Here is a 220565-nt window from a genome sequence, read left to right on the forward strand (position 1 = left end):
AAGCTCAGCAAAAACAAAAATATAATGAGATTCTTTTAGAATATATACGCGTCATGGATACAATCGTGAATATTTTTTTTATCTATAATTGAAAATCACAACCCTATTTTACACTTCTTTCTGTTCACTTAAAATAATACAAGAAAAAAAAAAGAATAATAGAGCAAAACAACAACAAAATAAAAAGATCGAGCGATCAACATTAAACAACAAAATGTGGAACATTGCCTTGCGATTAAAAGGCCATGAAGACGATATCCCATAAATCATCGTCATACATAGAAAGAGACAAAAATAACTTGGTTTTGTTCACAATTCAGCTCACGGCAGCCAATCCGTCATACGGCTTGCGATCAAACTGCGTATACGTGCAAGTATTTACTCCAACTACCCCCTGTTCCCCTTATTTTCCTGTGATTTTACATGCGGTGAAGGACCACTGGAAAAGGGGGAGTAGGGGCTTTCGTGCAGCAAAATGAGTTAAATCTTTTCTCTCTGATATGACAGCGCGAGGAATTTATTTGAGTTATTGAAAACAGCAGAATTATGTAAAAATGCGAAAGTCTCTTTTGCCTTCTCTCAGCTTAATTCTTCTTTTTCTTTCCCTTCTGTTTGAAAGTTTTCGTTTCACTTTGAAATTTATTGCTTTATGATTTATTAGAGTTTAGGTTTTCTTTGCCACTTTCATTTCTTATCATTAGCTATTCATCTCTTTCACTCTGAACGGCAGGGCTGCTAAGTTGTGCTCTATCTGTGTTTTCGGCTTCAAGGACAGCTCTACCAAAACTGCTGGCAGCTGCCATTAGCATTACTACGAACTTGTGTCAGCAAAATCAACAAGCCAGGATTTTTTAACTTGTTTGAATCATGATTCCATAATTCAATCTGAGCCAATGTAGCCAAAATCAAAGAACTGATGTTCTACTTCTAACGAGAAAATTTCCAAGAATCAGCTCAGCTACTTTGTTTCATGATTTTCCTCGAACATAATATTTTTTTATGGACAAAATAATCTCAATACATGATTCAATGAGAAGTTTAAATTTTAATGATATGTTTAGTTTAGAATTTGAAATACAAGATAACTTAAATTTAATTCGCGAAACAGCAACAAGGGACAACAAACAATCATAACATCAATGCATAATAGCAATATAATCAGCAAACAAAGACCTCTCATCAGGTCTCTGCGCCTCGTCCATCCAATTGTATTCAGTTTGCCATTCATTCATTCTTCAGCAGCACTCAACTCTTCGGGAAACGACTGATTCATTCGTGATGTTTGCCATCCATCCAGCCAGTCAGAGTCTGTTCTATGCTGTTAGGTAGTTCCGTCCGTCAAGCAAAGTAAAGGAAGAAATTAAATGAAAACTCTTCTCGATTGCAATTTTCTCTCGCTCCCTTCTAAGCACTTGATATGATAGTGTACTTCTTATGAATTCTACTTCCTTTTCGCTAACATCATTATCTCCTGAATAACTGATTTTTCTCTTTTTACTTTAAGATACTACAATTCACTTTCAATTCATATTATTCGCTTTGCAGCATTGCATTGGCGTTCTCGATTGCGAGATTCCTACTCGAAACTAGGTGTCCGAAGGTTTGATTGTTGAGGCAATTGCAAACCTCTTTTTACACCTAAGCCTCCATCCACCTCGGGATTCGAACTGACGACCTTTGGATTGTTAGTCCAACTGCCTACCAGCGACTCCACCGAGACAGGACTCCTACACCTGGACTGAGCTAACGACCTAACCTCAAGTTTAGACAGGGCCAACATTTACTTCCCCGTCCGACGAAAGGTGATCAGACAAATCTCGTCTCGAAAATATGTCACCGGATCGAACCCAGGGTGAGAGGCAATCACGCTTATCCCTACACCACGGTTCCCGGCCACAATTCACTTTAAAATGTTATTAAAATCCCTTTTCAATATTATTCCAAATATAATAATCGGGTTTTGATAAAAACACAATATTAAAAAAACTGATCATTCTATTAAATTTTATTCCAATCTAAGGAATCTATAAAATACAGAAGGCTACATGGCATTGGTACATTTACATTTATGAGATTTAAAGTTACGTTGCAAGTCAAACACCTAACATGATTTTGTTTTTCGCTCAACTTCATCTCTTTGATATCATTGCAAAAATATGAATAATTAAGCCCAGAGGTCCAAGGCCTACAGGAGACCTACCAAAGAGTCCTGACGGAGCTCCAAAAAATGATGCAAAACTGCTCAACGACGAGACAGAGAAAGAAAATTAAATTAGAATACATGAACAGATAGCAAAAGACACATCACACAGAGCCGAGCAGAAATAGTAGCCGAAACGAGACGACGAGACACCATCAGATATGACGACAAGATCTACCTTCCAGAGTCACCAGCCCAGGACCGGGTCTTGCTTTCCGGAATCTGCAAAACCAAAGTACGCTACTGCCCCATGTATGGGTTCTCAAATTTGGCAAAGCCTACTTGGAAGAGGGGAAAAGCAGCAGTGAAAGGGCACACGAAAGTCCCACAAGTGGCACAAAACAGAAATTTTAATGAAGTGAAATTTAAATTCAAATTTAGTTGTTTAATTCGATTTCTTACAGTTCAGTCATTTGGAAAATTGGATGCACTTGGGGAGAAAAGTTTTGAAATTGGAATTCTGTGTTTTTATCAAATTGAGATGTTTTTTTGAGAAAGTATTTCAACTGAATAGTTATTGCTTTACCAAATCTTTTGGCGACAAATTTTGAATGAATGGTCAAATTATGTACGATTACGTTGCATCGGTGCTTTACGCCAAGAATGAACGCCAGTACACGAGGAAGTGGCGGCAAGCTGCGTAGCACACATATGACATGAGAGATTGCCAACGGCGTAAGCAAAATTAAAACGAAAATCACAAAATAAATGAGAAAAGTTTTAAAATTTTAATTCTATTCCTGCCTTAATAGGCTCTCCTCAACAACACAGCACGAATCTTCCCATCATTCGCCCAGGCTCACTTGCATCTCGATTGCGACGCTGTGACGACGACCATCTTAATTTATAAAATTTGAAACTTTTAGCACCACAATTCTTCACTTCTTACAACTGTGTGGTTGATATTACGTCGCCAACTCTCGCGACAAGCGTAAAACCATCAAACTTTTTTGTGTGTCGTCCTTTTTATTCTTTTTTGTTTGTGGATTTCGCCGTTCCACTCATTTTGTCGTTAAACTGTTTAACATAATTTTACATAAATCTGATAATGCATAATTTTTAATTACATTTTCCCAATTAATAACTCTCACGCGGGCGCGTAGCAAAGTTTATTCAATTTCGCGCCACTTGCACGCGAGCGTGACGTCAAAGATATTGTGAACAATGAATATCAACTTGTTGGTGTGAGTGGTGCAAAGAATGGACAATCAGCCCAATCTGAGAAAAAAGTTGTGTAAAATATTTGGTATCCTCAGACCCGTTTCACAATTCATTAATTTAAAAAAAATGTTCTATTCTTCATCATATCGAATGAACGTAATTTCTTATGTTAGCAACTTTTAATTCATTTATTTGATAAAACATATTGTTCTGTATTTCTGATAAAAGTTTACGTTTGAGACGAATCATAAAATACCCTCTCTCTTCTTTCCAGCGCAACGAGTCCAATCTGGACGTGTCGCTATCGGTTCCCCACTACAACGGACAGCACGGCCACCATTACAACATGAATGACCACGTAAGTAAACTCATCAATCCTCACCTCGTTTGTCCATCTCACCTTCTTTCCATGAATACATCATTATTCCATTATTCCCCCGCCCCCTTCACTCACCAATCCACAGCCTTCAAACCTAGACGAGACATTCTTTGACTTGGATTCACCATCGTCATCAAACTCGTCCCGAGTGTCCAGTTTTAAGTTTGAAGATTCGAGCCCTAGCTGCAGTAGTCGGAGCAGCAGCGTTGAGAGGGCAAGCTCTGAGGGTTCATTTTTTGAATTTTCATCTAAGAGTGACACGACTAGCGATGTGGCGAGCATTTTTGATGTCGAAAGTGATCGTGAATCTGTGGAGAGCATTTTCCCCGATGTCCATGAAGATCTTGCTCAAACGTTGAACCGATCTTTTGAAGATTCTGGATTTGATCACACCTTCGTGCCGACAAGGGATATGATGGAAGATACGTTTGATGACGTATCAATGCGAAGTATTACACCTTTAGAAGGTGGAGTTGAGTCGAGTTTTGGTAGTATGTTCGACACTAGTATCGAGTACTGGGATACATTACTGCAGAAAGTAAATCCACATGAAAAGTTCTACACGTCCATTACAGACACTGAGGAAACCCGTATGGAAGTCACAATCGAGAACAAAACTCTTTGTTTGAATTCGGAAACCGATCCCATAGGCGTTGAAACGATGAAATCTCTTCGAGATGTCCCTGCCCATGACAATGATTCGAATGCAACTGAAAAAGAAATCGTTGTGGAACAATTCGTCAACATCAATCTCAGTCCATGTCGCAAGGAGCATGACGATGCTCCTTACCTTCAAGATTTTGGTAATCTCTTACCAACGCAATCTCAAGATCGTCTGAGACCCAACTCAAGCCCCGTTGAAGATCCCCAAGCTTCCGTAACACCTCCACCAGCTCTACGACTCGACCAATCCCTTCAACCCTCGATTATCCCTCGCTTGAACTCTGGACCCATCGCTGACCTTCCCGTTCGGCAGAAAGAATTGGTTGCAAAAATTTTGCAAATTTTCAAACGGTTGACCCAAATGGAACTCCAGGAGAATAACTTGGAAGTGAAGGTTAAGCCAAAACCAACCTGGGACATGTGCCGCATGGAAAACGACATGTAATGTTAGATTTTTTCGTGTTTCCTGCTCTAATTTCCCCTTATTTTTCAGTCTTACTCAAAAAGCCTCCACCAAAAGCCGGCGAGTTGTGTACCATCACAAAAATGGTAGACATCAGTTCCTTTTGATAATATTCCTCATGTCGGAAATTTTCAAACTACTAACGCTGCGAACATCCTGCTCGAAGCGGGAACTCTACTATCGTGATCCACAGCTGACCCATAGCCAAAGAACCGTTGACAAAGGTCTCCAAGACGTCTGCTTCCTGCTCGAAGCAAACCTGTGGGAGTTGAACGTGTTCTCGTCATCCAAAGGGCTCGTCGCTGGACCGCTAAAGTTCCGGTCTAAGCATCAGGAAATGGTCGATTGCCATAACAGTCTCGGCACGCTAATCCCCGCCGATGTGCTCGGGTTGATGGAAATCTCTGTCGACGCCGAGATGGTTCTGATTGTCGAGAAGGATACCGTATTTCGAAGACTGCTGGAAGATCGGATACTAGACCGAATGTCGCGAAAGCTACTCCTGGTCACGGTATATTTTTTTGGAAAACTCCCTTACTTGTTCTCATCTTAACCTCCCCCTTCCCCAGAGCAAAGGCTATCCGGACGTTGGGACGCGCCTTCTCCTCCAGAAAATCTGGACCACCTACCGGATCCCCATGTTCGCCCTCGTTGACGCCGATCCGTTCGGCATCGAAATCTACTGCGTTTACAAGTTCGGTTCGCTTGCCCTGTCGCACCAATCCCAGTACCTGGCAGTTCCAGCCATCCGCTGGATCGGAGTCCGCCCGTCCCACATTCCCCTGCTAGGACTCAAGCCCCTTCCACTCAACGGCAGGGATCGAGCCCGGATCGACGAGCTTCTAAAGCGACCCTACATTGGCAAAGCAGGCTGTGAGCTGGCGCGCGAACTGCGGCTCATGAGCGAACTGGACGTCAAGGCCGAGATCGAAAGTCTGGTGGACATTTCCACGGACTACTTGATCAACGACTATCTGCCGGCTCAGCTGAAGCTTGCGTTCATTGATGGGTTTCAGGTGACAAATGGTTCGAATTACTAGTTCATTTGGCTACGCTCGATTCAAGCAAATTTATACCTTAGCAACATATGATCGGTTTCAGAATGGCTTTTTTTGTATACCTCATGAAAACAATTTTTAACAATCATTATTAAATCATAATTTGGGTCTCGTGGCGCAGGGGTAGCGGCTTCGGCTGCCGATCCCGATGATGCTATGAGACGCGGGTTCGATTCCCGCCTTATCCACTGAGCTTCTATCGGATGGTGAAGTAAAACGTCGGTCCCGGTTTCTCCTGTCTCGTCAGAGGCGCTGGAGCAGAAATCCCACGTTAGAGGAAGGCCATGCCCCGGGGGGCGTAGTGCCAATAGTTTCGTTTCGTTTCATTAAACCATAATTTAAGATGTACATATATATGTATACAGCAATTCCATTTGAAAAAAGCCTAAACCGAAAAACAAAGTTCTCCGATCGGGCTCAAAATTTTTCTGGGGGTTCCTTGGCCAAAATAATTAGACCCGTATTTTTTTGTTTGGCCATTAGGGTGGTTCGAAAAATGACAATTTTCGTCACTTTTCGCAAAAAACACTTTTTTTCAAAAAATCAAATCTCCGCGCCATTTCATCCGATTTTAGCTGTCTTAGACGCTAAAGAAAAAAGTAATAAGAAGTTTCAAAAATCTAGCTAAACTTTGAAAAAGTCGTACGAAAACTTAAAATGGCGTTTTGACCGTGTCTGGACCAAAGAGCCTATGTCTGAAAATATTTTTATCAAATTCCTCGGAAAATTTCACATAATTTATCAAAAATTGGCGATGTCGAACCGTACGTTTCCGAGTTATGATTTTTCGAAAATAAAAACTTAGTTTTTCGACGCGCCACGCGCAAAAACAGGAAAATTACGAATTCAGCAAAAAAAATAACTTTTTTCACTAAAACTACGATAACTTAAAAAATCAGCGATGACCTATACATGTTAGGGTTCCAAAAGTTGCGTATTTTAATTAAGAAAATTTTAGTACCCTAACATGTATAATAGGGTGTTTCAGCCAAACAAAAAAGTTCTCATTTTACGGCAAACCGAGGTTCCTCTTGTAGAGGATACCCATAGAGACTCTCATGCCAAATATCAGCCCATTTGGGTGAAAATCGGCCTGTCCCCTGCAATGGAAATTACTATGGGATTTTTGTGCTTTTCGTTCAATCGTTCCTACAGGTCTGGGGACAACATGGATTCACTCGGAATACAGACAGGTGTGTAGGGGATGGTCCAATAAACACATTCCAGAAGGAATTAGGGTTGTCCATTCTGTCCCCAAGGTGCGCATTGGATCGACGTCCGGTGTCTCCAGAATAATCGATTCACCCTTCAAATGTTCGCATTATCCTTAGTATGCTATGACGGCTAGGTGAAAACCACGACGCCCCATATCAGACGGTGAACACGTGGAGAGGCATCGATTGCATTATTGTTACAAAATCATCATGCTACGTTATTTAGTAAAGTTGAAATCATTACAGGAACATCAATAGTTATAATTTAATTACTTTAAAGAATGTTTCTGAGCCAAAACTTTAATGTATGCTCTGCCACGTGTTCACCGTCTGATATGGGGCGTCGTGGTTTTCACCTAGCCGTCATAGCATACTAAGGATAATGCGAACATTTGAAGGGTGAATCGATTATTCTGCACCCAAAGTTAAAGAACGAGGGGATAGTCCTCAAGAAAAGAAACGTGAGGAAAGTGCTATATTTCGAGAGTATAGTCCTCTCGCGTGTTCATTCGTTCATTGGAACAGTTCATCCTATTGAGTGGCTTATATGGACAAACGACCGCCACTTAGTCACCGAACCATGGTGGCCCATACGGTAAAGGCACGGTTCAATATGCCGAAGGTCTTGGGTTCGAGTCTCGGTACCGGTACTTTTTTTTTTTTTGATAGATGAACTTTTTTGGAAAATGAACCATGAGTAAAGTACTCTCGGTAATTTCGGGATTTATCCTCTCCGTCCGCACACAGTACCATTCTACTACCGAATCGTGCTCTTTATTCTCTCGTATGCCGATGCCCAGTTCTGGGTGTGGAGACACCGGACGTCGATCCAATGCGCACCTTGGGGACAGAATGGACAACCCTAATTCCTTCTGGAATGTGTTCATTGGACCATCCCCTACACACCTGTCTTTATTCCGAGTGAATCCATGTTGTCCCCAGACCTGTAGGAACGATTGAACGAAAAGCACAAAAATCCCATAGTAATTTCCATGTAAACTTTAAACCGCTGGGGACAGGCCAATTCTCGACCAAATGGGCTGATATTTGGCATGAGAATCCCTATGGGTATCCTCTACAAGGGGGACCTCGGTTTGCCTGATTCTGAGAACTTTTTTGTTTGGCTGAAACACCCTAATGTATAAGTCATCAATTTAATTTGTAAGTCATCAGAGTTTAAGTGAAAAACGTTGATTTTTTTGCCTATTTCGTCATTTCTATGTATTTTGCGCGTGGCGCGTCGAAAATCTTAAATAAACAAAAATATTTTCAGACAGATGCTCTTTGGTCCAGACACGGTCAAAACGCCATTTTAAGTTTTCATACGACTTTTTCAAAGTTAAGCTAGATTTTTGAACTTTCTTACTATTTTTTTTTTTCAAATAGCCAAACTAATCACCTTTCTTTTGCGTCTAAGACAGCTAAAATCGGATGAAATGACGCGGAGATATGATTTTTTAGAAAAAAGTGTTTTTTTTTGCGAAAAATGACGAAAATTGCCATTTTTGAACCACCTTAGCAAGATGTAGGTCACCCTAATGGCCAAACAAAAAAATACAGGTCTAATTATTTTGGCCAAGAAACCCCCAGAAAAATGTTGTGCTCGATCGGAGAACTTTTTTTCGGTTAGACTCTTTTCAAATGGAATTGCTGTATATGAAAGCATTAAAAATATATTATTTTTCCTTCAAACCTAAAATACACAACATTATTGTTTTTAAGATGATTATTTACTCTTCAACTCTGAAACCATTAGTGGGACTTTATTCTCCGGTGCTGCTGCTCTAAACGGATTGTGTTACAAACTATATTTAAGCAGATTTCAGTTTTCCTAACGGCATTGTTTTGAAAATCTTAAATTTAGAGAAGTAATCATTATCTTTATACCATTAATGTTTTAATTCAATATAAACTTTCTTTAAACAAGAATTATAATTGCAAATACCACACTAAACTCTAAAAATGCGTATTTTTATTTTAAAAAGGTTGAAAAATAGTTTTTAACCACTCTTAATTTCGTTACTCACAAAAAAACAATGGATAGACATGTCATTTATTGAAAAATATAATATCCTTTTCAATCTGAAATATTCCAGCGAGGTAATTTTTCATTAAGGACCAAATGTGTCAGATGAAAATTTTGTGTTTCTATTTCTTTGAAATATGTATTTTTTTACAGTGACACCGTGACACGTCCTATCTTTTTACAGCAGACGTGTCACAAGATAGCACACAAGCGGCGATATGTAGTTAAATGATTGATCAACTTTACTCAACATTCATAATTTAAATTCAGGCCTTCGTCCTAAATTCAACCTCATTGCGTTATTCCGACATCAGCAAAGTATTGTATGTTATTCGTTATGTTCATGTATTATGGCTTGAGTGAGCTGACCTAAATTGGATTGGATTTTTGTGATTAAGAAACAGTTGGAAAGAAAATGCTGATTGACAGTGGGATTATTTCGCAAAAGGAAATACTCAGCTTAGCCACTCTGTGTCTCTCTCTCTCTCCCCCCCCCCCCACCAAGTCCCTTCTCACTCTCTCTTTCACTACCACCCCATTGCATTTTCTCTTTCCATCTGACGACGACAACCACTTTGGAGTTTGCTCTTCTCTTTCACAGTTTTCTCTGCTGCTCCACTCTCTCTCTCTCTCTTGCACTGTCATCCCCAGCTCAACTGGGGCACTTTTCCACCCCGTCCCCGTCATCTTCTCAGCTCAGCTGCTGATGTCCTCAGTCACCAACAGAACAAACGCGTATTGAAATTGAATTCACGAAACGAACAGTGTTTGAACTCGGCGTGCCTCAAAACCTCGTCGCCTCTCTTTGGCCCTTTTGAGTATCGAGTACAAGCATACATACAACCTACGTACACACTAATGCGCTCTTTGGCTTTAGTGTGAACGATGTACACGTGAATTAAAGTGTGTGTGTGTGTGAGAGAGAGAGAGAGTGCGAGTATCGAGAAATTAAAAGTGAGAATGTGTGCGTGCAACATGGAGTTAAACTTTTCTAAGTGCTCTGGTAATCTTCCCAGCAACTTCACAGAAAGTTTAACTCCATGTTGCACACACTCTCACTTTTAATTTCTCGATGGATAGATTGATGGATTGGATAGACACACATAAGAAGAGCTAAAGTGATGACTTATTGTGCTTGCTAATGAACTCATTCAATTAGCAATGTCGCTATCGGTGATGTAGATTTTAAATGATACATTTGATTCGATTGAATAAGCTATTCACTCTTTTCCCCTTCCTGTTCACGAAGCTTTTGAGCTGCTTTCAGGCAGGAATGTTAGGGTATTTCACCATTTTTTAAATAATTTATTAGAACATATCGTCTGACATTTGTCATTGAAAATATTTTGAAAAAAACGACCACAAACTCGCTCAATTATTAGCTCATAAAAGCCTGTATATAAACAATAACAACTATATGCGTACATCGAGTGTTGAGCCGGGGCTCTTTAGATATAAGACTAACTCTTATCCACTGCACTAAGAGAACTTGTTCGCAGCAGAGAGCCAGAACGCAACCATGCTCTTCTCTGTTGCACTTTTCCTTATGTATCTCTTTGGCAGTAATACAGTTGAACTAACGTGTGTCATTTATATGGCTCAGCAGCAACTTTAAACCTTAAATTTATTTATTTTTAAATCGTTGAAATATTAACATAACAAATCACTTTGTGCTTTTTTTAGAAAGAAAAACCTACTAAAACTTTTTATCCATTACTGATAAAATTCAACAAGTCATCAAATTATTCTGAGGGTTAAATATCTTAACGTCATCTTAACATTAACGCGTTAACGCTTTAGTGGCCAAACATATAACATATATTCAATGCAATAAGGGTCATTCCATCTCAACTGTGCACGAAAAAATGCAAATTTGAAAATTACCCTCTCCGATCCTGCTCAAATTTGGCAGAGCTGTTGATACTATCAAAACATGCAAGAATCCCGAATTTCATCCAAATCGGACCACCCCCTCCATATTTGTACCCTCCCAAAAAATCGACTTTTTGCCGATTTTTGACCAAACCTCCTAGTTTCAAACGGCGATAGCTCAGGAACCACAAATCTTAGAAGGTCAGTCTTAGACTCAATTTTGAAGGAAATTGGACGTAGAATCCGTGATCGAAATGTTGATTAATTTATTTTTCTACTTGTATTGCGCAATTGAAAACTTTAAACGGCCGTATCTCAAAACACCCCAACTTATTTTTTTTATTTGACCTCGCCATCGTGATCCCCGGCCAATTTTACATAAGTATCACTTATCGACAGAAATGAATATGTTTCGTTCCAGAGATATCGAATTTTAAAGTTTAGTGTTTCGAGTATTCGCCGCATCACAGGCGGGCTGATCTATAACTGCTACCTGGTGTTCTGGGAGATGATTAATTTAATTTATATTTTTATAATTTTACGCAAATATTTTTTCAAATGGCTAATAGGGGAAATTCTCGTATGTTTGGCAGATTAAGTCCTCGCTCCTAGTTTCGTCCAATTTGCACATTTTCACTATTCAAACAACAAATTTTGCAAAACTTTTGATAGAAACTTGCTTGTTCACTTCTTATTGAGCTATTTATCTCTCGATTTCAGTTGAAAACGCTTTTAATCAGCTGTAATTGAATGCCAAAGCGCTGATATGGCAACATTAGAGGAACGCTGGAATTAGATTCTGTTCCCCTACCTTGATCAATCTATTTTTGTGAAAGGAATATTTATTGGGTTATTTTGAATGCACCGTTTTTTACATGCTGCTAACCGTTTAAGAGTACCTCCGAGGCCATGGCCTTTATCATAAGCGGTAGCAAAATAGTGCCATTCAGCAAAAACCCCAAAACCTGCTGTATTGTTATTATTATTATTATTAAAGTTTATTATTGACACTTTACCATAATTTGGCAAATCTGATTTAAGGTTTAAAAGATTGATCATATTGAATCAATTTTTATATTGTGAGCCAGCTTCATTTGATTAAAAGATGATTTTGGTCAAGGTACATTTAATTTTAAAAAAATCCTTATACGTGAGGACAGCAGCCGTTTTGTGTTCCAAGAATCCAAGAATGAAAGAAGAAAAAAAAACTGTTGTTCGGACGGTGTCGAAATCATCTTAACTAAATTAAGGGAACCAGCCGCTTTGCAGCAGATCAAATTTTGTGATTTTCTTACATTTTTCAGTTTTATAATTTCCAGAAATCCTTTTCCTACTCCTTGTGATCGTCCTTCACTAGAGTACAACGTATCAGTAAATTTTATTCATTTTAATTCATATGTTTTACTCAATAATGTATCGTGCACTTATTGTTCAGTGTTACTAACAAGATTAATTGCATTTTCCTGCTCGCTTCGTCGGAATCCAATTCTGCCCTTTACTGTGTGTCGTTATTGCTCTGTCCTGTGGGTTAGCACAGAAATTCACTTAATTATTTTTTTTTGAGCAAATAAACATTCGCAATTAACATTCCAACGCCCAAGGCTCCAAAAAAGTTGGAACGGTAACTTCAACTCGCTGGTTCTCGGGCCTAACTCTACCAATCAAGATGATTCTTCTTTTCAGTGATTTATTAGGATGTCTTAATGATTCTAGAGCTTTGCAGAACTTAATTTGATCAAATCTGTAATTTTTGCGATCGAAAACATCGTTCCAACTTTTTTTTTTTCGCGTGTAAAAAAAAAAATCGCCGAAAATTCCGCGGAGGCAGTCTTTTTAAAAAAGGTGGAACGATGTTTTCGGTCGCAGAAATTACATATTTGTTCAAATTAAGTTCTGCAAAGCTCTAGAATCATCAAGACATCCTAACAAATCACTGGAAAGAAGAATCATTTTGATTGGTTGAGTTAGGCCCGAGAACCAGCGAGTTGAAGTTACCGTTCCACCTTTTTTGGGAGGCTTGGGCGTCCGTGTAAGTTCGACATGCGTTGGGCGTTCCAGTGTTAAACTCCAGTTTCCTATAGTGTTATACAGTTATTTTTTGCCCAATTTGATAAAGATTATTTATGATGAAATATTATTTCAATAAATGACCAGGTAGCAGTTATTGATCAGCCCGCTTGTGTGCTTCTAGCAGATGCGGCGAATGAAGCTGATGTAGATAATCTCGAAAACACTAAACTTTAAAATTCGATATCTCTGGAACAAAACATATTCATTTCTGTCGATAAGTGATTCTTATGTAAAATTGGCCGGGGAACACGATGGTGAGGTCAAATCAAAAAACTAAGTTGGGGTGTTTTGAGATACGACCGTTTAAAGTTTTCAATTGCGCAATACAGGTAGAAAAAATAAATTAATCAACATTTCGATCACGGATTCTACGTCCAATTTCCTTCAAAATTGAGTCTAAGACTGACCTTCTAAGATTTATGGTTCCTGAGCTATCGCCGTTTGAAACTAGGAGGTTTGGTCAAAAATCGCCAAAAAGTCGATTTTTTGGGGAGGTACAAAAATGGAGGGGGTGGTCCGATTTGGATAAAATTCGGGATTCTTGCATGTTTTGATAGTATCAACAGCCCTGCCAAATTTGAGCAGGATCGGAGAGGGTAATTTTCAAATGCTGTTCCGCTTCAGATGGAATGACCCATAAGTCAGATCCTGTTACGTCCAATCAAGCTCATATTTAAGATTTGAGCTCAGCCCACCGGAAAAAGCCTCTGAATGTAATTTTTGTTACATTCTAATACAATATACTACAATGAGTTATGGAAACTACTAAGGCCCGAAATCTGGCAGACCTACTTTTCATTAGAGATATGTGGTAAATCTATTCATTTTTATCGATAATTTATTTAAGTTTAAAATTTACTTCAGTCATATTTATATACTTCGTGTTACTCGGATCTAATAAAATATGAAAATTATGCCTGCGTTCATTATGTGCCCACAGCGCTAGTACTATTACTTCACTTGAGTTTTAACAAGGAACCACCCTAAACCACACCAGGTCTTAAGCATGTTTGAATAGGCGCGGCCGTGCGCTGGCGTCGACTCTCTCAATCAACATGAAATTTGGATTAATTTTATTGTGCTGATCGATTTGATTTGGCGTATTCCGGAGATTACCATTCGATAAGGCTTGTACCATGGTAAAGCCATCACGTGCAGAAGGTAGGTGAGGGGCTTCACCTGCACACACACGCACACACACTTAAACTTGCTCACATACAGGGCATTCAAACGCACCTAAACTGAAGCTTTTCAATATTCGCCACTCAATTTGTTGACGTAATTCATCCTTTGTGAAGTCGATAAGTGGTTTAAATCAATTTATGAATATTGTAACAGTATCGATTGGTGTGGCAGCTTTTTTGGAAAACATGTTTATTGCTTCCAATGGAGTGAAAATTGGTTGGAAATTGATTAAACTAAATTTTAGATTATTTTGACGGGATCAACATGAAAAAATAATAGTATAATAATAATAAGACCATTGCAAATTTGTTATGTTCCCCCCTGTTTATGACTCTGGTCAAGGTCGAGGGGGGCAAAAAAATAAAAAAATTCTAAAAATTGAAATAACAAGTCATGTTCTCAACATTCGAGCATGAGAATGAGCATGAGAGACCATGGTTGTCCTTCTCCGTTGGTGAACAGGACCGTATTATCCTATCAATACAACCGATCATACGCTGAAACGATCTAATGCGCTGAAAAGATAAAACATCAAGATCATTAAAACTAGATCTGGAGCAAATAAGTAACAGTTATGGCCACCAACAGCGCCCGCCATGTCAGTTTGTAGATCTCGGGGGGATCCACACCCCCACGTGTGCCGGAAAAAACTACTTCTACTAGGGATTTTGTTAGTGGGTAAGGGTAATGGCCAGGATTCATCATAGAGGATGATGATGCGACCCAATAATCTATAAATGTTGTTTAATGCTGTGATGTATTATGAATTCTCAAGGCAAATATTCGGATGATGCAGATAAGACTATTCCCGGTTATTTGGTGTTGATTTAAAATAAATGATTCAATCTTAGACAGCCGGCTGTAGAAAGATCAGGGGGCGACATCTATATCTCACTACAGGCAGCTCGCCCGTAGCCAACACAAGCTGTCAACTTTGGCACCAGAACAAAAGGGAGCTGTCAATTACGGCGCCAGCACAAAAGAACAGCTGTTCGTTACGGAACCAAAACAAAGCAACTGCGCACTGTAAAAAAGTACAAAAACTGCATGCATAAAATGGAAATAAGGTAATTATTCTTTTTATGTAAAATTTTACCGCAATGTACGTTTAAAAGTTAGTGTATGTTTTTGAAGTTATTTTTATCAATTTATTTGCAAAATAAACTACTAAAGTTGGGATTATTAAGCACGATGACCTCATTTTAAGTTGTACTTTTATCACATGAAACGTTTAACTTAACTACTTTGTAATTTGACGTTTACTACAGTAGTTCTTATAACAAAAATTGAATTACTAGTAAAAAACATATATTTGTTTTCACTGTGCGCAGTTTGCGCGCGTTATCAACGTCAATCACCCAAGATGGCGGCCTTTAGCATCCCCCTGGGAAAGATAAAACCGAATAATATGCGGGAAAGCAAAACCGCCCGGACCGAAAACACACATAATCGAGGGGACAACAAGACGGAAACGGCAACAAAAATCCTGCGTGATGACCGTGACGCGCACCGTTCAAAATCTCCAACTCAACTCACAAGTAATTTGAATGATAAAAGTGTTTTAAAGTGCATTGCTACACCTGCCCAGTTGTTTTGCAATCATTAGTTTTCAAAATAACCAAGTATTAAAGAGACTATTTTTCGCCGAAAAAAATCTTTTTGCGGTACTGTACATTGGAATTCCACAAAAATTTAAAATATTTTTGATCGATCCCAGACATACTAAATACTTTCTTTGTTTAGATTGATATTTTTCGGCGAATAATAACACAATTTTTAAACGTTTTTTCTTACGTTTCGGCCTACTTTTCTCCTTTCGGCCATCATCAGAATCTTAAAACCCTTCTTCCAGCTGCTACTCCTCCTGCTGGGTTGCCTGGATTGCTAGCAGTAGCAGCTGGAAGAAGGGTTTTAAGATTCTGATGATGGCCGAAAGGAGAAAAGTAGGCCGAAACGTAAGAAAAAACATTTAAAAATTGTGTTATTATTCGCCGAAAAATATCAATCTAAACAAAGAAAGTAAAAATACTCGGCGATCAAAAATAGAAAAAAAATAGACATACTAAATATGACTTTTAAGACAGGAAAATGCATTTCTAATTGTTTTTAGTTGGTTAGACTTCTACTGCCCCTGATCGCATAAATGCCCATACGCATTCTCATCGATTTCGAGTTTTTGATGCAGTTTGGTTCAAAATCGTGTGCTCTTTCAAAAGAGCCTATAACATCCAGTACTTTGTTCTAGAAATCAGGAGGAAATCCAGTTTTTTCGCGAAAACTTAACACGTAGCCTTATGTATGAGACAAACTTCAAATGCGTTTTTCTCAGCTTGCTGTTTTGCATATGAGACGTTTATGCAAACATGGGCAGTCTAATCCCTTTAAAAATTTGAAGTTTTTTGAAAAAAAATTTTTTTTTTGCTTCTCGATATTTCGAACCAATTTTAAAGGGGGGAGGGGACATAAACTTTGCAAAATATTTGCAGCGGCCTCATATAAAATAATAGCAAACAAATCTTTAACGTAATTGTTATCCCTCAAGTGTTCAATCAGACAAGTGTAGACCAGCTTATCAATTTCACGTCACGTTTTATTTATTTAAGAGGCAGTATTTGTAGATTCTGCTCGGTTTGTTCTAGAGGTCGTATCGAGGTGCTCCGATTTGGATGAAACTTTCAGGGTTTGTTTGTCTATGCATGAGATGAACTCATGTCAAATATGAGTCCTCTACGACAAAGGGAAGCGGGGTAAAACGAGCATTGAAGTTTGAGGTCCAAAACACATGAAAAATCTTAAAATTGCTCGCATTTCCGTAAAACTTCATCAATTCCAACTCTCTTAGATGCATTCGAAAGGTCTTTTGAAGCCCTTCAAAATGTGCTATAGACATCCAGGATTGGTTTGACTTTTTCTCATAGCTTTTGCAAATTAAAAATGGATTTTTTTAAAACCTTAATATCTTTTTGCAACAGCCTCCAACACCCATACTCCCATAGGTCAAAAGATAGGTATTTTAATGCACTATGAGCCTACGGTATTAACTTTTTGGCCAATCGCAGTTTTTCTCATAGTTTTTCGATTTTTCTAGAACAAACATTTTACAATGTTAGTTTTTGCCCTTTAGGCTTCCATAGCGGCACTTTTTGGTCTCAATTTTGTCATATTCAGAATCCTCGGACAATTTCACGTAAGTTAGAAGTATTGGAGTTGTTATTTTGATTTAAAATATTATTAAATAAAACATTTTTGAAAAAAGAAATAGATCTTATTTACCATATGATCAATACGTCAAATGCTGTATCAAGTAGGCGAAAACTTGTTTAACCCCTAATCCGACAAAATTCTAAATAATATTTTAATTAATTCGAAATGGCATTTTTTCCAATCAAATTCAAAATACCAACACCTCAATCTAATGTAAAATTTTCTGAGGATTCCGAATATGACAAAATTGAGACCAAAAAGTGCCGCTATGGAAGCCTACAGGGCAAAAGCTAACGTTGTAAAATGTTTGTTCTAGAAAAATCGTTAAACTATGAGAAAAACTGCAATTGGCCAAAAAGTTAATACCGTAGGCTTATAGTCCATGAAATTCCCTAACTTTTGAACTATGGGAGTATGGGTGTTGGAGGCTGTTGCCAAAAGTCATTAAGGTTTTAAAAAAATCCATTTTTAACAGTAATTGGCAAAAGCTATGAGAAAAAGTCAAACCAATCCTGGATGTCTATAGCACATTTTGAAGGGCTTCAAAAGACCTTTCGAATGCATCTAAGAGAGTTGGAATTGATGAAGTTTTACGGAAATGCGAGCAATTTTAAGATTTTTCATGTTTTTTAGACCTCAAACTTCAATGCCCGTTTTACCCCACTTCCCTTTGTCGTAGAGGGCTCATATTTGGCATGAGTTCATCTCATGTATAGACAAACAAACCCTGAAAGTTTCATCCAAATCGGAGCACCTCGATACGACCTGTTTCACATCGGTGAAAAACTCGCTCTTAATTAGATATTATCTGTGAGCGTTTGGCGAATTTGATAAAAGAATTTATTCGCCAAAAGACATTAAGGCGCAGCACGAACGGGGGGTCCCACCAGCACGAGTGAAATTGCCTAACAAGCAAGCCAATCAATGTGGTACCATTAGAGGACCCCTCTCGACTAAAAACAGCTTTTGCTTTTCCCACTCAAAGCTCGAAGCTCAATGGTGATGTGAGAAAGCGAAAGACACTACGAAGAAAAATGTTTTATTTTCTGATATTTGCACACTGACATTTAATTTAATGAACTGTTTATATTAATGACAATAATGAAAGAAAACAAAATTAATAGCAAGAGGAACGAAGAAAAATGGGGGGAAAATGGAAAATAAATCCGAATTGCGAGCCGATAGCAGCGTTTCTTGTTTTCTGTGCCTCGTTTTTATAAGGAGGTAAGTGGGTCATTCGGCCGCTGTAAAACCATATAATCGTACCGTTAAACATATATAAACATCGAGCGCTCTACTCTACGAAAGGAGTGCGTTTGTTTTCTTCCAGTTTGGCTGTAGCTTTGGAAAAACAAACTTGTAGTACTCTGCAGCACGAATTTATAGGGAAGTGGTTCCTCAGTTGTGAGCATTTGTAGCAACAATAACAAGGGTGACTAAAATATCGTTTTTTGGTACATTCTATTTGCAGCACGTAAAATTTCTTTAACAGATTTAATTTATCTTTACAAAACTTTTTAATGGCAAATGTTTTGGAATTTGGCGGACCAATCAATGCAATTAAAGAACAAAAGACTTTCGCAAAAAAGTAATGTTTAGTACTTTCATCTGCGGTGGATCGGGACTGAAGTTTGAATAGCGACAGCAGTTTTTAGAGCTCTTTAAAGCATGAGCTTTTAATCAAAAACATATCAAAATTGTGCAGAAACAAAGCTAAAACTGCTGTCCTAATTCACCCCATGTGTCCCGATTCACTCCAGAAGACGGTACATAAAATCGGTGTGATCGTGTTCGCTTGTCGCACAATCTTTTTGACGTTTCGGGACCCTTGACCGCGATTATTTTGACACAATAGTGTCCTAATGCCCTATGTCTAACTTAGGGGAGAGGGGGGGGGGGGTCAGCGATTGTCCATACGAAAAATATTTTGTTTGTACGGAAATTGTCCACGATGGGGGAGGAGGGTGGAAATTTCCAAAAAAAGTGTCCACGTGGTTTATGGATGGTCCCAACGGTAAAAAAAAACATGATTATAAACCATTTCTGACCCCATTTTTTTATTTTAATGCAAAAAAAAAATAAATTCACAAGAAAACATTTTATGATAGATCAACTATGGTCCCATTGGAATAAGCTATCAAGTAGGATGCTTTCTAACAAGAAGTTCCACGAAGTTATTTTTTTTCAAATTGAATTAAAAATTAATTATAAAATTCCAGGCCGACTTCCAAAAAAGTTAGGTGAAAGTATGACGAAATTCTATCATTCTTTTGACATTGTGTTGTCACTACATATAATTTAAGAAACTCATGTATGTCTTTTACATAGATTACTGACTAATTAGCACATTTTTGCTGTGGTTAAACAATCCCAGATATATTACCTCTAACTCGGATGAAGCAGTTACAAATTCTTCGATGCAAATTCCTAAAGGCTTATAACTCAATTTGTTACGATGACCACAATCCTTGCCTAGCCCATAAATCATTCCACAATGCATCCCCAATGCACCCGAAAACTGCAATTGCACGCGCAGAATAACGACGCATTCAATCCAATAAAAATAAATTATTCTCTTTCACACGTTTGCAGACCTTCCACACACCTTCGTTTGGTGACGAGGAATTTGACATTCCAACAATGAATTCACATCTCCATCAACAACAGCAGCAGCAGCAGCAACAACAACAACACTCACATCAAACCCATCAGATGGAGCAGCAACATCAGTATCAAATGCACAATAATGGTCAACCACCACCCCATATGGGAATGTTAAATGACCAACAACAGTCACAGCAACAACAACAACAACAACAACAGCAGCAGCAACAACAATACAATCAATGGCATCAGGATACACATTTAAATCACCACGGGTACGTGTGCGACGGGTGCTTTTATTACATTTCTGTGCGTGTGAGCCACATCACAGTAGGCGATGACAGCCAGTACCGGCGCGTGGCACAACAAGAGGGTGGATTGTCTACCGCCCAACGTGTTGCCTACTGTGAAGTTCTACCACAGTTTTCGAAGATAATATTAATTTCTATCCATTTTATTTTGAGATGTTGTAATCACATGTTGTTGCTTCTTATTTCCACCAGCAATAACTCATACCCGATGCCGTCACCCAATCAGCCCACATATCACCAGCTGAGCAGTCCTAGTCCAAGCAACCCGAACGCAACCCTGCACGTGATGCAGCCACCGCAGCAATCGCCCCAAATGCAGCCACAAATGTCGCCACAGCTGAGCTCTGGCGGTCCCCCCGGCGGATATCTGGGCCGGTCCCCACCGCAGGTCGGTACCCATCACCACATGAACAACAACAACAACCACCACCTTCACAATAATAACAACAACAACAACGTCGAACCGGGCACGACCAGTGAGGACAGTGACGATGCGATTCCGGTAATTAATTTGGGAGATTTAGCGACAAAATATCATTAATAGAAGAAAATATCATAGGTTCAATTTGTTACTAAACACATGAATGCTTTTTTACCTTTTATCCAACAGGCCAACACCCTGAAACGGCCCTCACCGGAACCGGTGTACGAAAGTGAGGCGGCCATCGCCAAAGTGGCGGCGGCATCGCTGGCGAAAAAGCCCAAAGTGGCCAAGAAGAAAAAGAAACGGGACCCCAACGAGCCGCAAAAGTAAGTAAAATATTGATATGCTGGTTGATTTCGATCTGATTATGGAAGTTATTTGTTATTCCATTAGTAATCGTATATTTTGATGGTTTAAACATTCTGTTTAAGTAAAAATCTCCGAAAGTAGAGAAACAAGTTGTTTTGGCAAGATTTTTAACGATATCGGAATGAATCACCTTTCTTTCAAACGAAATTCAGTAATCTAACATGCATGGTTGCAGATAGATTCTCATTAAATAGGGGATTATTAGGAATATTTGAAATACGTTAGTTGTGTCATTTTGCTTTGCGAAAGCATATTAAATTACAAACAAAATATTTCCTCATCGTTTCTAAAGCAGCTGAAACGAAAAAAAAACATGGTATGGGACAATATGAACAAAATCGAGTAAAAATGTTGTTTACATATCGGTTGAAAAGAGTGAAATCAACATTTGCATAAAAACATCATGATTTCGCCTGCTAAAAAAAACATTAGGGATAATTGGATTTCTAGTCGTTCGCTCTCGTCTACAACGCACATCAAGGTCAAGAAAAATGATTGGGAAGGATTGGTGGACCTCCAAGAATTGCTCCGCGGACCACAGATGAAGAGTAGGAACCAATCATCACTACTTCGCAACAATCACAGCGCCGGCCACGACCAGTGGTAAGACACGGGGAAGTGGATAGGAAGTTTAGTCCGATACTTGAGTGATGAAGACCGCTAAATCCGCTGCGTCTTCGACAAAGTATCACGTGAGGTTTGAGGGTGTTAGTAAGACGGGTGTGAAGCCAGGATTCACCGAGGTAAGTGATGCGGCAGGTCAAATCTATTTATAGTCCCTAATTCTTCGTATGTTCTTGGATTCATTTTGGAAGCTTTCTAATTCGGTTCACCAAGCTTTTTGTGGTGAATTCTGGTTGTGTTGAAAGTTCAATATTCATCTAACGAGTATGCAGCCGAGTAAGTTCTTGAATTCAACTTTGCATTCAATATTGCATTGTCTGTTATATGGTTCTCAGATTCGCATCAATTTTCTTGGATTCTTATAACATTCTTAATCCTTCAAGTCAACTAAACCTCGATGTTCTGGTGGTTAGCATTTTTGTCAGCTGACCCAAAGGACGGAGGATCGAACCCCGCCGCGAGCTAATGAATTTTTCGTTAATATTCAAGTGTTCAGAATTCCTTCTTTCCATAATTTCTCGATAGGAACAGATGGGAATCGAACCCAGAACCTTTCGCTTACAAAGCGAACAGCGTAACCATTCAGCCACGCCCCTACCCCTCTCAAAATTTGGTCAAACAAAAATGTAAAAACAAAATCCAATATCAAACTTTGTTTTTTTTTTTGGAACGGATCCTTTAAAACCAAAAGAGGTTTCAAAAAGTACATAAATATTATTCAAGTGGTTATAACATGAGTTAGGGTTGCCAAATCTTCTATGTTTTGTTCTCGTTTGAAGGGTTTTTCAATTACCTATACAATGATAGTTCGGATGATTAGTCCGGACATAGATTTCATACAGAGAAGTGATTTCCGGCTTTAAAAAAGTACATAAATAACACCAAAGTGAGTATAACATGGGGCAGGGTTGTCAAATCTTCAAAAAATTTAACTTGTTTGGAAGGTCTTGCAATAACCTAACAAACGATGTATAACATAATGATATTTTATTCGATTTCCGGTAATTTATCTAACCTCCGCATATATGTGAAAACACATTTTTATACATAACATTCAAACTACTTATCGAAACTTTAAACAATTCAACAGCGATGTACGGGACCCTAAACCAAGTCGAATGCGACCGGTTTGGTTAAAATCGGTCCAGCGAGTGAAAATTGACATTGGTTCATTTTTCGAGTCGATAAGTATTCATGAAGGTGGGTCTACGAGCTTTCTGTGAAAAGTTCAATATAGAGCAGGATTATAACCTTACCTTAGTGGGAAAAAATCAAATCAATCCAGGAGCTTAATGTCACATTTAAAAGTATTTCAAAATATCATTCAATAAACAGAATTTGATTTCATCAAGTTCAACAAAAATGCAAACTCAAATTTCTGTGTCCGTTTTACCCCAGTTCCCTTCGTCGCACTGGGCTTATTTTTGGCATAAGTTCATCTCATGTATAGGCCAACAACCTCGAAATGACCTGTGACACACACTCTTGATAAACACGCTCTTATCATTGTAATCATGATCAAAAAATATAATTAAGATAACAAAAAGAAAATAATTTGTCTAATTTAAAGTATGGCTTCAAGTTAAAAGTGATTAAAACTTAATCTGTAAATTATAATTCTGGATTAAACATTTAAATAAAAGTTTTTCCTTACCGTAAACTGGGGTCAATCGGGACACATGGGGCGAATTGGGACAGCAGTTTTAACCATGTTGGAGCACAATATTTTGATTTTTCTGGTTTGTTTCGGTTAGAACAAACTCAGACCAACAAAATGTGTACATCCATTTCCAAATTTAAAAGCTTTAAGTGCTTTGAAAACTGCTGTCCCTATTCAGACTGAAGTCCCGATTCACCCCAGATTACGGTACTGTATAAAACTTTTTGTTTTTCAAAATTCGCATCCTTAACGCATCTTTACTAATCACATGTTTAAGTTATTTGCCATAAATATTCGAATTTTCTCCCCAATTAAAAAAGTCAATGTCAATATATAGCATTCCATTCAAGGTGAAAGGAGGGGCGACGGCAGTCAGAACTTGTTTACATTCTTTCGTATCACCACAAAGTTATTTCAAAGACAGATCAAAGGGAATAAATTCGTACATAATATGTACTGGTAAAGCAAACGCAAGCTTTTTGATGGCTATTCATGTTATCTTAGCCGTTTCTCTTTAAAGATATCACCCCGATAATAATCAGATTGTCATTATCTTCGAAAATTTATAGATTTCACTCACATAACTCTCCTCCGAGAGCATTTGGAGCTCCGGGCGACAATCTGTACTTTTCTCATTCTCCTGAGATGGACAATTTATCACTATTATCTCACACAAGTTGCCAGCAGCGCTGAATGGCAGGGGGCAGTTAGTGGCGAACAACACTGCATAACTCGATTGTTGCAAGCATTCTTTCATTATTATTATCTTCATGGTTGTTGTTGTTGTTGTTGAAGGCAGCGAAACAGTTCACCCTGTGATATGTAGAGAGATACTCTACTCTACTTCCCTGCCCAACAGCGAGTCTTGTGTTTTGTGTAAAAAGATATTTTAATTTGACCATTTATGTCATTAAGTATATTTATTGCCCCAGCAACGGTAGTAAATCAAATTTTATTATATATCTCTTTGCGCAAGAGTGCGCGCGCTATGGAATTGGGTTTCGTGAATGCCCAGAGATAGACACGAGCACGAAAAAAAGTATCATTCGCTGTAAGCCAACTTTAGAGTGAGAGTATATGTAAAGGCAAGGAGGAAAGTGTTACAAAAGTCTTTAACTCTTGCGTTCGAAATCGTTCGTTATTACCGTTGGCGTGATGTAAATTTTTGCCTTTGCACTCAATTTGAAAGTCGAAAATAATTGCGCGCTTAAAATTTCCACTAATTCACACCGACTTTGTTTTCATCTTTTCATTTCACCACAGACCCGTTTCCGCGTACGCACTGTTCTTCCGGGACACTCAAGCTGCCATCAAGGGTCAGAATCCGAACGCGTCCTTTGGCGAGGTGTCCAAAATTGTCGCCTCGATGTGGGACGTGTTGGCGACGGAGCACAAAAACGTAAGTAATCTCGATTGATTTTTTAAAATTATTTTTTGTAAAAATCATGACATTAGTTTGTCCATTTACGGAACACAAAAATCGTTATGCATTTATCTAACAAAAACATAATTCATCAAAAAAGATTTGTAAATATGATTTTCTATTTTTTCTTATATTGAGGTATTGTAAACTTACTACAGCCACCCTAATAATAACACATTTTCTACAGCTTCGTTATCCGTTCTCTTTTCCCCGTGTCCCAGAGAAGTTTTCTATTTCTAACGACTTTAATTCAATGAATTATTCATGGTGAGCAATTCTCTACGAAATCGGTCTTTTTTCTTCAATTTTAATTTTTGTATTTTTTAATCCGGCTGAAACTTTTTTGGTGCCTTCGGTATGCCCAAAGAAGCCATTTTGCATCATTAGTTTGTCCATATAATTTTCCATACAAATTCGGCAGCTGTCCATACAAAAATGATGTATGAAAATTCAAAAATCTGTATCTTTTGAAGGAATTTTTTGATCGATTTGGTGTCTTCGGCAAAGTTGTAGGTATGGATACGGACTACACTGGAAAAAATAATACACGGTAAAAAAAAAATTGGTGATTTTTTTATTTAACTTTTTATCACTAAAACTTGATTTACAAAAAAACACTATTTTTAATTTTTTTTATTTTTTGATATGTTTTAGAAGACATAAAATGCCAACTTTTCAGAAATTTCCAGGTTGTGCAAAAAATCACTGACCGAGTTATGAATTTTTTAATCAATACTGATTTTTTCAAAAAATCGAAATTTTGGTCGTAAAAATTTTTCAACTTCATTTTTCGATGTAAAATCAAATTTGCAATCAAAAAGTACTCAACTAAAATTTTGATAAAGTGCACCGTTTTCAAGTTATAGCCATATTTAAGTGACTTTTTTGAAAATAGTCGCAGTTTTTCATTTTTTTAAATTAGTGCACATGTTTGCCCAGTTTTGAAAAAAATATTTTTGAAAAGCTGAGAAAATTCTCTATATTTTGCTTATTCGGACTATGTTGATACGACCTTTAGTTGCTGAGATATTGCAATGCAAAGGTTTAAAAACAGGAAAATTGATGTTTTCTAAGTTTCACCCAAACAACCCACCATTTTCTATCGTCAATATCTCAGCAACTAATGGTCCGATTTTCAATGTTAATATATGAAACAATTGTGAAATTTTCCGATCTTTTCGAAAAAAATATTTTTGGAATTTTCAAATCAAGACAAACATTTTAAAAGGGCGTAATATTGAATGTTTGGCCTTTGTGAAATGTTAGTCTTGATTTGAAAATTCCAAAAATATTTTTTTCGAAGAGATCGGAAAATTTCACAAATGTTTCATATATTAACATTGAAAATCGGACCATTAGTTGCTGAGATATTGACGATAGAAAATGGTGGGTTGTTTGGGTGAAACTTAGAAAACATCAATTTTCCTGTTTTTAAACCTTTGCATTGCAATATCTCAGCAACTAAAGGTCGTATCAACAAAGTCCAAATAAGCAAAATATAGAGAATATTCTCAGCTTTTCAAAAATATTTTTTTCAAAACTGGGCAAACATGTGCACTAATTTAAAAAAATGAAAAACTGCGACTATTTTCAAAAAAGTCACTTAAATATGGCTATAACTTGAAAACGGTGCACTTTATCAAAATTTCAGTAAAGTACTTTTTGATTGCAAATTTGATTTTACATCGAAAAATGAAGTTGAAAAATTTTTACGACCAAAATTTCGATTTTTTGAAAAAATCAGTATTGATTAAAAAATTCATAACTCGGTCATTGATTTTTTGCACAACCTGGAAATTTCTGAAAAGTTGGCATTTTATGCCTTCTAAAACATATCAAAAAATAAAAAAAATTAAAAATAGTGTTTTTTTGTAAATCAAGTTTTAGTGATAAAAAGTTAAATAAAAAAATCACCAAATTTTTTTTACCGTGTATTATTTTTTTCCAGTGTAGTCCGTATCCATACCTACAACTTTGCCGAAGACACCAAATCGATCAAAAAATTCCTTCAAAAGATACAGATTTTTGAATTTTCATACATCATTTTTGTATGGACAGCTGCCGAATTTGTATGGAAAATTATATGGACAAACTAATGATGCAAAATGGCTTCTTTGGGCATACCGAAGGCACCAAAAAAGTTTCAGTCGGATTAAAAAATACAAAAAAAATCGAATGACCGAAATCCTAGAGAACTGCTCTGGTGGATTCTCTTGCCCTCACTTATTTGTCAATTTCTTTCTTTGCATACAGTTGGAATCCGTAAAGTTAGTTTTTTTTTAAGTTAATTGTTTTGCTTTTTAGTGAAAACTTTAATTGATTACATTTTAAGATAATTTTTCTATTAAATTTGATCTCAAATCATAACTACTAACGTCTGTTTGAACCCTGAGAACGCTAAGGCCTCCCGGCTAAGCTGTCATTATTGTAATTCTGGTTCTAATCGGATCTTTATCTTCAATTTTTCAGTGTTCTGTTTTAAATTTATTTATCGTGCATTTACTTTGCGCCTCAATTCTCGAACCAGGTTGTTTATTTTGGTTCATTTTTTTTCCTGCTTTTTCTGTTTATAATGATTGAAGGCTATTTGTATATTTGTCAATACAGATAAACCAAAGTAACAGGAACAAATATGGCGACTTTCTCTCGCTCCTAGTTTGAACGTGTCACAATGTTTGTTTATTTTGTCCGCTTTGCTGATGTGCCCAGTAAAACGCGGAAATGAATAATTCAAAGAAGATTTCCGAGGAATGTAAATTGAAGCAGCAAGAAGCAAAATAAATATAAAGGATGCTTCAAATTGGTTTGCCATGCCATGGCTGCTTATTTCATCTTCAAAGAGTCAGCGAATTTGTGCTATGTGAAGCATAATCGTAAATGTTTCATTATGTTGAATCGAATCCTCAATAAGGAATCGATTGATGTACAGCGAGCACAGACGATAATGCTGTCAGGGGCAGGATTTAATTTATTACCGATGAATTAAACAATAGATTCATAGTGTTACTGAATTGTTGAGATGGTTGAATGATTGAAGTATTTTTTGAAAAAAAAGTGCTATAGTTTTGCACATTTTTTTTTCTAAACTACCCAAACAAAAATAGTTAAGTTTTGTAATCCGATATGTTTCCAGTTTTAAGCGTGGTTTGCTGTTCATGACTCCTTTTAAATTTATTCAATTTGTGATTCAATATTTGCATACTCTGCAGGAACTGGTTGGAATTCCCCAAAATATGCCATTAAAAAGATTGAATATTAATTGAAAATGAATTGATTTTTTCTTCTTCTCATTTTCATACATCGCATTATGATATATGTTTACGTTAAACCTCCCCCTCCCTCCCACTCTTCATCTTTTTGCTCCTCTTTTCAAACAAACGCGCGCGCACAGGAAATGCACATGGATGATGAATCTATCCTTCAGAAAGCTATGTATAGTAGTAGTACAGTACGTTTATCTCTCCCTCTCCATCGAATAGACGAGGAAATTTTGTGTTTCTCTCTTTTGAAAGCCAGTTTAATGGAATACGCAGACACACACACACACACACACACACACACACACACACACACACATTTTCTTATCAAATCAAGCTCGGGTGAAGGGTTTCACCACAATCTCGCTGATGGACCTTTTATCTCTTTTTTCTTCTTTTGGTTGTTGTTTGCAATTGAATTTGGGATTGAAGTATTAAATTTAATTGGAGTTTGCATCAGGTTTTTGTGATTTTTGTATTATGTCATAAAAGTTTAACTAATTGCTTCTTAAGATAATTTTAGTAGACATAACCTCTGAGAATTCGCATAGACATTTTTTTTCTATTTTGCTAAAATTTAATAACTTTTACTTTAAATAACAAAATATCACATCACAAATTCTAGAATGAAAAATGTTTCGATCCTACCTCAAATTAAAAGCTGGCTTAATAAATTGGTCTGGCAACCCTGTCTCAAGTTATGAACACTTAATGATATTTATGTACTTTTTTGAAGTCGGATCATACTTATGTATTTCATTTCATTTCCTTTAATGGATTGTCTTGGCAAAATATCAGTGCAGTAAGGCGTCATCCATAAAGTACGTACGCTCTTAGGGGGGGAGGGGGTGGGGGTTACCGTAGGTGTGACAAGATGTGACCAAGGGGGGAGGGGGGGTTTGCGAGACTGTGACGTCACGCTAGGTTGTTTTTTATGATTGCATAATATTAATTCGAATTGTACACAATTAAATTAAATCCTCGTTTCTAAAATTGTTTGCTTATTATTATTTAGAAGAACCGTCTTCAGGGGTGACATTGGGTCTGGGGGGTGAGATTGGGTCATACAAATTTCTGCATTTTTGTATGACCCAAAACTCACCCCCAGACCCAATGTCACCCCTGATAACGGTATCACATTATAATTTATTATACAGTCAGATTTTTTTTTGCAGCTGGAACTTCAATATTTTGCAAATCCTTGCTTGATAAAAATAAATGCTTTGAGGTTTGAACTTATTAGATACAAAGCTGTGAAAAACAGTTTTCAAGATTTTTTAATACTTGAATGTTATGCCAGGTCTTATAGTTTTTAAAAGATACAAAACTGTTTTTTGTTTCTTAATGTTTATTCTAAAAAATGAATAATTAGTAGCCTGGGTCAAAAAAATTAAAATTGCTCAAATCAAAAAGTATATGAGATTGCCCGAAAGAGTACTCAAAATGGGGCCTACAGCCCAAATTTCAGCCCATTTGGTTGAAAATTGGCTTGCCTTGAGCAGGAACAAGTTTAAATGGGAATTAACCCGTAAAACTTGAGCAATTGGGTACATTGCTCTGTACAAGTCTGTCGTTGAAATTTAACGACTTTTGCATACCATGGGGTCCAAGGGGATGGTCTGGGAAACAATTCCTTTGAAGGGTGCAAGATGATCCGAGGCCTCTAATCTTGCCTAGAAGCAGATTCATTCCGGCGTCACCGAAATTCTCATGGTCCCAGCAAAATGTACAGGGATAGATCAAAGCACGCTAAGAAGGCTGCCTCGATCAGAGGACGCCACATGTCAATCAGCCACCACGTGGCAGGAGGGGAGGCTAGGGAGACTAAAAAAACGGTTCAACGGCAAAAATCTTCTTAATACACCTCTAACTACAATGGAGATGAAATCTTATTAATAGTCAGGACCCGGTGCTTGCAATCCCCGATACAGTTTATATGGAATTCCAATAAGAATGTAACAGAAAAATCAAGCTTCGGGTCTAGACTGTTAATCGTGATTTTAAAACTTTTTCATGTTAGGGAAAAAGAGATTCGAACTCACTACCTCTGATTACTAAATCTATTTGTTACCACTAAGCGAGCAGTACTGCCATGTAAACAGACGATTAAAAGTCAACGAAGTTTGGCTAGTCTACTGAGGTCTTATCTAAGGAAAATGTTGATGTTCTGAACTGGGTTCTCCGTTCGTTAAAAAAAGCCTACTGAACGAACGTTTGTTATGGTACGTTCGTTTGAACAGCCAGTGCGGCACTGAGTGCCACACTCGTCGGTGCCAGTTTTGGTTCAAACGAACATTCTTTTTCAGTGTGCATGGAACTCGCATGAAACTGAAAAAAATATCGAGTGCGGCACTAGAGTTTCAGTTCCAAGATGGCGGCGAAACTCGTGCGGAACTAGCGCGAGTTTCTTCAAACAAACACTTTGACAGCTCTGAGTGCGGCACTCAGTGCGGAACTAGCCCTCAAACGAACGTACCATTAGAGACGAGCGTTCGTTCTCAGAGCTGACATTTTTCGTATTGCTGTGTGAACTTGAACGAACGGAGAACCCGTTCAAAAGCATGACTGCTTAAACGATCGTCAGTTGTGTGCTATCTTGTGAAAACGACCATTTAGTACTTTTCGTGAAAATCGATTTTTAAAGTTTATTGGTAAATAATTTCAAAACTATGAATAATAGAGCCAAACTTTTTGAAGCAATCGGTTCGTATACTATCGCTTAACAAACACTCCAAGTTTCAACTAATTTGGTTACACCAGTTAAAAGATACAGTAAATAATGTAAACAAAAATCTGAAAAGCACGTGGCACAAGTGTGCTCCGAAAGTAAAATTGTACTACGTGTCACAGGTGTGCACAGAGTTCTCAAATCAATGGTTTTATCGACTTAATCAGTATATTTTCATTAACAAAAGGTTGCATTGCCTTTAGAAAGTATGTGTGGACATAAATTTGTGAAAAACAAGAAAAATTTTCCACATTTTCCAAAAACATGTATGACGTGTCACAAGTGTGCACAATCATTTTGATGATAAATTGGTCTATGCCACAAGTGTGTATTGCGATATCCGGGAAACGGAAGCAAGTTTCCAAAATCGGGTTAAAGCATCTTGTAGTGTTTGTTAAGTACAGCAAAACGTCATCATTAACTTATATTCGACCAAAATGGTCTATGTCACAAGATAGCACACAGCTGACGAGATATTTATTTTTCTTTTTGGTCCGGATGTTAACTTTTGAAAACCGTCAGTGGGTCAAAAAACGATTCATACATATTCATATCATTCCCATTATTTTGGCACTGTTATGTAAAAAAAACTTAAGAGCGAGTTTTTCACCAATGTGTAACAGGTCGTATCGAGGTGCTCCGATTTGGATGAAACTTTCAGCGTTTGTTTGTCTATACATGAGATGAACTCATGCCAAATATGAGCCCTCTACGACAAAGGGAAGTGAGGTAAAACGGGCTTTGAAGTTTGAGGTCCAAAAAACCTAAAAAATCTTAAAATTGCTCGCATTTCCGTAAAACTTCATCAATTCCAACTCTCTTAGATGCATTCGAAAGGTCTTTTGAAGCACTTCAAAATGTGCCATAGACATCCAGGATTGGTTCGACTTTTTCTCTTAGCTTTTGCAAATTACTGTCAAAAATTGATTTTTTTAAAACCTTAATATCTTTTCGCAACAGCCTCCAACACCCATACTCCTATAGGTCAAAAGATAGGTAATTACATGGACTATAAGCCTACGGTGTTAACTTTTTGGCCAATTGCAGTTTTTCTCATAGTTTTTCGATTTTTCTATAACAAACATTTTACAACGTTAGTTTTTGCCCTGTAGGCCGCCATAGCGGCACTTTTTGGTCTCAATTTTGTCATATTCGGAATCCTCGGACAATTTCACGTAAGTTAGAAGTATTGGAGTTGTAAATTTGATTGGAAAAATTGGCATTCAGAATGAATTAAAATATTTTTTTACAATTTGTTTAATTAGGGGTAAAACAGGTTTTCGCCTACTTGATACAGCATTTGACGTATTGATCATAGGGCAAATAAGATCTATTTCTTTTTTCAAAAATGTTTTATTTAATTATTTATTAAATCAAATTTACAACTCCACTACTTCTAACTTACGTGAAATTGTCCGAGGATTCCGAATATGACAAAATTGAGACCAAAAAGTGCCGCTATGGCGGCCTACAGGGCAAGAACTAACGTTGTAAAATGTTTGTTCTAGAAAAATCAAAAAACTATGAGAAAAACTGCGATTGGCCAAAAAGTTAACACTGTAGGCTTATAGTCCATGTAATTACCTATCTTTTGACCTATGGGAGTATGGGTGTTGGAGGCTGTTGCGAAAAGATATTAAGGTTTTAAAAAAATCAATTTTTGACAGTAATTTGCAAAAGCTAAGAGAAAAAGTCGAACCAATCCTGGATGTCTATGGCACATTTGGAAGTGCTTCAAAAGACCTTTCGAATGCATCTAAGAGAGTTGGAATTGATAAAGTTTTACGGAAATGCGAGCAATTTTAATATTTTTTAGGTTTTTTGGACCTCAAACTTCAAAGCCCGTTTTACCCCACTTCCCTTTGTCGTAGAGGGCTCATATTTGGCATGAGTTCATCTCATGTATAGACAAACAAGCGCTGAAAGTTTCAACCAAATCGGAGCATCTCGATACGACCTCTAGAACAAACCGAGCAATATTTACAAATACTGCCTCTTAAAACACTTTCTTGAAAGTTTATTGATATCGTCCGTATTATATTCGATATTTATAGTTTTTGATGCCCAAAATCACCCCCCATGATGGTATGACAAGAAGTTCTTCACAACGTGAAACGTTACTAATCTATTGAGCAATGCCAAAACAATCAACTTCATTGTTTTTGAAACAAAACCCTTAGCTCAGCTCATAAATCTTGCATTGTAACAACGCGTTGCTGGCTAGGCCCATGAACTGTGCTGAGCTTAGCCAAACCAAGAACCAAGGCTAGCACTATAGTCAAGCACTTTTCTACCATGGGTCGGATTGCGCGCTCGAGTCAGAGTCGCAACCCATTATCAAGAGAAATCATTTTCTGAAAAATAGTACCCTTGTCAGACATAAAATCTAACGATCACAAATTGGCAGATAAAATGAAATGATAGCATCGCTGCTGTGTGTATATACACAACTTTGGACTTCTCTCCTTGAGCAGCAGAATACACAAACGAAACGAACGGAGAAGAGTGCTTCAAACAGACAAATTTGTGAGTGGAGCAGCGGGGGAGCTATAGCATGTAGAACACACACACACACACCCACATACAGACAGACAGACACACGTACAGAAACAAATATACATACATTTGTTTTTCAGATTGCTATTCTGAAGTTTCGCCGAAAAATCGGAATTCAATCCACCTAGTAGCTCTTCTCACATTTTTTTTTTCAACTCTTGTTTTGCCCTTCATTTTCCCACTCGGGTTTGCAAAGCCTTTCCACGCGGAAAGAAAGGTAAAAAGTAATTCTGGAAAAGTGTACACTAATTTTTCATATTAGTGATGTATACGAAAATTGTGTAATGAGCAATTTCGGTGAATTCGGTGGATGGCACCTGTGTGAACATATATTAGCTTGATGAGCGAATATGTTCAATTTCGGTTAGAAGTGGTGCGTATCCTCAAAAGAGCCAAGTACAAATTTCAATTACAAAAACATCCCATCCCAGGGCTAAAAAAACGGAAACGGAGAAGAAGGGGTGAGAGCTTTTTTGAGTTATTGCTTTCGGAATAGATTTCTGTCGCCGGTTTTATCCTTTTCCACCTCCTCCTCTTTCTCGCCGGTGACCCCGAATCCTTTACCAATCCAGAATCCAGGAACCAGCAACCAAACCAATACATGCTGTTAAAGTGTTCGCTTCAATTTGGTTAAACAACGTACAGCAGACGACGGTCGTCGGAAACCAACAACGAAGGCTCTCTCCTCGCGCTCTCTCCGTCGAAAGAACTCGGTTTGGATAAGATCGCGAAAATAAGCATGCGCTTACATAATCAGAAACGAGATTTCTCAAAAACCGAGGACCCTGTTTTGCTCTCTCGCAAGCCTTCGTCGATGATGAGCTCTCCCGAAGCGAAATCATAGTATGCTGTGACGACGACTGCTGTGTGGGTTTGTACGTAGCTACATGACAATTGTATACAGGCCCCAAAAACGGAGCATACTACGATCTCCAGATCTTCCGCACCACCATAAACCACCCCCGCACAATCCACCCAAGTTATGGCCAGCTGTGTACTTGTAGTAGGGTTGGCCTTCGCGTGTGTGTAGAGTACAGAGTACATGTGTACTTGGGTAGAGTGGGAGCGCGCGCGCGAGTGAGATGGAGAAAGAGAAACACACAACCAGCGTATGCAATTGCGGAAGAAAAGAAACATTAGAAAAGTTTTTCAATTTAATTTTCGAGATTCAAAATCATTCCAATTCTGTACTCTCTCACCCACCTACCACCCCCAATGTCCCCCTTCACGATGCTGTCTGTTCTCCTCCCTCGCTACCACCCCCATTTTCCCCATTATCCTTGTTGGCTTGTTTGTTTTCGTGAAATTTCATACGCTCTTGCTCGCTGCTTTAAAGCAGGGTGGTATTCCAATAAAGCAAAGTTTGAGTGAATAACTTCGGAAAACATTACGGAATTGTTGGAATTGGTTCTGGCCAAATTGATATCAGATAAATTTTAATTTCTTGTACGTTAGTACGCATGCCAGAAGAAACTCATTATGCATGTTATGAAACGCTAACTTTTGAAATTGAACCCTCTGAAAAAGACCCTCTTAGAAAAATAACATTTAAATCAAAAATAGAAGCAGTTCTTTCAGATTTCGGTCATTCGATTTATTTTTGTATTTTGTAATCCGACTGAAACTTTTTTGGTGCCTTCGGTATGCCCAAAGAAGCCATTTTGCATCATTAGTTTGTCCATACAAAAATGATGTATGAAAATTCAAAAATCTATCTGTTGAAGGATTTTTTTGATCTTTTTGGTGTCTTCGGCAAAGTTGTAGGTATGGCTATGGACTACACTGAAAAAAATGATACACGGTAAAAAAATTGGTGATTTTTTACTTAACTTTTTGTCACTAAAACTTGATTTGCAAAAAAACTCTATTTTTATTTTTTTTTTATTTTATAATTTGTTTTAGAGGACATAAAATGCCAACTTTTCAGAAAATTCCAGAATGTGCAAAACATCTTTGACCGAGTTATGAATTTTTGAATCAATACTTATTTTTTTCAAAAAAATCGACATATTGATCGCACAAATTTTTCAACTTCATTTTTCGATGCAAAATCAAATTTGAAATCAAAAAGTACAGTCATCCCACATATTCGGAACGGTTTCCAGATCGACCAATGTTCAAAAAATCATAGCAAATCGATAACTGAACTTAATGATTCGCTTTTACCTTCATTTGAAAGCTTTTCTTGCGATCTTTCGAATGCTGTATCGAACATCTGCAAATTTTAACTTTTATATGAAGTTTTTGAAGAATTACTTTGACCCTTGAAATCCACAAATTTGGAACACTTGTTTTCTTACGAATGTAAACAAACTTTGGATCTCTCCAGGAGTACATATTTATTACCAAATAATGACTTCACACACTGAAACCAATAAAACTCAAGCTTAGTGATGTTTTATACATGGTTTGATAACTTTTTGTTGTGAAAATATCAGTTAAATTCAGGTGTTCCACAATTGTGGGAGGCACAATAACATCCCACAATTATGAAACAGGCCATTTGGAGGCAGTGTTTTGCTGCTCTAGACAAAATAGTCTTGGAATGAAGTTTTAGTTCAAAAAGTACTACTTTTACTAGGGAAATAGCAAGATCATGTCCAAATGAAGGTTCTAAAAATAGTAAGGTCGACAGAAAAGCTACTTTTGGCATGCTATTGACAAATTATCATAAAAGTGTTCCGAATTTGTGGGTGTTCCGAATATGTGGGATGACTGTACTTCAGTGAAATTTTGATAAAGTGCACCGTTTTTAAGTTGAATTCATTTTGAGGTGACTTTTTTGAAAACAGCCGCAGTTTTTCATTTTTTTCAATTAGTGCACATGTTTTCCCACTTTTGAAAAAAATATTTTTGAAAAGCTGCGAAAATTCTATGCATCTTTTCTGGCGACCCTTCTATTTTTAAGGACCTTTATTTGGACATTCTCTTGTTATTTCACTAGTAAAAGTAGTTCTTTTTGAACAAAAAACTACATTTCGAGACTATTTTATTCAGAGCAGCTAAACACTGCCTCCAAATTGCCTGTTCCATAATTGTGGGATGTTATTGTGCCTCCCACAATTGTAGAAAACCTTAATTGAACATCACTAAGCTTGAGTTTCATTGAATTCAGTGGGTGAAGTCATTATTTGGTAATAAATATGTACTCCTGGAGAGATCCAAAGTTCGTTTACATTCGTAAGAAAAAAGTGTTCCGAATTTGTGGATTTCAAGGGTCAAAGTAATTCTTCAAAAACTTCATATTAAAGTTAAAATTTGCATAGCAGTTCTCTAGGATTTCGGTCATTCGATTTTTTTTGTATTTTTTAATCCGACTGAAACTTTTTTGGTGCCTTCGGTATGCCCAAAGAAGCCATTTTGCATCATTAGTTTGTCCATATAATTTTCCATACAAATTCGGCAGCTGTCCATACAAAAATGATGTATGAAAATTCAAAAATCTGTATCTTTTGAAGGAATTTTTTGATCGATTTGGTGTCTTCGGCAAAGTTGTAGGTATGGATACGGACTACACTGGAAAAAAATAATACACGGTAAAAAAAAATTGGTGATTTTTTTATTTAACTTTTTATCACTAAAACTTGATTTACAAAAAAACACTATTTTTAATTTTTTTTATTTTTTGATATGTTTTAGAAGGCATAAAATGCCAACTTTTCAGAAATTTCCAGGTTGTGCAAAAAATCACTGACCGAGTTATGAATTTTTTAATCAATACTGATTTTTTCAAAAAATCGAAATTTTGGTCGTAAAAATTTTTCAACTTCATTTTTCGATGTAAAATCAAATTTGCAATCAAAAAGTACTTTACTGAAATTTTGATAAAGTGCACCGTTTTCAAGTTATAGCCATATTTAAGTGACTTTTTTGAAAATAGTCGCAGTTTTTCATTTTTTTAAATTAGTGCACATGTTTGCCCAGTTTTGAAAAAAATATTTTTGAAAAGCTGAGAATATTCTCTATATTTTGCTTATTTGGACTTTGTTGATACGACCTTTAGTTGCTGAGATATTGCAATGCAAAGGTTTAAAAACAGGAAAATTGATGTTTTCTAAGTTTCACCCAAACAACCCACCATTTTCTATCGTCAATATCTCAGCAACTAATGGTCCGATTTTCAATGTTAATATATGAAACATTTGTGAAATTTTCCGATCTCTTCGAAAAAAATATTTTTGGAATTTTCAAATCAAGACTAACATTTCACAAAGGCCAAACATTCAATATTACGCCCTTTTAAAATGTTTGTCTTGATTTGAAAATTCTAAAAATATTTTTTTCGAAAAGATCGGAAAATTTCACAATTGTTTCATATATTAACATTGAAAATCGGACCATTAGTTGCTGAGATATTGACGATAGAAAATGGTGGGTTGTTTGGGTGAAACTTAGAAAACATCAATTTTCCTGTTTTTAAACCTTTGCATTGCAATATCTCAGCAACTAAAGGTCGTATCAACATAGTCCGAATAAGCAAAATATAGAGAATTTTCTCAGCTTTTCAAAAATATTTTTTTCAAAACTGGGCAAACATGTGCACTAATTTAAAAAAATGAAAAACTGCGACTATTTTCAAAAAAGTCACTTAAATATGGCTATAACTTGAAAACGGTGCACTTTATCAAAATTTTAGTAAAGTACTTTTTGATTGCAAATTTGATTTTACATCGAAAAATGAAGTTGAAAAATTTTTACGACCAAAATTTCGATTTTTTGAAAAAATCAGTATTGATTAAAAAATTCATAACTCGGTCAGTGATTTTTTGCACAACCTGGAAATTTCTGAAAAGTTGGCATTTTATGTCTTCTAAAACATATCAAAAAATAAAAAAAATTAAAAATAGTGTTTTTTTGTAAATCAAGTTTTAGTGATAAAAAGTTAAATAAAAAAATCACCAAATTTTTTTTTACCGTGTATTATTTTTTCCAGTGTAGTCCGTATCCATACCTACAACTTTGCCCAAGACACCAAATCGATCAAAAAATTCCTTCAAAAGATACAGATTTTTGAATTTTCATACATCATTTTTGTATGGACAGCTGCCGAATTTGTATGGAAAATTATATGGACAAACTAATGATGCAAAATGGCTTCTTTGGGCATACCGAAGGCACCAAAAAAGTTTCAGCCGGATTAAAAAATACAAAAATTAAAATTGAAGAAAAAAGACCGATTTCGTAGAGAATTGCTCGCATATGTTCGATACAGCATTCGAAAGATCGCAAGACAAGCTTTCAAATGAAGGTAAAAGCGAATCATTAAGTTCAATTATCGATTTGCTATGATTTTTTGAACATTGCCCGATCTGGAAACCGTTCCGAATATGTGGGATGACTGTACGACCCTTAGTTGCTGAGATATTGCCATGCAAGTGTTTTAAAACAGGAAAATTGATGTTTTCTAAGTCTCACCCAAACAACCCACCATTTTCTAATGTTGATATCTCAGCAACTAGTAGTCCGATTTACAATGTTAAAATATGAAACATTCGTGAAATTTTCCGATCTTTTCGGATAAAATATTTTCGAAATTTTTAAAAAGGACTAACATTTAAAAAGGGCGTAATATTGAATGTTTGGTCCTTTTAAAATGTTAGTCCTGATTTAAAATTTTTGAAAATATTGTTTTCGAAAAGATCGGAAAATTTCACGACATGCTACATAATTGCTTTTGGTGGCAGCAAAATGGAAAAATTAAATATGTCTTTATTGAACTTTCTTATAATAATTACATTTCATTTACATTCTAAGTGGTATGGCTAAATGCTCTTCATCTTTGTTTTATTTTTCGTTTTCTTATTAACTGTTCACATTCATTTATTTACTTCAAATTGTTTTACATTTTTGCATTGAATCGAATACATTTGGGTAAAAAAGAAAAAAAAATCACTTCAACAACTAATCCTAACTTAAAACTAAAAAAGCAAATTCATTGAAATATTCAAAATCATCAGAACGAGTAAACTACGAACTGTATTTTAAGATAAATCCTCCAAGCGTTCTTACTTGTTCCGCACGAGTTTTGCAACCACGCAGTGTTGTTGTCATCTCGATGAAAATGTTCATAAGTTCTTGTGGTGAAAACAGGTCACTGCTGCCTTCATCCGTTGATGCTGGTTGGTTTTCCCTCGGTTGCTGACTGAAGCCAGGAGGTGTTGTATTCTCTGCAACTTTTTGCCGCTGATTCAACCGCAATGGCTGCAGATTTGGAACCACTCGAACAGATCCCGCTCCAGGTGACGCCAAAGCAGGAAAATCCACGTCCGTGAAAGTTGGTGATGTTTTGCGTCGATTTGGTTGGTGCCTCGTCGTCGCTTGCTGCCGAATTTTCACAAACTCAGCACGTTTTGGGCAGCTTCTTGGTCGAATGGTCGCCGCCGCAATTGAAGCATTTCGCTTCGATGTTCTCGTTGATTTTGTTGCACACTTGAGTTTTGTGCTCACCTCCGCAGATTGCACAACGACTCTTGATGAAACAGTTCCTTCCACCATGTCCAAACTGCAAGCAGTTCGAACATTGTGTCACGTCTCGGTGCACTGGACGATAACGTTCCCAAGTCACGATGATGTTGAAAATTGCCCAAACTGCTTTCAGCTCAAACGGCCTCGTCGATCCTTTTTCGAGATGAACCAGGTACAGTTGATCACGATACTTGATGTCCTTGTTGTGTCTCGTCATCTTGAAGACTTCGATCACGTTCAACTTAAGAGTTTTGAGCTCACATCCATGTCGTACAGGCCTCGGAGGACCTGTTTCATGGGGCGTTTACCTGTATCGTCATGGCTGTGGTATTCAATCTTTGTGTGTTCAAGAAATCCCGAACGTAGTTGTAATCCTTTCTGGTAGGTAGCAGAATTTTGAGTCCATCAGCACACAAGCGAATGGAAGCTCGTAAAGCGCCAGATTTGATAAATTCGGTCAGCCACTTTCGCACCGAGTCCGATGACGATGTTTTCACAAAAATGGGTGGCAACTTTTCCCGTCGTTCAAATTCTTCCTTCTCGCTCACGTCCACAGGGAGGGTAGCGAACTGGTTTCCAGACAATTTTTAAGCGTCCTTGCTCAAACTGCCTGGCTTTGCAGGTAGCGCTTCGGCATTCTTTAGCTTCTTCAAATCTGCCGATCCTGCTGGTGAGGACCGCCTCTTTTTCTTGCCGTGAGGCATTTTTTGCACTTTTTAGCACTTTTTTGGTTTGTGAGGGACGCACGTCTGACTCGCTTCTCTGCTGATCGCAGACTGGGCAGCAAAATGGTATTTTCATGTTAGAATCAATTTCTAATGAATACACAACTTGACATTTTTGAAGATGATGTCAATAAACGCTTCAGTTTCATCAAGGTTTGATAGATTTGGGCTCCCTGAGCATGTTCAGGGAATCGACAGAATTGAATTTTAGATTTAGATACAAATAAAGTACATTTATATACAAATGCTATGGAACATGTTAGGCCGCCATGCGTATCCTCTTATGATCAATCAGCTCCCCCTTAGAGACCCTAAATAGGGAGACTAGTCTAAGCTGGCTAAATCGATCTGGCAACGTATGTTTTGAGCTTGGCAACACTGATAAGTTTTGCTGGGCGTAAAGGCAAATGCTCGTATGGATGGATACGTCAAACTCGTGTCTGTTTGGGTACGTCAAATTCACTTCGACCAGTCTCCCTATTAAGGATCTCTACACCCCCTTATTTTTGCCACCCCCTAGATAACCGTGGATAACCGACATTTAAAATATCATTTATTGGCAAATTTTCAAATGATTAATTTGACGTAATAAATTCAATTTTCTCACTTTTGGGCAGATATTTTTAAGAAACACAGTGGCTATCAAAGGGGTGACTTTGGTTCTAAAATAATCATATTTAATGAAACTATTTTTCAAATCTCTTTTAATTTTGTTAAGCATAAAGCTTAAAAAATGAACGACCCAGTACATGTTTAAAAAATATAAATCATGAGTAAAGTCTTGTCAGTTGAATAAAATAAATTAAAATCCTATCAACCATCGTTTTTTTTTTTTTTTTTGGGAATTGCAAATTTTATTTTAAGTTTTAGCCTGGGTGCTGAATAGTGGTTCGCAAAACGGCCTCAATTTTGAACTGTCAAAGTGGAATTTACTATTCGCCAAAAGTAAAAGGTATTGTTATCGATCATTAAAAATTGTTGATAAGTTGAAGTCAATAAATCTTAAGAAAGTTAAAGGCGAGATCGTCATTTTTTTATAATTATGAATGGAAGTTGTTAGTGCAGTCTATGCGGTTGTATCCATCCAGAAGTTGATTTTATTGTTTGATCCGTTTGATACCTAGTTTAGTGAAAATCTTCTCTGTTTGTTGGATCAGCTTCGCTAGAATCAGCAATGTTTTTTTCGCAGGACCAAAAAGTGCTGCAGGATTCCAAAATCAGCTAGGGACACTCTCGTAACCCTAAAAAAATAAAAATCTTCTAACCAATCAGAACGTGACAATTTTCCAGCAAAAATGTCAAAAACTAGATAAAATGAAACACATTCTACTGATTATAAAACAGCTACCAGTAAGAAAAAAAGTCATGGTTGTGCTTGAACAGCTTCCTACTTTGTAGATGTAAACAAAGTGTGATCATTCGAAAATCACAAAACGCATTCTCTCTATTCATCACCCAGGTTTTAGCTGTTATAATATAAATTGTGCGATGCTTTTTGTTTAAATATTTTGAGAAATGGGCCTCAATTTAGTCTTTTAATTTGTTTCAAAAATTAAAAATATATCGTTCTGTGAATTTATCATGAAAACGGTAAACCTATTTAAATTAGGTCAAAACTAGGGGAAATTCTCGTATGTTTGACAGGCTAAGCACTCGCTCCTAACTCCATCCAATTTGCTGATTTTCACTATTTAAACAACTAATTTTGCAAAACTTTTGATAGAAACTTCCTTGCTCATTTCTTATTGAGCTATTTATCACTCGATTTCAGTTGAAAACGCTTTTAATTAGCTTTAATTGAATGTCAAAGTTCTGACCTGCCAACATTAGAGGCACGCTGGAATTAGATGCTGTTCCCCTAGTTTGAACAAAATCTAGAGTTTTGTTTGTAAAAGATCTTATAAACATAGAGAATTTCATAGCTTATAGGAACTTTGAAAAAAGTCTAGAAATTATCGTTTTTTTTTCTTTAAATATCTGTCATATAAGAGGCACATACATGACGTGGGAAGCGCGAGAGAGCGAGCACCATTGTTGCTAGCTAAAATGTGTTCTTTCTGCATGTTTTCAAGAAAAAGCTGAAGCAGCAAAATCAATTTTTACATAAAAACTTGAAATGCCATCGCCAATTTTAGGGGAAGCATAAACTAGAAGGTCTCTAAAATCACATGCAATTCGAAATATTAAGGTATGGTCTTTTCTAAAATGTGTATGGATGGTATGGTCTTTTCTAAAATTTGTATGAAAAATTAGGGCGGTTCGTAGCTGTTCCTACAATCAATAAATGACATGCAATATGTGGGCAATTCTCTACCAACTCACACGAAATCCGGAAAAGTTGCCCCAGACCCTTCTTCGATTTGCGTGAAACTTTGTCCTAAGGGGTAACTTTTGTCCCTGATCACGAATCCGAGGTCCGTTTTTTTATATCTTGTGACGAAGGGCGCTACGACTCCTTCCATTTTTGAACATGCGAAAAAAGAGGTGTTTTTCAATAATTTGCAGCCTGAAACGGTGATGAGATAAAAATTTAGTGTCAAAGGGACTTTGATGGCGAATTAAGAATTCGGAAACAAACGTATTTTTCATCAAAAAAAACACTAATTTTTTTTTGAAAGCTTTGCCATTTTCCATTACTCGACTGTAAAATTTTTTGGAACATGTCATTTTTTTTTCATTTAGAACAACATTTTTCATTTGAAAATTTCGTGTTTTTCTAACTTTCCACTCAAATTGAAAATGAGCAGAAATTTTGTGGTTCCAGTTATAAAAAAAATGGTTCCAAATTATTTATTTCAGGCTTGCTTGGATTGCTTATCTGAATAATGCTCGAAGGTCTTCGCCATGAAACCAGTTTCCAAAAGCATGTCAGAAAATAACCCAGAATGACTATCGTAAACTGCATTCCCAATCTAGATTGTGTACTATCTAATCAAATATATGTACAAATTTAGCACCGAGGCAATTACGAGGGCAGAGAAGGGGCAAGGGAGAGGGGCTGAAAACGATTGAAGTGCCTAATGGGGGTAAAAGGGAGCGGGAATAGGTATGAGAGATCTATTAAATTTTCAAAACAAAATCAATATTTTATAATTTCCGCTACAAAACTTGTAGCTGTGTTGTTGCGGTTCCGGTTTTGCCATTGTCGTCGTCGTCGTCGTCAATGGTTATATGCCAAATCAGGGCAGGGTGGTATGCAGTGCTGTTTTTGTTAAAATAGTTGAAAGTATGTTAACTTCACATTTTTTTTAATTCTTCAAACTTTGAACGTTAAAAAAGGAGAATATTAGAGAAATGGTTCAATATTTTTGATCGTAACTAAATCAAATAAAAACTGAAATTAATTGGTACATGTTTTACGAAAATGAAAAAAAAAATGCATACCATCCTTGCAACACGACATCTTACACAATCGCGGATTCAATGTAAACGAAACATACCACATAAGATAAGGGTTTCGTTCGCGATTCATTCAAAGGAGAGAGGAGGCACGTTGGATGGGGTGGCACACAAGGAAGGAAATTGTACACAGCGTCAAAATTGGGTGGAGGTGGTGGAAGTTGTTGTGTTGTAACTGTATATATTCACTCATCGCGAATCTATCATACAAAACGATCGTTGTCGTCGTTGCACTGCACACTAGTAGGACTAGTAGGTACTACTAGCTAACAACAGAGCATGTCTTTCTGTTTGTATCTGTTTAAAAGCTATTTCGGTCATTTCGCGTTTCCAATATCGAATGTAGGTATGGAATTGGAATCGAATGATAGTGCATCTGCTGTGGGAAATTTATTCCCCACGTAATCTGCACACAAGGCCAAACGACGAAGTGAATGTCTGATAAATTGTCGTTTATGAATTGCAAGGATGTGGCATGCAAATTGAGAGACTATTATTGGCAAATTTATTCACTCTTGAATCATCATAATTTTTTAAATTTAATTTCATTCTTCAAATCAGGTTAACGAATTTCAAAGCTTTTTTATTGCATTTTAACAAAAATACAAAGTAGCTGCTCAAATACTGCTGAAAATTGTAACAACTTTGAAAACAATTATGTTTAGGTTTGACCTCAACCAAAATGTTGTAAGTGTTTGGAAAAACTATTGGAAAAAATAAGAAAATTTAAATCAATTATTGATTTATGAAAAGTTTATAATTTGACTAATTGCTCCAACCTACTTTCCATGCTTGCTTGCTCGCATACATCACACCGAGGAAGCGGATGCCCCATGAAAGAAGCAACTATTTTTCTCGTTTTCCTGCTGTTGTTGTTGTTGTTCATTGACTAATCGTTCGGGGTTTTTTCTGCCTCTCTGCTTTCACTTTCACAATTGTTTTTTTTTTCTTCGACCAATTGTGAAACCCACCTTTTGGGGTTAACTTTTCCGCGTTCAAATTGGTGTGAGAAAATATGAGTCATTTCTTTTTGGGCAGAAAAAAACTACTTTTCAAAAATCAGAGACTCAAAATTGAGATTTTCAGTATTATGCAACATATCAATGAATCTAGATTTTCTCTCCACTAAACTGAAACCAACTGCGTTTGAATTTCGTGCACTAGACCAACACTTTTGGCGTGTGTTTACTTTCTTCGTTGAAAATCTACATACAATGTGAACTGCTGTGCACTTTTCGTTCTTCTGCCCTTCCTTCCCGTGAATTCGTGCATCAATTGACGTTTGACTCATGTCAAGAAGGAGCAATTTGTATGCTTTCTAAATGAAAAATTCCATAATTGATGAGGACCGAAGGATGGATTTTGAGAACGAACCAACCGACAACGACGAACCCGACCTCCATTGCGCGACGACCGTGGCTTGGCATTTTTGGAATAGAAGGATTTGATCCTTTAGTGCCCGGTTTGATTGGTCCAACAACGCATATGATGGAAACCGTTTAGTTGGTGAGATTGAGCAAGAATTTATAGTTTTATTAGATTACACAGCTTTATAAAACTTTATAAAAATGCAGATATCAAATAGTGAAAGGCAATAAGGCAAAAAATTCACAATCAAAATCAAATTATTCGCTCTACAGCATTGCCTAGGCGTTCTCGATTGCGAGATTCCTACTCGAAACTAGGTGTCCGAAGGCTTGATTGTTGAGGCAATTGCAAACCTCTTTTTACACGTTAGCTTCCATCCACTCCGGGATTCGAACTGACGACTTTTGGATTGTGAGTCCAACTTCCTACCAGCGACTCCACCGGGACAGGACCCAGGGAGACGACTCCTACACCTGGTTTGAGCTAACGACCTAACCTCTAGGTTAGACCGTTTACTTCCCCGTCCGACGGAAAGCGTGATCAGACAAATCTCGTCTCGAAAAATGCCAACGGGACCTTCTGGGATCGAACCCAGGCCGACTGGGTGAGAGGCAACCACGCTTACCCCTACACCACGGATCCCGGTTAATAAATGGTAAAAAGATACAACAATTTGTAATATGGCTGACAATGACATTTCGATCGTATTGAAATCTTGCAGATACAGAAAGTATATTTTGATAAAAATGTACTCAGACTTGTTTATATTTTAGAAGCATCTTTAAAATCTATCTCACTTGTGATACTGTCAAATCACTTTTTCAAAGTAGGTAATGCAATTCCAAGTACATCAAGCATAAATGTAGCATCTGCGGTGCAATTTAAGTTGTAATACGTATTTAATAACAGTAATAAATCATGCCCCAAGTAAGTGAGTAAGTAAGTGTACAATTCCGCCTTCTCTCATCGCTGCCACCACAACAATCACCATGATCTCATTTTTATTACTACTTTATTCAAATGGCATCGGTTGAAATTTGTGTCTTCGCTTTTGTGTTTCGTCGAAGTAAAACATGTTGGTTGCATACTCTGTCGTTTTACACAAGTAATAATATAAACATGTTTTTTTTTTCTTTTCAATTCCAGGTGTACAAAAAGAAGACGGAAGCTGCCAAAAAAGAGTACTTGAAGGCCCTGGCGGCGTATCGAGCGAGCTTAGTGTCAAAGGTAAGAGTAATAATTAGTTGAAAAAAGAAATATAAAAGAATTTCTATTTTCAAACTGAAATCTAAGCCTTCTTAAAACGTAAAACAAATTCATGTTTTTGATGGTTTGATGTTTTTACGCTCAAATCAAAACAAATTTGCAAACTAATCCGCTTGAGTGTTTTATTTATTGATTTGTTTATTCCACTTTTTATTGTTATGACGATGTTTGCCAATCTTCGTCGTCGTCGTCCTCACAGTTAGTGCGCACTCTCCAACCATCCCCCGGAACGATTGATGTTGTTGTTCGCCCAAAAGTTCTGTATTACATCGACACTAAATGTACTAAATTACTGGTCCAGTCAGCAAACTGAAACATATTTTAGATTCGATTTTTTTTATGCGAATCTTCATCCTAAAACTTTAATCTGCCCCTCCCTCGTATTACCACTTCCTGTGCTGCCCAGTAAAGAGGCATCTCTAATTCAATCTCCGAAACAATCGGTTTTTCAGATGCAGCATCCGCAGCATCAACTTCCAATTTCCAGCTTTGAGCACAATATGAAAGCTGAACCAAACGAGGCGAACCGGTTTTCTGCTAAATTAAATCAAATTAGGATTAATGTCTTGCAGTGCAGCTGAATGGGTTACTTTTTGCTTTATTTTATAGGCCAACGATAATTATCAAAGCAGTAAACGGTTTGGTGATACCATAACCTGGCGTGGGGTGTGTTAAAACACACAACGACTCCGCATTAAACTTTGTGCAACATTTTAATGATTCCGGAACTGCATTTACTACACAGCGCAGCAGAAAAATATCGATGGTCGATGTAAAGGAAGATTTGGTAAGAAGATTTATTCAGAATCTCTGGAAGCCGAAGAATTACAGTTTGAAGAATATATTGTTTGATGTTAATGATGAAAGTTGCAACTTTTCCGTATGGCATTAAATTTCAGCAAATAACAAGCGAAAATTTCTCCACTGTTTTCATAAATTAAATTGAAAATTCCTTTTCTGCGTGTTGTAGCTTGACAATTTCAGCTCAAAAACAGTCCAAATCAACGAGTCGTCTCATTTAAAAAAATCACGCAGTAGGCTAGGCCACATTTGAGATTTGTGATGTACCACTGCCACTCTGAAAGGAAGAATGTCAGGCGCCATCCTAAAGATTTGTTGCGAAACCCGGATGAATGATCTGATTCCAGAAAAAAATAATTGACCTCGGATGTGACCCTTTCAATGCTCAAAATGTGGGCTGGAAATTTATAATCTATATATAAGATGGCGTCCAACATGACGCTGGTAGAACATTAAGATTACCGTCAGTGGGGGTGAGATTGAGTCAAAGTGATTTTTCGTGGATTTGGCCACTTCTCAAGTTCTTCTCAATGGAACTTAATTCTGTTTTTCAAGTGTTGCGTAGGAGACATCGTCATCTGGGGCGAATTGGGACCGCTGTTTTAACAATGTTGCAGCCTAATATTTTGATATTTTTGAGTGGTTTCGGATGAACCAGATTCAGAGCAACAAATTGTGTACATCCATTTCCAAATTTGCAAAAAATAAAATATGCCCGATTCAGCCGGGAACCGTGGTGTAGGGGTAAGCGTGATTGCCTCTCACCCAGTCGGCCTGGGTTCGATCCCAGATGGTCCCGGTGGCATTTTTCGAGACGAGATTTGTCTAATCACGCCTTCCATCGGACGGGAAGTAAATGATAGGTCTTTAGCTCAGTCCAGGTGTAGAAGTCGTCTTCCTGAGTCCTGCCTCGGTGGAGTCGCTGGTAGGCAGTTGAACTAACAATCCAAAGGTCGTCAGTTCGAATCCCGGGGTGGATGGAAGCTAAGGTGCAATTGCCTCAATATTCAAGCCTTCGAACACCTAGTTTCGAATAGGAATCTCGCAATCGAGAATGCCAAGGCAAATAGTTTTCTTGCTCTTTCTAAAAAAAATACTTGCCTTATTTTTTATTGTGTGACCCGTGAACTATTCTAACCGATTCAGAATTTTGAAATTCAAGATGGTGAACAAAATGGCGGTGAAATTATATTGAAAAAGGCATTTTGTAATCTAAACCTATTCAAATATTACCAAAAATGACGTCGCAGAACTCGAGTTCAACGTTAAAAGTTTTCATGATTCGTTTATTTGAGAGCCCATATAAACATTCAGATGATCGAACTTTGGATAATCGAGTCTGGACTGTTAGTGTGAGGAAAGCACCGACCACCTAAAGGTGGATTAAGTAACATTGTTATGCTTAAATTTCGCTCGTGAAGCTTTCAATAAAGTGGCATGTTTTACAAATTATCGGGTTTCTTAAAACTGCACAGTAAATTATACAGAAAATTAAAAGTGGTGCCCAAAATGATACTATCAAAATTGGTCCTTCCGCCACCGTTATTTACTCAGTGCAGACAAACAGGTAAACTCCATCGACCAGCCAGTGCCAGTTGTGGTGGGTGACATTAAACTGAGATCATTTTCGAACGACGAAACGAAACGATTGATGGTGCCAGTGAAAAAAAAATCTCGCGACAGACCGGCCTGATAAATACCTGACGCGCTGCCAAATAATTTTACGTGGCTCTGTTTGTTTTTAATTTGATATTTTAATTTGTTTCCATTTCACTTCCACACGACGACGCCGGCCAACGTTGAAACGCGCGAGGCACAGATGAAAAATAATGATGATAGAGCGCGTATCATAAATCATTTTGGATACAAAGTGAAACTTTACAAAAGCTCTCTCTCCCCTCCCCTCTGACTTGTCCTCGCATTATCCAGCATCCAGGAAGGAAAGAATGAGAATGTTTATTAATGGAAAAACGTTTTAATTGATGGTTTTTTTTTCTGAGCTATTTGCACACGTCATTATGTAACGAGTTTTTCACAAAACCAAAAAAAAGGTTTTCATTGCTGAATTTTCTTGTTTGGCCCTCCTCCTCCTTCACCTCCACAGGGTACGGAAGGTGACCAACAATCGTCCCAGCAGCAGCAGCAGCACCAGCAACAGCCAATGTACTCACCACCCCCACCGCCCCACCATCAACAGCAGAACAGCCATCTGGTGAACCACTCGCTGCCCTCGCCCCAGCACGGCCAACCGGTTCCCCAAGTTAGTCCCCACATGCCGATGCCCGGCCAGCAGGGTCCGAACCCGGGAGGTTACCACCCACCGCCGTACGCAGCATCACCGTACAAGTCTCAGGTGGGTTCAGTCAGATAGATTTAACCACTTTGTCTCTGTTCTACTGACTCATTAGTGGCAGATTTAATATTATGTTTTAAAACTTTTGATGGTTTGCTTTCAATCGGTAATTAACAAACATTATATAAAATATCAAAACTAACCCATTTTTTTATTTTTTTTAAATGCTCAGTTGTATGAAACCCATGGTAAATTTTTTCTTATCAAATATGCAAAAATAAAAGTTTCAAAACAAAATTAAATTGTTTTCCAAATTTGGAGCATTTTGAAATTTTGAACTCAAAGGATTTTTTATCTACTGTTTCAATTTTGTTTTAATCGGCAAAACGTCACTTTTAGGTCACCCTAACAAGGCTTTCTCAAACCAAATCAACTCGGTATTTAGAGAAAAACGAGAAAAACGCTCACAAAGTTTGACAGTTTGCTTTGCGCATGGCAAAACCTTAAACTTAAATCGTCTTCTACTCACTTTAACCATGACATTTCTTAATGAAACTTTCAAGAGTGATTGAAAATTATATTTTTAGTGGGTTTAATTCATTTTCTGTAACAAGGCATGTATGTAACCCTTTAATCCAACCATATTGCCGACATTTTAGGGGATGAATCAAAATATTTGTACAGTTCAACTTTACTTCAAAATTTTCGATAGATATCATAAACCAAAAAAATTTCTGCGCATCCTTATTTCGAGAGGATGCTGAACTTCGAGATCCACGTTCATTTCGACTGGGCCGAATGTTTTTTTCTCCATACTTTATAATATTATTATGGAGAAATAGTGCAATTCACCTTTTGTACACTTTCCATGCAATTTCTGCATTGTAACTATGCAAGAATGTTTCCACATTGTCCAAACAAACTATGGTTTTACTATTCGGTTCCTTCGAGAAAATCTACAAACCACGTGGACACTTTTTTGGAAATCTTTTTTGGACAATCGCAACATGAAAAAATTGATGAGTATCGTGCAAGCAGTGGTGATGGGAAGATAGATTTTTGTGGTGTTCTCTTTGTGCTATGTTCGTGTTCATGTTCGAGTCATGCATGCAGTGGGGGGTCATTGTGGTACCGTAAAACGGGGTGACTTTGATAGCCGGGGTGACTTTGATAGGTTTGAGATTTTTCCGAAAAATGAAGAGTACAAATTAAATACGTACGGAATGGTAGTAAATCATACTGAAAGTGGTAGATAAGTATTCAAAGTACCTCAAGAAGAACTTTTCATAAAATTTTGAAATGTTTGAAAAGTTAGTTAACTATAATTAAGAAAGTGTTGATGAATAGCAATATTTAAATCTTCTCAAATTGTCATGTTTTTGTCAACGAACATGAATTTGAATCGGAAAACGGATTGCATTTTTGGATTCTTTGGTCAATTTTCCGCTAGGAGAAGGTAAAATAAGTTTGTAAATAATAAATATTATGTGTTTTTGAAACAGTAATCGAAAAAATCCCTTGTTTTATAAGCATTTTCAGTTGAACAAATTTCATATAAAATGTGAAAACTTTTGATGTCTGCTTCTAATTCAGTTTGAAATGCAATATTAATCGATAATTTCATAACCAAAACTAGTTTCAACGAATTTCAGGCAAATTTCTAACTTTTGAACCATATTTCCTAAAATTTATATGTATTTTAATAAAAAGCTTATAAACTTAGTTAACTAAATATAAACATTGATTTTTTTCCTTGAAAACTATCTTAGCAACCTTAGTAATGGTACATTTGATGTAAAAATAAAGTTTGAACACCTAAAATCTGATTTGAACAAGAAAAACTATGACTATCAAAGTCACCCCGGAATTCAAACTGAGAATTTTTAACGTAACTATTATTTTAAACACTATTGAAATAACTTTTTTTCAAAAATGGTGTATGGACCTCATGTGGGCTACCCCAGTACATGTTTTAAAAATAATAGTCTTAAGAAAAACCTTACCAGTTGGAAAATATTCCAAAAATAAATTGAAATCCTATCAAAGTCACCCCGGTTTACGGTAATTGATATTATTGCGCGTCAGTATCGTGCAAGCAGTGGTGATGGGAAGGTGGATTTTTGTGGTGTTCTCTTTGTGCTATGTTCGTGTTCATGTTCAAGTCATGCATGCAGTGGGGGGTCATTGTGGTTATTAATATTATTGCGCGTTAGTATCGTGTGGGCAGCAGGGCCAGGAAGATGGTTTTATTGTTGTGTTCGTTTTGTAATGTATTTGTATTTAAATCTAGCATGACTTTTTGTGGTGATGGTATGGTTTTGGTGGTGGTGGTGGTGGCGGTGTTAAAAAAAAACAAACGTTCAATTTACTAACATTGAGTCCAAAACCTCCCTACAAACATCTATACCACTAGGTGACGTAGAGATCTCTGCGCATTCTAGATAGATGTTTACTAACATACTTTCCAATCCCCGAGGTTAGCAAGGTACCGGCCAGGAGCCCCTTATCTTACTGGAAAGTATTACACGCTCATCTAAAGAGGAAAACATGGTATCTCCCGTGTTGGAATATTGTAACCGGATAAGAGTCTAGTGCTATCATACGTTTAATTACAGTTAAACAGCAAGATAAGCGTTGTGCAGCCATCCGGAATTGTGCGACCTTTATTGCTAATGCTAATGCTAATGCTAATCGCAACATGAAAAAATTGATCGAAATTGGAGTATGTTCCCTAACTGCAGCATAATTAACTCTGAATATAAAGAAGAGATATGTAGGGGAAAGTGGGGTAAAATTTATTTTAAATTTTTTGATTTTCTGTATGTTCTACTCTGGGTGCTGAATAGTGGTTCGCAAAACGGCCTCAATTTTGAACTGTCAAAGTGGAACCAATTTACTGTTCGCCAAAAGTAGAGAGTATTGTTATCGATCATTAAAAATAGTTTTTTTTTGCAAGAATAAAAAATGTGTGGCTTTTGGGACCAGAAATTGAAGTAAAGAAATCTTAAGAAAGTTGACGACGAGATCGTCATTTTTTATAATTATGAATGGAAGTTTTATTATGGAGTCAGTGCAGTTGTATTTATACAGAAGCTGTCTTTATTGTTTGATTCCGATTGAAAACCTAGGGGAGTTTGGGGTAATATGGACAGTGGGGGTAATTTGGACACCCCTTTAAAAATCACCTTTTCTTCGGATATAAAGCGAAAACGGCAATTTAAGTGATAAGGCTAGTACTAGTAATGGCCTAGGAGTATGGACAAACTAAAAAAGTTGGAATAGGTTATGTAGTTTTGGTATAATATATAAAAGTTTCCAAAGGCCGGTTGGCACTGCCTTAAGTTCTAATTTTTGAGGGTTGGGAAATAAGGTTTTGCAGGAATTATATTGCAAAAAAGTGGACAATTTTTGTTCAAGAGGGTTGTTTGAACGATGCCTGAGGTATGTACGTATAAATATTGTGCATTTTATCCATTTTTATCATCAAAAATTGCCATTTTTGATAAAACATGCTATGGGGGTAATTTGGACATAGCTTGTGGGGTAATTTGGACATTCCTGAAAGTCTACCTGTCAGGCAAACAAAAAAGTATCTCTCATGATTGGTTGAGTTTTTAAATGGATTTAGATAAATTTAGAGGGATTTAAAATGTCAGATCGGAATGTGAGCAATAAGATCATTCAAAAAACCCCTATTTTTTAATTTAGATAAAAAATTTTCAATATTTGAATGGATGAAAATCTGATTAATGCACATTGGGCGTTCAACTAGACTCTAATGTTTTTAATTAATTTCTTTGAAATTTCTAATTTCTATGCTGGTTTTCAATAATATTTAAATTTGAAGGGCTACGGAATGTAAAACTAAAAAAAATAATGGTTTCAGGTTAATAAGTTCTATATAAAGATTGATTTAGATAAATCTAAACGATACCTTAATCACTAAAAGCTAAACTTAGGCCTAATCCAGAATCAATGTTCTAATCAAAATTGATAAATGATTTAATTATGTTACTACACTGAACTATTTGTTTTCTTCCTTTTGAATTATAGTTCTATCACAAAATCATGATTCAAAACTCTGACAAAATATTGTGAGCAAAAAAAAAACTTAAAAACATAGAGCAATCACAAAACCAGGTTGAAGGTTAAAAATCATGCTCAAAACATCAAATGTTAAACTTATTCATCCACATGTGTCCAAATTACCCCACAAAAGGTGTCCATATTACCCCACAAGGCATGTCCAAATTACCCCACAAGGCATGTCCAAATTACCCCACAAGACATGTCCAAATTACCCCATAGGGGTGTTCATATTACCCCCACACAAAAATGTGGGGGTAATTTGGACACCTTTTAATTTTTGCGATAAAAATGAGTTTTTCATCAAAATTTATCGAAATGAATGAAATTTTTCCATCGAATATGATCTCTGTTATCCTCTGGTTTCATTCACATTCCTTTAAAATATCCATACAGCCCATGGCAGAGCAATTTCCTTAGGGTGTCCAAATTACCCCACACTCCCCTAATGGTTTAGTGAAAATCTTCTCTGTTTGCTGGATCAGTTTCGCTAGAATCAGCGATGTTTTTTCGCTGGACCAGGAAGATTCCAAAATCAGCCAGGGAATGTATCTGCGACATCACAGAATTACACTCTCGTCGCAGTTCTTTGTCATTTACCAGTAAGTCGTTTACCAGTAAGAAAAAAGTTATGCTTGTGCTTGAACAGCCTCCTACTTTGTAGATGTAAACAAAGTTGGATCATTCGAAAATCACGTTACGCATTCTCTCTATTCATCACCCAGGTTCTACTCAACTAGTGGGACAAGACGAACAACCCGTTGGGGCAAGAGGAACAATGCATGAAAAAACATGTTAATTTGTTAATTTGCTAACAATCACTCCAATACATCATATTAGAATGTTTTGGAACGTTTCTTTCATTTTTAGATTAAATAATAATATTTTACTAAAAACTTGATCATTTTTACGAATTTTTTTTTACCTAGGTGATAAATATTAAATTTTCATAATATCACTATATTTTGTATGACATTTTTTTTTCAAACAATTGTTTATCAGTTGTTAAGTATTTTATGTATTTATTTCCTGATATAATTTGCAGCAGTTCGTATTTTTTCCATACTAAAAATCCATATGGTACACTTGCCCCACCTGAACAAGATTTTTTAAAGCTATCAACAAAAATAAACAAAAGTTAAATCATACTTTATAATAGGTGCAAGTCATTGGAAGGGACACAAGTGATCTAGGAAAAATAGCATTTTGATAAAATGAGCCTTCAAACGAACCTTAAGCCTTATTTTATTCTTTCCAAAGGTTTTGAAAAAAACTAAATTTGATCTTATGCCCCGTGGCGTTTACGTCGTTTTGGCGGTTATGTGGTAGTAGAATCAACTAATTGCATTGCTCGCAAATAATATAATAGTAATACTAGAAATAATCAAAATTGTTAAAATTACGGCCGTACGAGCGATTGTTCCTCTTGCCCCATATGGTCGTCTTGCCCCACCTTCCCCTACGTTTTCAATAACAACTTTTTTTGTGTGCTATTTTTCCTTCATGCGCGCGTTACTCGCACACAGCTTACATTATGCAAGAGAGCATAACAAAGCGGCAGAAAGTAAACAAAACACAAGAAGAATGCTCGACGCGAGTGACCACATGTTGCTAAAAACGTTACCGGCACTGCCTACTGCCTGATAAACACACGCGAAGGATACCAAAGGCAAAAAAAAAGAATAAGCATAAGAGAGCACAAAAAAATCACAACATAATCAAAGCTTAGCAGCAGGTTGCTTTGCTGTACTCCCACGATTACAAACTTTAAACATTTCTGGAGTTTTTTTTTTTTTTAAGTCCAGGAAACCAAATTTTTAGTTTTTGCTTCTTGGGTGTTTTTTTTAAACCCCTGACTCAAGGCGGTTTGAAAAAAAAAAATGTCAATTTTTTTCGAATTTATATTCAATTTATTTTAACTCTAAATCGAATCTTTAAAATAAATTCGTCTCTTCAATGTTCCAAGTTATATTATTCGACCCATTACTTTTATTCATCATCGTATCATCATCATCGTCCGTCATGATCATCATTTTAAAATATGGGAGAAAGAGAGCGAGAGAGTAAAGTCTGCGCTTGTATTGTATATAACGTTGCTACACATGAACTTCAACTCAACACAAGGAAGAGAATAAAGAGCAACTCATATATATAAAAAGCAATGATGCCAGCACTTTAAATTTGCGCAACAATCAATTATTTAGATTAATATTTAAGAAGCAGTAAGCAACGTTGCCCGATATTTATTAATTTAAAATTATAATTAGGATTAAAGCGTTAATTGAATTACATACAACTGAAAACGTCTTTCCTTTGCAAGCTGAATAACTCTAAAGACAAACATTACATCAGTACCGTTATCTGGCAACATTGTCATGCCGAAGCCGAGCCTCAACGAAGGAAAAATAACTTTTTCATTGACAGTTCTAGACAGCAGTTTAGTTTCGCCGGTTGCTGCGTTTTCTGCAAAGTTCAGCTTATTAGAATAACTAGCGAGTGAGGTTAGAATGAGAGTAGCTTCAGTGAGCAATTTTTAATCAGTTTAGCGAGCGTTTTGGTGCACAAATTAGCATTTTCTGGCCACTTTTGCGAAGGTGGATTACTCGGTGAGTAATGGGAGCATCGCCGGTGACATTAAATTTTTGTTTCTGTGTTTTGTACTTGGTTGTCATGTCAGCAGGGTTTGTGTTGTTATAGCGTTCTTTTCTAAAAGGTCATATGAGTCAAAAGTAAACAAGGTTTATCTTTAAATTTCCGGCGCAGCGCTCTTGAAATGTGCGACAACTGCGTCGTTATTGTTGAATTCGCTTTTACGCTATTGAAGACCATATTTATCGAGTCTCCGTCGACTGATGGAAACTTATACTGAAACACGTGTAGCCTGACCAGTTGATCTAAGAAGGCACCACAGTTTTGCCTTCCTTGCATTACTGGAGGAAAGGCTATACAATCATTCGAAAAATGAACTTCTTAATACGAGCTCTTAGACCAGGGGTGACCAAAATATGGCCCACAGGCCAAACGTTGTCAGCAAGGGGATTTTTAGTGGCCCGCGGACCCATTTTGAAATATCATGTAAAATAGCCCTTTGACCACCAATCAAAATTTATGTTATAATATGATAATTGTGATGTTTTATCCCTGTTTTGATCTTGAATATTTTGTTGAAAAATCTATCTTATTGAAAACTGAATGTGAAATAAGATTCGTCAAAATTTTCATGATTTTTTTTTTGGAAATAAGTTTTTTTTTCTTAAGGGTTTTTCTTATTAGGTCCTTTTTGGTACTGGGGCCTGGTTAGGACCGAGTTGCCTTTTGTAATTACATTTTTCTTAAAGCTAAGAGTAATTACAGAGAATCTAATATGTAAGTTATAAAACGTTCAAATTTGACTAAAGTACAAAATTGTTAAAATGGCAATAATATAGGAATTTCATACACATTTAAAAGTTATAATTAACTATTTTCTTACAGGCTTGGCCTCAAACTTATGAGGTACTTAGAAACCTTCCCCTTCGGATTTCGAGGACATGACTTTTGGATTATGAATCTAATTGACAAACATCTGATTTAGGCCGACCAAAATGTATTGATTTTTTATTGAAATTGCATGAATGATTGTTGAAAAATTCTTTGATGGTTTTTGTAAGAAAACCCGTTATGTTATACATTTTTAGAAAGGTATTAAAAATACCTTTCAACGAGCTTAAAACATTGAGTTTCTGATAATCTTATCAAAATGTATTAGCACTTAAGTTTTCAATTCAAATCAAAAATTAAGAGCACTTAAGTGTTATTTATACACTTTCTGAAGATCGGATCCCTGATATTTCGATGACAGCAATATCAGGATCGAAAATGCGATCCATCGTTTGTTGGATAGTTAAAAAGACTTTCTAAAGATACTACAAGATTGAAAATCTGCTAACCCTATCATTTGTAGGTTGAACATTTTTATTCACTAAATACAAAACTATGTTATTGTGACGACGGCAGCAACCACCCAACGGTGGATTAAGTAACGTTTTTTTTTTAAATGGGTTTGTTCAATAAACGCATCATAAAAGTATTAGCAGTTTTTTAACGATCCTTATTTCTTTTCTTACGTTTGTTTTAATGTTTTAAACATAATTTTGCTAATTTTATTCAATATTGATTTTCATCCCTTCCAGACCATGATGCAAATGCAACCGCAACATCTTCAGCACCACCACAACCAGCAACCGATGCACCCGGGCCAGCAGTCGCAGGGACCGCCACCACACCACATGCAGCAGCAAATGATGGGCGGTGGCCAGCAGCAACCGCAGATGAACGGAATGATGGCCATGGGAATGTCCGGCCCGCAGTCGCACTACATGAATCAACAGGTATGTTTCATCAAAAGTTTCTCAGTCAATAGGATTATTCGTGTTGTTTTTTTCATTTCACGTTTCTTAGATTTTACTCTACAGTAAACACACTAACTCAGTCACGACGAGCTAGCATAATTCTAGCAGAGTTCTCACAGAGCTGGAAATTCTTACAGCATTGTGTATAAGTCGATGCCACTGTGCTTTTTTGTTCTGACTAGATAGAACCGAGCCACGTAGCCTAGTGGTAACGCTTCCGCCTCGTAATCTGTAGATCGGGGTCAAAATCCCGGCTGGGACTAACACAACTGGTGATCTTTTCTCTTCTAGATTTGATTGCATCTTAGTAAAGGGAATGTAGTGTATCGTCACAAGCTGGACCTTATCATGACACCTTAGGGAAGGCGAACTATGGAATGTTAACTTTAAGCTTAACATTCTCAACAGTCTTATTCGTTAGGGACCATCCATAAACCACGTGGACACTTTTTTTGGTAATCTCGAACCCCCCCCCCCCCCCCCTCGTGGACAATTGTCCATACAAAAAAAAAACTTTTTTGTATGGAGCGTGGACAATCGCAATACCCCCCCCCCCCCCTAAAGTGTCCACGTGGTTTATGGATGGTCCCTTAGGTGGTACAGGAACCGACCAATCGCTAATTTAATCATAGTCGTCGGATTTTCAACACTGATGGGTCATGGGAAAAATTTACTTAGATTTTTTTTGTATGGACAATTGTCCACGAAGGAGGGGGGGGGGGGGGTAACAGATTCCCAAAAAAGTGTCCACGTGGTTTATGGATGGTCCCTTACTTAGATTTACATTTATTTTGCACCAGAAGTTCAAGCAAGAAAGGGTACACTGGCATTTTATGTTTGACCCTATAACGCGGTTCACCTCTCCATTGTACCTGAGTTTAAATAGGTAAATTATTAAAGTTATACTTAGTCATATACAAAGAAATAGTGCTACCTTATCATTATAACTGAGGCGCTTTAGCTACAGCGTTCTGCAGTATATTTCGAGGTTTTCTGAACACCACGGTGTGTGATTTGTATTTTCAACTATAATACTTCAAATTTTCAGTGATATCCTTTACCAAAAGCCCCAAACCGACCCCGCCGAGCTGCCAGTAGGAATAATAATTCCAGTATTCTCTGCACTTTCCAGATGCACCAGCACGGTCAACAGCAACAACCGCCTCCGCAGCAGCAACACTCGCAGGTCGGTGGCCACTCGATGCAGCAGCAACAACAACAACCCCATCAGCAGCAGCAACATCCGCAACAACAACAACATCAACCGGGTGGTCCACCGCAGGTTGCTCCGCCACTGTCCGGCAGCCCGCCGCAGCAGCAGCAGAACGGCCAACCGCAGCAATGTATCCGGCACGGATGCCCGAACCCGGCGATTGTCAATTCCGACTGGGAGGATGAGTACTGCAGTAACGAGTGTGTTGTGACGCACTGCCGGTAAGTTGATGCGAGTTAGTTTTGTTCAGTTTGAACTTTGTTAGTAACGATTGATTTCTTTTTTGTTGCAGTGACGTGTTTGGCAACTGGGTTCAGACCAACAACTCGCAACAGCAGACGTACTCAGCTGTGAAGTAAGCGGGTGCAATCGCAAGAGGCTCCCATTCAAAGCGTAACTAATATAAATAATTGCATAAATTTAACAAAACTCGTAATTAATTGTTACTACTAAAGCAAAAAGAATACACAAAATAAACACACTTTTTACAATGATACAACTTTTAAACAACTAAAAGATAACAAAAACCCACACACTATAATTGATAAGGATATTCACAATGAAGATGAAAAAATGAATTGAATTCAGCAATCAACTAATTGTAACATTCATGATGATAATGATGAAGTAGTAACTTTTGAGTAAATTCAACAAAAGACAGCCAAAAGTTGCAATTATGTTCGTTAAACAACATTCAAGCTCGGCCGAAGACAAAGCATTAAAAAAAACTAACAAACACACAGGAAAAAACTCGTTAAGTAAAGCAATTTCCAACATGTACGACTGTTTATCCCGTTTTAACCTCCCATCGAAGCGCGTTCGCCACTTGTTTCATATTATAGTGTTGTACATAGTTTCCTAATAGTTTGAAAGCTTCGCAGCGAGCGCGGGATTATTAACGACGAATCATCTGTTTGTATACAAACACTCACACAACCGCGAAGCTGTACATTGTTATTCCTCTTCCTAATTTATCTCGACCATGTTGTTTTCAATGAGTTTGTAAAATAAAACGGAAAAGAAATAATAAATCACACTAGGCAAATAATAAAATTAAGTAGTTGTCGTTATATGAAAAAAGCAAATAATTACATCCTAGAATAGAGCCACACAAATGTACACGTGTAAGAATGAACAAAAAAAACAAATGTTTAAAACAACACAGTTTTCATCAAAACTGATCAAGTATTTCAGTACAAGCCATCCTCATCACATTATCATCATTTATTGTTAAAAACAAAATCCCATACAACAATACCAACTCACACAAACACACATGTTTATCGTTCCACAACTGCAATTCAATAAAGAAAAACCCATTCAGCAAAAAAAAACCCGAGCAAATCTCGTCCTTTTTGAGGCAATGAAGAATCTACAAAAAGAGAGCCACCGACGGTGGGCGTAAAAATGAAAAATGTTCCTTTGCTATACACACACACACAAACACACGAAGCAGTGAAATCAACTGAAAATAATTGTAAATGGTGCCAATCAATAGACTCTCCTGTTGGTTTGCGTTATCAAAAAGGAAAGGAAAAAACAAAGAGTTGTTTTTTGGGTAAGCAGACAACAAATGGCAACATACATACTAAAATAATAAAAATACTATTTTGTAGAAAGTTAAAAGTGCTGTTTGATTTCCAACGCATCACAAGCCTTGTCTTGCCATCCATAAACCAACCAACTTTTGGGAAGGGTGGGGGAGGGGAGTGGGTTTGGCGATTGTCCACGCTACATACAAAAAACAAATGGTTTGGGCAATTATACACTAGGGGGGAGGGGGTTTCTGAGATTTGAAAGACTCTGACAGCTTCTGCCAAGTCAGTTAAATTTAAATTCACAGAAAAAAAATGATGGTAATATTCATCAGGAAATGGTGACAGATTTTGTGGCAAAATAAATGATTAATTTTACCTCTGAAAATGATGAATTTTCATCAGTTTTTGATGAATATTCATCAGGTTCACATTTTTACACATTTTTTAAGTAATATTACACAAAAAAGAAATAATATTCAACCTACCAAATTTTCAACATTCAAAAATTCAACTTTTTTTTGCTGTGTATGTTAGGTTCCGATTCGCATAAGATTCCAATCGAACTTTGTTTCAGAATTCGGATTGAACTGACTGGGCTGAAATGGAATTTAATGATAACCCTAAGCCCATACGAGTGTGGGCGTTGGTGGTGATCAGTGCCCTCAGAGATGTTCGGTAAGTGGGACATTCAACGCTCTATACAAGATTGGGCAATACAGTAGTTGTTCGGTAACTGGGCGTTGTTTAACTGGGCTGCTTTTTAATTGGCCGCTCGATAACTGGGCCGTAGCCCAGTTAAATAGCAAACAAACGTAAAAAAACCAAAACAAACCGAAATGACCGAGGGGTTAATGGAGACAAAAGCATGTTCAATATTTGCACTTTGCACCAAATTCTCCACCCTTGCAAATCATAACTGCACACCAAATATTTGCACACTTGAAATCCTACCCCTTCTCCACCCCGCATGCCTAGAGTGGTGCGTGTCTCGACTGAGCTTTGTTGCTTTCGACCACTTTAGATCAGTTTCAAACTAGGGTGTGTGTCTTAGATACTTGCACGATTGTCTAATAATCTCTGAAAACCGCAATAAATAATAAAAACTTTTTTCAAACTTTTAGTTCATTTAGTCACTATTAAATAAATATGAAAAGTAAACATCGTAAATAAATTTGATTATTTTTTATTTTTATATTTCATCAGGAAAATATTATGCATCGGTGTTCCCCTCGTAATTTTTTGTTCGGCCCAGTTAGCGAGCAGCTTTCGGTGACTGGGCTACGTTCTCAGCCCAGTTACCGAACAAATACTGTAGTTTATAACTTTGGAATAAACATCCACACTTACGACACGAATGCCATTGCAATGGTTAAGTGTCTTTAACAAAACTAACAATAATAATAAACATCCACAAGTTCTGCAGTTCGTGCAATAGTCGTCGTTCTCCGGAAACGTCCGGGTTGGACACCGAGGATCCCATGGACACACGTGCAGCATCATCGGATACGGCTACAACGTCATCATCGACGTCATCACCGAGGCCAGCCGGATTGGACACCGAAGATCCCTGTAGAGTCGCAACCGGGACTCGAGACACGACGTTCCGGACGCAGCACCATCGCTGCCGATCATTAACCTCCCAACCACCCACTGACCTCATGTCTGCTTCCGTCGTGTCCTGCTCCGGATTCCGCCAACCGGTTCCAGCACAATTCAATCACAATCACACTTCCGGGCCAAACGTTCACTCTCAACAGTCCACAGCGTAAACATAAACACGCGCCTCTTTTTCAGGCTGTCAAAAACCAAGTACACGCTTCAGTAAGTGTGGTGCTCTAAAAGACGCACATTATTCTGATCGGGTAATCCCCGTATCATTCTGCTCGGGTAGTCACCCGGGTTGTCAGTGACGGGTAGTTAGGTTGACGGGGTAGTCTAGAACTGTCATCGAGGCAGTGGAGTGGGGAGAAGCGGCAGAGTGGAGGAACCGGAATGGAGTTTCCGAAGATCGGAGGTGGCCAGGCCCAACTAGGGTGCCACAGTAAGAATAGTCTTTTTCGGGTTATTATTACCCGGTCAATATATTTATATTGTTTACATTATTTGGAAGGACGGAAACCCTACAATCCCGTGGACATGTCAGCGTTTTCGTCACCGGACACGGCCGCCGGATTGGGGATTACTGCTCTGCCACGGCGAATGATGATGATTTTTTGGTTCGGTGATTCTGCGACTATGCCATTCAAATGCTGGTTGGGGACCATCCATAAAGCACACCCCTTAAGGTGAAGCCGTTGATCATTTTCGAAGAAAATTAATCATCACTGTAAAATATTCTGTATAAAATTCAATTTATCGAATTTTAGCACCAAAAGAAATCAGCATGTGCCGGTAGTTGCCTTCTTGAAGCCACTGAAAGAATTTTTGATCTAAATCAAATGTGCTTCAAAATTCATATAATTTTGTGGCACAGTCATTGACGTCCTAGTTGACAATCATTGATTGATGACGATTTCCATAACTTTACAAAGAATAGGATAATCGTTACCAAAAGGAATCAGCATGTGTAGGGCACTATTCTAAACAACTTATTGAAGGAATTTTGTCAAAATATTGAAAGCGACGCAAAATTTTTATCTTTGAACGAAAAATTATGACAATGATGGAAGTCTTCACGTTAAGGAGGAGCGAGCGCGCTTATGTGTGTAAACGCAGCAAAAAGCTTGCAATTATTTTTTTCAATCAGGATGCTAAAAGGGAGCGATAACAAATTACGCAACGCTACCAAAAACATCAGGTTAAATTTTGTACCGGCCAGCAAAAACAAATGGTTAGGTAGTGTGTATAAGATCGGTTTCGTTCAAAATCGTATTTCCATTCAGAAAAGCCTATAACATCCAGTACTTTGTTCTAGAAATCAAGAGGAAATCCAGTTTTTTGGCGAAAACTTAACATACGTGTGGGACAAACTTCAATTGCGTTTTTCTCAGCTTGCTGTTTTTGCATATAAAAGCAAACCAATCCTCTTTAACGACCCTTGAGTCTTTTGTGGTCTCTGTTGCAAGTTTCTGCTCATTTCTAGGCGTCCGAAGGTTATAGCAAGTTTCTATCAAAAGTTTTGCAAAATTAGTTGCTTAGATAGTGAAAATCCGAAAATTGGATGGAGTTAGGAGCGAGTTTTTAACCTGCCAAACATACGAGAATTTCCCCTAATTTGTGAAAATAAAACATGAAAAAAGATGTGTAAGGCGAGTGAGCGAAGTCCACGGAAGAACGTTGCCTGGGGTGATGAAACTTCAGCTTTTGTTGAATGGTGATTGAATCAACAGTGCAGCGCCTGCTGGGATTCCAAGTTGTCAGGCGATGAACTTTGAACGACAAAAATGGTTTAGGATGGCAGATCGATTGTTAAGCGGCTTGTTTTATCCAGCGCGCCGGCTAGTCGCTCATGGACTTGTGAGGATTGTGTTTCTGAAGCAGGTATGCCAAAACTCTATATTTACTCCAGTTTTCGACGGCCCGAGGGACAAAAACTTTTATTATGAATTGTAAGTGCCTGGAATTCATTTTTTTGCAATGTACATCAAGTTACAGGAAATAAATTTTACATTTTCAGGACCACTTTTGGAACCATGTGGGAGACCATTAAAAAAAAAAATCAATAGGGATTTCTTGTAATCTTTCCATTTTGGAATCACTGATATTTTTTAAGTAGTATTTTTCCAAGATTAAATCATTCAATAGGATGATTTTCCCTTTTTAAAGCATTTTCAATAGTTATGAATTTTGTCTAGTTTTTTGTATTATTATTATATTTTCAACGGCAATATAAAATTCATGCTTCCAAAATTGAGTCAGTTTTATAAATCCTTTGGCCTTGATAGCTGTTTCGAAGCTTTTGTCATTAAGTCCCTTCAATTCCATCAGCTTTGGATATGTTTTGTTTCATGATTATCATAATTTGTAAATCATCTTGTACTTGTATTTGTTCAATGTTAAAATATGAAACATTCGTGAAATTTTCCGATCTTTCCTTATCAATTTTTTTAAATCAAGACTTACGTTTCAAAAAAGGCGTAATATTGAATGTTTGGCCCTTTTAAAATGTTAGTCTTGATTTGAAAATTTGAAAAGTATTGTTTTCGGAAAGATCGAAAAATTTCACGAATGATTCATGTTTTAACATTGAAAATCGGACCATTAGTTGCTGAGATATCGACGTTAGAAAATAGTGGATTGTTTGGGTGAGACTTAAACACAAATTTTCCTGCTTTTTAAACCTTTGTATGGCAATATCTCAGCAACTAGGGGAGTGTGGGGTAATTTGGACACCCTAAGGAAATTGCTCTGTTACGGGCTGTATGGATATTTTAAAGGAATGTGGATGACAACAGAGGATAATAGAGACCATATTTGATGGAAAAATGTCATTCATTTCGATAAATTTTGATGAAAAACCCATTTTTATCGCAAAAGTTAAAAGGTGTCCAAATTACCCCCACATTTTTGTGTGGGGGTAATATGAACACCCCTATGGGGTAATTTGGACATGCCTTGTGGGGTAATTTGGACATGCCTTGTGGGGTAATATGGACATACCTTGTGGGGTAATATGAACACCTTTTGTGGGGTAATTTGGACACATGTTGAAGAATAAGTTTAACATTTGATTTTTTGAGCATGTTTTTTTTATCTTCAACCTGGTTTTGTAATTGCTTTATATTTTGAAGTGTTGCTCACAATATTTCATCAATGGTTTAAATAATGATTTTGTGATAGAACTATAATTCAATAGGCAGATAACAAATAGTTCAGTGTAGTATACATAATTTAATCATTAATACTGAAATGATTTAAACATTGATGCTGGATCAGGCACACTATACTTGTTTTTAGTGATTAAGGTATCATTTATGTTTATATAAATCAATCTTTATATAGAATTTATTAGCCTGAAAATATCATTTTTTTTTAATTTTTACATTCTGTAGCCCTTCAAATTTAAATATTATTGTAAACCAGCATAGAAATTAGAAATGTCAAAGATGTTAATTAAAAGCAATCAACATTAGAATCTTGTTGAACGCCAAATGTACAGTAATCAGATTTTCATCAATTCGAATATTGGAATAAATTTATCTAAATTAAAAAATAGGGGTTTTGTGAAAGTTCTCATTGCTCACATTCATTTTTGATTGTTTTGACATATCAAATCCCACTAAATTTATCTAAATCCCTTTAAAAACTCATCCAACCATGAAAGTTACTTTTTGTTGCCTGACAGGTAGACTTTCAGGTATGTCCAAATTACCCCACAAGCCATGTCCAAATTACCCCCATAGCATATTCTATCATAAATTGCGATTTTTGATGATAAAAATGGATAAAATGCACAATTTTTATGCGTACATATCTCAGGCATCGTCCAAGCAACCCCCTTAAACCAAAAAATGTCTACTTTTTTGCCATATAACCCCTGCAAAACCTTATTTTCTAACCTTCAAATATTAGAATTTAAGGCAGTGCCAACCGGCCTTTGGAAACTTTTACACGTTATACCAAAACTATTTAACCTATTCCAACTTTTTTGGTTTGTCCATACTCCTAGGCCATTACTAGTACTAACCTTATCACTTAAATTGCCGTTTTCACTTTATATCCGAAGAAAACGTGATTTTTAAAGAGGTGTCCAAATTACCCCCACTGTCCATATTACCCCAAACTCCCCTATAGGTCGTATCAACAAGATTCAAAAAACCAAAATAGAGAGAATTTTCTCAGCTTTTCAACAATATTTTTTTCAGAAGTGGGCAAACATGTGCACTAATTTAAAAAAAATGGAAAACTGCGACTATTTTTCAAAAAAAATATCTTAAAAATGGTGCACTTTATGAAAATACAGTAATTTTTGATTTTACATCGAAAAATGAAGTTGAAAAATTTTTACGACCAATATTTCGATTTTTTGAAAAAATTAGTGTTGATTCGAAAGTTTATAACTCGGTCAAAGTTTTTTTGCACAACCTGGAAATTTCTGAAAAGTTGGCATTTTATGTCACTAAAACTAAAAATAGTTTTTTTTGCAATTCCATCGTGAAACTATTTACTTTTCCTGTTCCTCGGTGAACCTCGTTGGATAAATGTACGACTCGTGCTGAAAAAATCCTCTTTTTGCAACTTGTTGCATAAACTACATTTTTTTTGCAAATCAAGTTTTATTGACAAAAAGTAAAATTAAAAATCACCAATTTTTTTACCGTGTATCATTTTTTTTCAGTGTAGTTCTTATCCATACCTACAACTTTGCCGAAAACACCAAATCGATCAAAAATTCCTTCAAAAGATACAGTTTTTTTTAATTTTCATATATCAGCTGCCAAATTTGTATGGAAAATTATATGGACAAACTAATGATGCAAAATTGCTTCTTTGGGTATACCAAAAAAGTTTTATTTGTTATACATTATATAATCTCTCATTATTTTCATTTTATTCATTATATTCATATTTCATAAATTTCAAACGCCTAACCCCCCAAAAAAATTACTAACCCCTCTAAAAAAAAGACATCCCAGGGCCTTCATATGTTTTATGGACTGGACGAGGGAGTCGTGGGTCGCCTGGCCCAAGTCACATGAGTTTCATTGTCCTTTTTATCATGTCATAAGAAATGTTTGGAATGAGAATGACAATCTTTTAAGGTCCATAAGATATAAGTCGGTTACTAACCAAACCGTCTCAGTTGAAACAACATACTGTGGTCGTGGCCAAGTCCTGCCAAGACGGAGGTACTAATACATACATACATACATTTCTAGGCGTCCGAAGGTTATGTGTGGTGAGTGACCCAAAACCTCTTTTACGCACGTTTTACTTCCCCATCCGATAGAAGGCCAGGAGGAAAAAGCGGGAATCGAACCCGCGCCCCATGGCAACTTAGGGAACGGCAGCCGAAGCCGCTAACCACCGCGCCACGAGGCCCTGTTTTTGCATATATTTATACACGTAATTGCAATTGTGCATCTATTTATAACGATAACCTGTTAGTTTACAACTATTTATCAAGTCAAGGAAGTAACTGTAGCAAGAATATAATTGATAGTATCATATGTCTTTCCTCATATAAGCGGTATACGCACTTCGGAAGGAACCGGTCAAGAAAATAAAATAAAATGGGCACTAGAATGGGCAGCAGCGGAAGCGCAAGCAAGTCAGAGAGGGTGAAGAAAAGCCCCAAAAATCGCTCCCTCTCCTTTGATCTGTTATTCGTAAAGCTGTTTCTTGACCCCTTTCCTTCCGATTAAAAAAAAACACTTGAAATAATAACTTGTTTAAAGAGATGCTTACTGTTAATTCAACCGAGGTTTCTTTATAATGGTTGGATAGAGTTTTTAGTCAAATCAACAGAATTGTTCATTCAAAACATACAAATATATTTACCGTAAACTGGGGTCATCCGGACACATGGGGCGAATTGGGACAGTAGTTTTAACCATGTTGGAGCACAATATTTTGATTTTTCTGGTTGGTTTCGGATAGAACAGACTCAGAACAACAAAATGTGTACAAGTGTACATCCATTTCCAAGTTTAAAAGCTTTAAGTGGTCTAAAAACTGCTGTCCCTATTCAGGCTGTAGTTCCCGATTCATCCCAGATTACGGTAACAAAAAAGTTTATTGATTCTATCGAACTGCGTTTACACATTTCTGACAGAGTAAATTCAAGACTGAAAATTTAGTTTAGTTTTGGCCTTATAGAGTTATCTACGTGCGCATGTATTGCGTGTACGTACACGAAAAAGATTGAGGTTAAATTTTGTACCCTCCAGCAAAACAAATGGCGTGCTAGTGTGCGTGAGATCGGGCTTAGATAACTCTATTGCCGATGCAAATATTTTTCAAAGTTTTTGTCCCTTGGCTCTGGCCGGAGTCGAGGGAAGGGGTGGGGGCAAAAAAATAAAAAAAATATATATGAATACTGAAATAACAAGCCAAAGTTTCAACATTTGCATGGAAAAATGTTTAAAAATACATTTTACACTAGTCCAGTTGAGGTTGTTTTGCAATCATTAGTTTTCAAAAAATGTAAAATTTGACGAAAACAAACATTTTAGCGAAAAAATACTTTTTGCGATAATAAACATCGAAAATTTTTAAAATTTCAAATGATTTTCAAATCAACCCAAACATGCTAAAATGATTCTAAATGCAGGGGAATGCATCTTAAATTGATTTCAACTTATTGCACTTAAATTTTCATTGAAATATTGAAGTTTTTTGAAAAAAAAAATGTTTTTTGCCCTCTGATTTTTCGGGCCAACTTTGAAGGGCCCGAAATTGGCTAAAGTTTAAAAAACTTGAGTAGTTTCCATTTTGCGTGTACTATCGGAAAATTTCATTATGGTTTGCGTCTTAGAAAAAGGTTCGTGTCTTTACCTTTTTATTTTATATTCCCAAGACTCGTACCAAATCAATGCCATCTAGTGGCACATTGTGATGAGCAATTTCCATGGAGGCGCGTGGTTATTGGAACACAAAAAATGTTAGGCATTTTTTAATTAATACTTTTTGTAATTAAAGGAACTATCCCTAACTTCGGTTCTGGTCAGGGATGCCAGATACACAGATTTGTCTGTGTTTCACAGACTTTTGAGCTTGTGTCAGACATTTTTTGAGGTGCACAGACTTTTAAAAAACTTCATTAAATTAATATTTTGTAATCTTTTTTGTCGAAACTTATTTAGTTAGACTTCAAATGCTTAAAAACGCAGTTTCTGATGGATTTCAATGACCGTGAATTGATATATTTGAATTTTAGACAAATGCACAGACATACAAAGACTTTTTTACAGACATTTTCAAAAACCAAGTGGCATCCCTGGTTCTGGTCGTTATATTGGTAGATTTGTCTTTTTTTGCCATCTTAAGAGGAATTGTGTAAGAGTGTTTTCATGCCGATCTATTTCTTCAAGAGACATGACGTGAATTTTCTGCATGGGTATAAAAACATAACAATTTTTTTTAATTGTAACTACTTGCCATGGTGCCATTTGATTGAAACAGTGTTGATGAATGCACGAGTATTGTTGTTATTATTTAGTTTTGAAAAAAAACGGTGATTTTGTATTTTTAATGGAAACCTCTTTTTTTGGTACCACACATCGAAATTTTATATAAAAAATCAAAATATTTGTTAAATCATGCTAAAAAGGATTATTTTTGCAGTTTTCTGTTTCTGTTTATTTCACGTCATTTTTTATTGATTTTTTTAAATCACAAATACCCCCCCCTCCCCCTCCCCACTCTTTGAATACAAGGGGGGGAGGCGTTGACATGAACATTGAAAAATATTTGCAATAGTCTAATTGATGAATTGTAAATTCAACAACTAAATACATGTTCAGAATATTTCTAGAGTTTTTGTTTTTTTTTTTAAAAAAAAAGGTCCTATATGTCTTTCATATGTTTACAGGACAGGATTTTTTCCTTTGCCCCACTTTGCGTTACACCTCTTGAAAGATTTGTGCAAAGTTTGACAAATTCCATCTGTAAAATGGTGGCGTTTTTCATTCAGTGTCTAGAGGAACCACGCCTGCGCAGCAATTTCCCATCTACACCACACATTCCTCTGCACGTCCCTTTTTCCTCGTGCTTGGCCACCCCATCATTTCACAGTGGCATAACACTGGCACAATATGTTGTGCCGAAGGACTTAAATGATGTTTGTTGTGTTGTCAAAAGTGTATCGAAACAAGGGGGAAGTGGAGAGTAAGGCAGCATAGGCGTTTTTTATGCAGTTCAACTTTTGTTTATTAAACTGCAATTTAATAAATTGAAACGTAAATAAAAAAATTGGGCGCATGATGAACATAAACAACAATTTAATAAATTAATATTTTTTAAAGTTTTTTTTTTAATTCCGGTAAGGCCGATGCAAATATATTTCAAAGTTGTTGTTCCTAGATAACACTTCAGAATTTCAAATTTTCAATGAAAAAGTTTTTTGAAAATGCAATATACACTAGTACAGTTAGTTTGCCATTATTACACATTACACTAAAAAATAACAAAAACATCTAAATCACACCAAAACAATAGGGAAGTGGAGAGTAAGGAAGCATAGGCTTTTTTTTATGCAGTTCAACTTTCGTTTATAAAACTGAAATTTAATAAATTGAAACGTAAGTAAAAAAAAATTGGGCGCATAACGAACATAAACAACAATTTAATAAATTAATATTTTTTAATTTTTTTTAAATCCGTTAAGGCCGATGCAAATATATTTCAAAGTTGTTGTCCCTAGAAAACACTTCAGAATTTCAAATTTTTAATGAAAAAGTTTTTCGAAAATGCAATATACAGTTAGTTTGCAATTATTACACATTACACTGAAAAATAACAGAACCATCTAAATCACATCTTGGTTACATATTACTTTCACAGCAAAAAAAAACGTATTTCAGTAGCGGCCTGGGAGTAAAATATTTTTAGCATTATTGAATGGAATTTTAATGTAGCATTACATGTAGCATATGTAGCCCTCAGTGTGGAAAACCTACTTAACCGAAATGTAATACTCATATAGGCGTTTATTCTTTTCCACACTTCATCGGTCTGATAGCCGTGCGGGCTAAGGCACCAGTCTTCTCTGTCGATGCCGAGTTTGAATGCCGTCGATTGCAACTTTTTTTGTGAGTAGAAAAAAAAAACAAAGTCTGCGCGGTATGTGATATAAAGTAACATTGCATGCACATAACATGCTGTTGTATATCCGATTTTACATTCGAATTGTTTGCTGTATTCCCTATACTGCTCAAAATTGAAGTATTCCAAATTAATTATTCCGAAGAAAACGCGTTTTAGAGTGCATCATCAAATTTTCGTCCAGGCAATTTTCCATTAGCATGGGATATTAGCTGTTTTTTTATAAACATAACAATTTTAAAGTTGTATTCAGGTTTATCCAGGTTTTTAAGCAAAGATGGCGTTCGAATGGTGAACGTCCCAAATGTCAAAATCGCGCAGTAGCACCAACATTAGAAAATAAAATGTAGATGTCATACATGGCACACTTTTTTCGTAATGTTGGCACCACTGCGTGATTTTGACATTTCAGGGCGTTCATCATTCGAACGCCATTTTCGCTTAAAAATCTGGATAATTTTATCACACACATCGACAAAGCTTATTTTTCTATAAGAACAATGACACTTTGTTTGACTAGAAAAAAAAGAAAAAAACAATATTCCTGTGTGGCTTCCATATTGGATCCAACAAATTGTCCGCCGAGGGAAAACCGCAGCAGCAACCAACCTACCTCCTCGAAGGATCACACAAGAAAGAGGACGAGGCAGGGATGGCTGCTCTCACGCGCCCATTTATTGCGCGTATTCCCGAAAAGGACACGCGGCATACCAGCCTCGAAACGACGCGCCGCACTTTCGGCAAATGCGCGCTGTCAAATCCCATACTGTGCGTTTTGTTTTTGTTGATCTTCTTTTTCGAATTGCATGGCATTGTTGCCGGGAATGTTTTTTATTGCACAAATAGCGCAGAAAATCGCTGGCAACAGTGTCTGCGGCACATTCTGAAATGCCGCGCGGCGTGTACCTTCGAGAGAAACGGACAATACTTCCTTGAACAGATAACTATACTGCCAACCATTGAAAAAACGGCTAATATCCACTTTTGACAAAAACGAGATATTAGCACCAGGTGGTAGAGGATGTTCCAACGCATCTTCTGGAACTTGAATTTTACTGAAATAGTGTTCAGACTTGGCTGTCGATGCGAAAAACCAAACGGCTAATATGCCACTCTTATGGGGAATAGCCTTGACGGAGATTTTGTGACAAACACTAAAACGCGTTTTTCTCGGAATACTTGATTTGGCATAATAGCCGAATTTTCAATTATGGGCAGTATATAGTTATAAACTATCGTTAATAAAAATAAACGCTCAACACAAATCAAAACCCATTTTCCCCTAAAAAGGCAAATTGAGGAAGCTGTTACTTGTTACTGGACAATATTTGAATATTGTCGATTGGATTCGAATAGATCAGACACAGAACATCTTAAATGGAACATCGTTTTCCAAAAGTCAAACTTTCAAGTGCTCTAAAAACTGCTGTCTCTATTCAGACTGTAGAGAATAAGCAAACGAGGTGTCCACCCAAGACTGTATATCAGGTAGAAATGCATGGTGTCCACCTCCTACCGAGTTGTGACGAACAAATAAAGAAAATCTTTCCCAACACGTGCGCACGCCACTGGAACCCCAAACCAAACAACCTCCGACTCCGGTTTGAGATTTGACGTTCCAAGGCACGATTCCGCACGCTACAACACACACTACTACTACTCAAGAGGGGGGTTTGTATAAACGGGGAAATGTTTTGGCGTCCGACCCATCCTCCCCACACCTTACACGAAATGTCCTGGCAAAGGAGGGGGTGGCACTGGCTGCTCGTCCTGTTTGGTGGTGGTACGTCAGAAAAAGGGAGCGAACCTTTGCCATCGGTTGCTTTGACGGGCTAGACGCGATAGTTTTGTGTGAAAAATTATAGGTTTTTTAAGGATTTGGATTCGCCACGGTCACTCGAGTTTGTTTAAGTATTTAGTACTATCGAGTAATTTGATAATTGAGTACAAAGGGCTGTTGGAAATCGAAGGAATTGCTGTACGAATTGGTCTACGATAGAATGAAATTAAAGTGAGCTTAAAGTGATGATAGGCGTGCTCTTTTAAGCGCAGCATGGAATAGAAAATTAAGGATAACGAAAGGATACCAAAAGTGTTTAATTAGGGGTTAAGTTTGATTTACAAATAGAGTGAACAAATTTCGTGTTTTGTCTGGCTGTGCGAAAAAAAATGCTACAACATGGCGAGAAAAGGCACAGTGCAGATACAGAGAGTGGGGCAGCCCCTCGCGTCAAGCCTGCCCTTTTAGCGAAGCCAATCTTGCCGATCAATATTCAAAGGAAAGTTATCGTAGCGCCGGGATCCACGGGTGGCGTAGGTGCCATTAATTCTGGTCTTGCGACCGGTAGCAAGGTGAAACTCATTCAAAAAAATTTCACGGCTGCAAAATCCCTTGACGGCGGCGGAGAGTCATTCGATTCCAGACGGCACTTGCCCAACAAACTGTCTGAGGAGCAGTTGCGCATAGGGTTGGAGGCGCTGGGTGGTGGAGCGAGTGGAAACGTGTCAACCACCCAAACGATGTCGACGAGCTCTCCGTTGAAAAACATCCCGACAAAAAAACTGCCCGAAAGCGCCGGCAAGAAAGCAACCCCTTCCTCCCCTAATTTGGGTGGTTGTACGAACGATTGCTGTGGAATTATTCTTAACTCCAACAGCAGTCACAAGCAGCAAAGTTTGCAAAGCTCAAAAAATGGCACAAACTGCAGCCTAAGCAGTGCTGGAACGGCCGCGACCAACTCTGCCTACCAAGGGGTCAAGTCATGCTTCTCCAATCACGAGCCCAAGTCATCCGGTCGCAAGCTGGAAGATAGCCGCATTAAATCATCCAGCGACAGCGTGGACAGTTCGCTCTCGTCAAGCTCCGGTGGGTTCAAAGACCCCGACTTTATCACGCGCCAAACGATGGCCTTCGAGCTATACAAGAACCGGGAACCCGGAATCAGCAACACCACGAGCAATATCTGCATCACGAAACCACCGCAGCACATCCAAAGCATATCGCAATATCAGAAATCATCGAAACAACTAGAGCAAATGCTAGCACAACGACTGGAGAAAAGCCTTGCCCTGGGAAGTGGTCCGTCCGCGTCCGTAGTTGCCGGATCCCAGCCACCCCCGATAGCTCCCCATCACCTCAGGGCCCGTAGCATCGACACGAGTATCGGTTCGTCCCTGAGCACCGGTGGAAGTGGAAATGTGAGTGGGACCGGCGCAGGAACAGGAGCCGGTGGATGTTTTCTGGGGTCCAGCACGATTCCGAAACAGATACAACAAAAGCTGCAGGAAGAGATGAAGATGCAGTGTAAGAACATCAAGGAGAAATTTCTCATTGAAAAGCGACACCCTCAGGAACACTACAAACCGGCGTACAGGGAAACGGTGGGTACAATTGAAGTGCGGTTCAGTATATGATCTTAGAATATAGGGTTCATCCATCTACAGCTAATATTGAAGCATTTTAATTTTTCTTCCTGTGCAAGATGTAATTTCGATCAGCTTGAAAGTCTGAAAAATATTTCCCATTTATTTTCAATGCGCAATTAATTCATTGCATATTGATTCAACAGGGATCTCAGTGATTGCATAGCAGTACGATCGAATGTTTTACATATCTGTTCCAAAGATCCTAGAAACATTTGTTAAGATTCTCCCCGCGCAATTAGGAACAAGAAAAGGTGGCTAAAACTATGGCAAATCTCAAGCCAAATTTTGTATTGAAAAATTTTGTTCTAAATGAAAAAATAGACCCTATTTTTGTATTTTATTTCGATGAAAAATAGTTTTTTTTTCTGAATTCTGAGTACGCCATCAAATCGGGCGTCCAATTTTACAAGACCCCTTGACATCAAATTTCCAAATCATCGTCATATCAGGCAGCAAATTGAATAACACGTATTTTTTCGAATGTTCAAAAATAGAAGGGGTCGTACCGCCCATCCGTAACGAGGTAGATTATCGGAAGGTTTGTATGGGACTTTGGATAATCGAATCATGAACAAAAAAAGTATTTTTTTATTTTCTCAAATTTGAATAGTTATTTGCCTTAAAAATTACTAAATGCATTTTCCTAATATTTCAACAAAGCCAATTTGGCCGCCATCTAGATTCAAAAAATTCAAGCCACTTCAGAGGGTCATACTTAAGCTCAACAATCAATGATAAGACAACGAAAAAAAAGTAGCTTCGTGATTCGATTATCCAAAGATTCGTACATTCAAAGTGATTTTTTGGTTTTTTCGAAATTTTTCGTCGTAGTTGATCGTGATTACCCGCGAGTTTGCTTCTCCAGCACGCCAAAGGCCGACCGTGGCCGTGGCAGTTCGAGAGCGGCCTCGAAAAATCCGCGTGTGCAAAAAGGTAAACAAACAAACGCCGTGTCGGCCGCCATCGCGCAGGGGAGCGTGAGCGCAGATGGAATCGACAAAAAGTATCTACATCCCGGATACGTTCCGAGATCACCAGTGCGAACCCATTCCGGTACTTCCGGTGCCACGACCAGTGGCACATCAACATCCGCCAACATCCCCACCAGGAACGAGTTCCAGATACTGAGCGACGACGAAGAAAACAACAACACCGACGGTAGCAACACTACCGACGACGACGACGATGACGGGCGTGCACGGAAGAAAGTGTCGACGCCAAAAAAGAACAATTCTCCAAAGGAACGTAGACCACCTCCAATTTTTGTTTTGGACACGTTGGCGGACGATGTTGACGAGTTGCTGGAAGGCCTCGGATATTGTCTGAAAATCGGTAAGTCGTCAGTGCAAGTTTACACATTTGACGAAAAGAACTTCGACCTGGTTGTGGAGAAATTGAAGCGTCAAAACTTCAAGTTTTACACATTCGACCCCGTGCAGAAGACTGCCGTTAAGGTCGTTTTACAGGGGTACCAAGACCGCCCGATCTCCGACCTCAAGAAGGACCTCTCGGGTGCTGGCATAACGCCGCGGGACATAAAAGTCCTCTCGCGGAAGACAACAGTAACAGGTACACACACCCTGTACCTGTTGTACTTCGACCGCGGCACCGTCAAAATTCAAGACCTGCGGCGAACTAAGGCGTTGGACGGGTTTTGGGTAAACTGGCGGTTCTACTCAAAGAACCCGTCGGACGCAGCACAATGCCACCGTTGCCAGAAATTCGGCCACGGCTCGCGGAACTGCAACCTCCCGCCCCGCTGTGTGAAGTGCGGTGAATCACACCTCTCTGAGGCGTGTGCACTGCCGTGCAAAGCGGACTTGGGTGACAAGGCAGAGCAAACGAAGGCGCGCATCAAGTGCGCCAACTGTGAAGGTAACCATACCAGCAACTACCGTGGATGTAAAAAACGAAACTATTGGCACTACGCCCCCCGGGGCATGGCCTTCCTCTAACGTGGGATTTTTGCTCCAGCGCCTCTGACGAGACAGGAGAAACCGGGACCGACGTTTTACTTCACCATCCGATAGAAGCTCAGTGGATAAGGCGGGAATCGAACCCGCGTCTCATAGCATCATCGGGATCGGCAGCCGAAGCCGCTACCCCTGCGCCACGAGACCCACCGTGGATGTAGCGCACGGAAAAATTACCTCGAGGAGCAGGAAAAGAGGAAGAAGAAAGCAGCAGCGTCCCACCCTCCTCAGCGAAGTACGAGCGAAACCGTGCCGGCAGCTGGTCATCGTACGGTTCCAGCGGACAACTCAGCTTTCCCTCCTGGATGGGGGCGATCGTTCGCCAGCGTGGTCGCTGCCGGCAGTGGCAATACGGCCCAGCAAGAAGTTACCGGAGAAGATCTCTTTACCCTGCCAGAGTTCTTTGCTCTCGCAGGGGAGATGTTGACGCGGTTTCGGACCTGCCGTAACAAGGCGGAGCAATTCCTGGCCCTTGGGGAGCTGATGATCAAGCACATCTATAAAGGATAAAAAACTGTGATCTAGTTTTAAGCTTTTTCTATTTCTATCCCCTTTCCCTTGCAATTTTAGTAAGTTTTTTTTTATTTTTTTCTTACTCTTGGTGACACCTTTATTTACAAGCAATAACTGTTCCAAAATGGATTATGATGTAACACACAGCTGTAAGGAACTCCAAAACTCTGTTATGTACCTCAAAAGAACTTATTGTATCTTGATTATTCACCAATAAAACCGAATTGAATTGAATTGAAGTGATTTTTTCAGTTTGTAAGCAGTCTTCAATTGCTAATTGATTTTGTTTGGCATTTGAAAAAATGTACCGTTCGTGGAAGTGACTATGGGTCTAAAACGATACACCTCTCGTAGTTTCTTATTAACAAAAACAATTTAAATATCATTGAAAAACTTTGTTGTTTTGAATTGTTTTTAGATAGTTTACTAACATTTTCCCAAAATATGGTGGAACTTGATAAACTCTACCTTAAATGCAAATCGTTTAAAAATTGACACAATCTCACCCCTTAGAGGGGGTGACAATGGGTCAAGTGAAACTAAACTGATGCTCAAATGCAAAGATAGGGTCAAAACAAGTCATCCAACAGTGTTTCTTGTTAGAAGGAATCGTATTGACATGCTATAATGTTTGAAGTAGAGTTTTTCAATCGTTCGATACTTTTCGAGCAATTCCAATATCAAATCCTGACCCAATAAACCAAATTTCCAGTTTTTGCTTTTTGGGTGTTTTTGAGACCGCCTTGAGTCAGGGGTATTAAAAAACACGCAAAAAGCAAAAAATTAAAATTTGATTTATTGGACCTTTTCAAAAAAAAACTCCAGACTTGAACTATTCCGGTTATTTCCACCTGTTTAGGCCCGGAAAATTTTACGAAGTTTCGATAGGTATCTGAAGTTCGATTATCTGAACGGTATGGGACTTCGGATAATGGAATCACAAACAAACAAAAATCTTCGTTTTGTTGTTTTAAACCAAAACATCATATTCGAATTCTGCGTTTTTTGCAATTTATTTTCCTAATTCGATTATCCTAAGTTTCGATTATCCGAAGTGAAATTTTTCCGAAGCCTTCGGATAATCGAGTTTGAACTGTATTCAGAATCCTCGTTAGTTTCAGGTGTTGGAGTTATATTCGATTATCCGAAGTCCTAAATAATTTTCTTTATTTTTTCAGAAAATAGCACAAGCACCAGATGGAAAGACCGCGCCAAAACCTAAGGTATGCTTCTTAAAAGTCAGTACTGACTTGCACAATTTACACAGCTTTTCACTCTGGAAAACTGGTTCATCGGACTGGACCTGCGGGCGCAAAGAAATAATTACTGGTTAAAAATAAACTGGGAGCAAGCCGTAGACTCATAAGCGACGCGGCGTGCACAAACAAACAACAACAAAATCCCGCACAGATAAAAGTAGTAAAACCAGTTTCGTACCAGTTTTCATCAATGAAAAAAAGCAGTTTCACTCTCGATCGACCGCAGATTTCCAAACCACTGACGAGCGACTTTTTTGCGCGGTTCTCCCGATCCACATTCGTCCGGCCATCAACGGCTGGCTGGGGTGCTGAGTTGAGTAGATTGGCTTAAGCCGGCTCCGTTGTGCTCTCCCCAAAACGAAAGAGGTGGATGAGGCGAGGGAAGAAACCGCACAATGAATGAATGAATATATTTAAATCGCTTATTTTGACGCGTGAAAGTGATAGTTTTCTCCTTCACATGTGCAGAAATTCACGTAATTTTATTGAGTACTGGTCGGATCAATCGGCTCAGGAATGGTTCTTTTTGGGGCCAAGGCCCCGGCGGAAATCATATTATAATTATGAAATTATCTAAACTTGATCTTCCTTATAACACAATAGCTTGTCAGATGCAGCATCCATTCATTCAGCAATCTGGCGAATTGTGTTGTGTTGAGTGACGTTACATCATCGTCGTAACCAACTTATCAGTCTCCTCAGCTCACTAGCACTAGCACTCTACAGCATATGAACGAGAGTAGCGGCACGACGATGTGAAAGTAAATTATGCGAGAATTGAACATTGATGCGCATGTAACAATAAATTGACATACCGTTGTGAAACTCGAACAAATGAGTTGTAGAGCAAACACTTTGGATGTTGATCAAAAAACTTTGTTGCATAATGAATGGATAATGGATTCAGGGTACAAAAAAAAAAGAAAAGTCAACCAAAGGATCCCCACACATTTTCACTTTGCCGCCAAAACAGTAGACCTAACATAACTTTCAGCTAAACAAGAAGACCAACCTGTTTTTTTTTCATACTTGCATCAAAAAAGCATTTCTCCGGTCCGGTTGGAACCCTCGTGACCATCATTTATTCATTCATCGCATGTGGCTTAAAGGTGCGCTTTCTGTGAAGAGTCGAGTCAACACTCAGCACACATACTAGGTACTTTCGTTATGTGCCGCTCAGCTTTTTTTTGTAATTCTCCTGCAAACTTTTGCACGATCAGCAATCAAGCCGCGGGCTAAGACCTCCATAACTTGCTCTGCGACACAACCGATGATGGGCACATCAAATAAGGCAAGGAGAAAAGCAGCAGCATACGTTCACGTACGAACATAACTCTTGATGCAAACGGACTTGTCTCGCAAATAAAACAAAATTGGAGAAGTTGGAGCAACTCAGATAGCGAATTTAAATGATGCAAAATCGAGTTTCCTTTTAAAGGTCCAGTGCAAATTCGTTTATCTAAACTTGTTTACTTTAACGTGAAATTTGTCTGCAAAGCCTAACGTTAATTGTGGCCTACCATTTTGCGTCGGATATCAAAACCTACCATCCCTTTGCTATAAAGTAGAATTTGTTGTTTATTTGGGGATCACCCCCTCTCGAGTTCATTACCCGAATTCCATCGGAAATGGAACATCCCCTATTTCGCATTATTTTCGCTCTTTTGCTTTCAAATGGTCACTTTTGGACTGATGTAGGAGAGTGTCGTTTGAATCGTGATTTCAGCCATTTTTGGAAGGGCTAGACTTGTGTGTAGGAGGAAACCAACCGATACGTTTAAAACATTAACCTTGTGTACAACTCTGAGCTTTGTGTATAATTTGCATAAAAGCGAAAAATTCGCAAACTCACGTAACTATTTTATTTTTATTTAAACTTTTTATAACCTTTTTCTATTTTCTCAGTACATAGAACGAACAAAAAACACTAATCTAAGATGAATTTAGATAATGTATATGCTAGAAGCATTGTACTACAAAGGATGGATATTTTCGTGCTTTCAATCAATTAAGACGTCTTTGAGGGTCACGACGAAGGCCTGATGAAAATTTTACCAACATCGATCTTGACTTGGAGATTTAATAGAAAGAAATGAATATTTTGTTTTGTAATTTGGGTCCCTGATCACGAATCCCAGGTCCATTTTTGTTATTCCTCATGGTTTGAACTACAAATCGCAGAAAAAATAAAGGGGTCGTCCCACGCCACCATCACGAGGCATCGAAAAATGGACATCGGATTCGTGGTAAGCGACAAAAGTTTTTTCCCTTGGAGCAAAGTTTCACGGAAATCGAAGTTGACACTTTGGATGTTATGTCCAATAAGATAATTGATGCATTTCGACAAAATCACTGCAGTCTTCAGCTGCATTGATCCGCTCTTTATATAGTTTATAAGTAAGTTTTAATGTATCCCTTTTACTTTTTGTACATGTAGAACCTCCTACATTTCTGGAGTTTTTTTTTGAAAAGGTCCAATAAATCAAATTTTCAAAATTTTGCTTTTAGGGTGTTTTTATACCCGCCTTGAGTCAGGGGTATTAAAAAACACCCAAAAAGCAAAAACTGAAAAGTTGGTCGGGGCAACTTATCCTGATTTCGGACTCAGAGTGATCCTATAGGAAATTTGTTACGTACTGAAGGGTGAGTGATCTTAAATTTTGTTAACGTAATAAATAAAATGAAGATTTTTGCTAGAAAATCTTCTTTTTAATTAAAATTGTTTAAAAAAGGCAATAAAGTAACCTTTTGCCTTTCTTACAAAAGCTTTTTTTTTTAACTTTAAGGTTTGAAGATTGGGCAAAACTACCCTTAGAAATTGTGGTTGAAGCACTTCCTAAAGCATTTTTTTTTGTACATCTCTAAAAAAGTATGAGGGGAACTTGGCTGTTGATTTTAGTGTTTTGCCTTCCTCACTGAGGTAAGGCTATAATCCTGCTCGAAAAAGTAATTTTTGAAAAACAGCTCGTAGACCTATATTCATGTATACCTATCGACTCAGAATCGAAAACTAAACAAATATCTGTGTGTGTGTGTGTGTATGTGTGTGCGTATTCCCCTTGGTGCTCAAAATTCTTGCCAAGTTTTCTCGGCACTGGCTGATCCGATTTGAGTCAAACAAGTTGCATTCGGTCCGGTTTGGTGCCCCATACTGCACTATTGAATTGTTTGAAGATCCGATAAGTAGTTCAAAAGTTACGTATAAAAAAGTGTCAAAGTTGCGAATCGGGTGCTGGAATTTTGATGCCGGATCTCACTTAAATGCATTTAAACTATGTCCAGATCCATCATCCAACCCATCGTTGGTTAGGTAATCGAAAGACCTTTCCAATGATTCTAAATCATTGAAGATCTGGAAACCCTGTCTCAAGTTATGACCACTTAAGTGATATTTATGTACTTTTTTGAAGCCGGATCTCACTTAAATGTATGTAAACTATGTACGGATCCATCATACGACCCATTTATGGTTAGGTAATCAAAAGACCTTTCCAATGAGTTCAAAACATTGAAGATCTGGCAACCCTGTCTCGAGTTATGACCACTTAAGTGATATTTATGTACTTTTTTGAAGCCGGATCTCACTTAAATGCATGTAAACTATATCCGGATCCATCATCCGACCCATTGTTGGTTAGGTAATCGAAAAACCTTTCCAACGAGTCCACAACATTGAAGATCTGGCAACCCTATCTCGAGTTATGACCACTTAAGTGATATTTATGTACTTTTTGAAGACGGATCTCACCTTAATGCATGTGAACGATGTCCGGATCCATCATCCGACCCATCGTTGGTTAGATTACCGAGAGACCTTTCTAACGAGTCCACATCATTGAAGATCTGGCAACCCTGTCTCGAGTTATGACCGGCTTCAAAAAAGTACATAAATATCACATTTATGTACTTTTTTGAAGCCGGATCTCACCTAAATGCATGTAAACGATGTCCGGATCCATCATCCGACCCATCGTTGGTTAGGTAATCGAGAGACCTTTCCAACGAGTCCACATTATTGAAGATCTGGCAACCCTGTCTCGAGTTATGACCACTTAAGTGATATTTATGTACTTTTTTGAAGCCGGATCTCATGTATATGCATCCGGATCCATCATCCAACCCATCGTTGGTTAGGTAATCGAAAGACCTTTCCAACGAGTCCACAACATTGAAGATCTGGCAACCCTATCTCGAGTTATGACCACTTAAGTGATATTTATGCACTTTTTTGAAGCCGGATCTCACCTAAATGCATGTAAACTATATCCGGATCCATCATCCGACCCATCGTTGGTTAGGTAATCGAGAGACCTTTCTAATGAGTCCACATCATTGAAGATCTGGCAACCCTGTCTCGAGTTATGACCACTTAAGTGATATTTATGTACTTTTTTGAAGCCGGATCTTACTTAAATGCATGTAAATGATGTCCGGATCCATCATCCAACCCATTGTTGGTTAGGTAATCGAAAATCCTTTCTAACGAGTCCACAAAATTGATGATCTGACAACTCTGTCTCGTGTTCTGACCACTTAAGTTATATCTGTGTACTTATTTTTCTGGACCTAAAAAAAATAGCTGAAATATGTGTCTAAACCACTCATATTACCCATTGTTGGTAAAAAGTGAGGAAGGCATCAACCACATAGGTGGATTTAGTTAGTTTTTTAATTTATATTTATTCAGATTTTCTTTTCCATGTACATTCATTCAGTTAAAATATTATTGAGTGTCCAATCACAATCGATGACTTTGCACCTCAATTATAAATACTAGCAATTTTCATTTATTCATGAAATATTGTAGCTTTCGCTATTCAGTGATTTCAAATCTGGAGTTTTTTTTAAAAAAGTTCCATAAACCAACTTTTTAGTTTTTGCTTTTTGGGTGTTTTTTAATACCCCTGACTCAAGGCGGGTATAAAAACACCCTAAAAGCAAAATTTTGAAAATTTGATTTATTGGACCTTTTCAAAAAACAAAAGGGAAAAGGGATGCATTAAAACTTACTTATAAACTATATAAAGAGCGGATCAATGCAGCTGAAGACTGCAGTGATTTTGTCGAAATGCATCAATTATCTTAATGGACATACGTCCAAAGTGTCAACTTCGGCTAATTGATGAAGTTCACTGGTGCTGAACCATTTTCAGAATTTTGTTCGAAATCCTCTGAAGTTTGGCTGTTGATAAGTGATTGTATAAATAATAACGTTACTTAATCCACCTTCCTAACATTTAGAGGGTAATGCAATCCAAAATAGTTGCGAAAGGGTGGAACTTTCAGTGTTCTATCAACACACTGAACACTGATTCATTATTCATACCATCAGTCACATGATAGATCCGGACAACGTTTTCATCAAATTACCTGAGATCCGGCCTCTAAAAAGTTCATAAATAACACTTAAGTGTTTAAAACTTTTGATAAGTTTGTCAGATCTGGAATCTATTGAACTCGTTGGAAAGGTCTTTTGAATACCTTTCTAAAAATGTATAACATGAGGGGGTTTCTTACAAAAACTACCCTTTTACAATCTTCCGGACTATTGTTAAAATCGTTTTTTTATCATAACTTTTGAAGAACTTGAATAAACTTTATAATTTTCAATAGCGACTTTTTCGGACCCCAAGACGGATCGAATGAGACCAAAATGGTCCAAATCGATTCAGTCAGTGCCGAGATAACCCAGTGCAAATTTTGTTGATCAACATCCCACCACACACACAGACATTTGCTCAGAATTTGATTCTGAGACGACATGTATACATGAAGGTAGTTCTAGGTCAAATTTAGAATTTTGTTTTTCGAGTGATTGTATAGCCTTTTCTCAGTAAGGTGAGGAAGACAAAAATATCAAAATAACTTTCAAGCGTATTCTGCCAGCTGTCGATTTCTTGTTCTGGAGAAATAAAAAAACCATTCACAGCACAAATATGACGTCGCGTGCTCGAACCGGTCAGTCAAAGTAGGCAGAGAGGGAAGAGCCAGGAACACACCAGGTGCATTTTTATTTTGCCCAATTTAAACGACGCAATGCGAAAAACTCGATGCATCGCGCGTGGTTTTCTTGTTACTTCCAGCGACGGAGAAGATGGGATGTGTTGCACATGACCGGGATGAATTATAGATGGCACTCACTTAAAAGAGAGCTTTCTGTTTACTCTCCACAACTCTCTCATAGCAGCCTCCCACGCGTAACAAAGTTATGCGAGACCTCCCGAACTCAGGTTTATGATTTTGGCACTGAAATCAAATTTGAATCAATGAATGAATAATTCTCGTTGCTTTAAAGTCCAATTAGAATTTACGGGGTGAGCAATTAACTCGTTGAAGATCCATTAGAAGGTAAAGTCATGTTGGAACGAGCCGACAAAAATTGATTGTATCTGAAACAATTCTGCTGAATACAATTCTTAATAAATTCAAATCACTTCCTTGAAGTAGAGCTTTATCTAAAACATGAAATTCCTTCAAATCAATTCTGAATTTTAATTAATTTATTTTTTTTTGTTCAAAAATGCCGGATTTTTTTCTCATGACAATGAACTCCACTCCAGGTGGTAGTAACTCACGGTTTACACCTCTTTGTTATTCTCACTCGAATCCTCTCCCGCTTGCTGAGAGCTCCTCTCGTCTCTCACGCATTGTCCAATAAGAGGTTCATTGTGCCTGCCGGATCGCTCCAGCGTTCAGAAGTGAGACAACGTCGGACGCGATCGGAAGCGAAAACTCGTCGTTGTTGCTCGACCGCGCGCTCGTTTTTATTCCTTTTTCGCCTTGCTACTGCTTGGCTTGCATGTGTATAAAGAGAGAGAGAGGGAGGAAGAACAAAAAAGCTTGTCTCGACATTTTGGATTTATTGCGGCTTTTTATTGACGCAAAATATCGAGCGTACAAATGAGGGTGAAGTAGTGTGAAAAAGTTTCATAAAAATCAGTCCCAATCGAAGTTGGAAATGGTGTTGGAAAATTTAAAATAAATGCAGTGAAAATTGTGCTTGTTTTTTTACGCTTCAAGTGGGCTTCTCTCAGAGGAGATTTTTCAACGCAAGTGGGAGAGCAAGAACGGTCGGCTATCGTAGTGTGCGTGACCGAGCTGTGAGAAGTTCAACGCTGCTGGAGAGAAATAGAGAGTGCAGGCTGACGGCTGCACTTTTAGTCTGTTTTGAGCCCACCTAGGCGGGAGCTGCGAGATACCTTTTATTTGTGTAGCGTGTGTCCGAGAGTTCAACCCCGAACCGGAACAGAGTAGGCGGCGAGCAGCGAATCAACAAAGTCACAAAACGCTGTCATCTGCTTCTGCTACGTGCGAGATAGAGAGGGAGAAAAACGTGCTGTCGAAGCTGGAATTGTTTTAACAATTTGAGCGTTAAAAAATACGTGGGACAAGGTGTGTGGATGATGTCATGGATTCAACATCCAAATTTTAAATAGCTGCGAGAGCAGATACAACAACAATCGACGCTAATTAACACTGCGAATACAAGTGTTGGGGGGAAGGAAAACAAACGGCTCCAATTAAAAGCAACAACTCGACGTAACCACCATTTGGTAATAAATATATCATGAAAATAGTGTTTCCAGTGCCCAGAAGATGCAAACACGAGTTAATTTGGAAAAGTTATTGAAAGAGCCCAGAGTGATTTATGGACAGTGTTTTGTGGTAGTGTGAGTGCTTTTATTGCCGTGTTCTCTCTGGTATCGTTTTCGACACTTGAGCCTTTAACTTCGACTTAAAATAATATACATGTTTTATGCAGTCGTGTTCGTGTGCGGTGGTTGTAAACAAGCTGTGAATGTTTTTGTATATTAAGGAGTTCCAAAGTTGTTTTACACCTTCGTCGCGTGTGAGTGTGAACGAATCCAAGTCAAATATTAAGCAGATATAGAAGAAACCCCAAATATTTTAAAAGTGCTGCCCATTACTGGAATAAACAAACCCACCAGAGAAGAGTCAACACAGACCTTGCTCCAAAAATGACTGCCAACTTTACCCAACCTATCACCAATGTCACATCGCTCAGCTCAACTTCACCGTCACCCTGCTGGAGGATCTAAGAGTGTCATCCACTTAACCGACCAATTAAGCTACAACTTCAACCTTACAGTGCAGAATTTGTTGCCAACTTTGTGTGAACATCACTTCCGGCGTTAGAAACAACAACGAGAGGGAGGAAAAACAACAGCAAACGACCACCAAGGGCTGCGAATGGAATCAGCGCGCAAAAGCAATAAAAGATCGCTAATATAAACAAAACAGAGAAGGCGAGCTGTGAGCACAAACCGCAAAGTGAATAAAGCATCGTCCCCACCAAACAGAGCGTCGAGTCGTCAAGCTTTGTCAGCTATATTTGAAAAAAGTATTACCTGCCGTTAAGATTTGCAAGTATGTATATGCAGCGGTTGGCAATTTTATTAGCTTTATTGTCAACACGAGTACCACTTTTTTCCGTTGATGTTGTGGGTTTTATGATTGGCTTTATTGAACAACTAGTCTGTGATTCTATTGGTGCCGACCTGATTTATTTGAATTTGTTGATCACGAGCAAACACTTGGAATCTTCTGCTCTCATCATTTAAAATATACAGTCGGACTCCAGCCCTGAAAAAAGATCTTACTTTTCTACACGGAGAGACCGGCCAGGGCAAATCTAAGAAAATCTTGGTTAATTTAACTAAAAGTATGGGTCAATTTTTTACACAGCTTTTTTTCAACAATCGATTGTTGATTTTGTTAACCCAAAATTGCTGACCACCAATAACTAAAAGTAACTAAAAAAATAGTTGGAATTGCCATTTTTGTTGGCTAAATAGCCGAAAAAAATTCTAGCAGTCGACTGCTAGAATATTTTTTTCAGAAAATTAACTATTTTTTTCTTGTTTTCAGCTGAAATATTGTGGAATATTCTGTAAAAAACAGGCTGGACCATACTTTTCAACTATTTTTCAACATTTTTTTTCGTTGTATTAACTGAAATATTTTTGCATGCAGCAAATTATTAGTGGTTTATAACAAAACATTTCTTAATTAGACATAATTTATGTAAGTGTTGATATATATTTTCTTTAATTATCTAACGATACAGGCCGGGCTGAATTTCTAGCTATATTTTTAACTAATGTCTTACTTAAATACAGAAAAATATTCGTACATGTAGTCAATAATTAGCTATTGTTAGCAATATTTTTATTGAATTTGAAGTAAATTTTTTAATAATGCCTCACAAATTAATGTTGGTTGTTTTAATATTCGCATTTATTCTGCCTAAAATTTTAACTTTTTGTACTAATTTTTTTTAGCATGAAGTTATTAAATTACTGTTAAAAAGCATAAAAACAAAACTTTTTATTAACTGTTATTATAAAACATGTAAAGTTTGATTAAAGTTTGAAAAAATTACGTTGCATAAATCTAAAAAAATAATAATAAAACATGTTACAAATTTTGTTAAACATATTTAAAAAAGATGTGAATTCCTTAAAAATATAAACCGAGCAAAATTTTCACCAAGTTAAGTTATTATGTTGTATAAAATTAAGTGTTGTATTCACTTACCATCACTGTGCAATCATCCGATAAGTCATCATCATCTACAACGGTCTCAGGTTTAGTTATTTTTCTTGTGGTTGGACACAGAATTTACACCAAAGTGAACCTTTTGCTGCAAATAGACATATAAAATCTATTAGTAATTTAATACAAAATTCTTAATTTTGGCTATAAACTGAAAATAGGATCGTAAATAAATTTAATTATGATGAGGAAAGAAGAAATATCAATAATGCTACTTACCAAGCTTGCATTAAATTTATTCAACATACTCCGATTCCTGAAAACAATAAAGAAATCAATCAACAAGCTTACTCACCAATTGCACCTCCACAGTTGCAACAGTGTTCACTTCGTTTTGCACTTCAACATTAGCCAAATAGTGTGATTTTCACCTTTCACATTCTCTCACTTCACAATTAACAACACAAACTCAACAAATCGACCGCTCTTGTTCGAATCCTGACTTCAAATGGCAAACGTAAACAAACCCAAGTTCATCTTTTTAATATTCAACCAATTGATATTTACATTTAACCAAAAAAAAATCTTGATTTTTCTAAAACCAAAGCTAACAGTCGAGCACGTTCATTCGAGTTCGGGAAATCTGTTAGCTTTTTGCCTTTAGCATTTTCAACAAACAGGTTATTAAATTATTACTTAATTTTGGTTGATTTAACTGAAAATTGGCCGCAACAAGTCGACGTCGTCGTGCTATCTTGTCGCACCCGCCATTTTGACGTTCTGAGAAAAACGCGTTTTAATGTTTGACCTTGAATATTCAAAAACGAGAGCACGCAATGTAAACAATAACCATCACGTTTTGTTTGGCTCACCATTCTGTGCATTGTCCCAAAGTTTGGTTGAAGTTGGTTGCTGGAGTCCCAAGTTATAATTACAAATGTTTACGGTATTCTAGCTTGTACGTGCGACAAACGCATCCTGACTTTCCTGGCCTGAAATCCCTTTGGCCTTTTGTCGCACTTACATCAATTTTCATGGAGTGACAAGATAGCACGACAAGATTGAAACTACTTTCATATGTAAAGTGACAAAAATGCACAGAGTTTATTCGGTTTTTGTTGAATATCTCAGGATTGAAATCGAATTTTGGGGATCTGTGAAGGTCAAAAGGTGAGGCATTGTGAGCTGCACAAAATTTGGCCCAAAATGCACGTACGACAAGTTAGCACGATGGCGACGAAGTACGCTTTTGTTGAAATTTACGAAAGTAAAATCAACAATTTTAATTGTTAAAATTTCTGGGCACAGTCTCTCCGTGTACACAAAATTGTTGAAAATAATTCTTCGTTTTTAACAAAGAAAGAGCAATAAAGTTGGTTAATACATTTGTTTGATATTTGCTATAAGATTTATATGTTTAAATGATATGGTATTGTTATTTACTTTTTTATCATCTAAAATATATTAATTTCAATTTCGTAGGCTCCAAGCGCCGCCTGTCGATCAGATTAACATCCCCAGAGTAAGAGACGCAGAGAACCACTGCGGACGATGTATTTCCGAAACACTAAAACTGTAATCCCATCGTGGGAACATTGTTGTTCGGACTCCAACCGTTGACCACAATCATTGGACCGCAAACGCGACACCGACCAGGTTGATGGGCGGTTTTGAGCTGAGAGACCTCAACACTGAATGTGTTTGAAACATTTTCTCATCTGGAATTTAAGGGGCTGCAATGCTTGGGCCATAAGGCTGGACAGTACATTGTAAAGTATATGTAAATTTTATGTCTGAAAGAGAGTTTTCTCATGGAATGGAAAAATCTCTTTATTTTTTTTCAATTTCTATTTTTAGTATTAAACAAAACTAAATTCAAAAATTCTAAAAAAAAAAGAATGAAATGGACACCATTTTTGTCCATGCCACAAGAGTCAAAAATTGCAAACTCATTACTCACTACCGTCAAAGGTGCCGATGCCGGTTTTGTACAGATTTCCGTGGGTGGGATTATGACCGACTAACTGACAGATTGGCGCGTTATTTATAGATTCGCCAGCCAAGTCTCTGTTCGCAGAGGACTATCAACGTTTCCGTTTTGATGCTGCTGTTGTTTTCTCATTTAGAAGTTCTCTTTGATTTCGAAAATCGATTTTTTGTACTTTTATGTGATTTTTTCGTTTCATTGAACCCAAAAAGATGTTTTTGTAGCGAAATAGTTTTACTAAACTAAAAAAAAATCGGTTCGGTTTCATCCAAGTCAGCTAAGATTTTGTTTCTAGAGAACTTGTCCTCTCTTGAACTGGTTGGCGTCGTGATGAGCTATGGGTGTGTTTTCATTTTTTTTTTTTTTTTGCAAGTTCACAAGAACACGAACGTGTTGTGTACAGCTTAAGCGAAAAACGATTCTAGTCTACACACCACATGGAACCGGCTAGTTTTTAGGTCGATATTTCTGTCTGGGTCAGTCCATGTGCGTTTTGTGGATGGTAAAAATATCCGACTAATTAAGAGTTGCCCTAAAATTATAATTGAATTTTCAGTTTGCTTGTAAGAAGAGAAGCTTTTTAACAATTATGCCATTTCTATCTGAAAATAACCTCAATACGTGACAAAAGTCTTATGCACTCTCCAATCACACTTTTCACACTGTCCTTCATCATTGCACATTTAACCACTCGCTCACCCAACTCCAACACCAAAGGCGTTTGACACGTTTTTTTTAGTTTCATACCATGCTGTGCACGTATACTTTGTGTGTAGAATAGGTACGTATATACATAAGTGAAATCAACTAGACTGTGGCAGGCGCGAAGAGAATGCGGCCTTAAAAAATGCTGTGTCTGTCGAAAGTGCTTAATTTTATGGAGGAAGCAAGGAAGGAAAAAGAGGAAGAAAAAACTAGAGCCATTACGTTTTGACAACATGGCTTATATCACCAAATGGTTGCGTGGCACGTATCTATATCTCAAGTGCACGGAATCTAACATGCATGCCAAGATAGTGTACCCAGTGAAAATTGATAGTGATGGTTCCTTCTTGATAGAGAAGACTTGGAAAGAATCGCACTTGTAGAGTTTTGGGTCATTTTTAGGTTGAACATATAAAACTAGATGGACGTATTTGAAAAAATACGGAGAGCTGTTTTCATTAAACTTAACTGAATTTAGTAATGAGAGTTTTGTGTGGATGTGCTACATTTATGGCCGTTTTTAAAGCTCATATTAATACACTTAAATGTTGATAAGGGGATAGTATAATATATAATCGATACGATTATCCACAGTCCATATAATTTGTATGTTTCTAGAAGTGTCGAGCTGATATTCCATTGCTGAAAATATACTGCATGCTAAGAAGTTTTGGTACTCCAAACCCCTCTGGGATGGGACATTTTATTTTCACAAATGCCCTGCACACTATTTTCCGTGGTTATAGCCAAATTATATCGCCACAACTCGCTCCTGTTTGCACTTAAAGTTACTTTATAAATCCATGTTTTCAAATCAATCAAATTATAAGCTAAGCTTATTATAAAAAGATTGGTTTTAATACTCTTTGAGCTAACAGAAATATCTTTTGAAGCAATATTTAAACAAATATTACCATGAATCGTATATTGACCAAGCCACGAAGCCCAGTGATTACGCTTCCGAGGCGTATGCGGTAAATCGAGGTTCAAATCCCGGCTCGGACACCAACACAACTGGTGATCTTTTCCCTTCTGGATTCGTTTGCTTAGTAAAGGGAAGGTATTGCATCGTCACAATCTGGACCTTATCAACCTTAGGAAGGCGACCTATGGAATATTATCATTTACCTCAACATATTAACATTAGTTGAGTTAAAAACTGCCACAGAATCCGCTTTATAAATGCCGGCCCCGATACTCTTCAAGGGTGTTCCCCTCAGGAACTGGGACATATATAAATGCACTAAGCAATTTTCATACCAAAATGTAATTGTTTCAGTTTTACATTGCTTCAGTACCTATATATAAGAATCTTTTTTAAAAGCAACCTGTCCGTTCAATTAGGAAATTATTCAAAACGGATAAACAAGCTCCATTACTCAAGGCGTACGATGATCATAAAGAACCAGTATCAAATTATTCCAAGTCATTAAGTGCAATCGAGCCGATTGGTTGGAATTCAACCTACTCGCTGCTCACCTGCACACGCTGAATAGCAAATCAACGCCTTATTACACCACTTTTCCAATCAAACTTAACCACCAATCACTCAATCTAGGCCCACGTCGCATCGCAATACGTGTAATTCATCGAACGACACCGCCAACAATGTGTTCTGCTTAATTAAGGTGGATGGAACCCCAATGGAATGGAGTTGTAGTGAATTCCCCCTTGGCAGGGGGCTTTCTTGCGGCTTCGGATTGTTATTACCTGTGTGGTACAATTAGGCCATATCAAAAAGTCTTTGAAAGTACCCCCCTTTTGGAGGTATAACAAGGTCACCTTGGTCACTTGTTCATTTTCCTAAATAAGTGCGTACCCGTTCGACGTTGCATGCCTGTACCCCTAGACATCAAGATCAGAACTGAAAAGTCAAGGTGTGAAGGTGAATAAATTAATGTTGAGTTTCCTCTGCGAGGCATATGCTCTTGTACCATGGTTTGGCACTGCTCACTCATGTAAACTGAGACACGGCAATAATACCCTTATACTTCAATGTTGTTCTAGTATATGGCACTACAACTGCTCACTAGAGTGCCCTTGCACAGAATGAGGCAGTAATTGCTATGCAAAATAAGCTTCTGGCTACGTGTGAAGGCCGGATCTATACTGTTTCGTCGTCCGTTGAGGGTAATAAAGAAGGATAATTCTTGAATTTCAAATGAGGCTCCCGAAATAGACTTTCATGCTTACAGCATGGTTTACGCTCTGTTACATTTGAAAGTTTTCGTACATGCTCCATAGATTAATATTCTCTTTAGTATACTTGAATCTTGAACCCGATCAAATTGCACTGAAAGTGACCGGCCTTGAGCCTTCACTCTCTGTACATGGTGCAATGCAAATCGCTGCAATTTCCTGTAGAATAAATCTCCATGCATAAAAGCCACAGTTAGTGGTCCGCATGAAGCTACCGCAGATACTTACATATATCAGCAACGGCCAACGTACGTAACGTAGCACGGGATGTCAACCTTTGAGAAATGAATGGGGCTCACACATCGAGCCACGAGTGCTGGCAAGATAATGACATAGATTGCCTTGGCGGGGCCAGCATCCGTCGATGGGGCACCAGCAGCAAGAGCAAAAGCCATCATGTGTGTGTGTTTTTGTATGTAAGAAATGGTGTAATTGTCGCGATCGGCTCTTTTACACACACCTTCCGTTGTCCGGCAGCAAGTTGTCGTAAAAATGCCAGCCGTTTACTTGTAACCATTTTGTAATTATGTTAAGGCTGTTACCAAAGCCGCACCGGAGTAATTGGTGTCAAGTGTGTTGATTGAAACTTTCACGGGAAACGAGTAAATAATGTATATTTTATTATTAAAATTAAAAAAAATCCATTGCATGTTTCTGATCGCCACCCCTAACCAATGTTTACTCTAAGGACCCTCCATTTTGACATTCGAATTGATGACCTTAGGATTGTGAGTCTAACCGCCGACCAGCGACTCTACCGTAGCATGCCTTTAAATCACATGGTCTAATAATATTGAATATATTTTAAAAAAAAAAGTTGAGCATTTACATGTTTATGAAGGTGGATCAGCATGATGCATTTTAAAAACAACAATTATGTGTTTGCATACACGTGTCCAACACTACGAGTGGCAAGCCTATAAAGTTAGGAGCGGTTTGACGTGGTTTGACACCCTATAGATGTATCACTCGGTTCAAAAATTGATTTTTGGTTTCTTTTATCGAAACCTGCCTAAGGCGGGGTTGGGTTACAGAGGGTTCAATGAAAATTACAAATTTGTGCAGGAGGTCGTGATGGCCCATACTGCCCATGTTCGCATAAATGTCCCATATGCAAAAACAGCAAGCTGAGAAAAACGCAATGCAAGTTTGTCCCACGCATAAAGCTACGTGTTAAGTTTTCACGAAAAAAACTGTATTTCTTACTGATTTCTAGAACAAGGTACTGGATGTTATAGGCTTTTTTGAAAGATCACACGATTTTGAACAAAACTGCATCAATAACTTTAAACGATGAAGATGCATATGGGACATTTATGCGATCAGGGGCAGCATATGATTCATTGAAAGCTGTATTGGCAAATGCCCCATTTTGCTACAGTTGAGAAACTCTCAGCAATCTGCAATCAAAATACCTTCAACTGGACGGTTGATCGATAGCTTACAATTTTCCTTCAACAACGTAAACATTCCCTTTTTCTAATTAAATAAATTTGATATGCCCCTGCGCACGAGATCGCAAACTGAAACAAATATGCACCGTAAAGATGCACGCTTCGTTAACTTTTCTCTAAAATGCCTTCGAATAAATTAAATTGCTCAAACTTGCTGCACATAATTTTAGCGTTTTCTCACGCCACCGTACGCAATGCTCTTACTTTTTCACTTTTCCGCTGTCACAATTGCAAATCAAACTTATGACATAAACATCGAACGATACCCACACCGAAACCATAACATTGCGTTTCTCTCCACTCCATAATGCATGACGTTTGGCCACGGGTAAAAATAAAACTTTATCCGAGCGCATTGGGGAAGTCATGCGTTTTGTGCACACAAAGTGAAACACACACATTTTAATGGTTTAGCGAGGTTTCATTTTAAACGAACCAACTCACAAACTAGGGATACCGGGACGCTCCGCTGAGTTGGCAACACTGCTGCTGCAACAACACAATAATAAAATAATGTGATGGTTTCTGTTTCGCGCGCTACCGTTTGCCGGGGCACGTGTTTAAGCTATTGCACATATGGCTCGTGCTGCAAATCAGCAGTTTTGTTCGATGTGCACAAAAACATCATGAACAGTTGGTCGTAATGTAAGCATGAAGAGGGAGAGAAGTTCTCTTTCTCTCTACGTTAGCATAGCAAAAGTGGTTACAGCTCATTATAGTGTGCATTTGAGTGGCCTATTGGCCAACTTAAGCCACGCGGTTTGATGTCAACAATTTGTCAGGCGCAGTCCACCGGCACGAACGAGGGTATGTGATTCGCAAGTTTGTTTACTAAACAAATGAGGCAATAGTTGTGTGTGGCTAAACTGTTAAGCTGCTCAATAGTATCTGCCAATTTTTCTGTTTCGGGCCAGTCAACGCAAGGAGACTTGAGGTTTAACTTTGGTTCGTGACATCACCAAAAATAAAAAAATAAAAACGTTTTTGTAAAAATTAAAAAAAAATGTTTTCAAAAGATTAGCAAGAAGCTGTTGCATTTGTGAGGGAGAGGATCTTGATACAATTCATCTAATTTATACCAGCTTACGTTTGGACCTACTCCTTAGAAAACATATCTTTTTATTTATACACACAAAGTTAAAGAACGAGGGGATAGTCCTCACGAAAAGAAACGTGAGGAAAGTGCTATTTTGCGAGAGTATAGTCCTCTCGCGTGTTCATTCGTTCATTGGAACAGTTCATCCTATGAGTGGCTTATATGGACAAACGACCGCCACTTAGTCACCGAACCATGGTGGCCCATACGGCAAAGGCACGGTTCAATATGCCGAAGGTCTTGGGTTCGATTCTCGGTACCGGTACATTTTTTTTTTTTTTTTTTTTTGATAGATGAACTTTTTTGGAAAATGAACCATGAGTAAAGTACTCTCGGTAATTTCAGGATTTATCCTCTCCGTCCGCACACAGTACCATTTTACTACCGAATCGTGCTCTTTATCCTCTCGTATGCCGATGCCCAGTTCTGGGTGTAGTCATGACGAAATCCAGTCAGCGACCCACTAAGATCACCGTCTTCATGTGACGACGTATTTTTGACCTTGTCGTGAAAACAAATCGCATTAAAATTTTATCTAAGATAATTATAACAAACAAATTGTTTTTTGAGTCATTTTGTTCTACGAAAAACTTTACTTCTCTTGTTTTATATTTTTCTTTTGTCATGTTTCAAAATCAAATTATTCGCTCTACAGCATTGCCTTGGCGTTCCTCTTTTTACACCTTAGCTTCCATCCACCCGGGATTCGAACTAACGACCTTTGGATTTTGAGTCCAACTGCCTACCAGCGACTCCACCGAGGCAGGACCCAGGGAGACGACTCATACACCTGGACTGAGCTTACATTCTAACCTTTTTAGGTTAGTCCGGGGCCAACATTTACTTCCCGTCCGACGGAAGGCGTGATCAGACAAATCTCGTCTCGAAAAATGCCACCGGGACCTTCTGGGATCGAACCCAGGCCGACTGGGTGAGAGGCAACCACGCTTACCCCTACAGCACGGGTCCCGGCGATGTTTAGTATTTTAATTTGCATTTCAATCTTGTTTAGTTATTTGACTTGCTTTACCACCTCCTACACCCAACTGACGGTCGCATGATTGTGATGCAGGGCGGCATGAAAGTACAGTGGTTGTTCGGTAACTGGGCTGCTTTTTAACTGGGCGCTCGATAACTGGGCCGTAGCCCAATTAAAATACAGACAAACGTCAAAAAATCAAAACAAACCAAAATGACCGAGGGGTTAATGGATGCAAAAATCATATTCAAAAAATAAAAAAAAAACTTTTTTCAAACATTTGTTTAATTTCAAGTTTTAATTGAAACATGAAAAGCATGCATGATAACAAACACTCAGAATCAGTATTATTCATATTACTTTGGTAACACGAAGTGTGTTATCCTGGTTAAACTCAAAAGTCCCATGCAAATGTGTAAAACCAAACTGAAAAATGTGTAATGCCGATTCAGAGTGTACGGGCGCTACTTTGATCGACCAAAAGAAAAAAGCAAAAAAGGTAAACAGAAAAATCACTTTTTTCGATATGAATTTTCAGCCAATATTGGGATGGAATCTCCAAGGATATGATAGAATTTGGCATCAGCAACACAATTCACCTGTTTTTTCAGGTATTTATCGTTTGAATTGCGGGAAATTTTAAAATCAAAAACCCAAACAATGATTTGTTATGGGCTACCATTTGACAGCTAGTGCTTTTGTTGTGGGCTCTCATTTGACAACCGTGCTAATGTCGACTGTTGTCAGTTTGCTTTGGTCGGAATAGGGTTGCCATCCCCCCGGACCGAATCGACGAAACATTTTGGTGAAGACTCGTTAAACTGGTCACGTGTGCATGACGAAGACCGATTTTCAAAAAGTTTATTTAAAAAAAAGAATATATTTTTTTAATGTTTTTCATGTAAAAAATCTTCGGTTTTTGATTTAAGTATTAAAAAAGTGGATTTCATAAATTTTCTGTAATATGAAATTTTGAGATTTTCTATATGCTTAAAAAATGCTTAAGGCATAGTGGGTCTAGTACACTACAAAAATTACTACATACTTATTTTCATATAATATAGAGGAAATGTTGTGGTACGTTCGTTTAAAGAGCCAGTGCGGCACTCATCGGTGCCAGCTTTGGTTTAATCGGACGTCATTTGTCAGTTTGCGTGGAACTCACATCAAACTGAAATAAATATTTTTTTTATATATTTTAGGCATCTATGCTTAACTTCAATTGATTTGGTTGAGGTTAACCCATTGAACCCCTTGTAGATGAAGTTAATTATAAAGAGGCAAGAGAAGATTTTCATACTCAGGATAAAGGTTTATAGCTTTATTTCCTTGGAAGTTTTGAACAAAGTTGTGGATAATAATATTTCCTATACCCTAAAAAAAAATTATCTTTCGGAGGTTTTGTCGAATTTTCCAATATCCTGGAAACCACAATATTCAAATTTCAAAATCAATATCAATTGCCAATAAAAGAAGTTCTTATCTTTTTACTATCAATAGAATAACTTAACTAAACTGCGAAGGACATAGGCACCTCTCAACCCTCAATGAGGCTAATTGCTTCACAATATGCAGCAGCAGCAGTAACAGTTATCAGAGTGCAGTACTGAATCCGCACAAAGCGCAGTGTTTTGCACTGCAACCACGCTACTGCTGCAAGTGTCTTGTGTGCTGTATTTCCTGCATCGTGTTATAGTGTCGAGCATCTTCGAAGCAACTTGTAACTGCAGCTCGTTCGTTCGCACTACCCTTGCTATTGAGTATGATGAAGTTGATGATTGTTGCGTAATCGAGCCACGCATAAATTTCAATCTTCCTATTATTCATTTTCCACTTGTTTACTCGCTTAAACGGCCATGTGCCACAGTCGATGAGCGTGAAAATGCTGAGTTTGGAGTTTGGAGGACGGTGGAAAAAGATGAAGTTGAGACGCATAGTAAATAGTACACTCGGGGCTGTCGCTCTCCTCCACTATTTTTTTTCCTCTTGGATAATCGGAACAAGCGATCGAAAAAGACCTAAAGCTAAGCCCCTGCAGCAGCAGCAGATTTTGAGATCGCGCGCGCGCGCACGCGGCTTCAGTTTACGTAATAAATTACCGCGCGCTGATATAAGGTTAACGATTATTACGACACGGCTTCGCGAGATGAAGTTTGAAAACGAAGAGAAAATAAATAATCAAGCGTTTGCCTATAGTTTGCGAGTGTTTTGTTTATTTACAGCGAATCGCGCGATATTCCAAGGTGTTGTGTCGGGTTCGGGTTGGAGCTGTGGACGACGGCACGAACTGCTTAAATAGACACCTCTACTATTTGCTGTTTGTATCTACTTATCTATCTGGCAGAAGGAATTGACCGAGCCGGTTATGGACCAAACCAATTAGTGGGTTTGGAAGTGTTTTTTTTTTGTTATTGATATAATCGAAGTTTGACTCAATTACTTGAAGATCATATGTCGAAGAGAATTTAGAATTTTATTATTGGTGATTGTTAACAATTTTTGATTTAATCATGTTCATTTAGGGCTGAGTAGGGAGGCTCGTTGCTCTCTTCTTAGGGGAAATGTGAACATTTTAAGCCTAATAAGCGGTCGTGTTTGAATGATGCTGGATAATCTGGATTGTTCCTTGAAATTCACTAAAACCAAGTACACCAACGAGTAGAGCAACTTTTTGTGAACATTTCTGTTTATTTTCACTTTTATTAAAGGTCATGCTATTCCTTTTACAAGCATTTAAAAAAAATATTTCAAAAATGCATTCTAATCAGTCGAGTGCAATTGGCCACGCCCATTTTTCTATTTTCAGCTTAGTTCTTTTTTCTTCCAGCGCTCTTTTCCCAAGTAGCACACTTTGTTCGCCAAAAGATTTCCGAACTTGTTGTTGAACTCATTTACTATGTTTTCCCAACGTCTCTGGGAACTCTTGAACGCTGGAAGAAGCGCACGTTTTTCTGTTGTTGAACATCTCTTAACCTGTTAGAAATGTGCGTGGTTTAATTAAGTTTTACCAGCGCACGTCCTTCTAGCATAGAGAACGTTTGTTGAACATGTCATAAGAACTCTTGACTATAAGATTCTGAACCGGGTTGGATAACGTCGTTAGAACCGTTTAACAACATTCTGCCCTTAAGATTCAGGAGGGAGTTAGGCAAACGTTTTTATAACCGTCCAAGAACATATCGTGACAGACAAGAATGTTAAACAGGTTTTTCATAAAATATGTTCAAGGTGTTCGCTGAAAAGTTTTTTTCTTAATTTAATCCTTTATTTGTGAGTAATGTCGCTTTACGATACTTTAACTATTAGTTTTTTGTATTTATTAGTTTGGACAGGGATACGTAATATATGAATGATAATAATATGAATGATAAATAATAAAAAAATATCAACCATAAAAATCATTCGATTTCCTAATTATGCCTTTGTGGATTTTTTCAATTATATTTAAGTGCTAATTAACGTCGCTTGCTACTTCTTCTCTACTACTGCTGCTGGTTCCGAGTGCTGCATTTTCAGGTTTTCTTTCTGATGAAGAATGCCCAGGGCAAGTATCGAACCCAAGATCACTCCAAATGTCAAGTCCGGGCGCGCGTCTGCTTCTTTCCACGAGGGGTTATGTTGGATGAGCAGGCCTAAACGTCAATAAGAAGTCTGCGGTCATCTAGGTTTTTCCAAGTTCACTAACAGTTTGCCAAAACTTCTTTTGAACATAAGCTGTTTCTATTTTTAGAACTATCTGTGCTTGTTTCTTCAATATGTTCTTGCTCGGTTTTTTTAAACACGAACGCGAACTACACATAAACAACTTGTATACGTGAAATCCCATCCGAAGCCAGAGTTCAATTCTACAATGTTATCATGTTTAGCAAACTAAAATGAAAGATCAAGTCTGCAAATGTCAGTTTGCTTTTAGTTCTACAAGCATGTTCCATTTGAGTCAGAATAAACTTCGAAATGAACTATTCGTAATCTGTTGCTAGATTTGGCATTTGTGTTACACAATCATGTTGAACAATGGTTTTTTGATCAAAATGAGAACAATTGACCAAATTTTATGACACTTCACAGCTAAAAAAGTAGTAATCCAGCTGCGTATAGAAGGCTTGGGTGTAAAATAAATATTGCATTATTTTATGCAATTTTATGTGGTTTTACACCCTGAAATATGTAGCCCATCAATATGAAAAACCTACTTGACCGAAATGTCAAGCTCATATATGCGTTTATCCTTACAGCTTTTCATTGGTCTGATGGCCGAGTGGGCTAAGGCGCCAATCCTTACTGTTGGTGCTGGGTTTGAATCCCGTCGGTTGCAACTTTTTTTTGTGTTTGCAAAAAATGTACATGCAGTGTGTAATATTAAGTGTTTATTTTGACGAAGGTGATGTGCATGCTTATGCATGCGATTTTACCATCGGATTTTTTGCTGTGTTGTTCAATAATTAACGTATAAAAACGCTTGTGCAGCAATTGTTCAACAAAAAAATAAAAAGCGATGTTTTATTTGCTACTTGGGTTGGGTCTGCTTAGTGCTGCCAAAATTGATGAAATTTTAAACGAACAATCACGAAAAGTAGCATTTATAGCGAAAGTTTCTTGGCAGTACTTGCTCACTCCAACAGGCGCTGCACCAGCATGTTGGTGGTGTTAGTGGCCACCCTTTGTTCTTTATTTGCCTTCGCTCCTCGCTCGGTTTTCTTCAACCTTCGATTAGAATCGGCATTCAAAATTGAAACGTCAAAAGACTTAGCGCGTTTGTTTTTTTTGTTGGTGCTTGCTCATTATTTACATTTTTCTAGAGAGCCTGGAGCTTATTAGAGAACGGTCATCTCAAACCAAAAGTACCAATCGAAGCACGAGAACTGTCAAACGGAGGTACCAATCAAGCAAAATTCTTTGTCTTATAGAGCTTTATGACGTTTCGCGTACGCACACTAGCGCACCATTTGGTTTTGCTGCCTGACAAAATTTAACCTCACTTTATTTTCGTGTACGTACACGCAATACATACGCACGTAGATTACTCTATGCTCGATTGGTACCTCCGTTTGACAGTTCTCGTGCTTCGATTGTTACTTTTGGTTTGAGATGACCGTTCTCTAATAAGCTCCAGGCTCTCTACATTTTTCGGGATTATTTTTCAAGTGAGTGACTAAGTAATGGTCAAAAGAACATGTTGCCGGTAGTTGGAAGCAATTTTATATCTTAAGCGCTTTGAAATCGTTAGCGCAAGTGAAAAGATATTGATGGCGACTTTCGTTAAGCAGTTAACCTATGATCTTGCGTGTGTGTGTGTGTGTGTGCAACCAAAATGATAAGAAATGGTCTCGCAAAATAGAAATTATGATCAAAAATGCATTAAATTTGATCTTTTTGGCCAGTAAGTGGCATAAATTTGCGTGCTTACTCGAGGCGGTGCTGTTGCTGGTAAGTTTATAGCCTGAAAAGTATTTTTGGAGCTTTAATCGAGCTTCAAACTCTCCATCTGACGAAGATAGGTGTTTGATTAGAAAGGGTATATTTCCCCTAAATAGCAGCTTTTAACAGGTGACTTATTTTTCCATCAGTGTTTTTGTTAAAATTGTGTGAAAAATAGTTTAAAATCAGTCCTAAACATTTCACAAACAATCACTAGGGTTTTGTGATAAATTTGAACATGTTGTATGAAAAGTTGAAAACTCAAATTTACCAAATTTTTAGGGACCATCCATAAACCACGTGGACACTTTACTGGAGATTGTCCACGCTCCATACAAACAAGAGGGGGGGGGGGGGAGGGTTAGAGATTTCCAAAAAAAGTGTCCACGTGGTTTATGGATGGTTTCCTATAAATTTTAGCTATACAATCTGATTTTGTGTCAAACAATCAGGATCCACATCAAAATTCTCAAATTTGGCATGACCTCCTTCACCAAAATAATTAGACCCGTATTTTTATGTTTGACGATTATGGTGGTCCATTCCAATAAAGGGTAGTCCAAAAAAATGCGTTTTTCAACGATTTTCCCAAAAAAAAACATTTTTCAAAAAATCATATCTCTGGAACGGCCAAGTTTAGATCGCCACGTTTCAAAAGAATGGTGATAAGTTGGTCTTTTAATGAAAAATACAAAAGGGACCATCCATAAACCACGTGGACATTTTTTTTTGAAATCTCAACCCCTCTAGTGACAGTTCACGTTGAGTAAGAAAAGGATTTGCTGCTTGTTTACATCTGACCCTATTGAATTTGAAACAATAACAAATATTTGCGGTCGAATGTTCCTTATTATAACTCGATTTTCCTGGAAGACACTAAACTAACTTTCTTCCGGCACCAAGTCATCCACTTAGTTGCGGCCCAGCCAAGGCCCACTGCGATGTGGCTAATTGGTGGCCCAGATTCACTCAAGCACATAATTGGCCCACACGGTGGCACTATCTCGGTTGGATGGCTGGTTGGTATGGTAACAGGAAATTGAACCCATTGCGCCCTCTGGCCGATTGATCGGTCGAACGTCTGCTCTGGATCAAGGTATGCGAGGCCAGACACGGGCGCTTCCCATTTTATTGATTATACACAGCAGCAGCAGCAGCTACAATCGGTCCGATTAGCCGCTCCGTTGCCGCCGTTGTGTCTCTGCTGGTTTGCTGGAGAGCAAAAATAAACCATGTTCCCATTTTGTGACATCGTTTCAACGCACAGTGGACTGCAAAAAAGATAAAGACATATTCTTTTGTCAGCTTATTTTTCTAGCTTAAATAATTAATTATTTTAAAATGCATATCTAAGAAAATCGATTGCATAACATTTTTTTAAATAGATTTACGCCATTTAATCAGTTTTCAATGATCGCAGCAGCCACATAACCTGATTGCAAATTTATAGGTTTGTACGTGTGTTTTGCTTTTTTTCATACATATGTGCGAGCGCCTGGAGAACCGGGCGTGGTGGCATACATAAATAAATTTACATATTGGCGAGTCGATCCGACCGGTTTGCAATGTTTTTCTCGTCGCGTATGGTTATCAATCAACCGGTTTTCGTTTCGTCCCCAACAGAGATAGCGCGTTCCGGATTGGAAATTGTGTTTTCGCAGTAATATTTAATGTTTATGAATTAATGTGAAGAAACAGACAAAACAAGTGTCTTTTGCACGTTACTCAAATAAAAGTTATGCAAATTTGAGAAGAAGCAAGTAATAAATATTGCAAACAAAAGACATTAGTATCGAAATTATATAACACCTGTTACATTCTAAAGTAAATGGAGGCTCTTTGATTTTTATTTTGCTTGCATATTTGTTGATGTGTTTTTTCAATCCTCCACAACTCGACTGTACCACACAAAAAATCGGCGTAAATAAATTCTCCACTATTTTCGCAATGCATTGGATACTCAGTAAAAAAAATCATGGTAATATTTCATCTGGGAATGAGTACATCTTTTATGTGTAAATGTGTAATTTTTCATCTAAAATGTGTAAATTTACCTCTTTTTCACTAGAATAATATTACATCATTAAGGGTGCACAGCAACCAAAGAAGTTGTTGTCTTCTTATTCCAAATTTGTGAAACCGATTGTAGCTGCTGCTGCTCCTGCAAAAATGTGATTGTAAAAATAGTCAAACTTTTTTGTAAATAACTTTGAAGACAATAATTTAGGGGATGAATAAAAAATCATATCGATAGTTCCCGTAGTTTTAAAGGTACTAAAATGTCTGTAACAGAAATCTGGGTGCAAAAGCTATGGTTGATGTGTACCGTTAAAGAGGTAATATTGAACCTTTCAAAATTACACAGTTACCTATCGGATCATCTAACTTACTAAAAGAGCAAAAGATCAAGATTGGATTTTTAGATTTGCAACGAACAAAAAGTAAAACAGACAACTGACTTTCTAAAAATATAAATAAGTGCATTGGGGGTTTGAACTATAAACCAAATGAAAGCTAAAGGGTTTACTTTTGAAGATGTGATCTACTAAAAATCTTCATGAACACAATTCTTGGTTAAAATTAAACCTAGCGGAACAAGTTAATTATGTAAATGTTGGTAGTTCTATCAATTTACTGAGTATCGTCGAACTTTTTTCGCGCCATTTTTTTTATTTTTTACAAGCAAAAAAGAGGTAGAAAGATGTTTTTGATTACATAAATAACAGACTTGATTCAATTGATCAAATTCGATGTACTTAGCTCCTTGGCTCATCACTGAAAAAGGCCTTTCGGATTGGTTGAGTTATTTCTGAGAATCAACGAGTTGAAGTTACCGTTCCAACTAATTTTGGTGGGTAAAATTTTGAAGTATTAATCAGATCAATTTCGCTAAGGTACCATGCAAGCGAGAAAATTTATTGTCAATCTGCAAGAATTCTCAACCAGCAAGCTTATTTAAGCGGTTAACAAACATAAAAGTTTGTTTATTGCTGTGAGTATGACGTTATTTGCAAATAAATATCCTGGAAACGACTGAAAAAAATAACATACACACACGATAGCTACACATTCCACGCCTTCTAAAAGCGACACATTTTCAGGTGGATCGTGTTTGTAAACGCTGAATGTTATCATCACACTTTTCAGTTGTTGTTGTTGTTGTACATATACCGTAGCGTGTGCGAACGACACAATGCAAACACTAAATCCACATCGTGGAGACCGATAAATTCTAGTATTTTGATAACACAACAAACTCTTCACTTTCCAACAGTGTGACTCACCTTCACGGTGGAAGAGTATGCATGAGAGCCAGGCTTTGAAATTTTACATTTATGTATTAGATAGGAGAAAAAATAAATAAGATTAATGATGTAGGGTAGGGTAGTCATCAATGAGACACTTTTGGTTTTCAACTTTCAACGATTTTTCTAATTTTTTCATCAGCATGTTTTAATGAGCTTTTTGCTGCATTTTCTTTCTGTTAGTGTGTTCTAACATTGACCAGAATATGAGATCGATCCGACATCTACAGCCAGAGTTATTCAACTGTCTCATTGTTGACGCACTTGGCAGGAACAATGAGACAGCTGGGGAACAATGAGACACTCTACGAAAATCAATACTTTTCTAGTAAAACATCATGTTTTTGTATTGTTCCATTACAGGTGACTTGCCTTGAACATTTTAGAGGAATTTTGCCAACATGAAACTTTAATTAACAAAAGTTATACTAAAAAGTATTTAAATTTTGTAAAATCCATTTATTTATACCAAATAACTTTATATTTTTGGTTAAATGAAGTTAAAACTCTATAAATATGCCAAAAATCACTTTCAATTCATGTTTTGAAAGATTTACATGGATTTTGAAATGTTTAATGGAGAAAAATCAAAGTGTCTCATTGTTACCCATTGGCTAACATGAGTGGGGAACAATGAGACAGCCCTGGATTCTGGGTATATTCTAAATTTTGGTCAAACCTAATGAAAGGACATTATAGTCTAACTCAATCCCTACGGAACGTCGAAAGGAATTTGAAGAAACATTAGTTTTGGTGTAAATGACAGCCTACGAGCCCCAAAGGATGATGTTTTGATTAAAATGAATGATGTTTCGATACCCTGGTCAAAGGAAGTTGTCTATTTAGGTCTCATACTTGACTCGAAACTTTTGTTTCGGCAGCATGTAGATAAAATATTGAACAAGTGCAGCATTCTCATCAGGTGTTTGTATCCTTTAATTAACAGAAAATCAAAGCTATCCTTGAAAAATAAGTTAGCAGTTTACAAACAAATAATTTACCCCGTTATTGAGTATGCAGTACCTGTTTGGGAGTGTTGCGCTAGAACTCATAAATTGAAGCTCCAGCGTGTCCAAAACAAGGTACTCAAAATGGTTTTGAATGTTCCTGGCTGGACAAGATCAAGTGAGGTTCATGAATTAGCAGAAGTTAAAATGTTGGATCAGAAGATTCAAGAAAAATGTTTGAAATTCAGGGAAAAATGTGCTATATCTGAATACCCCTTGATTCAAGGATTGGTTTAGTTTATGGTAAGATTAAGTTAGTTTTAGGTTAGGTTATGTTTTCTTAACATTTTTTTTTTTCCTCATTGTACCTAGTGTTACAAAAATGATAAATCATATACTTTTAAAGTTATAAAAATGAACAGTGTTTAAATCACGAAAAGCAAACTAAAGCTGAAGAGCCACAGCTGACCACTTATTATGTAAACCAAATGTAATTATTATAAGAAAGATTCAATAAAGTATATTTAATTCAAAAAAAAAAAACAGCCTACGAGCGAAAAAGTATTTTTTTTCCATAATTTACTCTTACACCCCAGAATCAAACATTTATGAATAAATTTTCAAGGAGGCGTCCATAACCAAAGCCACTATTATGGCAGACGTGTGTCTAGTAGATACACCTTTCCCCCAAATATGAGCCTGATTGGTTGAAACTACGACTTGTTAGGCTGGATTTTCATGGATTATGCAACGACATCGAGAGCACGAGCATCGAACCAACTCGATGCTCATGGCTTGCGTTACTTCACTTAGCTTGGACACAAACCCAAAATCGACTTTCCGGAATAAGGAACACTTGCATGCAAGTTAACGAAGGATGAAAAATGACATATTCAAAAGTAAAACATGCAGAATTGCGCGGCGGTCGGAATTCCAGCAAAACTTTTGAAATAAACTGATGTTACCAATAAATCTTTTTCAAAAGGTCGTATGAGCAGACTAGAATCACTAAAATGGCCATAACTCTGCGAAAACTTAACCAATTTGCTTACTTTTTTGTTAGTTGGACTCGTTAGATTTTCCAAAAATGACCCGCAGAACCCGGAAATGTTCCGGTGGCCGGAGATATTCCGGTGAGTCACTGGGTAAACAGGGTCAAACATTGCCATTTTTGGGTCCTCCACAATTTTTTTAACAGAAATCTTGGAAAAAATACAATTTTTCATGTTACGATCTTTGTTCTACCCACAGACAGTGCTGACCATGGATTTTGAACCACCGGGGATGTTCCGGATTGGGCGGACAGGTTCCCTACCCCGGGGGAACCGGTCAAGGGACGGTCAGAAATAAAATTATTTCTATCATGGCAATATGGGTGTCAAAGTTCATCATTTTCAAAATCGAGCTCATCTATGATCCCCTAAACCACTTTTGGGCCGATCTGGCTACTTTGAGACCGGTTCCCGGCACACCGGTGAAACCCGGAATATGGCAAATTACGGGATTATTTCTGAACAAGTTTTGACAGGACAATATGGATGTCAAAGTTCATCATTTGCAACTTTGGGACCGGTTCTCGGTACTCCGGTGAAACCCGGAATATGACAAGTTACGGGATTTGCAAAATATAGCTCAATTATGATCCCCAAAACCAAAAAAATTAAGAAATTTTAAAAATTCAAAAAATTGAAGAAATTTAAGAAATTTAAGAAATTTAAGAAATTTAAGAAATTTAAGAAATTTAAGAAATTTAAGAAATTTAAGAAATTTAAGAAATTTAAGAAATTTAAGAAATTTAAGAAATTTAAGAAATTTAAGAAATTTAAGAAATTTAAGAAATTTAAGAAATTTAAGAAATTTAAGAAATTTAAGAAATTTAATAAATTTAAGAAATTTAAGAAATTTAAGAAATTTAAGAAATTTAAGAAATTTAAGAAATTTAAGAAATTTAAGAAATTTAAGAAATTTAAGAAATTTAAGAAATTTAAGAAATTTAAGAAATTTAAGAAATTTAAGAAATTTAAGAAATTTAAGAAATTTAAGAAATGAGCATGAGCATGAGCATGAGCATGAGAGATCACCCATGGTTGCCCCTCCGTTGCTGAACAGAACCGTAATATCCTTTCAGCACTACTGATTATATGCTTCGACGATCTAGTGGTGTTTCCCTTATCAACAGCATGTATGAATGCGCTGAAAAGATAAAACACCATGATTGCTAAAGCTAGATCAGTTGCGAATAGGTAACAGTCATTGGCCACCAACGGCGCCCGCCATGTCAGTTTGTAGATCTCGATTTTAAGGGACGGGAATGTTAGTTAGCGCAGGTTGCTACTAGGGCAGCTGATTTACTCTGTGCTTACACCCCACAAGCGCCAGGAACCTGAAAATTGGTTAGTAGGATAGGGTGTTTGGTCAGGATTCATCATAGAAGATGATGATCCGACCCAAAATCATAGTGTTTGTTGAAAGTTATTATATTTTATTCTCAAGGCAAACAATCGGTTGCTGCGGATGAGACATTTCCCGTTTAACTGTTGTTGAATTTTTAATGAAATGGTTTAATCTTAGACAGCCGGCTGTGGAAAGATAGAACCAAAATTATTTGTAATTAAATGATGAAGAATTTAACAGTGTAACTTTTTGATTGAGCTGTTTTTATGAGTTTTACATGATTGATGTTTAGTGGAGTACTGATTAACAAAGCGAACGACGAGTTACGATGTTTACCGAGCTGAAATTGTATGATAAGGTTTTGTTATTGTTGCACACCGACGACGAACGCGAAAAAAAACCTTGTGACCCGACGGAAGGGCATCGCAAATCAGACTGGCTCAATTGTCATCGATGACAACCAGAGCCAGCCGCACCTTAACACACATACACGCACGCGAAAAAAAACGAAAAACACACCGACGACGAACGCGAAAAAACACTGCGAACCGACGGAAAGGCATCGCAAATCAGACTGCGGAAATGAAGAGAAAGAAAACAACATAAAAAAATAAATAAAACCTAATCACATCAAACCAATCACCCCATGCACACAAAGAGCGACACAAAAGAGACGAAAATTATCACGAAAAAACAGGACTGCGCGTCCACCGAAGCACCGCACTTCTGATGGCATTATTCAATTATTATGCCCAATCACCTCATGCACACAAAGAGCGACACAAAAGAGACGAAATTTATCCCGAAAAAACAGGACTGCGCGTCCACCGAAGCACCGCACTTCTGATGGCATTATTCAATTATTATGCCCAATCACCTCATGCACACAAAGAGCGACACAAAAGAGACGAAATTTATCCCGAAAAAACAGGACTGCGCGTCCACCGAAGCACCGCACTTCTCAGAAATTTAAGAAATTTAAGAAATTTAAGAAATTTAAGAAATTTAAGAAATTTAAGAAATTTAAGAAATTTAAGAAATTTAAGAAATTTAAGAAATTTAAGAAATTTAAGAAATTTAAGAAATTTAAGAAATTTAAGAAATTTAAGAAATTTAAGAAATTTAAGAAATTTAAGAAATTTAAGAAATTTAAGAAATTTAAGAAATTTAAGAAATTTAAGAAATTTAAGAAATTTAAGAAATTTAAGAAATTTAAGAAATTTAAGAAATTTAAGAAATTTTAGAAATTTTAGAAATTTAAGAAATTTAAGAAATTTAAGAAATTTAAGAAATTTAAGAAATTTTAGAAATTTAAGAAATTTAAGAAATTTAAGAAATTTAAGAAATTTAAGAAATTTAAGAAATTTAAGAAATTTAAGAAATTTAAGAAATTTAAGAAATTTAAGAAATTTAAGAAATTTAAGAAATTTAAGAAATTTAAGAAATTTAAGCAATTTAAGAAATTTAAGAAATTTAAGAAATTTAAGAAATTTAAGAAATTTAAGAAATTTAACAATTTTAAGAAATTTAAGAAATTTAAGAAATATAGGAAATTTAAAAAATTTGAGAAATTTGAGAAATTTTACACATTTTATGAATTTAATGAATTTCTTAAAATTTATAAAATTGATGAAATTTTAAAAGTTATATAATTCATAAAATTAATAAAATTTATAAAATTTATAAAATTTATAAAATTTATAAAATTTATAAAATTTATAAAATTTATAAAATTTATAAAATTTATAAAATTTATAAAATTTATAAAATTTATAAAATTTATAAAATTTATAAAATTTATAAAATTTATAAAATTTATAAAATTTATAAAATTTATAAAATTTATAAAATTTATAAAATTTATAAAATTTATAAAATTTATAAAATTTATAAAATATAAAATTTATAAAATTTATAAAATTTATAAAATTTATAAAATTTATAAAATTTATAAAATTTATAAAATTTATAAAATTTATAAAATTTATAAAATTTATAAAATTTATTAAATTTATAAAATTTATAAAATTTATAAAATTTATAAAATTTATAATATTTATAAAATTTATAAAATTTATTAAATTTATAAAATTTATAAAATTTATAAAATTTATAAAATTTATAAAATTTATAAAATTTATAAAATTTATAAAATTTATAAAATTTATTAAATTTATTAAATTTATAAAATTTATAAAATTTATAAAATTTATAAAATTTATAAAATTTATTAAATTTATAAAATTTATTAAATTTATAAAATTTATTAAATTTATAAAATTTATTAGAATGAAATATTAGACATTTTAGAAACAAAAAATTGAAATTTTATATTTTCTTTTAAAAATATAAACTAACTAAAATGTGATATTTGCATTTTAGAATCTATTTTTGAAGCCAACGGAGTCAAGTTTAGATGCGACATTGATTCCGGCTTCTGAAAATTTAGCAAATCCGGCTTCGACTTCAGTAACCGAAGATTATGCAACTCCAGCTCTAGCTTCTCAATTAAACGACTTCATCTAAAAATCCGGGTAATTAAAAAGAGTCCTCAGCTCCCATTTCCCATTCGGGTTTTATCTCAGATTCCAAAACCGGCTTCCCGCTCGACTCCACTAGCTCCGCACAATTTCGGATGTTTTATAAAGCGTTAAATTATTAGATTTATGCTCTTTGTTAATCCATTTTGATTTATTCCCCAATATTTTGAATGAGTTGAAACGTTTTGAAATTGGCAAAACAAAGTTTTATTTTTGACTGACCCACCAACTTGATCCATTCTCAAGGCCTACTTTTCCGTTTTCATCGCCATGATTTCATCTTCTTTCTTTGTTGGCCGTCCTTTTCCTCAGCAACGGGCTGGCCGCCCCACCTCCGATGGACTTCGTTTTATTCCCCTGGAACTCGCCGATTTGTTCGACGTTTCCATTGACCACCGTCAACTTACTTAGGAACGTCACGATAACCTAGTTTTATGGAGCGTTGCGCAGGATCTCCTTCACTGCATGGGTCCCTTCACATTCCTATTCCCTTCAGCATCGTAAACAAGTCCAACCCGAACGTTGCTTCATCGCAAAGCTGGAGTGGGTGTTTACGTAGTGAACGCTTGTTGTTCCCGCACCTCCTGGTTATTTCTCGCCAACGATCTGGACGACAGCGCGGGCGCGATCAGCATGGTATTGTTGTCCACTCTGGAGCTGCTCATCACGGCCAGTAGCTGACAGCCTTTGCCTTTCCGGTTACGTTTGAATCTTTCTTCTTGCCGGAAAAGCACGAACATCGATCGAATCCTTCTTGGAGCCGCCTGCCCTCTAGCCAAACACGCCAATTTCCTTCTAGGTCTTCCAGCTCCAACATTGCATGGCTCGGGTTAAATCTGCAATATCATGAAGCAATATTTGATTAAAACTGATTGCGATTAGCCTGTGAAGTTGTGTATGCTAACCTTTTTCAAAATTTGCGCACCAAACCGCCTTTTTTTTATTTTACTAAGACGACTGCGACCAACCGAAAACAAAATCAGCCGTTTTTATTTGACAACACAGATTTTTGACAGATCGTCAAGTTTCGTCAAGTTTCATTCCCATCTCGTTCGCAGCGTTACAAAGCGTTAGTTTGGGTTTGTGTCCCGGGTGCCGCTGTGACATGAAAAAGCACTGGACGAGCATCGAGTTTCAATGCACTGACATTTTAGCAAAGCATGGTCGTGAGTATGCTTTCGATGTCGGTCGTCTTAAGATGCTCGTGCATCGAAAATGAAAAGTAGGAAAATCGCATTTTTGCGACTTTCCGGCAATAAATATTTGTTTGTATTATTAATTATACATTAAAAAATCATTCTCAGTCATTTTGTGACTTAACCTGATTGAAAAAACTGCGTTTTCGTCCAAATCTGACCACGAGCATCGAAAGCCGCTTTCGATGTCGGTCATCAAAAAATCCATGAAAATCCACCCTTAGAGCCATTTTATCATTGTTCCCCGTGTCTCATTGATGACTACTCTACCCTAACCTAAAATTATACGTCTCTTTGAATCATACAAGAATATAGATAAAAGCGTTTTTGTCTTCTCAAGCAAATCTTATTAAAAGACAATAGCTTTAACCACTTATCAAAAAGAAACCGCTACAAGCATGTTGACGGCTTCCATTTTGGTTTTTGTATCAAAACACTGAAAAAAATCAATTCCCGTAATCGTGAATTGTGTTCATAAACGTGAGAACCACGATAGATTTTTGACGAAGAACTTCGTCTTAGGGCTCTATACAGGGTAGCAATCCAAAATTTCGCGGAGCGAAATGTAACGAAAAATTAAACGCGACTGCAAGATTTGTAACATTAATATCTCAGCTCCTGTTCAACACACGTAAAAGTGGTACCCACCAAACGAAAGGGGAGATTTCACGCATTCTTACTATACCTAATTAATGGCCATGAAATTTAGTTAAAGCACTTAAAAACTGAGTTTAAAATTATAAAACTGCTTCCACACAGCAAGCAAGCACGCACACAACACACACACGCGCACACACTCTATCTCTTGACTCCGCCCCCAAAGCCTTGCCTGCGTTTGGCCTTGACACAATTTGGCGATTTATTCCTTTTGTGCTGCTGCTTCGCCAAACGCCAAAACGATTTGATATAAAAGGAGGTGCCGATCCAAAATCAAGGCAAATCAATTTTGGACGCCGACCTGGAAGGAGCTCCTGCTGTTGCTGATGCGGTACCGAGGAGGAAACCAGCCACGAGGAAATCCACGATCGGACGACGTTGCCGTGGAGATTTTGCGGGACGGGACCAAGGAAGGACGCGAGGGGTGAGGGATTTCACAGCTCGGCGAGCTGCCTTCACCCCGCTCCCCCAAACCGGTGATGGATTTCACAGCTCGAGGAAGCTGCTCTCGCCCGGCGCCCGGTTGAGGAAGCGGCCAGATTCCGTCCATCGTGTTGCCATGGAGATTTTGCGGGACGGAACCAAGGAAGGACGCGAGGGGTGACGGGATCCACAGCTACGCAGAAAGCTGCTCTCACCCCTTCGCTCTCTCTTTGACAAATTTGACATTTTGGTAGTAGTGGCCACCACCTGGATTGGCCGGAGGCCCCGGGGGTGTTCCGATAGGGGGACATTTGCGAAACCATAAGAGTTGGGGCAATATGGGTATCAAACTTTAGGGATTTTGATACTGGACATGAAATTTGACATTTTGGCAGTAGTGGCCGCCACCTGGAGTGGCCGCAGGCCCCGGGGATGTTCCGATAGGGGGACATTTGCGGAACCATAAGAGTTGGGGCAATATGGGTATCAAACTTTAGGGATTTTGATACTGGACATGAAATTTGACATTTTGGCAGTAGTGGCCGCCACCTGGAGTGGCCGCAGGCCCCGGGGATGTTCCGATAAGGGGACATTTGCGGAACCATAAGAGTTGGGGCAATATGGGTATCAAACTTTAGGGATTTTGATACTGGACATGAAATATGACATTTTGGCAGTAGTGGCCACCACCTGGAGTGGCCGCAGGCCTCGGGGATGTTCCGATAGTGGGACATTTGCGGAACCATAAGAGTTGAGGCAATATGGGTATCAAACTTTAGGGATTTTGATCCTGGACATGAAATATGACATTTTGGCAGTAGTGGCCACCACCTGGAGTGGCCGCAGGTCCCGGGGATGTTCCGATAAGGGGACATTTGCGGAACCATAAGAGTTAGGGCAATATGGGTATCAAACTTTAGGGATTTTGATACTGGACATGAAATTTGACATTTTGGCAGTAGTGACCACCACCTGGAGTGGCCGCAGGCCTCGGGGATGTTCCGATAGTGGGACATTTGCGGAACCATAAGAGTTGAGGCAATATGGGTATCAAACTTTAGGGATTTTGATCCTGGACATGAAATTTGACATTTTGGCAGTAGTGGCCGCCACATGGAGTGGCCGCAGGCCCCGGGGATGTTCCGATAAGGGGACATTTGCGGAACCATAAGAGTTGGGGCAATATGGGTATCAAACTTTAGGGATTTTGATACTGGACATGAAATTTGACATTTCGGCAGTAGTGGCCGCCACCTGGAGTGGCCGGAGACTCCGGGAGCAGGAGTGTACCTTCCCCCGTTATCCAACGTCAAATTAACATGAGACCATCTTTGAGCAGAAATAAATAGATCTTAAGAAATAACTCTTTCGTGATTGATTTTGTGGCCAAGATACGCAAATATTAATAACTATAAAAAATTCATTTACTTTTGTGTTCGAAGTTCTTCGTCATGATGGTTATGCCTGTAGGATTACCACTGCACCTTTTTTTATGAATATGGTGCATTTGCACTATAAACGTGAATATATTCCTTCGTGGTTTGCACATTCGTGAACAAAATTCACGATTTCGGGAATTGATTTTTTCTCCGTGAACCCCGATATTATCGGAATCTGTCGAGCGGATCAATTTATCATTTTCCGCAACGCCGGCCCACATTTTCACAAAATCCAGCACAAGGCTAGATTCTAACGATGGGACGAAGGCATGTGTGGTGATGATGATGATGACGATGAGTCATCGTCAAGTTTCAGCCCCAGTCCCAACCCGAAAGAAACATAACAATAATAAAAAGGGGGAGGCCGGCTTCAACTTCCACCATCCCACTCAGCTACACTGCGTGCCGGCTGACGATGATGCCACCGTCTTATGGCCAAACACAAGTGCAGATTCGAGGGTGGAAATGAAAAACCTACCAAGCGTATGTAATGTGGGGGAGAACAAACCTACGAAATCGCTTTTTTTTTGCTGGCGAGGGGAAACTCAAGTTAATATGCGCGCACCTACTGGAAGACGAATTTGGTGATTCACGATTTGATTTTTTTGGTTTGAATCTTAGCTTAGCTTAGCTTAGCTTAGCTTGGTTGACCGTACTCTAGCCGAGCATAAAGCTCGCAATAGCTAGTTTGGCGCCGATAAGGAAAATAAATGCGTCAGGAATGTGCCGAATGACACATCACCACTCATTTGTCCTTTTGGTCGACTCCTCACGATCAACGGGGGAGGTGGGGAGGGTTTTGATGATTGGATACCCTATAGAGATGCCTAAGAACTTAGACGACCTCCAAGATATCCGGATTTGGAAGGGGAAAGGGTTTGATGGGATACTTCACCGACGAATGAAGTAGTGGGCATTGGTTGATAAATATTATGAACATTAAAATGCAGTAATATAATAAGATATAAATTAGAATGCTCTCACCAAATTCAGTTCCAGGATCATCCAACCAGCTCCCGACTGCGATGTAAACCTCTTCCGTAGTAAATTCCAAAAGCACTGCACTTATGATGCCATTGTTCAATTATAATGACCAATCACCCCATGCACACAAACAGCGACACAAAAGAGACGAAAATTATCACGAAAAAACAGGACTGCGCGTCCCCAGAAGCACTGCACTTATTGATTTTTTTGGTTTGAATCTTGCTTTTAAATCATAAACATACTTTGACAAACAAAAAATAAATTGAAAACTATTTTTTCGTTATATTATTTCTAAGTTTATTGTAAAAAATACTTAATCGTCAAGAAAAAGCTGGATTTTGGAAGGGATGTCAGAATCTAAAACAAACAAAAACACCAATTACGTTTAAAAATTATACGAAACATACATAAATTTACTGTAAAATTAACTCGGACTGGTGTCAACATGAAAAATTACCAAATTTATCAACTTCACTGGCAATTGTTTTGTTTCAAACGACATTGTCTGCCGTTAATTAGCCATGCGCATAACTTTTTCACAAAAAAAACAGTTCGGTAAATTTTGCGCGGGCAGACCACAAAAAAGAAGAAACGCTAAACTGTAACTGTTGTCGTAGATTTGAGCCTAGAAAACTCTCCTCCTCCTCATTCGTAGTTTTCCCGCCCCTGTCGATCCGAAACATTGCTCGGGACAAATCGGAGTGCCACAACGGTGACGACGAAAATGATGGCAACAGTTTTGCGTCGCAATAAACAAGGTAATTACGTACAATTGAAACAAATTGCCACCACCATGTACTGGGCATCACGGTTGCGTGGTCACCGGCGGTTTGAGTTATTTTGACTAAGTTCGAGCCTACAGCAAAGTGGTATACAAAGACATTAGCGAAAATAGCAACACGTGTTGCCCTAACTGCTGCTGCTATTTCGTCGCCGTCGTACTAACTTGTCGTACGTGCATTTTGGGCCAAATTGAGTTAAGAACTCCATTTTGTGCAGATCACAATGCCTCACGTTTTACCTTCACAGATCCCCAAATTTCGATTTCAATCCTGAGATATTCCATAAAAACCGAAAAAACTCTGCATTTTTGTCATTTTTCATATGAAAGAAGTTTCAATCTTGTCGTGCTATCTTGACACAGCCTGAAAATTGCTGTAAGTGCGTATGAAGCATATAAACTTACAAGATTTTGAATTTTGAACTTTTGATGTTTTTAAGGCCGTCGTAAATATTTTTTGAAGTTTACGTCACTTGACTCTGGTGGGGGGGGGAAGAAGGAGCTTTTGTGTTTCATATGTTTATAGGACCTTTTCATATAAGTTCTAGAATTATTCTTGAAGGCATATTTCCCAAAGTGCCGTCAAATAGTTTTGTTACAAATAAGTTTGAAATAGTCAGAAATGCGGCAGTAAATGACAATATAAGAAATTTATTGGAAGAAGCTAGTTCTTATTTAAGTTTTAACAATAAAAAATCTAATAAAACTGTGTTAGAGGTAGGTCCAACCTCCTTTATCCATTTTACATAAATTTAGCTATGAAATCTTGTTTTTTTGAAGATTGAGTTTTTGCCGTTGCAAAATAAGTTCTTATCTACCTGGTTAAGCACTGGTACAAAAATTTAGCATAGATTCAATATCTGTGAACCAAAGCTATTCCAGAGATATTGGACAAAAAATTACCAATTTACTATCTTTCAAACAGGTGAAAAGCTCCCAACCTTTTTGGCTCAATTTTCACATTTTTGATCGTCAATATTACAATTGCCCATTTTTTATGGTTTTTATGGAATCGGTTCTCAGATGACTAGTGAACTTAACTTTGACAAAAGTTTGAAAAAATATTTTTGCTGGTCATTTTTATGTAAGTTTTAAGTGAAAAAAATTTCCAGCCCACGGGCCGGATTAATTTTGGATGTAAAATGTAGATAAAAACGACTTGAATTAATATTTTCTCAAACTTTTCGTAAAATTATGTTAACTGGTCATCTGAGAACCGATTCCATCAAGAAGCCCACGAAAAAATGAACAATTGTAATTTTGACGATCAAAAATGTGAAAATTGAGCCAAAAAGGTTGGGCAGGCCTGCTTTAGGCGTTAGAGGATTTATGGAGATCCAATAGGTATCTAATTTAACAGGTTTGAAGTCATTATTTTTATTGTAAAGTAGCAGTCCTACTGCGTTCCGACATGGGACTCACAAGATGCCACACTTAATATATCACAAAGACGATGAGCAGACATCGCAAATAGCGTTTTCCTAGTATTCTTTGAAATAAAAAGAATCTGGATTTCAAATTATTGCGATCACCGCATAAATCACTCATTATAATGTGGAGGGCCAGAGACGAGATCCAACAGGCATTCACGCACACACACACACACACACACACACACACACACACACACACACACACACACACACACACACACACACACACACACACACACACACACACACACACACACACACACACACACACACACACACACACACACACACACACACACACACACACACACACACACACACACACACACACACACAAACTTCTTCTAGTCACGGCAGTAACAGGCCACAGATCCCTCCTCGCCGGAATGGATCTGGGGAGTCGCAAACACCACAGTCCATACTCGTAAAATATTTCCGTCTGGTAAATGGCGCGCCGTACATGTTTCTTGTTCTTGCTTTGGCCAGTTCATGTCCAAAACCAGAAGACGACTGTGGACTCGTCGTCGTTGTCGGAATTCCGATGACCGCGCTTCTTCTATCTGTGGCACCCTCGCCCCGGTGGCACGTTCCGTGCAATGTTTCTCACTCTTTTTTTTCAGTTGCCTCTAGATGTGTAGGCTGGAAGGAGAGATAAAAAGAGTGCACGGCGGCGGCGTGTGACGCAAAGATCACATCTGGTTACAACACTGAGCGTCAGAGGAGACGACTCTGTTTCACACAGAGCGCGCTATTAATTTATTGTTTTATCAATACGCGTCTCGTGTATTACTATTTACTCAACTGGAACCCGCAGCTAGTTGGCGTTTTCTGTCACAAAGTTCCGTGATGGATGAAGAGTTGGCGCGCACGTCACGCGAAATCAATGGGTCGGATAAATGTTTCAATCAGAAATTTACACTGAACTGTGATTTCTTTGAGCAAGCCGCAACCTTGAACTGGTGTTTTTGCTATTTTTTGTCATGCCGGCTTTCGCTGAAGTTTTCAATCAAGCGTTGCAGTTTAAATTAGCTCGACGTATCGGACATTTCAGACTCCCGCAATCTTCCCCAATTGCTCATAAAAAAATATTTTTTTTGGCCGTGCTTCCTTGCCCACCTCCTGAAACGCCCACGTGGTTTATGGATGGCCCCTTATCTGAAGGTTTCTAAAAAGTATTCTTATAATCGAATCAAGAAATGAAATGTTTTTCTTGTTCAAAGTAAATTTGAGTTATGTGACCCCAAATTGGTTAAATTCAACCTGTTGATTGTCTGATGCATTACAAAATAAAATGTTACAGTATCCCAATGCTGCCATCTTTGTTTACAGATCACTTTGGAGTATTTTTGGAGACATATTTAAGGTCAGACATATTCAAGGTCATATTTAAGGTCAGAGACCCAAATTTTGATAAAAATTCAAATAAAAATATCATAATTCCATCAACGGATAACCGAGTTCTTTTAGCTGTAGATCAACACCAGATTAGAAGTTTGATGTTATGTTATTACAGTTGCCATTTTGTTTTGTAAAAAAAAATCCTTTCGAAATAGTTTCAGCTAATTTACACAATGTCCCAGTCAACTCAATTAGAATTCTGAAACGATTCAAATTGAATTCCGTTTCAGAATTCCGATTGAGTTGACTGGGATTATTTGCTTGTAAGCGGTACCGAAAAAACTAAGTATACTGAAGATGTTCTAGCAACAATAAGCTCCATTTCAAGCTTAATTTCTCGATTATTCAAACAAACAGATTGCAAAAGACAGGAAAATTCTAAAAATTTAGAGCTTTTGGATTAGAGCTAGGCGAAGAACCTATATCCAACAAAAAATATTTAGCAACAGTTTTAAAGTCATTTCATAGTGTAGATGTCCCGCCCGTGTGGATCAATCGGACCGCGCGCTGGACTCACAATCCAGAGGTCGCCGGTTCGAATCCCGCGGCGGGCGCTCTAAAATTCTTTGTGTAAATATGGGTATTCGGCGCCGTCGCTCCGTGCCATACTTTCATACACTTAGGAGCCCAGGGCGGCGAAGTCCTTGTAGATAAAAGGAAGACACTAGTGGTTGGTACTAGCAATGGTGGCCGACAGCTATACAGTCAACTTCGTTTTCATAGTGTAGATTGTTTAATTGTTTCGAAGTCTGAGCCAATGCACTGTGTTTGGAATGGCAAAATTAAGTGGAATAAATTGATAACTCCTTTATTTGACGTCCTAGCCAAATGGTGTCTTGGGAAGAGTTGTTGTACTTAATAAGGGCTATCTTTTGAAGTTAATAACATACAGGGTGACGACCTTTCAGGGTGTCAATCTAAAACTAACTTTGTTGGATGACGTTGTAGAGCTTTGGTGTCTTCGGCAAAGTTGTAGAGGAAAAAATCATGAAAGTTTGTCCAATACGCCAAATGTGTAGCTCTTAATCTACTCGAGATATACGCCATTTTTGCAAAAATGGTCTAAAAAAGCACACTTTTGGTGATAACTCAAAATGTTAGCATTTTAGCGGCCTACTATGTTCTGAAAAGTTGTTTATGACATAAAATTACACATCTTTGGCGAAAACAGCAAAATGTTTTAAGCCTTTATTTAGGAGTTATAACAATTTTTATGTGATTTTGAGCCTATTTTCAAGTTGCTATGTTTTCAAAATGGCGCATTTTGGCGCAAAACCGAACAATGCACCTGAAAGTACACACTTTCAACTACATTTCCTGGAAATATCTCTGTGAGACTTAATTTTAAATACGACCAATGATTTAAAATTTTCACTTACATTATTTTTGGCTAAACATATTTTTATTCATTATTTTAGAATGTGTGTCATAATTTGAAGCACAAACAATGTATTTTTCATGATAATCGATCAATTTACCTTTCAATTTTACGTAGAACTTAACTTGAAAATAGGCTCAAAATCACATAAAAATGGCTATAACACCTAAATAAAGGCTTAAAACATTTTGCTGTCTTTGGCAAAGATATGTAATTTTATGTCATAAACAACTCTTCAGAACATAGTAGGCCGCTAAAATGCTAACATTTTGAGTTATCACCAAAAAAGTGCTTTTTTAGACCATTTTTGCAAAAATGGCGTGTATCAGGAGTAGATTAAAAGCTACAAATTTGGCGTATTGGACAAACTTTCATGAAATTTTCTCCTCTACAACTTTGCCCAAGACACCAAAGCCCTACAACGTCATCCAACAAATATAGTTTTTGATTGACACCCTGGAAGGTCATCACCCTGTATGTTATTAACTTCAAAAGATAGCCCTTATTAAGTACAACAACTCTTCCCAAGACACCATTTGGCTAGGACGTCAAATAAAGGAGTTATCAATTTATTCCACTTAATTTTGCCATTCCGAACACTGTGCAATGGTCAGTGAGCCATATACATCATATCACCTTGTAAAAGTGTTGTTTACAGTTAGTTAATATAGTTCAGATGTTTTACTTGCCCTCAGTAAACTTTTTTTAGACCGGTTCAAATCATAGGAGCACAACCAAATTTAAAAAAAATCACTTACTCATAAACTTTCGACTTTCCAACGCATAAAAGAGATAACGATTGGTTATTTAAGTGCAGTTGATTCATCGATTAGCCCTGCACAAACACCGAGTTCACTGGATTTGCAAACGAAAATATAAATAGCAGATGTGCTATGATTTACAACACGCCGGGGCTGGACAGAGCACGGTGTGGCACGGTGCGGCATTTCCAATTATTGCGGTCTCGAAGCAGAACGGGCGCTCTTCACCCATCCAGGAACCGTCCACGATGATGATGATGATCCCAGGCAGGTCATTCCCTGGTAATCGTTTATAACGTCACGCTTCTAAAACTACAAAACCCGTCGGTGGCCGTGAAGGTTTCCTCCTGCTCTTCCTATATTGCACGCTGGCCATAAGCCGGCAATGTGTTCCTCTAGATACGTTAAAACTAAGTACACTCAGTTGAAGATTGAATAAGAATGTTTTTGCACTAATTAGACCAACCTTAAATGACCTCAAATAAGGTAATATTAGTTCAAGCATTTTGTAATTTAGATTTTTTTGCATTTAAAAAATACATTCTATACTACTGAATGTGTATAACCTCTGGATTTGGTGGTCGTTTCAACCGGCATCCGCCAGAGCGCCATCAAAGCGAATCCATCAGTCGCACCACGCGGCGGCCCAGTCTCGTTTTTATTTTTATTTTTTGTTAAGATTCACGTTTTCGACCGTAAACTGAATGAATCGCGCTGGTAGAGCTGCTCCGATGAATGAAAACTTTGCGAAAATCGTGCAGAATGCGAAACAATAAAAAGAATAACTCTGGGCTCTCGTTATGCGCGATACGCATCTTTGGTAGGTTCGTAGCCGGTCTAACGCACAATGGGATTGTGCCCTACCGGGTTTTATAAGAGCGCCAATCGAGAATTTGTTGTATGTTGAATGGACGAACACTTCTTTTTTGTGTCTGCTTTTGCATTCGTGATGATTAATACCGGTACAGAATAAAACGATGAAAAATTTAATAAAGAAAAAGCGAAAAACAAGCGTGGAGCACGAGTGCATAGATAGATGAGTCACGATGCTCTTCTTCGCGGTTTACACCCAGAAGAGGAATCGTACACAAATAGTCGTGATCGTGCTATCTTGTCACACGTCGATTTTGGGCCATATTCAGTTAAGGACGCCATTTTGTGCAGCCTTCAATGCCTCACCTTTTGACCTTCACAGATCCTCGAATAATAATTTCAATCCCGAGATATTCAACAAATACTAGAAAAGCTCCGTGCAAAGTTACTCTTAATATGAAAGAAGTTTCAATCTGATCGTGCTATCTTGACACACTTCTAAAGTTTTTTTTATAGGTCATATAAACATATGAAGCACAATAGTTTATTGGACCTTTTTTTTTAAAAAAAAAAACTCTAGACTTTCAAAATTGCTCTACATGCGACAAGTGGTCATAGGGATTTTAGTCAGGAGACGTTTGACACGTAAATGCCCGACTACTGTAAACATTTTTAATTATAACTCGGAACTCCGGCAAAAAAATCAATCAAACTTCGGGACAGTTCACATAATGGTCAGCCAAACAAAACGTGTTTGTTATTGTTTGCATTGTGTGGTATAAGTTTAGTTTATTCAGGTCAAACATTAAAATGCCTTTTTCTCGGAACGTCAAAAAGCGATGTGCGACAAGATAGCACGATCACGTCGCAATTTGACTCCAATAATGCTCTACAGTCATATGGAAATACATAATATAATAAAAGCTTTAACTTAGGTCAACATTAGTATTACAAAAATGTATTTTTTTTAATTTAAAACGGAAAAAACGGAATCGACGTAACACCTTATAATGTGACCCTCTTAAATCTTGCGGTTTCGTCAACGGATCCACAGGCGTGTATCGTTCTTTTTGCGACAAGACTCCGCCTCCCGGGTCTCCTAAGTGTGAAGGTATGGGCACTGGGAGAGGGCACCGAATACCTATATTCACAGTTAGATTTTTTTTGCGTCCACCTCGGGATTCGAACCGGCGACCTCTGGATTGTGAGTCCAGTGCGCGGTCCGATTGATCCACACAGGCAGACACAATTTAAAAGTTATATTAAATGTAACCGATGATAATCATGATAGTTTATCTTTGAAACATTAATTTTGTTTTATCCAATGTGTTCTTTGAAACAATATTAAACAAAATAAAACAATATTCAAATAACACAAATGCAAGAAGCGATTTACAATTCCTATTTTGGGTGCAGTCCGTCTAACCGGACTGATCTAGTCTGGTAGAGGAAGCCTTTGCTATTGTTGTAAAACAGCTTCTTCTAACGAAACGTGACTCCCACTGAAGGGGGTTCCCGGCCCCACGGATTGAACGGAGAAAAGAAAGAAACATAGAGAGGAGTTGGAGTTGAAATGTGAGGATATAAAGCAAAACAAACCTTCTACAAAACAAAATGCTGAATTAATTTCCGTAGGCTCACCACCTACTGGCCCTGTGTAGCAGGTGGTGGAAGTTGAGTGAAATTAAATTAGAACCGTCAGCCGGAATAAATTGGCGCTATTATGAGTGTGGAAGTAACAAAATGGAATTGAATGTTTCATCAAGTACTTCAATAATTTGTATAAATTCGTTAAAAAATAGAATTCAAAAACCCTGTTAAAATAGGGTACGTTATCCATTAATGGACCCCTTTCCTATAGTGGACCCTCTGAAAGGTTTTTGATGAAAAATTCAATAAAATCACAATTTCAAGCGTGGTGTTGTCTACAAATTTTCATTTGGCATGTTCAGCATCATTTAAAACAATGTTGACTGACATTGAGTTGTCCTTTTCACCAAAATAAGTGTTTTGAGTTCGGCATCTGAAATCAGCCATGGCCACTAGCATTTTCACAACAAAACTGCATTTCTATTTTATGATTGAATGAACTATCCAATCATTTTTTGACGGATTATCCAACTTCAGCAAGTCGAAATAATGTAAGTTTAATGAACTTTACTAAAATAAAGCAAAGTACTGCTCATTTTCAAGCAAAAATTAAGGGGATCCAATATAGGATAACGAAAATCCAAACTTTTCCAAAAGTGGACCACTGTTAATTTAACCTTCAAAAATGAAGAAAATTGTTTATTTATGCATAAGTTTCTCTTAAACATACAATGAATGCTTGTTTTTATCAACCTAAACGCATTTTTTTTTAATTATGAGTATAAATTTAGCTGTTTTCATGTTAAAAGTACCAAAAATGCTGAAGCCGTAAGAATTTGTAATTAATCAGCAACTGTAAACAAATCTATTGTTTAGTTACGGTCAACCATTTATGTAATGAATTTGGAAAAATTTGCTTCCAAATTACTTTTTTTATTATTTTTATGTTTACATGGTTTTTGAATCGTTTTCTCTTATCTTTTTCGGAAATAAATGTGTTTAAATGTCTGTTAGGTTATTTTGTTGTTTAAAGCAAAACTTGTTAAAAAAAAAACATATTTATTTATGATGGAAAGTGATCAAAATCCATCTTTTATGCATTATATCTATCATTAGACCTACACCATGCATCAAAACATTAAATATCGGTTAAATTTCCTTTCTTTTCCTATAGTGGTCCCGGGTCTACAATCGGATTATGGACCCAGGTCCACTATAAGAAAAGGAGGGTCCATAACAGGCAAAAATAAATGGCTATTTTTCTGCTCAAAACCAAATAACTGATGAAACAAATAGTCTAAACTGTTCAAAAGACTTCAGAATTCATTGTTTTGTACAAAGGGTTATGAAAAAGTGCTTTAAATATTGAAAATTTGTGAAAAATGTGTTTCGGCTCTACCAGGGGGTCCACTAATGGTTAAAATACCATATATTTATTTAAATAATAAGATAATTTAGAAGAGCATAAAAAAATTAAATATTGCAATTAAAAATTCTGACAGTAAAAAACACTTAAAAAATCAAAAGGCATGAAGAGTAAAGTAGATCACGTAATACATTTTTTTTAATTTTCCGTAATGTTAAATATATGTTTTATCTAGTAACTTGCCAACCCGAAAACAGTGTACCGTCATCTGGGGCGAATTGGGACTACAATCTGAATAGGGACAGCAGTGTTAAGAGCATTTAATGATTTTAAATTTGGAAATGGATGTACACATTTGGTTGAGTCTGTTCTATCCGAAACCAACCAGAAAAATAAAAATATTGTGCTATAACATCCCAAGTAACATTTTAGGCTTTATCAAAGCTGTCACAACCGCTATAAAACCTATCAGCCAAAACCAACATTAAAACCCCTTAGTCGTAACAAACTCCCCAGAACCTTGATAAACCCCACTTAAAACCCAAAAGGACCTCCGCAAAAGGTTGTTACGGCCTATTTATAAAACCTACATAGGAGTTCAAGGCTTTACAACTGAATCCTAACAACATCCTCAAAGCCTTGATAAAACCTTTGTTAAAACCTAGTCAGGAGTTATGGAAAAATGACATTTCATACGTATTCAAACGTTTTATGCCAAATAGGTTTTATTTTGGTCTTCGTCTTGCCAAATGAAATTATGTAGATGGTTGTCAAAAATGGCGATGATAAATAATAGATATTAGAGGTAATCCAAATAATTTGAAAGCTTATTTCTCGCAATTGATGGCTTAAATTCAGCTGCGGTTGAAATTTTATTGATAAATGTAGGGGAGATAGAGCCAAAAAATTCAACTCGCTTCATCAAAAATCAATATTTTGTAATCATACTGTTTGATGTTACAAAATATTTTATTGCAATTCTTTGAAAAAAATGTTGAAAATATTTTTAAACATCTATCGCTATATTAATCATACCAGAAATTCAGCATAAATGTGTGTTTTCATCAAATTTAAATAAAATTTTTCAGTTTTTCATTTTTTCAATCAGAGCACGCGTTTAGCGCCATATTTATGCACTGCTATTTGGCCGCGATAAATGCTCTGTTAGGAGCTTATGGGTTTAAGTGAGCTTTTTGCATGCCTAATGGCACTTGACAGCTACAACACCCTAGGTTTTAACAAAGCATGCGATAAAACCGTTTGGCATGACATTGCCATCAGGTTTTCAAGCTTCTATTAAAACTTTCATAAAACCTTATTGAAAGCCAGTCGGCTTTTATTTCCACCCGGTTTTATGTCCGAGGCATAAAACCCTGTTAGAACCTATTAATTAGCTCTTGCTTGTTGGTTCAGGTGAATGCCCAAATAAAACTATTAAGCAATCAAGATGCTACAATAAAACCTCAATAAAACTTGGTGGTGGCTAGTTGGTTTAAAAATGTTACTTGGGATGATTAGAACTGCTGTCCCAATTCGCCCCAGTTGACGGTACTAACATTGTTTGTTTTGAGACTGTTCTCACAGAAACAAATCAAAAACTTCAAAATTTTGTGCAAGAGCTTTGTTGAAGCATCCGACCCGCAACCGTTTTTATTCAAAATTTGTGCGAAATTCCCTTCGTTTCTTCCACTGTAAATTCAAATTTGAGTTGCTACTTTTTATATTTGTATCCAATATAAATCCATTTCAATGAATCATCTTTGCGGTTAACTTTGCGCAGTAGGAATGGAAAAGACGGATTTTGGAATTTATTGACCAAATATTCTTATGAATAATTTTGAAAGGATTGAAATAGATTAAACTTAATGTCGATGATTAATTATTATTTAAAATAATATTGATTAAACTGTTTTTAACTTTTTTAAACTCGTTCAATGTCTTGAGGGACATTCAAGTGGTACTCGTGTGGCAAGCATTTAAAACACAAATTTATGTTTTTAACCCAGATCATGTTCACCATTTCTCCTTTAGAGCACCGCGGCGACCCAAGAGCTATGGACGATGAAATCCTCAAAACAGTAGAATCTATGCTGGGCACCAACATCCAGGTGGTGGATTGCGAAAAGACTCAAACGATTCGCGAGGAGGAAGTGCTGCTCATCAATGGCGTTCCGGTCACCCTAGAGGGCTCCGATGGCAACGCCATCAAAAAGGCCCTAATCGCTGGCGAAATTCCCTCGTGCGAAATGCTCAATCAGCTGCTGTTTCGAGCAGGAGTATTGCGCCAACCGGTACAGCTTGAAACTTCGCTCAGCGTGAAAACGAGTACCGTGACAACCGAGGACATTACGATCGCTCGCAATGGCCGGATATTGGACGAACGGTCGTGTGAGACAAAAGAGAACAACTATTACACGAGCACTTCCAGTGAAATCTGGGAGCCTGTGGCCCGGTTGAAAAAGAAGAAGCAACAATTTATCAACGCCAGCACCGTGGACGATATGCTCTCGAATAAGCTCAGAGACGAACTGTACTTAGTAGCTGCTAATGAATCTTCCTGTGAAAACGTTCCATCCCAGCCAACGCGCCAAAACTCAACCTGCACCGAATCTTCCACCTCATCCGAATCCAACTATTCATCCTCGAGGCCCGTCAGCAACGTCTCGAACGCTTCGTACGACAACTTTGTCTGCCAGATTACGCCCACCCAGCCGCGTAAGACTAACCTAAAGTCCACGTCGTCTACAAAACTGTCGCCAAACAAGCAGAGTGTGAGCTGCGATTCCGGAAACGACGAGGTCACTCTCACTTCCGTCTACAGCAGCGGAATCGGCGGCGGAGGCGGAGTAGGCCATGAGTACTATCCCTTTAACGACATCTCCAAGACCAACACCACCAACTCCATGCAGACGGACTCGTCGTTTGGGTGCGAATTCTCACCGCCTACTTCATTTCACGGCGATGAACCTGACTTTGCCGCTGTCATCGTTCGGAATGATGCGCCGCAGAAAAAGTGCAACCGCACGACGCTGCTGATTCGCAGTAGGCCACAGCGACACGTCCGAACGGTATTTGATCTATCCCTTAGCCTTAGCCAGCAACATTTGTTTAAGTTATTAACTAAAGAATACTAACAAGATGTAATTACGACACGGTCAATCCAGGGTGAAACTGCTAATAAACTTAATTAAACATTCAATCTTCTAACATCTGAAAAACTCATTATAAATCATGCAAATTAAAAAAAACTCTTTTCAATTTCCAGAATGACGCCAGCACAAACAGCACGGACGATCCAAGTCTCAACGACGAGAATGTAAGTGAAGCGGCGTGCCAAAGAGTCGATTAAGTACTTAGCCTTAACTCTTTATTTTTTCGCAGTGTCTGGTGTATCGGGACGGAAATTTGATTTCGGGCACGTTGGAGACGCTCATCAAACACATGGTTCCGACGGACGAGTACTACCCGGACCAGTCGTACCTGTTTGCGTTTCTGCTAAGCACGCGACTGTTCATAAAGCCGCACGAACTGCTGCAGCAAGTGTGCGATATCTGCCACCACCAGCAGCAGCTGGGCGTGTATCTCAGCAATAATAACAACAACGGAGTCGTGAATCAGGTACGAACTTGGACTTAAATATGCTGTTAATAATCGTTATAATATGTTCTCAAACAGACAACACATATAGAGTTCAGAAAAAAAAACCTAGTTTTATGTTTTGCCTTCCTAACTGAACTAAATTAAATGCTCGGAGACCGACCTTCATGTATAATTATCGACGCGGATCGAAAACTGAACAAATGCTGTCTGTGTGCATGTGTGTGATCAAAATTTTACGCAATATTTCATATTTCGAGATTTCGAAAGATATATCATAGCTTGTAGTATAGTAGCTTCGTTCAGCGAAACCAAAATCAAATTTTTGCACCCTTCGTTTCGAGAAATATTTTTCTATTAAACTTTATCTTTTTCTTTTCCATATGTTTTGAACATGCAAGGAAAATGTGCGCTTCCCTAACACGGACGTGAACTTCGAGTATTGGAACAACACCGGCGGTTAGAAAAATAACTTTATTCTTTGATTAAGTGGCTTGGTCACATCGGTTCTCCGGGATCTTAGTTCTTTGTGTTTTCACTACTTCGGGGACTTCGGGGACATCAAAAACAAGTTCACGTTTCTGCTGGACGAAAAATAATGTGCACAACGGATGGGTTGAAACAATACGCAGCACAGCCCTTTGTATTCGAACGGTGGTTTTATACACATGGTGTCGATTTCTGGAAAAGTCAGGGAAAACCTGGAATTGTCAGGGAATTTTATTTGACCTGGAAAAGTCAGGGAAAGTCAGGGAATTTTAAGCTGGGTCAGGGAATATCGATGATCTTAAAAATTTTACTACAAAATTTAATTTCTTTTTGAAAATTCGCCCTTGATGATGTATTTGAATGTCTTCCTGGCCAAACTTTGCAACATTTATGGGTCATTCCTTCCCAAGTGACCACGCGTCCAACATCGACCTTCACCAATTCTGCTCATATTTGGCATGGGGGTTGTTTTTGCCCCAAAAACAAAGAATCCAAAGTTTGGTGACATTTGGTCCACCCTCGCACCCGTGGCACCCCCCTCTTTTTCTGAGATTTTTGAAAAACCTCATTTTTAAAATGCATTTTGCTAAGAGAAAAGTTTACAAAACGTGAACTTTTGAGTATGCATATTTGAAGATTTTTTGACGTAGAATCGAATGGCGTACTCAAAATTTACGTACAGTGTTGCCAGATATGAAAATTTTGCGCTTTAAGTTTTAAAATGCATTTTTAACCCTTTGGACGAGCACTTACGGGAAAACTGACAATTTCATTCGATTGCTGAGAGTTTTTTACATTAAATTCAATCAAAACCTCAGGGTAAAATGAATATTTTTTTTGAGATATCACATTTTTAAGTTGGAAAGCTCTGTATTGCACAGCAAATGTTTTACTTAACCATCAATTTTCAACAGTACATTGCGTGAGAGCATAGCAGGCCTTGAAATTAAAATATTCTTTTTTCAATTTCTTAACGGAAGCAAGTGAATGTCCCAAAATTGAATTTATATATGTATGTATTGTATGCATGTATGTATTTATGTATTTATGTTAGTATTGTAAGTATGGATTTGAACCCCCGTCTTGGCAGGACTTGGCGTGGTTCACGGATATAAGAAAATGACAAAATGTTTAATTACGAGCGCTTCAACAGGAATTTTCTAATTTTATGGCCCCAGAAGCTAGCCTGATAATATTAGCCCATTTGGTTAATGTTTAGTGGGTCCAGTTTTGACCTGAAGTTAGAATGGAACTTTAATTAATTTACTATGGGGAATTTTCACTTTTAACATCTTCTTCGACAAAGTTTCCCAAAATGCTATAAAATTTTCTTATTGTCAAAATTCTTAAATATTTTATCCAGGGAACAACTTTGTAGAACATCGCAAAGCGCTAGGAATTGATCCCGAAAAAAATATATGGGTTAATTTTTGAGCATGTTTTTAAATTTTGGCAAAAAAATCCAAAAATCCTTCTAGTAAAAATTGGACCCACCAACCCTAACCAAATAAGCTCATATTATAAGATTAGCTTCTGGGGCAATAAAACTAGAAAATTCCTGTTGAAGCGCTCGAAATTAAACATTTTGTCATTTTCTTATATCCGTGAACCACGCCAAGTCCTGCCAAGACGGGGGTTCAAATGCATACATACAATACTTACATACATAAGTACATACATGCATACAATACATACATATATAAATTCAATTTTGGGACATTCACTTGCTTCCGTTAAGAAATTGAAAAAAAGAATATTCAAATTTCAAGGCCTACTATGCTCTCACGCAATGTACTGTTGAAAATTGATGGTTAAGTAAAACATTTGCTGTGCAATACAGAGCTTTCCAACTTAAAAATGTGATATCTCAAAAAAAATATTCATTTTACCCTGAGGTTTTGATTGAATTTAATGTAAAAAACTCTCAGAAATCGAATGCAATTGTCAATTTTCCCGTAAGTGCTCGTCCAAAGGGTTAAAAATGTATTTTAAAACTTAAAGCGCAAAATTTTCATATCTGGCAACACTGTACGTAAATTTTGAGTACGCCATTCGATTCTACGTCAAAAAATCTTCAAATATGCATACTCAAAAGTTCACGTTTTGTAAACTTTTCTCTTAGAAAAATGCATTTTAAAAATGAGGTTTTTCAAAAATCTCAGAAAAAGAGGGGGGTGCCATGGGCGCGGGGGTGGACCAAATGTCACCAAACTTTGGATTCTTTGTTTTTGGGGCAAAAACAACCCCCATGCCAAATATGAGCAGAATTGGTGAAGGTCGATGTTGGACGCGTGGTCACTTGGGAAGGAATGACCCTTATAATAATATTTTTTTTTATATTGGTCAGTCCGGAAGGAACGCAGAACTCCATATAAAAATGCTTAAGAAAAGGGTCACGATGAAAAGCGCGTAGCTTGTTTGCAATATGTTTAGGTTTAAAAATCGAATGATTTGGATTTGATTTGGATTTCCGTTCAACTGAAAATTACAAATTACTAGCGCACACAGGGTGAGACAATATGAGGCAGCATCCTCAGAGATTTGTTCTAAAATTGGTCGTTTGCTTAGCATATAGGGACCATAGAGAAAATCATACATTTTGTCAAAAAAATTGAATGATTTAAAAAATCAATAGTTAAAAAATTCGAACATATGAAAATTAAAAAAAAAACTAAAATTCTAAAGCATAAAGATTCTAAATTTTAAATTTTTTGAAATTCTTGTATTTTGGAAATGTTGATTTCTTAATTTTTTTAAATTCTTATTCTGAAATTCTAAAAAAAATGTAAGGTTAGAAAATTTCACTTTAGTATTCTGCCGTTCTACGCATAATTGTCCCATGTTCAAAAAAGGACAACTCGTCGCCATCGTGCTAACTTGTCGTACGTGCATTTTGGGCCAAATTGAGTTAAGAACGCCATTTTGTGCAGCTAACAATGCCTCACCTTTTGACCTTCACAGATCCCCAAAATTCGATTTCAATCCTGAGATATTCAACAAAAACCGAAAAAACTCCGTGCATTTTTGTCACTTTACATATGAAAGTAGTTTCAATCTTGTCGTGCTATCTTGTCACTCCATGAAAATTGATGTAAGTGCGACAAAAGGCCAAAGGGATTTCAGGCCAGGAAAGTCAGGATGCGTTTGTCGCACGTACAAGCTAGACTACCGTAAACATTTGTAATTATAACTCGGGACTCCAGCAACCAACTTCAACCAAACTTTGGGACAATGCACAGAATGGTCAGCCAAACAAAAAGTGTTTGTTATTGTTTACATTGCGTGCTCTCGTTTTTGTATATTCAAGGTCAAACATTAAAACGCGTTTTTCTCGGAACGTCAAAATGGCGGGTGCGACAAGATAGCACGACGACGTCGAACTGAGAAAAACGCGATTAAAATTTTTCGATCGATTTCTATGTTTCTACGCATAATTGTCCCATGGGTCCCTGCTCGCCCTATATGTCCCTAATCACCCCGGATAGAATTTTATCACCCTTATTTGTAATTCTCTTGCAGGTCAACAGAAAAATAAGATTACATTCTTCGTAAAACTCATAATTTCGTGATAGAAAATACTTGGTGGGACAATTATGCGTAAAAGTTCAACGATGGGACAAACAGACTTGGTGTTGTTTTCAATGATTTTCTGAACAAAGCACTAGATTTTATGTATTTTTCTGAAAGTATACGTAAAACTAAACTTAAAAATGATAAAAAGTAAGAATCGTCAAAAATGACATGGGACAATTATGCCTAGAACGGCAGTATTCGTTATCTAAATTTTTATTTTTCTCAAAATTAAACTGAACTGATTTAAAAATGATCCAAAGTAGTCTAATTTTGTGTAGTCTAAAATGGAAGCAAAATAGTGGTGGTGAAATGGAATTAAAAATTAAAGAATTAAATTCAAGAATTAAAGAAATAAAATAAAAATTTATGGAAAAACAGGGTTGTTACGGACTACACTCATCTCATTTTTAAACATACTGACTCAGAATATTTAATTTCTTTAAAGTTTTGAGTAATGTTTTTTATCCATTATTGTTATTCTTTTATACTAGATACATTCAATTTTAATCTTGTGAATCTTAATCATATTTCAAACTTTTCCTGAAGATGCAGACATTTGGATGTAACAAAAATTATTATTGGTCATATTCCAGTAGATGTACTGTGCTTCTATCCGAAATATGAGCTTGATTGGACATAACAGAAGCTTCTCCGCCTTTGAATTTTAGATGGGACTCAACCAGTAGAAATATTTTTTTTCAAATTTGAACATTCTTGAAGAAAAATAAAAAAATCAAAACATTCAAAAACGGAAATCCAAATCAAATCCAAATCATTCGATAAACCTAAACATATTGCAGCTCCAACATTCAAAATTTGATTATTCAGAAATCAGGAAATAAAATTAGGAAAAGTAGTATTAAAAAACCCAAAAAAATTAATTCATATTAAAAATAAAATTAAAAGAATCTGAATCTGAATCTAAATTCTTAAATTCTTAAATTCTTAAATTCTTAAATTCTTAAATTCTTAAATTCTTAAATTCTTAAATTCTTAAATTCTTAAATTCTTAAATTCTTAAATTCTTAAATTCTTAAATTCTTAAATTCTTAAATTCTTAAATTCTTAAATTCTTAAATTCTTAAATTCTTAAATTCTTAAATTCTTAAATTCTTAAATTCTTAAATTCTTAAATTCTTAAATTCTTAAATTCTTAAATTCTTAAATTCTTAAATTCTTAAATTCTTAAATTCTTAAATTCTTAAATTCTTAAATTCTTAAATTCTTAAATTCTTAAATTCTTAAATTCTTAAATTCTTAAATTCTTAAATTCTTAAATTCTTAAATTCTTAAATTCTTAAATTCTTAAATTCTTAAATTCTTAAATTCTTAAATTCTTAAATTCTTAAATTCTTAAATTCTTAAATTCTTAAATTCTTAAATTCTTAAATTCTTAAATTCTTAAATTCTTAAATTCTTAAATTCTTAAATTCTTAAATTCTTAAATTCTTAAATTCTTAAATTCTTAAATTCTTAAATTCTTAAATTCTTAAATTCTTAAATTCTTAAATTCTTAAATTCTTAAATTCTTAAATTCTTAAATTCTTAAATTCTTAAATTCTTAAATTCTTAAATTCTTAAATTCTTAAATTCTTAAATTCTTAAATTCTTAAATTCTTAAATTCTTAAATTCTTAAATTCTTAAATTCTTAAATTCTTAAATTCTTAAATTCTTAAATTCTTAAATTCTTAAATTCTTAAATTCTTAAATTCTTAAATTCTTAAATTCTTAAATTCTTAAATTCTTAAATTCTTAAATTCTTAAATTCTTAAATTCTTAAATTCTTAAATTCTTAAATTCTTAAATTCTTAAATTCTTAAATTCTTAAATTCTTAAATTCTTAAATTCTTAAATTCTTAAATTCTTAAATTCTTAAATTCTTAAATTCTTAAATTCTTAAATTCTTAAATTCTTAAATTCTTAAATTCTTAAATTCTTAAATTCTTAAATTCTTAAATTCTTAAATTCTTAAATTCTTAAATTCTTAAATTCTTAAATTCTTAAATTCTTAAATTCTTAAATTCTTAAATTCTTAAATTCTTAAATTCTTAAATTCTTAAATTCTTAAATTCTTAAATTCTTAAATTCTTAAATTCTTAAATTCTTAAATTCTTAAATTCTTAAATTCTTAAATTCTTAAATTCTTAAATTCTTAAATTCTTAAATTCTTAAATTCTTAAATTCTTAAATTCTTAAATTCTTAAATTCTTAAATTCTTAAATTCTTAAATTCTTAAATTCTTAAATTCTTAAATTCTTAAATTCTTAAATTCTTAAATTCTTAAATTCTTAAATTCTTAAATTCTTAAATTCTTAAATTCTTAAATTCTTAAATTCTTAAATTCTTAAATTCTTAAATTCTTAAATTCTTAAATTCTTAAATTCTTAAATTCTTAAATTCTTAAATTCTTAAATTCTTAAATTCTTAAATTCTTAAATTCTTAAATTCTTAAATTCTTAAATTCTTAAATTCTTAAATTCTTAAATTCTTAAATTCTTAAATTCTTAAATTCTTAAATTCTTAAATTCTTAAATTCTTAAATTCTTAAATTCTTAAATTCTTAAATTCTTAAATTCTTAAATTCTTAAATTCTTAAATTCTTAAATTCTTAAATTCTTAAATTCTTAAATTCTTAAATTCTTAAATTCTTAAATTCTTAAATTCTTAAATTCTTAAATTCTTAAATTCTTAAATTCTTAAATTCTTAAATTCTTAAATTCTTAAATTCTTAAATTCTTAAATTCTTAAATTCTTAAATTCTTAAATTCTTAAATTCTTAAATTCTTAAATTCTTAAATTCTTAAATTCTTAAATTCTTAAATTCTTAAATTCTTAAATTCTTAAATTCTTAAATTCTTAAATTCTTAAATTCTTAAATTCTTAGATTCTTAAATTTTTAAATTCTTAAATTCTTATATTCTTAAATTCTTAAGAAGTTCTTCTTGAGAGCTTAAGAGAACATTTACATGAAAATATAGCTAAAATCGGGTTTTCCAATGAACCAATGTTTTCTACACATTATTCAAGCCAAAACCAAGAGATTTTAACCTAGCAACAAACATAACATTGCTTTAAACGAAAATGCCATCTAGAACAAGCTGAGTGCCGTTAGAAAGAGCTCATAGTGCCGATGCATGTCTGCCTCAGATCGAGAATTTATTACAATTTTTAAATTTTATTATTTTTGCCTTCCTCACCTCACTGAGGCAAGGCTATAAAATCACTCAAAAATTGAACTTTTTAAATAAACCTCCCAGATATACCTTTACGTATACATATCGACTCAGAATCAAATTCTGAGCAAATGTCTGTGCGTGTGGATGGACGTAGAATTTTTTTTCTCACTCACTTTTCTCGGAACTGGCTCGACCGATTTTGTCCGGATCTATGTTTTTGGATTTGCCTTCAGGTTCTTTAAGTCTTTTTTTAAATTTCATCCGGCTTGGTGCAGTACTTTAAAAGATATGTTCGAAAAACTGTTTTGGTTGATACTAAAAAGGGTCATTATTTACATAATTTGAAAGCTCCGGCGGATAGCTGTTGGAACTTTACGCTCAGTGCACGCACACAAACACTGCAGTGCTTTCAAATGGTTCATTAAATTTATCATACCTAGATGGCAGCACTCAGATGTATAGTGTCTTTCTAAGTAAGCGTTAGCCAAAGCTTTCGTAGTGTGTGGTTGCAAGGCTTTTAGGAGGAAGGCAGCAACCACCTTCCGGTGAATTAAGTAACGTTTTATCAAGATTTCATTGAGTTTTTAGATCTAAATTCCTAAATGTTGAAATTTTTTATTTATTTTTTTACCAAAATGTTTGTTTTGGCTTTTTCCTTTAGTTACCTAATCCTATCAAAAATACATTTTCAGCATTTCAAGATTCTGCGTTCTGAGATTACAAAATTGAATTTATTATGAAACTCTTTTGTATATTTGTCGCAATAATATTTTTCTTAAAATGACTCGGATTTTACGTGGATTGGGTTTTGGGATGGAGCGGATTTTTTTTCGATTTCTCCGTAACAATTCTGAATAAAGGAATTTGAAAGTTCAAGAATTTATAAAATATGGTCTCTTCGGAAATGTTGTTCCCAGCATCCGAGATTTCATAGGGATTGTACAACTACATTTCACATATTTTCCCCAAACATCATTCAAGGGGTTACTAGGAAGAGTTCCCGTGGTCAGATCGAGTTTAAATTTGGAATCTATTCCAAAACACCCAAATATCTAAGTTTGATAAATAATGACTTTTTGAAAAAATCGAGCAGGATCTGTTTTGTTTTTTTTTTTGTTTTTTTTTTCAATTTTATAAAATGTATTGATCGTGTGAATGATCGTCTGTAGGCTCTGGTCAAGGTAGAAACCATTTTTTTTTAGTTTTATAGCATTTTTTTTTGTAAAATTATTTAAGTAGATGTTTTCTTCAAATATCCAGAAAACCGTTTACTTTAAATACAATCATTTTTGAAAAAGACCTAGATCTTTTTTAAAACCGTAAACATGTACTTGAAAAATTTGCATTTAATTGTATATTTTTCTTAGTTTTTCAGTTTTGTTTTAATATTTCTTAAGGTTCTACAAAATTACATTGATTACATTTAAGGTGAATTTTTTATTTTTTGCAAGTTTTTGTCTTCAAAACCTCTAGTTTTTTTTTTTATAAAAACACAATCAAAAATGGCATCGGCTTAATTTGTTTGAAACTTCCGCAAAAGACAACAATTTTAAAATTAAACATGACTCTTACTTTAATTCAAATTTTCAGTTGTTTTTTTTTTTGGAAAAATTTGCAACAATTGTAATTATTAATTATTTCTACAGTTTTTTTAAAGGTCCTGTAAGCTATTGTGTTTCATATGTTTATAGGACTTATTAAAAAAACTCTAATTTTTTGGTAAAGGGCAACATTTAAAATGGCATCAACAGATAAAAAAAAACATAGGGCAATTTTATGGTTGCTCATTTTGGATGTTCGATAAGAAAAAAATGATTGACAAAATAAAAAAAAAGTTTTAAAGTTTTTGCAGAATCCATCGTTAAAAAAATAAAATAATAAGTCATTGAATTTTATTAATATCTTAAATTTTCAATATTCAAAAAGGCAATTGCATGGAACCATAAAAACGCTCCAAACAATATGTTAGTAAAAAATAGAAAATAAAAAAATTGGTGGTCTGGAGAGGTCAGGGAAAAGTCAGGGAATTTTATGTTGGGATTTGGATCGACACCATGATACACACAGTTCAAGCACGACCCAACAACTAACCGTTTGTATCCCACTCGCAGAGAGTATTTCAATGAAAGCATTGTAAATGCCTTTTTGTAAATTGAAAAGCTAGAAAATCAAGAATTTTCGTGTAATTATATATTTAGAACATTTTTCGGTCATTCAATAGGCACCTTATCGCTCTAACTAATTTAGTTTAGGGGCATCGAACTCGAAAAAAAAGAATAAGGGACAGTCGCTATTCTATACTCAGCCAGAGCGGTCGCATTTTGCGCTCGCGCCTAGTTCGTTATCCTTTGTGAGACGGTTTCGGCCCAAGGTCGTTCGTTTTTAACGCCGATCGAAATGAAAACATTTCGCCAGAACTCCCTGGTTTTTGACTTCAATGTCATGCCTGTGGTACCAGAACTGGGGACAATCCAAAACTTCCTGCAGCAGCAGATCAAGCTGGACCTGTCATCGGTACGTAACCTGCAGGTGAACGTGTCGAGGAACCAGGTCATCATCGAGACAACAACGCCAGAGCAAGCATTTGCTATCGCCAGGGACCACAATTCTAAGCACTTCATCGTGCATGCGAAGAAGCGGTTCCTGATTCCTATCTACGTCGAGGATGGTGCCATCGAGGTGAAAGTCCACGATCTACCACCTCGTATGCCGAATCGAATCATCGAAGACCACCTTCAACAATTCGGGGAGATAATTTCAATCCACAACGAGGTTTGGCGCGACTTCTTTCCCGGTATCCCGAACGGGGTTAGAGTCGTGCGGATGAAAATTAAACAGCCGATACCCTCATTCGTCCAGATCGAGGGATTATCGGCGTATATTGTTCATAAAGAACAAGTCAAAACGTGCCGCTATTGTTCGCAAAAATTACACGCGGGACAAAAATGCAACGTCACAAAAAACATCAACAACACCATATCAGAGGAAGAAGATGAAGAAAACACCATGAAGACATCAAAGCCAGAAAAGAAGTTCACCAACGATAACACTCCCGATCTCTCTTTTTTGGAAAGAATTGAAAATACAGCCACAACACACATCAGCATCGACATCAGCAACGATGAAAGTAATCCACTTCAAGTAACAAAAAAGTCAAGCACTGTCCAACATTGCGGCAACTTTGAGGAAAAGAAAAAAAAGATTAAAAGATTAATCCTGGCCCAAAAATGTGTAAACAAGAAGCCAAATAAATATTTTTAAGGTGAAACGCCTCATCATCACCAATGTCAATGTGTTAGTGCGATGTGAGTGTATTGGAACGATGATGATCATTGAAATTTTCATGTATTAGTCATGACGTCAATAGTGCATACATGTAGTAGTGACGTTATATTCTGTTTACATCAGCGATGTAAACAAACACAATGTTTAATAATATCAAAATAAATAAATATAATTGTAATATTCGGCATTCATGTCGCATCGATTAGGAATGTTCCGTTCTGATCGCAAAATTAAGTGGAAAATTGATTTTACGAAAAATGGTACAATTTGGTGTCTTCAGAAGAATTGTTGCTAATGGGAAGGGGCAATTTTTGGCTTGGTTGAAAACTAAGGTTAAGTTTTAAAATGTTCGGGATCTGTGGTAAGAGTTTTCTCACACCCCAATTGGCCCGGTGGCATTATTTGAGACGAGATTTGTCTGATCACGCCTTTTGTCAGACGGGAAAGTAAATGTTGGCCCCGGTCTAACCTAGAGGTCAGGACGTTAGGTCCTTAGCTCAGTCCTGGTGTAGGAATCGTCTTCCTGGGAAAAGCCTGCCTCGGTAGAGTCGCTGATCGTCAATTGGACTCAAAATCCAAAGGTCGTCAGTTCGAATCCCGGGGTGTATGGGAGCATAGGTGTAAAAAAATGTTTGGATTGTCTCACTGTTTCAAACCTTCGGAAAACTTGTTTCGAGTAGGAATCTAGCAATAGAGAACGCCAAGGCAAAGCTGTTGAACGAACAATTTTTTTAAAAATTGATTATTTTTATTTATCTCAAAATGGTTGACCTTGAAGCCCAAATTGACTTACAAAAATGTTTGTTTTTGAGAGCTCTAAAAGTGCCCTGAACATCACTTTTCTCTAAAATTTAACCCTGAAAGACTACGCTAAAAAACAGACTTTTAAGGTTTTTTTTCAGATCCTTTCTTTAAATTTAGTCGTAGTAAGCGTAGATTGCTAGATAACATTTTGGAGTTTTCGACAACGTTTCTTGGAATAACAAGCCCAACAACTCTATAGTAGACAAAAAACCCTAAAATATTCTTGAAAAAATACATTTTTTAAAACACCCTAATGGTGAACCACACTCATTTTTAACCAAGTTAAAAGTTGCTCCTTCCCATTTCCAACAATTCTTCCAAAGCTCTAGAACGGCACATTTTTTCGGAAAATCCACTCTATTAAATTTTGCGATCTGGACAATGTTGGTTGATGAAAATTTCATTTATTTTATTTAGTTATATGACGCAAACATTTGTATTTTTTTCTGATCGGACCACCATCCGGCTCATTTATCGTTAGCTGAGAGGGACAGATTGTGGGTCTTGAACTCGTATCAACTTATCACACTAATATTATCTTTGACATTGAACGGCCAGAATCCTTCTCAGCTTCAACTTATGACGGATTCAACTACCTCGACGGTTCGACCGGCTCCCAACTTCAGCGCCGACGGCTTGTTCTTGGGTTCGCTGCCGGGCGTGTTGTACATGATCTCGTCCTTGGGCTCCACCATTTCCACGTTGTCCGACAGCAGCTCCTTGGGGCCGATGTTGCCGTTCGGGTCCCACGGCAGCACAATCTTGACTTGGATTCCGAGCTCTCCCAAAAAAAAAAAAAGAATAAGGATCCTGATGAAACTTAACTCATTCAACACAGATAACCATTTTTTAGTTCGTAGCCACTAACGCCTATTATTTATATATTTCCAGCAAAAAGCACAAAGTCTGAGCCAATTTGCGTGCAACTTTGTCCAGCTACTCTCCGAGTGGATCGAGACATTTCCGTACGATTTTCGTGATGAACGCGTAATGCAACACGTGCGCCTAATGACGCAGAAGTGCATCAACATCGACAGCAAGCTTCGCACGGAAGTTTCAACCCTGCTGCAGAATCTACTACAAAGGCTCAAAACCCTAGAAAAGTACGAGGAATTTCTGGACAAAATCAACGTCGAAGGTTCGAAGGAATGTGATATAAAGTCCGGTGGGGGTCGGGCGGACTCCCGGAGCAGCAGCAACAGTTTCCATCAATCCACGGAAAAGTCATCCTCGTCGATTCACCACCACACTTCCTCGTCGACCTCGTCGGTCAACAGCATTTCATCGATAAGCTCAACCCTATCGACGCCGGACATTACGGACCTGTGTCCGAGTCCGTCCGTGTTGGCGCACCAGCTGACGCACATCGAGCTGGAACGGCTGTCGTACATCGGGCCGGAGGAGTTTGTACAAGCGTTCGCCAAAGAAAACCCCAACGTGGACACGTCCATCAAGGACATGAAGAAGACGCGCAATCTCGAGTCGTACGTGCAGTGGTTCAACCGGCTGTCGTACATTGTCGCGACGGAAATCTGCAAACACTCGAAGAAGAAGCAGCGCGCGCGCGTCATCGAGTACTGGATCGAGACGGCGCGGGAATCGTTCAACATTGGGAACTTTAACACGCTGATGGCCATCATCGCTGGGCTAAACATGTCGCCGATCGCGCGGCTCAAGAAAACGGTGAGATTCAGATTCGGATATAGTTGTGAGGCGTGTTACTGAATGATGATGTTCTATATTTCAGTGGGCGAAAATCCAGTCGGCAAAGTTTTCGATTCTCGAGCACCAGATGGATCCGACGAGCAATTTCAGCAGCTACCGGTCAACGTTGAAGGCGGCCATGTGGCGCTCGGAAGGGGCCACGGACGAGCGCCAGCGGATTGTCATTCCATTCTTCAGCTTACTAGTCAAGGATTTGTACTTTCTCAACGAGGGATGCTCCAATAAGTGAGATTTAAAGAGACACTTGTAGCGATATCTTGTTAACCATTTCTCTCAAATTTCAGACTTCCAAACGGCCATATAAACTTTGAAAAGTTCTGGCAACTGGCTAAGCAGGTCAACGAGTTTATTGGCTGGAAGCAGGTGTCGTGTCCGTACGAGAAGAACCCCAAGATCATCATGTTCCTACAGACCAACAGTATTTTGAACGAGAACACACTCGCGATGGCTTCGTTCGACTGTGAACCACCGGAAAACAGCGCCGAAAAGGACCGCTACAAATCGCTAAAGCACGAACATTACAACAACTAAACGGATCTCTAGGTTCAGTCATGACCTTTAACGAAAATGTTCAGTTTTGCACAACAACGCTTGCGGATGGTTTTAGCCCAGACCGTCGATTTGATTTTCGCTTGACCATACCGTATACATTTCTCAAACGGTTCGTAGTAAGAACATTCTGAGTTTTAAGGCATAAAATACATAAACACACAAGATAAAGGATGGAGGTAATCTTTCACTTACACTGCATTTATTGACAACAAATTTTAGATATTTTATACACGTACGAGGGCAAACACCTCTTCCCTAGTGTTAAGCAATACTAAAAAGAAGTCACGTTAGCGGAACATGCAAAACAGAATGCATCTTGCAAGGATACAAAAGAAAAAAACAACCGGAAACAAATCTATTGAATCAGTAATTAGCGTTGTACGGGATTCCGTACATGATGTGTAGGTATTTTACACAGGTTATTTCTTGTCGATGATGTTTAGGTTCTAGGTTCACCCAGTGAAAATTTAGGCAGACTTGAAGGCGTATTTCAGAAATATGAAGAAAGGCTGATCAGATTTTATTTACAGCATGTCATATTGTGATTGGTTTTTTTGTTTGTTCGTCGTCGTCGTCCCCCCGTATTTAGTAAGTTAAGTATTTATTTGTTGATTCTTTATAATTTACAAAAAGTGAAAAAGCTTTGTTTTTGTTTGTACAGTATGGATAATTTATTACAGTATACGTCCCTCTTAACTGTACATGGTTTAGCTTTAATTTTCAAAAGTATTACATTTCAACTTGAGAGCCAAGCAAGCACATCCGAAATAGTCAACTAGTCCGATTAAGCTTATGGAATTGAATCTCCTGTTATCATACAAATTTGGAATATTTTTTTCAATTAGTTTTTATCTCATTTCCTCATTTTTCAAATCAGCACTTAGCTACACGTGCTTTACTCTATGCACGAGAATTTGCCAAACTTCTGTATTAGATTCTAAACAGTTAAATTTCCCCTAGTTCACTCTAGTTTTGACACCACATAAACCAAACGCGCAAAGATATTTAGAAAACACAACGCAAAGGCAAACAGAACTCAAATTCGGCTATTGATGCCAGTTGACTACTTAGAAAGGTGGAAATTAACAACTAACAAGGAAGTATAAAAAAAACTGCTGCAACTTATTTCTAGATGATATTACAACCATTGTATTTTATACACAAACATACTGCTCTCACACAATCCATACAAAAATAAAAACAAAAATGATTATAAACGCAATCATCATCAGTGAAAAAGTATTAAATACACATCCAAAAAATCATTCGTTTATTGTCAACTTGAAAGTCCGTACCGCTCGGCCAGTTTCTCCTTCACACCGGCGTTATGCTTCTGCTGAACTGCAATGATCTTATCCAACGACATCCGCTCCTCCAGCGTCTTATCCGTGCACAGCTGACAATGGGCACGGGAAGCTTCCTGCTTCAGGATCAAATCGGTGCAAACGGTCGTGCCGTGTTGCTGCGTCCCCGTGGCGTATCCTTTGTGGCAGCCCAGCGTGAAGGCCATCGCGAATCCTTCCTTGTAGCCGCGGTCAAAGTCCTGCTGGTAGAGAGTTTCCCGACCGTCCGCTACACCGTCGGCGAAACCGTTCTAAATAAAATTGCAAACGTGAGTTAGTTTGGTTTGGTCAATGTATTCTATCGTTTCCCGGGAAATTTGGTTCAGACTTCCGGATTTTTTAAGCCTATACAGTATGTAAAAAAAGTATTTACACCCCTTGAGCACTATGCACATTTTGTGATGAAACATGTAAAGAATTTAAAGTTTGACAGGAACCTAGTACTACGTTTTGTTCAGAAACTCATGCCAAACATTTTGCTACAAACAGCTCATGAAAAGATGATTTCTATAAAAAGTTATATAACAAATACTATTACGAAAATAAAAAAGGTGCAAAAAAAGTTTGTACACCTTTCGAAAAATTAACATAAATAATGTTATTTGTTGACAAATCACCATAAATCCAGTCTCCTAACTCCAAATAGGCATCCTTGACTGATTAAAAAAATGATTTGGATTGAATATAAAGTTTACTAACTACTTAGTATAAAAGTTTATATAACTCTGGAAATTCTATATAAAACTTATCTAAACTTAATTTTGCAAACTTTTAATTCAACTAAATGTCAATATATTACCATAGAATTGCTAAATAAATATTTTGGAGTGGGTATAACACCGTTTTGGGGGTATTTGTATCGATAGAATAGATTTTTCGTTGGAATTTCGTACCAACCCGGAATTACGTCGTCGGAAAATCCGCCGGCATTCGAACCGGTCCATAATTCTTAAGTCAACCTATGTGGCATCGGAAAGGGCATAAAATTTCCGATCTTTTGATACCCATACATCTAGGTTTTCTATAAAACCCACGTTTTTAAATACCTGGGCAAAAAGTAAGTTTGATCCACGAGAACAAAAATTACGAAATTCCATACATTTTTGGCAGATTGCTCAAACAAAACCATAACAACGTTTTTACCTAGGTATATAAAATCGTGGGTTTTATAGAAAACCTAGATGTATGGGTATCAAAAGATCGGAAATTTTATGCCCTTTCCGATGCCACATAGGTTGACTTAAGAATTGTGGACCGGTTCGGATGCCGGCGGATTTTCCGACGACGTAATTCCGGGTTGGTACGAAATTCCAACGAAAAATCTATTCTATCGATACAAATACCCCCAAAACGGTGTTATACCCACTCCAAAATGTTTATTTAGCAATTATATGGTAATATATTGACATTTAGTTGAATTAAAAGTTTGCAAAATTAAGTTTAGATAAGTTTTATATAGAATTTCCAGAGTTATATAAACTTTTATACTAAGTTGTTAGTAAACTTTATATTCAATCCAAATTATTTTATAAATCAGTCAAGGATGCCTATTTGAAGTTGGGAGACTGGATTTATGGTGATTTGTCAACAAATAACATTATTTATGTTAATTTTTCGAAAGGTGTACAAACTTTTTTTGCACCTTTTTTAGTTTCGTAATAGTATTTGTTATATAACTTTTTATAGAAATCATCTTTTCATGAGCTTTTTGTAGCAAAATGTCTGGCATGAGTTTCTGAACAAAACGTAGTACTAGGTTTCTGTCAACATTAAATTGTTTAGATGTTTCATCACAATATGTGCATAGTGCCCAAGGGGTGTAAATACTTTTTATACATACTGTAAATATTGAAGCTAAATAATTTAATGCTAGTCCAACATATAGATAACTTATATTCTATACACTGAAAAAAAAATAACTGCAATAACTCCAACTGATTACACGACCACAAAGTTGGGAGCACACAGTTTTCCTTTTAATAGAGTCGTTTTAAGGTAAGTTAATTTCTCTATACCTAGGTAATTTTCTTGGTTGATGCCAAGAATTTATTTTATGTTTTACATAAGCACCAACATTTGATTATTATTTAAGAAAAAAAAATCTTGCAGTGCATTCTTTGTAGGTTAAGGTCAGCCAATTGTGAACATTTTGTTTTCTATAGCTATTGTTGTTTTTATCGACAAGCCCCGCCCTGAAGAACATTTGCACCAATCGGATTCAAACGTTATTTAGAACCCAGGACCATTCGCTTACAAAGCGAACACCGTAACCAGTCAGTCACGGCCGCTCCTTTTCAACACTCGAACAACCGAAGGCCATGGAAAACTGCGTCATCCGTCAAACGCTTTAGGGAGCGTTCTTTTATTACGTAACGCGAAAAATCGGACTTTTAGACCCCCTCCCCCCCCCCCCATCGTAACAAAATTTCCATACAAATTTTAAAAATTTTGTATGGAGCGTAACACGGCCTCCGACACCCCCTCCCCCCCTACTGCGTTACGTAATAAAAGAACGCTCCCTTATAACTGCCATCCCTCAAGTAGAATAGGCACGATTTCGGTTCCATTCGATTCAAAAAAATTCAGCAATTTGTTATTAAATTTTCAATGTTGGCAAAATAGTTTAACTATTGAAACAATTCAATGTTTTAAAATGTTTTCAAAATGCAGAGATTTTGCAAGCGAAATGAGCGCTTCGCAAACACGGACGGGAATGTTAAGTACCTATTTTGAGGGGAAAACCGGTGTCGGTCGCGAAAGTAGCGGGCCGAAAACACATAAAAGAAACTGCGCCAGATTTCAGAACATCATTCCCGTCTCACACGTCGGACTTGCCAGACCAGCAGTAGAGCAGAGAGACCAGAACAGCAGCAGTAGCAGAAGAGGACCAGAGCAGCAAGAGAGAGAAAGGGACCAGAGCAACAACAGAAGCGCGCATCGTCTTCTCGTCATCGACAGTTGACTCTCGATGGACGGGACGTTTGAATATTCTGAGGTTGGGGGTGAGGCAAGGGGTGAGGACTGCCCAACTCTTCGAAGTTGCCCTTACTCCGCGTCCCTCGTCCCACCTGGGACGTGTCTGCAACAACAAAGCGTCGCCTGCTGCCTTTTCGCCAAACAGTTGCCTCTCGTAGGCCAAGCTGTGGTTGTCAAACAAGAGAAAGGGCGTGAGGACTGCAAACTTTTCTGAGGTGCCCTCACTCCCCGTCTCTCGTCCCACCCGGTGAGTCGGTGAAATTACAGATTGACAATCTGTAGGTGAAATGCCTTTCAGGAACACATTTCAAAAGGCATCATGTACATTTTGACACTTTCTGGGTTATTGCATATTCTGAAAGTACTCCTAATAAGCTACCTCTCCACCAAAAATGAGCAAATGTTACTTCAATAAAGTCTGTTTAGTGATGATTTTAAATAAAGTAACATAAACAATACCTTTGGCATCAGCAGTGCCTGTTTATGTAGCCCTGTCAACCTGTCAAATAAAAAACATGAATCTCGCGAGGAAAAAAAGCATTAGGAAAAGACACCATGTATATTTGCCGACGAAAAGCGAATCATAACTAAACTCTCCTCCACTTGCATAAAGAGATAAAGAGAAGATAAACGAATCAAAACAGCAGGGTGATATAGACGTTTGTGATTTCAAAAAAAGTTATGCTTGTTTTTCTTAAATATAATGACGTAAATAATGTTTTATTGAATGTGGATGATCAAGTATCAATAAAAGTCATGTTTTTCATCGTTTGTTATCATTAAAACATTTTCTTTTGCTTTTATATCAAAATGGGAATTGAAAAGTGATGCTCAACATTCAAATGCGTTTTTCTCAAAACACACGGTTTATACATGATGCTTTTTTAAATGTTTGCGTCGAAATGTTGGTCTTCGGGGATGACGGATTGCACAGCTTTCTGAGGCTGCTCTCGCCCCCAACCCTTCTCCCTCCCCCTCATTCTGCTACCAAACATTCATTCGGGTCGCGAAATAATCGTTTTTCGTTCTTCTCTTTCCTTCCTCCATTCGATGTTGTTGTCTAGTCAAAGACTTACCAACACATTCAAAGGTCAGCTGGCAGCTGCGGTTTTGTTTGCATTAGATTTGCCATCTTTTTCTAGTAAAAGTCAACTCAATTGGAATTCAATTCGAATCGTATACGAATTCCGTTTCAACAGCCGGTACGTAAACGATCCGATTGAGTTTACTGGGTGTCGGGAGGTCCATCTCCCATTCACGATCTTATTCCGTTTTTTGCAATCATCCGCAATTCAACCTTCTCCGCTTCCCGCTTCAAGGCGGTGTACCGGGTACACTGTACCTGTCCCCGAACGTTCTGTCAACAATGTCCATTCATTGATATTTCCAGCATTCTTATGAGCTTCCCGGGAAATATATGTTTGTACTTGATCTTCGATAGCTATTTGCAATTAATACAATGGAATTAATGGAGTCGTACGCAGCTTTGAAATTGATGAAGAGGTGTGCAGATACTCGCGGCATTTTTTGGAGGATTGGTCGTCGTCGATCTCTCCTCCAAGAAACCGATAAGGTGCAGCCTTACATAATTCTTTGCTCGCGCTGACAGGCGATTGATTATGATCTGTGAAAAAACTATGTAGGTCACGTTGATAATAGTAATAGCTCGGTAGTTCTTACATTCCAACTGGTTCCCCTTCTTGTTGACCGAGCATATGATTCCCTGTTTCCAATGCACCGGTATTTGTTCTGTGTCCCAAACCTTGACTATTAGGCTGTGCTGACGGGCCTTCAGCTTATCCAGGCCCATCTTGCTGAGTTCCACTTTGATACCATCGTTTCCAGCTGCTTTGTTGTTCTTCAACTTCTCGATGACATCCTTAATTTCCCACGGGGACCACCCATTTACCACGTAGACTCTGTTTTGGAAATCTCAACCCCTCCCCGTTGTAGACAAATGCTCATACAAAAAAAAAATTATGTATGGAGCGTGGTCAATCGCCAAAGTCGCGAAAGTCTAATGAAGTATGAACCATATTACTATTTACTACAGTGACTCAGTTTAAAGTCTCGATTTCAAAATGCTATGTCATTTGTGGATGGTGCCAAATATGTTTTACCTGCACAACGCCTTCTGTAATCCTTTGAAAACTACTTTCAAAAACTTTGACCTCGTCTTGCTGTTCTGGGTTGTCGTTTTCCATTTTATTCGGAAATCTCCGAAATTCACCAACTTTTTTCATAGATGTCAACAAATAACAATGATACACATTATCGAGAAATCGAGAAATTAAAAGTGCAACATGGAGTTAAACTTTCTGTCAAGCTGCTGTGAAGGATTCCATGACAGCTGAGAAAGTTTCACTCCATGTTACCGGCTCACATCTCTCTTTTTAATTTCTCGATTAAAAGTGAGAGTGTGTGCAAAATGGAGTTAAACTTTCTGTGCAGTTGCTGTGAAGGTTTCCATGGCACTTCGAAAAGTTTAACTCCATGTTGCACGCACACACTCTCACTTTTAATTTCTCGATAAGGTCGTAGATGATGTCATTCACTATGGGACAATGACTGTCAATGATAGTTCTGAATTCAGGGTCTAGAAATAGTAAATTTAAATGAAAAATATCACGATATGTAAAATGCTTCACATAAAGAACCCCATTTTTTGATTGATGCATTCTGAATCAAGTTTAGGGAGCGTTCTTTTATTACGTAACGAAAAAATCGAATTTATAGACCCCCTCCCCCCATCGTAACAAAATGTCCATACAAATTTTAGAAATTTTGTATGGAGCATGCGGTACCCTGTGCGGGTTCAAGAGTGCGGTATGTGCACCCTGTGGACGAGCTGTCAATCGAGTAGTTAAGGGGTTACATACATGTAAATCGGCAAAAATTTCAGAGGTTGGTTTGAGCATAAACTTATTTTTTTTAATCTGTCTTCAGGACATTAAAATATGCATTCTCAACTTTCATCAAAATAAATTTGAAGACATTTGATTGTATCATTGCCGAGATACAGCTATATGAAGTTAGCAGTTTCAAAAAAGTGGTGCCTCGATATCTCAACACTGACTTGACCAAATCGGCTCAAAATGTTGGTGAAACGAAACTATTGGCACTACGCCCCCCGGGGCATGGCCTTCCTCTAACGTGGGATTTCTGCTCCAGCGCCTCTGACGAGACAGGAGAAACCGGGACCGACGTTTTACTTCACCATCCGATAGAAGCTCAGTGGATAAGGCGGGAATCGAACCCGCGTCTCATAGCATCATCGGGATCGGCAGCCGAAGCCGCTACCCCTGCGCCACGAGACCCACCCCCATGTTGGTGAAGGCTCATTAAATTGGTCCCGTGTGCATGACGAAGGCCAATTTTCAAAAAGTTTGTTTTTAAAAACGTTACTTAATCCACCTTAAAGGTGGTTGGTGCCTTCCTCACATTCATGTTGTATTTACAAATTAATTTAAGAGTTTTTTTTTTAATTTTTGGTAATAAGTTTTTTGTTTTTTTTTTCATTTAATTTATTTATAATTATAGTTTTTAACAAAACAGCAATTTTCAATTCTTTTTTAAACAACTCTCCAAAATAATGGAGAAAAGGGGGCTGTAATTGAATTAATAAGTGCTGATATGCCAACATTAGGTGCACGATGGAATTGCATGCTGCCCCCCTAGTCTTAGTAAACAATGTCTTATGAGTTGTATATTTCAGTAAAAAGTTCGTGTAAATCTTTGTCGAGACAAAATGATGTATTCAGCAACATAATTAATACAAACTTTTTCCAGAAGAGACACAGACACTGCTTAAGCAATGTGGCAACCGGGCGATATGCATGCTGCGCGACTCTCGCGCGTAAGCAAAAAGACCAGGCCTTTGAGGTTATGCAAAAATCACCCTTTTTGTAGCTACCAAAAACAAATTTCATGGCATAACTTTAAAAGTACTTCACTAAACAGAATAAAATTCAATAGGGTCTTAGAGGACCCCAAAACGAACAGAATAAGACGGATCCGGCCAATATCGGTTCAGCCAGTTCTGAGATAATCGTGTGGAAAAAAATCATGTCTACACACATCCCCACAGACATTTGTTCAGAATTTGATTCTGAGTCGATAGGTATACGTGAAGGTATATCTAGGAGGTGTATTTTAGAAGTTCATTTTTCGAGTGATTTTATAGCCTTGCCTCAGTGAGATGAGGAAGGCAAATAGTTAAAAATATTTTTATGTTTTTCATATTAAAAATTGACAGTTTTTTATTTTTGTATTTTAAAAAAATGCAAAATTTCAAAATCGGGCTTCGTCATGCACACGGAATATGTCTTGCGAGTCTTCACCCCAAATTTCAGCCAATTTGGTCGATCCCATCTCGAGATAACGTGGCACCCGTAAATCAACTCGGTGTTCAGAGAAAAACGCTCACAAAGTTTGACAGCTCGCTTTGCGCATGGCCAAATTTTCAGCTTAAATCGTCTCTTACTCAGTTTAATCATGAAATATCTTCATGAAACTTTCAGGAGTGATTGAAAATCATCTTTTAAGCTGATTTAATAAATTTTTCGTAATATGAAATTTTGTGATTTTCTACATGTATGTAACCCCTTAAGGAAAAACAAATTGGTTGATGCACGAAGTGATTTATTTACCTTTTTTGGTGCCCTCCGCAAACATCAAACCATACAAAATTGTTGCCGGATCTTTTCCGGGAGAGATCCGAAAAAAGATCCGGCAGAAATTTGTATTGATCTGACGTTTGCTGAGGGTGCGGAAAAGTTTGGTTATGTTCTGCTTGCAAAAGACAATAACACGCGTGTGCTGCTATAACAACTGGATAATAAAAGTTCTAAGCATTAAATAACAATCGCAACCGAGATTGCAACAGAGCGTAACACGGCCCTCCCTTTAATTCACGCTTTTAAATGGAACGAAAGGCCGTAAGAGCAATGTCATACCGCCCCTTTCAAATGTTGCTCCAGATGTTACTGCTTGCAAAAGACAATATCGTGATTATTTTTTATTTAAATTTACTATTTCTGGACCCTGAATTCAAAACCATCATTGATAGTCATTGCCCCACCATCTCACCGACCTTAATATTGGCCGGAGAAATTCACTCGACTGAACAAATGAACCAGCACGTGGTGGCTCCACCAAAACAAAGCCGGTGCTTCCGTTCCAGTTGTGTTGCAGGTCAAAAACAGGAGTTGTTGTGGACGATTGATCCAAGAAAACATTATAAAACATTACATATAAATGAAAGGTTCGTTAATTGTTATAAGATGAACAATTTAAATACGCCAACGGCTTCGAAGAAGACACCATTCCATAGGCTGGGATTAACACGGTCCTTGAAGAAACCCGAAACGGTAAGTATTCAGAAGAGTTGGGAGAAATCAGCTTAAACACTGACTTTCTAACTAGGAATCACCCAACACATCTACTCCCAGCAAAGTGGCTCCATCTACGTCAGAACCGATAACGCCGCGTCCTCGACCCATCAAGGGTATGCGCTCACCCAATGAGGACGACGATAGTGATACGGAAATGGTAACGATTCCTGCGCTACTATCATCAAGTAGTATGCAGGAGGAAGTCCCGGTCAGCAGTCCCATCACACCAGCCACGTCGTCTGCCGGACGACGAATGTCCACCGCTAAGAGAACTCGACTCTCTTTGAGCCAAAGTTGGAAGGAGAAAATCGTCCGCAAAAAGGAGCTTAATATAAAGCGCAGGAAAATTTTGCAAGAAGTCGAACACAGCTCGGATAGCGAAATGCCGGTTGAAACCGTGGTTGAGTTACCGGTTTTGGAAACTAAAGAGGCCACTGATGCGAAAATCTCTTCAACAAAGCAGAAAATCGCAGAAATTGAAGCAACAATCACCGTGTGGCAGCAGGGATGCGTTCAAGCGTTGAACGATCTACAGCAGCTGCAAGGAGTAGAAAGTATGGAGTCCTTGCTGGCAATGCTTCAGATTCCCCACGATCTGGTTGACTTTGACAGTGAGAATCAGGAGTTCCTCGATCCAGATTAACTTTAACAACGTTTACTTTGGAAAGACATAAAAAGACTGATAATAAATAAGTGTTGGACTAAAAAATCACATTATTTCGCTCCTATATTTGAAACAATCGATCAAAAGCTCTAATCCTAATATTTGTGCGGTCTAACAGGCTTCTCCGGATCAAACAGCTTTGGATCCTTAAGAAACTGCACAGCTTTGTGGTAAACCGGCATTAGGCCAGCATTTTGCGCCTTGATGATTTCCCGCTCGACCTGCTCCTGGCGGGCCTTGCACAGTCCCGTGATGTGCTTGCCGTAGATCCGGCCCGTATACGGACTCTGAAACTGCGACAAAAGCTGCACGTTTTTGTAATCCGGCGTGACGTTGTGCTTGCACAAAATACACTGCACTCGTTCCTTGGCGAATGGGTTCTCCCCCAGCTCGACGGGACTATCCGGATCGGAAGCGGGTGCGGCTGACGAGTTGAATCTCAGCTGCTGGCTAGCACCAGCTATGGTACGAGCGGCTGGATTTATATAACCTATAGAACGACTCAACTTACATTACACGAATCTAGCTGTTTTTTCAATGCATCAGTGAATTACCATTTGTGTTTGCGATGGCTTTTACAATTCTTAACAGCATTGTAGATCTATAACGATAAGATTAACCAATAACTCGTAACAATGCAGAATTATTTATATCCGACTTCCCGAACTTGACCAGACCAACTCTAAACAAATTAATGAATGAACAAAGTGAACACGCTGCTCAAAAATTAGTTCAGTTCACTAACGTCAAACAGAGACTTAAAAATAAAAGGGCCTGTGACGAGTGAATTGCCAGAGCGAATTTTTTGATACATACAAAATACTATGAAACAATTTACAGAAAAATAAGACACCGAAATCAGGTTAATAAAATGTGTAATTGATCATTCTATAACTTAAACCAAGATTTTCTGAAACTAAAACCCGCAAAGAGATCGATTAAAACGCTTAAAAAATTTATTACATCTTTATTACGAATGATATCTTTCCACCGATCGTCTTTCAAAAACGCTCCCGCACGCACATTTCGGTGCCGACTCGCCCTGGTACTGCAGATCCAAGCAAAAACGACAAATCAGATGCTGGCAGGTCCCAATGCGGTACAACGCTCCGGACGTCGCCATGCAACTCCGGCAGGATGTAACGGCCACGTTGAGTGCGGGTGGGTTGGGTTGGGTGTATCTTATGGACGTGGCCAGCGCTTGACTAACGGCGGCTTCCAGTGACGAGCAGGACAGATTCAGCGAAACAGGTGCACTGCTGCTGCATTGTTTGATCCGTTTTGGAACGTTGGCACGCGAATGCAGGGCAGATGGTTTAAATTTCGTTCCGATGGTTCGAGGTATGTGTTGGAACTTGGTCGTGTCAGAGTGCTTGATAAGAAATTGGTCGATACGCGATTTTAGTGCGGCACAGAACTTTGGCTTTCTGCTGTCGGTATAGATCAGTCCTGTGAACGGATCCGACGGTTGACGACCCCACGTTTCTTCCTGTTGGTTGCACCGCTCTATGGTTCGTTGATCGACTACCTTGCCGGAGGGAAGAATCATTGGCAAAGACATTATGTCGCAGGTCAGCTCGTCCAGGAATTCCTCGGGAACGTCTTGAACTCTTGAATCAATCTTATCTCTAATTTCAGTAGTAAGCTCTTTGTTGGTAACTTCATGAACGCAAGTTTCAGTAGGGATCCACAATTTGTGCACAGAATCCTTAACAGACTGTTGGCAGTGTTTCGCAGGTTTGCCCCAAATCTCAATTTTCCTTAAAACAGGAACGCAGCGAGCCGTTTTTCGCAAAACTACTTTTATCACAGAGCTGCTTGCTAGCAAATGTCCCATGGTAGGAAACAGATCGAAACGGGCGCAGGCTGAATCAGAACTCGTTTCTCTTTTGGCATTGATAAACTCGAAGATATCGGCGTGTTGAGATTCGCCTGATCCGATTTTGTGAAACATTCCATTTTTGCTCTTGGAAAGAATTTCTACGCAGGTAGTTTTCAGGGTTCCCAATTTCGTCCACACCTTGATACGATGAATGGCTATTGGACAAAACAACTGAAACTCCAATTCGACGGGTGGTTTGGTCACGGAATATGCCATAAATCCTTCGCTCAGAACTCGCGGGTCAGGGGATACGAGATTCGTTGCTGGATAACTATCATCTTCGACAGAATCACATTGCACTGATGGTTGTAAACGAGCACTTGAGAAGTTGTACATCTGAAGAATATAAAATTATTATAATTTTACTTATTTTTGAGTTAAGTGTGCCAAATTATAAAAAACAGCGACAGTACACTTTACATACACCACTGTTCTAATTTGACTTGAAACACACCTCACTGAATTCAAACTAGATTAATTTTCATAAACTAAAAATTAAAATAATGCTAAATTTTAACCAGAGGGCAATCTATCATCACACTGTATTGCCAAAATAGAAATCAACTAGAAGAGATCTCGGAAGAGAACTTCGACCAAAACAAAAAGTTACTTTGGAAAAGCGACGTATGCGCCAGAATTATCTTCATAAAATGAAACTGGAAAACTAGTCTCTTTAAAAATAAAATTGAGTTTTTTTTTTGAAAAGGTCCAATAAACCAAATTTTCAGTGTTTGCTTTTTGGGTGTTTTTTAATACCCCTGACTCAAGGCGGTTTCAAAAACACCCAAAAAGCAAAAACTGGAAATTTGGTTTCTAGGACCTTAAAAAAAAACTCTGGAATTGTATCCTAAAATTGAGTTTAGATTGCTTACACCGCCGGTTGAACACATTTTAGAAAAAAATGCGGCTGTCATGTTGGTACCGCTGCGTGATTTTGACATTCCGGGCGTTCACCATTCGAACGCCATTTTTGCTTAAAAAGCTGGATACAGCCTGTATACGGCCCATGACCAATGGAATTCCTGCACTCCTATTACCCTAAATTTAAAATTTCTCAAATTAATTATATTAATCAGACAATGTTCTATTGAAATATCTCATTATATTAAAACTAAATAAATCAATGTTTATTAAACCAATTCAAAATTGCGGCCGATATTAAATGTATCGATGCCTCTGTGCTTTCTTGTACTAAGCTTGCTGGTGTTCTTATCTAGTTAGCATAAGAGAGCACAGTGTCATTACGTCACTCTGCATAAAAATTAAGACAGAAAACGAGCAATCAAAATGAATGAAATGAACTTATGAATGAATCTTCAGATATGAATGAAGTCAAACACAATGTTTTTGAAAGTCTATTTACTTACTGAATGGATGTTTTAGATATTGGAATAAGTTCAAAATGTCGTCGAACTTTAAATACTCGCTAACAAAAGTGTACAAAAACTATAATAAGTATGTGCCAGAACTGAAGTCAACTGCTGTTTTGCGAACCATTATTCAAAGTAAGCGCCTGAATCGCCGATGGCGAAAATATTGTTAATTAAGTAATAATTTTTTGATCAATTTGTTAATTTATCTACAATTCTTGAAAAAATAAAACAATTGGAAAAGTTAGAATATCAACGTTTGTTAAATTTACCAATCTATTTAATATTTTTACCATTTTAGTTTGCGTGCACTACATTGAGAGCAAGTCCTGCTCCCGGCAGGTCCTAGACCGGGCCCTCAAAAAGCTGCAAGCCGCCGACCACGAGGTGCCGGAGCATTTCTGCGAACTTTTCGCCGCCATTCTGCAGCTGATTCAGCTGTACCTGCGCTACCCAAAGGGTATAGTTAAGGACGATGAGCTGCGCGAAACGTTACGGGAGCTGCGCTTCCAGGAAGATTGCGTCGAGGACATCGTCAAGGTTCTGCGGCATCGCGATTCGCTGAGTCTGAGCTACCGGGAGATGCGGAACCTGCGGTCACCCCCGAAGCGACTCATTTGGCGGCTTAATGTTTCGTTTTTGAACAAGTAGGGAGATTTTGTTTTCGGATGGAATTGTGGAGAATCATCTGATAATGTTTGATTTTGTTTTATTTCTAGATCAACTTCGCGTTATCCTACTATCATATTACACATTCAAAAGACCGATGGAGAATTCCTCAGTTTCGAAATGAACATTGCAATGTTCCATAGACTGCGTTATAATGTGGCCTCCTTACTGCATGAGCTGCAAAACCTGGAAAGAAGACAAAGTGTAAGAAAATCCTAAACATTATCATACTCTCAATAAACACAAACATGATCGATTATTGCGATGAATAAACCCTTTCTTCCACATGCTGATAAGAGTTTTTATTAAATGTGCTCGCTGTAGTGCTTCTTGCCGCACAGTTGACGCAATTTGTCCGCGGCCTGTTCGGCCGTAAGATCCCGCTGCTGCTGGCAAAGCAGTTCAAATCCGACCATAAATTTTCGCACCGTGGCCGAACGCAGCAGCGGTGGATAGTAGATGGCGTGTAGCGTCCAATGGGCATCGTCGTCGTTTGTGGCGCCTCCAGTCGGTGCCCCGTGCCAGCCCATGCTGTACGGGAAGGAACACTTGAACAGATTGTCATACTTGATCGTCAGCTCTTTGATCACGATCGCCAGATTGTTGATTTGCTGCTGAGTCAGGTCGGACATGCGACGTGCTCCGTTGCGCGAAATAATCATCGTTTCGAATGGCCACACGGCCCAGAATGGCACCACAACAAGCCAGTCGGCATTTTCGATCACGACTCGTTCCTGTAGAAGATGCCGAATCTAAGTTATAATCTATACACAGCTAAGACATGATTACCTTTTTGGCTATTTCTTTTTTGGCATAATCATCCAACAGAGCAGTTCCATGAGTCCTGTAATAATCCCGCAGCTTCTCATCCTTCACGCGTGGTTCATTCGGTAAAAACGAGCACGCCCAAATCTGACAATGCGGATGCGGATTCGAACATCCCATGCTCGCTCCCTTATTCTCGAAAATCTGTACCCAGGTGTACTTGACCGCCAGCACCTTAAACTCTGCAATCCACGCATCAATCACCGTTCGAATCTCCTTCGGGGTCATCAACGGCAGTGTCTTGTTTGACTTTGGATGAAAGCACATGACACGACACGTACCCCTTGCTCCCCCCGTCTGGAACAGCGGATCGTCGCTCTCCGGTGGAATCGGAACATCTTCCAGCAGGGCCGGAAAGTCGTTCGTAAACACGAAGGTTGACGTGTAGATGGGATTTTTCTAAAAACATAATATCTATTAGCCGCAAATCTCGCTTGAATTTTCACAGATAACAAAATACTCACTGCACCATTTGAGCGAACAACCCCCGGGCACAGTGGATTTGACGGATCAAACTCCGGAATATCCAAGCTCTGCGGGCTCTCCTCCTGGCCGGACCATGGGCGCTTCATGCGGTGAGGGCTAACCAAAACCCATTGCCCGTTCAACGGATTGTACCGGGTGTGCTGATGTTCGGTAGCTACAAACGCCATCGAAGAGCTGCGACTGGATCCAATAATCAAAGTCAACTGATGGTCATTCGCGCCATCGAGTGCATAACAAGGGGGGAGAACAGTTTTCACGATAATCCTCCTTGGGTGCTGATAACAATCCGCGAGCACACAGTATAAACAATGTAATCAGCAAATTGGTATTTCGTTCGTGGCATGAGTTCATTCTTAAGCTAATGGTGGTTGTGAGAACGAATGGTGTCAATAACATCCATACTACCATGTGATCGAACTCTGCTTTATGAAAATGTGTAAGATCAGACTCAATTTCGATTCGCTTCGCATGCAGACGAGAAGTGTTGATGCTCCACTTTTTTAAGGGAACAAGAGAATTTCTCCACGGTATTCCAAAGTTAGTTTCGCTTGGAGTTGGGCGGTTTTTGGGAAGGTGAATGGTCTTAGAAAACTCAATAGACGAGTGGTAACGACCGAATGAATGGTATATGCTGTGGTATGCTGTTTTTAACATGATCGCCTATGAGTTATGAAATCTTGTTAGTTCCAAATCTTCAATTTGTATTCCCGTCTGATTCTTAGATACTGTATCAGACTAAATCCATCCTGGGTAAAAAACCTGCCGTACTAGACATAATTGTCCCATGTTAAAGAAGTGCAACTGAGAAAAACGCGATTGAAATGTTTCGATCGATTTCTGAGGTTCTACGCATAATTGTCCAGGGGCCCCTTTTCGCCCTATATGTCCCTAATCAACCCAGTTTGCAGTTTATCACTATTATTTGTAATCCTCTTGCATTACAACAGATAAACAAGATACAATACTTCGTAGAGCTAATGATTCCGAGAAAGATAATACTTGGTGGAACAATTATGCGAAGAAGTGTAAAAATGGGACAAACAGACTTGGTGTTGTATTTATGAGTTCCCGGACAAAGTACTAGATTTTTTGTGTGTGTGTTTTTTTTAAGTATAAAACTAAAATCTAAAAAAAGTCGAAAATGCAAAAAAAAGGGCACTTATGCGTAGAATGGCAGTAAAGGCGTACGATCGCGATACTCTGCGATACTACAGAAACGGCTTGAATAATACCGTTAAAAATAATACTTTTCGCCTTTCCGAGCTGCGATGTCAAGGGACCAATCTTGACTCAATAACGCGGCAATAACAAGATTTCTAAATTCGCAATTCGCAATTCGCAATTTTCAGTGTAAGAACGGGCCTTGACCGATCTTATGCACCAGGTTCCCGACGAACACGCACTGCCCTTACACCTACATCTCACCCTTGCTCTGAGTCAGTACGAGCAGCACGCTAGAACACGCTTTGAGTGTTCGTGCCAGGCATGCACACCTTCTTTTCCGGTTACGCATTTTAACTCGGCCGGGGGTGGTACATTACGTAGGGTTTGATGTAAGTATAAGCGCCTAACCATTTATAGTGTGCCTATCAATTTTCAGTAAAGCAAAAAACTGTTCAATTTTTAGTTTGAATTCAAAAACTAATTGTTATTTTACTGTGTATTGTTTTCTCCTGAAATCTTTCCTAGTGTTGAGTCGTGTTTATCTGTTGCTATTTCTTCTGTCGCGGTGTTTTGTTACAATGTTTTGAACCTAAGCATGTTATTAAAAAGTTTACCAAAAGTACAATAACGTTGTGTGTGACTTTGATCATTCAATATATTGAGTAAGGACTCAAACCTTACTTGTTTGAAGAAAAGGGCGTAGATTAAAACAATAGACATTAAAGGAAAGCATACTAAATAAAGTTCGATACTGAAAGAATAAGTGTATGTTGAAGGAAAGAAGAGTAAAAGCTGTATGAAGTAGATTAAAAATATAGGCAATAATTTATGAAAAAAGCTATGTGATAAAGGATAAATAATATCATATGAGCTTAGATAGTATTAATGACAACTTCAGGAGCCGATTGGGGATGTTAGGGAAAACACATAGCAGTTAAAACTGGCAAATAAAGTAGAGGAGACTTGACAGATAAGTGAAACAGGACTATAGTAGTTGGAGATAAGAAGAAGAGATACTCCGAGTTGCGATGTTCTAGGTACATCCACAACAGTTCGTTCAACATGCTGTGGATCAAAACAATACCTTCTACAATCACAAATTACTTCCCTTTCCCACATTGCCGCTTTATGATGTAGTCCATGCTCTGCAAAGAAAGGGATGTTAGTAAAATATAAACACTATAAAATATCGATACAGTTACTTTCGTGAACCTGAGTGACATCAGGGTTTCCTATGTTGTTGCTGTTGTCTCCAGTGTGATAATATCACTCCAAAGTGGTTGTCGTGGTGCAATCGTTCTCCAACCGCAGGCCCAGACACGACATGAAAATGGAAACAAACAAAAACAAAACAAAACAAAAAGATGCATTAGTATAAGAAAATAAGAGAAACGAAAGATCATGCAATCAAAATAAAATGGTGGATAGTAAACAGAAGCAGAATTAGAAAATCAGTTATACATAATAAAGAAATAGAAGATAGATAGTAGCTGAAAGTGGAAAGAAGAGAAACCCCGTATTGCGATGTATCAGGTACATCCACAACAGTTAACTCAACATGCTGTGAATCAAAACAATACCGTCTACAATCTTCCCTTCCCACATTGCGCATCCCTTTCTTTTGGCCGTCTCTACTCTGACCCTCGCTGGTCAAAGGTTTACGAGTTCGTTTCCACAGGCCACCAGCAAGGTCACGTGTTGTCATCATGATGACGAAACCAAGCCAACGTGGAGGTAAGAAAATGGGTAACTTGCAAGGAACCAGAGCAGCTGTTTTGACCAAGGTCTAGGTCAGCTAACAGCACTACGGGTGTAGTTCCGCTCCTTCCAGGATGTTCCTCACCGGGTGTCAACCGAAAAGGTATCATTTCACCCTTGGCCTGCAATAACAAGATTTCTAAATATAACAAATTTAACGATACTTAAGAAAAGTTATAGAGCAACTTTTTACGAATTCGACTTTAAGGGGTAACTTGACTTGCCACCCTGCCAATATTTTTTACGCTTTGATTTTTTAGAATTTTTTAACGATGGATATCAAAAATCCAAGAATTTAAGCTTGTTGTATACATGTTTGTGAATATTTGGTGAAAGTTTGATGCAATTTGGATGATTTTTTGGAAAACTGAGTGGTCCACAAACAACGTAGTTTTGAAAAATAGAGTATTTTGCTTTTGTAACGCAAGTTTCCCGTTATGAACCTAACAATATGGGTATCAAAATTCATGATTTTGAAGCACCAACTCAAAACTGGTCTTTGGGAAAGCTTTGGTGGCCACTGGCCAACCCGGAACCGGTTCCGGAGAATTCCGGGGAACCTACGGAGTGGTCAATACTTTATCAAACAAAAACCAGCTAAACAGGATTCAAATTACAGCGCATCCAAAATCATTTTCATTTATGATCACCAGAACCGATATTGGACCGACCTGGCCACTTTGGCACCGGTTCCAAGTACCCCAGCGGAACTCGGAATATGGCCAACCACGCAGTTATTCCAGAATTATTTTTGTTCAAGCAAAATGGGTGTCAAAGTTCACCATTTTCAACAAGGAGATCATTTATATTGTCCAAAATTATTTTTGGACCGACTCGCAGAAAAATCTGATTGTGAACATGGCAAAATGTTGGGCATAGCTGCTAAACACGATAGTCATCTCGAGGCCGGCAAACATGTTTGCCAAATTTAACTTAACATGTTTGTGGATTCAACAAACATGTTTGTAATTACCACGGGCTGACATGTTTGTAAATATAATAAACATTTGGGATGATTTAACAAACATGATTGTTGATTCAAAAATCAGTTTTATGAAAATCAAAAAATCTGGGTAGGCTTTTCTTCTTCTTTGTTTTCTTAACATGTATAAGTCAATGCAAGGTTTTTTGATAATATTTATTTCACCTTTTTTTTTACTTAAAAATAACAATTTATTATGGAGTGTTCCAGCCACGTTTATTTTACAATCGTTTTCACTGGACGCCGACAAGAAATATCAGCAGCTGGAGACATGGTGCAAGCTACCTGAAAAAGAAATTTTGAAACATCGAACTCATCGGGAAAATAAAATTACTTAGATTTTACCTCATTATACCCGGATATAGTTTCCACCAGCCAAGTTGTATGACAGGAACAAGGACTGGAAAAAAAATCGGTTTATTTGTAAATTAAATACCTAATAAAATACATATTTACCTATTTCATGAACATCTCCAGAATTCCACATTCTTACTTCGGCCATAAAAACGAAACTATTGGCACTACGCCCCCCGGGGCATGGCCTTCCTCTAACGTGGGATTTCTGCTCCAGCGCCTCTGACGAGACAGGAGAAACCGGGACCGACGTTTTACTTCACCATCCGATAGAAGCTCAGTGGATAAGGCGGGAATCGAACCCGCGTCTCATAGCATCATCGGGATCGGCAGCCGAAGCCGCTACCCCTGCGCCACGAGACCCACAATTATTGTTGGCCATATTGTTGTTGAAGTTCACTCAAAAAACCTTTCACCACATAGTTGCATGAAAATTCCTGTGGCAGCTAATTTTTGTCCCAAAACAATGTTTTGCATGAGTCATGCAACAATCGCAATGCATTCATGTCAACTCTTCATGATTTTCACGCAGCATACACTCATACAACTAAATGTCACGTGAAATTCATGCTTGAAAATTTGGAGGCGTGGCTTGCAGTCAGCTGCTTGTTGGTTTGCATGATAATCATGCAACACCCGCATGGAAACTGGTATGGAAAAAATCCATACACCTTTTCAAGCAACATTGTGGTGAAATTGTTAGTGTAAGTTGGTATGGTTGGGATGGTGCATGAAATTCCTGTCTGAAAATTTCTAGCTGGGCGTGCAAGTCTCCAGCCGGTCAGTTTGCTGCTGATTCTCATCAAATGAACATCGTTTCGGTTTTTTTCTCGTAAAATTTAGAACTCTAGTCGTTTCCCGAATCTGCTTGCGGTATTTTTTTTCGGAGTAAAATATTTGCGTAAAATAGTAAGTATTTGTTTCATCATTTTGTCAAAAAATTTGATTAATTTTATGTGCCTTTTTTCTAGGCCACTGAACCAGTAGTTCCAGCGCGCAACCATCGGAGCCGGCCAACCGTAACCTGGAGCAGGACTCGGGCGAAGCCAAAAAGGTCCAGGTCACCAAGGTTACCAGGGAGCCAACGATGCAGAGGAGTAGGCGACGAAGGCGTCGGTCCTGTACGACAACAGGTTTAGACACCCCGCGAGCAGCAAACGATACGCCGGAACCATGGGTGCGTCCTGAATTTCCAGACATGTCAAACGAGTTTATTGTGTAGAGTGTTGTTGTGTTATTCAGATTGTCGTGCTAGTGTGATTGTGTATAAGTGAATAAAAACAGCGAAAATAAAAATTTTAAAGAACTACTCAATTATTTTATTCAAAATTAATCATCAATAACAAAAAAAAACAAGAAGAAAATGCCCCACCCCCGCTGTAAAAGTCATTAGAAAATCATATGATATTTGCATTCCAATCAGGCAGAGCTTGCGTGAATTTACTGCAACCGTAACGTGACATTCTTGTGATGTGGGGTATGACTGTATTGGTATATTTGAAAATGCATACAGCCTAGCCACTAGAGGTTCACGTAGATTTGGCATGAACATCCATATGGAAAATAACCACATATATTTTCATGCAACATTGTGGTGAACATTATTTTGAGTGTTGGATTGAAAACATACACTGTTTATTTTCCTAACACGTTAAATTGAGTTGAGGTTCAAACAACAAACGTGTTTGTCAAAATGGCAAAATGTTAGTCGAACCGAAAAACGGTGATTATTGAAATGATAAAATGTTGTAGTGACGCCTACAAAACGTGATAGTTGATTTTAATAAACTGTTTTGCTAATTCAAACTTACACAATTTTTGTGCGTGGACCTGCCCACTTTGGAACCGGTTCCAGGTACCCCAGCGGAACTCGGAATATGGCCAACCACGCAGTTATTCCAGAATTATTTTTGTTCAAGCAAAATGGGCATTTTCAACAAGGAGATCATTTATATTGTCCAAAATTCTTTTTGGACCGACCTGGCCACTTTGGAACCGGTTCCAGGTACCCCAGCGGAACTCGGAATATGGCCAACCACACACTTATTCCAGAATTATTTTTGTTGTTGTTGAACCGGTTCCAAAGTGACCAGGTCGGTCCAAAAATAATTTTGGATAATTTGAATGATCTCCTTGTTAAAAATGGTGAAATTTGACACCCATATTGCTTGAACAAAAATAATTCTGGAATAACTGCGTGGTTGGCCATATTCCGAGTTCCACTGGGGTACCTGGAACCGGTTCCAAAGTGGCCAGGTCGGTAAAAAATAATTTTGGGCAACATGAATGATCTCCTTGTTAAAAATGGTGAACTTTGACACCCATATTGCTTGAACAAAAATAATTCTGGAATAACTGCGTGGTTGGCCATATTCCGAGTTCCGCTGGGGTACCTGGAACCGGTTCCAAAGTGGCCAGGTCGGTCCAAAAATAATTTTGGACAATATAAATGATCTCCTTGTTAAAAATGGTGAACTTTGACACCCATATTGCTTGAACAAAAATAATTCTGGAATAACTGCGTGGTTGGCCATATTCCGAGTTCCGCTGGGGTACTTGGAACCGGTGCCAAAGTGGCCAGGTCGGTCCAATATCGGTTCTGGTGATCATAAATGAAAATGATTTTGGATGCGCTGTAATTTGAATCCTTTTTAGCTGGTTTTTGTTTGACAAAGTATTGACCGCTCCGTAGGTTCCCCGAAATTCTTCGGAACCGGTTCCGGGTTGGCCAGTGGCCACTAAAGCTTTCCCAAAGACCAGTTTTGAGTTGGTGCTTCAAAATCATGAATTTTGATACCCATATTTTAGGTTCATAACGGGAAACTTGCGTTACAAAAGCAAAATACTCTATTTTTAAAAACTACGTTGTTTATGGACCACTCAGTTTTCCAAAAAAATCATCCAAATTGCATCAAACTTTCACCAAATATTCACAAACATGTATACAACAAGCTTACATTCTTGGATTTTTGATATCCATCGTTAAAAAATTCTAAAAAATCAAAGCGTAAAAAATATTAGCAGGGTGGCAAGTCAAGTTACCCCTTAATAAGTGATTTAAAAATGTCTAATCCAAATGTACCTAGCATGGTTCTCCAACAGTAATTTCCATAACAATTTTCGGCGAATTAGTTGAATTTGATCGGCCCAATCTATTCACGAGTTGTTTAAAAATATATCATTGTTCCACCGCCACATTGGACGCCATTTTGAAATATAAATCTCTGATTCATCGAAACCGTATTTATTTGTAATAGCTGATGTTGTTCTTAAACTGACTTTAGCCGTAATTTAATCTCTGGTCAGCGAAAAAAAAATTATGTTCGCTGACCAAAGATTAATTTATGCATAATTTAATCTTTGGTCAGCGAAAATCTTTTTTTTTTATTTGTTTGTCTAAAATAACAAATAGGGGAACTATACCCTTTTTCAGCCTATTTCTATTATCGGCCTATCAGCACTTTGATCATGAATTACAGCTTTTATAAAGTGTTTTTGAGTGTTCCAAAGTAATAAATAGCTCAAACAAAAGTGAGCAAGCAACTCTCCATTGTTGATACATCTGAAAATCTTGATTTAATAGCGGAAAACGGCAAAAGTGATGAGAATTGGTCGAACGGCTTTGGGTGATTAAAATGGGCATATTTCCCCTATTTGATAAAATTTAATCTAGCCTAGCAAACATTGTTTTGCAATTTTTACCATTTGTTTCGATCGCAAAAATCAATAAAACATGTTGCCATTATCATATAAACACAATTTTGCCATATCACTAATGATATTTTTATCTTGCGCAACAGACCCCAAATTCGATATCTCGAGATAGGAAAGACACACATTCGTTGTATCCATTCCACAAATTTTGTTGCTTGTGTTGCTCTTTCATAACTAAGCGCGGTCCATTTCCTGATGCGCTCGTAAGCTCTCAAAAATAACCGGTTTTTGCGGATAATAATGTGGTGACGGACGAGAGACTCGAGTGGTTGTTTATCGATGCATTTTGATATTTTTTTTTAGATTTGTAATAAAAAAAAGAAAAACTTGTTTTAGTTATAGCCTTTTCAGTACGGTTTTATTGATCCATCGTTTCAGAGTACATGTTTTAAGCACGGAATGATTTATTCGATTAAATGTATAAGTTTCAATGCTTGTAGATGCAGATCTGTAAGTAATTTTAAATATTGTCCGGATAAAAACCGAGGGCAATCACTTTTACACCTCGCAGCGCTAGTTCTTGGCGCTCTCAAGGACAACGGGAAATCGATGAGCTGGGCTGGGCTGGTTTTCGCTCTCCTTTTCGTTTCAAACTAGTCGTGCAGCATTTTTTTGACTATAGACCTTTCACGTAGCAAAACGCCCTCTCTTTGCTGGAGAACCTAGCTAAAATCACGTTCACCCCATTTTTGCGTGTGCTCGGGTTCGACTCATTGCACATGGATTACAGCAATTATCCTACCTAATTTCTCCTAATCGTCTAAAAGTAGTACAAAGTTTTCGCTTGGCTGATGTTTATACAATTGGGTATTGGTTTGAAAAATGTAAGGAAACAGAACACATATATCATACAATCTACTTGCTCTCACCGTCGGCCGTGAGATAAACCGGGCAAGCAAAAGTCTTCCCTTTGACGATCGACCCAAGTCCTTCCCCGCCGTACGACAGCAACGGGGAGATTTCAACCTCGACACCGTCCACGCTACCACCCGCAGCTTCGACGTACTTTTTGTGCAATCGGTAAATGTCAGCCCGCGCCGTGGAGGCGCAGTCTTTGCCGGCACTGTCGGCATTCTTAAGCGCACTGAACTCCTCATCACGGGGAACTTCGACGGTCACGAAATGTTGGGCAAATTGAAACACGTCAAAGACGAACTTTTCAATCTTGATCCCGTTTGGTTTGTCCGGCGTGCAACGCGTTCCCGATTCGTCCACAAATGGAATCTTCTTCTTGGCCACGTGCAGTTTTAGCTCTTTTTCGAACGTTGAGCCGATCTTGCGCAAGAAACTGGTCGTGAAGAAGTGGTTGCAAATGTTGCCGGCGTTGAAAGTTAGACGCCCGTCTGGTTTTCGCAATTCGGCTGTTTTCTGGGTGATTTCGCTGTACTCGACCACCTGGTATTTACCGTCGACCTGGCAGACGACTCCTACGGCTTCATTCGGATGAGATTTTTCCACCACTTTGGCAGCGCAATCCGCGCTCTGTTCAACACAATAGCCGATGAAAATGGGATCAGCGACCTTAATAAGAATGTTATCAACGCTGTGCGCATGCAAGTACAGCACTCCTCGTCTTTCCAAGTCGTCCAGAATGCCACGATCGCGTAGTGCACGGTACAGTCCTCCGTTGCCATCGGGTGCCTTTGAAATGCGATGTTTCTCGTCCAGCAGAATCTTTCCATTGAAATCGTAACAAGGCAAGCTTCCCTGTTCAAACATTACGATATTCTCCTCCTCGAGGCCAAAGTAGTTATTCTGCTCAAAGTATTTTTTCGTGGGGACCATCGTGGCCTCGCTGGTCATAATGTACCACGTAATTCGTCCAGATTGACCCACAAACTCGGCGGCCAACCTTTGCAACTTTAGTATCCGTTGCGCTTGAACGTGGAACAGACTCTTGTTTGATGGCAGACCCACGTTGTACATCCCCTTTGGGTGAGCAAATCCAAGTCTCGTTCCTTGTCCTCCAGCCATCAACAGTACACCAACTTTGCTACCGGCAATCTGTCTCAATCCCTCCTCGTAATACTTGGTCAGCTGGTCCGGATTGCTTCCCGAAATCGACAGAAACTTGTCCTCGCACACCGGTTCCATCTTATCGTCCAACTTCTCGCCACTCTCCGCCATCGACGATGTGGCACGTTCAAAGAACTCCTTCACCTCCTCCAGGTTCAACTCGCCAATGTCTTCGAGCAGCAAAGCCCGCTGGTCCTCGCTCAACTCGTCCCAATACTTCAGCAGATGCTCCTGGCCATTCTTGGCCAAGCCTTCCTTCACCGCCTCGAAATTGGCCATCGTGGCAGACAAGATACACACGTAACAAAGCACTCGACAACAGACTACAATTCCACGTCAGATCTCGGACCTTACGCCTTATGCTTCCATTCAGTAGGAAGTGAAAGTCTAGACTGAGTCAGCTACGCCGCGCAAAACAACAAGAAATACACACAACCAACACCTCCTCCTCCTTCTATCGTCGACGATTCGGTTACATGTTTTTCCAGTTCTCCTCTTTGCGGTCACGATTTTATGTATACACACTTCAATCTGACAGTTTTCCGTTCTCCGCTGTTGACAGATTAAAACAGTTCACGAGAAATGAACACAACCCACGTTCGATGTTTACCCGTTCTCGGCCTACTACATACATGAATGGCTGGTAGTAAAAATCTTTTAACTGTGCTTGACGTATTTTACGCAGAATGCCGTTAGATTACGAACCCGATAGGAAGGCTTGGTCCGCTACTATCATTCATTCAACGATAATCGCGCCTGTCGTAAAACAACGTTAAGCGTGCTTTAACTGAAAAGTTGTGATATAGAATTGTTGTTTTCAATGCCTCATGTAAATGTGTGCCCCCTTGGCTTGACCTGTAACATGTCTTTTAATGTTTTTGAAAGTTGCTTCTCAAAAAAAAAATGTATTTATTTATTGAATTTTCAGAGCAAAATGTCATCCGCGTTCGCCGAACAAGCTCTGCTTTCCTTTCGCGCCGACCTCAATTTCTGGAAACGGGATCGGGTAGTGTTGCGTGAAAACTAGATTTAAGATTTGTTACGGTGTAGCTAACTGTCCTACCCCGCGAGTAGTGACAGGACTGGCTTGAATTTTTCTTGCCGCATCGCAGCGGAACTAGATCGACGAAGGGAAGGCAAAAAGGACAAGAACGAACTGACACTCGCGCAACGCGGACGCGTTTTGAATCGAATAAAATTTAATTTGTAAAAATACAGTCCATTGAATTTGATTTTGACCAAACATTTGGTCACTTCGAACCTGATATCGAACCGCGAGTGAATATCCGGATTGTTACGCCGGGGACGGAATTTCGGTGAAATTGTGGGCGGCGAGACGGATTCATCCAGTGCCGCTTGGAATTCCGCGCGTAGCTCAGATTGTGGACTCCCGCGAGGCCTGTGGCCAATTTGATTGTTGGGAGGGTTGTTGACACGTTGATTGTGGACGCAACGGGGAAGTGACGGCCGTTTCAAGGTGATTGATGCCCGCTGAACCTGCGCTGAAGAGCGGTTCTGCGGCAAGGATTTGATCGGCCGAAGAAGTGAGTGAAAGAAGAAGACGTGAGAGTCCACAAACTGAGCGAGAAGTGTGATTCGGCGAAAAGTCGAAAGAAGAAGAAAAAGTGCTTCTGAAAAACTAAACTGAAAGAGAAAGAAAAGTGAAAAAGGGTATGCAACTGAGGTCTGGGGCAAAAAAGTGCTTGTTTTTTACGCCCTGTGGAAAAAGCCCAGGATCACCAGTGCTCCGAGTGACTACGCCGGTTCTGTCGGTGCGTGAACAGCTTGAAGCGCGAAGAGCAGAGAAGACGCGTATCGCGATGGCGGAGACCGTCGCGGCGCTCGCTAGCTGCTGCGAGAAAACCAAGGCGAAGGTGACGCGGATTAAGCGGGCGGTCTTGACCGCTGAGCAGGACCACAAGAAGTTCAGCGTACACGCGTTAAAGCTGTACCTGAAAACGACGGATGCTGCCTACGAAGAATTCAATTCGTTCCAGAACAAGATTTACCTGGCCGACCCCACGAAGAAGGACGAGTTTGAACCGAAGTTCATCGATTTTGAAGAGCTGTACGAGTTCACTCGTATTGCTCTCTGCGAGATGCTGCAAGCTTACGAGGACGACGAAAAGGCAGCCCTTGCCGCGGCGGCGCAGGTCGCTGCAGAGAGAGCTATCAAACCGGTCGTGAAATGTCAACACGGCGACAGTTCCTCTAGTGTCCCCGTGTCGTTCCCTCCAACTCTCGTGTTGCAGCAGTCAGCGCTCCCAACCTTCGACGGGCGCTATGAAAACTGGTTCCGGTTCAAGCAGATGTTTTGCGACATCGCCGAGAAGTGCACGGCGGATTCGGCGGCTACGAAGCTTCACTACCTCGACAAGGCGCTGATCGGAAAGGCTCAGGGAGCTATTGATCAACAGATAATCCGGGACAATGACTACGCTCAAGCCTGGGTCTCCCTCCAGGAACAATTTGAGAACCTGCCTGCGTTGGTCAACGACACCGTCTCGAGGCTGCTGGGCGTCAAGGCGATGATGAGTGATTCGTATGTCCAGCTGAAAAACCTGCTGGATGACGTCGAGAAGAGTGTGAACTCCTTGGAGTACCACAACCTAAAGATGGACAGACTTTCGGAGGCCATCATCACCAACTTGACCGCTTCGAAGCTTGACATGGCGACACGGAAGATCTGGGAATCCAGTGTTGCGCGTGGTGCTCTCCCCGAGTACAAAAAGATGATGAAGGTATTGCGGAACCAGCAGGCAGTGCTGGAGCGCTGCGAAAGGGCGAAGCCTACCCAGAAGACCAAAGTGACGAACTCGAACCCCCGCACATCGACGCCACCTACGAAGGCCCACACGGCGACTGTTGGAAAGCACGAAAGCTGTGCGATGTGCAACGCTGAACACCTGCTGGAGAAGTGCGAAGCATTTCTGAAGCTGAACGTGAACGCGCGGTACGGCAAGGCGAAGCAGTTTGGACTCTGCTTCCGTTGTTTGAAACGGGGCCACCGCACGGCAGACTGCAAGCAGAAGGACAAGTGCTCGGAGTGCTCGCGAGCACACCACACGCTGATGCACCCCGACAGCAAGAAAGAACCCGAGAAGCAACCACCGGAAACTTCGGCTGCCGGAACGAACGCTAGCAGCGCCACTGTTAGCAAGGATGGATCGACCTCGACGAACTGCCCCCTCTACTGCAACACCAACGAAACACCAAAGCAAGTTCTGTTGGCAACCGCGGTTGTCAACGTCGTCGATGCATGTGGAGTACAGCACAAGTGCCGAGCCCTACTGGACTCGGGCGCGATGGCCAACTTCATGTCGCAGAGCTTCGCGGACCTGCTGAACCTGAAGAAGATGCCGGCCAATGTCCCGGTCGTTGGCGTGAACGGAATGGAGACAGTAGTGAAGTTCAAGGTTGAGGCCAAGGTCGAGTCCCGCACCACGGCGTACAACTTCTGCCTCAACTATCTGGTGATGCCGAAGGTGACTGGACCGCTACCCGTGGACAAGGTCGAAGTGGAGCGGTGGCCGATTCCGAAGGATTTGGCGCTGGCAGACGAAAGATTCTATGAACCCGGCCGAATTGATTTGCTCATCGGAGCAGAAGTGTTCTTCGAGTTGCTGCAGAGCGGCAAAATGATGATGTCTGCGGAACTACCCATTCTGCAGGAGAGCGTCCTAGGATGGCTGGTATCGGGACGTGTAGCTGAAACAGGAACGACGGGCACGGTGCGAGTCTGCCACGCGCTGGCCAAGCAGACACCCGAAGCACAACTGGCTGGTTTGCTGCGGCAATTCTGGTCGGTCGACGAGCAGGAATTTCCTGCAACGACCTCGGAGACGAGCAGTGACTGTGAGAAGCATTTCCTGGAGACTCACAGCCGGAACGAGTCCGGACGCTACGTTGTGCGGTTGCCATTCCGTAGCAACGTGGGCGAGCTGGGACTGTCGAGAGAACAAGCCGAGAAACGATTCTACGCACTGGAACGTCGATTGGACAAGAACGCAAACCTGAAGCAGCAGTACAAGATGTTCATCGACGAGTACATCTCGCTCGGCCACGCCCGAGTGATCGACGACGCCAAGGCGGACGCAAACTATCTACCCCACCACTGCGTACTGAAGCCTGACAGTGCAACCACGAAGCTCAGGGTAGTGTTCGATGCGTCGGCCAAGAGCTCCACCGGTTTGTCGCTGAACGACGTGATGCTGACTGGCCCAACAGTGCAGCGCACCCTCTTCGATATTGTGCTGCGATTCCGATGCCACAAATATGTCTTCACCGCCGATGTGCCAAAAATGTATCGGCAGGTGGAGGTGCACGAAAAAGATCGGAAGTACCAGCAGATTCTCTGGAGAGATGATCACCAGCAGCCATTAAGGACGATAGAGCTTTCAACGGTCACCTACGGCACGGCTGCGGCCCCCTTTTTGGCGACACGAGCGTTGAATCAGTTGGCGCTGGACGAACGGCATGACTTTCCCGAAGCAAGCACATCCGTACTGAACAACTTCTACGTGGATGACGTGCTTGCCGGAGCAGATGACCTATGCCAAGCAAAGCAGCTCCAGCAGGACATGATCGAGATGCTGGCAAGAGGCGGGTTCCAGCTGCACAAGTGGTGCGCCAACCATGCAGCGCTGCTGGAGGAGATTCCGATTGAAAACCGGGCCAAGACGCTGAACTTCGAGAAGAACGACGAGGGCGAGGTTGTCAAAACGCTCGGCCTACTTTGGGACCCGGTGAGTGACGTGTTTAAGTTCAGCGTGAAGCCGTTCAAGAAATCGACGGAACGTCCGACGAAGCGGCAGATCATGTCCGACATTGCCCGTTTGTTCGATCCGCTCGGGTACCTCGGACCAGCTGTGATGATCGCCAAACTTGTGATGCAGCAGCTCTGGAAGGAGAAGTTCCACTGGGACGACCCAGTACCGGAGGATGTGGCAAAGATGTGGGAGAGATTCCGGTCTGAGCTGTGCGAGATAAGCGAGTTGAAGATTCCACGCGCCGTAGCTGCAGCAGTAGACGTGACGAGCTACGAACTCCACGGCTTCGCAGACGCGTCGATGAAGGGGTACGGCTGCTCTGTGTACTTGCGGTGTCTGAAACGAGACGGTACTGCGGAGATGATGCTGTTGTGTGCGAAGTCGAGGGTCGCACCGTTGAAGGAACTGAACCGCCAACCGAAGGACGACGCTGAGCCGGAAGATTTGACCATTCCCCGACTGGAGCTCTGCGCGTCGAAGCTGATGGTCGAACAAGTGGTCAAGGTTCTCGACGCCGTTGAACTGGACATCAGCCGCGTTGTGCTCTGGACGGACTCGCAGATTGTTCTGGACTGGTTGAAGCGCTTGAAACCTGACACTTCGGTGTTCGTGCGCAACCGGGTTGCTGCGATTCTGAAACTGAGCAAAAAGTTTGAATGGAGGCACATACCAACCGCACTGAACCCAGCTGACTTGATCTCACGCGGTGTGTACCCACTGAAGCTCATCGTGTGCGACCTGTGGTGGCATGGCCCAGAATTCCTGCGGACAACTGTTGCCACTGTCCAGCCGCCGAACCTGGTTGCCGACGAAGCAAACCCTGACGGCGATCAACCTGGAGATCCCGACCCAGAAATCCATGTATTAGCGGCCTCTACCGACACGAACGAGAATCCACCCTTGGCCGTTATCAACGATTGCAGTGACTACAGGAAGCTGCAACGGATCTTTGGGTACGTGACGAGGTTCCTGTACAACTGCCGGAACAAGCCGGCGGAGCGACGAGGATCCTACTTGAAGATTGACGAGCTGCGGAACGCGCAGTTGCTGATGGTGATGGTGGTACAGCATGCAGTGTATGGAGAGGAAATAAGCTGTATCCGTAAGAACCAGCCGGTGAAGGGCAAGCTCCGGAACCTGAACCCGATGTACGACGAAACAGAACGTGTGCTGCGGGTCGGTGGACGCATCCGTCATTCCGATCTGCCTCGTGACCAGAAGCACCCCATGATTCTTCCGGAAAGGCAACACCTCACCGAACTCCTGATAAACACACTGCACCGGGAGAACTTACACGTTGGTCGCAACGGGCTGCTGGCTGTGATTAGACGTGCTTTCTGGCCAGTCAACGCGAAGCGAACCATCTATCGGGTGCTGAAAAGGTGTGTGCAGTGCTTCAGGGTGAAGCCCAGTGACGTGCCGCAGTTCATGGGAGATCTGCCGAGTAGCCGAGTGACCGAAGCCCTACCTTTCTCCAGAACCGGCGTGGACTACGCCGGACCGCTTCTACTGAAACAGGGGAGAATGAGATCTCCTGTGAAGGCATACATCGCTTTGTTTGTATGCATGACGACGAAGGCTCTGCACCTCGAACTGGTGACGTCGCTCTCGGCTGAGGCCTTTTTTGGGCGCACTGCATCGTTTTGTTGGACGACGAGGAAACGTGTCCGTGATGAGGTCGGACCGAGGCACAAACTTCGTCGGAGGAGATCGCCAACTGAAGGAGCTGCACGAGCTGCTGAAGACGCAGCTGTTGGAGCGCAAGATCGCGGACTTCTGCCAGGTCCGCGGAATAGACTGGAAGTTCAACCCCGCCAAGGCCCCGCACCAGGGTGGCCTCTGGGAAGCAGGAGTGAAAAGTGTGAAGCACCACCTGAACCGCACGTTGAAGGAGGCTTACTTGACGTACGAGGAGATGAACACACTGTTGGTGCAAATTGAGGCGATTTTGAACTCGCGCCCTTTGTGCCAGCAATCCGACGATCCCTGCGACTACCAAGCGTTGAGCCCGGCACATTTCCTCATTGGCCGAGAGCTCACCGCGGTGGCTGAGCCGCTCTACGGAGGAGTACGAGAAAACACGCTGACCAGGTACCAAATAGTGCAGAAGAGGAAGCAAGATTTTTGGCGTCGCTGGTCCCGCGACTACGTGACGGAGTTGCAGAAGCGAGGAAAGTGGGACAAGGCGCCGGCGATGATCAGGATCGGGATGCTAGTTATGCTGAAGGAGGACAACACGCCGCCACAGACCTGGCGGCTTGGTAGAATCGTCGATACTCATCCGGGAGGCGACGGCGTGGTCCGCGTTGTGACGGTCCGTACAAGCAACGGTGCCACGTTCAGTCGGCCGACTACGCAGATCGCAATTCTGCCGATCCAGGACAACGAGGAGGAGAAGGATTGAGCCCAGCTCAACGGGGGGAGAATGTTGCGTGAAAACTAGATTTAAGATTTGTTACGGTGTAGCTAACTGTCCTACCCCGCGAGTAGTGACAGGACTGGCTTGAATTTTTCTTGCCGCATCGCAGCGGAACTAGATCGACGAAGGGAAGGCAAAAAGGACAAGAACGAACTGACACTCGCGCAACGCGGACGCGTTTTGAATCGAATAAAATTTAATTTGTAAAAATACAGTCCATTGAATTTGATTTTGACCAAACAGGTAGTTTTGGATCGAGATCGGGTGTTTGTCCAGAACTACCCGATCCCGTTTCCAGAATTTGAGGTCGGCGCGGAAGGCAAGCACAGAGTGACCTCTCAAATCCCATTTTCAAATTCCCGACTTTTCCAGACTTTTCCAGAAAGCTCAAATAATAGGCATTTCTTATCTGAATTTCAAACAAAAAACTCTCTTTAGGTAAAGTCAATATCAACCACCGAAAAAAAAATCTAAATTGATTTAAAAAAATCCAACTATTGGCATTTTTTTAAACACAGAAACTGAACAACAAATAAAAAAAAATACTTTAACAAACAATTAGTATTTGAAAAATAATCGATAGTTCAACAATACATATAACTTCCATGTTATTTTTTAAATTGGCAAACGTATACTGTCGTTCTACGCATAATTGTCCCATTTTCAAAAAAATGCAACTGAGAAAAACGCGATTGAAAATTTTCGACCGATTTCTGTGTTTCTACGCATAATTGTCCCATAGAGTTATTTATGTGCGCATGTATTGCGTGTACGTACACGAAAAAAAGTGAGGTTAAATTTTGTACCAGCCAGCAAAACAAATGGTGCGCTAGTGTGTGTGAGATCGGGCTTAGATAGCTCTATGGGTTCCTATTCGCCCTATGTTCGGGTGCTTTAGAGCAACTCTCCCATCTGGCGATTTGGCAACCCTGCGCATTTGACAGTTCGCGCGCAGGAGGCAAACCTCGTGCATTGTTGTTCACGGCTCGAACGGAACGGACGCAAATAAACAAATAGTTTTAGTTAGTTTGTAAACGCGGTCTTTTCTTTTCCTCCGGGATCTCTCGCGTTTCGTCGGCCCAGTCCAAGGTCCAAACATTGGTCCTTCGTCGCCGGATGGGTTTCGCGAATCGGTCGCCATGGAGAAGCTAGAACACCTTCGAAAGGTGTGCTTGGTCCGCGTGAACGGGGAGTTGGTGGCAGCCGGGAAACTCGCTGAACGGAAGGCGATCTTGCTGGGAAGTTCCGGCGGACGCAGCAGATCGTCGAGGGAAAGCAAGAGGACCCAGAAGCAGTCGCCGCAGAGCATAATACATCGGTGGAGTTTTTCACGGCCTACCAAGCGGCCAAGGAACTACTCGAATTCCACATCATCAACACAACTCCGATTCGAGCAGTTACCCGGAAATCTAGTAGCGGAAGTCTGCTAGAGGAGATCAGGAAGTTTAGCGAAGAGGTGAAGGAAATGAGCGCAGCGATCGTCGGCCAGTTCGGAACCATTCCAGGTGATCCAAATGGCAGCGCTCAGGTGTCGAGTTGCGCACCCCTCTCGGATCCAACGACAACATGCGACGGCCAGTCTGGAGCCGTGGGATGCGGCGATCCAGATGGCCAACAACGGTTAGGTTGCGCGTCCGCTTCGGACCCAACGACGGTTTCAACGCGGGAAGAAGTCGAACAGATGTCGAATTGGTTCCCACTTCCGGAACCCCGTCCCCGCATCAGGGTGTCGACTTTCCACCCTGGTCAAGCGACGTCCATGGATGGCGTGGAAAAGGCATCGGCGGAAAAGGCAACAACGCAAGAAAACAACAAACCGGAAAAAGTGGATGGAGCTGCCATCACAATGGCGGTGGCCCAGGAACCGAGGCGAGGAAAGTGGAAGGCTCTTATGCCAACTGAAGCTGTCAGTGTTCGGGGAACGACGTGGCTCTTCCCCAAGCATCACTGGACTCCAAGACCTGTGCCGAGCTCTGTCCCATTCACGGAATCGAGAAGGAACAACTTCCGACAGTCGGGATGTCGACCATCAGTCCCATTCGGCTGAGTTGTAATGGAGGTAAGGGTGGTCCGGAGACGTCCGCGACGGGCGTAGAGATGGCACTCACAGGCGGAGAAGCATCACAAAATCAGGTAGTGCACCCAGCTGCAGAACAAGTGGAGGAGGTAATCATCAACGTGGTGAAGGCGCAGGATCCACGGGGAGCACAGCGAAAGGCGCACTTACTGCCGACTGAACCGGTCAGTTGTTGGGGAATCGACGTGGTACTTCTTCGAGCATCGCTGGACTCCAGAGTCTGTGTCTGGATTGGTCTGCCAAGCATCCAATCTATCAACACATCCAGCGTCCGCGCAGTTGGACCGGATGTCAAGATCCAGAAAGCAAAGCACAACATCAACGACGAGAGATTCACGGAAATGGAGGCAGATCAAGCGCTGGTCGACACTGATTCGACTGAATCGACGAGAAGGTTTGAGGATGTTGGAGGTTACGTCACACGGTCACGCTTCAGGGACGCCACGTTCTCGTTCAAGCATCTGTGGATTCGTGGCCACATCCGGCACCTACTCAAGGTCGAGCGGATCGGAAACTGGACACATCATCAAACGGCGAGCGCTGGCGAAGGCAAAGGATTGCGGCTCAAGATCAAACACACCACGGAGAAGATCGTAGCAGCTGGCGGAGTTGGTTTGAGGCAGATGTGCCTCAAGGCGGGGGAGAATGTTCGGGTGCTTTAGAGCAACTCTCCCATCTGGCGATTTGGCAACCCTGCGCATTTGACAGTTCGCGCGCAGGAGGCAAACCTCCTGCATTGTTGTTCACGGCTCGAACGGAACGGACGCAAATAAACAAATAGTTTTAGTTAGTTTGTAAACGCGGTCTTTTCTTTTCCTCCGGGATCTCTCGCGTTTCGTCGGCCCAGTCCAAGGTCCAAACACCCTATGTGACCCTAAACCCCTAAACTGAAAGGCGGAGCTTCTTCAAAGAACGATCTTTATTTAGCTAGGTCTTGAAAGGGAATGAAAAAGTTTAGTAGAACCTAACACAAGCAGAGGCGACTCGTGCCTGAATGAAGTACCTGTTCAATGTTATTTTTTTTATTATTCTTTATTATAGAGTTTTTCAGCCGGAGGCTGGTTCAACTCTTTTGGATGATTTGACTTCGTGCTTGAAGTCGACCCGGTTACAATGTTGTTTTTAATAAATATTGATTATAGATCGTAGTAAATTTTTGAATCTTAATGCTAAAAAAAGTTTTTGAAGCTTTTTTCTTTCCAATGGCTTTTATTTTTACGTTTTATTATTTTTATACTATTATAGTTTTCTGTTTATGCAAATAATTGATTACACTTAATGATTAAGACCTTTTTATCTCGTTAAAATGTATTTTTAAGACTTAATCATTAGCGTGGCGAATGTGGAAAATAAGAGCAATCGCTCTGCCATCCTTATCGAAATTCAAGAGAAGTTATTGAATATTGTAATAAATTTAAAAACTATTCATCAGGATGTTCAGAAAAAATACCACATCCTTCACAAAGGAAAACTGTTTGTTGGGCTTTTTTAGGCCCAACTAATATTGAGCTAACTTGGTTACTATTTTAAAATTAAATTGACATTTTACTTTATACTTTTTAGAACCAGGCCGTATCGCTTTTGATCCTTTGTCAAATTTTTAGAGAATTGAATTGTCCTCATGGTTTTGGAATTCAATTTCTGAATAAAAAGAAGAGCTTCTGATGTTAAAAACAAAACTATATTGACATGAATCCGAGATAATGAAAATATTTGTTTTTAGCATCAGTGAAAAAAAGTTTTCAGAACAAATTCATGCTACAATATATGATAATAATATATTCAACTAGAGTGAACCGGACCAACAGTTTGAATAAACACAGTCGTTTTTGGAGCATTTAATGGCATCAAATCTTAAACTTTTTAGGACTGCATCCGCTTTAAATACAACCATTCTTAAAATAAAATAACGATCATGGTTGAATCTACTGTCAAATTTTTTTCTCATATGTCCCGAGTCTGGAAAAAACACAGTACTTTTTTGTTTCAATTGTTTCAATTCAATCTATCAATCATACTATCTAAACTTAACATTACATCACTTTCCAGTAGAGCAAGAATCCACTAGTAACCAAGAAGATCGAAGAGGTTCAACGTGCGCAGTTGAACATTCCAGTTTTAAAACAAGCCATCACCAGTCTGCGCAAAACAGCCTGATGCCTAAAAGTGCGCCAAATATAGAGCAGTACCTATCTGTGGTGCTCTCGCGCTCTCTCATTTATTCATGCTCTCAACGTGCTGTCAACGCGCTGGCTTGTTTACCTTTTGCAAGCAGCTCCCTGCAGAGCTGAGCGAGCTAAGTCAGCTGGGGCCTGGGGGTGGCATTTCGCTCTCTCCCAAAAATGCTGTCAGTTCACGCTCTCAGATTGAACCAGATTTACCAACACATCGATAATGCCGCTGCATATGAATAGGAAGCTCTTTACATGTGTTGATATTTTCCGTATGGAGATTTTTTTCCCGACGTTCAGAGGGTCGGTGTGAACGCGACGAGCATTTGGGCGTGGCCAGCCAGGCTGGCTCGCTTTAGTATTGGTGGGTTGTAAAGAGATGCAAAGATTTGGGTAAAGAGTAAAGGGTGGCGGTCCAATGCTTTTTTGGTGCATGCAGCGCTGCTGAACATGTCGATTTTGTTAACGTATATTCAAACAAAAATTGTAATTATATGTTGCTGGTTGAAAAAGCACCGCGGTACTTAAATAAAAAAAATATCCGCTTGAAATCGGTTTCCTGTTCAATGAACAGGTTGAACAGGTGGACGAGTCGCCTCTGAACACAAGGTTACTACGATCTGTTGATCGTTGATCAACGTGGCGTTGCCAGGTTGCGGATTGGCGGTTGCCATCTAACATCCCCGCTCAAACGCACAATCCGAACTGACCGGAACGCTACATAATTCGCCAACACAAACAGTAAACGTACGACTTGATTTTGGTCACCGGTATGTTCGTTCCTTTGTAATCGAAGCCACGTCCTTGTGAGCAGCTTTTCTCCACCAAGTGCAAATTGAACCGGTCCACGTTGCCGGACTCGTCTTTCTCGAACTTGAAATCTTTTGCCAATCGACGATGTTCTCCTCCAGCGGCTTTGGCACGAACCTGGTCTTCTTCCAGTGGATCCAGCCAGTCGCCGACTGCAGGTTCTTCGCAACTGCCTCTGTGTTCCGTGCACAGGTCAACACTACGTCGTCAGTGCCCTCGGTGAAATCTGTGAATTGTCCACCAGCAGTATTGCTGCCAAATTGCATGCAACAGTTAAGGAACTTACCCGAGGTTCTGCGCTCCCGTTCGCTGTGCCTCGTGGACCCTTCTGCTGGGCAGTGGCCACGTTCTGGTTGCGAAGGGAGCGCTCCGGGAAGTCCTTCCTCGTCCTCGTCTTCCGTCAGCTTCGCAATGCCGAGCTGTCGTCCAGCCAGACCAGCGGTGAGCTCTTGTACGCTCTCGCCATCTTGAACATCAGCAGCCGTCTCCTCCTCAACCGATTCTTCATCAACAGGTTCCTTGTCTTGGCTCAAGCGGCTTTGCGGTTTTGGCTTCCAAGCCATCATTGCAGTAGCATGGATGCCACCGCCAACAGCACCATCTCGGCGGAAAACGTCCAACGCGTACAGCTGTCCAGATCGGCGTCCACTGCCGACCACACGCTTTCCCTTCTCGATGGACACCTTTCCACCGACGAACTTTACAGCCATCCCAACGTCTTCAAGCCGTCGAACAGAAAACAGGTTGCATCGAAGCTCGGGCACGTACAATACATCGTTGACCACTGCCGGCAGCCACTTTCCCTTGACCAGCATCGTCACTCGTACAGTGCCGACCGATTCTGCTACTAGCGATTGGCCAGACTTGGCCACGGCAATCCGCACCTCCCGATTCAGCGGTCGCAGCTCCTCAAAGAGAGACTTGTCTTGCACCAAGTGAGCCGTTGCTCCAGAATCCAGGTACCACTCGATTCTCCGGCCCATCACAGCAGGCGACGTCGAAGCACCAACGTTGTCCGTAGCAACACCAAACGCGATTTGGTTTTCGTACGTCACATTGGCTCCACTTTTCACGTTTCGGGTGGACTTACCGGACCTGAATCCAGACTCCTCTACCGGTTCCCATCCGTCCAGCCGTCCATTGGGACAATCTGCTCGCTTGTGACCGGGCCGGCCGCATTCAAAACACCTTATCTCTCGTCTCTTGCTGGCGAACGCAGACTCACCCGACTCGCCTTCACATTGATCCTCCGGGGCAGCTTGCGCGTTCCGCTTGACCTGCTCGTCCAGGATCCTTTTCTTGACGTACTCGAGCGTCAAGTCCTTTGGCTCGATCGTCTCCACCGCTGTGATAAGCGCGTCAAACGATCGTGGGAGAGCCAACAGCAGTTGGCAAACGACATCTTCCTTTTCCAGCTTGACTCCAGCCGCCTTCAGTTCGCGTAGCACCTTCTCAAATCGCTGCAGGAACGCCGGAACATCGCCTCCCTCGGCCAAACGTAGCTCTTGAAACTGCTTCTTCAAGAAGAGCTTCCCCGCGATCCCGACGCGCTCGAACACGTCGCGCAGCGCGTCCCAGGTCTCCTTGGCCGTCCGTGCGTCCTTCACGTGGTCGAGCTGGTCCTCAGCGATTCGGTTGACCAGCAGATTTCGGCAGCTTCGATCCTTGGCCACCCGTTCCACCCGCAGCGCTCGCTTCCTCTGCTTCTCGTTCGCCGAGTCCGATTCCAACTCCGCCAGACCCGCCAGGTCCAAGGGCGCTTTAACGCAGTGCAGCAAACCCTTGTCCTCAAGCAGGACCTCCATTCGGAACTTCCAGTTCCCGTAGTTCTTCCCTTCCAGGAGCCAGACCTTTTCTTCAGCCATCTTCCGCTTCCGCCAAGGAAAACTTCTTCAGAAAACTTCAATCTTCTTGAACGTAATCTGGGCCCATAACCTGAAAGGCGGAGCTTCTTCAAAGAACGATCTTTATTTAACTAGGTCTTGAAAGGGAATGAAAAAGTTTAGTAGAACCTAACACAAGGTTACTACGATCTGTTGATCGTTGATCAACGTGGCGTTGCCAGGGTACGGATTGGCGGTTGCCATCTAACATAAACGACCCTAAAATACTTGGTGGGACAATTATGCGTAGAAGTTTAACGATGGGACATACAGACTTGATGTTGTTTTTAATGAGTTTTCCGAACAAAGTACCAGATTTTATGTGTTTTTCTTAAAGTACACGTCAGACTAAACTTAAATTCCAAATCGTCCAAAACTGACATGGGACAGTTATGCGTGGAACGGCAGTATAGTTTTTGAAACTTCGTTTCAACTGTAAATGTTAAAAAGTTAAAGATAACTGATTTTAAAATTTCATTCTTATTTTTTAAAATTTCGTCATAATTTTAAATCAAAGAACAACTAAAACATAATTGCTGTTATTATTCTTTCAAAGGATTTAGAAAATATCAAGGAATTTATAAAAAAAAATGTTTTTGCCAAGTTCCCTTTTTTATTTGGTAAATTAAGAATTGGCCTGTCCCCAGCGGTTTAAAGTTTACATGTAAATTACTATGGGATTTTTATGCTTTTTGATCAATCGTTCCTACAGCTCTGGGGACAACATGGATTCACTCGGAATAAAGATAGATGTGTAGGGGATGGTCCAATGAACAGATTCCAGAGAGAATTAGGTTTGTCCATTCTGTCCCCAAGGTGCGCATTGGATCGACGTCCGGTGTCTACAGAATCAACGATTCACCCTTCAAATGTACGCATTGTCCTTAGTATGCTATGACGGCTAGGTGAAAATTACGACGCCCCATGTCAGACGGTGAACACGTGGAGAAGCATCGATTGCATTATTATCACAAAATCTTCATGTTAGGTTAAATTGTTACAGGAAAATCAATAATTGTAATTTTATTACTCTAAAGAATGTTTTTGAGCCAAAAATTGAGTGTATGCTCTGCCACGTGGTCAGTATTCAAACTCAATTTTAGGAACCAATTCACCAAACAAGCTTTGGAGAACACTCATTCCAGTGCACCAACACTTTAAACACATTTAAGATGAAACAAGAAATGTTTAGGAATCGTTTGGATCCTTCCTAAGAGCCCTTGCACATTGAATTTGAATTTTTTAACTTGTTTGATTTATTTTACGGCTTTCTCAAAATTGTGCAACGGACCACCATTAGGCATAAGGAGAACAAAATTTCTTGAAGGCGGATTTTTCAAAGTACGGCGAAAAGCTCTGGGCGTAAAGTATGCTTCCCTTTGAAAAGTTAAACATAAAATAATTCCGAAAACTTCAACTCATAAAAGTACCTTAATTCGAATACTCGATGCTGTAGCTATTGATTTATTTGTTATTGCCTAGTTCCATATCTAGATTTTTTTTTAAAAAAGACTTTATAAGCTGTTGTGTTTCATATGTTTATAATAGGACCTTAAAAACCTTTAAAAAAAGCTAAAATATTTTGTTCACTGATACTTTTTTGTATTAAACCATGTGATTTGTAAAATGCTTTAATTACTTGTGATTTTTTTTCTTAATAATTTCATGTTACATATTATATAAAAATGGAAGGCTGTCATCTTAACCAAAAAGTACCAAATCACAAATTGTTCTAGTGATATTTAATTGTTTATTAACACAACTGCGAGCACGTTAAATTTATATTTCTAATATTATGATGCCACAATTTAAAATGTATCTAGCAGAAATGTAGGCCAATATTTATGTGCAAAATGATTGTTTTGTTTTTTTAAGGTTTATAGATTCGTTTTCAGATGTCTTGTAATTCTTTTGAAATTATGACTAGAAACATAAAACTGCATTTGTGAAACCTCGAACGATCGTTTTAAAAACTAATAGGAACATGATGTCAGAGTTTTGCAAACAACTTGAACAAATGAATCCTGCACTTTAGATAACGAAGCCCACTTACCTTACTTATCTCTAGCGACGCTTGTTAATTAGGCCCATCTTCTTGAGCTGGCGAAGTGCACACTTGGCGGCGGTGCACTTGGCGATTCGATAGTTGCGACCAATGCCGCGGAATGTTCCTTTGCCAAACACCTCCACCGTAACGCGAACCCGGCGCCCGTCGGCCAGCTTTTCCGGTTTTCTGTCGAAGGAGAGTGACAATTTGTTTAGCTCTAAATACTGAGAAGCGGGGTTGAGATGGTCTTACCCGAATTTGGCCGTTTCCGGTTCAAGCTCCAGCAACTCTCGGATCGGCGACTTTGGCACCGAATTGCTAAACTGCTCAATTTCCGGTCCCATCATTCCGCGGTAAACCTGTATGGAATCAAACGGTTTGAAATATTTCAAAATACATTGTAGATGCGATTTTTTCTACCCTCCAAACAGCATCCAGCGACATGTTCGAGTCGAGAAAGATTGCTCCCGCGACAGACTCGAAAACATCGCCCAGCGCCTTGGGAACCTCAACGTCTTCCGCTTCGTCGCATTCGTCCTCCGATATGAGATAGTACTGATAGTAATGAGAGAGGATTGTTAAACGTCAAAGGAAAGCATCTCCAAAAAGTCACTCACTTCCTCGCTGATGCTGTGGCCATTATCCTGCTGGATGCGCACGAAACGGTCTATCACATCGTTCAACCCGGGTGAGAGATGCCTAAAGTACTTGTGGAAATCGTGCCGCACGGCCAACGAAGCGAATATGGTATTGTTGACGAGCGCAGATCGAAGATCCGTAAGTGCTCCGGGAGAGTGCTGGCGCGGATCTTCGTAGAGATGCCTCGTGATGAGATAATCCAACACGGCATCGCCGAGGAATTCCAACCGCTGGTAACAGTCGGTCAGTCGATTCGGACAGTACGAGGCGTGGGTCATGGCTTGCAGTAGGTAGGAACGATCTTGAAAACGGTATCCCAGCGAATCTTCGAAAGCGCTGTATCCGTCAAGTAGATGTTCCAGGGATTTCTCCGGGTTGGGAGCATGGGTTAGGAGTGGTGATCTCGGCGGAATCCAGTATCCGTAGATGGACTGGATTTGCTTGCCGTTCACCTCATACGGTGCCGAACTTCCGGGAATGCGTGGCGCAGTTGGATCAAAGGGTTGCTCGCACACCGGAAGCACCCGGATTCCTAGCCATGCCATCAACAACAGAGCTCCTCGTGGACCGCACTCGATCAGGTAGGCCCCGATCAACGCTTCGACGCAATCCGCCACCGATTTATCCGGTATGCTGTGCTGCGTGACCAGATTGTACGGAATGAAGCATGCAAAGTAATCCGAATTTTTGATAAACTCGTCGTTCCGGATCTCCAGCTGCTGAATTTCTTTCATGTGCTCACCTTCCTCGTTATCCGACTGTGATGTAAACGAGAAATAAATAGTTTTAACATTCTATCTTGAATAAACCTTCTTTTGCAACTCACATCATCGAGCAGACCGAGCAGTTGGGCGCGTTCTTTGACAAGCTTACAGATTTCTTCGCTCGACAGCTGCTTGATATCGGGCAAATCAGCCAGGTTCCAGTGACAAGCGGGGATCTAGCAAACGGACGAAAACATGAATCTACAGACTAGTCTAGCGGAAACTACTGGTACATACGAGGACAAAATGGTTTGAACGTCTGTAAATCGAGTGTGCTATTTTCCCAACCAAACCACATACATCCCAGCTTTAATTTAGTTTTAGTTTAGTTTGTTTGTTTTTATTTGACAGAAAAAGCCACCAAACTACTAAACCAACCATACTGCTGTTGCATACTCTTTAACATTAGAACATCCAACCCATGTCTGACTCACATGAACTCCCAAGCCTACAAATGAGTTAGAACGGTATCTTCACTCGCTATACTGCCCCTGATCGCATAAATGTCCCATATGCATTTTCATCGATTTCGAGTTATTGATGCAGTTTGGTTCAAAATCGTGTGCTCTTTCAAAAGAGCCTATAACATCCAGTACTTTGTTCTAGAAATCAGGAGGAAATCCAGTTTTTTCGCGAAATTTAACACGTAGCCTTATGTATGGGACAAACTTCAAATGCGTTTTTCTCAGCTTGCTGTTTTTGCATATGGGACATTTATGCGAACATGGGCAGTATATCTCTATGGGTAGATTTGTCGATTCTCAACAAATTCATGTTACCAGTTTCACTTATCATTCCAACTCCCAACCCCTCAAAAAATTAGATTTTTTCAAGTTCTGCTCGAGAACCAGCGAGTTGAAGTTACCGTTACAACTTTTTGGAGGCCTGGGGGTCCGTGTGAGTTTGACAAGCGCTGGGGTTTGAAAAAGCGGTTGTTGCGATCTTTAATTCTGTCTCTTTTATTACTGTCGTAGGTTATGCATTAAAAATATCCAGCAAACTATCAAAAATTCTAACAAAAAAAATCTAGCTCTACAAGCGCCTTGCTTACCTTTGCATCGATGAGCGCCTGCTCCAGCTCTTTTGGCACGTAATAACAGGGTGGCAGCCAGTTGTCGTGCGGTTCAAACTTGGTCGCAATCATGCTTTCGCCCAAAACCTTTCTCCGGCCCAGCCGGTACAGGTTCAAATTGGACACCTGCTTTGAGCGCAAGTGGCTCAGTTTACCTTCGTGGACGTTCTCGTAGGTACAGTACAGATACGTCGTGATGGCATACTTCAGGAAGGAATCGCCAATCGTTTCCAGCCGCTCCAGATTGATGCCATCGTTGGCATTGGACATGGTGAGCGCTTGCAGGATTATACTGGGACTAGGACCCGGGTGATTCGTCAAGTCTGGCTGGTAGTCGAAGCTAAACTCGCCCAAAGAACCGTTGATGGCGGTGGCAACGTTTGGGACAGAAGGCAATGTTCGCTTTTGATGGTCTTTCGTTTGATTCCTAACTACTAGAGGATATTCTATATTAAATGTAATTGTTTTTTCATTGTTTTCATTCACTTCTAACAGATTTTCATCATTAAACCGGTCGAAAACATCTCCCGTGCCTATAATGGAGTACTTTTCTGGAAAATATGGCCTATTCAGATCGTAGAATCCTTCGAGATTCATGTATGTAACGCCTCGATCGTTCGTGAATAGAAACCGATCTACCTCCTGCTTCGAAGCGTATGGAAACAATTCATAAATGTCCCGCTCGTCAGATTGCACAGTTGCAGCGTTTCTTCCTTGTTTCAAATGATTTTCAACCGTCAACTTCTCATCACATTTCACAAGCGTTCCACAGTTTTTAATTTGTTCTTTAAATTGGTTCGTCGATCGCTCGAACTGTTCCTCGTGAAGTTTGACATTAATCTCCAGCTCATCGTTTCTGGTACAATCAAACCCGCTGCTTACATTCTTCGAAGTTTGATAAAGCTGTTCGTTCATGTTAGTGCTATTGATTATATCTCGTTGCTTCTGTCGCTTCATGATATCGTCCTCCGATTCGATCGCTTCGGCCACGTTGTCCGATTTGAACTCAATCTTGAGTCCGTACCTTCCTTGGTCGGAATCGTTTTCCTCGCCGCCACTGTCCAGATCGTCGTCCGAGCCGTACGATCCCTCCGAGTCGCTGTAGTATCGAGCGTCCGTTGGTTGCTCCTTGTTGTCCACGTCCCACGAAGTCGGCGAACCGTAGCGGATGTTTGCTGGAGGTGGCAAGTTTGAGGTAATTTAAGACATTTTCGTGGTTACGTAATTTGTCTATAGTGCTCTCGATCGTATTTTGTCTATATTAGGTAAGTTGTAACTTGTCGATAGTAGACTCGGTCGATCGTAATTTCTCGATATCGACAAATTGCAACTAACAATCGAGAAAATCTCGATAAAAATAATTCAAAAATTTTAAAAATTATTTTTTTTAATTAAAAATTTCAAAAAATAAATTAAAAAAAATGCATAAAGGAACATTTAGAAAAGCTCGAAAATTTCAAAAATTTCAGGTTTTAAAATGTAAAACTAAAATTTAAAAAAAATAAAATTTTCAAAATTAAAAAAAAATCAAAAAGTTATATTTGGGGCTCAGGCTGAGTACACCGGTCATGCCTCAAAATTGACCCGTTTTGTTGCATCCTAATAAATAGTCCATACTCACTTCGATTCCTGGAGCAGATGTTCACATTCCCCGGCAGTCCCCAGTTCTCCCCGTCGTCCATAAACTCCGACTGTACACTTTCCGCCATCTCATTGGACCACGTTCCAATCTGGAACCCTTCCGCCTTAAGCTTTGCGTCCGCTTCTTCCAGCAAATCATTCGCCGTCTTTTCATCGCTCAGCGGATCCTCAGACTTCTGGACCCCATCTGCTTTACCCTCAACCGGATCGTCCTTCTTTTCAGCCTCTTCCGGTTCCGTCACTTCCGGAACTTCCTCGAGCACAGCTTTGGCGGTCAGCTTCGCCTCGCGGGACTTTTTCAGCACGTCCGCCAGACTCCAGCCAAAGTTCAGGATGGGCCACTCGAATTGCGCGTCCGAGATGTCCGTGGCACCGAGTCCCAGGTCGTGCGCTACTTCTTTGCGGATTTCGTCCGCCAACAGGAGTGCGTTGATGCGATACAGGATGCAAGGCAGGCAAACGGCCGCTCGCCAGAGTGACGCTGGGAATGGGTGAATCGTGCACAGTTCGGGGATGAGAATTTGTTTTTGCTCGAGATTTTCACGTTTGGCCCGTTTGGTTTCTTCGGAACTGGTTGGGAGGGCCACTCCCTTGCGGTTTACGTAGCGAGGTGTGAGAAAGTTTAGTCTGGCGCTGGTGTGATCGACGTCTAGGAGGGGTTGTTTGCAATTTTGGATTTGAATGTTGTACTTTTTGTAGTAATATTCCTCGAACGTGCTGTAGTTTAGGCCTGGGAAGGAACTTTTGGGCGACAGGTGATAGCAGATCTCTGCCACGTAGAAATACTGCGGTTGATCCTGGTTCCGGTACCATGGCATTACGACCGCATCCCTAAACTGAACATTATCGAACGTGTAGTTTGTTCGATTTTCATCCGGGATGAAGGTCGGCATTTTATCTACACTTTTTGCGATAATATCGATAAAGTCCCAATCAACGGTGACCACACTCTGTCGGGTGATTGTTGGTACGATGAAAAAGCAATTCTCCGTGGCCATCGGATCGTACAGCATAAGATATTTCTGCAGTCGAAGCACTTTGGTGAAGGTATAATTGATAAAGAGATTGATCTTGTCCAACTGTTCTTGGTTCAAAATTGTTCGTTCCGCGCACAAATTAAGCGCCACTTTGACCTCCCCGGAACGGGTGAAGATTGGAAACGCACTAACTTTCGGAATTAGCTTGGCCGTTAAGATCCCAAAACCTTGAGGGGAATCTTCCGGCGGGTAAATCCTGCGACCACGAGTGTTTTGTTCCTCCGGAATGGGACACTGCAGCGTCATGTTTATGTGGTAGAGGTAAACCTTGCAACCGACCGTTGGTCGGCATTCCGAAAAGGCTGATGCAATCTGTTATGATTAAGTTTTACAGTAAACTATTACACTCGTAGAAAACCTCAAAAAGACCTACCCTTTTGTAGTAATACTGCCTTCTTTTGGTAGTTCCCGGCCTAGGCTCGGAATTCTCGCTGACAATCTGAGCGTCGATGCTCTCCAGCTCAAAGTCTTCCCAGTCCGCTTCGAACGCACGAAACGATTCCTTCCCGATCGGGTGCAATGAGTCGTCAATCTACTTTCAATTAAATTTATTAACCCCGGTTAGTTGGTTTGAAATTTAAAATATCTTCATTGCCTGTGACCAGTGACTGAGTGACTGGATCAAACCTAATGACTCAGAATCTGATTCTTTTTTATCAGGCGATGAAAATATTTTAAATTTTAAACCAACAAACAGCAGCCACTCACCTCGCCCGCATTGTGGAGCACGCGACACGCTATGTACGCGGCCATTCTTCGCGCCAAGATTTCCGTCGGCATGGGCAAACCCTGAAAAACATCAAGTTAGCACTGAATTTTGATTCGATCAAGTCGGTGCCTGAAATGTCAAAAACTTCAAAATGACCAGCCTCATTGAACCCGCCGCCGTTCCCGGCATAACGGAAACTTCCTCGGCGGAATCGATCGTACGCCTGGTGCAGCTTCACCGACAAGCCCTGCGCGGCGCATCCCGAAAGTTTCTTCGCGACAACGACGAGTTCAGTGTGAAACTGCAGCAACAAAACACCGAATCGATTGCGAGCGATTCCTCCGGCAGTCGCATCTCGTTTGTTCCGAACCGAATCTACACCATCGACGAGGTCACCGAGGACTCGGCCCTTTCCGTCGGCGCGGAGGGAGTGAAACTAAGCGTGGAGATGCGCGAAAGGATAGATCGGCTGAAGCAGCGTTCCGCCGCGGCACGGAACGCCAAACGGCCGGAGAGTCGGCGGGGATCGGGTTCGAGGTGAGTTTTGAAATAAGAAGTCACGAAACCTAATCTGCTTTTCTTGCAGACCTCTTTCTTCAGAAATCACTGACCGAATCATCTTTCACGAGAACATTGTTCAAAAGTTCGAGATGATTGACCGTTTTCTGAAAGATCAAACCGAAGCAAAGCAGGACGCAAGCAGCGGGGTGGAAAGTGCTTCCTCGACAACACGCAGATACGCGCGATCGCGGTCAACGCCGGAAAAGAACCGCGTAATCCGTAGTCTGTGTTGTAGTTGCATTTCTGGCCAATAAACTTACCAAAATGTCCTCCTTGAGCGGGGAGTTAATGGGCATCCGGATGGTGTACTGGTACAGGTCATGTCCCTTCCGGGTGGTCTTGGCACAGCGCCACAGCGGGGTAAGCTTGGTGAAAGTGTCGCTGGGTAGCTTGGCGCAGTACTTGTTAATCATTTGGATGGCGTTGGCCAGCCCAACACCGTTGCTGTTTTCCTCCGTTTCTGGTAGCGGGCGGTAGATTTCGAAAAACCGACTAAAGCAGTCGGCGTGCTTGAGTTCACTCTCCGGAGGTTCCATGTTTTCGCATTTGCGCAGAAGTAGCTGGATGGGAGAGGGGGGCAAAAGATTAACATTATTTTTAAATCAAATTCATACATGTTTGAAATGTCTGTTTTTCTGATTAGAAATTTTCAAAACGAAAATGGTGAAAATGTTGCAGCACAAGTCGAGCATAAAGTGCGCCAATTGCTGGAAAAATCAAACCGCTAATTAAACCGGTTTTTACCGGTTTCGAGTAAGCAGGCTGTCGATCTCATGTTTGGACTCACCACCCTCAAAAAAGCAATAAATCAAGCAAATTGATATAATTATTCGTAAGAGACAGTTAGAACATTTACTCACCTTTTCAATTTCCATGTAAATGGCAATTTTTTCGATCATTTCATTTGTACAATTTTCCATTACTTGTAAACCTAATTTTTGAGTTTCTTCAGCTATAGTTTCACTATTTTTCACCAAACACAAATTTGAACCACTCAGGGAAGTCGGTCTTTTCTCTTCGTCATCATCATCACTTTCTTCTTCTTCCATCTTGACCCGGCTTGTCCTCTCGCAAACCCTCCTATGGACCTGCTCGCTCAAATCATCCCGCGCCCCATTTGCCGCGAGTAATTGGTCCACTTTTGGCGTCACGATTAAAATATGGTACGCGGATGGCGCCCGCGCCCGGCCCTTGCACTGGACGTACGACCGATAGCTGACCGGTTCGTTCCACCGGATCACGAGATTACACTTGGGCAGATCGATGCCCTCTTCCAGCACGGACGTTCCTATTAGCAGATTGCACTCGTGCATTCGGAATCGTTTGAGCACATCTTCCTGCTTACGGTGTTCGACTTCGGCTTCTTTCGGCTCGGTAATTGGGTTGGCACTTTTGTCCACCGTGTACTGGACGTTGATGTAGGAGAGTTGAGGATCAGAACGAACGGCTTCGTACAGGAGGCTGTACAGTATTTTAGTGGTAAATTTGGAATTGCAAAAGATTAACGCACACAAAGCGTCCGGATCGTTCTGGTTGTGGAAATTAGAACGATTTCGATGTGTGAAACCTATTTTCTTGCGTTGACGAATTTGGCGGATGCCGTTTTTGAACGGCGATCGTGGTTTCTTTTCGTTGAACACTAGATTTTGTTTTAGTGGAGGTGCGTCCGATATGCTTTTAACTGAAGTCTTCAAACTTTCCAAACCTTCGGTGATGATGGCAATGCTGCTGGTAACTGTTTCCACACGATCAACAAACTTTTGAAAATCTACCGTTTTAATTTCCTTGAGCAAACTTTGGCAAGACGGAAGCTGGCAGGATTCCGTCACCTCTTTGATTGGCGCCTTTGAACTAACAGTGCCACGATTGGCACCATCCGGCCGAAATAGACGGAATATCTCCAACATTCGCAGAACCTTGGGCGTTGAATGTGCCTCAATCCGTTCCAACTCGGTGGCGTACTGTTGGAAAACAAGGTCGCAGTACGACCGTATCTGGACAAACACCGTCGAAACGAGGCAGAGCAGCAAAAAGTGACGCTCGTATGGCGTTTTGATCTTTCGCTTTTCGATTTGTACAATTAGAGCGAGTGCAGCTCGATCCGCACACCAAGGACCCATTTCGTCTAGAACGGTGAGAAATTCCCGCAGGAAGTTGAGCGGATCGACCTTCGGGTCGGGAATGTGTTTCAGCTCTTCAAGGAACTCATCATCTTCGTAGATTTCCGACGGATCGTACCGGTGCTCCTGCAGGAAGGTCATTTGAGTTTCCACGATTTCACGCAAGTAGAGAGCAAGCTCGGATTGCTGCGGCGGAGCACACTGCAAAATCAACTCCTTTGGTTTGGTGCAGTATCTACAAAGGTAAATATACAAAACATATATCCAAGAATTTTACAAAATCCAACTCACCTCAACACGGTCACAATATCGCTGGCCGTTTCCGCCTTAGCCTTCAAACATCGCTCGAGCTGTTCCAACTCGGCACTGAGCCGACCCGGAATGCAACCGGCGTTGTGCAGCGGTCCGGCCAATCCCAAAATCTTTGGCCTTTCCCGACAGCGCTCGTAGTACTCGCTAAACAGTTCCGCAATCTCTACGTTGCCGTATATCTTGTGACACTCGTCAATCACCAGCAGATTAACCTCGTCTAGTTCCAGATAACCGCACACAACGGCATCCAGGCACTTCCGCTCGTTCGCAATTATGACCTGATAATCCGCCACAATCCGCTCCCAGTCCGGTTCGTCCCCATCAACGTGCACAACCTTTAAATCTGTCAGATTCCGCATCAAACTGTACACCGAGTCATTATTCGAAATGTACAGGGTCCGCTTCCGGCGTTGAGCTGTACTTCGCAGCTGGAACCCGAGCTCGTGTATCAACTTGAGGGCAATAAATTCTTTGTTTGAGTTGTGGGCCAGGCACAAAATCAGGTTCCGCTCGCGTGCCGAAGCCAGCAATTCGACCTGGAAGTCACGCGGCGTAAGGGAAGTGGTGTGAATGGCGTCGGTCCACGAGTGGGCCATTCTGAACAGTTGCGGTTCCGGTTCCGGTATGACGGTCCGGACATGCCCCCTCGAAGGTTGTGATCGACGGCGCGTTTAGTTCACTGTTATTGGCAGCTAGTCAAGCATTTTTTTCTACTTTATTAGATAAAATGTTTCAACTAAATCACAATACACTAGAATATTAAGTTGTTAAGGAATGTTTTGAACAAGAAAAAAAAAATCACGAATGTGACTTTGTGCTTCATTAACAACACGATGCCGCAAGTTGTTTACATTATTGGTGTATCAACTACACTGAGAATCAACATTACACCTGCTCCAGTTTGATTTTATACACTTGTATGCATTCAAGCTTTGAGAAAGACGTCTGAAAAAAGGTTAAACATTATGCACGTTTAGCATAAAAAACGATTTTAGCCATGGCTTTGCAAAGACTGGAACATGTGCGCATATTTAGACTGGTTGCAACGCGGCTCTACTTTGTTCTAGCTGTTTCATTTTTCAAATAGAACTGAAACAGACCACCCGCAACGCGGAGTTGCAGTTTTATTTTTCGAGCAGTATTTTGAAACCGGAATAAAACTGCTCGACGAGTTTGTTTCAAACGTGAGACGATTTGGAACGGGAATAGAACTCAGTTTCAAAAAAAATCAGATATATAGAGATATCCACGTATTCTTACACACACACTATGATGCTGTGTTGATAATCATACGCACACAATTAAAAGCATTTTTTTGAAACAACATTTAGATCAGCGCGTTGCGAGCACCGTGTTCTAGTTTCATTTCCGCCAGTTCTAAAAATTTAAAACTGCTCGCAATTTGAAACAATTATAAAACTACGCGTTGCAACCAGTCTTAATACACTGAACCCCGATGATTTAACACCAATGGAGCACTTCCATTCGAGCAGTTTTTGCTTTTTTCTAAAATTCACTTTTTTTTTTAGATTGATTGATTGATTTTTTATTCGGTAGGAAAAGCCACCAAAGCAGTATGTATTTCTTATGGAGCGAACTGTCAAAAACTGCTCGACTGCGGGTGCTTTGGGTGCTCCATAGAGTTATTTACGTGCGCATGTATTGCGTGTACGTACACGAAAAAAGTGAGGTTAAATTTTGTCCGGCCAGCAAAATCAAATGGTGCGCTAGTGTGTGTACGCGAAACGTCATAAAGCTCTATTGTTGTCAAACGAACGGGGCCACTTTTTAGTTTGACTTTGACCAACCATCAACGGGGTACAAACTACACATAAAAATTTTTTACCGTAATGACAAACGTAACTTATTTTTGATTTAAAAAGTTGCTTAAACTAGCTCGAGGAAAAGTTTATTTCTTGTTTAAAAAATTAAAACATTTACTGGTAAAATCTCCTTGCTAACTGATTTAAAAGTCTTAACTTTTAATACGACTGTAGAATTGCTTTCATTTTGACGTTCTCGTGTAACCGTGTACGACTAAGTTCCAAATGTAAACAAACACATTGGTGGGTTCGGTGGTGCTGGTGATTCTAGGACGCAAAGCAAAGCCGATCGTGGCAGCAGCTAGGAATCGGACGCGGAAACCTTCGTGAGCCAAACAGCAGTAGCGGAACGCCTTCGAAGGAGGGTGTTGCGGGTATGGGACGAGGTCAAGTGCTCAAAAAGGACAAGGCGAGCTTCCTACAGAAACTGCAGCTGTTCCACGACCGGAATGGGTAAGAAGGAAGCTTGGGTGATTGATTTTGTTTGTTTTTGTAGGATGGGAGGTAGGAATGTGGATTCGCACCGGTTGTATTCGGTGGTGGTGGCCCGGTATTGGTGATTGAAGGTCATTTCCCGCGAGGACTGGAACGAGATCATCGAGGAGATGGCGCTGCCGAAGCGTTGCGTGAACAACGAGATTGCGTTGAAGAAGATAAACATCCGGTTTTTGGACAAATACGAGACAGGTGATATTCACGGTGAGGAGAAGGAGCCGACGAAGAGGATGACGACGAGAAGCGGGATAATCGGAGGTGGCCAGAGCGGATGTTGAACTCGGTGCCGGCGGTTTACAACACCGGTGAGTAATGAGAATGTGTGCAGTGGCTTGCCAACTTCACTTACTTCCATATTTTTTAGCAACTAACCGCCCACAAATGCTCATCTCGTCACTGTGTCCTGATGCAAACAATGATCGAGCTCGAGCTGTCACAGCCCTGCGAAGTATGTTGGCTGACATATCGGGCGGTCAGTCAAAAAAACCAGCCTGTTGCCTGACAAAAAACATTTGCTAGAAAGAGATAGGAAACCTGATGCAAACAATCGTCCAGCTGTAATGTAAACATACTTTGAATGTATTGGTAAATTTCTGACTAGAAAGCCTTATGTTCCGGATGCGATTTCAGAATCGCGAACTCCCCGTTCAGGCACTTCACTTTCCAGCCGGGAAACGTCGATCACACTTGCCGAATCTACAGCCAACCTCTCCAAACCTGTCCTGATGAAGGCCGGCAACGTGACCATCCTGTTCTCTATTTACTGTCGAAACGTCCATCCGGAACCGTTCAGCTTGAGGTCTTCGGAAGTGACCGGTGGCGTACCCTAAGAATCGGTACAGCCTGGACTCGGATTTTGGCTAGAAGCGTTTAATACATTAACAAAATGTCTTTTTTTATCATACTGTTTAAAACTTTTAAAAATTAATATAAAATCAAGCCTAGAATCAAGCTAATTTTTCTGAAATTATCACTGTATTAAATGTTGTTTATTCTTGCTATAAAAGGTTTCTTCTCCAATTAAAAGTAAAACACTTTTACCGATACAACGATTTTGTTCCATAAATGCATGGTAGTATCAAAAACTTCCCAACTCTTAAAATAAAAAGTTTGAACTTTCTACGAATATTCACCAACGCGAACTTTTAATCCAATGAACGATTTTTTTATATTAAGAGTATTTTTTCTTTGTTTGTAGATACCCTATTTAGGATCTCTAGTACAGTATCAGTTCTGAAGTGTCGAAAACATTAACAGTCAGTCCTAGATTAAATTTTCAAAACAACCTATGAGCTAGGGGTTAATCACTTCGAGTATACTGCATACGCATATCATACGCACCTTATATTCTCATTGTCTTCATACCGTCGATATAGACCCCGTGATCGTCACATATGAGGTTATATCTACCCAAATATCAGCGTGGATATCATACGCGCATAATAATCGCGCAGTATTCCTAGGCTGCATACCGTATCGACTCCAATATTGGCTTCATATTGTGAAAGCAGACAAAAATCGAAACACGAGCGCAACCTGTCAAAGCCTGTTGCGCCACAGGCTGGTGTACACGCTTAAGATAAACCGCTCCATTTTTGTAAGGCGCAACAGATTGTTTTGCGCAACAGAAGAGATGCGCACTTCGGTTTGGTGGAAGCTGCATAATATTGGTGCAATATCAGAAGTGAATTACCCTTTGCCTATGAGTCATGAGTTTCCTATGCGAGTCGAGACACGCACCACTCCCCAGGGGTATGATTTTCAGTGTGCAAATAAATATTTTGTGTGCAGTTATCATTTGCACTGGTGATGAATTTGGTGCAATGTTTCTAATTTACGAATTGAAAGAATTCCGTTTCATAATTTGAATTAAGCTAACTGAAAAAGGTACTTTTGACTTTCAGTAGATGTTTCAGCTGCTCAAAACCTACACCCTAACCAAAAATCATGATTTTCTGAGTTCAATATCCCACTTTTCATACGAATTTTTCCATTTTTAACCATTAACCATTTTTATGGTTTTAGTACCTGGTCGTGACCTGAACTCAAGCCCGTGTCGATCAATCGAACCGCTCAGTGGACTCACAATTCAGAGGTCGCTGGTTCGAATCCCGTGGCGGGCGCACTAAAATTCTTTGTGTAAATATGGGTATTCGACGCCGTTGCTCCGTGCCATACTTTCATACACTTAGGAGCCCAGGGCGGCGTTGTCCTAGTAGATAAAAAGGAAGACACTAGTGGTTAGTACTAGCAATGGTGGCCGACAGCTATCAAGTCAATTTCGTTTTTACCTGAACTCAAAAAATCGTATGAACTCAGAAAATCATTATTTTTGGTAAGGGTGTAAGCATAATTTGTTATGCACTGTTGATGAAAAAGTATTGGCACAAAATTGATTTTGAGTAGATCCCTCTCACCGTGTTCCTTATTTCAAAAATCTTAAAACAGGTCTGTGCTGACAGGCGGGCCGGTCGAAAATCCCGCCTGTTGCGATTTTACCTTCTCGTTCGGGCGGGTTTGGGAGTAAAAAGTAACCGTCGTTTTGTCGCGGCCCCGTCAAAGCAAATGAGGTGCATTCTTTTTTCGATTTTTGACCTGTTTAACACACAAATTGACGATAAATTTAAGGTTTCTGTAAAGTTTGGAACTGTACGCAGTAGCGGCGATAGGTTGTTGGTTTGAATAAGTGTTATTTGTGGTGTATTTTCTCCCTCGAGGGGACGCGTCCAGTCGCTTCGGCGGCGCCGTTTTTCTTCGTCTTCGCTCCGGGTTGCTCCGATCGACCGTCGTCCACTAAGGAGTGGTGTAAACAACCACAAAGATGGCCATGGAGCTGTCGATAATCGCTCAGTTTGACGAGCTGCGGCGTTGTTCGGACGTGCTGCGCGAAGGAACCGCCGAGATTGGTTAGTTGTTGCTGTTTTTACCTGGAAAAGGATTGTAATTTTGAGTGTTTTTTTTTTATTCCTTTTGCAGAATTTTTGAAATTTGTTCAGATGCAAGATGAGTGCAGGCTGCAATGGCTCAAGGCAGTTCAGGAAGCCCAACGGCTGCAGCGGGAGCTGGACACTGCCCTGCGAGGAATGTCCGATCTGGAAACAAAGCTGTTTCACGCCCGCAAACTGCTCGAGGAGGAGGCCAAAGTGCGCAAGCACGCCGAACACGAACGGGATGCGATGGTCAGTTGCACTGGTTCAGTGGCTGTTGCTTGTGAAATATTAACATTTTTTTTGTCTTTTTTTAGGAAAAGAAAATGATGGCGGTTTGCGACATCATGAAAAACGAACAGGACATCAAGGACGAAACCCGAGAGAGACTGGCCTTCATGAATGCCTACTCGTACAAACGCAAGTCCGCTCACGATCGCATCGACGAGCTGGGAAATGACATCAACTCGACAGGATCTTTTTTGTCGGATCTTTCATTGACACAATCCGAGGACGACTTCTTGGACGTGAGAATGTCCCGCAATCGATCGTGGAAGAAGCATCGGCCTTCCACGAACAACGCTTCCGGAGTGGCTTACACCGGAAACAAGCGCACCCGGCTCAGCCAGGACAAGCGAAGGAGTGTTAACCAACAGCAGGATGGACAGAACAAACGAAAGAGCGTCAGCGAGGCCAAGAAGGTGATCGAGCTGGGCCCGAACGAGAAGATTGTCGCGCACACGAAGGTTTCGGTGCCGCAGGATGACGGTCCCATTCTGGCGGAATCGATCATTCACGCGATTCCACCACAGCAGCATCAACAGCAACAGCCTATGGCCAAACCCATGCCCACGCCCAGGAAGGATTCGGAAGCGAAGGAGAATGTTTCGCCAAACAGATTTAAAACGCTGACGAAGTAAGTTGTGCTAAGATGTTCAAATTAAACTCCCACTCTAAAATATGTTGCCTTTTTAGAACCACTTCCAAGTTCTCAAAGATGGACCTGTTCACACCTTCCGCGCCACCGTTCGAGGAAGTCGAGAAGGGCTACAACAACCGGAATCCCATGACTCCGTCCGTGAAGCGCAGCATCATGAAGCAGCACACGTTTGCGTCGAAGACGTTCTTGCGGTCGGAAACCTGCACGCAGTGTCAGCTCAAGCAAGTTTTGATCAATTAGTTGGTTTAGAGATTGTTTAAACAAGCTTTTTCTCCCCCAGAATCCGCTTCGGCGTGGCTGCCCTACGTTGCCGGGAGTGCAAAGCCGTCGTGCACACGGATTGCCGCGACCAGCTGTCGATTGCGTGCGTTCCGCAAAGCGCCGGAACGCCCACCATCAAGGGCAACCAGGCGGCCTGCCTGGCCGATTACACTCCGAACGTGGGTCCGATGATTCCGGGGCTAATTGTGCACTGCGTGAACGAGATCGAAATGCGAGGACTGACCGAAGTTGGAATCTACCGCGTGCCTGGCTCGGAGCGAGAGGTGCGTGCCCTGAAGGAAAAGTTCCTCCGCGGCAAGACGGTACCCAGCTTGAGCAACGTGGACATCAACGTGCTCTGCGGCTGTGTGAAGGACTTTTTGCGCTCTCTCCGCGAACCGCTGGTTCCGTCAGCTCTGTGGAAGGACTTTTCCAACGCGGTACAGGCCATCAGCACCAAGCAGAAACAAAGGGAGCTGTTGGGTCTGATCGAACGGCTTCCGCAGCCCAATCGGGACACGCTGGCCTATCTGATTCAGCACTTTCAGCGAATCGCCGAGTGCAAAGAGGTCAAAATGCCGCTGGAGAATCTCGCACGCGTTTTCGCCCCGACCATCGTCGGCTATTCGAGCCCGGATCTGGACACGCACGCCACCTTCGCCGAAACGGTCATTCAGTTTAATGTAAGTCTGAGCTTCTCACGGTACTCTTCCAAATTGTAATATAATTCCCCTCGACAGATCCTGGAAAGCCTGCTCAACATCTCAACCGACTACTGGTCGCAGTTTGTGAACGTGTCCGAGGAAGAGCCCGCGGAAGAGTACCACCATCATCAGCCAAAGTCGTATGGCACGCTGAACGCAAAAAGTTATATGGGTAAGCAGCATCAAATAAATCATCATCAATTCATTTTCTAACAGTGTTGAAATTCTCCCAAAAATTAACAGGCACTCCGCTGCTCAAGTCCGGCCGGAAGGAGCGAAAGTTCTATGCTACGCCGCCGTATCCGGCTAGCAAAAAGAAGTGATTTGCGGACGATCCCTGTCTGCCATCTGGGTACAAATCCGGACGATGACGCCGACAATGACTAGTAAACACGCGCTAAACAGTACTTATTTTAGGTTGTTTTTTTTTCGCTCGTAAGTGATACAGAAACAATGCGCCACTTTTTATTTTATTTTGTGTTTCCTTGTATTGTCTAGTGCGGAAATGGAATTACATTTAAAGACACGGTGTAAAAAATGAGTCTGAACTATTTCGCCTTATTTAACGTACATCCGAGCGACCCGTTATGAGAAAAACATATTTTGTATAGTAAAATACCTGTTATACATTTAACATACCTATCCGCATTTAACATAGTAATAAATGTTCTGTCTACTAAATGAAATGCCATTTGAAGAATGTTTAGAACAAAAGAACAATACGATCCTGGGTTTCACATATCTTTCAACATACTCCATATTATAGCCGGGACCCGTGGTGTAGGGGTAAGCGTGGTTGCCTCTCACCCAGTCGGCCTGGGTTTGATCCCAGACGGTCCCGGTGGCATTTTTCGAGACGAGATTTGTCTGATCACGCCTTCCGTCGGACGGGAAGTAAATGTTGGCCCCGGACTAACCTAAAAAGGTTAGGTCGTTAGCTCAGTCCAGGTGCAGGAGTCGTCTCCCTGGGTCCTGTCTCGGTGGAGTCGCTGGTAGGCAGTTGGACTAACAATCCAAAGGTCGTCAGTTCGAATCCCGGGGTGGATGGAAGCTAAGGTGTAAAAAGAGGTTTGCAATTGCCTCAACAATCAAGCCTTCGAACACTTAGTTTCGAGTAGGAATCTCGCAATCGAGAACGCCAAGGCAATGCTGTAGAGCGAATAATTTGTTTTTTTTTTTACATATAAACAGCTCGCTGCCAGAGAAAAGAAGGCATGGGATTTGAAACTTTTAAGTTAATAATAATAATATTTTAATATAATATTTCAATATTTGTCTGAATAGATATTTAGGAAGCGTTTTTTTGGATTTTTAAGGCGCTCTCGCTCTGCTGTCATCATAAGGTGGAAAGGGAGGGGGGGGGGGGGGGGAGATTTGCCTGCCTAAGTAAAATGTACCGTCAGTGGGGGTGACTATGGGTCAAAAAACGAAACACCTCTCGAAATTTCTTAATAACAAAAACTATTTAAATAACATCGAAAATCTTTTAACGTAGATTTGTTCTTAGATAGTTTACTAACATTTTCCCAAAATATGGTCGATTTTGATGAACACTACCTTAAATGCCAATTGTTTGAAAATTGACCCAATCTCATCCCTTAGAGGGGGTGACATTGGGTCAAATGAAACTAAAATGATGCTGAAATACAAAGATATGGTAAAAACAAGTCATCCAACAGCGTTTCTTGTTCGAGGGAATCGTATTGACACGCTACAATGTTTGAAGTGGAGATTTTCAAACACTTGGGTAGTTTTCGAGCAATTCCAACAAAAATATTAGAAAAATGATTTTTCGAGAGGTCATTTTTGGCCAAAAACGTACCCCAACTTTAGACATCTGCCAAAATAACAGGATATGTTCTAGGAACGAATTTTTTTCAGCGAAGTCATCTTAAGATGTCCCCTACACAACCCTTTTAACAGAATTCAGTTTCATTGAAAAGAATCTGAGAAATGGTAAAATCCGTAAAAAATCACTTTGACCCAATCTCACCCCCCAGACCCAATGTCACCCCCACTGACGGTACCAAAAATCTTACAAAAACATACAAATTTTTGAATCCAGTGTAGTAGGCTTATGCTTTGGAATGTTCCCTTCAATGTTATTTACTTGGTTGATGAAAAAGACGACTTAAACTATTTTTAATGTTTTTTGACTAACTTTCCAGGGTGCGGGGTAGAATGGGCCACCTTAGTAAAGGGTAATAAGAAGTGACTAAAGTAACCTTTCCAACATAGTTGCCATGAAGTTTGATCACTTTTATAAAAATAGTCAATTAACAAACCAATTTTTTTTGAAAATAGTGTAAATATGTCGAAATAAGACACTATTTTCTTAGCAAATTTAGAAGGTTTTTTTTAAATATTTTTTCCTTCTGTTGGCAAATCCATTGTTAGAATATCCAATTACATCAAAATGAACTATAGTACAAATCATAGTTGAAAGGTACTCCAAAACTCTATTAGGTTATAAGAATTACGAAATTGTGAATTGATTATTTACTAATAAAAACTAATTGAATTGAATTGAAAAGACACTATTTTTACAAATAATGCTTATTATGCTGTTAAAACAACTAAATATTCAACTAATGTTGCGTTAAAAGGGATCCGTGAAGCTATCAGGAGTAAAATAATACATTTAATCCAAATTTCATAACTTGTGATTGTTTTTATAAGGCAGGATAAGGGTGGCCCATTCTGTCCCCAAGTGGATTTTAATTTAACACTTCCACCACTCTAAATGATTTGAAGGTTCCGTTGTTGTTTCTTTATCTTCGTAATAGCTCCTGGTAACATTCTAAACATTGAACAAACTTTTTCAAACAATGTAACTTTCGAGTAAGCATATTTAAGAACCTCGAAATAAACAACATTTGCGTGGTTGTGTCAATAAATTTACATTTGTGCTCATAAGGGATCATCCATAAACCATGTGGACAATTAGAAGGGGAGGGGGTATGGACATATGTCCACGAAGGGTTAACAGATTCTCAAAAAAGTGTCCACGTGGTTTAGTCGATGGCCCTAATTAAAAAAATACAATGAATTAAAATGTCGTTTCGGGGTGGTGATGCTCAAGGTTACTCTAAGTCTTAGAGTAACCTTGGGTGATGCTACTTGACGTCTTTGACCATTTAGGTTTTACGCCGACTCAGTTTGAAGGTTAGAAAGGAGTGCACTGTTTACATTAGGGGAGAGTGGGGAGACTTGATCCCCTTTTTTTGTATCGCACATAACTCTGTCAATTTCTCACACTATGATCTTTTTGCATGAATTGAAAGCTTAAACATTCAACTATGTTTGGCTGATAAGGGTATTTCATCAAATAATCTCTTCGAATAATGCCAAGCTTTTTAAAAAAATATTTCAAACCGGCATTTTCAAAATGTTGGGGGTAATTTGATCCCCCTTTCAACATTTTGAAGAAATCTTAAGCAAAATGTTTCTTATTCATCCAAACTTTAAATTTTCTATAAGATACAGCAATTTCACATTAAACTTGTACGTTTGTGTGCAAAATATAACAAGTTTAGCATGTAAAATATTTCAAAACCTAAAATTTTCTTTTTAGACCAAAATTGAGCATGTTTACAAAAGCTGGTAATTTTGGTTTACAAAATTTTTGAAAAATGGTTCAAACTGCAGTTAGTTATGTACAACTATACTAAAGGAAACTATGTACGAAAACCCAGCTAAATTATTTAATCTTGAGGCTGATTCCAGTGACTGTAAAAATGCAGGGATCAAGTCTCCCTTAACGCACTTTTTTAAACAATTGATTGTAAAAATAGTATGACGATAAATTTAACGTCAAATGCGTAAGGGTTTTGGAGTTGATATGTTTATCAAACTTTTGTGTCCTCGACTTGGATGAACGAGGTGGTGATGGTCGAGGCACAAAAATAATTACTACACATTAAAACTACATTTATTAAACAAATAACTAAACAGTACAACGAATTAAAACTAGCAGCGCCAAACGCGCTGGCTGCGCGCGATGGCGACTGGAGCTCTTTTGGTGGATGTCAAGCTCTTGTGACATCATCTGTGTGGTAGCTTCACTACCACCAGTGAGTCTAGCTGACGAGGGATGTCCATTTCTTGCGTATGCAACATCTCCCCCCTTAAATTCCTGTTCCGGCGTCACCATCTAGACGATCTGCGTTGAGACGTCGAGGGAGCCGAACAGCAGGAAATACGGTTGATGGTCGACTGCGTAGGCACGTTCGTTCTGCTTCACCGCCACTGTCCGAGTCAAACCAGTTCGCTTTTTGGCAGACTCCTTCTGAACTTGGCGATCTTCCAGACATCAAACCGACTGGGTGCGATGCAGTCGACAAACAGTTTGTTTTTGTTGATCACGCGATGATCGTTTTCTGCTGCTGTGACCCTTGAACGGCGGCGGGTCATCTTCTGGACCAGAATTCCGCAGGTGGATGATAGCTTGTCGTGCGACTCGCTGTGCAGGTGCAGGTGGTTCCAACGGCCTGCCTCCTGGCGTGATGCTGCAGAGCCCTTCGTGTGCTGAACCTCGGCCTGTGTACTGCAACTGCGATCGGTGTGGAGTCGCAGTGTGTGTTTGTGTGTGTGCGCGCACATGCTAATGTAGGACCCGTCCGTGATGACGGTCGTTGCTGAAGCTCGCGGTGCGAGCAGGTGAGGTATCCAAAGCTGATACCGATGCTGACCTGCTGATGCTGCTGCTGCCACCGGGACGTTGCTGCTGAGGAGGGATTGCGCTCCAGGTCTGCGATCGACCTCTCCAAACCAGCCCTGATGGCCCACCTTGAACTGCTCCTGTTGACAGTCGTGGCGCCATTGCTGTTTGCTGAGCTCCTTCTGGCTCCCGGTGCAGATGGTGGAGGATCGAGAATCAGCTGCTACCGGCGACTCCGTGCCGACGACAGGCAACCACAGCTGACGATCCGCTGGTTCCTGACGACGATGTCCCGGCTGGCCAGTGTTCTCCCTGCTTCCTCCCCGCGCAAGTTCCGGACGTCGGCGAAACATGCCATTCGGCAACGTCCGAAAATCCTCGTCGCCACTTTTGTGTCCTCGACTTGGGTGAACGAGGTGGTGATGGTCGAGGCACAAAAATAATTACTACACATTAAAACTACATTTATTAAACAAATAACTAAACAGTACAACGAATTAAAACTAGCAGCGCCAAACGCGCTGGCTGCGCGCGATGGCGACTGGAGCTCTTTTGGTGGATGTCAAGCTCTTGTGACATCATCTGTGTGGTAGCTTCACTACCACCAGTGAGTCTAGCTGACGAGGGATGTCCATTTCTTGCGTATGCAACACAAACAATTCATGCATAAAAAATATTTTTTTGAATAATTTTTGAGTGTTTTCTATACTTATCAAAACAAAGAAAAAAGATCTCTTGGAAGTTTTTTGCAGCACTTCTTAGAAAAATGTGTGTAACTCAATCCAAACATTTTTTTTCTTTGTTTTCTACAATGAGTTTTAGTCAATTTCACACAACTTTCTAGAACAAAGCTAATTGTTTTACCCACATGCTGACGAGATACAGGCTTGGGATCAAGTCTCCCCGGGGATCAAGTCTCCCCACTCTCCCCTACCATACAAATCCAAGGGTGGCCCATTCTGCCCCCTGCCCCTAGTTGTTTACGTGTGTTGGACATAGTGTCTAATTAATAAATAAATAGTGAATAATATAAAGTAATTTTGATGCAATTTTTTCCATACCAGTAAGTTAAATAGTACTCTAAAACAAAACAATAGTCTTGTTTACAGTTGTTGATAAAAAAGCAGTTTTTCTTATAGATTTACGTTTTTTTATAACTAACTTTTTACAACTTTAACTTTTGCCCTGTAGCCCAAGAAGACGGCACTTTTCGGGCAAATTTGTTATATATTCGGATTCTTCGTGAAATTTTACGTAAGTTTGAAGTTAAAAAGTTGTTAATTTGATTGAAAAAATGCCATTTAGGATGAATTAAAATAATATTAAACATTTAGTTGGATTTGGGGTACAAACAGATATTCGCCTAATTGATACAGCATTTCACGTATTGATCACAGGGTAAACCAAATCTAACTTTTCTTTTAAAAAAAAAGTTTTATATAATTATTTTTCAAAATCAAATTTAAGACACGAATATCTCAAACGTACTTGGAATTTCCCGAGGATTCCGAATATGCAAAAATTAAACCCCAAAAAATGCCGTCCATTTTAACAGTAATTTGAAAAAGCTCAAGATTGCAAATAATTTGAAAAAAGTCAAACCAATCCTGGATGCCTTTAAAGTGCTTCAGAAGACCTTTCGAATGCGTCTAAGAGAGTTGGAATTGGTCAAGTTTTACGCAAATGGGAGCTATTTTATAATTTTTCATGTTTTTTGAACTACAAATTTAGCCCACTTCCCTTTGTTGTAGAGGGCTCGCTGTTAACGGCAAAATATAAATACATTCGACGATTTTAAAGTTCCTGGTATTAATCCAACCCTTGAGACATGCTTTCTTTATCCTTTAAAAAATAGAAATGTTCAGAGCCTCAAACCGTTTCCCGTTGTAATCATGATTGTATGAAATAATCACCGGCCATAAAACAATCAGCCAACGAAAAACCACTCCACCCACGCCTCTTCTCGCTAATATCGCCAGCACAATCGTTTATTTGGCCCACTGGCTGTGTGTTAAGTGAGAGAGACTATCTTCGTCACCCCCCAATCAATTCTCGATTGCCTTTGTTTTTTTTCGCAAGCCAAAAAGCGACAACGACGACAATGATTGTATACTTTGTTGCCAACGCCGTTAAACGAGCGTCTTTGCTCTTTTTTTTCTTTGTCGTTGTTGATAACGAACCTCGTAACGAACCACTTTGAATCACATGATGGTCTGATAACAGGTTTTCCGTCGCAATACATGTGTGTGGATGCTGATTGTGATACAGCATATAATGCATAAAGCTTTAGATAATGAATAGGCTTTTGAAAACTGATCCTATCCAGAAAAAAGTCTCAATCATAAAAAAATTAATGTTCTGGCAGATGGAATTTAATTGAATTTAACAGTATAGAACAAAAAGTGCTTCGATTAGGTTTAGTAGGGGAAATTCTCGTATGTTTGACACTCGCTCGTAACTCCATCCAATTTGCTGATATTCACTGTTTATACTGCTAATTTTGCAAAACTTTTAATAGAAACTTGCTTGCTCACTTCTTATTGAGCTATTTATCACTCGATTTCAGTTGAAAACGCTTTTAATTAGTTTTAATTGAATGTCATAGCTCTGACCTGCCAACATAGGAGGCACGTTGGAATTAGATGCTGTTTCCCTATGGCATGGAAATTACTCATAGTTTTTTTTCATTTCTTGAGTTTTTTTTGAAAAGGTCATATTATTATAAACATATGAAAAACAGTAGTTTATAGGACGTTTAAAAAAAACTCTAGATTTGTACCTGAAGGTCTTGGTAAAACAAGAGACTATTCAGAATGTGGAAATGTTTTCAGGAAATGGTCCAAAGAACATTTTTCCGAAGACGGCATGTAGATTCATTAAACCTGGAATGTGTGTGTTCGCCGAGATCTCGTTGTCACCTTTAGTGTAGATATTGTTGCTATTTAACCTTACACAAAACCCTTTTGTCATTAAACGTCGAGTTGAAAATCAGAAACCGAAGCGGAAAGACGCGTGCGTTTTACTCTTCCGATAAAATCAAATTTACAGTCCACTAAAAATCCCAAGTTATCGAGGAACATTTGGTCCTTCAAGGCCGAATTGCTGGAGCAGTGATCCGTGGATTGAAGGTTGCGAGTTGCCGGCGCGGGAACTCGAATCGCAACATTCGCGGTCGAAGTGTCCGTGTGTGTTGACGTGTGACAAGTGGAGCGCGGGGCGAAGTACCCACGTTGCTTTGAAAAAAGTGCGTCGGTCATCGGACAGCTGGAGAGTGGTCCGTTGAGAGCCGATTGGACGGAAAAAGGAGGAAACACTATCCGAAGGGTGTAACACCTTCTCAGTGAAGTGGAGCATGAAAGAACATGACCTTGCCGAGAACGCCTAAATGTGGGAAGAAGAAATCAAAGAAGGCGACGCCGAAAAAGGAGGATCGAGTGGAAGAAAACGGCAACGCCAAGAAGCTAGACGTGAAGCCGTTGCGCGAGCAGTTGGAAGAACAACGTCGACGACAAAAAGTACGCGAAGAACAGCTGAATGCGCTTGTTCGCCAACGACAGGCGATGGAGAACAAGCTGAAGCGAGTGAAGACGGCGACTACAACCAGTGTGGCTGCGCCGAACGCAAACCTATGCAACGTCCACTTCCTAAGGCAGCAGCTGGAGAGCGTGCAGGACTGCTGCAAGAAGTTCGGTGAGTACCAGGCGCAAATTTATTGATTGTGCCCCTACCTAAATTCGATGGAACGTACGAGAACTGGAATTCGTTTAAGTCCATGTTTCAGAACATCATGGCCCGCTACGTCAACGAAGCTCCAGCGATCAAGAATCAGAGAATCGCTGATTGGAAATTCCGAAGGAGTCATAGATCAAGACATTGTGAACAACAACGACTATGACGCGGCGTAGGCAGTCCTCGAGGAGCAGTACGGAGACACACGAATCATCGTTGACAAGCATATCGACGCAGTCTTTGCTTTACCCAAAATCTCCAGCGACAACGCTGCTGAACTTCGGAAGCTGATCGATTCCTGCGTGAAGCACGTCGAGGGGCTGAAGAACTCGGTCGATGGATTGGGGGGAGCAAATGACCGTGAATCTGCTTGCGTCCAGCATGGACAGGGAAACACGAAGGGCCTGGGAGGCGGATCAGAAGGTTGGAGTACTTCCTTCGTACGCGGCCACCATCGCGTTCCTGAAGAACAGATGCCGCGTTTGGGAGAGGATTGAGTCGAGCAGTGCATGCGCAGAGGGCGAGAAACCGAACAGGTCGGTCGCCTTAGTGATTGCTAACGACACAAGGTGCTCGGTTTGCAATCAAAGACACGAGCTGATGCAGTGTGAGCGGTTCAAACAGAAGACCGCTAACGAAAGGTACAGTCACCTACGCAAATGCGGATTGTGCTTTAGCTGTTTCCGGAAAGGCCATCGAGTGGCGGTGTGCACTGCAGCAAGTACGTGCCAGGCATGCAGAAAGCAGCACCACACTTTGCTTCATACGGATGGAGCGAAGAAGCTGGAAACGACGACGGCGGAGGCGCCGAAACTGAACGCAGAGATCCGGTCTGGAAAGAAACAGACCCTGCTGTCGACGGCCGTAGTTCTGGTCTACGATAGGAACGGCGTCCCGCACGAGTGTCGGGCGCTTATTGATTCGTGCTTCCAGAACCATTTCATCTCTGAAGAGTGTGCCTACCTGTTGGAGCTGAAGAAGGAACGCGCTGACTGTGGAGTCAGCGGCTTGAACGGCGGGGTCACAAGGATCAGCCATCTCGTGCGCACGAAGATAAGATCACGTGTCACGCTATTTTCGACCGAGCTCGAGCTGTTGATAACGTTGAAAGTCATCGAAGATATGCCACCAGAAGCTATCGACATTTCAAAGTGGAATCTTCCTGCTGAAATTGAGCTCGCTGACCCACAGTTTAAATCCAGAGGCAGGGTCGACATGCTCTTGGGAGCAGAACTGTTCTGGAATCTGATAAGGACAGGAAAGTTGATGCTGGCTGAGAACCTGCCCTCGCTCCGAGACACCGAGTTGGGCTGGGTAGTTGGCGGTGCGCTGCCAAATCGAACATCTGTAGCCCAACGATCGTTCTGTGGTGTTGTCAAGATTGGCGATGAAGATGCTGTCCAAGGTTTAGCACCGGCGTGGTTTCGGGGTGCACGAAACAAGAATCAACGACGCTGATGATTGGAGATGTCCGATTAGCTCGGGGATGCAGGATCGTCGAAACCGGTTCAACGATGTATCCTCCCACATCGCCGAGATTTTGTTGTCACCTTTAGTGTAGATATTAGGGTGTTTCATCCAAACAAAAAAGTTCTCAGAATCAGGCAAACCGAGGTTCCCCTAGTAGAGGATACCCATAGGGACTCTCATGACAAATATCAGCTCATTTGGTTGAGAATTGGCCTGTCCCCAGCGGTTCAAAGTTTACATGTAAATTACTATGGTATTTTTATGCTTTTCGTTCAATCGTTCCTACAGGTCTGGGGACTGTAGGAATCTAACCCTGGTCAACACTGGCTGACAGATCAACTATGGTTGACGTCTAGAGATGAGAAGAGTTAGTTAGTGACAATCAGAGTGTACCGCGGTCGGACACGCGAGTGATGGCGGCAATAAAAGTTATTAGCCGCCAGTGATGTGTTTTATTAATAATCCGCGTCTTCCTCTGGGCCCAACGTCTACATTGGCGACGAGGAGAAAATATCCAGTGAAAGTGTACGGTAATTTTTGTGAAGAGGTGGAGGAGGAATTGGGTCCTAAAATGAAGCTTAGATTGCTGATATTATTGTTTACAGCGATAAAACTTATTTTTCTGAGTACAACGAACCTTTGTACGACCACAAAGAGTTAAAAATGGATTTTTAAATCAATTTTGAAAAATTAACCTCGCGGTCCTTCTTGACAGAAAAGTTCCTACTTGACAGCTCGTTCCAAGGAGACCATAGTTGATCCATCGAAAAAATGTTGTCTAGTCAAAAAAAAATTTTGCATTAAAATGAAAAAAGTGATCAGAAATTGTTTTTAATCGTGTTATTTACCGTTGTACATAAAAATTGACATAGGGCTTTAGTACCCAATTATAAGAACAACAATCTGTAAGTATGTAAGCGGGTGCGTGAGATTGTGAAAGCAGTAAGAGTGTATGCGTGTACACGTAAGCGGTGGCAGTTGAATGAAAAATATACACATTGTGCATTTGTTTACATAGTTACACGGCTAAAGAGGGTCAGTTAGGTTTGACTTGATTTTCAGTTTTGTACTCAGTTTTGGGTCCTCTTAAAAGTCTTCGTTTTGGATAACAAACGGCCGTAATTTAAGTTTTAAATAGCATCTTTTTTTTGTGTTATAAAGGTCAGAGGAACCGGGACACGTAGTGTGGAGTAAGCGTAGTTTCCTCTCACTCAGTCGGCTTGAGTTCGATCCCAGAAGGCCCCGGTGGCATTTTTCGAGACGTGATTTGTCTGATCACACCTTCCGTCGGATGGGGATGTAAATGTCGGCCCCAGTCTAACCAAGAGGTTAGGTTGTTAGCTCAGTCCAGGGGTAGGATTCGTTTCCCTGGGTCCTGTTTTGGTTGAGTCGCAAGTAGGCAGTTGGACTCCAAAGGTCATCAGTTCGAATGGAATGGAAGCTAAGGTGTAAAAATAGGGTTTGCAATTGCCTCAACGATCAAGCTTTCGGTAACCTAGTTTCGAGTAGGAATCTCGCAATCGAGAATGCCAGTCGGTCAGAAAAAAAGTTGTCTTGATCTTATTTCATTCAAATAGGGTCACTAGAGACAAGACGACAGGTTAATCTGGTATTTTGATTCATTCCTTCACTCGCAAAATGGAAAACAGTTCGTAGTCGGTTGAAGTGATTGGAATCTTGTGGGCATAATTCAAAGAGCGTTTCTATTGGTGCATTCGTTTGGAAGCTGGTTAGGCATGGTTGCCGCATTTCAGTTCAGCGCTTAATTCAGTTCAATCTGAAACTGACTCGGTTCTAAGGTTAGAAATTTGACAGCCCTTGTGAACTGTTTTTGCACGCGTGTACTTAGGTAATTGTAATTTGTGCGTTTATTTATAACGATAACCTGTTAGTTAACAACTTTTTTTTATCAGGTCAAGGAAGTAACTGTAGGAACAATATAATTGATAGAAATAATCCATACAAACTGAGTACTGTAACTATTCGTTAAACTAAAATTAAGTAGAAGCGATTGGTAAACCGTTCCAGCAGGTAGCTCCGTGAACCAGGACACTTTTTCCGCTTGAAATGGTGTGTCTAGGGATGATGAAGCAGCGGGTTCGCTGCTGCTGACTGCGTTGCAGGTGTTGATGGATGTAGTCTGATAGGTTGTCGTAGTCGGCTTGTCTAATAAAACTGCAGATCCTTAGGCGGTATTTCGATGGCAAGTCAATTCCAAGGATAGAGTTGCGGACAGCTGCTGTGGATCTTGTTCTAAAAGTTATGGATGGCTTAGTGTCGATGGTGGATGGATTAGGATTAGGATTAGGATGGCTTAGTGCAGAGGTTGGCTTAGTGCCGAAGGTTGGCTTAGTGCCGAGGATTGGCTTAGTGCCGGGGGATGGCTTAGTGCCGGGGGATGGCTTAGTGCCGAAGGTTGGCTTAGTGCCGGGGGATGGCTTAGTGCCGGGGGATGGCTTAGTGCCGGAGGTTGGCTTAGTGCCGAGGGTTGGCTTAGTGCCGAAGTTGGCTTAGTGCCGGGGGATGGCTTAGTGCCGGGGAATGGCTTAGTGCCGGAGGTTGGCTTAGTGCCGAGGGTTGGCTTAGTGCCGGAGGTTGGCTTAGTGCCGGGGTTTGGCTTAGTGCCGGGGGATGGCTTAGTGCCGAGGGTTGGCTTAGTGCCGGAGGTTGGCTTAGTGCCGGGGTTTGGCTTAGTGCCGGGGGATGGCTTAGTGCCGGAGGTTGGCTTAGTGCCGAAGGTGGGCTTAGTGCCGGGGGTTGGCTTAGTGCCGGGGGATGGCTTAGTGCCGTTGAGAGGCTGGTGGATATTCACTTATGCCTGGTGGAGAGATGGCTCGTGAATATCTGCTGTAAGGCCTGGGGGAGAAGAGGCTTGTGATTGTCCACTCATGCCTGGTGGAGAGATGGCTTGTGGATGATTACATGGAAGCCTGGTGAAGAGGAGGCTGGTGGATGTTCACTCATGCCTGGTGGAGAGATGGCTCGTGAATATCTGCTGTAAGGCCTGGGGGAAGAAGAGGCTTGTGATTGTTCACACATGCCTGGGGGAGAGATGGCTTGCGGATAATTAAACGGAAGCATGATGAAGAGGTGGCTTCTGAATTTTCGCTCTGCCTAGCGGATGGCTTGTTAATATTTAGACCTGGGGTAGGGGCTGCAGGCTTGTGTATGATCATCGAAAGGTGAAGTTAGAAAGATTTGTATTCGTCAACATTGTAACATTGTCGTAAGTTACAGTTACTGTTAAAGTTAGGAATTCAAGGTACAAACTACGAGGATATTTTTAAGAAAGTTCAGTAGTGCCATTAGGGATCATTTTTGCACAAGTTAACAGTTGAAATGATTGAAAAGTAACAGGAAAGTTTAGGGTATTTGGTAATTCGTTTGGGTGCAGGCGTGTTCGAATGGTTACGCTGTTCGCGTTGTAAGCGGATGATCAGGGGTTCGTTTCCCATCTTCTATTGACTTCCATTCGGATGGGGAGTAAAACGCTGGTCTTCGCCCTTAGTTGTTGTTAGGCCGTAGAGTAATTCCAGGCGTAGAAGTCGTCTCCCTGATATACGAACAAACAACACACCAAACCAAACCTGCTCCGGTAGAGTCGCTGGTCGGCGGCTGGACTTGCAATCCAAAGATCGTCAGATCGAATCCGTGGATGGAAGGAGTAAAAAGAGGTTTGGATGCTCTTCCCATTCAAGCTGTCAGACTCCTAGGCGCGAGCAGAATCTTACAATAGGGGCCATAAAAGATCTGGGAACGTTAAAGTGGAAGGTTTGTTTAGTTGGTTGTTCTAATTCGTTAAGGTTATGTACTCATCAAACGTATACAAGAGGCAAGATATTGTGTTCTAATAATGTAGAAGTTGTAAAGCCAAACTTTAACCTGCTCTTAAATACTAATACACAATCAGTGATTAAACCTACAAAATACTTTTTTTATTACTGAGTTTCATTAGCAACAGGTCACAGGAGGAGGAGGTTTTGCCAGCACACGTAGTTCGTTCGGAGAGGTCTTACTGCGTTAGGCCGAATTCCGCGTGAACAACACACTGAGGAGAAGGATGAACCACGAGCTAGTGCAGCTCAACGGCAAACCGGGTTTTCAGAGAGTCACCTGGGTTTACCGGATCCTTTGGGTCGTGACCTGGACGGAGTTTGTGCGGCCCGGAGCCGAGTTGGCTGGCGGCTCACCTGGAGACTGCTGATGAACTAAGGGATGTCCTTAAGATTTGAAGGAGGATGGTTGTAAGATAGGGTTCTGTTTGGGGGTGCGAAGTTGTCTTCGTATTCCAGAATTGTCAGGTTGACGGACCCAATTCCGTTATAATTTGATTGTACAAATAGTTAGGTGTTGTGGTAAGTAGTTTTCGAGACGCTGCTTTATGGAGTTGATTAAATGCTGGGGAATGTGTGAAGGAGTATTGATGCAGGGGGCTCTGATTGATAGGCACCGTGAAATTGTTAATAATCGGTAACTCCATAAGACAATGAATGAGAAATAATTTATATTCAATTCATGATTATTAGTTGCATTTATCATAATACATTTTGCCTAACTAATTACAAAATGCAGAGTTTTGGAGATACTTACAGCTACAAAATAATTCAGATACAATCATTAGACGAAATTGTAGTGAATGAGTGTGGCAGAGAAGAGAGAGTGAGAATAGAGAGAGTGTATGTAGTGTAATGAGAGAGCAGGCAAGCCGAGAGAGAAGTTGAGAATGTGTGCTTGAGCAAACGAGAAATAAACCAGTCGTGTGTTTTGCTTTGGCATGAAAAGACGTGTCTTATTATTTGGTTCGAAATATTCGGAATTCGCGGAATAAATCGGGGGAAAGTCACGACAATGGCGCAGCAAATGCTCCCGTTGCAAGTGTGAAGCGTAATTAGTGGAGATTGAGTATTTTTTTTTGTTTTTAACAAGTTGCATTGTTTTGATGATGGGCGAGATGTGTTGCCGTGTGGCTAACAGCAGTCGCCATGATGGCGTCGGTGTTTGGTTGCAGTAGCAGCAGTGTTGAAGGTCTGACGCCTCTGACCTTGGTGGCAGCAGAAATGTTTGTGTGGGATGACAGAGTGGCAATTCTTGTTTTTCCTTTTGCTGTGTTTGGTGGTTTTAGAGGAAAATTTACAGTAGCAGCTGAAAGAAAAAATAAATGGGGAAGGAAGACGTCATTTGTTTGGAAGTATATTCCCGCTAAGGTAAGACAGTAAAAATATAGATCAACGTTGGACGGATTTGCTCGAAATCAAATATAGTAAACACTCTAGTGTCGGACCGATGTCGGTTTGATGTCGGATGGATTTTTGTTTTTTTTGTAGAACCGGTGCTGAAATAATGAGTAACGTACGGCCAATGTTTTCTTGAGATTTGTTGTTATGTTTCGACAGGATAAATGTTTGTGAAGAATTTTAATGTACTATTTTCATTTATGCAGGCGAAACTTAAAAAACAATATGTATGGTAAACACTCTATCGTCGGACTGATGTCGGGTTGATGTTTGATGGATTTTTTTATTTGCGCAGAGCCTGTGCCGGGATGAAGAGTAACGTACGGCCAATGCTTTTCTTGAGTTTTGTTGTTGTTTTACAGTAGGATAAATGTTTGTGAAGATTTAATTATGGATTATGGACAGTAGATATAGTTTATCGTCAGGCCGATGTTGGATTTATTTTGGGTGGAAATTTTGATTTTTATATGCCCCTTGCTGTAATGAAGAGTAACGTACAGCCAACGCTCTTCTTCAGTTTTGTTGTTGTTTTTACAGCAGGGTTAAAGTTTGTGAATATTTTATGGAGTTTTTTCATTTATTAAGCGATATTTAAAAAGCAACATGAAAATCTAGTTCTTTGAGAAAGTAAAGCGTGGATGTTTGAACTTTGAGCATGAATTTACGCAAGGGTAGAGCGTAATTCTTGATGTCTTGAGGCTGAGTCCCCTGCGAGGGTAGAGCGTGATTCTTGGGGTTTAAAGCTTGAGTCCCCTGTGAGGGTAGAGCGTAATTCTTGAAATCTTGAGCTTGAGTCCCCTGTGAGGGTAGAGCGTAGTTCCTGGAGTTTTTGAGCTTGAGTCCCCTGTGAGGGTAGAGCGTAGTTCTTGGAGTTTTTGAGCTTGAGTCCCCTGAGAGGGTAGAGCGTAGTTCTTGGAGTTTTTGAGCTTGAGTCCCCTGAGAGGGTAGAGCGTAGTTCTTGGAGTTTTTGAGCTTGAGTCCCCTGAGAGGGTAGAGCGTAGTTCTTGGAGTTTTTGAGCTTGAGTCCCCTGTGAGGGTAGAGCGTAGTTCTTGGAGTTTTTGAGCTTGAGTCCCCTGAGAGGGTAGAGCGTAGTTCCTGGAGTTTTTGAGCTTGAGTCCCCTGTGAGGGTAGAGCGTAGTTCTTGGAGTTTTTGAGCTTGAGTCCCCTGAGAGGGTAGAGCGTAGTTCTTGGAGTTTTTGAGCTTGAGTCCCCTGTGAGGGTAGAGCGTAGTTCTTGGAGTTTATGAGCTTGAGTCCCCTGTGAGGGTAGAGCGTAGTTCTTGGAGTTTTTGAGCTTGAGTCCCCTGAGAGGGTAGAGCGTAATTCTTGGAGTTTTTGAGCTTGAGTCCCCTGTGAGGGTAGAGCGTAGTTCTTGGAGTTTTTGAGCTTGAGTCCCCTGAGAGGGTAGAGCGTAGTTCTTGGAGTTTTTGAGCTTGAGTCCCCTGAGAGGGTAGAGCGTAGTTCTTGGAGTTTTTGAGCTTGAGTCCCCTGAGAGGGTAGAGCGTAGTTCTTGGAGCTTTTGAGCTTGAGTCCCCTGAGAGGGTAGAGCGTAGTTCTTGGAGTGTTTGAGCTTGAGTCCCCTGTGAGGGTAGAGCGTAGTTCCTGGAGTTTTTGAGCTTGAGTCCCTTGTGAGGGTAGAGCGTAGTTCTTGGAGTTTTTGAGCTTGAGTCCCCTGTGAGGGTAGAGCGTAGTTCCTGGAGTTTTTGAGCTTGAGTCCCCTGAGAGGGTATAGCGTAGTTCTTGGAGTTTTTGAGCTTGAGTCCCCTGTGAGGGTAGAGCGTAGTTCCTGGAGTTTTTGAGCTTGAGTCCCCTGTGAGGGTAGAGCGTAATTCTTGGAGTTTTTGAGCTTGAGTCCCCTGAGAGGGTAGAGCGTAGTTCTTGGAGTTTTTGAGCTTGAGTCCCCTGTGAGGGTAGAGCGTAGTTCTTGGAGTTTTTGAGCTTGAGTCCCCTGAGAAGGGTAGAGCGTAATTCTTGGAGTTTTTGAGCTTGAGTCCCCTGTGAGGGTAGAGCGTAGTTCTTGGAGTTTTTGAGCTTGAGTCCCCTGTGAGGGTAGAGCGTAGTTCTTGGAGTTTTTGAGCTTGAGTCCCCTGAGAGGGTAGAGCGTAGTTCTTGGAGTTTTTGAGCTTGAGTTCCCTGTGAGGGTAGAAAAAATATCTGCATTTTTTTCGGATTTCACGGTAATGATTCTGATTGGGTTTCAAAGAAGATGTAGTAATAGAAATATGCCGTCGATCGTTGGAAAAATTGGTGGAGGAATTGTAGATTTTCAATCTTCGAAGTGATGATTTAAAAAACGATAGGCTCATAACCTATTCAACTTAAATTTTGATTGAATTCCAGGGTAGATGTAGTAAAAAAAATAAATAAAAATTGTTGGACAAGTTGGCAGTGAAATTTGAAGATTTTTAATTTTTAAATCTGACGAGTTAAGAAACTTATAACTTATACGACTTAAATTTGATTCCAGGGAAGATGTAGTAACCACAAAAAAGATTTTGTTGAACAAGTTTGTAGGAAATTTGAAGATTTATTCTTTTAATCTAACGATTTAAGAAACGATAGACCATAACCCATTTAACTTAAATTTGAGCTTATGATTGGATTCCAGGAAAGATGTAGAAACAGATAAGAAAACAAATGATTTGTGGACAAGTTGGTAAAGAAATTTGATGATTTTCAATCTATTAATCTGACGATTTTAGAAACGATAGGCTCATAACCTACACGACTTAAATTTGAACTCATAATTGGATTCCAGAGAAGATGTAGTAAAAGATTATTTAAAAATATTGTTGAACAAAATGGCGAAGGAAATTGTAAATTTTAAATCTTTCATAGTGATGATTTTAGAAACGATACGATCATAACCTACTTAACATAAAATTGAGCTAATGATTGGATTCCACGGTAGAAGTGGTAATTGATTATTTAAAAAAATCGGTTGTTGTAAACTTGGTGAAGGAATTTGTAGATTTTCAATGTTTTAATGTGATGATTTAAGAAACGATATGACAATAACCTATTCAACTTAAATTTAAGCTCTTGATTGGATTTCAGGGAAGATGTGGAAAACGATAAGAGAATAAAAATGATTCGTGTACAAGTTGGTAAGGAAATACACAGATTTTTATTCCTTTTTAAGTGATGATTTAAGAAACGACAGGCTCATAACCTACACGACTCAAATTTGAACTCATTATTGAATTTCAGGGAAGATGTAGCAATAAATTATTTTTAAAAATCTTTTGTTAGGCAATCGGGTGAAGAAATTAGTAGGTTTTTAATCTAATCTTTTTAATGTGATGATTTAAGATACGATAGGCTTATAACCTATTCAACTTAAATTTTAACTAATGATTATATTCAAGGGTAGTAATAGATTTTAAAAAATCTACACGACTTAAATTTCTGCGCATGATTGGATTTCATGGATGATGTATTAACAGATTTTTTTTTAATATTGGTTGTTGGTCAAGTTGGTGAAGGAACTTGTATTTTTTATATTTTAAAGTGATGATTTTAGAAAAGATAGGCTCATGACCGATTTAACTTAAATTTGAGCTTATGTTTGGATTCCAGGGAAGATGTGGTAACAAATAACTAAAAATCGGTTGTTGGACAAGTTGGTGAAGGAATTTGTAGATTTTCAATCTTTTCAATGTGATGATTTAAGAAACGATAGACTCATAACCTACACGACTCAAACTTTAAACGCGTGTGTACGATTTGTATACAATTTAAATAGATATTCGAGAGTGACTCACCTTCAGCAAGAATTGTTAGGCTGTCCTTTCAAAGAGTTTATTAAATTCAGATCTTGTTTAACCATGTTTAAAATAGTAAACTTTTCCGTTCCACCTTATTTAGCAGATAAAATACAAATTGCCCGCAGTACTAGAACTAGAAATTTAATAATTCCAAGACACAGCACAACACATTACGGAAATAGTTTCATAGTAAGGGGTGCTACTATCTGGAATCAACTTCCTAACGCGATTAAAAACATTCAAACCATTGCAAGTTTCCGCAAAGAATGCATCACTTGGTTTAGAGCAGCGATTCTCAACCTTCTTCTAGGCCGGTACCCCCTGCCATGTAAATCAAGTAGGCCCGGTACCCCCGTTGAGAATCGCTGGTTTAGAGGATAAATTAATTAAAATGACATTAGTTTCCACTGATCAGGAGTTTAGAATTTAATTAATATTTTAGAAAAAATGCTTTTCTGGTTCTCAACAAAGTGTAGTAATTTAAAAGGATATTTCCTTACTCTACATGAATAATAAATAAATGAAATGAAATGAAATGAAAATTTGAACTCATTATTGGATTCCAGGGAAGGTGTAGCAATAGATTATTAAAAAATCGTTCTTGGACAAGTGGGTGAAGAAATTTGTAGATTTTTTATTTTTTTCAATGTAATTTAAGAAACGTTAGGCTCATAACCTATTCAATTTAAATTTTAGGGAATAATTGTATTTCAGGAAAGACGTAGTAAAAGATTAAAAAAATCAATTGTTGGGCAAGTTGGAGAAGTAATTAGTAGATTTTCAAAATTTTAATGTGATGATTTAAGAAACGATACGCTAATAACTTTCGCGACTTAAATTTGAACGCAGGATTTTATTTTAGAGAAGATAACGTAAATGATTTTTAAAAATTAGTTGGTGGGACAAGTCGGTAATGGAATTTGTAGATTTTCAATATTTTAATGTGATGATTTAAGAAACAATCTTTTTGTAGTTATGATTTGAGAAACGATAGACTTGTAATCTACACCACTTGAATTTTAGCTCCAAATTGAATTTCTGGATAATTGTAGGTTAAAATTCCCGATCAATTAATTAATTACACGATAACTTT

The 220565-nt window shown here is 39.4% G+C and overlaps 14 protein-coding genes and 2 long non-coding RNA genes across 23 annotated transcripts in view; 9 read left to right on the forward strand and 7 right to left on the reverse strand.

The window, feature by feature from the left end:
* LOC120419868 (TOX high mobility group box family member 3-like) overlaps positions 1-60792 on the forward strand; it is an 83637-nt gene extending 22845 nt beyond the window's left edge. For 2 of the 6 annotated variants that reach the window (XM_052707139.1, XM_052707140.1), the window contains 13 exons: positions 3636-3719; positions 3826-4844; positions 4897-5377; positions 5436-5882; positions 20088-20374; positions 20603-20912; positions 21021-21160; positions 24751-24886; positions 46555-46635; positions 49580-49828; positions 58027-58224; positions 59378-59679; positions 59751-60792. In XM_052707139.1, coding sequence (XP_052563099.1) covers positions 3636-3719; positions 3826-4844; positions 4897-5377; positions 5436-5882; positions 20088-20374; positions 20603-20912; positions 21021-21160; positions 24751-24886; positions 46555-46635; positions 49580-49828; positions 58027-58224; positions 59378-59679; positions 59751-59817 — 3801 coding nt within the window. In that variant the 3' untranslated portion in view covers positions 59818-60792. Of the gene's footprint in view, positions 1-3635; positions 3720-3825; positions 4845-4896; positions 5378-5435; positions 5883-20087; positions 20375-20602; positions 20913-21020; positions 21161-24750; positions 24887-46554; positions 46636-49579; positions 49829-58026; positions 58225-59358; positions 59680-59750 lie in introns of those variants that run through there. The other 4 variants (XM_052707143.1, XM_052707144.1, XM_039582727.2 and 1 more) reach the window with 4 other exon arrangements.
* Positions 60793-73501: 12709 nt separating this feature from the next.
* Positions 73502-143493, forward strand: LOC120419889 (ras-GEF domain-containing family member 1B-like). 3 transcript variants are annotated; one of them, XM_039582754.2, is made up of 7 exons: positions 73502-75081; positions 78791-78835; positions 128899-128949; positions 129015-129251; positions 141450-142241; positions 142306-142508; positions 142568-143493. In XM_039582754.2, the coding sequence occupies exons 1-7, from the start codon at positions 73870-73872 to the stop codon at positions 142812-142814; spliced, it is 2787 nt and encodes a 928-aa protein (XP_039438688.1). In that variant the 5' UTR covers positions 73502-73869; the 3' UTR covers positions 142815-143493. The 3 variants fall into 3 exon arrangements, with proteins under 3 accessions (XP_039438688.1, XP_039438690.1, XP_052562115.1); XM_039582756.1 differs by lacking the exons at positions 73502-75081; positions 78791-78835 and adding exons at positions 85572-87259; positions 127665-128701; XM_052706155.1 differs by lacking the exons at positions 73502-75081; positions 78791-78835 and adding an exon at positions 127640-128701.
* A 589-nt stretch (positions 143494-144082) lies between these two features.
* LOC120419895 (uncharacterized) lies at positions 144083-149434 on the reverse strand. The gene is made up of 2 exons (XM_039582764.2): positions 149275-149434; positions 144083-144429 (listed from the first exon to the last, which is right to left on the reverse strand). The coding sequence occupies exons 1-2, from the start codon at positions 149395-149397 to the stop codon at positions 144112-144114; spliced, it is 441 nt and encodes a 146-aa protein (XP_039438698.1). The 5' UTR covers positions 149398-149434; the 3' UTR covers positions 144083-144111.
* LOC128092399 (uncharacterized) lies at positions 148443-149268 on the reverse strand. Its single transcript, XM_052706156.1, has 2 exons — positions 148835-149268; positions 148443-148778 (listed from the first exon to the last, which is right to left on the reverse strand). The coding sequence occupies exons 1-2, from the start codon at positions 148962-148964 to the stop codon at positions 148606-148608; spliced, it is 303 nt and encodes a 100-aa protein (XP_052562116.1). The 5' UTR covers positions 148965-149268; the 3' UTR covers positions 148443-148605.
* Positions 149435-151874: 2440 nt separating the features above from the next.
* On the forward strand, positions 151875-153256 carry LOC120419891 (uncharacterized). Its single transcript, XM_039582759.2, has 2 exons — positions 151875-152523; positions 152579-153256. Exons 1-2 carry the CDS (start codon positions 152077-152079, stop codon positions 153188-153190), a joined length of 1059 nt encoding a protein of 352 aa, XP_039438693.1. The 5' UTR covers positions 151875-152076; the 3' UTR covers positions 153191-153256.
* On the reverse strand, positions 153238-155649 carry LOC120419896 (RING finger protein 37-like). Its single transcript, XM_039582765.2, has 3 exons — positions 155496-155649; positions 154235-155429; positions 153238-153686 (listed from the first exon to the last, which is right to left on the reverse strand). The coding sequence occupies exons 2-3, from the start codon at positions 155427-155429 to the stop codon at positions 153307-153309; spliced, it is 1575 nt and encodes a 524-aa protein (XP_039438699.1). The 5' UTR covers positions 155496-155649; the 3' UTR covers positions 153238-153306.
* A 757-nt stretch (positions 155650-156406) lies between these two features.
* Positions 156407-157428, forward strand: LOC120419893 (uncharacterized). Its single transcript, XM_039582761.2, has 3 exons — positions 156407-156598; positions 156765-157110; positions 157183-157428. Exons 1-3 carry the CDS (start codon positions 156496-156498, stop codon positions 157349-157351), a joined length of 618 nt encoding a protein of 205 aa, XP_039438695.1. The 5' UTR covers positions 156407-156495; the 3' UTR covers positions 157352-157428.
* Positions 157156-158744, reverse strand: LOC120419892 (probable galactose-1-phosphate uridylyltransferase). Its single transcript, XM_039582760.2, has 4 exons — positions 158422-158744; positions 157922-158356; positions 157381-157866; positions 157156-157318 (listed from the first exon to the last, which is right to left on the reverse strand). Exons 1-3 carry the CDS (start codon positions 158608-158610, stop codon positions 157438-157440), a joined length of 1053 nt encoding a protein of 350 aa, XP_039438694.1. The 5' UTR covers positions 158611-158744; the 3' UTR covers positions 157156-157318; positions 157381-157437.
* Positions 158745-162503: 3759 nt separating this feature from the next.
* On the reverse strand, positions 162504-162850 carry LOC120419897 (uncharacterized). Its single transcript, XR_005605790.2, has 3 exons — positions 162804-162850; positions 162693-162747; positions 162504-162632 (listed from the first exon to the last, which is right to left on the reverse strand). It is a non-coding gene; the product is annotated as an uncharacterized LOC120419897 (long non-coding RNA).
* Positions 162851-163131: 281 nt separating this feature from the next.
* Positions 163132-164010, forward strand: LOC128092400 (uncharacterized). Its single transcript, XR_008211729.1, has 2 exons — positions 163132-163610; positions 163673-164010. It is a non-coding gene; the product is annotated as an uncharacterized LOC128092400 (long non-coding RNA).
* A 2732-nt stretch (positions 164011-166742) lies between these two features.
* On the reverse strand, positions 166743-168953 carry LOC120419890 (UDP-N-acetylhexosamine pyrophosphorylase). The gene has a single exon (XM_039582758.2). It carries the CDS (start codon positions 168708-168710, stop codon positions 167271-167273), a length of 1440 nt encoding a protein of 479 aa, XP_039438692.1. The 5' UTR covers positions 168711-168953; the 3' UTR covers positions 166743-167270.
* A 1298-nt stretch (positions 168954-170251) lies between these two features.
* LOC120419884 (uncharacterized) lies at positions 170252-174713 on the forward strand. Its single transcript, XM_039582749.1, has 2 exons — positions 170252-174611; positions 174679-174713. Exons 1-2 carry the CDS (start codon positions 170252-170254, stop codon positions 174711-174713), a joined length of 4395 nt encoding a protein of 1464 aa, XP_039438683.1.
* A 159-nt stretch (positions 174714-174872) lies between these two features.
* LOC120419883 (uncharacterized) lies at positions 174873-175604 on the forward strand. The gene has a single exon (XM_039582747.1). The coding sequence runs from the start codon at positions 174873-174875 to the stop codon at positions 175602-175604; it is 732 nt and encodes a 243-aa protein (XP_039438681.1).
* An 8726-nt stretch (positions 175605-184330) lies between these two features.
* On the reverse strand, positions 184331-194314 carry LOC120419888 (endoribonuclease Dcr-1). The gene is made up of 12 exons (XM_039582753.2): positions 193442-194314; positions 191891-193385; positions 191291-191590; positions 190469-190549; positions 190134-190292; positions 188704-190072; positions 187062-188257; positions 186073-186186; positions 185225-186004; positions 185028-185162; positions 184860-184966; positions 184331-184793 (listed from the first exon to the last, which is right to left on the reverse strand). The coding sequence occupies exons 1-12, from the start codon at positions 194056-194058 to the stop codon at positions 184625-184627; spliced, it is 6522 nt and encodes a 2173-aa protein (XP_039438687.1). The 5' UTR covers positions 194059-194314; the 3' UTR covers positions 184331-184624.
* On the forward strand, positions 190489-191323 carry LOC120419894 (uncharacterized). The gene is made up of 2 exons (XM_039582763.2): positions 190489-191006; positions 191056-191323. The coding sequence occupies exons 1-2, from the start codon at positions 190621-190623 to the stop codon at positions 191282-191284; spliced, it is 615 nt and encodes a 204-aa protein (XP_039438697.1). The 5' UTR covers positions 190489-190620; the 3' UTR covers positions 191285-191323.
* A 3977-nt stretch (positions 194315-198291) lies between the features above and the next one.
* Positions 198292-201293, forward strand: LOC120419886 (rac GTPase-activating protein 1). Its single transcript, XM_039582752.2, has 7 exons — positions 198292-198686; positions 198757-198959; positions 199025-199623; positions 199683-199868; positions 199928-200591; positions 200649-200784; positions 200856-201293. Exons 1-7 carry the CDS (start codon positions 198602-198604, stop codon positions 200933-200935), a joined length of 1953 nt encoding a protein of 650 aa, XP_039438686.1. The 5' UTR covers positions 198292-198601; the 3' UTR covers positions 200936-201293.
* Positions 201294-220565: the final 19272 nt, after the last annotated feature.

This window comes from Culex pipiens, chromosome 1, assembly GCF_016801865.2.
Source record: "Culex pipiens pallens isolate TS chromosome 1, TS_CPP_V2, whole genome shotgun sequence".
In the NCBI taxonomy this organism is placed as follows: Eukaryota; Metazoa; Arthropoda; class Insecta; order Diptera; family Culicidae; genus Culex; species Culex pipiens.

Bases quoted from the DNA above. Each gene is read 5' to 3' on its own strand.
- LOC120419889 (XM_039582754.2), top strand. From the start codon at position 73,870: ATGCTACAACATGGCGAGAAAAGGCACAGTGCAGATACAGAGAGTGGG. The intron at 78,836-128,898 runs GTATGCTTCTTA...TTCAATTTCCAG, and splicing joins AGACCGCGCCAAAACCTAAG to AATGACGCCAGCACAAACAG. The intron at 142,509-142,567 runs GTGAGATTTAAA...CTCAAATTTCAG, and splicing joins AACGAGGGATGCTCCAATAA to ACTTCCAAACGGCCATATAA.
- LOC120419891 (XM_039582759.2), top strand. From the start codon at position 152,077: ATGGAACGAAAGGCCGTAAGAGCAATGTCATACCGCCCCTTTCAAATG. The intron at 152,524-152,578 runs GTAAGTATTCAG...CTTTCTAACTAG, and splicing joins CCTTGAAGAAACCCGAAACG to GAATCACCCAACACATCTAC.
- LOC120419892 (XM_039582760.2), bottom strand. From the start codon at position 158,610: ATGGCGTTTGTAGCTACCGAACATCAGCACACCCGGTACAATCCGTTG. The intron at 158,357-158,421 runs GTGAGTATTTTG...TTATGTTTTTAG, and splicing joins TTGTTCGCTCAAATGGTGCA to AAAAATCCCATCTACACGTC. The intron at 157,867-157,921 runs GTAATCATGTCT...CATCTTCTACAG, and splicing joins AAAAAGAAATAGCCAAAAAG to GAACGAGTCGTGATCGAAAA.
- LOC120419896 (XM_039582765.2), bottom strand. From the start codon at position 155,429: ATGTACAACTTCTCAAGTGCTCGTTTACAACCATCAGTGCAATGTGAT. The intron at 153,687-154,234 runs GTGCGTGCGGGA...ATATAAATCCAG, and splicing joins GGGCGAGTCGGCACCGAAAT to CCGCTCGTACCATAGCTGGT.
- LOC120419895 (XM_039582764.2), bottom strand. From the start codon at position 149,397: ATGAAAAAAGTTGGTGAATTTCGGAGATTTCCGAATAAAATGGAAAAC. The intron at 144,430-149,274 runs GTAAAACATATT...AATTTTATTTAG, and splicing joins TTACAGAAGGCGTTGTGCAG to AACGGTTTCGCCGACGGTGT.
- LOC120419884 (XM_039582749.1), top strand. From the start codon at position 170,252: ATGGCGGAGACCGTCGCGGCGCTCGCTAGCTGCTGCGAGAAAACCAAG. The intron at 174,612-174,678 runs GTGACGTGCCGC...ACCTTTCTCCAG, and splicing joins GTGCTTCAGGGTGAAGCCCA to AACCGGCGTGGACTACGCCG.
- LOC120419883 (XM_039582747.1), top strand. From the start codon at position 174,873: ATGAGGTCGGACCGAGGCACAAACTTCGTCGGAGGAGATCGCCAACTG.
- LOC120419890 (XM_039582758.2), bottom strand. From the start codon at position 168,710: ATGGCCAATTTCGAGGCGGTGAAGGAAGGCTTGGCCAAGAATGGCCAG.
- LOC128092399 (XM_052706156.1), bottom strand. From the start codon at position 148,964: ATGGGCCTGGATAAGCTGAAGGCCCGTCAGCACAGCCTAATAGTCAAG. The intron at 148,779-148,834 runs GTAAGAACTACC...GTTTTTTCACAG, and splicing joins GAAGGGGAACCAGTTGGAAT to ATCATAATCAATCGCCTGTC.
- LOC120419893 (XM_039582761.2), top strand. From the start codon at position 156,496: ATGTCGTCGAACTTTAAATACTCGCTAACAAAAGTGTACAAAAACTAT. The intron at 156,599-156,764 runs GTAAGCGCCTGA...TTACCATTTTAG, and splicing joins TTTGCGAACCATTATTCAAA to TTTGCGTGCACTACATTGAG. The intron at 157,111-157,182 runs GTAGGGAGATTT...TTTTATTTCTAG, and splicing joins AATGTTTCGTTTTTGAACAA to ATCAACTTCGCGTTATCCTA.
- LOC120419886 (XM_039582752.2), top strand. From the start codon at position 198,602: ATGGCCATGGAGCTGTCGATAATCGCTCAGTTTGACGAGCTGCGGCGT. The intron at 198,687-198,756 runs GTTAGTTGTTGC...TTCCTTTTGCAG, and splicing joins CGAAGGAACCGCCGAGATTG to AATTTTTGAAATTTGTTCAG. The intron at 199,869-199,927 runs GCAAGTTTTGAT...TTTCTCCCCCAG, and splicing joins TGCACGCAGTGTCAGCTCAA to AATCCGCTTCGGCGTGGCTG.
- LOC120419894 (XM_039582763.2), top strand. From the start codon at position 190,621: ATGACCAGCCTCATTGAACCCGCCGCCGTTCCCGGCATAACGGAAACT. The intron at 191,007-191,055 runs GTGAGTTTTGAA...CTTTTCTTGCAG, and splicing joins CGGCGGGGATCGGGTTCGAG to ACCTCTTTCTTCAGAAATCA.
- LOC120419888 (XM_039582753.2), bottom strand. From the start codon at position 194,058: ATGGCCCACTCGTGGACCGACGCCATTCACACCACTTCCCTTACGCCG. The intron at 190,293-190,468 runs GTGAGTGGCTGC...AATTGAAAGTAG, and splicing joins TGCTCCACAATGCGGGCGAG to ATTGACGACTCATTGCACCC. The intron at 184,794-184,859 runs GTAAGACCATCT...CTCCTTCGACAG, and splicing joins CCGGAAACGGCCAAATTCGG to AAAACCGGAAAAGCTGGCCG.